The sequence below is a fragment of the Podarcis gaigeae genome (assembly GCF_964106915.1).
Source record: "Podarcis gaigeae genome assembly, chromosome: 4".
Lineage (NCBI taxonomy): Eukaryota > Metazoa > Chordata > Lepidosauria > Squamata > Lacertidae > Podarcis > Podarcis gaigeae.
In genome coordinates this window covers 30,968,655-31,257,012 of record NC_139677.1, presented here as the reverse complement: position 1 = coordinate 31,257,012, position 288,358 = coordinate 30,968,655, and the positions used below count along the sequence as shown (strand labels likewise).

General features: G+C 43.2%; 3 protein-coding genes and 1 long non-coding RNA gene across 11 annotated transcripts; 2 read left to right on the top strand and 2 right to left on the bottom strand.

Annotated features, from left to right (window-relative positions):
• Positions 1-83,900: 83,900 nt before the first annotated feature.
• On the top strand, positions 83,901-153,657 carry NCK2 (NCK adaptor protein 2). Of its 5 annotated transcripts, none has more exons than XM_083735642.1 (6): positions 84,217-84,641; positions 112,021-112,091; positions 115,402-115,560; positions 127,207-127,448; positions 142,779-143,500; positions 152,237-153,657. In XM_083735642.1, exons 4-6 carry the CDS (start codon positions 127,223-127,225, stop codon positions 152,429-152,431), a joined length of 1,143 nt encoding a protein of 380 aa, XP_083591768.1. In that variant the 5' UTR covers positions 84,217-84,641; positions 112,021-112,091; positions 115,402-115,560; positions 127,207-127,222; the 3' UTR covers positions 152,432-153,657. The 5 variants fall into 5 exon arrangements, with proteins under 5 accessions (XP_083591766.1, XP_083591768.1, XP_083591769.1 ...); XM_083735643.1 differs by lacking the exon at positions 84,217-84,641 and adding an exon at positions 85,014-85,122; XM_083735640.1 differs by lacking the exon at positions 115,402-115,560 and having other exon boundaries at positions 83,901-84,641.
• LOC310843145 lies at positions 149,028-156,084 on the bottom strand. Its single transcript, XR_014563530.1, has 2 exons — positions 155,950-156,084; positions 149,028-149,378 (listed from the first exon to the last, which is right to left on the bottom strand). It is a non-coding gene; the product is annotated as an uncharacterized lncRNA (long non-coding RNA).
• Positions 156,085-162,904: 6,820 nt separating this feature from the next.
• On the top strand, positions 162,905-197,778 carry ECRG4 (ECRG4 augurin precursor). Of its 4 annotated transcripts, XM_083735670.1 has the most exons (7): positions 162,905-163,012; positions 163,784-163,930; positions 180,619-180,693; positions 192,048-192,177; positions 193,641-193,688; positions 194,842-194,999; positions 197,423-197,778. In XM_083735670.1, the coding sequence occupies exons 1-7, from the start codon at positions 162,920-162,922 to the stop codon at positions 197,582-197,584; spliced, it is 813 nt and encodes a 270-aa protein (XP_083591796.1). In that variant the 5' UTR covers positions 162,905-162,919; the 3' UTR covers positions 197,585-197,778. The 4 variants fall into 4 exon arrangements, with proteins under 4 accessions (XP_083591796.1, XP_083591799.1, XP_083591798.1 ...); XM_083735673.1 differs by lacking the exons at positions 162,905-163,012; positions 163,784-163,930 and adding an exon at positions 166,576-166,611; XM_083735672.1 differs by lacking the exons at positions 162,905-163,012; positions 163,784-163,930 and adding an exon at positions 178,862-178,933.
• Positions 197,779-199,027: 1,249 nt separating this feature from the next.
• On the bottom strand, positions 199,028-246,870 carry UXS1 (UDP-glucuronate decarboxylase 1). The gene is made up of 15 exons (XM_083735620.1): positions 246,538-246,870; positions 228,686-228,713; positions 226,446-226,494; positions 225,063-225,106; positions 223,931-223,991; positions 218,326-218,506; positions 215,366-215,470; positions 213,951-214,010; positions 212,025-212,146; positions 211,020-211,139; positions 208,702-208,745; positions 205,987-206,047; positions 204,767-204,824; positions 203,005-203,108; positions 199,028-199,851 (listed from the first exon to the last, which is right to left on the bottom strand). Exons 1-15 carry the CDS (start codon positions 246,635-246,637, stop codon positions 199,720-199,722), a joined length of 1,269 nt encoding a protein of 422 aa, XP_083591746.1. The 5' UTR covers positions 246,638-246,870; the 3' UTR covers positions 199,028-199,719.
• Between the last annotated feature and the right edge of the window lie 41,488 nt (positions 246,871-288,358).

Below are 288,358 nucleotides of genomic sequence, written 5' to 3'. Positions count from 1 at the left end.
TCAGAGTTGTCAGCAGGAAAGAAGCTTAATCAAGAGATTGCCTTGAAGACGTCTTTAGCGATGCAGATGTACACAGGTGAGGAAGAGATAAGAGAGAGGGCAGAAAATGAGGTGTGTGGGGAGAAAAACTATTTCATTGTTTTATTGGATGTAGTTCATTCTCAGGAATGATTGTGTTATAAGTCGGAAATTATAAGTCGGAAAGAGCAGCCTATTATGAAACCCTTTGTGGCTGAAACCTCCCCAAACTTTTAAAAGAAGTTAATGGGCAGGTGTTTGGCTCTGTAGTTGTTGCCCACTGAGCAATCTTGGACCATAGCTATGATGGCCTGGGATTTGGATTCGGATGCTGAACCTGAAGAATCCCAGCCTGCACAGGATTCCCCGCCTCCAGAACCAGCTGAGCCGGGGCTGGGGCCTGAGCCTGAAGGGTCCTCACCTGTGCTGGATCCTCAGGTGCAGGCACCAGCTGAGTCTGCTCGGGCTCCTGAGGGGGTGGAGGACCCATTGCCTGCAGGTGCTCCACTCTCAGCCCCGTCAGAGGAAGCTGAGGTTGCCTCTGGGTCTGGTAACCCTCCAGCTTCTCCTGACCTGCAGAGGCTCAGGGCAGAGAGGCGGAGGGAAATAACTTCCCGCAGGAGGAGTGCTCGCCTCCAGGCCAGGAGAGGCGAGTCACCTGTGGACCAGGGCTGCCCTGTGCCTCAGGGCAGATAAAAGCCAGCCAGCCTCAGTCCCAAGTTGCGGTAGCAACTTTGTTGGTTGACAGTTCCTGCCTGAACCCTGTCCTGCTATCCTGCCGGAGCGCCTGACCTCACCCGACTACCTGCCCTGCATCCAGCTTCAACTTTTACAGACTGCCTCCATACTGCTCCTTTGACCTTGGGCTGGACTCGCCTCTCGGTTAGCCCACAGGACCAGCATAATAGCTGTCAACTTACAGATTTGAAAATAAGGGACCAGCAGCCTCGAAAATAAGGGATCAGCAGCCAAAATAAGGGATTTTAGTCAACCAGCAACCAAACAAAGCCTCAAGCGGTTGTTCCCACACGCAGCAACCTGGCAAAGGGGATACAGCAAGGAAAACCACCGTCACCTCTCTGCTGGGAAGCACTGAGCAAAGGTGAGTCCCCACACAATGTGGCCAATTTGATTGGCACAAGCCATGCAAGCTCCACCCCCCAGTCGTTCTTAGACTCATTATTGGGTGAGCAATGAAGCCAAGCAACACAGTTGGAGCCTTCCTCCTTCCTGGCCGGCAGGGAGGGAGGGAGAGGAGCTGCTTCCTTTGAAACCTGGGAAATTTAAGGGACATCATCAATCCGGGACAGCAGCGGGAAACGGTGCTGGGATAAGGGAGTTTCCAGCCAAATAAGTAACGGTTGACAGCTATGTCTTGGACCAGTCACTACTTTTCAGCCTGGCAGTGTTCTGAGGACAAAATAGTGACGAGAATAGTGCCTGATACCTGTTCCTCCTTGGATGAAGTGCAGAATAAAAATGTACAGTCGTACCTTGGTTTTCAAACAGCTCAAGTGGTGCTTCAGGTTAAGAACAGTTTCAGGTTAAGAACAGACCTCCGGAACGAATTAAGTACTTAACTCAAGGTACCATGGTATAACTTTGAAGCACATTTCGAACGCTTTGGCTCCCGAACACTGCAAACCCAGAAATGACTGTTCCGGTTTGCGAACTATTTTTGGAAGCCAAATGTCCGACAGGGCTTCTGATTGGCTGCAGGAGCTCCTTGCAGCCAGTCAGAAGCCACACTTTGGTTTCCAAACGTTTTGGAAGTCGAACGGACTTCCGGAAAAGATTCCGTTCGACTTCCAAGGTATGACTGTACTCATAATTACATCATCATCATCATCATTACTGGAATCATTATTGTTAGTAGTGGTAGAACCAGAAAATGCATGGCTTGAGACTGAGACCTACCTTGATGAGTCACCTGGGACCGTGTTCCCAGGCTTTCTTCAGGTACTGGGTGGTTTAGGTTCAATAAAGGACTAATCTGTACTGGTGAGTTATAACATTATAAATGCATTTTTAAAAAGTGGCACCAGGGGCCACTGTACAGTAGTCAATGTAAATTTGCATTGAGAGCTATAGAATGTTTCTTTTCCTTAGCGTTTTTTTTAGATCAGTATAGATTCAGCCCCATATAACTAAAGCAGGGTTGGCAGAGAGTTTTGTCCCTCTCCCTTGGGAGACATAATGGAGGCTGCTCCACAGCCGGCCATGCCACTTAGTCTGCTACAGTATACTGTGTTTTCAAGAATGATGGATTATTTGAGGGAGGTACAACCTCCCGCCTCCATTCTAGTATCCAAGATCTGTAGCAGAAAGAGGCTTATTACTATACTATATAGTCACCATGTTCAGAGACGGTACACTATTCAGTGTGATTTAAGTGTATAATTGGATAGCCCTCTCCATGGTTATAGCATCTGAAATGGGAGCAGGCAAGTGAAAATAGCTTGTTAGTATAACCGTGTGAATAGAATACAGAGAGAACTATAATTGCAGACCACAATACGGTTGATTGGATGCGACTGAAATATGAAGGGGACAAAGAAGAGAGTCAAATCACAGGGTGGGTAGCCAGGTGGACATGGGCGGCTCAGGATACTGACCTATTGTGTGCAAGCAGAGATGGGCAAATGCTGATAGGATAAGAGGTGATCAAAAATAGATGTAAGAGGAAACAAGAGGCATTAAGTGGGTGGAGGCCAAACCCTCCTCGAGAAACAGTAACCTTTGCAAAAAATAAAAAAAATTCAGCACTATAACATGTGAGTGCCTCACAGTTCTTCAGATGCTTCTTCCAGCAGCACACTTAGGATGTGCAGATCTGGCCAAAGATGAACAACATTTGTCCACCTGGGGGTTAACATCCTCTTGGAGCAGTTTTAGCCTATTGCTCTTTTATACCTAGCTCCCAAACATACTTACATAGTTGCAAATCCCAGTAATTTTACCAGTGCTGGCTATGACTGAAATCTTATGCGCACTTCTCCAGTGGTAAATTTCACTGGAAACAGCAGGAAATGCTTCCCGGGACATGGCTGAGCGGTTAGTGTTTCTGTTTTCCCAAAGCTCTGATGAAACACAGAGGGATCTGGGAGCAGAGGGTCTTGAGTTCAAGTCTTGACTCAGCCGCAGACATCTCGAACAGCCTTGACACAAATGCGTGAGATTACCTTACAGGGAAAATAAATGTTGTTGTTGTTTAGTCGTTTAGTCGTGTCCGACTCTTCGTGACCCCATGTACCAGAGCACGCCAGGCACTCCTGTCTTCCACTGCCTCCCACAGTTTGGTCAAACTCATGCTGATAGCTTCGAGAACACTGGCCAACCATCTCGTCCTCTGTCGTCCCCTTCTCCTTGTGCCCTCCATCTTTCCCAGCATCAGGGTCTTTTCCAGGAAGTCTTCTCTTTTCATGAGGTGGCCAAAGTATTGGAGCCTCAGCTTCACGATCTGTCCTTCCAGTGAGCACTCAGGGCTGATTTCCTTCAGAATGGATAGGCTTGATCTTCTTGCAGTCATGGGACTCTCAAGAGTCTCCTCCAGCACCATAATTCAAATGCATCAATTCTTCAGCGATCAGCCTTCTTTATGGTCCAGCTCTCACTTCCATACACCACTACTGGGAAAACCATAGCTTTAACTATACAGACCTTTGTTGGCAAGATGATGTCTCTGCTTATTAAGATGCTGTCTAGGTTTGTCATTGCTTTTCTCCTAAGAAGCAGGCGTCTTTTAATTTCATGGCTGCTGTCACCATCTGCAGTGATCATGGAGCCCAAGAAAGTAAAAACTGCCACCATTTCTTCCCCTTCTATTTGCCAGGAGGTGATGGGACCAGTGGCCATGATCTTCGTTTAAATAAATAAATACAGGTGAATCAATAAAAATGTTGATGGTGTGACAATTTCAGTCGTTGATGGCATGAGTACATGTGTGTCACCTGACCTTTCCCTTGCTGTGTCTCTACTGCATACAAAGAAGTTCAATGAGATAGTTGTGGGTGGGAATTCGGCAGCAGGAGAACCAGATCAACTCCACCTATGTGTTTGCACCACACTGACCTCAGCACCACCTCTCCTTACATTGGATCAGCAAAGGTTTCTGACTCCTTTTTGTTTTTAATCAATAGCTTCTCTACAGCAAGAGACAATTCGCAGGTATAAAAACATAGCATATGCAAATGGTATGCAAACTTGTATCTTATTTTTTCGGGATGTGTAAGTGGTCACCCTACAAAAACTTGCAAGCCTGAGGTCTGCTCTTGCATGCTTTCAAAGATGTCTCAAGTCCTCTGCCAGGGTGTAAGGCTTGCACAGAAGACAAGTCAATGCAGAAAGTGTTCCCTGCAGGCAGAAAGTCTGAAAACCACTGACCTAGATTGATGGAGAGATAGATACCTGTGTTTTGGCAAGGGAAGAGCATTTTGAAATCTAAACTTGTTTTTTCCCCACCCTGCAACTAGCATTAGACAGGGACTTAAGTCTAAAAAACAACAACACATAATTAACAGCATGTGTTAAATGACCACTAAAGCCGTAATGCAGTGCAACTTTTCTTTTTTAGTTTGCAAATCACACATGAACACACGTTTCCTTGACAAATACGTGATGTAGCATTGGGCTGCTATGCGAAATGCGCAATTCAGATCTCGTGCTTTATGACGCTTGAGTGCTGTATAGACAGACTTCCGCTTACATATCCATCATTTGATATTGACAGCATACATCTTTAACCTTTCGGGCAGATTTAAATATCATAATGAAAGCAGAAACAGTTCTGCCCTCTTGTGGCCAAGTCTGCTACTGCATGGTTTTCTATGCTGCAAAATATATTTAAAATGCATGTTTAAATATAGTAAAATGCAGCTGAGTGGTATCTTAAGATTCCTTGGAAAACAGAAAGAAGGTAAGCATGTATAGTTAAGCATAAGAAGAACATTTTTTTTGCATTAATCACTCTTTATTTTCTTTTTCTTTTAAAAAGAAAGAGCTTTCCTTTTATATCATAGAATTGTAGAGTTGGAAGTGATTCTGAGTATCACCCAGTCCAACCCCCTGCTATGATCTGGTACACATTTACCTGAAAGCAATATTTAATGACACCTGTGAAACTTACTTCAAAGTGACTGACTCCAGCAAAAGGGGCTCAGGGTTTTATCTTAGATCTAAGAGCAGAGACACTTCCCACATTACAGACAGTGATGTTGCCACATGTTTAATATGTGCTTTTCGCAATGACTCCTGCAGCGTTCATCTCACCATGTGTTCACCATGAAAACGTGTTATGGAGAACCTCGGCTTATCACAGTGTGAAGGTGTTATATTCTCAAGTGAACAAAATTAGAAATAGATGTAGCTGCCATATAAGGTTCATCACACACACACATCCACACACACCCTGATGGGGGGTAGGTAATTAATCCTGCAATGTTTGAAGCAGTCCTGAGAATCCAAGCTCCTAGATTCTAGATTCTAAATTGCAGTTTCTCATGTTTGCAAGGGAAAGAAGCGGTGGGAATTTATTTTTTGCTAAATGTTGGGGAGTGAGATACTGGGAGTATAACAGCAGGGGGCAGTGAAGGGCTTAAAATACAACTAGATTAATCAGTGCAGCACCTAAATGAGATATGAGATATTCATGATGGTCATTCCTAACATTCCCTTTATTTGTTTAAAGCATCCACAAAGCAGGGCTCCAGCATTGCAGATGGGGTGGTTAATCCTTTCTCTTGCACCCATCTTCCCCATTCATTTTCAGTTTTGCTATTTGCCCCACTGGGAAGTTCATAGTTCTTCCTCGTGGCTGTTTCTAAAGTGAAATTCAGTTTCCCAGGTAACGTACCATTTGGTCCTGGGAAATAAGCTAGGATGGGCTGGGAGATTGTTATCCATTAGCAGGAAACACAAGTGCATTTGTATTCCACTTCCATGACTCAGGGAAATCCAAGACCAGACACCTGCAAAGCCAGAGCATAGCTGTCAATTGTCCCTTATTTGGCGGGAAACTCCCACCAGTGCTGTGTCCTGCTGCTGTCCCTTATTGATGATGTCCCTTAGATTTGCCAGGTTTCATGCTCACCCGGCTCGGGAGGGAAGCAGCGGCTCGGGGTCCTCTGCCTCGAGAGAGAGAGCGCGCACGAGCTGCCACGTCTCCGTCTCTCCCTTTTCCTCCTCAGGGGCGCATCATGAGGAGACAGGTGGCGGCGGGCAAGCAGGCAGGCAGCCCCTCTCTTGCAAGACTTCCGCCGCGCTGCCAGCGGAAGCCAGAGGTGGCAGCGGCGGCTGAGGAGATGGCCTGAGGAAGAGGAGGAGATGGGGAGGGACGCAGAAGGGCGGTGCCTCAACCGCCTCATGCCGGGCTTGCGGGTGGCGTGGGTGAGAGTCTCTCTTCCTCCCTCCATCTCTCTCGGGCGGGGAAGGGCCGATGGAACTCCTCGCGCCAGGACGACGGCAGCCCCGACATGCTGCTTAGCATACCCTCCAACCAGTGCTGCATCTTAATGTAGTGATTTCCCCCTCTGTATCCCTTTCATAACTCTATTTTTATAAATCATTTGTTCATCCATATTTCAAATTTTTACTACAAGTTTTCTGTCAGTCCTACCAATGTATGTAACTCTTTACAATAGTTTTTCAACTAAATTATAAACTTTCCCCATTCTTTATTAAAGAGGTCCTCTTCCTGGTTTCTAATTCTGCTGTAAGCTTTGCCATCTCGACGTTCATCAGTTTTGTCTGCTACTCTTCTTTGTTGGGAGTTGTAGACCCTTAGGATCATCTAGTCCAACCTCCTGCAAAACACAGTCAGTCGCAGCCAAAGCAGCATGGCTCCATCAGTGGTGGATTTCTGTATAAGCTAAGCAAAATCCCTTACTTTGGCTGCTGATCCCTTATTTTCGAGGCTGCTGGTCCCTTATTTTCAAATCTGTAAGTTGACAGCTATGAGCCAGAGTTGAATTAGATGGGATAGCTCAGTGAGCAGAGCTGACTGAGGTGAGCCCCACATTGAGCAAAAAGATTCCTTCATTGCAGAGGGTTGGACTAGGTGACCCTCACAGTCCCTTCCATGGTTCTTTGAAATTAAATTCCTTTACGTTCACTCCTCCTTTACCTCTCTTTCCTTTCTCAATAATTTCTTCACAAACAAGGCTTCAGTTGGCTTCATGTTAAAATGGCTTCCACAATGAATGTAAATTCTACATTGACTTTGATATCTCTCCAAAAATATCACTGGTTTGCTCATTTCTATATATAGGGGGCCTGCATGGACTGGTTGCATGGCAACATGCGCAAATGGCTTTAGATAACTATTAGGTCCATAAATTACCATATAGCATATATTCAACACAAAAAAACAGTGACAATTTGTTGTTGACAAAGGACAGCTGGACATATAAAGGGCCCCATTACCTTCTGTAGCTTAGGGTCTCATCAAACCTAAATCTGGCCCTGCTGGTGAGATGTGATATATTGCAAATACGATACATTGTGGTGGGCTAGAATGCTTGCATTGTTGCTGTGGGTTGCTTTTCTTTCATGAGAACAAAACCATCTCTTTCCCTCCCCATTCCAATACTGTATGTACCTGCTTCATTCTATATTTCCCAGCTCCATGAATTGAGGGGGGGATATTATATTGGTAGAACTCGATTTCCTTCTATGAATTAATCAGCCCTGACAGATTTGCAACTTTCCGTGACCCTTAAATTTTACTGTCTGCTAGCGTGTCAGGCACCGATTTTCTTCTACCCTTACCCTAGAGCACACACATGGCAATGATCTTCCTCTAACCTGACAAGGGCAAGGACTCATGCCCAATAAAAGGGCATCGTCTGTATCTCTGTAGAGCAACTGAGGTCAGAGAAGGAGGCTGGTGGAAATAATAAGGGCAGGCTGAAGCTGACTCGGTTTGAAGAGACATAATACGTTCCTTTGGGCCAGCCTCACTCCCTTCCTATTTCATTTGCCTAGATAGACCTACAAACAATGTTCAGAATCATAAGAGTTAGAAGGAGGCCAGCCACCTGGAAATAGCTATGGGAAAAGGTTTCACGTTCTTCCTAAGGCATTCTTGCTAAACCACCCTTAGGCGTGCCATATATTCATCCACTTTAATCAATGCTTTTTTTGAAGGTGGTGCCATATCTCAGAGGCTTTGCACGTAAAGTCGTTTTTATGTTCAAAAATATTTTGTTTCTTTATTTATACTTTTCAGGTTTATACATTTCACTAATTTTATACATTTCACAAATGTCACCATCATTTTGACATTTCAAAACTCGACTTCCTCCCCCCTCTTTCTGTGGTTCCTGAAATTTGTTTTGTTAATATCTTCTGCATATCCAAATTAACTTAATTTGGTCATATATTCATTTCTTTAAAATGCAATAATCCTGCCAATGTTTTTATCTGTTTATAATTTATCAATAATTATTCAATAAACCATTTCCATACACACACACACACACACACACACACACACTAGGTTATCTTGATTTCTTATTCTTCTATTAAGTTTCGCCATTTCTGCATTTTTCCTTTGCTGGGACTTCTGTTTCTTTCCGTTTTGGGACAAATAACATTTTTGCCGCTGTCATAGCATACGTGAGTAAGTTTCGATACATTTTGCATGCAAAATCTTGTCCTGAAGACACCAGTGGTTTGGGTGCTACATTTGCAGGGCTGACTCAAGAAAGGTTGTTGCCTGAGGTAAACAAGATGACATCTCCCAGCCCCACTCCATATTCCATGTATAGATGGACAGTGGAATCTAAGAATCACTTAGGAGGCAAGTGGCACACACAGATCTCTCATCTAACACCTTGTTCCTTTCCCCTTCCTGCCTTCATCTGCTACCAGAGGCAGCCACCTAATCATAGAGCCATCTCTGGGTATTTCTGCTGCTGTGGAGACAAGCCTTTTTCTGTAGTATGTTATCAGTATGCATATGATGAGACAACACTGGAAGAACGCGATTTAAAGGGGAATTAGCATGAACGATACCATCCCGTGCACAATAATTTATGGATTCTGGTTGTGTAAAATGCAGAGTCATAGCTTTCTTAACTGTTTGCTAGTATGTTCTACTCCGAGACGGGTTAAAGACAAGTCCTGTTTAAAGAGCAAGATTTCTAGGTCGCCTGCGTATCACCCGAGTTCGTGTGGGCTTCCAGGTTTCACAGAGAATCTGAAAGAGCTGGAGTGCAATACAAGATTGTTGCTATGGTAACACGCAGACGGCATCAGAAATGACAAAGTTGCTTCATTTTGCTGCACACTCTGTGACATCTGTTTCGCCCAGGAAGAAGAACCTATCTTGCAAATTCACGCACCTTCTCCAGAACAATGGTGGATAATTTGTACATATGACATGAGTGACATGTAATAGGGAGCAACTGAGGGCAAATGCTAAAAACATACTGAAAACAGGAGGCATCAGGAAACACACTCTTGGGAATGATGAAACAAAAATAGTTGGCTCTCACAACACAATCACGCCACACCTCTGAGAATATGAAGCGCTGACAGCAGGCCCTCCATGTGTCCCTATTTTCCAGGGACAGTCTTGAATTTACAGAAGCCGTCCTGGTTTCTGATTTGGTCCTGGAATGTCCGATTTTTCCTTAGCATGTCCCTATTCACTCGGAGAAATGTTGGAGGGTATGGTAGGATGTCACTGTTTTCATCAGAGGGTATGGAGCTATGTGAGCCCTGAGCCAAGGAGATAACTCTGCAACCTTTAGAAGACATCTGAAGGCAGCCCCGTACTGTCGGACCTTGGAAGTCAAACAGCTTAGTTCCTAATCATTTTGGCTTCCAAATGTCGCAAACCTGGAAGTAACTGTTCTGGTTTGCGAACTATTTTTGGAAACCAAATGTCCGACAGGGATTTTGCAGCTTCTGATTAGCTGCAGGAGCTTCCTGCGGCCAATTGGAAGCCGTGCTTTGGTTTTGGAACGTTTTGGAAGTCGAACGGACTTCCGGAACAGATTCCGTTCGACTTCCAAGGTACGACCGCATAGGGAAGTTTTTTAATGTTTAATGCTTTTATATATGTTGGAGGCTGCCCAGTGTAGCTGGGGCAACCCAGTCAGATGGGCAAGCTAATAATAATAATAATAATTAATAATAATAATAATGGGACACCCCTATTTTCATCAGAGAAATGTTGGAGAGCATATGAGTGGACAGTTCTCGCTTTCTCATCAGCTTCCGCTATGCTCCCCCCCCACCCCTCACTCATTGTGACAGGATGCCTGAAACGACTCGCTAAATCTGTAACTGACAGCTAGAAGAGGGGAGAGAGAAGGCCTAGTTCTTAAGGTACTAAGCTGAGTTGATTTACTAAAACATGAGCCTCGGGGCATCCCAGTCTAATTCATGGCTCTGACATGCACTCCCCGGTTGACCTTGAGCAAATCACTTAGGCCATGTTTGTACTCGATGTCTCCGGTGACCCTCGGTTCAACAGCAATCAGAGGTCCAGAGCCAAGAACCGTAGGCCTTTCCACACATTGGCAGGACCTCCTTTGTTCTCTGCAGAGGTGCGCTGGAATCAGACAGAGGCTTGCACCTTTCCCCTTTGGGTTTAGCAACGGGCATGTTCCTTCAACTTTTCCATTAGTCATACGGCCGAAAATGAGAGAGGCGGATGGCCAGGAACAAAGGATTCTGACGCTCCCATACTGAGGCCCTGGGGTTGCGGCTGAACTCAGGGTTGCAGGAAGCATTATATATAAACCTGCCCTTAGGCATTTCGGGGAAACTGTGTTTTTAAAACGGCCTTAAAGAAGAAAAAAATTCACTATATGTGCAGTGCTCCCTGGCAAAAAGTACCAGGTGCCTAGGTGCTAATTTTACACATTAAGGAAAACCAGGGAGGAAGTCAGAACTGGCTAATCGAAAGTTACAAAGGTCAAGCATTGTGGTCCCAGGAATAAAAGGTTTAAATTCAGTTGGACTGTGCCCTTTGTGTGCAAACCTGGCACTAGCATGGTGGGAGCGAATTGGAGGGGTGGGGAGTTAGAGATTGGCAAATCTGTCTGTGTCGGCTTATCCCAATTTCTCATTTTCCCCGTCTTATATTCGGCTCTTCATATTTCCACATCTGTTTCCTATTTACTTATTTATTAAAAGATATCCTCATGGAAATTCATCAACTTCTTCATGTGTGCATCTTCTTAATATACAATTTTTTGCATGCATTTTGCCTAACATGCACAGTTTTGCAAAGCGTTTTCCATAATGTAAAGCATCTTTGTATTTTATTTTCACGAACATATACTGTATACAGCGCTTTTTTTCAGTTGCAACTCACAGGAACTCAGTTCTGGCACCTCTCTGGTAAGTAACATTGCTATTCTAAGAGAACGAGAGAGGTGTTCATGGTGAGTTTCGGCACCTCTTTCTCTAGAAAAATAGCACCGACTCTGTCTCTGTGTGCATGTGTGCGTGTTTGTGTGCCTTTTTGTGCATGCTTTGCTCTAGTCTGTGAATTTTTGCATGCGCTACTTGGCTGGAGAACCGCGCTGTGAAATCTGGAGCAGCGTGTATCTTGAAAAGTGATCATGTCTCAGTTCACACACAGTTTCAAAAAGTTTTGGTTTGTGAACTGAATCCAATTTCTCCTGCATCCTTAGTGAGAAGGAATGGGCATCACAGGACAGCCACATTTTGGGGGTGGGGGTGGGCAAGGAGGCAAGCCACAAGTTTACTGAGTGCAGAATACAAGGAGCAAGGCAGAGCAGACAGGAAAAGGAACCCACGTGCTTGGCGAATCCTACTGTTATGTACTGAAGTTCTCACCCTGGGCCAGCAGGGGGATACTGTAGATAGTTATGCAAATGAAGGATTGAAAAGTGACGTTCAGTGATTGGATAGTTTTGTATGCAAATGAAGGATCGAAAAGTGACGTTCAGTGATTGGATAGTTTTAGAAAATGGCAACAGTTACAATTGTTCTGGAGCTCTATATAAGCAGGCTGACTGAGCCCTCAGCTTAGTTCTGTTCTGACATCTGGATAAAGAAGAGCTGTTTGAAGAATCGCTGTGTCGTCTGCTATGTTCGCCCACAACTTAACACCTACTATTGGGTGGAGACTGGAAAGAGGAAAACAACAGCCACCCAATTTCCTGCAACCACTAAAATGGCCTTGTCCATGCCCAGTGCCTCTGAAGCCTGTTAGGGGCTGGGAATGTCGCCAGCCTGAAGCCCTGAAGACCTGCTGCCTGTCAGTGTTGACAACACTGATGTAGATAGACCAAAAGTCTGACTTGGCTATGTTCCTATTCTGATGCACACTGATATCACTTAATGTGTCTTCTGGGCTTAAAATGCTACACTGAGTGTTTTTGATCAAGATACTCTGATCATCTAGTGTGGAATGATGATTAAAAGCATGAGCTTCAGAGCTCACTTCAGACATGAACTCACTCCTTTTATTATTATTATTAAAACTATCTCACCTATGTATTGGAAAGACTCCAAGGCAGGTAAAAATAGAATCCGTTCAACAATGCAGCATTAAGCGGCCATTATCTCTCAACTCTCTTACGAGATTAATATATGCGGAGCACGTAGAGGAAAGCACTGCATAAAACAGTAATTATTATTATCGATCTCAAGTGACTACAAATATTTGTACTCATAACCAGCCGTGCTATCCTTGCAGCGGAATAATAACTATCTTTTAGACACTGGAGGGTGCAGAATTCAGGGCAGCTAGAAAAATTGCAATAGATCTGCTAACAAGAGACGCTGGTCCAATAAAGTGCTTTCTTGTTCTTTGGAGCAAACTTGCCAACACGCAGTACTAAGCATTCTTCATGCACTTTTCTTCTCCTGCCACAAGAGGTCATCTTCTAAATATCCCACTATAACAATCATCAGCCATCAATCTCTGCAGAAATTAGAACACACAAAGGAAGCAACTGCACAGTATTCTTTTCCAGATATAAAACTATTTTTGGGGGGTGATTTTATGTTGTTTTAAATTTCGCATAGTGTTGCGTTTTCATATTAGCATTGCATTTTAATTGGGCGAAGGGTGGGTCATATAAATTGTAACAACAGCAACATCTCTCATGGGTTGGAAAAGTGGGCGAGGAATAATAACAATCTGTGCTAACTGCTGCATCTGATGGTGGAGGTATCGCATCTACCTGAAGCAAAATACAACCAGTGTGTGGGCCCTTAAAGATGGGAGCTGCCTTATTTGAGCATGTGCATCTGTAGGAGAAAGTCAGTGAGATGCGTGGAGTGGGCCGAACAGTTATGTCTGTTATACAGTGTTTGCGCGCACGCATTATCGTAATATAGGGTTGCCATACATGTGGGGAAACCCGGACATGTCCTCTTTTGGGGGGCCAACATGCCCTTCCAGGTGGATTTGTCCAGTTTTTTTGGGGGGGAGGCTTGGGCTTGGGGTGTTGGGCTCGGGCTGCTATGCACACCATGGTCACTGCCAGCCTGAGTTGGTGAAAGAAGCATGTGGACACGGCGGCGGTCCTGCAGTCCTGCGCGCGTGCCCCCCCGGCTTGGACTAGCAGTGGCTTGGGCTGTCCTCTTCTTTGCTCTTTGAGATGTTGTTGTTGTTTAGTCGTTTAGTCGTGTCCGACTCTTCGTGACCCCATGGACCAAAGCATGCCAGGCACTCCTGTCTTCCACTGCCTCCCGCAGTTTGGTCAAACTCATGCTGGTAGCTTTGAGAACATTGTCCAACCATCTGGTCCTCTGTCGTCCCCTTCTCCTTGTGCCCTCCATCTTTCCCAGCATCAGGGTCTTTTCCAGGGAGTCTTCTCTTCTCATGAGGGGGCCAAAGTATTGGAGCCTCAGCTTCACGATCTGTCCTTCCAGCGAGCACTCAGGGCTGACTAATATCTCCTAACTTCATGAACTGTACCATTTTCTTCTTTCTTTCTGCTTGAATGTTGCTGTTGCTATTGCTATTGCTGTTGTTGCTGTTGTTGAATCTACTCCAAAGTTTATATGCAGCCTTTAAAAATCAGAAAGAAGAAATCCTAGATTGAATGATATTGATGTGGATGGGAGCTGGGTCTCATCAGGGGCAGATGGAGTAAGGACAGTAGAATGGAACCAAGGTTAGATGGAGGAGACAAGAGGCAGACAACTGGGGCTGTCACTACCTTTCCCAGCGCTCACATTTTCCTTCAGGTCACTTCTGGGGAATCCTCAAGCAGTTGAAAGAAGCTAACCTGTTTCCTGTCATTTGGATTTAGGGCATTTCTCACAAAATAATCTTTTGCTGAGAAGCCTTTTTTATTTTTTGGAGCTGTCCCTGGACCAGAAGTAGCTCACTCAGTGGGGAGCAGCCATAAAGCTAGCTTCCTGGCATTTTACCAGGAGGAAGATGGGAGGTATATAACGCAGCTTGGTGTGGATGTTCTCCAGCAGTACATCCGCCCTGACCTCTCTGCCACTCCTCCTCTCCACCTCTCCCTCCTGGTCAGCGCCAGCAACGTTGCCAATCCATAAACTTCAGCACAGCTGTGGATTTCGTTTTCATATCCTCTAACTTGATTCTACTGTTTTTAGTGGAAGCAATGGCCTTTTCCCTTCCTCTTCCATTTCTCTGATGAAAATAGGGACATCCTATTCCATACCCTCCAACTTTCTCCAATGAAAATAGGTAAAGGTAACCCTGACCATTAGGTCCAGTCACAGATGACTCTGGGGTTGCGGCACTCATCTCGCTTTATTGGCCAAGGGAGCCGGCATACAGCTTCCGGGTCATGTGGCCAGCATGACTAAGCCGCTTCTGGTGAACCAGAGCAGCGCACAGAAACACTATTTACCTTCCTGCCAGAGCGGTACCTATTTATCTACTTGCACTTGACATGCTTTCAAACTGCTACGTGAGCAAGAGCTGGGACCGAGCAACGGGAGCTCACCCCGTCGCAGGGATTCGAACTGCCAAGCTTCCGATCGGCAAACCCGCATCCCTTCCCAATGAAAATAGGGGTGTCCCAATCCCTAATAATAATAATAATAATAATAATAATAATAATAATAATAATTAAAGCCCACCCATCTGACTGGGTTGCCCCAGCTACTCTGGGTGGCTTCCAAAATATATAAAAACATAATTAAACAAACAAACAAACAAAAAACTTTCCTATACAGATTCCTTCAGATGTCTTCTAAAGGTTGTATATCATCTTGGCTCAAAGGTCACATAACTGCATACCCTCCAACATTTCTCCAATGAAAATAGCAACGTCTTAAGGAAAAGCGGGACATTCCTGTTTATCAAATCAGAAACCGGGACAGCTTCTGTCAATCTAGACTGTCCATTGAAAATAGGGACACTTAGAGGATCTATTCCATACCCTCCGACATTTCTCCGATTAAAATAGGGACGGCGTAAGGAAAAGCGGGACAGTCAAATCAGAAACCAGGATGGCTTCTGTAAATCTGGGACTATCCCTGGAAAATAGGGATACTTGAAGGGCCTGCCATTATCCCCTCACAGAGCTATGATTCCCAGTGTACCCTGGGAAGAGGGAGGGATTGTTAAGCCACTTTGGGGTGAATCTCTGAGGGATCTCCTAACAGCTCTCATCACCCGTAACAAACTACAGTTCCCAGGTTTCTCTGGGCAAAGAAGTGACTGTTCAAATGGCGTCACAGTAGCTTTTGATCGTAGCTTAGTCCGCCCTTCCATCTGCCGCTTGCGACACCGATAGCCCACAGCTGTCTTCCAAGTAAGATTAGCACCTTCTCCTTAATGTGGGCTCCTGAGGGTGGCCTCTCCTCGCTGACTATAATTAAGCTCGTGTTTACAGGCAATGCGAGATTTCATTATTTCAAGGAGCGTTTGCGGCTGAGGAGAAGTGAGCGGATTTATTTCGCTCTTTGGTTTCACAGGTAGCGTTAGTCGGAATTTCCGCATTCTCGGTGATTTTTAGCTTGAAGCCTAATGGGACTGGAGTTGGGGGCTGGGAGATGTGATTAAAATGGGCCTGCATTGCATCGAGGGAGTCCGGCTTTTGAATTAATCTAATACCCTTCATTAATTATTGACCAAAATAGTTATTCCTACTTCCACACTAGTTCATTACATACGAGGGAAATCGCAGGGGAGATAGCGCAGCAACAATAATAAGCTGTAAACTAAAACTCTTTCCCATTACTGCTTCATTTCTTTCCCTTCCCTTCCCAGATAAGGATATGGGTAAGAACACACGGAGGCATAAGAAATAAAGGAGTAATTAACAATTAAAGACCCTGTGCAGAGAAAGAAAAACCTGACTAAAAACCTTCCCTCCGAGGGAACCGGCGTGCATTTTGACGTAGAGAGCTCCGTTATTACGGACAGTAAAATTCAATTTATATTCCAGTATTGGCAAGGCTTAAGGGTTGGGAACAACAAATGAGAACAAAGGTTTCTGCCAGGGGTGAATTATTTTTTACCTTTTTTTTTTGAAAGGGGTTTATTACCGCCATCTTGACAGATCATTAACTATATTTGTATGAACGGAAGGAAGGAAATAAATTGTCTGTTGCCCCTTCATCCTCACAGCAAAGCCGGAGTAAAACAAATTAGCTATTTACACGCACTATATTTGCTATAATTAAATGCCATCTGTTATTCCTAATGCATGATCTCAAAGTAGCAATGGAAATATGGCATATAATAGTTATCCCTTCAGTCTTAGTGGGCCACATGCAAGCAGGCAATGGTTAGGGCTCTGCACCCACCATTGGTTGCGTAAATTAAAAGGAAATTTGGAATTCATAGGTACGTCTTGCGACAGTGGACGGAGACTTTTGCTGAAAGCAATTAGTCTGCCATTTGATAATGATGTGATTTAAACCTGTAAATGACTTCAGCTTCAGCCTCTTGCAGTTCAATTAGGGTATGCACATGATGGATTGATGTGGAAGATATTTATAGTGCACAGTGGAGGACAGAGAGAGAGATGGCCAGTTGGCCTGAAAACTCATTGATGGAAGTTCAGATTTAGGCCTGAGAACTGAAAACAAAAGAAAACACACACTTATTTATCCTATTATTATTATTATTATTATTTCCTGAATAGTCTTATTCTGCAAGGTCAATGAATTTTCTAATACTTCAATCATGCAGTTTCAAAACACGGACTTGCCAAATGAAATTCAGTGCCTGCTCATTCGTTTAGTAAGCGTGTACTAAAATGTTTGCCTTGTTTGTTGGATAGAAATGTGTATATAATTACATATTGTATGTTGTGCCTTACAGAGCAACTTGGGACCCAGCTATACAGCTGCAAATATAACGTTTTAAAGTGTTTTAAGTGCATTATACAAATGTGACACTAGGTGGTGATGATGAGCTAATGACAAATTCCATATCCTACGGGGTTTGTTTGTTTTTTGTAAAAAAAAAAAAAGCATGAGAAACAATGTGTTTCGTCTGAAACCAGAGTATGCTGGTCACTCACTTTAGGCTAAAAGAAATTAAAAAATGCTGCATCTAATCAGAGGTGCTTTTTGCAAGCTTCTTAATAGTGTACTTTTTCTTACTTGGCATATCTCTTCCTCCTGTTAGTTCTGGGGAGAAGCACCGAGCTGGGCAGCGAATCCTCCCACCTGGCTTCTGAGATTTCACTAAACGTCGCCCCCATTTTCATGCTGACCTTCACAATCATAAGGCCTAGAAACTTGGGCTGAACATACACCATGCATTTATTTTTATTTTTTTAAAATAATATTTATTAAAGTTTTAAGTGTTACAAAAAGGGAAAAAAGAAAAATACCAAATTAAGCAAAAACAAGACAACACATCACAATATGGAAAAAGAAAAAAAAGGAAAAGGAAGAAAAAACAGAAAAATAGAAACAATTTTAAAAAACCACAATGAACCTTCCCATAACTTATCTTTCATTTGCTTGTTTCCTTGACCTCCTCACACCTCCCTTTTTTGTATTCTAGTTCGGTTAGCTATTTCAGCAAATCCTTTCCATCTTTCCCAGTTTTTGCCCTATAATTTATCCTAATATAATGTAACTTTACTTTCCCTCCTTTTACCAATTAACAGTCTATTTTTACTTAATCCTTTATAACATTTCTGCTAAAACCGCATGACTTCATTCCAACATCCTTCTAACATTCCTTAATTTTACAATGTTTCTGTAAATAAACTTTAAATTTCTTCCAATCTTCTTCCACCGACTCTTCTCCCTGGTCTCGGATTCTGCCAGTCATTTCCGCCAGTTCCATGTAGTCCATCACCTTCATCTGCCATTCTTCCCGGGTGGGTAGATCTTGTGTCTTCCACTACTTTGCAATACACCATGCATTTAGAGCACATTCAATGCATGCCCCCCCCCCATCTGCCTAATCCTTCTCTAGAGTAATCTAAGCATGGCTTTCATCACATACTTTGACAGCATAGGCGTAGCCAGACTTTATTGGAGGGGCAAGCTTTATGTGGGGAAGGGGCAGAACCGGGTTATCTGTGACACAATTGGTCAGTTAGTTAGTTTTATTTATTTACTTGATTTAGGGGCCACAAATGCTCACCCTGCCCCTCCCCCAGCTACACACATTTCAATAGTGATTTGTTGAGGGGGGGAGTTTTTAGCCTCATAGACTCATAGAATTGTAGAGTTGGAAAGGACCCTGGGTCATCTAGTCCAACCCCCTGCAATGCAGGAATCTTTTGCCCAACGTGGGGCTTGAACCCGCAACCCTGAGATTGAGAGTCTCATGCTCTACTGACTATCTTGAACGCTCCAAAGATTTACGGAGCAGGAGCTACAAGGGAGTGTGGAAATTGTTGGAAACTGCTTTCCTTCCCTTTCTGCTGATGAAAGCCTTGTGTCAGCCAAGCAACCCAGGACTCCGCTACATTGGGAAAGAAAAAGCGCTTTATATGCGGCGTTTATGCATTCTAACACTGTGGCACCAGATGGCGCTGTGGAGTTCCGTTTTTGCCAACCTGATTTCTCACACAAAGTTTACGGTGCGTTTAACCGAAACGCTCTAGATACAGGAACAACTGGATAGAACTCAGCTGACAACTCCTGGGTTTAAAGGGTTTGGGTTTTTTGTTTGGCTACCTTTTTGAATGAGAAGATCCAGTTTTGCTCCACACCACAACTTTCCCCCCTGAAGCAATCCCTCCCCCAGTTCCTTCATGGCTAGGATTGGCTCCCCTTGCTTCACAGAGATAGCTGTCTATTCACAGGCTTTGCCCCATCTGTTAAAGTAGCAAGTAATTAAGAGTAGGGCATTATCTATGGGTTAGGGAAGCAGGCACTGGAAGGTTTAGCGCTTAAGCTAATTCCATAAATCCATGGCAAACCAGGGATGGAATTACAAAACCTGACCACTCTTGAGTATCTTGCTGACATATCCGAGTGAACACCCACCTCGATCCATCTGCAAGCCTATTTTTCTGTGGAAGGGAAAAAATGGAAACATAAGCCTTTCCTAGAGGACATATGGATAGTTAGATGAAATTTAATGAACTGGGGCTGCTGTATTAGTCAGTATGAGCAGCGCACTGGTCAATAGGCAATCTGATTAAGGAGATTAGGGATCAGAAAGAAAGTGCACTTATTTTCCACACATTTATTTTCTCAGCCAGGCTTTTCACCATGAGTAATAGGGTGCGCTCCCTTCGGAACTGTAGACACCACTAAAGTGCTTTGGCTAAGAAAATTTTGCCCATCCGTTATGCGGACGGGCAAAATAATTTAGCCATGATATGTGCTTGTACAGAAACACAACAAAGGATTAATCTCCTGTGCGTTTGCTGACTGCTCAAGCCGCAGGCCCCAGGTCGTAAACACATCTCAGTCTCATCCTTCTTTTGGCAGGATTTACAGAGTTTTCTGTGCACTTAAGCCAGCGAGCTCTGCCCTGGCTGGTTCTTATTTTTAATGAACTATAACCATTAATTCTGAAGAGAGCATCCTTTCCCATATGTATGTATATATATATAAATAATATATCTGGAGTTCCGTCAGAGTCCTAACCACCTGACATCTTCACACGTACAACTGTGGTGGTTCAAAGAGCGAGTAGATCATGCTTTCACCACTAGAACTGAATGAAACTGATAGCTAGCAGGGAAAATATATGCAGACAATCACTTGCCAATTCCAGCTCCTTTCAATAAGTAAAGAGTGGGGTATCTCCAGGCTCCTTGGGACCACTATGGCCCTCTATGTCTGCCTACCTGGCCCTCAAGACTCTCCATAAGCCAGTGTTTCCCAAACTTGGGTCTCCAGCTGTTTGGGGACTACAGTTCCCATCAGTGCTTTTTTCCCTGGGGGGGGGGGACACAGGGGGATGCATACCCCTAAACATTTTGTGAATCTACGTTTGGCCTCATTGAGGGGCAGTATTTCAATATGAGTAAGAAAATGAGAGTACCCCTAAACATTTTTTTAAGGGAAAAAAAACACTGGTTCCCATCATCCCTGCTAGCTAGGAATGATAGGAGTTGTAGTCCAAAAACAGCTGGAGACCCAAGTTTGGGAAATCCTGCCCTAAGCCATGATCCCTCTCCAGGTCATATCCCCTCACTAGTCCTACTTTTACAAGCTACTGGAATGTTTTTGCCTGGCTGGAATGTGTCATTGAACTCTGGTCATGCCTCTTTCTTGCTTGAATGGAGTATAAAGAAATATGTGGGGTGTGCACATGCAGAAACATCTGACTTTGGTGTGGCTGGGATTTAGCTTAATGTGCATCTCTTACCTTTGCCTCTGGCTCTGCTCATCCTTACCCCTGGTCTTGCCCACCACTGGCTCCCCATGAGGAGCCACTTGGCGGACCCACATAAGATTCTGCAGAAGAAAATGCCATTCTCTTGCTGAAAAAGTTTCCACACTCCAGCTATAAAAACTTGTGCAAAATAGGTATTTAGGTTTCCATTGGCATACCTCTCTCTGTTAGACCTCAAGGTCAACGTTGTAATGGTGAACGAAGAATTTGACCGGAAGCAGGTCTTGCCATTCATCTACCCTTGCGTCAAATGCATAACCTCCAACATTTCTCCTCTGAAATCGGTGTTTCCATGCGCTGCTCTGGTTCACCAGAAGCGGCTCAGTCATGCTGGCCCCATGACCCGGAAGCTGTACGCTGGTTCCCTCGGCCAATAAAGCGAGATGAGCACCGCAACCCCAGAGTTGGCCATGACTGGACCTAATGGTCAATGGTCCCTTTACCTTTACCTATTCCATAATAACAGTTTTATGATTTATACCCCGCCCATCTGACGGGGTTGCCCCAGCCACTCTGGGTGGCTTCCAACATATATAAAAACATAATAAAACATTAAGCATAAAAAAAACCACCTTCCCTATAGAGGGCTGCCTTCAGATCACTCTGGGGTCAGATAACTCCACATACCTCCAATGTAAATAGAGAGGTCCTAAAGGAAAGTGGGACATTCTGGGATCAAATCAGAAACCAGAACAGCTTCTGTCAATCTGGGACTGTCCCTGGAAAATAGGGACACTTGGTGTGTGTGCAAATGTTTACAACCTAATTATGAAATTGCCGCATAGCCCCACAATAGACCTGTTTGTCTTTGGCTTGAAATTGGCCATGTGATAGCATCAATCTGGCCTTTCCAGCCAATGAAATTAAGCTGATTTTGTCCTGGTCTCAATGACTTTGTAGGTGGAACTGAAAGAGTCCACCAGAAATTTGCAGATTGCTATCTACAGGAGCAGCTGTACGTAATATCAATGGATGGATGATATGGTGACATTAACACAACATGGGGAGGGCCGCTGCTCAGTAATAGAGCAACTGCTTTGCATGCAGAAGGTCACAGGTGTGATTTCCATCACCTTCAGGAAGGGCTAGAAGAGACCCCAGCCTGAAACCCCAGAGAGCTCTTGCCAGTCAATACAGCATAGATAATACTGACCTAGATCAGACAGCTTCCTATGTTCCGACAAATATCACCAGCTCTTAGCTATGCAGACGAATGGGTTCAAAGAGTATTGCTCATCTAGTTTGTCTCCATGTGTGTTAAGCACTTGAAATAAAAGGGAACTAAGAAATAGAACTTGCTTGGAATTCCGAATATCAATCTAGACCCTTTTCTAAATGAACTGTAAAAAAAACCCTACTACTGCAAATTCCAAGAAGATGGAAATATAAAACCCAAGTGTTACAATATTATTGGCATGTTAGGCTTCAGAAGAATGTCTGCTGCTTCAGAAGACTCATGCAAAGTGTTCAGCGAAACACAAAATAAAATGAGCCACGTAATCAAATATTCCCTTCAGTAAGAGACATATGGTTTAAAAATATGCCTCTGATAGAGGAATCCAAAGACTCCTTTGCAGTAGTGCTCAAAGTCTTAGTATGTGATCGAAATTCACTGGTGTATGGATTTTGAACATGCAATTCTATACGTAGTGCCAAACAAGCGACATGCAAATTGATAACATATCACGATGAATGCAAATCTGGTGCCTGAGAATAATAGGAAGTATGTAAGAGGATACTTAAAAACAAAGCAAACAACTGAGGCAGATACAGAAAATGGTCTGTAGCTGATGCAATGTAGTTCAAACACCATTAAAATCAAGAGGGATTTTTTGCTATAGGCTTCTATGAACTGCAGACTGGATCCTTTATGTAAATCTCATGACCCCCAAATTGTAGTTGTTATAACCTGAAAAAATAGGATATTTTTTCAAGTGTTTAAGGTTGCAAAATACCTTGTTTTTACTTTTTCATGTCTTGCACAAATGGAAAAGACAGTATGAAATATATTTCACAACAGCAGGCAAGATTATCAGTCTCCAGTTTTACCATTGTCCTCCCACCCTTAGCATGCATTTGATAATCATCTGGATTTGTACTCCTTCCTTGGCGCACTGACAGTTTCTGACCTGCTCATGACAGTTGTGAGCAGATGTGAAAACTTTCGTCCACGCCAAAGAAGATGAACACCGGGTGCAATGGCTGAACACCAATAAATCTCCTACTATCAGATGGGATTCATCTTGGATATTGTCAGCATTACATTGTGGATGAGTCTAAACCACTGAGCCTCTTGGGCTTGCTGACCAGAAGGTTGGTGGTTCGAATCCGCGTGACAGGGTGAGCTCCTGTTGCTCTGTCCCAGCTCCTTCCAACCTAGCAGTTCAAAAGTATACCAGTGCAAGTAGATAAATAGGTACCGCTGTGGCGGGAAGGTAAACAGCATTTTTGTGCGCTCTGTGTTCCATTGCGCCAGAAGCGGTTTAGTCATGCTGACCACATGACCCAGAAAGCTGTCTGTGGACAAACGTCGGCTCCCTTGGCCTGAAGCGAGATGAGTGCCACACCCCACAGTCGCCTTTGACTGGACTTAACTGTCCGGGGGTCCTTTACCTTTACCTTCTTCTTTTTTACCTTGTAAAAGCCATCCGTAACATTTGCAAAAGCGATATACATTAGCTCTCCATGATGCGTTCGTCTTTAAAGAAGATAAAAGGGTATTTCATTTCCTGTTGTAAATTTTGCATTTTATTGCACAACGGTGTTTTAAAGGCAAGCATTCATAAAAAGGAAATGAAGGGCTTGTCTGCGACAGAAACTCTGCAGATTATGCAACGGAGAACAAGGTGTGCAGACAAAGACATCATCAGACAGGCCCTCAAGCATGGACTACCCTTATGGATTTATGCAACTCCTGAGCCAAGGAGATAAATAACTATACAACCTTTAGAAGCCATTATTATTATTATTATTATTATTATTATTATTATTATTATTGAATAGGATGTCCCTATTTTCATCGGAGAAATGTTGGGGGGTATGTTCCTTACAAGCAAGTTAGTGGTGGGAGTTTAGAAAGAATCCCTAGATGGTGGAGAAATCTCAATGTGGTTTTCATGTGATCAAGCCCTCAATGCAATAACTTGATTTGCTGAGCATGGTAAACCAAAGTACATCTGTAGCTACTGGGACCATGTGAATGCTATGGCTGCCAAAGAGGAAATCAGCCCTATTTTTCTCCTTGGCTACAAATTATGGTTAAGGAGGAAAGAGCTTAACCTCAATCCTAGGTTCAGGTGACACACTAAGACAGGTGTGGGAACCCTATGGACCTCTAGATGTTGGTGAACCTCAGCTCCCATCATCCCTGGTTATTGGCCATGCTTGCTGAGGCTGTTGGGAGTTGCAGTTTAGCAATACCTGGAAGGCCCAAGGATCCCCTAAGCCAGTGATGGCCAAACTTGGCACTCCAGCTGTTTTGGGACTACAATTCCCATCAACCCTGACCGCTGGTCCTGTTAGCTAGGGATGATGGGAGTTGTAGTCCCCAAACAGCTGGAGGGCCAAGTTTGGCCATCACTGCCCTAAGCCATACTTTAGCTTAGCTGCCATGATGAGTTAAAAGGACCAGAGACAAGCAAAGTGGCTGCAGTTTCTTCTGGGGAGGCAGCGTGTCTATGCTAAGCCATGATTTGGCTTCACGTTATGTGTGAACACAGCCATTACAAGGTGTTATGAGTAGAGGCCAAACAGACTTTTGAAGCAGGAGTAGGACTTGAGGAGCTGTGGCAACCTTCAGATGTCTGGCAATATTGCAGAAAACCGGAGAAAACTCCTGCCAAGATGCTAACTTTTATCTGGTTTCTCCCAGGAGTGGGAGGAGGGAGAAAAAAACCTGACAAAATGAAATCTTTCCACCTTGCTGCATGTGGCGGGAGAGGAAGTGTTGGAGGTTTAGAAGAATTTCCAGAGGAAGTCAGGGCACACAGCCTTCAAAGAACCTGATAATGGAATAAAAGATACAATGTTCACAAAACTACAGAGGGAAACTGCTGTCCGCCCACTTCATTTTTAGACGGCTACATGAATGCCAATGCTTGAGTGATAAATCAAGGAAAGCCTCAGTATCTAGTCTTCTTCCCCCCCCCCCGAAAAAAATAATAATGAAATTTTTGGATAGTCACACAGGATGCTGCCTGCATAGAACTTGTGTTGCACCAGGAGTAAGGATGTAGCTGTGCTGCTTACAGCTCCGCCATGTTTCACAATTGCAAGCGATGTAATTGGGGGGGGGGGTCAACCTTCAGTTTTCTCTGTGATTAAATTAATATTTGCCATTTGAGTGCTTGGTGTCTGTGTTTGGGGGCGGGTTATATTCCCAAAACAGGACCACCTTTAACAATTGACAACCATTACATCTTAATTTTTTCCAAACAAGCAAAAAAACAACCATTTCCCGGAAGTCCCACAAATGTCCAACTCAAAAGAACTGCAATACAGAGCTATAACACAGAGTTAACCCAATCGGTTTTTTAATCCATTTAAGGAGCGGAAGGAACTGTCGGAATAGGGGGGTCAAAAGGCCAGCTGGTGCGTCTCCCCTCAGCCTTGCTGCTGCAGAGCTCCATCGAACTCTGCTCCGACGTACATCAGTGACTCAAGCTTGCAGACATGAGCACACTTTACTCAGCAGTGTAAACTGCGCAACAGAAGAGGCTTGAGGCTGTAGACACATATTAAACTATGCATTTATTATACATAAATCAGGACAAAGAAAACATGGCATCTCTCCTTGCCATCTTCTCAGAGAGAGACTAAAAACAAAAGCAATACAGAGTGGAAGTTCTGCTCACGCCAGCAATCTGTGCTGGAATGTAAACAGACATGTGACATGCAACAATCCCAGGTCTGCAGCAAAAGGTGGAATAGAATCCCAACAGAAACCATTCTTGATCCCCTCATCTGACTCCCTTGACCGAAATCTTTTCTTTAGTCATTCCTGCCTCAAATGGAGATATTTTTGGCTACACTCCTACACTTATCCCTGATTTAATGTGCCAGGCTTAATTCTCTCCTGTATCCCCACCTACCACGTGTATTTATAATTATAATTAGGTTGTCTCAGTAGGATGAGTAACACAAGCGTAATTAGGTTGCTTGGCTCCAAGGTGTGTTTCTTTAAATTAAATCAGGAAGTGAATAAGGGAAGCATAGGTGTAGGGCTAGAGCTGTTATGTGTTGTGTGCAAGCGGATGAGTAATGAGGCAGTATTATGCGCCGTGAAGTGACAGCTCTGCATTCCATTTCTGGAATGTACGGCAAATAAAGAGATGAGGTGTTAACCTTCCCACACAGTAATGAAGTAGGCGGCTGGGCCTGCAAGAGTTGAAAGGGACAACTCAGCCACCAAAGGAAGCTCATCCTTGTCATGTTTTATTGGAGGTATGGGAAGCCTGTGGCCTTCTATGTGATGTTGGATTCCACCTCCCATCAGCTCTGGTCAGGATGGCCAAGGGTCAGGGATGATGGGAACTGGAATGTACCAGAATCTGAAGAATCACAGGCCTTCATTCCTGCTTCACCACAATTGGGACAAGAATTACTAAGAGAGAGAAAAGGAATCCCAGCCAAATCCAGTGAAACATTTTTGTCGTTTGCCAACAAATACAGAACTATTTGCGACTCTTGCCCTTTTTAATGTACACAGCACAGTTACACTGACTTATTCACTTTTGAGTAATAACTGAATGTTGCTCTCCTACACTTATGGAAAGAGCCCACACAGCCTGTGCTGTTGTATCAGTTTCTCTTTGGCTCAAGGAACCAACAGTGGGCAAAATTTAAACAAGGTTGCGTACACACCATATACCGGTATTTAAAGTACATTCAAAGCACATTGCTTCCCCCAAAAGGTTCCTGAGAACTGTAGTTAACTCTCCACAGAGTTGCAATTCCCAGCACTCTTAACAAGCCACAGTTCCCAGGATTCTTTGGAGCAAATAATGTGCTTTCAACGTATAGTGTATACGCCACCTGGAGTACTTTTTGTTGTCAGGCTTTCTAACTTCAGAGAACCCTTTCCATTTGTCACTTCAGCCAAGCAAAACCCAGCAACATTGCAAAGGGCTCTGCAAGCAGTGGCGGAGGAAGGGGGTGTGATAGGGGTGGGCTGCCCCGGGTATCACCACTGAGCGGGGTGACAAACTGGGAAAAATAAGTATTTTAAAAATAAACTCATTGAAGCTCCTCTCCGAGAGGTGGGCGGGACTTCCCGGGTCCCGGATGTCACCCTCCTTGCCTTGGGACTTTCAACCCGCCCCCAACCCAGCTGGCCAATCGGCTGGGGGCTGGGGGCGGGGCGAAGGCAAGGAAAGGGCTGGTGCTGTTGAGGCCGACTTCCCGATGCTGCTGAGGACAACTTCCTTAGCCCCCCGCCAGCAGCGATTGGGTTTTTTGGGCCGCTGCGGTGGCCTACAGAAGAAGCAGCGGCCTACAGAGGCCAAGGCCTCCTGTGGAGGCTGAGGAGGCCACCAACAGCGGTTGGGCTCTGGAGCGCGCGGACGCTGCGGCTGACCTCCTGGGTTGCTAAGCCAAAGCTGCTTATGCTCAAAATGTTCAGTAAATAAACCAGAAAATAACCCTTGAGGTTACATACTCTGCTAACTCAGAAATAGTACCTTAGGTTAAGAACTTTGCTTCAGGATGAGAACAGAAATTGTGCTCCGGTGGCACAGTGGCAGCAGGAGGCCCCATTAGCTAAAGTGGTGCTTCAGGTTAAGAACAGTTTCAGGTTAAGAATGGACCTCCAGAACGAATTAAGTTCTTAACCCAAGGTACCACTGTATCTTATTTTTCCTTCTTTTAATAATTTCAATGGGGTGGGGGGGGAGGGACAATAAATTTTCTGCACGGGGTACCACTTGACCTTACTATGCCTCTGTCTGCAAGGAGTGCTTCAGAATTCCTGCCAGCAGCAAAGTAGAGAGGAGATCAGTGCTGTGCAAAGATATCGTCTGGAGTTAGTGCCACAATGCCTGCACTGGTGCACCACCCTGTCAGTTGAGCCAGGGTGGAGGATTTATCCAACACAACTTTGGCCGAATTGGGATGAGCCCTGGCTGAGCCCAGCCAGCTTAGCCAGAGATCTGTGGACTCCAAACTCTCTTCATTCTTGTGAGGATTTGGGTTTGGACTGCAGCCTAAACTATTAGAGGCTCAGAAAGGTCAATTCCCTCCCCTTCCGTTTTCTGGTTTTCTACCCCCGTCCCTTGCCCCAGCACTACTTCTGTTAACCCATGGCTCAATGGCCCTCAACTTCCTGTAGTCAACTGAACTGCTGTCAGGTGTTTGGAGTGGCTTTAAAATTTCTTGTTAACCATCAAGACCTGATTATGTACACTTAAGCATGTCAATGGCCCATGAGGTGAAAACAAAGAAGTAGGCCACACCTCTGCTGTATGCAACCAGTGTGGTTTACCTGTGTCGGTTTCCAAACAGAGGTGAGTAGGCGAAAAGGATGGGCTTTGTTTCCTCCCGCTCTTGCAATACCTTGCAGGGAGTACATGATGTAAGGCATAAAAGCTTTCCTAGGGAGGAAAAAGGAGACAGGTTGGCTATCTAATCAGGCCATACTTGTACTGTTGGTCACCACACTGCTCTCTATTGCAGTATTAGTTGCCACTGCCAGCACAATTGTATCTTATCAATGGTGCCCGTTCTCGTGTATTAAAAAAGACACATTGATGGGCACAGCATGATTCACGAAATTACGTTGATGTTGAACATTCTAGGGCACAGGTATACTAATAAAGGCAACCAAGTGTATTTCCTGTTCAGAGATTTGTGCTTTACTTTTGTAATAGCTTTTTTAAAAGGTCATCTGCCAAGAAGGGGGATAACTAACATACACCTTTCTGTGTCCACCAAGCTTATTCTCCAACTGCAGCAAATGTTGATGGCTCTGGCTGCTCCTTATCGCCAGCTGGATCAGTGACAAAGGTGAGGATGACAAGAATAAAGTTTTCCCCATCCTTACAACAGTAGGTCATAAGAATTCAACATGTCTCAGGCCTAAATGCAATAGGAAAATCTAAAAAGATAATGAATCATTAATATATTTATTTTTGCAGTTTGTTGTTTGTGTGTGTCTGACTGGGGGCTCTTGTCACGTGCTGTGTCCCACACTAGGACTTTGAAATCAGGCTTCAGCAGGCATGGGTGAATCTGTCAATTTTAGTTTGTTTCTTGTTTTTCAAACCTGCAGTCCAATTCTGCACATTTCCACATCAGTTTGTTACTTTAAAAAAAAAGTTCCCATGAAAATTCACCAGCATTTTAGTGCAATTTTGTAGCCAATTTCCCCCTAAAAGAATGCATTTTTGCATGTTGTTTTCACCAATATATTCTTTTTTTATGCACCTTAGTAAATGCATTTTTGAACACATAAATATTTTCCTGGAAAGCTGCTTTGCAAAATTTTGAGAAATGCAAATTTCAGACAATGACATGTTTCGGTTCTGCTTTTTTCACTACGCAGCTTAGGTTGGTCCACCTTCAAATGTGAACTAAACCCAAATTCTGTTCCATTCATAGTCTTCAGAGACTAATCTGTTCTGCTGCTGGCAGAGTGATGGCTTTATGTGAAAGGCAGCCTCAGTGACTTCACACAGGGCTAGGGTTGCCATATTTTGAAGGGCAAAAAAAAGAGGACACATTTGCCAACTTCTACTTTTAACTATGACGACTCTCATTTTACATACCCATGAAAAAGAGGACATGTCCTGGAAAAAGAGGACATATGGCAACCCTAAATAGCACGAAAGGGAAAAGCGGTGGCATGCCTCATTATCAGCCTGCCCTGCCGTGGCAGTTTGGTGCCATATCAAGGAAGGAGGCTGTGCTGGCAGTGCCATCACAATACTCAGAGGGTGACCTGCAAAGGACAGAATATGTACAAAAGAATGCTAGGACTCCAGAGACTGCTCCATCCATAACTTCTAATACCTCGGAAAGTAATAATTATCGGTTTTCCCCCAACTGGCAGAGATTGCAGTGAGGATGACGGAATCTGTAATTATGTGTGCTATCTGCAGTTCAAATCTATATTAGAAACAAACTCTAGGTGAGAAAAGAACAACTAAGAGATCCAGGCCAGAAATCCATGCTAGGGAGAAACAGCAAGGAGTTTATGTGCCTCTGTTCTACTATTTTAGAGGGGATACAGAATCCAAAATACAGGCATAATTTAGAACTTGTAGTTGAATTTCTTTTACTTTTACACACACAGACAAAATATCTATATATTGATAGATATTGTGTGTGTGTGTGTGTGTGTGTAGATTGCACTCCAAACCTTGACTGAGATACCACTGCATCTGCTCCCTGCTGCTTCTGCCAACCAGCAGAGATTTTTTTTGTTCCCTTTCTGAGGGGAAAGAGATATCACTGCTCCAGCTAAGAGCTGGCACAGCAATCACACCTGATGCTGTAGCATAGACCTGGAACTTTCTGCATGCCAAGCAGGTGTTCTCACACTGAGCTATGGCATACCCTCCAACATTTATCTAATGAAAATAGGGATGTCCTATATTATTATTATTATTATTATTATTATTATTATTATTATTATTAATTATCTGCCCATCTTTGGCTGGGTTGCCCCAGCCACTTTGGGTGGTTTCCAACATATATGAAAACATAATAAAATATCAAACTTGTAAAAAAACCTTCCTATACAGGGCTGCCTTCAGATATCTTCTAAAGGTTATACAGTAGTACGTCTGGTTATGAACTTAATTCGTTCCAGAGGTCCATTCTTAACCTGAAACTGTTCTTAACTTGAGGTGCGCTTTCGCTAATGGGGCCTCTTGCTGCCACCACACAATTTCTGTTCTCATCCTGAGGTAAAGTTCTTAACCCAAGCTACTACTTCTGGGTTAGCGAAGTCTGTAACCCGAAGTGTTTGTAACCCGAGGTGTTTGTAACCTGAGGTACCACTGTATGGTTACTTCTTTCCTTGGCTCGGGGGTCACCAACATTTCTCCAAAGAACACAGGGACATCCTAAGGAAAAGCAGGGCATTCTGGTATCAAATCAGAAACCAGGACAGTTTCTGTAAATCTGGGGCTGTCCCTGGAAAATAGGGTCACTTGGAGGGTTTGCTATGGTGCCTTCCTCCTTTGAAGTGTTATGCTAGTTTGCTTGAGGACCAAGTTTGCTTGAGGTCGACTAAATAAAAAGGAGTTGTACACAACAGACAATAACAACATATACTGTAGATCTGAGCCATAAGAGACTTCATTACGGTGCATAGGCTACAGCTAATTAAGTTGAATTTTAAAGAAGTCTTGCGTAGCTTTGGTTCTCCGATACTGTCTGGCTGTCTGATATTGAAACTCTCCCATCAGGTATTAAATAATGAAGAGTGGTTTAGGCATAATAATAACTAGCTAACAGTGGATTAGACATCACAACACTGAACTAATATGACATGCCTACACATTTAAAAGTGGAGCAGTCCAACAGGTCTGGGTGTCTCCCAAGACTCTTTGTTGTTCTCAAGTTGATTGTTTGTGGCATTGTAGGTATCTAGTAATAAAACAAAAAAAGGGGGTGTAGTTCATTCAGGCAGTAATTCCACTACAGCACTTTGATTGTGTTGTATCTCCTACAATCTGCATTATCTATTATCTCCAGACCTAGAAATGTATGTCAACTGCTGCCACCTTCCCCACTCCCTTTTTATATTCAGGAAGCAGTTTAAAAAAAAGCAAAAAGAAAATATCAGATCTATGGGATGTGTGGGTGACAAGTAATAAGAAGAGGTAATTGCTGTGCAACTGAGCTAAGTATAGAGCATTGTGAGTAGCATTTGTTGTGTGTTTCCTGTCATAATTTGGAAATGAGAAGATGGAACATAAGATAACTTTGGCTGAATAAGGTTTTGCTTTCATGCTACTGAAGAAAATTGGACTAAATGTATTAGCCACATATTAGCAGCATCAGCCGCCTACTGAAGTCTTAAGTCTTCGGAAGACATTGCAGGGAGAAGGGCCAGTGTGTTTGACAAGTCCCATGCAATAGATATTGCACTTCAGACTCGTGGGATCTTGTTTTTGACTAGAATCTCAAAGTCCACCAACTGGAGCCAAGGGCACAACAATGACGTGGGAAGGGTGGTGTCAGCTTCAAATTGGTGAATCAAGAGATATTGTTAATCACTGCATGCACGCACGCACACACACACACACACCATACAACTCTACATCTGTGTTACTATAGTTTGGGGTCTTGAACACAGAACTTCCAGACTGGCTAATACAACTACACAGACAACCCAGTCAACGGCAACCAATTAATACCCCAGGTGAGGAATAATAATAATAATAATTTATTATTTATACCCCGCCCATTTGGCTGAGTTTCCCCAGCCACTCTGGGCGACTCCCAGTCAAGTGTTAAAAACAATACAGCAACTGGAACACCTGAGAGACAAACACTTGGTACATGCAGTGCTACTCTTCTATAAAAAGAGGTGCTGGAACTCACTGTGAACGCCTCCCTTGTTCTCTTATACATTGGTACCTTGGTTCTCAAACTTAATCTGTTCCAGAAGTCTGTTCCAAAACCAAAGCATTCCAAAACCAAGTCATGCTTTCCCATAGAAAGTAATGCAAAATGGATTAATCTGTTCCAGACTTTTAAAAACTACCCCTAAAAAAATGAATTTAACACGAATTTTACTATCTAATCATAAAATGAAAGCAATAATAAATGTACTGTACTATAAGATAAATAAGACAGTATTGTAGATGATAAAAAGTAAAAATATTTTTTTTCTTACCTGCACTGGTGATAGTCATTGTTTTATCCATTTCCGCAGTCACACAATCAATCAGTAGCTGAACTGGGTTCCACACAGTCACAAAAACAAATTAACCGAAAAAGCCTCAAAAACAAAAAAACAAAATAGATAGTAAAAACAAAATCGCCAAACTTAATCTGTTCCGGAAGTCTGTTTGACTTCCAAAATGTTCGAAAAACAAGGCGCAGCTTCTGATTGGTGCAGGCACTGCGGAAGCAATAGCCAACAACTGTATTGGACGTTCGGCTTCCAAAAAACGTTTGAAAACCGGAATACTTACTTCTGGGTTTTGGGCATTTGGGAACCAAGCCATTTGAGAACCAAATTACCACTGTAATGGCAATGGCGCCCACCTGAGAGGTGCCGGAACTGAGTTCCCGTGAGTTCTGGCTGGAAAAAGCCCTGAGTGCATGACTAACCATTAGCAAAAGTTTACTTATATTTTAGCAATTTAAAAAACAGAGACACCACCTTGCCAACAAAGGTCCGTATAGTTAAAGCTATGGTTTTCCCAGTAGTGATGTATGGAAGTGAGAGCTGGACCATAAAGAAGGCTGATCGCCTTAATTAATTAATGCTTTTGAATTATGGTGTTGGAGGAGACTCTTGAGAGTCCCATGGACTGCAAGAAGATCAAACCTATCCATTCTTTAGGAAATCAGCCCAGAGTGCTCACTGGAAGGACAGATCCTGAAGCTGAGGCTCCAATACTTTGGCCACCTCATGAGAAGAGAAGACTCCCTGGAAAAGACCCTGATGTGGGGAAAGATTGAGGGCAAAGGAGAAGGGGACGACAGAGGATGAGATGGTTGGACAGTGTTCTCGAAGCTACCAGCATGAGTTTGACCAAACTGCGGGAGGCAGTGGAAGACAGGAGTGCCTGGCGTTCTCTGGTCCATGGGGTCACGAAGAGTCGGACATGACTAAATGACTAAACAACAACATTTATATTTTACATGGGCAAAGAGGAACGGCATCACAAATTGCTATTAAGAGATTCATTAGAGAATGCTTCTCTGGAAACATCCTGCTAGCAGGTGAAATGCTTGTTTATGTATTTGCAGGTGCTGTTGGTTCCATTTACAGGGATGGGGAAGGGAAGGGCAGGACAGTGGCGAAGTTGGGGTTGTGTGGGCACAGGTTCAACACCAATCCTGCGCTCTGGCAGGTGCACTTGGGGCAGCCCCAAGCTTGCTGTCACCCTGCTCCTCCCCGTCTTCCCAGTGGCAGTGCCCCTGTTGGGAAGGTGGCTGAGTGACCCCACACTGGCTGCTCCTAAGTTTGTATGATGCCCAAGTACCAAAATTACACTTGTTTGTTGCAACAGCTTCCCAGCCACGGCCATTCTCATTGCACTTCAGTCCTAGCAGCCTCCTGGCACAGGACGCTCCGCCTGGCTGTTTACTCCGACTCCTGTGCTCTGGAGGGAGGGAAAGCAGACTGGGCAGGGGGGCTGCTCTATTTCTTTATCAGCACAAGCTGTTGCCTTCCAAACATCAGCCCCCACCCCCTTTGTTCCCTAGCTGCGTATTTGCCTCCCATCAACACCTGTCTCCTTTTCAAATCAATTCTAAGTCAATCAATAACCTAAACAGATAAGCCATGTGTCTTCTTGGCTTAACATGCACGCATTCAATACAACTTAGTTAAATAATCAAATGATGAGTCATCGGCTCTTTTGCCGAACGTCTGGAACTCTTGACACTGTCCAATCTGTTCCACTCCCGGAGACTTTATTTTTCATGTCAACAATAGAGCCCTGTCCCCTAGAAACGCTGCTATCGGTGCATTCGGGCACAGATTAATTTTCAACCTGATTGCTGGTGACACACATGCATGCTCTGTAGCACAGACCATCTGACAGCTCACACTCTCGATTAGGCCAGTTCAGACCACATATTTGTGTTGGTTGAGCACACACCGACACTGGCCTTTGTAAGTTCGGCACAACTTCTGAACACGGCCTCTACACATGCATTTTATGTGTTCAGCCACAATTTTGGGGGCAGGGGAGTCCGTAGCTCAGGAAGAGAGCACCTGCTGTCCGGGCAGAACTTTCTAGACAGAAAGTTGTATCTCCCTATTAACAAATCTGTCTGGAAAAAGAGAAATACACATGCACCAAGGTAAAATTGTGAGGTAAGCTAATACTTAGAATGCATAGATCATACAGAAAAGTCGGGTGCTCCCAGGTGAGAGCTGGGAGGGCTCACCCTTTTTCTTTTTGGGACAAAAGTTGAGATAAACCTGTGAGAGAAGGCTGCATTCTTCTGTCTTCTTTTTCTTCTTTCTTTCTTTCTTTCTTTCTTTCTTTCTTTCTTTCTCCTTTTCTTGTTTTTTCTTATTTTTAGTTTGTTTTTTATTGTATTATGAAAAGTCCTAATACAACTTAATTTTTTTAAAAGAAAGATCATGTAGGAAAGTCATAATACTTTCCACACATTATCTCATTAATCCATCTGACAACCCTATAAGGTCGTCGAGCCAATATTACTATCTAATATAGTGAGGGCAGGGTATGAGAAAAGACTGGATTGCCAAGGCCAACTAGGGAGCTCTCGGGAGAGGCAAAATTTGAACCAAAGGGCTCATATTGCGCAACTCAGACTCATAGCTGTCAAGTGTCCCTTATTTGAAGGGACACTCCCTTATTCCAGCGCCATGTCCCGCTGCTGTCCCTTATTGATGGATGCCCCTTAAATGTCCCTTAAATGATGTCCCTTAAATTTCAAAGGAAGCAGCTCCTCTCCCTCCCTCCCTCCCTGCCGGCCAGGGAGGAGGGAGGCTCCAACTGTGTTGCTTGGCTGTGTTGCTCACCCAATAAGAAGTCTAAGAAAGACTGGGAGTGGAGCTTGCATGCCTTGTGTGTGGCTAGTTAATGCAAGCTGAGGGGTTTTTTGAATGCTGGATGCCATTTTGTTGCACGTGCTGCTGCAAACTTTGCAGTGCAAAGCCAGGCTGGGGAGCCATCTTAAGTTGAGGCTGCATAGGCCTTGTGGTGCATGTGATTCAGATTCTATTCAGTTGAACCTCTGGTTACAAAGTTGGTTGGACAGTGTTCTCGAAGCTACCAGCATGAGTTTGACCAGACTGCAGGAGGACAGGAAGACTGGAGTGCCTGGAACAGGTGAGGCTGCAGGTCCCTTATTTTGGCTGCTGGTCCCTTATTTTCAAGGCTGCTGGTCCCTTATTTTCAAATCTGTAAGCTGACAGCTATGCTCAGACTCATGGTCCTTTTTCTACACTAGCTCTCTAGTGATGCATCGTATCTGGCCTTCATCATTGGCTGGGGCTGATGGGAAGCTGTAGTCCAAAATTTCTGGAGAGCATCAGGTCAGGGATGAATGGGTTAAACCCTTCAGCACTTTACTAAAGCTGCACAAGTCCACTCGCACTGTGTGGAAAGACTACTTTTCCTGTTTCGTATTTATGAAAAGCAACCTAGTAAAAAAGACATGAAAGTAGCAAACAGATAAAAGTCTTTTACTATATATATTATATATGCAGAGGTGAATGTTGAAGGCCTGTTACTGCTCCAAACCTATTGCAATCTACAAAAACAACTGGCTGAAGACATCTTACTATCTTTAAAAGTATACAAAAAGGTGTTTTTTTTTTAATAAACTAAAATGCATAATTACTGTTTTCTGGTACAGAATTCTCTGTGTCTATCAAGTGCAGTACTATTGGTTTATTTGTTTAAAAGCATTTATATACCATTTAATATTTCCTTCTTTTTGCATTTTAAATGCTTTATTATTCATTTTCCATATATATACAACACGTAGCTTCCCCTGCCAAATTTCTGTTCACCTTGCAACTATTAAGAACCCTTCCATAAAACAACAGACCTGTGATTTGTCGCTTATCTTTATTGGCATCTCAATAGCATAGAAATGTTCCACTTCATTTACACAATTTGTTTTTTATTTCCTGAGGTAAACCGGCGAGTGTGCCTTGTGTCCTTCAGCAAAAGTTTGCCTTCGTGGGTCCTGCAGGAATATTGGTTGAATAGAGTCTATTTAATAAATTTCCCAACCTCTGCTCCCTTAAGTGAAACTTGATCTGCAGATTTGAGAAGAAGGGCAGGGAACCTGCCAGCTCCTGTAATATTTGACTGGCTAGGGCTGGTGGGAATTGGAGTCCAACAACATGGGAAGGGTCACATGTCCCCCCACTCCCTGCCTAGAACAAGATGGCACTAATCTTTGTATCATGAAGGGTTTAACAGGAGCTTGATCTGCAGAAATCCCCAAGTTAAAGGCATAAACACAGATCCCGTTATGTGCTTTTTCTTGTTTTGGTGGTAGACGCCACCTTCCCTGGAGAAATTAAACAGTCCCATTCAGCAATGGCCTTTTGGATCTCAGTGAAGGCCATATCATTCCAGGAAGCTGAGGGAATCTCAGTGTGGTTCGATAGCCATGCATGCATATTTCTAAAACTACTCTTTGTTCATTAGGATTGCAGGGCAATGTGCAATTCAAACAGAAAAGAACAACTGTGCAGAACATCTCTGAGAAATTTATTTTTTAAAAAAGTCTTCAAAAAACAGTTTGTCCTTCAAATCAGATAAAACCAACCAACACAGCAATCCTAAAAACACCCAAATCCACTCAGATTTCTCTCCCAGATATGTCTGTGTAAAGATGTGTGTCTTCACTTGCTAACACAATTGCTAAAAATATATATACCAGAAAGGTGGATATCTTGTCATTCCAGGTCATGGTAATACATACCAGGTCATCCACAATTGAATGATGGCTGACTAATCCTTTGTTATGGACTGACAAAGTATTTGTTAATAGCATCACCAGGTGGAAAAGTTGATTAGACTGACAACCCAAACCTTGCCGGTCAAGGGATAGCCTGGAAGAGATGACAACATTTATATATATTTGTGGACCCTTCTTGTCACCTGAGTTGGCCACCTTGCCTGGCACCATACTTCTTGCTTCTCTAAGGGTCCCTCAAGAAACTTCCCCTTCTTCCTAGCCTTTTAAAAATTATTGTATTGGGGAAAGCGAATGACTTCTATAGGTTTTTATCCCAGTTTTCTGTTTTCCATTCTGTTTTCCTGGTATGTTATTGTGATGGTTTTATATTTTACAATTGAGGGCTTTTTAAAGTCGAGGGGAAATATAAAAATGAAAAATAACAAGCCAAACTACCATCCTCCATATTAAAATGTTACATCTCAGAAGAGTAAGGTTAAGCACATCTTGCAGAGCAGAGAGCCCTGTTTAAGTATCAGATAATGGTTCACTCTCTTCTAACATCTAGGTAAATTACTTCTTACCTATGCATATTATCAAGAAACCATTTCACTCCTCCCACACTGAAGAGAATGGTGGAAAAATGAGAGTGGGAGGCTGGCTCGATCAGTTTTAACTCTCCTTTTCAGGCAAAAGCACCACCAGTTGAGGTCCAGCGCCGAGGGCTTTCTGGCGGTTCCCTCATTGCGAGAAGCAAAGCTACAGGGAACCAGGCAGAGGGCCTTCTCAGTAGTGGCGCCCACCCTGTGGAACGCCCTTCCAGCAGATGTCAAAGCGATAAACAACTACCTGACATTCAGAAGACATCTTAAGGCAGCCCTGTTCAGGGAAGTTTTTAACGTGTGATATTTTACTGTATTTTTGGTTTTTATGGAAGCCGCCCAGAGTGGCTGGGGAGGCCCAGCGAGATGGGCGGGGTATAAATTATTATTATTATTATTATTATTATTATTATTATTATTATTATTTCCATTGTAAATAAGCATTGCAAATTAGTTTTTAGCCAACTTTCCATTTGCGGTTTCTAAGTGCCATGATAATAAACCACCAGCTTTCATCTGTTTATATATTTAAAAAATCTTTATATGATGTGCATGGAAATTTGAGGTCTTGGGGCCAGACCCCCATGTGTTTCCAATTTGACCCCAAGCATTGTCCATGACCACAAGGACTCATCTACTTGTGCTTCTCAACTGCTTTCTATCAAACTAAGGCATATGCCAGTGTTTATCACCATGCCATGAAAAGCTTCACCTCCTACTTAAAGATAAAGGTAAAGGTACCCCTGCCCATACGGGCCAGTCTTGACAGACTCTGGGGTTGTGCGCCCATCTCACTTAAGAGGCCAGGGGCCAGTGCTGTCCAGAGACACTTCCGGGTCACGTGGCCAGCGTGACAAAGCTGCATCTGGTGAGCCAGCGCAGCACACGGAAACGCCGTTTACCTTCCCGCCAGTAAGCGGTCCCTATTTATCTACTTGCACCCGAGGGTGCTTTCGAACTGCTAGGTTGGCAGGCGCTGGGACCAAGCAACGGGAGCGCACCCCGCCGCGGGGATTCAAACCACCGACCTTTCGATCGGCAAGCCCTAGGCGCTGAGGCTTTAACCCACAGCGCCACCCGCGTCCCTCCTACTTACTTCCTATCAAATCTCTAGAGAAGGTAAGGCAATGTTTTCTTTCCCTGATCAGATACGACAACCCTGCTGTTGACTCACATGAGTCAGCAAGCATAGTGTTCATCCTTCTGTTCAACCCAGGTTATGTATGTGTGTATATACCGGTATATGTATCTGTGTGTGTGGTTTATATTTAAAGGGCAGCATATACATTGACAGCTTGTAATTCTAACACACTGTACTTCACCAAGAAAAGTAATAATAACCAAGAAATAAAAGCAAAGTAAGCTGCATGCAACTTACTGTGTTGTATCCAACACTGCGTTTCTACTTGTGCAGCAGACTTCTGCATGTGCAATGGAACTAGCCCCCTCTCATGAGAGCCAGTGTGGTGTAGTGGTTGAGCAGTAGTCTCGTAATCTGAGGAACCGAGTTCGTGTCTCCACTGCTCCACACGCAGCTGCTGGGTGACCTTGGGCTAGTCACACTTCTTTGAAGTCTCTCAGCCCCACTCACCTCACCGAGTGTTTGTTGTGGGGGAGGAAGGGAAAGGAGATTGTTAGCCGCTTTGAGACTCCTTAAAGGGAGTGAAAGGCGGGGTATCAAATCCAAACTCCTCCTCCTCCTCCTCTTCTTCTTCTTCTTCTTCTTCTTCTTCTTCTTCTCATCTGTGAGTGGCAAGGAAAAAATGGGTATATATACAGGAGATTTATATGACTGGCAAAAGCTTATAATGCATTGGATACAGTACATTAAAATGGCTCCTTGTGAGTAAGATTACTCCTAGTGAGGAAGGCCTGTCAGAACACCTGTGAGCACTGGCAGCTGGGATTAGGTGTACAGTGGTACCTCAGGTTACATACACTTCAGGTTACAGACTCCACTAACCCAGAAATATTATCTTGGGTTAAGAACTTTGCTTCAGGGTGAGAACAGAAATCGTGCTCCGGCGGCGTGGCAGCAGCAGGAGGCCCCATTAGCTAAAGTGGTACCTCAGGTTAAGAACAGTTTCAGGTTGAGAACAGACCTCCAGAACGAATTAAGTTCTTAACCCGAGGTACCACTGTATTTATGAAAACATAAGAAGAGCCTGCAGGATCAGGCCAATGGCCCATCTAGTCCAACATCCTGTTCTCACAGTGGCCAACCAGATGCCTGTGGGAAGCCTGCAAGCAGGATTCGGGCACAAGAACACTCTCCCCTCCTGAAGTTTTCAGCAACTAGTATTCAGAAGCATTGCAGCCTCCGAATGTAGAGGCAGAGCACAGCCATCACGACTAGTAGCCATTGATAACCCTCTTCTCCGGGAATTTGCCTAATCCTCTTTTAGAATCATAGAATCTTAGAGTTGGAAGGGACCATGACATCCATGGCAGATGGCCGCTTTAGCTGAGATTCCTGCTTTGCAGGGGGTTGGACTAGACGACCCTCGAGTCCTTTCCATCTCTAAGATTCTAAGATATTAAAGCCATCTAGGTTGGTGGTGGCCATCAACTATAGATTGATGGGAGCGAGTTCCATAGTTTAACTATGTACTGTGTGGAGAAGAGCTTGCTTCCAGTGTTTACTTTTAGCTTCCCAGTAGCTAGAACTATGCAAGTCTCTAACTTACTGCCACTGGACTTGTCTTGCCTAGATTGGATCTCCTCTGCTGCTGACCTCTGGGCTACCAGCTCCTGACACTTCCCCTTGGTCCCGTTTCAAACTCCTACTGAATATTTGCATCTCCCCTGTATTTGTATTTGTCTTTGGCTTTGCATGCTTATCATGCCAGTGTTTTGCAATCTCGTTGGATTTATTGGACTCCGTAGGCTTGGGGCCTACCCCAAGATGACACCTGCAGAAACTGGGCAGGTTGATCTGTAACTGTTGGGTTCTGTAAAGGTAAACGTAAATGGACCCCTGATCATTAGGTCCAGTCGTGACCGACTCTGGGGTTGCGGCGCTCATCTCACTTTATTGGCCAAGGGAGCCAGTGTACAGCTTCCGGGTCATGTGGCCAGCATGTCTAAGCCGCTTCTGGCGAACCAGAGCAGCGCACGGAAACGCCGTTTACCTTCCCACCAGAGCGGTACCTATTTATCTACTTGCACTTTGACATGCTTTCGAACTGCTAGGTGGGCAGGAGCTGGGACCGAGCAACGGGAGCTCACCCCGTCATGGGGATTCGAACCGCTGACCTTCTGATCGGCAAGTCCTAGGCTCTGTGGTTTAACCCACAGCACCACCTGAGTCCCCCTGTTGAACTGTAGGCATGTATTAATAATAACTTAATTTGTTCACATTTCCCTTGACTGCAGTGTAACAATCCCCCTTTTATTCTTTGCTGCAATGTTCTTGGAAGTAGCGCTTCAGATTTACATATATGAGAGATGATTGAAGGTTCTGAAGCATCTTCTGCTATTTTAGGTACATCTCCCTTGTTCCTGTATTCTTCTGATGTGCCCTGGCAGCTGCACTATCAATCTAATATTGGAATAAGAGCACCCTCTAATTCACCGATTGATTATCAGGATGCGAGGACATAGAGCTGCCGATCCTTATCCTTGTCTGGTCATGTTGGTTTTGATAGTTTATCAGATCAATCACTTAGCAAATCTATCAGCCAGGGGTTCTGCTTCAACATTCTCTGTACTGGGGAGACAGGATCTGGGAAATTGAGTTTGATAGTTTAATACCAGTTTTGATGACTGTGTGTCAACACACTTTCAGCTGAAAGTAAGACTTAAAGCTTAGACATATGAACCCCAGGAAAGCAATGATTCGTTGAAAGTGACAAATGTAAATACTGTTGGATTTGGTGACCAAAGAAACAAAGAAGACAGCTACCAACTATTAGTGAGCTACATAGATGAGTTACCATATTTTTCGCTCCATAGGACGCACCAGACCATAGGGCGCACCTAGTTTTTAGGGGGGGAATATTATTTTTTCCCAGCCCCAAAGAGCAAAGAAGCCAAGACAGCCAGTGGGATCCATCCCGCTGACTGTCTTGGCTTCCTCTTTAGCCACGCACAACCTCACCAGCCAGGAGAGGCTGTGCGCGGCTTTGGCAGAGGAGCTTTGTTTTTAGCTTTGTTTTTAGCTGTGGGGCTGGGGCGGGGGAAGCCCAAGCTTCCCCCGACCCCAGCCCCCAGAACAGGTCCAGGAGCGGTGGCAAGATTGCGCGCAACCTCGCCGCCGCTCCCAGAGCTTGCGGGGCTCCCAGCCCCCAGAACAGGCTGCTATTTGCAAGCCTTCAGAGCCTGGCGGGAACTCCGAAGGCTTGCGGATAGCTTCCTGAAGCCTGGAGAGCAAGAGGGGTCGGTGCGCACCGACCCCTCTCACTCTCCAGGCTTCAGCGAAAGCCTGCATTCGTTCCATAGGACGCACACACATTTCCCCTTCATTTTTGGAGGGAGAAAAGTGTGTCCTATAGAGCGAAAAATGCGGTACATAGATGTGGCATTTGAGGCCTACCTCCAGGAATAGCGAAAAATTGAATGCTCCTCGTTTAATAGCCATGACCCTTACATCCATGTGTGCCTGTATTTAATTCACTGACAAAGCATTCCTTCAAAACTCTTGATCTAGTAAGCATGAAAAAACTTGATTGCAAGGTGAACATTATTCCACCTTTTGCCAAAGCAGATAGAATTTCTAAATCTGAACTACAGGAGTTTAAGATGAACACCATGGGTGAACTGATCATTAATGGAGTTGAAATATAGTAGTTTTCAACGACATGAATGAACATTCACCATTTGCTGGAGTGGGGAGCATGGAAGAGGTAAAGATAGGAACCAAAACAGGAAAAGCTCTCCCGTACCTTTCATAGAAGTGCAGAGAGAGAATCACTGTGATTTTGTAAAGCTCTGGGAAATGTACAAAAAGGGAGGATTTGAGAGCAAATATCCACATGTCCCTGTGCCATGAAAAACTGCAATTAGAAGAGATGGACTTCCAATACGCTGGTCTAAAAAACAAACCTGTCAGGATCCCAATACACAAATAGCAAAAAAGACAACTCCTTGAGGAAGTCTACAAAATACTTATGAAGCTAAACAACACGGATTCCTTGGTGAATTGCAGCGGAAAGAAGATGTGCAATCTCAGTCTCAAAATTGGCAAGGAGTCATACACGCCTGGATAATATTAGCATCCAACATATCCTTTCGTAGCCCCTTTGGTAGCTGATATAATGGAAATGGAATAGTATGATTCCCCCACCCTTTGGCTGGGTGATGATTTGTGACAATTCAATGTCTTGCTCATTTGGCTCTACCCAAATCTAGGGGGTGATGTTGGGGGCAGGGAATACGACCATGCCTTTCCAATAGCCTCAATACATTTGTCTCACGTGCATAGCTTGCACTTCACTTGTAGGATCTTTCCCCCAGATGCCATTTCTCTCGTCTAGCGCTCTTCCGGCTCGCAAACTGGCACCTGTGCTTCATGCTGTGCAAGCACGATCTTCTCATATATCCCTCATATCCATCCTTGTGCAACAGCTCGACACAGATAAACAGTTACAGGGTACTTTGCCGGATTTCAGCATGGAAGACAAACTGGGATTGTAAAACCATTTCAGCATGGAAGACAAACTGGGATTGTAAAACCATTTTTGATCCTTCCAGGACTCCACAACATACAAAACTGGTACCTGTTGAAATTTTCTACCTGTCCATCCTGAAACTCTTTCTTCTATATTAGGTTCACTTATCACAGCTGCCTCTTCATGAGCTTCTCCTAAATTTTCTGTTGCTCAATCACAACATTTAGCACAGCTTGCCAGTTTCTCCTAATAACTACACTCATTAAGCAGTACTGCTATGTTTTCCACATCTTCCTAATAATGCTGTGGTGCATTAGTTCCTATTACTACACTGAGGGAAGCTCTGAAAGTGAGCAATCTCCTTGATGGTCCACTTACTTTCCCGTGATCTCTGTTCCCATTTCCATATAACCCGTCTGTGAAATGGTGCCAGCATTTCCAGCTACAACTTGCACCAATCTCTCAGTAGCTTGGCAACCCATTTTACCACCGCAATAACAGAAGAGTATTCCAACGCAGGTGGCGCTGTGGGTTAAAGCCTCAGCGCCTAGGACTTGCCGATCGAAAGGTCGGCAGTTCGAATCCCTGCGGCAGGGTGCGCTCCCGCTGCTCGGTCCCAGCGCCTGCCAACCTAGCAGTTCGAAAGCACCCCCGGGTGCAAGTAGATAAATAGGGACCGCTTACCAGCGGGAAGGTAAACGGCGTTTCCGTGTGCAGCTCTGGCTGGCCAGAGCAGCGATGTCACGCTGGCCACGTGACCCGGAAGTGTCTCCGGACAGCGCTGGCCCCTGGCCTCTTAAGTGAGATGGGCGCACAACCCCAGAGTCTGTCAAGACTGGCCCGTACGGGCAGGGGTACCTTTACCTTTACCTTTATTCCATGCCACCTGCACTCCACGGCAAAACAGGTCTTACATTCCTGTTACAGCAATATATCCTCCTGTCTCTGGGTCAGGATGCTGTCATTGGCTCCCGGCTGGTTGCCCAGGAAAGTATAAAGACAAGGAGAAGTTGCTTGCAGTCCTTTTTTATTTCCGTCTTTACAGGGAGAGGCTATAGAAACCGGCCTCTTGAATAATGGCGTTGTCCAGAGTGAATCTCCATGCCCCCCCCCCCGTCTCACCCACTTCCTCATTCTCATCGTTTCCTCTACGGATGCTGCTAAGTGCCCTCTGTCTTCAGGCTCTTTGCTCTCCTACTTTTAAGGCTCATCAGGTTCTGGGAGATGGTAGGTCTGGAATTACGCTTTCTAATGACGTGTCAGTCAGCTGTTCTGGCTCTCCCATCATTTCCCAACTTTCCCTCTCATTTGCCTCTGAGCTGTGACCTCCCTAATAATAATAATTTATTATTTGTACCCCGCCCATCTGGGTGGGTTTCCCCAGCCACTCTGGGTGGCTTCCACAAAGACCAAAAATACACATTAAAAACTTCCCTGAACAGGGCTGCCTTAAGATGTCTTCTGAATGCCATGTAGCTGTTTATCTCTTTGACATCTGAAGGGCGGGCGCCACTACCGAGTAGGCCCTCTGCCTGGTTCCCTGTAGCTTTGCTTCTTGCAATGAGGGAACCATCAGAAGGCCCTCAGCACTGGACCTCAGTGTCCAGGTAGAATGATGGGGGTGGAGACGCTCCTTCAGGTATACTGAGCCGAGGCCGTTTAGGGCTTTTAAGGTCAACACCAACACTTTAACCTCAAACAGCTGTTGTAAATCTATACTGTCTTCCTCCTCCCTGGAAGGGTCAGGATGGGGAGGTGGTCTCCACCATCCCTCCTCTGCCCAGTCCCTGACATTCTGGTTTCCTTCTGTCATTGCTGCAGTTCCAGTATAAAATTTTGAGTTATTTTTTTTGACATCAGTTGATCCTCTGCAATAAATTGCCATAGATGTTTTCTCCTTTGGAAACAATAGCCTTACTTTCATTCTCAAGGTTCTTCTTTGCAGATGCTTTAGGGTGTTATCATAATGTTCGTAACTTTGTTATACCATTCATAACTTTCCCTTAGACTCCACGGCTCAGACTCTGGATAGACACATCTCAAGCAGTGTCCCTCCTAATACCTGCCAGGAAATACTTCCTCTCTTTGGGTGAAGCTCTAATTGCCTCAAGCTCCCATCTCCAAAGGTTTCCTGGGTCTGTGACCTGCTTCCTGCTATCCTGGCTCCTCTCCACATTGAGGTTACTCTAACCCTTTCTCAAGTATTTCCTGCATTCCTTGTAGGTTCTGTGTGGAGTACAGAATATCAAATACACCACAGACTATAAAGGCAGAATATTTTGCTTTGCAGTTATTTCTTTGGGCAAAATAGGCAATTCCCATAGTTTACATCAATCAGTTTTTTCTACCTTTATTCCCGCCTAAGAACAACCCTGAGGACACCAGAGGACTTCTTTGTGGGGCAAGGCAATAGCTCAGTGGCAGAACCTGGCAGGTCCCAGGTTTAATCCTCAAGCAACTTCTGGGAGGACCAGAAGAGACTTCTGTCTGAAATCCTAGAGAGGCACTAGCAGTCAGATAACACTGAGCTAGACGAATTAATGACCTCATTCAGTATAAGGGAGCATCCTTGTTGCTATGAAAAGAGGCTTAATTCCTGTCTCTTGGTAATGCAGATGAACGGGTTAGTCAGCTAGTTTGGTTAAGGTTGTTCTTAGTCTCCAGGTGTGTGAAGCAATTCTTGCACTTGAAATAAAATGGAACTTAAAAGCAAACGGCTTGCAGCCAGGTGGGCGGGGTATAAATAATAAATTATCATTATATTATTATTATGAAATCCTGGAGAGCCATTGTCAATGGACAATATGGAGCTTGATGGATCCGCTAGTCTGACTCTGTATAAGATAGCTTTCTATCTTCATATGTTTAAGCTCTGAAAATTTCAGAATTCTGAAAAACATAGAAAAGCTTCCTAGATCAACCCAACATGCCATCTACTTTGTCATCCTGTTTTCAGCTATGTTGAGCCAAATGCCTCTGAGAAGCTCACCAAAATGAACAGTATCTAGTCTCACATTGCAGAGGGTTGAGCTAGATCAATGTTTCACAAACTTGGGTCTCCAGCTGTTTTGGGACTACAACTCCCACCATCCTTAGCTATCAAGACCAGTGGTCAGGGATGATGGGAACTGTAGTTCAAAAACATCTGGAGACCCATGTTTGAGAAGCACTGGACTGGATGACGCTTTGGGGCCCTTCCAATGATTCTATATACCAGACTTGCCCAACTTCATACCCTCCAGATGTTTTGGATTACAATTTCCCATCTGCCCCAGCCAGCATGGCTAATGGTCAGGGATGATGGGAACTGTGATCTAAAACATCTGGAGGGCACTAGAGTGAGGAAGCCTGAGCATACCCAGTATACTGGCATGGAATGCCTCTGAATATGAAAGTTTATGCTCAAGATCTTTTGTTCTTGAGATGCGAGAGATATTCCCTCCAATGGCATATTTGTATACCACTGAATTGTTGTTGTCTTTATTCAAGCTGATAAATTTCCTTGTGGACTGTCATGAGGAAGGGAAGCAAAGCCCTCATTTCAATGTCTCTTTGTGGTTGCTTTAAACCATTTGTCATGGAGCCAAACTTTCTGCAGCGCTGAATTAGTGAAATTCCAACCTGAATGCTAGAATTGTAAATGACACGCGTTAGCTCCGGGGTTTAAAAATATGCCATTACTCAGTATGTAGTGTCACCTAAAGCAGTATTCATGGATGCACATGCAATTAAGAGCTATTTCTCTCAGACTTTGATTCACAACTGTTTAATATCAAATACCTGGAGACAAACGACTTCCTTCGTTGTCAGCGTAGCTTGGTGTGATTGCAGCTTGTAAACCTAAGGAGAAACTCAGACCAAGACAGAAAGCACTTTCTTTATCAAATGTAATCCAGTTTTGACCTTAGATACATGTGAAGAGGCAGAGAAATCCTTCAGGCTACAAGTCAACAATGAACTGAAGGATTGTTTTCAGATGATGAAATATTACCCTGCATCTTAACACAAGTTCCAAATTTTAAGTGGCTCCCCTTCAGATGCTTGGTCATAGTAAGTAGCCCAATAATGGCTTCACATAATCTTATTTCCCAAAGTAAGTTGAGGGTTGTTGCTATTAATCAACCAACATTCAATATCAAAATACTTCTGAAAGTTTAAGAAAGATTTGACAGGAGTTCAGATGGGTTAACGCAAGTACAGAAGTCTGCAAAACTTGTTTGTATTCAGAACTGTGTAGAGTATTATGAAGTACATAAATCTGGATATATATGGTGCAAAGAAAAAGAAGAAATTTCTGTCATTTCTTTTTGGGTCAATAAATGGCAACATTCACCACATTTATGGAATGTGCCGCAACGTTTATGTTTGTAGGGTTGCCACTCTTTTTCTAACTAAAGTGTTGTGTTTTAAACAACTCCATGACAAGTAGAAATGGGCGTATCTGTCAATTTTGGTTTTTAGCTTTTCATTTTCCCCAGTTATAATTCATTTCTCCACATTTCCACATCCGTTTGCAAACTCCTTTTTAAAAAAATTTGCAAGCATTTGAGTCCAAATTTCTCCTAACATACATATTTGGGAATGCAATTTGCTTGATACAGTAAGCCCGCAACTTACACACATTTAACTTGTGCGCACTCAGCTTTACACACACAGCAAAGAAAATATAAATAAAGAAAAAGGGGACAAAAAGAGGGCGGGGTTCCGGAAAAAATGAATTTGGCAATCCTACCTGCCATTGAACCCAATGTGTCTTGACTATACATGATTCTGCCTTTAGGAGTGATCCCTGGAATGCAACCTTTGTGCAAGTTGCGGGCCTACTGTATACAGATTTTTGAAAGCAAATTTGCAAGAAATGTAACGCATTTCCATGCACCGTTTTCTCCACTATACACACTTTGTGCACACATTATATGCATTTTTATACACGTTGCTTCATTGGAGCACTGCACTGCAAATTTCAGAGAAGGATATGACTGCATTTCAGTTCCCATATTGCTTCAGGAAGTGTGGATTGGGTAGGTTTGTCTTTAAAATGCAAACCGAACCAAATGTCTCCCCCATCCTTAGTGATAGGATGAAATCCTCCATCAAGAAGTTTTCCACCCATCACACCTTCTCTGTGCCAGGAACAGCAGAATCTCTACCTGTTCTGCAGCTACTGAAGGGATGGAGCTTTTTTTTTTTCAAGACACAGGGAATGGTACAAATCCTAGACACAAATGGACCGAAAAATGTCAGATAGTAAACCTTATTAAATCCATCCTGATCCTTACTTTAAATCAGGGAGTCAGCAAACATTTGGAGCAGGAAGCTGCTGTCCCTCAGACCTTTTTGGGGGCCGGACTATATTTTGGGAAAAAATAATGAACGAATTCCTATGCCCCACAAATAACCCAGAGGTGCATTTTAAATAAAAGACCACATTCTACTCATGCAAAAACACCAGGCAGGCCCCACAAATAACCCAGAGGTGCATTTTAAATAAAAGACCACATTCTACTCATGCAAAAACACCAGGCAGGCCCCACAAATAACCCAGAGGTGCATTTTAAATAAAAGACCACATTCTACTCATGTAAAAACACGCTGATTCCGTCTATGGGCTGGATTTAGAAGGCGATTGGGCCGGATCCGGCCCCCGGGCCTTAGTTTGCCTACCCATGCTTTAAATAGCTTCAAAAGACAGTTACATCCACTCTCAAGCACCGCAAACGTTACTTATTGATGCCAGAGAGCCATTATCCACAACGTTTTAAAACTAAACCTACATTGCAGCCCTCCCTGCAGCCTCCCTGGAAAGCTCATTTTGTGAAACAAAGTTGTATTGTGCCTTTGATGCATTCGCTGTAGAGAGAGAGCCTGCAGCTCAGCCAGAGGGTTTGGTGTGCCACACAATCAGGTGACATTCTTCTAATTGAGTGTGTTGTCTCCACAGTTCTCATGCAGTGATGAATGTAGACATATATTTGGAAGTTTTGTCATTACATCATTTTTGGTCAATTGATCTGCCTTGCGCAGTTCGGACGACTAGATCCATCAATCGCCCGTGAAAAGAAAAGTGTGAACAGGTCTTAATCAATTAAACTTGGAAGTACTGCTTGACAGCGCCCTCAGGGATTCGGGCTGCTCTAGACATGGCTGCAAGAGCAGGAATTAGCAGCTTCCAGAACTAAAAATCTGACCTTGAAGGGGAAAAGGTAAAGCTCTCTGTAAATGTCAGTGGAACATTGTTGCGAAGAAGAGCAAAACAAACCTCTTTGTCTCGTTTTCTAGTGATTGGAAATGCTGTCCAATAAATGCTGTCAATCTAGCTCAGTTTACAATAACATAATAGTTTTCAACTTCCGAAGGCTGCTTCTTGCTTGGTTAGAGAGATAAGGTGTGTAAACTTCTCTGTTTGGAGGCCCAGAGGATGCTGCCTCACATTGAGACATACCATTGGCCCACCTGGTTCAATATTGCCTACAAAGACTTTTGGTAGCTCTCCAGAGTTTCAGTCCAAGCTATCTCCCAGCCTTACCTGAAAACGCTGGACCTGGGACCTTCTGTACACAAAGCAGGTGTTCTCCCACCGAGACATGTCCCTTCCCCTAAACCTGGTCTACATCAGGGTTCGAAATTAGCAGGGTGCCAGGAGCATTTTGTGCCTAAAGATTCTCCAGGTTTAAAAAAAGAAATGTTATGTATGTATGCCACTACTACAGCCCGTGTTTTGTTAGCCCAAAAATGGAAAACGAGCGAGGTCCCAATCAAAGAAGAACGGCAACTTAAATTGATGGAATATGCGCAGCTTGCGGACCTCACATATAGAATATGAGAACAAGAAGAACATACGTTTAAAGAAGATTGGAAAATGTTTATTGAATATATGGGGGGGGATTGTGTACATCGGAAAACGTTGGCAGGATTAAGATAAATTCAACAGTGTAAATAAGTTTGGATGGATGTAAAAATGGAATACTGAATGGTTTAGTTTGTGTAAAATATGCAGGGATTTATCTTATGCAAAATGAACCATGGAAAGAGAAGAAGGGGAGTCATTGATATTTTAAGGTTGTTTAAATGAATATTCTAAACTGTAAAGCAGAAAATTTAATAAAAATTATAGATATAGCTAGATAGATGATAGATAGATAGATGGATAGATAGATGATAGATAGATGATAGATAGAGATAGATAGATAGATAGATAGATAGATAGATAGATAGATGATAGATTAGAGAGATGATAGATAGATAGATAGATAGATAGATAGATAGATAGATAGATGATAGATGATAGATAGATATAGATATAGATATAGATATAGATATAGATATAGATATAGATATAGATATAGATATAGATATAGATAGATGATAGATAGATTCTCCATTTGCGAGCATCTCCAAAAGTCATTTTTTGCACCTGGCTGACACTCAAGGATTACTGAAATATATGTGCTAAGGAAGTATAGGCTAAGGATAGGCTTGAAGTATAGGCTAAGCCTTTGAAGCCTTGAAGTACAGACTAAGAAGTTTAACAATAAAGAATAGAGTGTTTTGAAAACTGAAGTATGGTACCTATATTTTTTATTGTAAACACCAAATTAAACATATATTAACAATTTGTGCTAAAATGTGCTACTTATGTGAATTGCATATTAATTTATGCATATCAAAATATTAAATAAAAAATGTTGCCAACCACCCTACTCCCAAAGTGGTGACTAGACATTCTGTTTTGGCGCCCACAACCCAGGTCCCAGAAGCCATTTGGCTCCTAGCTTTTCTACCCCAGTTTCTAACACTGGTGTACATGTAGGACTCTCCCTCTATGTTCTTGTTTACAAATACCCACACAAACCTCATGGGGTGAGATAGGCTGACCTTATAATCCAGCCATACCAGAACACAAATAGTTGAAGCAGTAAACCTATATTCATTGAAAACAATGCCCAGAACTAGTAGTCCTTTTGTGCCGTATACTGATATAAGGGACGTGGGTGGCGCTGTGGGTTAAACCACAGAGCCTAGGACTTGCTGATCAGAAGGTTGGTGGTTTGAATCCCTGCCACGGGGTGAGCTCCCTGCTCCTGCCCACCTAGCAGTTTGAAAGCACGTCAAAGTGCAAGTAGATAAATAGGTACCGCTCTGGCGGGAAGGTAAACGGCGTTTCCGTGTGCTGCTCTGGTTTACCAGAAGTGGCTTAGTCATGCTGGCCACATGACCCGGAAACTGTACGCCTGCTCCCTCAGCCAATAAAGCGAGATGAGCGCCGCAACCCCATAGTCGGCCATGACTGGACCTAATGACTGGACCTTTACTGATGTAAAAGATCTAATATCTGAACCTAACACAAGTGGCTCTCCCCCTTAACAGCTATCCTAATTCTTTGCCCCTATGCTTACATTCTCCTCTGCATCCCATTTATTTGCCTCCCGCAGCAGCTCTCCAGCTTCCATTCACAACAGGTACTTGCCAACTGTCTGTCGCTCACAAATGGCACCCAACAGTCCATCTTCTGCTGCCCAGCATTTTTCATCAACAATCATTAATAGTGGAGAGAGTGAGCTGGGAGCAAGCTCTTCTCTGCCTTCCTGCTTCTGTTTTCTAGGATCCTTCCCATGGGGCAGCTGGTGGTATTTATTTATTTATTTATTTATTTATTTATTTATTTATTTATTTAATATGGCCCTGTGAAGGGAGGAGACAGTGCAGCTGAGGTAGACTCAGGACAGTTGGTGGTAGCTGGCATCTTCTTTTCCTGCTCCCCTCCCTCTCCTTAGATCCCTGACTGACAGCAGAACTAGTTTCATGATAGACGCTTCTCCTTCATTGCAATTGACCTCTTTCTGTGTTCTTCCCTTTCTGTGTTCCCTTCTTCCTCGGAACTGCTGGTCCAATGCTTACCTCGGCCCAATTCAACAAATGGTAATTTTAGTAACGGCAGAGATTTCACCCAGTTATCACATTCGGATGCTATCCTGTAGGATTTTCCTCCTCTGGCTTCCTCTCTTTCTCTGACCGGCGAAGATCTCCTACCTATTAACTGGGCTTGTTCTTTCATCAGGCTTTATCTCAGAACTAGTGGCCCAGCAGCTATGCAGCCATCGCGTGCGGAACACACACACCCCTCCGCACATCTTGCAAATTGGTTGCCATAGCAACTCGCCACGTGCTCGGAGCCTGAAACTCCACAGTATGGATTTGTTTCTCAAAGGTAGATTCTGAAACACAGACAAAATCAGCCAGGAAATTAGATCTAAACTGTGTAAGTCTGGGGGGCGGGGCAACCCACACAGCAGCTAGAAAGTTGAGAGAGAATCCTCATGACTCCTCACTTTAAGCACCTCGTGTCATGCAGATGGCTTATGAACTGAAGAGTCCTAGGGCCTACCTAACCCTGTCTGCAACAAAACAATATGCCTCCAAGTTGAATTTCCTATGTCTAGTAGATTCTTAAAATACGGAATGGGTTAAGGACACACAACTGTTTTTTAGGAAAGGCACGAACAGGTTAATGTTGCTGGAGAGCATTATCTTCCCCAAAGAACCTGGGTGCATAGGTTATGTTTTGTCTATTAAGAATCTAGCAAACTAGGACAAAGTACACTTGAACATGACCCACCCAAACCCTCTATTGAAATGGACAGGGGAATATCCACTGGACACACCCTCTGTGCTGTGGGATCAGATGTCTCCTATTGATTGGCTATGGAGAGTTCAGCAGCCCCTCCAAGTGTTCCTGTTTTCCAGGGATGTCCCTGATTTAGAGAAGTCGTCCTGATTTCTGATTTGATCCCGGAATGTCCCACTTTTCCTTAGGACGTCCCTATTTTCATTGGAGAAATGTTGAAGGGTATGGTGTTATCCGACCCCTGAGCCGTCTGAAGGCAATCCTGTATAGGGAAAGGTATTTTTAAATGTTCAATGTTTTATTATGTCTTTATATGTGTTGGAAGCTGCCCAGAGTGGCTGGGGCAACCCAGTAAGATGTGAGGGGTACAAATACAGTAGCACCTCGGCTTACGTTACCCCCAGGTAATGTAAACTTTGGGCTGTGAAAGCGGCAAACCCAGAAGTGTTTTGCCGTGTGTGCATGCGCAGAAGCACTCTACCGCACCGTGCACATGCGCAGAAGCAGTCTGCCACCACACATGCATGCGCAGAAGCTGTACTCCAGTTGCAGAAACCTTGGGATCTGACTGGAGTTCCGGAAAGGATCCCATCCGCAACCGGAGGTACCACTGTAGTACAATTATCATGATGGAGTGGGAAGTCCCTATTTTCGTTGGAGGGTATGGTCCAGTGCCGTTAACAATAAGTATGTTAAACTCCAATCTAAGACGACCATGTCTTTTGCTAAGCAGTAACAAGGCAATCATCTCTTCCTGTGCCATCAAAGGCTATAACTGCCTCAGAGCTCCTGGACTCTGCAAGTTTCCTGTCCACCACAAGCCTCCTGTGTTTCCCTTGCATCCTTCATTCTGCTGGCATTCACTCTGCATATCTAAGTTTTGGGACTTCCTGGCAAAGTGCCTGCACTTGCATCTCTGAACTACTAAATTCCATGTGGTTCCTGGTGAATATTTGCTGAGATAAACACAGCCTGGCTGAAATAGGTCTTCTTTGGGTTCCTCCTTTCTGTGCTTCCATTTCTAGTGAGCTCCATCAGGTTGTGGACCAAAGGTAAAGGTAAAGGGACCCCTGACCATTAGGTCCAGTTGTGACCGACTCTGGGGTTGTGGCGCTCATCTTGCTTTATTGGCCGAGGGAGCCAGCGTACTGCTTCCAGGTCATGTGGCCAGCATAACTAAGCCACTTCTGGCGAACCAGAGCAGCGCACGGAAACGCCGTTTACCTTCCCGCCAGAGTGGTACCTATTTATCTACTTGCACTTTGATGCGCTTTCGAACTGCTAGGTTGGCAGGAGCAGGGACCAAGCAACGGGAGCTCACCCCGTTGCGGGGATTCGAACCTCCGACCTTCTGATCAGCAAGTCCTAGGCTCTGTGGTTTAACCCACAGTGCCACCCGCATCCCTTGGTTGTGGACTAGGCATGTCTTTTTTTTATTTATTTATTCTGACACTCAGAGCCCCGCACCCAAAGGATAAGAGAGGATAGATGGAACCCTTTCCCCCTTTTCAAGTCTTTTCCTCTCCCCTACTCAGAAACCACACAATCACCCGGCAGCCTCTATGGCTGGCAACCACTTCACCTCTCCTCTGTATCTGGGACACCTTCTAGGCAACTATTTAATTGTCATTTTGTTATATTTTGTCAATAACCTTTGCTTTCTGGAAAGGCCCTGATCTCTCCTGGTCTCTGAGTACCTTACAAGGGCACTCTGCTACTTGACTAACCTACCCAAGCCTATGGATTCAGCCTTCCTTTGTATTTGGAAACTGTGATAATTTCTGGGCTAGCTCTACTAGACCAGGCACCCCAACCTGTGGCCCTCCAGATGGTTTGGCCTACAACTCCCATGATCCCTAGCTAGCAGGACCAGTGGTCAGGGATGGTGAGAACTGTAGTCCAAAACATCTGGAGGGTTGCAGGGGGAGAGAGACTTTAATCCTCCCCACTACCATCATTCTTGTTCTGAAAGAACTTGTTCCCTGAACATAGTCCACAGGTGTGTATTTAGATGTGTAACCATGCTTACTTGATTTTAGAAGAAGCTCAGTGGTACTGAGGCTTTCCTAGAGGGACCAACGTTCTCGGGATGGCTTCTCCCCAGAGGATCTAAACCGTGGGCATTGCCCCATGTGGAAGTTACGAAACTGTACAAGGAAGATTTCCAGGTGAAGATCTTGAAAGGGTCTCCTGTATCTTTAAGAGTTCCTATGAACTTCATCAGGGGTACAGCTTTTCCCTACAGTGCTGCAGTGAGAGGAAACGTTGTATGTTTCCAGTGACGTAGCATGGATTGCTAGTGCCAGGGGCCATATGGAGGGGAGCTGTGAAGAAGGGAAACAGACAGAGTACACATGCACATTCAACTGCCTAACGGCATCCACATCATCCAGGAGATCGCAGCCATAGAGATAAGAAAATAAGAGTCATTCCATTGTCTGGAGAGGTTCACAAGGAGAAGCCATTTTCAATGGAGCCCAGTAACAGAAGTGTGCAGCTCTACTGACACAGAACTGGGTGTTGAAATTTTGACGCCCTAACAACTTCTCCCCAACAAGGCTTCAAGGGGTGGGAAAGTACTACTACTACTACTACTACTAATTTATTATTTATACCCCGCCCATCTGGCTGGGTTTCCCCAGCCACTCTGGGTGGCTTCCAACAAAACACTAAAATACAATAACCTGTTAAACATTAAAAGCTTCCCTAAACAGGCTGCCTTTAGATGTCTTCTAAAAGTTTGGTAGTTGTTTTTCTCTTTGACATCTGGTGGGAGGGCGTTCCACAGGGTGGGTGCTACTACCGAGAAGGCCCTCTGTCTGGTTCCCTGTAACTTGGCTTCTCACAGCGAGGGAACCACCAGAAGGCCCTCGGGGCTGGACCTCAGTGTCCGGACAGAACAATGGAGGTGGAGACACTCCTTCGGGTATACTGGACCAAGGCCGTTTAGGGCTTTAAAGGTCAGCACCAACACTTTGAACTGAGCTCAGAAACGTACTGAGAGCCAGTGTAGGTCTTTAACCAACATTAGTCTTTTGGCAGATACAGTAATATGCTTGTAGGGGAGAGACATTACCTGTTTCCTCAGGACTGCAATGAGTTCCAAGTTTATGTGCACACACAGGCATCTGAATTACAGTTTGGAGATATGAGAGCAACATGTCAAGCAATTTCCTGTGCTGCAGAAATGTAATATAGGATTGGGAAGAACCCTTTCATGCACCTAAACTCCCTTCAGAAACTGGCCTTGTCCAGTATGTTTTTAGGGGGTAAACACAGGATTCCTTGCATTCATCCACCTATATCTCATGCCTTGTCCTTGAATTATTATATGCAAAAAGATCCATTTCCTCATGCTGGATAGGCTACCGATATTTTAATTTTCAGCATTTGAGGAATCAGTGCCATGTTCCAAAGTGAACCGAGTTGTAAAGGAGCATATTTTAACAGCAGGATAAAAATACTCTTACTACCAGTTTGGGTGGAGCCATGAGCTATAGTTTATTTAGCATAATAGCTAATCCATTCCTAATGCCTGCTCTAAATAAAAGCCACTCCACCCTTCAGAATTATGTGCACACATTATGCAGCAGTGTTTAATTATATAGCTCCTATATGTATGTACGTTTATTCATTATGTAACAGTTTTTCATTGTGCATCCTTTATCTTATCTGTATGGGCAGCCGTGAAAGAATCAGTACTGAGATTTCTGTGTGTGTAATGAGTACTTGAAAACTACACCCTGAATGTTCAACTTGAAACTAAGAAATCTATTATATACCTTGGTAACCAAGTCCCCATCTGTGTAATATTATAAAATTTTAATATTCTATACCCTCAAATTCTCCACAGTATAATTAACTATTTTCTTTAAAGTATTTCTTAACTCACTGTTTATCCAAAGATCTCTAGGGTGGTGTGCAAAAGTCTGAGAACAATTCCCACACTTCTCTGGAAATCCATATGATATTTCTTGGTGGACATGAGTGCTCAACTGAGTGCCAAGTGACATCTTCAGGCTATCAGCAATGGGGTTATTGCTAAATTTTCCTGGTTCTCAGAACTTTCCGACAGGAAGACAAAATTGAACGTAGTATTTTGGACAGTTATGGATTGGAAACTGCAGGTTGAGCAGCGAATGGCTTTCTTGATATCATGCTGGAATTGGCTGGGAAGAATTATGTGTTTCTGAGTTTTGCACGGAGGGCTGCTCACTCACGGCTATTGCCTGCCAAAGAACATGTCACTGTATTGCTGGAAAGAACATAGAACAGAACCTAAAAATAACAAGGGAGAAATGTCCAGCTGTGGTGTCTGGCTCCAGTCCACAGTATTAGAGTTTCTAATTTAACCGTGCAATACTCGCTTTTCTAAATATAATTGATGACTGAAAACAAGAGTTTCAAAGTGTGCTTGCCCAGAGTAATTATGAAGGTATCAGGAGGCCTAGCCTGCAGCAAACACAGCGCAACTGTGGTGGATGGCTCAGGGTCCATTGTTCAGCATAGGCTGTACTATAAACATGGTACAGAGGTGTCATTATAAATGTGTTTGCCAGGCTGAAATGAAGCCTTCAACTGTGATAATGCCCTTGCTTGCCTTGATGGGGGCAGAGAGGCATAAGGTGAGCGTGTTTGGAAACTAGCTGGCTCTACAAAGATAAAATTTACATGCATTGTTTCTGCCCAGTTTAGGAATTTAGCCCCTGGAAGGTGGCTTAGAAAAGATGGAACCTTCCAGCTAAAAATAATTATCCACTCTGGATTCACCTTCAGAACAGCTGGGCAGGGGACAGACCATAAAACCACAAGGTGTGGATCATTTGCTCATCCATCAGTTGAATGAATTGGCCCATTTTTCAGAGCAGCCACTTGAAAAACATGGATGGCAGCAGTAAGCATCTTTTGTTATGAGAAGAGTTGGGCCTAGTTTCACTGGATGGAAGGTGTTGGGTTTTTTTAATGGCAAAGCAGAAGAAGAAGAAGAAGAAGAAGAAGAAGAAGAAGAAGAAGAAGAAGAAGAAGAAGAAGAAGAAGACGAAGAAAAGAAACTACAGTGGGCAGCTGTTTCAGACTCAAAGGACTAGCAAATAGCAGACCTGGGGGAAGAAATGGTAGAACTATCAAAGAGTTTGAAACCACTGGACTCATGTGGGATTCGATGAAACATCTGTGAAATGACAGCTACAGCTAAATATGAATCATTAAAGAAGTTTCTTATAACTATTTTCAGGGTTTCTCTGTGACCTAGATAATAGAGAACTGAAACACAGGGAGTGCCGCTGCAGAACAATTACTTCCTACCTGGTACAGAGAAACTAAGTCAGGCCAGTGGCTGCGGCTCAGTGGTAAATGACATGCTATCATTCTGCTGCCTGGCTAATGGAACGTGATCATTCCCTAGGACTCAAAGCACTGATAGAGAAGGGGTGGTGCTCCACAGAGGTATTGATGGCTAAATGATACCATCAATGTGCACAGTACGTTCTACCTGGCCTCAAATGGCATAGCTCTGGGTGTAGTTTCCTCCCCTCCACATCTCTCATCACTGGCCTGCTGTTTCATTTGTACTGCTTCCGCAGCTAACCTGTTGGCAGCAGCGTAGATCCACATGCCTTTCTAGAATTAAGCAAACAGAGAGATCACTCAAAAGTAAACAATTTTAATTGTGGGTGGGCGAAAGAGTTATATTGTATGAGAAAGTATTTTGAAGGATTTTGTGTTGGGGGACGAGGAGCCCGCAATATCCTGAAAGCACACCAAACAATGGGTGGAAAGCAGAGGGCATTTTATCAGGTGGTGACTTACCACTTTGTGGATATAAAGGTAAAGGACCCCTGGATGGTTAGGTCCAGTCAAAGGCGACTATGGGTGCGGCGCTTATCTCACTTTCAGGCCAAGGGAGCCAGTGTTTGTCCACAGGCAGCTTTCTGGGTCATAGGGCCAGCATAATTAAACTGCTTCTGGCACAACGGGACACCATGACAAGTGCCAGAGCACACGGAAACACCGTTTACCTTCCTGCTGCAGTGATACCTATTTATCTACTTGGGTTGGCATGCTTTCAAACTGCTAGGTTAACAGGAGCTGGGACAGAGTGAAGGGAGCTCACCACTGTTGCATGGATTCAAACCGCCAACCTTCCAATCAGCAAGCCCAAGAGGCTCAGTAGTGTAAGCAGATTGTTTGCATTGCCCCAGCATAGTGGCAAAGACATGGATGACACGACCTCTTGCACAGATTTCTGATCAGCATGATCTTGCAGGAAAATATTTCTCAACATTTACAAATGACATTGTAGATGACCAGCTTACAACATGATTATGCTATATACAGTGGTACCTCGGGTTAAGTACTTAATTTGTTCCAGAGGTCTGTTCTTAACCTGAAACTATTCTTAACCTGAAGTACCACTTTAGCTAATGGGGCCTCCTGCTGCTGCTGCGCTGCCAGAGCATGATTTCTGTTCTTATCCTGAAGCAAAGTTCTTAACCTGAAGCACTATTTCTCGGTTAGCGGAGTCCGTAACCTGAAGTGTATGTAACCTGAAGTGTATGTAACCTGAGGTACCACTGTACTGTTAAATGTACCACCCAGTAAATGATCCTTGACCCTTACGCTCTCTTAGCTGAGAATGATCAAGGCATGGGAAAGAGATGGTCTAATGGTGCTTGAGCAAGAAATTCTGGCCATTTTCTCATTTGCATTAGTACATTCATTGACACAGGTCAGTTGTTCATTACTAACTATAGGAGGCTGATTGTAAATCTGTCAAAGAGCATAAGAGCACCTTGTTAGCTCGTTCAGCCTGTTGAAAACCAGTTTGGTATCAGCTATGAGGCATCGTGTAAGTATTGGCAATAAATGTCTTTAGGAATGATAAAGGGGAAAAAGAATTATTGAAACTCAGATTAGCAAGTGCTCAGCAAAGAGGCAGGGAGAAAAAAAGAGCATATAACATATTTCAGAAAAAGTGAAACCATAATGAATTAACACTCTTGATATAGGGTGTACTTTTGAACTAGCAAGAAAAATAAGGGAACGTGATAGATTCAATTAGGAATTGTAGCTGTGGATAAAGAGTAACTAAGAAAAAAATGAATGTATGTTAATCAGCAGGCCTGACCCCGGCCGTATACATCCCAGAGTGTCAGCAAAATTAGCTAGCAATTAGCAATGTTTATTCCTTCGAAACCTGAGAGGAAAGGGAGAAATACACAAGCAGATGGGGAAAGTAAATCTTTTGCTAATTAGTTTAACAGGAGAAGTAGCAGTTATGGCAAGTACTGCCTAGTAAAACTAACCTAAATTCTGACTTAATAGAGAACAGTGCCTGAACAATTTTTATGCATGAGAGAGAGAAAAGAGCAAACCAGCAGTTGAAAAGAAAGAACATTGTACCTGCCTGCAGAAGAACAGTTGTAAGATTTGGGCTGCAGAAACAAAAGCCAATATGGACTGAGGATAATCACAGAAGGAGATTTATATTTCCCATGAACATTGGTGGCCCCAGAACATTGGTGGTGGGGCAGGAGGACAAGTATCTGCCCCTCACAACGAGGTCACCTTCCATTTGCCCCCATTTCAATGCTCCTGACATTAGCATATGCAGTATTCTTTTTGTCGTCCACCTAGAAATATACTTTGCCCCTGCTGTGGACCCCCTCCCACCCCATTATCCAATTGGTGAGAGATTTCAGATGTATCAGCCCATACCGCAGTGTGGCTTTCCTTGGAATTGAGGCCACTGGAGACTGCATTATCTTTGTGATGTACAGTTGTATTTACACATACATACAGGCTAAGCATGGGACGGAGGTGGCGCTGTGGGTTAAACACCAGAGCCTAGGACTTGCTGATCAGAAGGTTGGCGGTTCAAATCCATGATGGGGTGAGTTCCTGTTGCTCAGTCCCTGCTCCTGCCAACCTAGCAGTTTGAAAGCACGTCAAAGTGCAAGTAGATAAATAGGTACTGCTCCGGCGGGAAGGTAAACAGCGTTTCCATGGGCTGCTCTGGTTCGCCAGAAGCTGCTTAGTCATGCTGGCCACATGACCTGGAAGTTGTACACCGGCTCCCTCGGCCAATAAAGCGAGATGAGCGCCGCAACCCCAGAGTCGGCCACGACTGGACCTAATGGCCAGGGGTCCCTTTACCTTTACCTTACAGGCTAAGCGTAAGATGGAGAGGCTCATAGTGTGAACACCCCAGCAGAACTTGTTCTCCCATTAGGTTTCTAGGATGACCCCCCAAATTCATAGCTTTGGTTTCAGAACAGTGAGCAGGTCAAACCTGTGTCTTCTAAGCCCAGGCAAGACTAGACAAAGACTGGCCCCGGGTCTGTTGTTCTCCTGCCTTTAGGATGACATGGCCTCCAGGCAAGTCAAGAGGGAAGGCCCGTCCCCCTCCTTCTGGAATCATTGCCAGCTAGTTGTTTCCATGGCAACATACCTGCACTTGACCAACTCTTTAGAAATGTAAAAAGGGTGCTTAACAGGGCTGGTGAGGCCATTACTTTTCCTTCTTTTTCTGTATCACTTTATTTCTTTTAATTGAAATCACTTCAATAAAACATATTTTTTTAAAAAAACTTAACAAGGAGAATGGTCTTTTTAGAAGTTCATTCTGCTACAGACTCCCATCTTACAAATGTTACACAGGTTTGGACGGGATCCAAACCAACCCTCCAGTCCTACAATATTATAAAAACCCTTTTCTCTGGCAGTCCCCCACCTATCCCTTCTGTCAGTAATGGGGGGGGGGGAGGGATATAAAGTGTGACTATGTAAACTGGCTGAAACCTGGCGAAGAAGAGGACTTTGCTATATTTGTGCTCAAACTCAATAAAGGTGTGCCTTATTCTTCTTAGCTTAGAAATGCTTACTGCATTTCGCTTGTGCTCTGCTGCACTCAGCCTAGTTTGAGAAACCAGATTTTGAAAGCAAGCCAAAAATGCCTCCATCAACGCCTTTCCTCTTGAACTCTACTCACTCATCATTTCAGCAACTATTCACTTCTTTTTCCATGTTAGCTTAAGTTGCCTGTACAAATCAAATTACAAGGACGGTTCATAAAACAAAAAGTAATATTTCTGGAGCTTGTGTGGAAACATATAGGTGCACACCTGAACAGCTGTAATACCTGAAATGAGTCCTCTATTTGATTTAGCATTCTACCTCAAAAACTAGTAAGTAATATAAATAGCCTTTGGAAAGATAAATCTTCTGATAGCTTTCATCTGCTTAATTATAGGTATTCTGCCTGCATTTTATAACACTTTTGTAAAGTACAGACCAGGTAACATATCCATTTTAAATACTGTATTTAGAAATCATAGACCGAGATTTGAAAATCTGATGGTTACATAACCAGTCAATTGCAGAGTTAAGATGCTTTTCATAACCAGTCAATTGCAGAGTTAAGATGTGGCTTGGGAGCTCTATGAAACAAACTAACAAAAACCAGGGCAGTTTTGACATGCTCCTTCAGCCATCTTTATTCAAAATGGCCTCCAGTTATATCCAAACTCAGCTGAAAACCTGCTGCTTGATCTCAGGAATTATAATACAAAATTGGTTATGATATCTGAACAGGTGTCCAAAGACACAACAGTTTTCTAAAATATACAGTAGAAGTGAAAATATGATAGTTTGGAAACCTTGAAGGCAGAAATCATAACATTTTTGCTTTTTAATCTCTAGTTCACTACTCTTGGTTTTGTGGCGTCATCAATCTGCAACTCCACTCTTGTTCCCGCCACCATTTTGATGGAACCATTCTGAAGTTACCTTGGTCCATGAACCAGCTAAGTGAGACCAAGTCCTAATTGAACTCCACCGAACAAGCAAGTCAAGACTAACAGTAGTTACTTTGAAGCCACACAAATTATTTTCCACGTGCATACTTTAAAATGTAAAATCTTTTTACAGATCTACAGTAAGAGACAAAAGCAACACTTAAGTAATGGGTTAGTGAATTGGTTAATTTGTTAGAACACATATATTATGCTAGTCCCTATTATGCTACAGCATATCTTGTATTTTAATAAAGTACACTGTCGTGAAACAGATTATGGATGTCCTGTGTTTCAGGCAATAAATTATATTTCTCTGATACTATGCCAAGAGACACATTCAGTATTATCCATAAAATGTCACCTGTTTGGAGATAATTTGATGTTTGCTTAAGCTGGTTAATTCATCAATTAAACTGACTGAGCAGGACAGTTAATCAACTGAAAATCATTAATCAGGTCAACCCCCTATGCAACGGACATTGGTATAATTATCAGCATAATCCACCAAGGCAAAGGTGGATTTAGTGTTTCAGTGATTTAACTTTGAAAACAAGGCTATACATAATCCTTGTTCTAGCCATTTGCAAACTCAGCTGGCAGGACCAGAGCCACCATTTGTGCCAAAAATAGAATAAAATAGGCATTTAGTCCAATACCAAGTTTCCTATAAACCAGACTTTGCATTATATATATATCACAAGATAAATAGTGGCCTTGGGTTTTTTCCTCCTAATTATTTCTAATTATTAAAAAGGTAAAGGGATCCCTGACCATTAGGTCCAGTTGTGGCCGACTCTGGGGTTGCGGCACTCTTCTCGCTTTATTGGCCAAGGGAGTCGGCGTACAGCTTCCAGGTCATGTGGCCAGCATGACTAAGCCGCTTCTGGCAAACCAGAGCAGCACATGGAAACGCCATTTACCTTCCCACCAGAGCGGTACCTATTTATCTACTTGCACTTTGACGTGCTTTCTAACTGCTAGGTTGGCAGGAGCAGGGACCGAGCAACGGGAGCTCACCCTGTCGCGGGGATTCAAACCGCCAACCTTCTGATCGGCAAGTCCTAGGTTCTGTGGTTTAACCCACAGCGCCACCCAATTACTTAGCAGCAAAGTTTTTGGTTGTCTTCTGACTTCTTTTCCAAAACACATTCCAAAATTAATGTGTACAAGATTTTCTTTTCCATTTCAATGGACTGAAAGGCAGCTCAATATAGCATTGGCGTGAGATGTCTTAGTGTTTTCACCCATGATCTTCCACCGAAAGTGTTATATTTTGCCCGTAAACTGATGCAGTAGCAAAAGCTTCAAGCTATAAACCACTCCAGCAAATTATTCATTTCCATGGACTGCCTAGCAAGAAGAAACATAAATATTGGCATTATGTTAATATGAAAAGTGACTATTGTATAATGTGTCAGGAGCTTTGGTACAGTGGCTTCACTGTTATTCATTCATTGCTGGGCTGTTCCGTGTCCTCTGCAGCAGTTTCAGTTCAGCGCTTAAACACTGTGAAGTATTCCTTAAGTGAAAAAAAGGACTTTGCGTCCTCAACCCACTTTAATAGCAGAAAGCTATTTGTGAAGACTGCATGTCCTCTGCTGATATTGGTTAGATCATCACTGTCACTGTGCAGATGGCCAGGGACATGCAGGGGATAAATATAGTGCCAAAGCCTTCGTATCGCTACATTTTGCTATGGATTTGTCTGGCTTGATCATTGTGAATGAGACATCAGGGATGTAACTGAACAGTTTAATGGTTGCTCCAGGAAAGAGGCAACATCAGGTCTTAAATACAACAGTATTTTGTTAAGAATCTGTAAGAACCATTGTTCTCTCTCCTACTGCCTGAACCTACTGAGAGCTGACCCTCTTGACCCTTGGGCCTGACTTCCAGAAATCTATTATGGAGATGCCCTTAAAGATTCAAGTAAAACTATTATCCTAACATACCGCCTTTCTAGAGTAATATGAACTCAGCGCTTTACATTGCCCTACCAAGAATGTTTTATAAATGTGCTGGGGGGGCTTCATGATTAGGTTGGACCGATGCTTTCAGGGTGGGGTGTTAAAATTGTGATGCCAGGACTCATATATTGATAAAAAATGCTGTGAGTACCGGCACAAAATGGCTGCCATGGGCAACGAAAATATAAAAACATAGGTACTGGTAATGTCACACACAAATAGCCCTGGGTTTTTCATATTTCTTATTTATGTATTGCATTTCTATACCATATTTCTGCCAAGGCGGTTTATAAAGGTAAAATACTAAAATACTAAACAAATGAAATCAAATGTAGAGTTGGTCCTGTGGTAAAGAGCAGACAGTCCAACCAAGGCAGGCCCTGAGGTTGTCTTTGTCCACCTCCCATCCTTTCCTCTTCCTTCCCACAGGCCAGGTGATCCATTAGCCCAGCTGTGGAGGGAGGGGACAGTCCAGTTTTGCCTCCTTCCCTCACTCTGAAGCATCATCTTTTGAGTGCTGGCTTGCTTGTTCTGTTGCTGTCTTCAGCCGTGCTTCATTCTGCGTTTTACCTTTGGATCCTTCCTCTCCTTTGGGAATCTGTAGGAGGGGACTTGCGATGAACGTCTTGCACAAGGGACTCCAAAACGATCCAATAATGAAAGGGTCTGGATAGCTCAGTTGGTTAGAGCATGGTGCTGTTAATGCCAAAGTAGGAAGTTCGATTCCCATATGGGACAGCTGCTTATTCCTGTATTGCAGGGGACTGGAAAAAGGGACTGAATCTCAAAAGGGAAATGTTTAAGAGGCAGAATTTTGTCTGGAGGTTGAAAACAGTTGTTTGTGATGGAGAAATGCATCTGCAATATGTGAAGAGCTATCCGTGTGTGTGTGTGTGTGTGTGTGTGAGAGAGAGAGAGAGAGAGAGAGAGAGAGAGAGAGATTTGTCTGGCTTGACTCTGAACAGTCCTGACAAAGAAAACATTATTCTCAGTGCACAATTCACCTACAGAGTTGGTGTCTCTGAGACAATTACTCTGCAGGTATGTACATATGTGGGAAACAGCCAGTCTTAGTTTGAAATTAAATAGAGACACAGGACCATATTCAACAAGGCACCATTCATGCAATTCTCCCATTTATTAACTTAATGATTTAAAAAGAAGAAGAAGAAGAAGAAGAAGAAGAAGAAGAAGAAGAAGAAGAAGAAGAAGAAGAAAGTGAGCTTGGTGGCAAGAGGTACAAAAGTCCACGGGAAGGTACAAAAGTCCATTGCCCATCAGACCTAAATTTGATGAGTGTAAAGCATCAGTGCAAGTCTTGGGCAATGACCCTAGCTCCCTAAAGATGACAGACAATTTACTAGAAGAGCATTCTGGCTGCAGCTATCTCAGGAACCCTAAAAACTGAGTTGCTCCACTGCAGCAGTGGTTTTTAAAAAATGTACTCTAGAGAAACTTGGTGCTCTTCGACAATCTTCTTCCTTGCTGAGAAGTGTGGGTCAATATTGCAGTCAAGCCAACAACTGATGTTTTACCAGATAGACACATGAAGGTGTTGAAGCTCACAGAGCTTTCCTGTAAAAATTACTAGAGAGAACTCTGTGAGATCACTTCCTTTGTCTGCCTTGGCAGGAAGCTGTAACACCACATACTTCCTTCCTGCCTGGGCATCTCCCTTTTTTCTCATCATGTCTCCAAGCTGACCACACGTGTATGTCTGAGCTCCGCAGCTCAGACACCATTTTGAACTTAATTTTTGTACTTTGGTAACTTAGCTAGTAGTTATAAAGCTGCCTTCATTTTGCCACTGTAACTGCTGCTCAAGACTTAGAGTATGTAAGTAAATTCTACTTTTACTTCTTCACAAAACATGTATGATTGTTATTTTTAAGAGGGAGGAAAGGGGTAATACCAGGGGAAATCTAGTCTGCCTTAAAGCATTGTGGATTATTGTTTCTAGAAACTTAGCTTCCAAGTTTAAAGCTGCAAAGGATGGTGCTCACTTAGATGAGCATGGAAGGATAATAACTACATAATACATCCTCTCCTTGTGCCTAAATCTATTCCCAAAAAGAAGCTTATTAATGGCAACCCATCCTTCGGGCTTGTCCTCCTCTTCTGATCATCCCAATAGACCCAGCTTCAGGGGTTTTGGTGCCGTCTCCTAATATTTCACTCATGCAAAAGAGGAAATCAAACAGGCTGGGACAGTGGCCTCTGTGAAGAAAGTCTGCACCCTAAATTCCTTCCCAGAACCCTCAGCAACACAGGTTTCCCAGCAGACATTCAGGAGTTCCTTTGTCGGTGAGTCACAAGAAGCTGTCTTATGCCAGTCAAGCTGCTGGTCCATCTACCTAGCCATTGTCTATGACTGGGATGAGCTCACCAGGACCTCAGGTTTACATGTTATTGCCAGGGAATGAACCCATCATTTCACACACACAACGCAGGCGCTATACCACTGAGCGATGACCACTTCCTCTAAAGTGGAAAGAATTCTATGAAGCCAGGAAGTCTGAAAACCACTGTGGTAGTAGAGTGTGCAATCTGGGTCTCCTTCTGCAACTGAATTGCCCTGTTTCCTACTAGAGTTCATGCAGCAGAATGAGTTATCCTTTAGAGAGGCGGGGGCAAGATCTATGTACAAAGCATCTCTTCCAGATCAGTCCCAAGGGAACAAGTTGGAAAGTCTGACTTTCCCATTTCAAAATAATAAGCACTGAGTCATGGGCTGCTATATGAGAGAAAATGAGATTACAAAGATTACTCTATTTTAAGATTTCAGCCACGTTGGTGATTCATGCTTTGCCTCATGTTTTTGCATTATGCTCCTGTCCATTTCACTGAACAGTGCATTTTCTGCATTTTTGAAAACCTGTTCTCTAAGACAACATATGTAACAATGAGGTGTTGGTATTGGTTTCAAACGAAGCTTTCTATGCTAAGACTGAAAGCTTGGAATCAATTTTTTTGTCATTCACAGGCACAGAACTACCTTTAAAAGTTGGCTACTAAATGCATGTTCTTATGCTTATGATAAGCAGGCCAGCGTTTCTCCAGGGATCTGAACCATTTTAAAGCCTGTATTATATTCTAAACATTCTGCAAAATCTCTGCATTTTTGAATATAGCACAACAGTAAATGTATAAGGGTTTTCTTTTCTCCTCTATAGTTTTTATACATATGCATATCCCATGGGAATCTCTCCCTATTCATGCTGTCCTTTCTGAAGATAGTATTTTGAAGTAGTAGCTGAAACTTAATATTTTGTGTGTGTGTGTGTGTGTTTAAAAAAAACTTATGCATGATTCATTTAGTCACAGCAAGCCAGCACGAAGCACTCAGGAGCACTAAAATTCATATAGGTGAATAGAAAGAGAACCTTCCCAGATGATGCTGACACAAAACCTCACACATACACTAACTAAAATAATGTAAGTTTACCACCAGTCCTCTCTCGTCATCTCTCCCCACCTTTCTCCTCCCCCAATCTTATACTGTACAGTGGCTTCCGGACGTCTCCGTTGCCGAACGTTTCGGTTTTTGAACGCCGAAAACCCAGAAGTAAATGCTTCCATTTTCAAACGCGCCTCAGAAGTCGAACGGCTTCTACTGTGTGTTTCTCAGTTTTCTCAATAAAATTGGCAGACTGCCCTTTGCACCTTGGTTTTTGAACATTTCGGAAGTCGAACGGTCTTCTGGAATGGATTACGTTTGAAAACCAAGGTACCGCTGTATAAAACATTAATGTCTCACATCGAATCTAACTGATCTGTAGAAAAGACCCTACTACCTGAAAACAGAGACAATGTACGTTCTCTTTAATAGCAACTATTTTTACAAAATCATATAGGTATTCTTAAAGTTCATCAGGACTGTTTATAGTTTGAATGCATTTGTGTTGTGTTTGTGTTGTGTTGTGTTGTGTTATTTGTTTTATGTTATGTTATGTTATGTTATGTTATGTTATGTTATGTTATGTTATGTTATGTTATGTTTTATGTTATGTTTTATGTTATGTTTTATGTTATATATTCTGTACCAAGAAGCTCCAATGCAGGGATTGGAACATTTGCATATATTTATGTAGATCACTTTTGGTAACCAATGGGGGGAGAGGGGAGCTGTGCAGGACCCTCAGTTCCTGTTCTCTTGCTGGTGAACTCTTTTGTGATTCCACCAGGAACTATCCATTCTTTGTCTACCTGCAAATGAGCTAAACAAATGACGCTACAAATGCCAAACCATTGAATCCTGCGCACGCTTACTGGGGAGTTAGGCCAAGGAACTGGATTGTGCTGCTAGGGCTATTCCATAGGACCATTTTATTGTCCGTTCGTGACAGCTTTTGTTCACTGGGGTGGTTATGCACAATGCTGCTTTCAACATTATTTGTATCTGCCAAAGTTTCAGGGCAGATATGTTGCATTGTTTCCAATCTGTGCCCACCTCACAGCTTCCTGCTTAATTCCTGAAACTTTTCATACCACAAATGTTCCAGGTGTTGTTGTTTTTGTCCCCCTTGTGTTGTGCTGTAGCAGAAGAGCATCCCTCCAGAGGGCAATAATGAGGAAACATTGAGGAAACACTGCAGAACAATTAAAAAGGTGGAATGATTTGTAGACAGTCCAGTATAAATCCGTCACTAATGAACTATTATATGTTGCAGAATACACCCACAGAAACATGTCTGAAGGAGCCCTTAAACTCTCAAATGCTGTCTTTTGTGGGTGATTCCCCTGTATTTGTCACATTGATTAATATTCAAAAGTCTTATTATTCTAGATAAGAGGGTGGTTAAGAAACAAAACAAAAATTCCATGGTGAAAATAAGCACACCGAGACACGCAAAGGAAGCTATCTTCTGAAGAATCATCACTTCAGATAACATGCCAATGTTTTCCCTGCATCTTTTATTTGCTTGGAACACGTCAAATTATTATTTTTAAAACATACCACTGTGAGATATGTTCTGTGATTGCAAATCCAGTTTTAAGACATTTCACAACATGTCAGTATATGTGGGCTATTTGCAGAGAATTACAGCATAACTCAAAATGAAAATGGAAAAATGGAGAGGCAAAAAGTTCTGCCTTCAGATCTTTGTTTAATGAATAGACATTTATACAGCTTATGGGTGAATTATGAAGTTGGGGAGAAATTCAATTTTGGTCGTTTTTACATCTCATTTGCTGCCTTGACACCTAATCTATTCCATTCTTCAGAAGCCCAAAGTGCAGAGAGTGTGTGTTGGCGGTGTGTGTGTGTGTGTGTGTGTGTGTGTGTGTGTGTGTGTGTGCCCTGCATTTAATAGCTGCATTGCCTTTATTGCTGGTTTGGGAAATACTTCCCTGATGGAATATTTATCCATTATAAACATAGCATGACCTTTGTGCTCAAAAGTATACTGTTTTCATTTAATCTTTCTCCTCCTAGTTGCTACCTTTAGAATCATAAACACACACCTATTCAGACAGACAGACAGCTTTGTATACTTTGCAGGGCTGGCACAAAGGAGATGACTGCGCAAGGCAGATGTACAAGTAAAAATATGCTAAAACTAGAAATGTTCCAAACTCTGGGCTAGCACAACCAGAGAAGGATATACAGTACAGCCCCTCGTAATACGTGCAACAACCACCCCATCCTAGTGATGGAATATGGCAATTTCAACTTCACTTAGCTAGGCACACACCATGGGCATAGGCAGGGGGTGCAGCTGTCTCCCCAAATCAAGTAAAAACCCCAAAAACTAACTGACCAATTGCATTGCAGATAACTCAGTTCTCCCCCCATCTAATGTAGAGCCTGCCCCTGCTAAAAGAAATCCTAGCTACGCCAATGGTACATAAGGTAAAGGTAAAGGGACCCCTGACCGTTAGGTCCAGTCGTGGCCGACTCTGGGGTTGCGGCGCTCATCTCACTTTATTGGCCGAGGAAGCCAGCATACAGCTTCCGGGTCATGTGGCCAGCATGATTAAGCCGCTTCTGGCGAACCAGAACAGCACACGGAAACGCCGTTTACCTTCCCGCAGGAGTGGTACCTATTTATCTTCTTGCACTTTGACGTGCTTTCGAACTGCTAGGTTGGCAGGAACAGGGATTGAGCAACGGGAGCTCATTCCGTCGCGGGGATTCAAACCGCGACCTTCTGATCAGCAAGCCTTAGTGTTATGACGTGGGGTTTGTGATTTCAGCTCTCTTGACATAATATGCTGGAGACAGTTCTCTAGTAACACTTCTTTATTAAAGCAAACAAGACTGAGACCTGAGGAGGTGAGAGCTACATTTATAGGGACAGGGAACTAGCTAGAAAGGATACATTTTGGAGGGAACAATATCAGGCAATCACAGTCCTGCCTTTTGGAGGAAACCAATAAGACAGAGGATCCAAATACAGCAGCTTAAATGAACCAATAGTAGCTGTACCCTCTGGAACCAAAAGGCAGTTACTTTACCCTAATGCAAATACAGACAATAATAATACAGATATAAAATCCTTTGACTCAATACACAACACTTAGGCTGTGTGGTTTAACCCACAGCGCCACCCACGTCCCATACCACATACTGTATTTAAAGTGATGGTCAGAGTAGGGCTGTCAACTATCCGAAAGAAAATGCATGTCCGGATTGTTCCTGGGCGTTTAAAAGAGATTTGAGTATGCAGAAATAAGCAGTTGAAGCTTTTCACAGCACAGCTCAGTGGATAAAGGCACTTTCCCATTAATTCCAAAGTTTCAGGATCAAGACCCATGGGAGATGCTACGGGACTGCCTCTCCCGGTATGCCCCACAGAGAGCCTCAAGGTCCATAAATAGCAACACTCTAGTGGTCCCGGACCCAATGAAATTAGATTGGCTTCAACCAGAGCCAGGGCCTTTTCAACACTGGCTCCGGCCTGGTGGAATGCTCTGCCTCATGAGACCAGGGCCCTGCAGGATCTGATTTCTTCCCACAGGGCCTGTAAGACAGAGTTGTTCCGCCTGGCCTTTGGCTTGGAGCCAATTTGATTCCCTCCCCATCTTTCTTTTTTCTTTTCTTTTCTCCTCCTGCAATGAGGCTACATTTTAATATTTTAATGTTTCAATATTTTAATGTTGTATTTTAATTTTGTTTTTAAGTTGTATTCATTCAACTTGCTTTCATTATTGCTTGTTAGCTGCCCTGAGCCCGGCCTTGGCTGGGGAGGGCGGGGTATAAATAAAAAATATATTATTATTATTATTTTCTTTGAAGGGCTGTTATTCAATAGTTTGGCACATACTTTGCATGCAAAAAAAGTTCCAGGTATAATTCCTGGCGTCTCCACCATCACCTCCAGGTAGGGCTGGGAGGCATCACTGTCTGAAACCCTGGGAAACTGCTGCCATTCAATGCAGACAGTACTGAGCTAGATGGACAGGGGTGTGACTCAGTTTCCTATGTTCCTAAAACAGCATTATAAAGGAGCTTCCCGTTTTCATACCGGCTACTTGCTACTTATCAAACTGAATTATAGGGGCCCGTCTAAAATATCATGGAGCTGAAGAGTTGGAAGGGACTCTAAGGGTTAATCTAGTCCAACCCCCTGCAAAGCAGGAATCTCACCTAGATCATATGTGACAGATAGCTATCCAACCTCTGCTTAAAACCCTCCAAGGAAGGTGAATCCACCACTTTCCCAAGGAGTGTGTCCCACTGCCAAACTGCTCTTACTGTCATAAAATTCTTCCTGATGTTTAGTCGTGATCTCCTTTCTTGTAACTTGAAGCTATTTGAAATATCTAAAAGAGGTTGAAGCAAGATCAAACAAATGTTGCTTCATCCTCTTTTAGATATTTGAAGATGGCTATCGTATTTCCTCTCAGTCTCCCCTTTACTAGCTTAAACAAGTCCAAGTCCAAATTTAATTTGCACACTCATACTAGCCCGGTAGTTTCAACATTGATATTTTCCTCAGCTCCCAGATGTGACGTTCAAACCCTCCTGTTAAAGAGTAAATTCTCCCTTTCTCCTTTTGCTGGCACTAAATAGCATTTCCAGTTCTGGGCGCTATCTAGTGAATTCTTGCAAAGGCACACAGAAAGCTCCCATTCCGTGGAAAATTGCCATGGCTGCCTTGTTTACAACCAAAGTAACAATTCTGAAATGCACACGTACAGACACAAGAAACCGCACCAGGGCTCCATAATTATACACCTTAACTGCTCAGTTCTGGGTGGAGGGAGGGGATTGGAGTGGAGTGGGGAAACAATACCCAATTAATCATGCCCAGCCACCTTCATGTAAACAGCAGGGTGGGGTGGGCAGTCTTGAGTTGTGCTGCTTTCATGTGCTATTCTGTTTGCGCAGGGCTGTGTCAGGGCTTATTCCCCTAATCTGTTCCTTGACAGGAATGTACCAATCCACCTTAAACTGAGTGAATCCATCTACCTCAATTCTGTCTACACCAGGCATAGGCAAACTCAACCCTCTAGATGTTTTTGGACTACAACTCCCATCATCCCTGACCACGGTCCTGTTAGCTAGGGATGATGGGAGTTGTAGTCCCAAAACAGCTGGAGGACTGAGTTTGCCTATGCCTGGTCTACACTGACTTGCAGGATTCTGCAGACCCTTCAAGTGTCCCTATTTTCCAGGGACAGCCCCGGATTGATAGAAGCTGTCCCGGTTTCTGATGTGATCCTGGCAAGACCTGCTTTTCCTTAGGACGTTCCTATTTTCACTGGAGTGCATGGTAGGATGTCCCTGTTTTTATCGGAGAAATGTTGGAGGCTATGGACCAGGGTTTGTCCCGCGACTGAACCTGGGACCTGCAGCACTGAGCCACTGTGATATGGCAGTCGCTGTGCACGTTGACCGCCATGTGCCAAGATGTCTGTATCAAAGTCAGCTCCATTGGATTGCTCTTGAGAAAACAGTTTTTCAAGCGTTTGCAGTGTTCACACAAAAAAGCTAATCCATTCTGAGGTCTGTGCATTGGTTGCACATAGCTGCCTTTCCCTCAAGTTCTTAACTTCCCTGCGTTCTCCAAATACAAGACGGCTAAACGTGTTTACCGCAAACTCAAGCAGTGTTTTGTTTTTAAATTATTTATCCTCAGTAGATATGATTTCAGTGGATCATTCAGCGATAGATGGATTTTATTTCTGTTTCAAAGGTCAGAGGCCGATTATGAAGCCGCCGAAAGAAGGCAATCAGGCAGCTATGATATTCTCAGAAGATCCCCAGCAGAGTTACACATTGGCCTCATTCTTGTGGTTGTTCTATTAAGCAATGACCTCCAAGAGGATTAAGTCAGTTTTGAGGCTAGATGTATGTAGGCACTTGTTGTTGCTGATGATCCAATGCACCAATTGCTGGGGGCGGGGGCAGGAATCACACCCTTCATAATTTATTTTCAGGCAGTGATGGGAACCTGGGGACCTCAATATGTTGTTGGATTCCAACTCCCATCAGCCCCAGCCAACACAGTCAATTGACAGGGATGATAGGATTTGCAGTCCAACAGCATCTGTAGGAACACAGGTTAGCCATCCCTGAAAGGCTGACAATTTTGTACTCATCAAAAAGTGTAGGCTTGCTTACAGTCCACAAGAAGCTCCCATTCATGAAGAACTCGGGTTGTCTAGACCTTGCCATTTCAGGGAGCTTGCAGAATTGGTCTTCCCCGAGTTCTGCTTCTGACTTCTAGGAACTATATATCTGCAAAGAAAGAGAGAAGTGCGGCCGAGAGGTCATGTTAAATATCAATGTTTTTAGTATGTTCTGCAAGAACTGATTATTTCTTTGACTATGGTTTTCTGTGACTGCTCAATGAAAGATTGGATTCACTTTCAAAAGTAATGGGATACACTTATATAATCAGTATTTTTATATGGTTAGGTTTTCAAACAAAATCTCTCTTTAAAAAAACAACACAATTTAGGCCAATAGGACCTGCAATCAATATTTTCATGTTTTTTTTATACACCTCCGGGCCAATCTCATATATGTCTACTCAGAAGTAAGTTCTTTTTTTTAAGAATATTTTTTTATTATCCGACCAATCACATCAAATCAAACCAAATTACATAAATTCCAAATTACACAGCCAAATTTTAAATTTTTGTTGGGGATACCCATATTTCAAGTTTCGAAGGGGATCCAAACAACTTCTTGCTTCTTACTGCTGTTTTAATGTCCACAAATCTAATCTTATGATGTTCACAGTACTATCCAGTCCTTTCTTACTGTTTTTCCACATCTCTTCTTGTTATTTTCATATATTTTTCCTTTCTCTTTGTGACCTCTGATAATCTCCACAAGCTGGTTAGAACAGTTTGTAATCCTGCGTGGATATTTTTTTTTATCCAGTAGCCATATCCAGACATTTTCCATATAACATCACTTCCATACATCAAAACAGTCTTAGAGTCATTAATCTTCACCAATCTGCCTCCTTTCTCAAAACCTCTGAGGAGATTCACTAGGAATGCAGTCTGAAAACAAGTCCTTTCTTCCTCCCGGCTATAAATCCTTTGGCAAGATGGCAACTCCGAATTAATTGCTGCGCCAGTCCCAAAAGCTCTTATTGCTTCTCGATCTTCATAAAGCATACTTTTGGTTCAAGTTTATCTCCACACAGACCTTAATCATCCTGCTTGGGTCAGTTCAACCGACGATTCTAATGAGGAGGGGTTCTTGTAAATCACATAGAAGGAAAGTAAAAAAGGTTCTCCCCCCCCCATTCAGTCCCGTTGTTGTCAACATACCCAGCCTTTGGTGTATCTTCATCGTAAAATATTCCTGTTTCTCCAACCCGTCATCTTCTTTCACAGAGGTCACTTAAATTAGCAGACTTCACTCCCCTTCTTCACTTGAAATATGTGCATTTGCTTCTTTGGTAATTAATTATTCCAAATTGCTGCAACTAGTGCGCGATCAAAGACAGCGTCCAGGAGAGCCGAGGTCTACACGGGGGCATTCTGCCTAGGGCCCTCACCCCTTCTTTCAAATTAGGGGGTGATTTATGGGCACAGCAGGCAAGGGCAGTGTTCCCCATTTCCTTGGGGCAACAAGGGAGGCTGCCTACTCCCATAACAGCCTCTTAATTACCCTGTGTGGGTTGGAGAGATGGTATTGTCGGCCATCTTCCAATGCGCCCCCTAGTGGCCCCCTACTCAGAAGTAAGTTCTATTGAGTAATCCTCAGTGAGGCTTACTCCCAGGTGAGTATAGGACTGAAGTATAGACCTCCATCCAGTGCCTTTCACAGATTATAAGCACTTACAGAGAAACCCAAACCATCTCTTCTCAGAAGTAAGTCCTGTTGAGTTCAGTGGGGCTTACTCCCAGGAAAAGCTTGTATAGAGCTTGCCTGAGACCTGGTGTGGGAGCCTTGTTAGAATAAAGTTATAAACTCAAACAAAAACACAGCTGGTATCTGGTGGGGGTCCTTGGCCAGCTTATCTATTCAGGGTCTGGGGCTGCCCCCTGCCCACTCCCAGGTAACCTGGGTTAGAATTGCAGCCAAAGTTGCCCTTTTGAAAGCCTTTCCATTTGACCCAATAGCTTGCTATAATTCTCTCATTAGTATGATACATTTCTACTTTTTCATAGATTAGATTAGTCATTTAAATTGAAATCAATAGCATTAGGAGGCAATATCAATTTCAGCCCTGTGCTGCTATTTCTTTAGACTATGTTTTCCAGTTAATTCCAGGACTAATTAATTACAGCAGCCATTGATTGTACCGATGCCTTGCTCGTTGCATCTGCATATGCGACCAAGGTTATTCACGGACTGTTGACAACAGAGAGAACACAGCACAACAGCTTTTGTCTCAGAAATGATATAGGAGAAATGCCTGAATTGCCATCCCCCCCCCCTTTTAGTTATAAGCGGTTTACTTAATTATTATTATTATTATTTTTAAAAAGTCTGTGCAGTAAACAGACCTGCAAGACATCAATGATTTGAGCCAGACAACATGTGTCCCTCACTTTTTCCTTCTTCGGGTCATGAAAGACAATCTGCTAAGGACCAAAGTTTTCTTTTAATGTAGCAGATATTTCAGGTAGAGTTCCCAATGAAGCTAATGCAACCGCCCGTATTGCCCTAAATGTGGCACTGGAATCATTGTACTGGATTCCACTAGTGTAACAAGTTGTTAGTTGTAAACCTGTGTGACTGCCATTGTGGCCCATGCTCAGTGTGTGTAGGTGCAATTAAACAGACATTTTTTTTAAAAAAACCGACCTTAAAAACCTCAGGACTTTATTCTCACAAGGAAAAAGAGCTGGAAAAAAACTGCCCCTGGAACTTCCTGCCCTTTGGAAAACTGGAGAACAGCAGAATAGCATTAACATTTTGGCATCATCAAAATCTGTTCTGATGAGCCCGCAGCAGGTTTTTATTCTGATGATTCCTCTGTAGTGCTACACAGCCAGATGACAGCAGGAGGAGAACCTGTTGTTATTGACTCCACCTCTTATTTAGCCTTTGATCACGCTTGAGTACTTGGAAGTTGGGGGGAGCCAACTTATGCTAATTTCAAACAACTTCTGCTAATTTGAGATGCTCTAGCAGAGAAGGGTCCCAGGTGAACTCTAGAGATGGAGGGCCAGTGTGCATCAATGAGGATGTTCACGGTATCAGTTCAATGCCCCATGTTAACACGGGACGGGGAATGAAGCATTTCCAAGCCAGTTTCAGCTGCTGAGCAAAGTATAGTGGTGATGATGAACTGTCATGGCAAGGGCCTGAAAAAGGGCTCATTGTGATGATGTGGCAAACATTTCAGCAAATCTGAACGGTAAGGTAAAGGTAAAGGGACCCCTGACCATTAGGCCCAGTCGTGGCTGACCCTGGGGTTGCGGCGCTCATCTCGCTTTATTGGCTGAGGGAGCTGGCGTACAGCTTCTAGGTCATGTGGCTAGCATGACTAAGCTGCTTCTGGCGAACCAGAGCAGCACACGGAAACACCGTTTACCTTCCCACCGGAGCGGTACCTATTTATCTACTTGAACTTTGATGTGCTTTCGAACTGCTAGGTTGGCAGGAGCAGGGACCGAGCAATGGGAGTTCACCCTGTTGCAGGGATTCGAACCGCCGACCTTCTGATCGGCAAGTCCTAGGCTCTGTGGTTTAACCCACAGTGCCACTAAAATGGAGCCGTTCGAGAACTGAGGTTTGACTGTACAATAAAGCTTAGTAGTTTGCATCAATTTGAAACTTGAATGATTGCATAAATAGAGCAAACGAGTAAGCCTTATTGTACAGCCAAACCTCAGTTCTTGAACGGTTCCGTTTTTGAACATTTTGGTTCCCGAACGCTGAAAACCCAGAAGCAGTGCTTTTTTTCTGGGGAGATGCAGGGGTACGCATACCCCTAAACATTTTGTGAAACATTTTGTGAGTTTGGCTCCATTGAGGGGCAGTATTTCAATAGAAGTAGGAAAATATGAGAGTACCCCTAAACATTTTTTTTAGAAAAAGAAGCACTGCCTGGAAGTAAATGCTCTGGTTTTCAAATGTTCCTCAGAACTCGAACGTCCGACGTGGCTTCCGCTTGAATGCAAGAAGCTCTTGCAACTGATCAGAAGCCACGCCTTGGTTGTCGAACGTTTCAGAAGTTGAATGGTCTTCTGGAATGGATTACGTTCGACAACCAAGGCTAAAATATCACACTTGTCACCAGAAAGGGCACGCACACAGGGAGATCGATCATCATTTATGTTATCAGTTTTTGCTTTTTGTAAAGGAAGATGCATTTAGATCAGTCCTCACAGACAATGGAAACGAAACCAACTTCAGGACCAGCAAGTTCTTGTGCAATGTTTACGGTTATTGTTGCCTTCAGTCTGGAATAAAAATGGGAACTTCACAATGCTGTTTATTTGCAGGACCATAGAAAAACTCCTTTGGGTTCACCACAGCCCACAACTCCATAGTTACTGCTGAATCCCAGCCCGGCAGTGACCTCCTTTGTTTTTATCAGTGGCATGGAAGAAACAGCATGTGCCATTTTTTTTAAATCTACACCGTTCCATGGAACTTCTATAAATCGAGGTCTTCTAAAAAGAAACTGTGGTTTAATTATGAGCTTCACCCACAAGGCAAAGAAAGAATAAGAATCACGATTAAATGAGGAAGTGATTCTTAACTTCATTGTTGGATAGGGAAGCTGGCTTGAGCTATTGCATAGTTCTTTCAGTTAAAGCGATGACAAAGCTGAATCAATGAACATCAGTCATGTGCTCCTTTTTCTCTCCCTGTCATGCACTGGTTTGGCATGAAGCTCCTGGCTTGTATCATGCCCAAATCCCCCATTTCTAAACTGGGAAATTTTGAATTCCCTTTCCTTCCCAGTTTCTAAACTGGGAGATTCTGGCTTAATGTTGATGAATAACCCACAAAATAACCACATTCTGGCTTATTTTCATGGTTTTTTGAATCCAACATTCAGCCACAATTACCTGGTTTGGACATAATAGGGAACTCTAGCTTAATACAACCAGTGTGCAATTGGAATCGGTGGAACAAGGGAGGCGCACTCAGCCTTAATGCTCGTTTCTGGCTCTATAAACTGTGGTTTGTGAAGGCTTTAATGATCATGTGAACTAAACCACAATCTGGCCATCTGTGCCTGTCTCCCACCCACCCCAGACATTTCTTTTTTTATGGTAGTCTATAGACAAAAGGATTCAGTCTTAACACTTGCTCAAAGAATTAACCATTTCATAACTTCTTAATGTTATTTATGTGCAGTGTATTGCTCTACGAAACCATTCCTAGTCCGCATTTAATATTTCTGCAACAAAGTAGATCATGGTGTCCAAGAAACTTCATGAACACATGTTGACAGTCAAACTTTAGTCATATTCAGATTAGACAGATTGGAATGAAGGGACTTGATTTCAGGGGATCTACCCTGAGCACGATTAATGTTGGAAATCACCCACAGTATGATAACATATTTGTTTAAACATCCCAAGGGGAAAGAATATATATAAAAAGAAGGCCTGTTTGAGATCATTTTGGAAGTGGTACAAGAATAAAACAATAAAAGATAAAGGATGCCGCAGCATCCTAAATTCACCAATAAAATATCAGGGCTGATCACGAACAGCATGATGTTTTATTAGGAGAAAGGCTCACCAAATTCAATGGTGCATATTTCTGAGTAATTTCAGCAGATTTTGAATTTAGACTATCCATGAAAGGATGTTTCAAATTCCACTTATGGAGCCAGCCATAATACTATGTCAAGGTATTCATGTACACATGGATTTGGCAGTGCTCACCATACTACCTCATTTAAAAAATAAAATCTCTCAGGAGCATGAGTGTTACGATGGTGAAAACTAGACATGCACATAGAGCTACTATCCACAAATCACTCCTTGCATACTGTCTCAGCTATCATGCGGAGTGATTTCATGTAAATGGGCCCTCAGTTAAGTAGATCCACGTTTACATTTAGTTTTCCCACCCATTCCTTGAGGTTACTGATGAGGAAGACGAGGTGCTATTAATAAAATAATTTATTGTAACAGAATCTAAATTTGTGCATCTCAATTTACAGCAGGATGTTAAAAGCACCTTCTGATCATTTTGCTGCCTTGAGGACAGGAACGCGAAAGCATTTCCAAGTCCTGATATCATTCCTCTCTCAGTCTGTTTTTAGTAAATGTCACTGACAATTCAATAGTCATGGCAGTAAGTGAGAAGAGCAGCTATGTTACTTTCAGGCTGAATTAGAACCTACGTCACCCAGCTCTGCACAGGACTGAGCTGTGTTTATTATTATTATTATTATTCAGCCACTGAGAATTAAAAGTGCTCAGTGTCACCCTAAGGCTACAGTTGTGAACACACTTTCTTGAGAGTCTCAGTGAACACAGTGGAACTATTTATTTATTAAATTTGTAAACATGCACAAATGGGCTGTGACTGTTTGCAACATAAATATTTCAACATGGAAGGGTGGGAGGGAAGAAAAGTCCATTCACAGTTTCAAAATTATATTTAAGAGAGTCTAAGAATAGCTTGTGCAAACGTGAATGGCGGGCGTGCTATATTCATCTAAATTAAGCAATTGAAATGTTCTTTTTGGCTATCTTTAGGAAAGAACTAGCTGGATTTGCTAAGAGTTATTCTCAAGTAAGTATGCATAGAATTGTCATCTTAAATCTCAACCCTAGGAGCTCACTTTGAGATAAGTATGCAGCACACAGGTTGTAGCTTTACCCAACTCACTTACCTGGCTATCGGTCTCATTAAACTTAGTAAGATGTATTTTCAAGTAAGCATACATAGCATTTCAAGAAAATGTGAGAGAGAATCTTATGTACTGAGAGAGCAATGAGTCTGCTAATTAACCTTTGTCCTGTGTATCAGATTTCCTCACTGACTCTGTACCAAGACAAAAGGAAAATTGAGATTCATAGCGGATCGCAAGCTAATTTCACATTGACCTCTCACTTAATACCTACTGATGACTGGGATTATTGCTGAACATGGCAGACCTTGGTTTGACCAGTGAGGCTAAAGTTTTGAGCAAAAACTCATATTCAGAATCACTTAACACAGCATAGTTATGCCTTAACTTTAAGAGAGCTTGACTATGTCATTTTTGTTTGAAAACTCTGAACACACTGGGAGATTTAGTTAAGAAAGTAGACCATGCAGGAGCATAGGCACCCTAGTTACATTCTATACCTCCATGCAATTTTAGACTCCAAATATTGAAAATCCTTGTTTTGATGATGCAAAAGCTAATCTAGCTGGTGCTCCACTTCTCCCAAAAGAATCAAGTCTGCAGCTTGGGAGTACTTTGAATGCTCAAGTTACAGCCTTAGTACAAAGCATTTTTTAAAACCAACTTATGTTGGATTGCTAGCTGTGGACAGAGGGTCTTACCAGAGTCATTCATGCCTTGGCACCATTGAGAATTGATTGCTGCATATAGGGCTTCCCTAGAAAACTATTCAGAAACTGCAGATAAAGCAGAAAATGCTGGCCAGATTTTTTTTCCTGGTCCTGACTGCTCAGAACACACACTGCCAGTACAGAAATGTGTTTTTCACTGGCTTCCAATTTGTGAGTGGAGGCTGTTCATGGTGCTAGTGTCAATCTACAAAACTACATAGCTTGGGATCAAGGTAATGGTGCCTTTCCCCCACATGAACCTATCTGTTCACCATGATCTGGTTCAGAGGTCTTGCTGCAGGTTGTGCCAGCTGGAGAACCAAGTGGGTAGCAACCAGAGACATCGCCTTCTATGGGGTGGCAGCCTTGCCAGTTGTAGTTCAACCCCCATAATGGATTAATTTTATTTTGCTGGCCTGTTTTATTTCCCTGCTTTAGGTTGCAATACTATGCTCACTTACCTGGAATTAAACCACACTGAACAAAGTTATGTTATGTTATGTTATGTTATGTTATGTTATGTTATGTTATGTTATGATGTTGTTATGTTATGTTGTTATGTTATGTTATGTTTTATGATGTTGTTATGTTATGTTGTCATTTATTATTATTATTAGAATTTATATACTGCTCTATACCTGGAAGGTCTCAGGGCAGTTCACAGAACAAAATCAAAATATAAAACCACAAAACATATAATCAAAATAAAAACAACCCAATAACCCCCCCCCCAAAAAAAACCACACATTTGAAAAGGGCAGAGGACAAAGTTGGACTTACTCATGAGTAAACAAGCAAAGGCTTGTGCTGTTCCACCCTGTTCTTGGTGTTTACCGCTGCTTTTAGTGTTTATTGCTGCTATCTATAATGTAGTTAATATTTGTATATTTTATTTAACCTGTTTTATTATTTGTTAGCGGCCTTTGCCAGACAGCCCTAAAAGATTAATTCTATCAAATGAAGACATAATTAATCCCACCGGGTAATAAAAGGCATTGAACCAACGAAACGCGTAACATTTGTGGGTTTTCTAATATTAACAATTCAGCCCGGTATTGGCGCTGCAACTGTTTTGCACTTTTTAGACATCTGTTATCGTTGACACAGGTAGTTTTCCTGCCCTCCAGAGTGAAGGCGGTGCTTCCAGAGTGACATCACGACCTTGCCCAATCAGCCTCTTCGGAGGCTGTGACGCTGCGCCCGAAAGTTCCCTTCTTCTGGGAATGGTAACATTGGCCGGTTTCCTTTCCATTTTTGAGTTGGCGGTGCAAGTGCAGCATCGCGCCCGCAGAAAACCCGACGTCTCCGAAACCGGCTCCCGTTTCTTTCTGGATCTATGCCCTCCCCCCCCCCCCTCGCCTAGAAAAAACAAGCAGCATCAGAGAAGCACTTTCCTCCACGGGGCTGTTTTTGTTTCCCACTCCCACCTTAAAATAGAGAGGGTGAGAATCACGCAGCAAACCGTGGGCGCGGATCCGAGCTCTCCATTTACGCGAGTCCCGTTTTAACGGTTTCGATTCTCTTCCCCGGATGGATAGCGAATCCAGAAAGTTCGCAGGCTGGAATCGGGACAAGATTGGCAGGAAAGCCCAGATTTATAAGCTGATCCGGGGCTTTTTAAGAAACAAATCAAGGGGCAACCTTCTCCAACGGGGGAGGGCGCAAAAATTAAAATACAGGCACACGTGTATATAAGGCATGGCTGAAAAGTGTCCCCCCCAGCCAGATCTGGCGGAGTTAGGTGACCCCCACCTCCCTAATATTTCCACAGGGTTAGGGGGCTCCTAAGTCCCGCGCAAGGACCGGGCTACTTTTCTATGCGGTGCCGGTGCGCTTTTGCGCTCATTGCGCCCCTCCTCGCGCTCTCTCTTCCTTTCCCTTCTCCAGAAGTCCCGGAGAGAGAAATAAAGAGTTTGAATCTCGGGGGTTTATTCCTATTATTATCATCACCACCATCATAATCAAAGCGAAAGAGTGCGCGATGCTGCTGCAGACCGAGAGCAAGAAAGCAAAAAAAAAGTCCCTCCCCAAATTAGAGAGGCGCGTAGGTGTGAAGAGCGAGAGAAAGAGGCTGCGGTTCTTGCACCGGCTGCTCCAAAAATAAAAAATCGTGTGTGTTCCCCCCCCCTTCCTGCTCGGGGTGGGGAGGAAGAGCAGGAATTAAAAAAGAAAAGAGGGAGGGAGGGGGGTTGTTGCAGCAGCAGCAGCAGCAGCAGCAGCAGGAAGAGAAGGAGATCCTCCCAGGAGACGGAAAAGGAAAGCAGGGGAGAGGAGGGCTGCTCTCCTCCTCCCCGCCCTACGCGATCCCGGCGGCGGCAGGAAGGGAAGGGGCGGCCAGGGGAGGAAGGAGGAGGAAAAGGAAAAGAGGGAGAGGAGGGAGGGAGCTGCCTGCCTGCCTGGGCAGAGGGGGAGGGGCCCGCTGCTGCTGCTGCTGCTGCTGCTGCTGCTGGGCTGAGCGGCGGCAGGAGCGCTGGGGCCTTGGACACGTCGAGCCGCGGGAGGAAGGCGGAGAGGGGCCCGGGAGGGGAGCGCGGAGACGCCGGCGGCCCCCGAGCGCCCAGCCCGCTGGGCGAAGGAGAAGGAGAAGCAGAACAAGCCGCGCACGGGGTCCAAGCGGGGAGAGAAAGAGGAGCAGCCGCCGCCGCCGCCGAGACAAAGAGCGGAGCCCGCCGGGGAGAGCAGCCTGCTCCTTTCCGCCTCCTCCTGCCATTATTAATCCTCCGCCCGCGCGCCTGGCCCGGGGAGCCCCGACGCGCCCGGAGGAGCGGACCACCGGCGGGTCTCCCCTTCCTCCCGCCAAGCCAGGTAAGGCGAGAGAGAGAGCCAGCAAGAATATCGCCAACTTGGAGGAGTTGAGGGGGGCGGGCTCGGGGGTTTGAAGCCCCCTCGGGGACCCCCTCTCCGCGCCCGTCCCGTGGCCGCGGGGCCTAGCAGGCGCGCCCCGTTGGGGATGCGGGGAGGGCGCACGGAGAGAAGGCAGCCTGCTTATGGACGGGCTGCCTCCGCCCTTCTTTTCCTTCTCCCTTCGGTCTCTCTCCAGCGCCGGGTTTTGCGACGGCGGGGTGGGGGGGGGGAGAGAGAGGCGGGGGTGGGTGGGTTAAAAAAGGATTCAACATTTTTAAAGCCCCCCCCCGTTCTGATTTATAGATCACATAAATCAAGGGGTCGTGACGGAGAGGGAGGGACTTTTCGGGGGGTGGGGGGTGGGGAAGCAGCTGCCTTCGCCTGCCCCCGCCCTCGGAACTATGGACGACTATTGTGGAATCCGGGGGAGAAATGGAAAAGGGTGCGTTTGGGAATAGGGGTTTTATTTCCACCCATGGGGGGGGGGGCAAGCTCAGGCATCTCGAAAGAAAGAAGGGACTAGGTTTCGGGTTTTGTTTTGTTTTGTTTTCAGGCGGGGGGGGGCAGAGAGGAGGAGGAAAGAAGAGGCGGGGTGGTCCAGACGGAGAAGTGCTGGGTGTTGCAAAGCACTGCGTGGGGCGGGGAGATTGGGGGGGCGGAATCTAGGTGTGTGTGTTTTGGGGGGGGGAGGGGACGATGAGGCTGGAAGTAGAGGTGGGAGTTCACTCCCAACACATCGGTCTGCACAGGAGATCATTAGCTGTTTGCAAAAAGGGGGGGGCAGGTCTGGCTTTTTTCTTTTTTCTAACTCCTTTGTGGACTGGAAGAAGTGAGGGAGCGGGACAGAGGGATTAAATATATGGCATGAGTGGTGGCTCTAGAGAAGTGCCGAAGGGGGGGGGCACGGGGAGCTGTTTTTTAAATAAAGAGAGGGAAGCAGTGGCTTATACTAGTTGATTATTATTTTTTTGTATCAGTAAGCTTTCAGGCATAACGTGGATGGATGTCTCAAGAGCATTATGTTACTCCCCGTATATGAAGAACAATATAGGGTGGTTGCAGCAGAGCATTCTAAAGCTTCACATCTAAGTGACTAACCTGTGACCCTGCAGATGTCGCTAAACTATGACACCCATCATTTTTTTATTATTGTTGGTAACGCTGGGTGGGGTTGGTAGGAGTTTAGTTCAGCAACATCTGGAGGGCTTCAGGTTAGCCCCACCTGCTTTATTTAAGCACCACTATTAAGACACCTCTGCTTTTTGCTAAGTAATACTGCTACTTTTATTATTGTATGTAGATAGTCACTTAGTGTAATTATAGTCAGTCCTGAAGCTTATCTACTTGCAGTAAGGCCTATAATTGTGCATAGGCTACATTCAGCTGAGCTGTTTTGGTTGTAATGCTTACTACTTTCTTCTTCTATGTTACAATTGATGGATCATCTTAAAACACTGAAATCTGTATTCTTTGTTAGCTTTTACTTAGCGCCATTTCAGATTTTTGTGCAGAGGCAAGCTCAGGTACACTCTGCAGGAAGCTGCAGCCAATCCCTGACAAGTACACCTGTATGATATACATGTTTGCTACATTCACATATTTAGGTATATGCCAGTCTTGGGCAATAGCACCCTCTCAAAACACGGATTGAGAGGTGCATGCATCAGTTTGCATTGTTGGAAGTTTTGCTCAGTCTAGGTTTTGTCTGTGGGTATGTATCAGGGATGGGCAGAGCTGAATATTCAGATTTTAGCTTTCAGGAGGGATAATATTTTAACAGCTGCTTTCCCTAACGTTGAAGCACCTCAAAGGTGTTGTTTCATAAATGGCCCTTCTCTCAAGTTGGATTTCTTGAAATCATATTGAAAGTGTTTTGGATTTGCTACACAAGGAATTAAAGTGAGGAAGACTGCAGAATTTGCTTGGAAGAAATTATAACCATATTCCTTAATATGGACATTACTGGAATAGTTCTTTGGCTTTCCCCACAGTGCCTCTGTCCAACATAGAGAAGATGATTTACTACTTCTCTAGAAAACAGGGGACCTTGGGATATATTCACGTGACTTAAATGATCATTATCTAACTGGATATTGGAGTAGTTAATATGCATGTAAATAATAAAGCATAAAAGAGTGCACACTGCTTAGTCATCTTCACATAAATAGTCGACTCTGTTTACCTTCACTTATGTGAAAATAGCTTTGATAGGGAACTTAAGGGTAAAGAGTTGGTATCTAAATCAGCCATGATGGTTTTTATTATTAGCAATAGAACTCTGGAATCTTAAAAAAAAATCTGACATTGTAAATTTAATTTACTTTATGGTGGTATGTTCAGAAGATAAATCATGTCAGCAGATAAGTGTGATTTGCTATTGATTATTTTTTGCATTCATTCAAAGTATTTATGAATCACTTTTTAGACTCAAAGCATCATATATAAAAAGGTACAAGATAAATTGAGACACATCAAATAGGGTATGATTATTAGGAGAAAATTGTTTTCTGAGGTATGCACATCATTTGCACACTTGAGAAAAGGCAGCAGTGAAAATAAGTTTGCAAGCCCCACTTAAAGGCCTGTAGTTAAAAGGAGCCAGGCATAACCAGAAAGGAGCCACATAACTCTGGAGCCATCACTGAGAAGGCCTTGTCTCTTATGCATGCCAATCTTTACATCAGCAAGACTTTTGATATTGGTGTATGTGCAAAGGAGGCTCCTAAGCTAACCTATTCCAAATTGATTTAAAGGTTCATACGCGCACGTTGGGCCTGGAAACATAGCAGTAAACCTATGGTCTCTATGATGTCCACAAAGTCTTTTTTTAGTGATCTCCCAGCTGCTCTCTTCTCCGTCAGGAGACCATCCCATTACAGTGCTAGGCTGAGATGTTTAAACCTCTTATGAGGTTTAAACATCTCAGCCTATGTATGTATGATACATAAGGTGCATGTTTTGCCGACCATTTTAGCCATGATCACCCCTGGCGTGTGGCTGTTTGGAGGGTTTGGTCAGCTTTGAATGCGGCCTTTGAGCTGAAGACAGTTTGCATCAGTTGCATTGCTTATTAGAGAGGCGGCAAACACAGGCGTCACACGTTCAGATAGCCCCCACTAGCATCTGGATGCCTACATTTTATAATGACCCGAGTTTCCAAATCTCCCAGACAGTCCTGCAACACAGGTAGTCCCATCTTGGAGGAGCTGTTTCATGGGTAACTGAGATAGGGCTGGTGTACAGGCCTGCACTGGTAAAAGGCACATCTGGCCACTGCTTTATGTTTTCAGGAGTGTGTCTCTCCCCCCCCACCAATATTTGGTTCTTCACTGCCCTATCCAGAACTGGTTTAATACCTCCCTATAGCAGGAGTAACCAGAGGGTGTTTGCCACTGTACCGATTGTGTCTTTTTACTTACTTCCATATAGGAGAATGGGGGCTGTCCTTTTATACGAAAGCAAAGGGCCTACATTTTGAGGACTGGGTTGTGCCAAGCAGTCCTAAAAATATGTACCTCATAGCAGGTAACTTACCTGGCCCTTCTCATACACATCCTGGCTGCCATAATGAATATTTATTAAGAACTGTGCTGAACACTGTTGTTGGAAGTGAGGTCAGGACAGCTGTTCTGCTTTAGGAGTGGGTGTGGTGTGATGAGTGAGGATGTCACCCAATGGTCATTGTGGATTTTGGAGGAAAGGAACTCTCCTCTCTTTGCTCTCCTCAGATATGATTTTGCTAGTTTAGTAAATAAGGGCATATGTTCAGTGACATGTATTGTTTTGAGTCCATTTAATGTAGCTTTTATAAAGCATAGATCAGTTCACTTGGGTGTTTCGTTTGAGTTTTTAGGGATATGTTCTAACTAAAAAACACTTTTTAAGGAATTTGGTGTGATACTTGGAATACAGTCATGCCTCGGGTTGAATGTGCTTCAGGTTGAGCGCTTTCGGGTTGTGCTCCGTGGCAACACAGAAGATACGGAGCGCGTTACTTCTGGGTTTCACCGCTCACGTAGGCACAGACACTCAAAATGACGTCACGCGCATGCGCGGAAGCAGCAAAACGTGACCCGCGTACGTGCAGACGCGCAGTCGTGTCTTATGTTCTATTCAGGATGCGAATGGGGCCCTGGAACAGATCCCGTTCGCATCCTGAGGTACCACTGTACTTCACTCGGAAGGGGCATATGGCTGCAGCGGTGCAACACTTCATTAAAACCCATTTCACAGGCTTCCTATAACAAGTGCAGATGTATAGGATTAGGGGCTAAGGCACTCACCAGCAGGTAACCAGATTGTGTACTCTGGAATAACTACATTGATTTTGAGGGACTTCTTTTCACCTTGTAGCTATATATGAACTTCAGATGTATATTGGTATGTGATATTGGTTGTATTTTGTATTCTCTGTTGCGTGGAACGAATGCATTTTTTAAAAAATAAAAAGTTATGGCCTGTATATTCATCAACTGATTTGAAAACAACTATTAAAAGTTGCTTCATTACGTTGTTTTGAAGCATGGTTTCTTTTCCAAATTTGTTTCTGTTAACTCACTTAAATTCATTAGTTCTCAATGATCCGTTGAAATGCTGTTTTATATATATAGCCTCTAGTTGGATACCGAACATTAGGTAATGCTTTGCAAGACATTGTCCTAGGCTACTTTTGCTCAATGATTTATTAAGCTAACAATCTAGCGCAGGTTTTTGTAGAAGGGAAATCATTTCTTCCAGCAGTATACTTTTTTTATATTACAAGTGCAACCCCATGCACACTTACTTGAAATCAGTAGGACTTACAAGTAAATTATATTTAGGACGGGTGACTGTAAAATAATAGCTACTTTACTCAAAACAATATGGAATTCATTATAAGCCATTTGAGCAGGTACCATAGTATTTCTTTCTTCTCCATCTAGCACTTAAGACACTCTTTGGTATTGATTGTTATTAAAGGGCAATGAATTGTAGTAATAGTACTATTTGATGGTTTCAATGTGGTATGGGCTGGTGAACATCTTCATGAGCGGAAGATTGAAAAGGAGATAATTTTTAAGGATAATCGGACAACAATTTGGAACTGGTAAATAATGGTTTGAAGCTTGGCGATGGAGAATAGTGCCAAGAATAATGGAAATGACTGCTAAGAATAATGAATAGTATTGAAAAATGCTAGTAAATAGGTATGGATGGGATGGGGAAAACGCTCTGTAAAACAAGAAATGAATACAAAATTAACAGAAGTATAAATAATAAAAAATGAATGGAAATAAAGCAAGAACGCTATGCTACTGACCTAGCTAGAGCTGAAACTTTTGAATCTTAAGGAGTTGCTTCACATGACATTTTTTCTACTGTGTAGTTAATTTCTAAACAGTTTGCATCTTCACTTGAGCAGTTTGCTATAATGCTTTTCTGTAAATTGGAGGGGGGGCAGGATTCCAGGAAACCTATGTCCACAGAGGACTCTCAACCTATGTTCTCAAAACAAAATAAATGCTGCTAAGGGTGATTGTGTATGTGCTTAGATTTCTTTGCCTAAAGATTGCGATTTTTTCAATGAGCAGATTATGGCCTGGTTTGCGCATAACAGTAAGCCACAGTTAAACTATGGCATTGAAGGAATGAGCAAGCTTTCTTGTGCACACTGCTCAAATCACACGGAATCCCTCTCCCTTTGCCACAGTGGGAACAGACAACCCAGGATGTTCCTTATTTCGTGAAAACCAGCACTTTGGGTTTGTTTCTCTGCAAACCATGAGAATAAGCCCGGAATAAACCATGTTTTACTTTTGTTACCTTCTTTGGATTTGAGAGAAACAAACTTTAGAGCTGGATTACGCGACATTAATCCAGCACTCTGGTTTATGTCCCCCTGAGGGAGGAAGTGTTGGATGTGATTTCAGCAGTATGAGGAATCTGCACCTTCCGTTTGTCCCAGTAAACCATAGTTTGGCTGGCTGTGTTGCGTGAACCAGGCCCTTGGTGACAGAAACTTATTTTTCTTCTGAAGGTAGAAGCTTGGTATTATGTGGCAAAATTGTTTTCGTGTTAAAGAAAACCTGCATTGTTAGGGAGGCAATTATGTTGCGGGGAGAGGGGGAATTGTCTACAAAAGTCTTCCATGTGGGAATGTATTTCTCAAAACTTCTTGTTGCAATAAGTGCTTATGCTATTTAAGGAATTTATTGCTTGAACTAGCAAAATGAGTTTTGAACTTACTTGTTGTGGTTTGCTTTAGTTTCTACAGTGTTTTAAATACTTTCAACAATGGGTTTGAAAGGCCAGCATAGCACTGTTGAGAAGGCCTGGATAGAATTTATGCATGTTTGCGCAAGCCAGAGGTAAACCTGATGTGGCCCAATTTAGATAAATAGGAGTCAAGCGCTTGAGCTCTCCTGATCTGAGTGATTAGAGCACCCATGGTCTTTATTGAAATACCTCAACCGTATACAGGTTACTCCCAGGTATACGTGTGTCTTGGACTGCAGCCTTAGAATACTTTCAGAGTTAGTAGGCATGAACCGAGGAATGAGCATCCATTTTGTGTATTCTACTCACCCAGATTCGCTTGCAGATTTAATTAATTACATTTAATCATCTTGTCATGCACTGCATTATTCTCTAGTGTTTTACAGTAAACCTAAACAGATACCTTTTCTTTGGATTCAGTCTATGCTTTACGTGTTGCATTGTGATAATCTTGCCGTCTCGCGGAAGATACAAAGTATTGGATTTTCCACTTTTATCAAAATAATAGACAGCTAATTGGAGCAAAACATTAAAATCAGGATTAGAAAATATTGCAAATTTTATGTGTTGGAGCTAGGATTTAGAAGGCAAAACTGAACAGGGGAAAAACAGATTTTCAGGTGCCCAGATGATCAAAGATTTTTTAGTTTTTTGAAGCCCTACTCAAAATTTATACAGAGATGGCTCACAAGGCTTAGGCACTTTAAACAAAGTAGTCCACACTTCAAGTTGGCGTGTTCGGTGAAGGAGTCTCCCCCAGTTTAACAACACTACATTTATTTGAATTGTAAAGGTAGTACAGTGGTACCTCGGTTCTCTAACATAATCCGTTCCGGAAGACCGTTCGAGTTCCGAAACATCTGAAAACTGAAGCTCAGAGGGCTGCTTGCACATTCAGTTGAGAAAATTGAAAAACACGCAATGGGAGCCATTTGAATTCTGAGGCGTGTTCGAAAATAGAAGCATTTACTTCCGGGTTTTTGGCATTTGGGTTCCGAAACGTTCGTCAACAGAGACGTTCGAGAACCGAGGTACCACCGTATAATGCATACTCACTGAGACTTTCTGGTCTTTACCCAAAGGTGATGCCTCTAAGTAGACTGAATGTGGTTCCAGCCCACCTCCCGCTGCTTTTCTCAGTGAATAACTTTGCTGTATCCTCTTCCCATACCGAGTGAGAGCAGAGAGGAAACGTGAGCACTGGGTCAGTTAGCTCAAACCTTGCTTAATTCTTCCAAATGCATGGGTGCTGCCTCTTGCAGAAGACCCAGTAATCCTAAAATGTCCCCAATTCATTTGGATGCATTTTCCATTCAGTATTGTTGAAACAAAGGGTACTGTTTCTCCAGTGACGAGTTTATTACATTTCTGTCCCACCTTTCTGCAGGGACCTTTATTTTGTTACAATAAGACAGCACCCCTGGTGGTTCTTCTTCCCCCCGCTTGCCTCCGCCCATTTATCCTCAGAACATCAAACATTATGTACAGTTTAATATGACGCATGGGAACAGCCAATCAACCAACATAAGCTCGAAGCAAAACGTATGCATAACTGAATAAAACAGCGTGCTAGAATAAATTTGCAGCTTTGCATATGCTAACTAAGAATTTGTCTGATTCTGTTAGTAACAATATTTCCCACCCCCTAACAATATTTCCCACCCCCCTTGCTGAATAATTCCTTTGTGGTTATTTGCGCCCAGTACATTTTTGTGGTATTTAGGTACTGTATCTGGTGGTCTATAAAATACTGTTCTAAGTGGTTCTGAAATTTTAACTAATCCGTTTACTTGTAGGTTGTTACGGTTAATGTCAGTACAGTTGTACCTTGGATTTCAAACGCCTTGGCTCCTGAACAAATGGGCTCCCAAACGATTGGAACCTGGAAGTGACTGTTCCGCTTTTTGAACTTTTTTTGGAAGCCAAACAGCCAACGGGGCTTCCGATTGGCTGCAGGAGCTTCCTGTAGCCAATCAGAAGCTCCACTTTGGTTTCTAAACCTTTTTGGAAGTTGAACGGACTTCCAGAATGGATTCCGTTCAACTTCCAAGGTACGACTGTATTAACTTTCGAGGAGTATTTTAGTCTGTTGATGAATCACTGCCCGAAAGTTTACTGTTATTAAGTATGGCTAAGCAAGGATCCCAAGAGTGTTCTTCTGTATATATTCGTAAGAGTGTCGATAAATTTATATCAGCAGGTATAAATCTATAGGCTGAAATGTCAAATGAAAGTAAAATAAGGTACTTTTCAGTACCATTAACACACTAATTACCAGTTAAAAACCCAGTGAACGCTCAAGTTAATCTGTGGTACTGTTAACAGTTGATACTTTGCAGTTGATTAGTAGAGAATCATCTTCATAGTTAGCCAGGAAATGATCCAGAATTAGAAGTTAGAGAAGACTGTGTTCTAGCCTGACAGCTGAGCATGGCAATACATTTTGTTCTCTTCACCACCTACACTTACTATGTTTGGAGGAGATTGGGGGGGGGGAATGTAATCATGTCTATTGGCTTTATAATCAGTTCAAATGCCTCCATCTTAAATACACTTTGGAAATCTTAACCCCAAAGTTGAAATGGATGGGAAAGTTTGAGAGATTTCCTGATCAAGTCTTGTTTTTATCAGAAGGTAAAATAGAATGTGCACAAAGGTACACAATGGCTGCTTTGTGCTAGTAGGAAACACTCGTGCAAGACTGGGCCCCTGATTTTCACTGCTCATTGCACCTCCTGAAAGTTGCAGCAGTATGGGATATTGTAAGGTGCTCTCGTAGGTAGGGGAGGATTGGGGAAATTGGTCGCCCCACTTTGAGTGATTGGTGGCTAGCCTAGTCCAAAGACAATCCAATGAGCCTGATTTGCTGATGGAATGATAGGTTGTTCAGTGAACTATCTATAAAATTAGAGAAAAATAGAAAAGTTTGATGATAGGGGTATATGTCAGCTAAAGGGCACTTCCATGCTTTTTAAAATGGGAGTTGCTGCTATGGACTAATACAAGTATAATATTCATGTATATAAGCACAATAAAAGCAAGTGGACTCAGGTCTACTAATATAGCATTCATAGACATACCTCAAATGATGCCTTATTTAGACCAACCAGTGTATTTTTTTTATTTTAAGTATAAACTGTTAGCACTATTGCAAATTCCTAGTGATGATATGTGTGTGTGAGAGAGAGATAGAATCCTTCTGAAAAGCTTTGCTCCTTATAAAATGTTGAGCAGAGAGAATAATTATTCAAGATGAATAATAGTCTATATGTCACAGAGAAGATTGGGTTTAGTGTGGAAGACCCTTCTGATGGGTTGGGGTTTTGAGAAAAAGCGGCTCAAAATAAGGCAGTCTTTATTGCAACAGAATTATTAGGGTAAATTAGAAGAATTATCTTTCATTAGATAATTGATCAGACCAGCGTTCACTGAACTGGGGAGTTAACACCGAACTCTACTTCAAGCCTGAATATTTAAAGTACAATTTTAAATATCAGGAATTTTTATTTCTGGGGGGTCCTACTGCTGATAGTGCTTATAACCTTCCTGAGGAACACCTTTATTTTATTTTATTTACATTTCCTCTGCTTCCTTAAAATCTAGACTGAGAGACAGACAGAGCGCGTTTTCTGTAACACAGATCCTTGCATGTTTATTGTTGTTATGTATTTTCTCAACAGAGTCTGAAATTGCAACACTTAGCATGTGGGGGTTCACAAAACATTTTTGAGGTGAGAAAGGGGTCTTTGTACTCATAAAGATTTGGAACCACTGATCTAGGGAGAAATGTAGGAAAAATTTATCAGCAGACGTTTTTCTCCATTGCCTTCATCATTTATTTTTGATTGCTTATGTTTTGTTTTTGTTTTCTGCTTAAAAGCTGCAATTTATCCTTTCTATTATTTCCTCCTCAGATCTGCACCGTTGCTGCAACTATTTCCCAAAGCACACCTATTTTAGGAACTGTCTTTATTTTTATACGGAAGTGCAACTTGGATTGTCACCTTCCCAAGTTACAATATGTTCCTGGCAGATAGCTTAATCTTACTGCTGTTTTTACGGCTTACTTCTGTTTGTAGGTGCTTTTTTGCACAGCCCTTTAAGACAAGACTAGGCAGGACAAGTCAAGTACCTGCAAACCCAAGAAATCCTGTGGGGTGCTGTGATTTGTGCCTGGACTAGTTCTTTAATAGAAGAATGATCCTTCGAATGAATGAATGACTGGCAGAGCATTGGTTAATAAAAAGTACCATCTGAACACAGCCTTCATAAAGCTACTTGAAGGTGTACATTGTCTTGAAGGTTGAGTTAGCCCCCTCAATGGTTGTTTTGCCACTACCGTTGTCATCCCATTTTAAGGGAAGGAGAAAGAGGGTAATATATGCATAGAACAATATACAGTGGTACCTTGGGTTACATACACTTCAAGTTACACACTCTCCTAACCCAGAAATAATACCACAGGTTAAGAACTTCGCTTCAGGTTGAGAACAGAAATTGTGCTCCAGCGGTGTGGCAGCAGCAGGAGGCCCCATTAGCTAGAGTGGTGCTTCAGGTTAAGAACAGTTTCAGGTTAAGAACGGACCTCCGGAACGAATTAAGTACTTAATGTGAGGTACCACTTTAACCTGAATTAAACAAAACAAGAGGTATGAATGTACTGTTAGATATACTGTATAAGTGCTAATGTAAAATGTCAAAGATAGTGATAAAAGGCAGACAGTCTTTATTGCCATGTGCACATACATGCAATGAGTTGCTGACCCGTCATGCAGTGAGGTTTTCTATCTCTGGTTCCCCTAGATTTTATATTCACGCTGCAACCTTCAACTGCAGTCGTTCCTTGGTTTCCGAACAGCTTAGTTCTCGAACGTTTTGGCTCCCGAATGCCGCAAACCCGGAAGTGACTGTTCCGGTTTGCTAACTATTTTCGGAAGCCAAACGTCTGACGGGACTTCCGATTGGCTGCAGGAGCTTCCTGCAGCCAATCAGAAGCCGCACTTTGGTTTCCAAACGTTTTGGAAGTCGAGCGGAGTTCCGGAACGGATTCCGTTCGACTTCCAAGGTATATTTGCAGGAGGACCTGTTGCCTGGCTCCCACAATAATTTTGAGCCCTGCTTAGATCCTCTGATTCTCCCCCTTTGCCTTTGGGCATCAAGAGAAAAGGTCATGGTGGACCTAAAGGCAAGCCTAGATTTGCCTTGTTGGCTCTCAGACAGTGACTCAGCAGTGGCTCAGAGACAGGAGGAGGTGACAGAAAGTATACAAGGCTATTGGTCTCCCCTGGACCTTTGCTGGGTCTTCGGACCTTACGGCTCTGTTCCTTCTCTCATGCCATGAACAATTTTATGAAAAGTTAGTAGTTGACTAAGCTAGTTTATGACAAAGGGGATTTAAGTTCTAGTGGCATGTCTATTTCCGCCGCCGCCCCAGTTCCAATATTGCAGCCTTTCTCAGCCTGTGGGTCCCCAGATGTTGTTGAACTACAACTCCCATCACCCCTAGCTAGCAAGGCCAGAACTCAGGGATGATGGGAGTTGTAGTCCAACAACATCTGGGGACCCACAGGTTGAAAACCGCTGCATTATTGTGTTTAGATCTCTAGAATGTATTCTGTTGAGATTACTCGCCAGTGTGTGAAATAGCCAAATTACAACAATGGGTATTTTGTGAAGCAATACATTTTCATGTATAGCTAACAGTGACGAGTTTAATAATACACCAAAAGCCACATTCCTCTATGCTGCTGTTGTTGAAATGTAGCGATGTATCATTTCTCCTAACTACAGTCCTGGCAAATGTCCAAGGATAAACAGCAGAAGTCAATAACCAAAGTCTTCAGCTGTAGGGAAAAGTTTATCCTGCTTAAAGTGTGTATAGGCCTCTGAAATGTGTTACTGTACTTTTAATTAAGCGAAGGACAAAACTCCATTCTCGAACAGTATCACAAGCAGTAAGGGACAGATACTTTAGCCATTGAAGGGGTCTTAAGTTGACTGTTTAGCCAATTTGCTTTTTAAAAACCAAAACCAAACTTATTGCACATCTGTTGAGTAGAGATATGAAATCCTGGGAAATAAACTCTGGGAACATTCAAGGAGGGAAATGGTCCTTACTCATTTGTGTTTCTTCTCAGAATTATTTGAAAAATTGGAAGTTTGGGGAACACTTAAAAACCTTTTGAAATAATATATTTTTAGAATGAGTGCAATGTTTTTAAACACTTTTAAAAATGTAAAATACTCTATGGCATTAGAGAATCGCAATCCTGGCATACAGCTAACTAGTCAAAGATGCATTTCTGTACCTAAAGGGTCCTGCCCTCTTCCTGACAGGAGTATAAAAAGCCGTCATTACACATGAAGTGCCTCTTGCCTTTTTCTAGTGACTTTTGATCTAGTTTGGAGATGCTGGAAGCAAATAGCCTGCTTCGGCTTTCCTGTTGACCTACCTCTTCCTGGTTAACCTTTTCCATGTCTCCTAATCACCCTCCTACACATTGGGAGTCAATCAGGTTATTGCCCTGCCTTGCTGGGTAATAAAAAGGTCAGAAGAAAGCAGGGCAGAAACTGCAGAAATTCTCCTTATGGGTGGCAAAACCTCAGAGGAAAAGATTCAACCATTTGGGTGACTTCTACAAGGAAGTGGAGCACAACTGGGTATATTCACAAGTTTGTTGGTATGAAACAAAGTCATTTATGGTTTTAAATAGGCCAAACGGTACCATTTTATATTTTAATTAAGTTAAAAGTGATGCATTTCATTTGTTCGAGCAACTAATAAAGTTTCGTTTGGATAAGGAAGTAAATATTGCACATACCTCCCCCACTACCCATTTTGTGTGTGTCCTCCCTCCCAACGAAATGTGGTGGGGAAATATGGGAAAACAAGTTTTTCTCCACAGCTTTAAATGTTTCTGGAGATTTTTACATTTCTACTATTAAGATGTGATTCTATCTTCCATTTTCCCATCTAGCGCTGGGTGACCTTGGGCTAGTCACACTTCTCTGAAGTCTCAGCCCCACTCACCTCACAGAGTGTTTGTTGTGGGGGAGGAAGGGAAAGGAGATTGTTAGCCGCTTTGAGACTCCTTCGGGTAGTGATAAAGCGGGATATCAAATCCAAACTCTTCTTCTTCTTCTTCCTTCCTTTTTCTCCCATCATCCATCAAAATTAATTTGGACTTCTTTAACGTGCAAGTAGATTGTGCCAGTTTGTCACTTAACAAATATTACTTATAAAATTTGGCAATCCCACATATTCAGGATGGGATAGAGAGATACTTGGAATTTGTCCTTTGACAAATGATCTAGAGAAGGAACAAATGCAAATGATCAATTATTTTGGTTCACAACAAATAGTGAGCAACGCAGAGATTATCTTTAGGTGTGACTGTCCACCTTACCATATGGAGCAAAACAGCTGCGTTCTGCAGCAAAGATAAGAAAATTTCCTTCTATTTTTATACTATTCATTGGGGAAATGTGTGTGTATATATGATTGGGAGAAGATGGCGGGAGGGAGAGAAAGCTGTTAGCAATCTTAGCTCTTCCCTTTTTAAACAGTGGCAGTGCCCTTGACTTCCCCAAACTTCTCACATACTCAAGTTTTAGGCTTTTTCTTTTAGGTGTAGTGCTCTTAAACACCAAGACAGCAACACAGAATGGGGAGAATACAAAACCTATTTTTAGTGGCATGCTACCACAAGCAACGGGGACGCGGGTGGCGCTGTGGGTTAAACCACAGAGCCTAGGACTTGGCAATCAGAAGGTCGGCAGTTCGAATCCCCACAATGGGGTGAGCTCCCATTGCTTGGTCCCTGCTCCTGTCAACCTAGCAGTTCGAAAGCATGTCAAAGTGCAGGTAGATAAATAGGTACCGCTCCGGCGGGAAGGTAAATGGTGTTTCCATGCGCTGCTCTGGTTCGCCAGAAGCAGCTTAGTCATGGTGGCCACATGACCTGGAAGCTATACGCCGGCTCCCTCAGCCAATAAAGCGAGATGAGCGCCGCAACCCCAGAGTCGGCCACGACTGGACCTAACGGTCAGGGGTCCCTTTACCTTTTCCTTACCACAAGCAACAGCAGAATTTTGTGTGGTTTTATTTTGCTTAATGTTATTGCATTGGCGGTTTGTGGGTTAATGATTTTTGTAACTTTAAATTTCTTTATATACCACCCTGAAATCTATTTTTAGATGATGGGTGGTTTATTATTATTATTTTTTAAGAAATACATATAAGGGAGATTTGTGCGATTAGCAAGTTGGTGCCTTTTGGCTGGAGTGAGGATAATTTACCTGAGGGCTGGCTTTTTTTGCTGCCGTCGCCTTTGCAACTGTAATATGCGTGTTAGTCCCAAAGTTATGCTGAAGTTGGAGGATCACCTGACCTGAATGATGAGACTAAAGAACTAAGTTAGTAATTGAAACTGAATCTTTTCAATAACCTGAGGCCTTGTTACATTAATTTACTGTGCTGATCGGAGTAATATGAGCACTCGAGTGTCAGATCTGAAGAACTCTGCTACAGCAGATCTCTCTTCAGGATTCCCTGATGCCTGTCATTTAGATGCCGTCAAATGTGTGCACTTCATGATGAGGGCTCTCTTTGTGAAATTCTTGTCTGTAGAAAAATTCCATTTTGAAGCTAATGGTATGTAATTTGATTGCCACTTATTGATCTTTGTCATGTAGAAAATATTAAGTTGATCAAGGATTGTTTCACTTCATCGTGAATCCCTTGCCTGCCTTGGGAATAAAAGTATAAATTACTGTGCCGATAAGAGGTTTCATCTCAGCCTCTGTTCCCCCACCCCCAAATTCTTTATTTCTTGAAAATGGAATTTAAAATTGAATTTTGTATATATATTTTTCGTGTAAAACCTCAGCCACTGTTAAAACATGTACCTCCAGCACAGAGAAATGCTGCTACTTTTTGCCTAGTGTTTAAGTATGCATGAAAATTGATTAATAAGGTAGGCTGTTAACATACTTTTAAAAAAATATATCAAAAAATCGGGCCCTTGTATTAGTGTTTACCAGTGGATTAATTAAAGTTCCCCATCTCAAGGTGCTTTATTTAACTTGGGTTTTGAACCGCCATGGCCTTGTTCTGCTATTTGCCAGTGCAAAATGTCCACGTAAATAATGAAACTTGATATCACTTGGTATCATTTTATGCATGTTTGATATTTACTTTGTACGGTTCACATCTGTGTACAGTGACGGCCCTGTATAAATGCCACATTATTGGAATTGCGTACTAGTTTAAAGTAGGTTGGGCAAATACATTGCAGATTAAAACTGGAGGGGATTTTCCAATAATACTGAAAAGGCCTGCCGCAAGGTAGGCGTTTAGTGCGAATTCGTTTTGCCCCCTCCCCTCCAAGTAAAAGTATTGTGAAAGTTGTTCCTAAATTTAGACAAGCAAGGGGATTGTGTTCCAATTAGGCAGTGAATTGAGAATGATAGATACTGCAGCTAAGAGCTTTCAGTAGTGCATAGGTTGCTCTCTGGGTGGTGAGTTCCACTCCACAGTGTTCAGGTTATATAAATATTTTAATGACTTTTTTCATCCGTTACATCAAAACGAATGCTGCTTCCACCTTTTCGTTTCTCTTCCCTTCCCCCACTCAGTAACAGAGCTGTGATCTATTTACAGTAAATTGTCAGTACACCGTTGCTCCAGCTGTTTGTGGAGCTTGTTTTGCCTTTTAATTTCTTAGTATGTCATTGTCTTTCATATTTAAACCTCATTTCTCTTTGGTCTCAAAGCGTAAACTATTTTTCACTGTGCTTTTTGTGCAGTCTTTTTTTGCGGGAGTAACAAAGCTGCTCCGAAATGACAGATACCAGGAAGAAACAAACATTTTAACAAGCCTGCTTAGCTGAGAAGAAGATAAAATGATTGTTTCACCTGATAGGCCTTGGGGATAAAAATGCAGATGCTAAGCCACTTGTTTTGATTGGTTAAAATCAGGAACAAGAAATCCTCTCCTCCCATGTTGATGTGAGTAAATATGGATTCCAGAAATGCTTGGAAGGATCAGGGAACTTAGAGATGTATGCCATCCACAATCTGGCCAGCATCTACCCTTCTATCCCAGGAAGAATCTATAGAAATCCAAATTCCTTTAAAGCTATGTCAATATTTCATCTTCATAATGTTCACTTTCACAGTCCATTAAATGGAGGATTTCTTGTGGGAACAGATTGAACTAGGATGGCTGACCATAGTATTGGCTCCCTTCATCTGTATATGCACTAAGGAGTAGGTGCTTTTTAAGTTCCTTATAGCTGACAAAACTCCTCTCACCAGTGAAATGTATGGTGCTGGCTATGTGCTCCCATTAAATCTTTACAGCTTATTTTTGAACCATTCATGTACGTCAGGGGTGGCTCCATGGCCCAGATTGGTCTTGTGGGTAAAATTTATGACAGTGGATCTGGGCTGCCCACCTGTCAAACAACCTGGCGTCGAAGCAGCATCAGGTACAAAATGTTTTGAAGGTCATGGACTTCAATGCAGTTTGCAAGGTCCTTCTTAAAGGCAGTGTCGCCCCCTTCATTTTAGCAGGGGATTTCATGCAAAACGTTTCCTGAATCATGAAAGGGTTTGCATGAAATCCTGCCAAACTAAAGAGGATTTAACTCCCTGCTCATCACCTTAAATCCTGCAGATATGGTTGTGTGCCTTTGCTCCTTGCTGAGAATAGGCAAGCAGTCAACTCTGGGCTTAACCCCACCCCCTGCTATTGGTTGACGTTGCAAGTGATGTCACTTGATGGGCAGGTGAACATTGTTTGGAGAAGATGGCCTCATTGGCCAATAAGGACCCCTTGGCAAGCCAAGATTGGCCCACAGGCCAGAGGTTCTTACCCTCCGTGTATGCGTTGGTACAAGCTAAGCTAGTCCTTTTCACTTTCAGTTCATAGGGCTGCAGAAAGTTTATGTGTAAGGGCCTAACCCGTTGTTATATGAGCCTCATGGCTGCCACTGAAAACAGCAGTCCCCTATTGCCATTATCATCTCTATTCTGGTAATGTCTAATATTTTTTGGCAAAGCATTTGAAGGGTTTTACCTCAGGAATACATTCTGTTTCGTTAAAAACAAAAACCACTCCTCCCAACTTGAAAATGAGCACAGAGCAAGGGTTTGAACTTCATATGGACCATTGCATGAGAACACATGCCACAAACTCCTTAATACTAGGCCAGACTATCTGCCCATATCAGCCAATAACGTCTCTTCCAACTGGAAGTAGCACAGCAGGATCTTGTGCAGGAATCTGTTGTCTTACTTGCTGCTTGATGCTTTAAACAAAAGAAGGATTTGACCCTATGAAAAGAACTGATGTGCAGCATGTGCTCTGCCACTGTTCTATGGTCCATCCCTTGATATTTGAACTTGATATTTAGAGTGGAATCTTGAGCATGTCTATAATTTTCAATCTGGTATTTCCGGCTTCAATGAATACATACAACCTTTTCAGTTTGCCAGATGGCACGATCATCCTGCCCCATGCCCTGTTCCGGGGTTTCCCATAGCGCGTCCCACACCCCGAGCCAATTTCAGTGGGAAAGGGAGAGTGGGAACCCCATTACACTAGTGGAAGCTCGGGCTTCTACCAGTGGGACTGAATCCTGCCCATTGCATTTGCTCTCCCTGCCTTGTAAAACTGGTGTAGGTTTTGAACTTGAAGCACACATTGTCTTCCGGATTGCATTCTGGTATCTTGATGTTCATTGTTGTCATATTATAACTAAACAAGCAAATGAAATGGAACGATAGTTTGCCTGGTTTAACCAAAGGCTTCCTTTTGCTTGGTCAACACAACATATCATGACGCCTTTTTGCAAATTTTCCTTACCCAGCAAGTCATATTGTGTGTTTGTGAGTTACTAGGCTGCTGGGGTAGGGACGCGGGTGGCGCTGTGGTCTAAACCACAAAGCCTTGGGCTTGCCAATCAGAATGTCAGCTGTTTGAATCTTCGCAACAGGGTGAGCTCCCATTGCTCGGTCCCAGCTCCTGCCCACCTAGCAGTTTGAAAGCACATCAAAGTGCAAGTAGATAAATAGGTACTGCTCCGGCGGGAAGGTAAACAGCGTTTCTGTGGGTTGCTCTGGTTCGCCAGAAGCGGCTTAGTCATGCTGGCCACATGACCTGGAAGCTGTCTGTGGACAAATGCTGGCTCCCTTGGCCTATAGAGCGAGATAAGCGCCGCTACCCCAGAGTCGTCTGTGACTGAACCTAATAGTCAGGGGTACCTTTACCTTTAGGTTACTGGGGTAGAAAGAGATGTAGGGTTACTGTTTTCAGAAGTAACTATACTGCTCAGCAGAGCAGCCTAATCCTGGGGCCGTTGCGTAAGGGTTGGTTAGGTGCAGAATTTAGTGTCTGCTGTTTGTTCATTTCTGCTATGCCCCTGGGCTACTATTCTGCTTGCTAGGAATTTGGTATTATCGCATATCACAATAAGAGCAAAACATGTAATGGAATTTTAAGAAGATAAAACACCTAGGACGTATGCTGACTCCAGAGTCAGATAAGATTTCATTCTATAACGCTTTAATTAATCTCAGAATGTTGCTGTCTCTTTAGATTCAGGGGGTGATTTATAAGCTGTTTTTTAATAAAATATTCAAAACAATTTGCCTTTTTCTGAGCTTTTTATATCATCATGATTATTTTGCTCTGGGAGGGCAAGGCAAGTTTGAGACTCAGGAATTCAGCCTGAGGATTCGGTTTTTTGGGGGGTGGGGGTCGGAACTGCTATGCAGAAATGAATAGTGGTGGTGGTGGGTGAAGGCTTTCTCATGGACTTGACTTTCCTTAAGTGAAAACTGATCTATAACACAATAATAACATTAGTTTGAAAGACAGCGGTGACTTAATGAAGGTAACATAGGATCTCTGTGCATAGGATCCTAAAGAATTAATGTTCTGATTATGTAAATTCACTTAGTTGGATCTATAGCATGTTGAGGTTAGTGATTCCCCCTGCTTCAGTTTAGCACGAAACAGCCTTTTTAGGAAATTCCTTCTGAGCCTCAGGAGTGATTTTTAAGGGCTGCCACCCCCTCTGTAAGCATGGTTTGAATCATGGAATCGTAGAGTTGGAAATGTCCCTGAGGATCATCTTACCCCACCCGGCTGCAGTGCAGGAAGATTCAGTTGTCCCACATGGGGATCAAACCTACAACCTTCTTTGAAGACAACCCCATTTTTATATTTTCAACCAGTAATATTTGAGAGGCTTTTTAATTCTGTAGCGGTCCTTTAGTGTGTACCTCGGTTATCGAACGCCTTTTGAATCGAACGTTTCGGAACTTGGACGCCGAAAACCCGGAAGTAAATGAAATGCCTCAGTTTTCGAACGCGCCTCAGAACGCGAACAGGAAACGTGGCTTCCATTTTGACTTTTCCGTTTTGAGGCTTCCGCTTTCGGTTTTCATTTTTCGAACGTTTCGGAACTCGAACAGACTTCCAGAACAGATTATGTTCGAAAACCGAGGTACCACTGTACAGTCATACCTTGTGTTGAAGTATTTTCCGGTTGAGCATTTTCGGGTTGTGCTCCACGGCGACCCGGAAGTAACGGAGCGTGTTACTTCCGGGTTTCGCCGCATGTGCAGACGCTCAAAATGACATTGTGCGCAGAAGCGGCAAATCGCGACTCGCGCAGATGCGGGTTGCGTTCGCTTCAGGATGCAAACGGGGCTCCGGAACGGATCCCGTTCACATCGAGGTATTACTGTATAGTGTTTATAAGCTTTTAATCTTGCTTTCCTATCCAAGGAAATAGAAGAGTAGAAGTCTTGACTTATCATCACAACACTTGTGTGGCATAGGTTAGCTCTGACTGTGATTGAGTCAACGGTACATCGTGAGCTTCATGGCTCAGCAGACATTTTAACTTGGGTCTCCTAGATCTCCTAGATAATGTTTCACGGTGGCTCTTTAAGAGGTCTTAAGATCTGTTTGAACGTAGGTAGTTTACCAGAATCCCAGCTATGGTACTTTACCTCTGTCATAACAGTGTTTAGTTGGACCCAGAATTACCAGAATGATAACAGAATTTAAGGAAGCCCATCAGCACACAAGAAAACAAATGGAAACGCATTGCTGTGATCAGATGTCTAATATGCAGACAGCATTTGTTAAAGGTGCTTGTTTACTTGTAGTGATTGAAGAGTGATTAAAGAATAAAGACCATCTATTCAAAGACAATTGGAGACCTTCTGCTATGGAGATGTTTAACTATGGAGAAAAGTGAACAAAAGTCAGAACAATAAAACATTATTTTGTAGCTAAACAACCAGGGTGTCAAAAGAAAGAAAGAAAGAAAGAAAGAAAGAAAGAAAGAGAGAGAGAGAGAGAGAGAGAGAGAGAGAGACTGGCATTAATTTAAAAAGCACCCTTCATAACTTGATGGCCAAACACAGGGTAGGAATTTTGATGTTTTCTCTGAACGCAAAAGTTAGGTATGCCCTCCTTCACTATCTTTTGCGGTAAGAATGCCCCCGGATTTAAAACAGTGACTTAATGTAATGCATAGAAGACTTCTCAGCTACAGCATGAGTCACCCACTGTTATGTATATTCATTGATGGAACAGACATCATTCAAATTCTGGAGCTTACTGATGCTCTGCTAAGAGTGGAATGTGTGCAATATAACATCTCAAATGAAACTATGCATACCACTGAGAGGTTTGTTGTACTGCCCTAGGACAGAACAAGCGCTTGCATTGATGTGGTCAAGGGCAGAAAGAAGTCGCTTGCAAGGAGGATTTGTGGAAGGAATTCCACCAACGTGAGCTACTCTTGAACAGCATGTAAAGAAGGCAGTTTTCTAGGTTGGTCGTGCCTGGAGACAGACTCTTGTTTCCAAGGCCTTTCCTTCCCCAAAAGGTTTAGGCTGGATTCAGGTGGATGACGGAAACTCTACATGGCTTTCTTTTGGCTGCCCAAAATATCAGAAGGACAGGGAATGCAAAACTTCCCTGTTCTCTTGTGAGGCTGAATGCTTCAGCAAATAAACCAAAATAATCTTCAGCATGTATGTTTGTTAAATTTAAAAGCCAGTATAACTATCTAAGAACATATGCCAGAATTCCTACTTGGTTTCCGCTAAACTGCCATCCTGTCTTCTGCCCTCAGACTTTGGCCTATCGACACAAGAAATCCACAAAGTTTTATTGATAAAACCAACTGTGTGTCATCACTGAAAAGGTCGGCTCACCAGCCACCTAACATTTGAAGATGGGGACAACTTGAGAAGGTGCACCTCAAATTCTGGGTGGGCTTGTGGAATTGAACTGTTTTGGAGTACTTTCCATTTGGGTGTGTGCACTCCTGTGTAGAGCCTTGTTTTAAAAAAAAAAAAATCAGGGATGGGGCCTTCAGTCTGCCATGGTGTTATTGGAGTCTCATCAGCCCTGACCCTTGGCAATGCTAGCTGGAGAGTTCTGGTCCAACAACATCTGGAGGGCCACAGGTAGACAATACAGTGCATAGAGCTGTATGAGGACAAATTCCCATCTCTTATTGATTATTGTAGTTTCTACTGGTACAGTTAGGCAGAGTTCAAGCAAGTCCCGGGAACAAATTACTGATCTTTATTCTTGTATGGATTGGTCCCATGCTGCTCGTGTACTGCTTAAATTTGGTTGCTGAACAATGTTGCTGAACATTGTTACTTCAGGTGAAGCCCATAGGTGTCTGTTAACAGAAGATACTGTCTTTTTAGGAATCTCCCTTCTAAACAGTGTTTCTCAGAAATGATGGAAGTGTACGCCAACAGTGACGTGAAAGTGAAGTGATTGGAAATTTTGTGTAACGCGCCTTAACGGTTAAGCATTCTGGTTTGATTGTTGCTCAAAACATTATTTGCTTAATGACTTAAGATGTGCACCTTGGATAACAAATTACCTTGAGCACTCATTTCCACCTAGGATTTAATGATGTTCAGGATTTAAAGCTTTCTATAGGCAGTGGCGTCCGTAAGGAAAGCTAAGCATGGTCTTGTTCTTCAGTACTCATTTCAAAACACGCAAAGTAGGGAGTGGCTTGAGAAAGAGAAAGGAAATAGAAATAAGCTTTCTGAAAAGGTTTGAAGGAAAGCTGTGACCATAGCTAGCTAACTTAATTTTATCTCGGTATCCTTTGTGGAAGGCTTTTCCTGTGAGCAATCTAGATTATAATATTCGTAGGCTAGACTCTTACTGAGCATCAGAATCACTTAGGCTCTATGTGACATTCAAAAATTAAATGTATAAGTCTGTTAACTAAAGGAAGTCTGGATTTACAATTTTATTAAAGTATACTCACTAATAAGGACTTCTCTATGAATCAATATAGCCTCTGCAGAAATTAGCTGGTAGGAAATCTTTACAAAAGGACTGGCATTATTGCCTTGATAATGTTTTAATGTGAAAGAAAAGTCGTATAAAATTTTATATTGCTGGTATTCAGTACCACATAAAACCAGATACACAGGCTCCAGCAGCATAAATGCTATATATAATCTCTAACTAAAGGCAGATTTTATATATTTGGTAGGATTGTTCCAAGATAAGAGTTTTCTTTATGGGAGGATACTAACAGCATCCCCAGCTTTCCATTAACATTAGGCATGTATTCTTTAATCAATTGCTCACTCAAGAGCATTATGACCAAGCGGGCAATCTTTTAACAGTAGTAAATTCTGGCATGCTTAATGAAAATCAGTGGCATCCAAATGTATGTTTGGAAGGTTTCTCAAATTGCAAAATATTCAGAGGAGTATGTGCGAATAAGGATGGATAGACAGGTCAAAGTTGTGAAAAATATTGGGTTCTTCTCATTAACGTCATGAAAGTAAGATATATTAACAGGGAGTACCCGACACTGCCTGGGATTTTTAAAGAACCCACCAAATACTGTGTTTTTTAAATGGATTGTGTAATTGGCCACTTTAGACCCATTATGCCAGAGTTACCTTTTGATTTGAAATCTTGATTCAAGATGGCAGCCAGCATACCAATGGCAATGAAGTCTGCTTCCCCCTCCTTGGGGAATGTCTTCACAGAGCTTGGAAATGTTATCTCTAGAGGTGGCCAAACCTATGTCAATAAAGCGGCACCATCACACACAAGTCACCTTTTAGTGCACCGTCTTGATTCATAATGGTACCTGGCACTCAAACACTGACCCCTCCCCACCCCCACCCCACAAGTTTGGCAACAATATCTTGGTAGGCGGCTGAACCTATGAAGAACAAACAGACAAACCACTTTCCAAAATATATAGTAGATAACAGAAATAGCCAATATGGTGCCCTCCAGAACAACTCTCCTCCCTGACCATTAGCAATGGAAGCTGGGATTGGTGAATGTTATAGTCCACAGCATCGGCTATCCCAGTGTAGAATTTACAAAATATTCTGTTTTGTAAGCAAATTTTAGTAACCTTTGTTATGATTATAGTGTACAGTGGTTACAGACACTTCAGGTTACAGACTCCCTAACCCAGAAATAGTACCTCAGGTTAAGAACTTTGCTTCAGGATGAGAACAGAAATCACGCGGCGGCAGTAGGACACCCCATTAGCTAAAGTGATGCTTCAGGTTACGAACAGTTTCAGGTTAAGAATGGACCTCCAGAACAAATTAAGTTCTGAAACCCAAGGTACCACTGTATTGTTTTTATTTACAATGAAAATCCTCACCCTACTTAATCTGGGAAGTAAGCCCTACTGAATCCAATAGGCCTTATGAGTAGGCATAGTTAGGATTGTGTTGCTATTTTCTCTCTCTTTTTCTGTATACATATGCATTTTAAAATTATAATTAATCATGTGAGATAGATTTTTACCCCATGCTAATGGGGCTTGGACCAAAGACAGCTCAGGCAGCAGCTAGTCTCATTCTTGCTGGAACAAAATATGTTCCTTTCCTCCCACGTTGAGAGCAGACCAGGATGTAGCTCAGGGTTTGTGTCAGAGTTGGAACTATTTATGAAACTAATCCATATTTTTGAATGATTTCCACATCTAATCCTGCAGGACTCTCTATTTGAGTTTTAAAAGCAGAAACGACATGATTGGATTCGTGCTCAGATACTGTATTCAGATAGCTCTGAAGGTGCCATTAGATTGACAAGTCTGCAACAGCACATTGTTTAGCAATTTATGGCATTCTGCCATTAGTCTTTGACACAGTAGTACAGTCAACAATCAAAATACAATATAGCAAAATTTAAAAAGGAGGGAGCCTTGGAAGTCCAACGATAGGGGTAAGTTTGCTTTTTAATCAAGGCACAGTCCATATTGCTGCTGGATTTATAACCCTGTTGTGTTTATTTTTAGGGTATGATAAGCTATTGTTGACTGCGTCAGCATAAAGAATCACATTGTTAAACTTGCTTAATATTCTTTATGATCAGCTCCTGGTTTTTTAATCATTCTTATGTTTCTTAAGCTACACCAATTCAAGCTTAAACCTTTTTTTGCTTGATCTTTGGCTAGACCTGAATAATATGGGAGAATGACTTCTCCTTCTTAGTGAATCTGTAGTGCTTCTGCAACGTCCACTATGTTTTTCAGGCTGCAATCCTATATGTACTTACCCAGGAGTAATTTACACTGAACAATGAGGCTTACTTCCAAGTAGACTTAATGTAGGATCTGAAATGCTCTAATGCTCTATATACACTTTCTCAGTGCTGTTTTTGGGCAACTATGTGGTCTTTTCCCTTGGAAGATGGTTGATTAATTGAGTATGCATCTCCTTTTTGTTAGGTTCATGGAAAAAAAGATGTAGCACGAGTTTTAGTATCTTCTTCCCTTTGAATGCAATGGTGCATTTTAACCGCAAAAGCTGTCATGGTTGAAATAATATCCCAAATGTACCTGTAATGTTCAACTATTCATCACAGCAGTGTTTGTTTTTAGAGCAAATGCCTTATTTCAGGTATATTACTGTTTTAGTTTATGTGCGTTTTGTAGAGCGTCTCCAAATACTTAAAAGAACTTTTGACATGCTTTTCAATTTCTTTAATCCTTTTTACACTTTTTTTATTATTATGTTTGATCATGAAGAGGTCAGGTGCAGAAGGTTTTAAAACCTATCCTCAGTTTCCACTTAAGGCAGCTAAAAATTACTGAGGTCCACTAGTCACAAAATGGTGGTGCAGTGACAGAGCCATTCAAAAATTGGTGGTAGATGGAGGCAGTGTTTAGCTTTTTTTTTTTTTTAACTGATCTCTAATCCATCTTTAGAAATTGCTAAATTCTTCACCATAGCATTTCCCTTTTGACAGGGAGTTCAATAACTTGGCTTTTCTTAAGTTATACCTCAAAGAGATGTTTTCATTTAACTCTTTTCCTTCTCACCCCAACATATGTCTCTCAATATATTTGTACCCATCTCCTGTAATTTTTCTCCCATTCTCCATGTACCTTACTCTCACTCCCACAAGCTGTCAGTTTCTTTCATCCTTCCTGTCTGGTCCTTTTACATTCAATTAGTATAGTTGTTTCTTCGTTTTGGTGGTATAATGAATGAAGTACTATGAAGGAGAAGTTTTCTCTTACCAGCTCCCCACAAAGCTACGTATCAGCCATGGCCTTAATTTAAGAGTCCATTGCCTTTAATTATAAAACATGGACTGTTTTCATATACACAATAATATGCTTGCAGTACCTTAAGATTAACCTGACCTGGCAGTGGAGGAAGATTAGCTGTGTCCCTCTAATATTTTTTCCTTTTTTTTAGGAAAAGCATTTGGGTTGCAATCTGTAACTGATTCTTAGGTATTTTTGAAATAAAACTTTCAACAGCAATCTGAAAGACCACCTCTTCTACAGTGTTATGATGTGCAGAGGGGGGTCCTCTTGGTAGCACTACTGCCCTTGGAAATTATGGCAGTGGTGGCTCAGAAGACCCTTCAGCTATGGAATTCCCTCTCCACAGAGGTGCACCCGGCACTTCAATGGTATCGCTTTAGTTGTATACTGAAGACACAATTCCTTACTCTTTCCTTTGGCACCTGAGGTATATGGTTTAGTATCCACCCTAGTCTCTTGACTGTAATTCTTTTTTAACTGATTTTAATACATATTTTTTTACATTGCTGTAACCTGCCATGGGACCTCATGGTGAAGGGATGTGTGTGTGTAAGAAATAGAATTACAGTCAATCTTTGGTTGTCGAACATCTCGGCTGTCAAACATTTCAAAAGCCGAACACCAACAACCCGGAAGTAGCTGCTTCCATTTTTGAACGCGCCTCAGATGTCGAACGGCTTCCGAAGCGCGTTTCTCTCTCTTTTTCAATGAGATTTGCTGACACCCCTTTGATCCTCGGTTGTCGAACGTTTCGGAAGTTGAATGGTCTACCGGAATGGATTATGTTCGACAACCGAGGTTCCACTGTAATAGTAATAGTTGGGCACCTGGTTTTGTTTTGATTTGCTTACTGCAACCCCCTACATGAAATCTTACTCTGTTCCAATGGCCCATGACTCTCAGAAGTAAACCCCGCCCCCCACTCAGGGACGGGGGTAGTGAGGACGTGGAGAGCTCAGAAAAGCATGGATCAGTAACTGCTTCTATGATGGCAATGCCATCTTTGGATACCATCCAATATGTCTACAGTATTGATGGGTTCTGAACTATCTTGAGTTTGAACCATTTATCTGGTCTGTTGCTACAAAGGCTGCTCCCAGCTGTAGTGAAAGAGGAGAAAGTGAGACAGTGGATATTATGGCATGAATGTGAGCCAATGTAGTTACCTGAGACTAAATGCAAGTACATCCTTTGGGACTAACTGTGTGTGTGTGTGTGTGTGTGTGTGTGTGGTTTTGCCATAGTATAGTATACTTTGGTCAAAGGCTGATCACTCAATAAAGATTGCTTGAGTTCAACTGGCTACAGTTCCCTAACATTTCTTCTGTGTAATTTTTTTCTTGTGAAAATGGAAATCGTATCTACATTTTGGTTTACATTAATTTAAAATTAACACATGCACCAAGTAAAGTAGAGTGATTAAAAGCATGTGTTGTCTTTAGCGTTCTAATTAAAAGCTTGTTTTTGTTTGTTTCAGAATCTTCTCACAAGCGTAACTTTGCTCAAGAGACTTAACTTTCTGTGTCTGGATCCTGAATTGTGCCAAAGGTAAGTTACATGGATTTCATTTGAACTAAGAATACTTCTCTCTTTCCCACTTAAAATCGCTGAACTAATTGTGTCTTGCCTCCATTTCTCAAGTGCTTTTATCATGTAGTATGTTTAGGCTGCGACTGTACTATCAGTTCCAGGATGGTGATTTCTGTCACGTTGCTTGTGTTCACTCTTAAATATGGGGAGGAATCCTTAACTTAGCCTCCTTAACTACTTGTTCCAAGATATGGTGCAGGAGGTCTTTAATGTCATGCATTCCTGAGTGAACAGCAACGGAGGCAGTACCAGTTGTGTTACTCAGTGGAGATGGAACCATCTTAGAAATGTCTAGACCTTGGAAAGGATTTCTGTCCTCTCCCCTTGGAAAGGGGAAGACAAAAATCTTCCTTTGGAAGGATTTCTGTCCTCCCTCCTCACATATTTTCCTTCCCTCACCTCTCCATCAGGTTACAGTTTCTGGTGCCTGTAAAATTAACCAAGTGTATAAAATAATTGGTTTTGCTTCCTTTCTGAGTAGCAAAGTTTGATTATCTATCTGTGCCTCCTTGGATTTGCAAATGAGAAGACAGTGTTAGTTGTGGTATCATTGGTTATCTTCATGTTGTCGCCATAATTCCAGATAAGTTGATTTGTAACACTGGCATTAGTAAGAAGGGAAGCAATTACTGTAGTGTAACTTTTAATAATCCCCGTAATTCAGATGGGAAGATGCAATTGACTCTGAAGCTGATTGTGCAGGTAGCCATGTTCTGAAAGGGAATACAGTGGTACCATACGCTTCAGGTTACAGACTCCGCTAACCCAGAAATAGTACCTCGGGTTAAGAACTTTGCTTCAGGATGAGAACAGAAATTGTGCTCCGGCGACGTGGCGGCAGCAGGAGGCCCCATTAGCTAAAGTGGTGCTTCAGGTTAAGAACGAACCTCCGGAACAAATTAAGTACTTAACTCGAGGTACCACTGTACCAAATGGACAAGACCATTATGGAAATCTCTGGTCTGGAGGGAGTGGAAAGAAGCAAAATGGATCTGAGGGTGCATTGCCCTTCTTCTGGGAAAGAAGATGTTGAGGAGTTGGAGCAATACCCATTAGAATTAAGTAGTCCTGTGTAGATTTCCATCAACCTAGAAAAATGTGGCTTCATTTTCTCTGGTAAACTCTGCCATCTCCAAAGATCCAGAACTGGAAAGAAGCTTTCTTCTTTTCTCCAAGGGGCACAATCAGCTTGTTTCAGGTGAAAGGGAAACTGCAGAAGTTTTCTTTCACGATGGAGATGGACTTTCTGTCTTGTAGCCAGGGGCCATCTACAGGTACCAGCCAGCATCAAAGCAGTGTTATGCTTGTTAAGTTCATTTTGATAAGGTTTTTTTAAAAAATGATACAGTGATACTAACCATTGTCATCAGTTGATGAAAGAGGTCAGCTCTCAACAGTCTCTGAAGCTAAGTGGGAAAACTGCACCTGTTGTTTCTTATGTGGGCTGCAGTCTTGAGCCATATTGATTATTATTTTTTTAGCAATTCCAAACGTAGAACAAATTGCTAGTCCTGTTTTCTATTTATTTATTGTAAGTAATGTTACATGATGGATAGATATCTGGTAAGACTATCCCTATCCCTTGCTGAAGTGCCTTTCAATATCATTTAAGAAATCAGCTTTTCTTGCCTTATCCATATCATTTATTAAATAGCTCCCCCTTCTCTTCAAACGAGGGGCAAAAGGCAGAGTCATAATCCATCTTATTTACATTCCCTTATCCCTGACTCTCAACCTTGCCTGGCTTTCACTAATCTTGTAATGTTGCCAAAATTTTAACTAGCCTTCGTAGCTGTGTTTTTAACTGCGCCTTGATTTTATTCATGCATATCAAGTTGCAGGCTGTATTTCATTGGCCAGTTGGCAATCCTAACTCCTCTCAATTTCCTCAATCAGATTTATTACTGTGAAAGAATAGAAAATTACGAATACTACCAGTTGTGATACAGTGGTGCCTCGCAAGACGAAATTAATTCGTTCCGCGAATTTTTTCGTCTAGCGAATTTTTCATCTTGCATTTCAAAATTCAAACCCAGAATTTTTTTAAAAAAACAGCAGAGTTGCCCAATGGTCACAGAAAATCATAAAAATGCAGGGGAATAAAACAAGCTTCCAGATTCTTGCAAACCCCTCCCCAACTGTTCCCCCAGCCACCCAGCACACAGAAATTCAAATCCAGTTTTTTTTAAAAAAAAAACAGCAGAGTGCCCCAATGGTCACAAAAAATCAGAAAAATGCAGAAAAAAACACACAAGCTTCCAGATTCTTGCAAACCCCTCCCCAACACCAAGTCCTTGAATTCCAAACACCCCAACCCAAAATCCAACCCCCCCCCCAAAAAAAAGTTTTAAAAGCTTAACTTACCAAATGGCTGCAAAAGAAGTTTTGGAAAAGCTTCAAAAATCACCAAAGTCTTTAAAAACCTCAAAAAAGGCTACTATGTACACTGTGTTCTATGAGTTGCTCATCGAAGTCAAGTCGCAACTGTATTAACGGTGTTAAGAAAAAGGAAACAAACTTGCAAGACGTTTTCGTCTTGCGAAGCAAGCCCATAGGGAAATTCGTCTTGCGAAGCAGCTCAAAAAACGGAAAGCCTTTTCGTCTAGCGAGTTTTCCGTCTTGCGAGGCATTCGTCTTGCAGGGCACCACTGTACATGTTTCTATGGTGCTTGGATATGTATTGCATTATATGCATAATGATGTCTGAACTAAATAAGTAACTTGATTATATTGTATCCATGCGAGATTCCCACCCACCCCCACTGCCCAATTTGCAATTTTATTTAAACTGTAAAATATCTGCAGTATTCTGATAATATAGATTGGAATACATGTTTCCCTTTCAGAGGACAGAAGGGCATTTACAGACAGCAACACAGTAGACTCCCTTAGAAAGCAGGTAATAGCTTTCTAGGGGATTAGTAATCGGGTTTGCAATATTAGAAGTTTCGGAGTTTTGTCCTTTGTAGGTAAGATCAAGGTTAAATTTGCACAGTTTAGAAACAAATCCCCACCCCACCCCCACCTCCACCCCCGCAAATGATAGAAGTGCTGTGGTGCTTCTGGAAAAAGTGAACTGAGCGGCTCTTTCATGTGAAAATCAATAGGCCAAAAGAACAGATAGGGCCAGATCTCATACAAACTTCAAAGTTTTGAGACTGGCAGTGACTTGTACTATATATGAACCATTATCTGCATGCTGGAGGGGATAACTGCAACGCACCAGGTGACCAGTCGGGTATTTATTTCTCTTTTCCCTTAAACATAGGACTTAGCTGTTGTAAAGGGATTGTGTCTTGCCACACTAGACTGGGTGAAACACTGAAATTCTGTGACGATAGCTTATAGACAGAGGATCAGTGATTCTGCACCCAACATGGAAATTCCCAGATCACGATGGTCTTGATTTAGACATTGAATTGGAAAGGCGAGTAAACATAATATTCTCTTCTGTTTTTATGTAGTGTGTATTTGCCAGATGTGAAATCCATGGGACTTGGTTGATCTCACACACACCACTCATTTCCCCTCTTCTTATATAATATCCAAAATGCCACAGATTCTGTTTTGGAGAAGTACTTTTGCAAGCAGAACTCTTATTTCTCAGTTCCACCCTCTTCTTTTTGTTTATATGGAACCTGTGGCCAAATGCTCTTCATTGCCTTTCTCTGCCTAGAAATGTGGAAGGAAGGACAATGGGCATTCTTAAAAGCTGAATTCCAAGGGATCAAGGAAGGAGTTCCCTGGTTTGTTCAGCAGATTGCTCCAAAAAGCAGCGAGGAACATTTGGAGTAAGGCAGAACCAATCTATTAAGTAGGCTACCCTGTGACCCTTGTGGTCTGCTCAGGATCTGGTTGGGGTGCCTAAAGTAATAATAATAATTTATTATTTATATGGTGCCCATCTGGCTGGGTTTCCCCAGCCACTCTGGGCAGCTCCCAACAGAACATTAAAAATACGATAAAACAATCAAACATTAAAAACCTCCCTAAACAGGGCTGCCTTCAGATGTCTTCTAAAAGTCAGATAGTCTTTAAGAGAGACACCTCTTGAAATATTTTTTAAAGTAACGTTTGTTTAATATTTGAAGATAAAGCACAAGAAGGAAAAGAAGAAATACTCCAATACTTAAAATAGAAGAGAAAGAGAGAAAACCTTTTAATTTTGGAACAAGCCAATCCTAGGAGTTTACAGTGCTATGTAAAAGAGGTAATTTTATGCCCTGAAGGCTCATTATTTAAAGTAGACAGATGTGGGCTGACATTGGAACTGGGGAAGTGGAAAGTTAAATTTTCCCTCTCGTAATCTAAATCTTCCTGCTCCCTTAAAACTCAGCAGAGGAATCTCTCCTCCTCTCCAATGCATCGTGCTAAGGAGCCATCGCTATCGTCATCCAAGTTCACGCTTTTCATGTCTCCCACGCTATTCTGTATACCTTCCGCTTCTTCTTTTGTGGGTCATTTTTGGGACTGTGGGCACGTTTGGAAGTCGGCAGAACTGTTGTGAGCAGCGCCATAAATCAGTGTGCACGGGGCAGTTTTCCAACCACAACAAGATGACTGCTTGGTCCCAGAGAACAAATAACTTGCCTGAGAAAATGAGTACAGTGGTACCTCGGGTTAAGTACTTAATTTGTTACGGAGGTCCGTTCTTAACCTGAAGCATCACTTTAGCTAATGGGGCCTCCTGCTGCTGCTGTGCCGCTGGAGCACGATTTCTGTTCTCATCCTGAAGCAAAGTTCTTAACCTGAAGCACTATTTCTGGGTTAGCGGAGTCTGTAACCTGAAGCGTATGTAACCCGAGGTACCACTGTACAAACCCCTCCCCCAAAACAGGGAAGCCACCCCCCCAACTTCAAAACCAAAAAAAGAGGCCAAGACCCACACGCCTACTCCAGAATTAAGTAAGAGAGGTAAAATGCAAATTAAAACTCCAAACCCCCCCCCCCCCAGGCTCAGCACTCACTTTGCATCCTACTGCCTCCCATTCATTCCCCAGTGGCAGGGTCCTATCTGAAGAGATTTGGAGGGAGGATACAAGGTGGAGCATATCGGTTTCTTTTTCCCCTCTCTCCTTGCCACCCCAACCCCTTTTGACCCTTTCTTTTCCAAGAAAGGAAACAACAGCTGGTTATCTGGGAAGAAGGTGGGGCAGCTTGGAGCCTTCTCTTCCTTTTTTTCCAGTTAGCCCAGCCTGCTGCTCATCAAGGGAAATGAAAGTAGGCAACAACTGACAACATTTTATTTATTTGTTCATTTTATTTTTTTGTTTGGAGGGCTTTGATGGGCATCGAGGGGGCATTGGGTGCTGTGCTGCCCATGGGCGCTGTTTCGGGAAACCCTAGATCTGGTATAAATAACCCATGAATTTAAGGGAATTCATTTTGTGGTGCCCGACCGGAAGGTTGGAGGTTTGAATCCCCACAACAGGGTAAGCTCTTGTTGCTCTGTCCCAGCTCCTGCCAACCTAGCAGTTCAAAAGCACACCAGTGCAAGTAGATAAATAGGTACCGCTCCGGCGGGAAGGTAAATGGTGTTTCTGTGTGCTGCTCTGGTTTCGCCAGAAGCGGCTTAGTCATGCTGGCCACATGACCCGGAAGCTGTATGCCGGCTCCCTCGCCAATAAAGCAAGATGAGCGCCGCAACCCCAGAGTCGTCTGCGACTGGACTTAATGGTCAAGGGTCCCTTTGACCCTTTGCAAGTTCCTGCAGCCAATTAGAAGCCACGACAGACATTCGGGTTCCAAAGTATGTTTGCAAACCAGAACAATCACTTTGGCGTTTGGGAGCCCAAACGTTTGACTCGCAAGGTGTTCGACTTCCGAGAGATGGCTGTACTGCAACATTGCAGCCAACAACCCCATTCTTCTTTTTTTCCTCCTCCTCCCAGCAGTCTCCACAATAACATTCAAATAATATAAAGTGGAGCACTCTTTTCTTACTGCTGCAGTAATTGGTGGTGGCGGTGGTGGTTACAAGCGCTTTGCAGGCTATTTCACCCAGAATGCCTCACCGAGGAAGGGCCCACTTTGAAAACAGAAAAGTAACTAGCATAGCTGCTGTTAATATTTGGGGGAGGGTGTTAAAAGCAAGGGGAGAGGAATCATGGGGGTGGAATAATGAGGATGCCACTGCCAAAAGGAGGAGAGGGCAAGCAGGAGGGAGAGACGACAGAAGGGTGTTCAGGGGTCAGCAAACTTTTTCAGCTGGGGGCCGGTCCGCTGTCCCTCAGACCTTGTGGTGGGCCGGACTATATTTTTTTTGGGGGGGGTGTGTGAATGAATTCCTATGCCCCACAAATAACCCAGAGATGCATTTTAAATAAAAGCACACATCCTACTCATGTAAAAACACCAGGCAGGCTCCACAAATAACCCAGAGATGCATTTTATATAAAAGGACACATTCTACTCATGTAAAAACATGCTGATTCCAGGACTGTCCTTGGGCCGGATTTAGAAGGTGATTGGGCCAGATCCAGCGCCTGGGCCTTCGTTTGCCTACCCGTGGTGTTGGCAGTGGCAGAGCTTGCACTCATCTCCAACAGGACTATCCCTTGTCCTGACCGTGCCATTTACATCCTTCCTTACCATAAACTGAAGGAGAATCTCATTTGTTCTTTTGTGAATCTTTTCTGGCTCTTTATATTGGTGCGTGTATACTGATGGTGTTGCCTATTTCTCCCTTCGGAATTGTACTTTGTGCAGGGGCAGATCAATTGCCTAGGCCTCCATTTGACATTCTCTTTTGTGTTTGTCGTGCATTACAATGCTTTGTTTAGGGATGGGCTGCTGCTTTGTGTTGTCAATGTGGCAGCTGTAGTAGAGGCATCACTGCCCAGATGGGCAGTAGTTTCCCCTCAACAAGAGCTGTTCTTGGTTGCCACACTCTAGCAAGCTCCATAAGAGCCAGTTCAAGCAGCAGGTTGTTGGCACACAGGAACTGAGGGTAGGACTCCATTGTAGTTGCAAGGTATTACAGAGGCAAGTCTGTGGGCAGTAGTCACAGGTACCTGGTTTGGCTAGGTAACTCCTGAAGGATTTTTCTAGTGTTTCGTATACACTTCAGGTTACATACACTTCAGGTTACAGACTCTGCTAACCCAGAAATAGTGCTTCAGGTTAAGAACTTTGCTTCAGGATGAGAACAGAAATCGTGTTCCAGCGGCGCAGCGGCAGCAGGAGGCCCCATTAGCTAAAGTGGTGCTTCAGGTTAAGAACAGTTTCAGGTTAAGTACGGACCTCCAGAACGAATTAAGTACTTAACCCGAGGTACCACTGTAATTTAGAATCTCATTTTCAATAGTCTCATTCTGCAACAGTTCCACCAGTGACACAAGCTCTCAGGTAACAGGTTTTTACAGTTGTCAGGGTATGGCAGTTGTTAAATTTGTTTACATATTCACTAGCAAGACTTGCCTTGTTGGATTTTTCACCCTTTAAGGTTATTTTTCCTTAAATGGCATCTCACAACATAGTCCGTAATAAATAACTATATACTAAAAACAACAACAAAAGTCTCCAAGTCTCTCCTAAAGACTAACAAAGAAGATGCCATGTGTATTTTCTTTTTTTGGGGGGGGGGTGATTCCAAGGATATGGGGTCACCACAGAAAAGGCTTTGTCCTTTAATGCTTGTCAATATTACAGCTCTAAGCAGGGAGCCAGGCACCTTAAAAGCTCAGGCAGGTTCATATAGGTGCAGGTGGTTGTTTCGATAACCTTGACCCACACTTAGTACTTTAAAGACTAATACTAGAATCTTAAATTAAAACTGAAAATGAATTGATACAGAATTCTACTGGCTAGAACGACAGTGTGACTTAGTTGAATTATCACCCACAGAAATAAGTTGAAGATAGTCCAATATAGAAACATCTTTTCTGATTGGGATAAAGTTGTTATCGTGTGTGTGTGTGTGTGTGTGTGTGTGTTGTTAAGTGGCATTTCATTGTTTCTTCAGAAGATACAAAGGTTTAAAGTTTCTAGGAGGGTTTTTTCCTGCCTGAGAACATAAGCATATATTAGGTGCTTGTGGTTGCTTTTTTTGGCAGTTTGATATTTATCAGTGACATTTTTTTTTCTCCCAGCTGTGATAATTTTGACAAGGAACATCTGGTTAATCAGTATTCATGCATTCTTCCTTTTAAAAAGCCACAACAGCCTTTGTAGTTTAGCACCGAACAGGTTCCCTGCAAGTTGTACTCAGATGCCATAGCAGTGTTGCTCCTGTAGCAGGAAACAGAACTGTGTGCACTTTCTGTAACACTGCCTCCTTTAATATAGGGTAGCACTGTGGAAGCTGCGTTCTGGATTTGTTGACCCACCTGTCCTTTGAGCCAGTGCTAAAACTTGGGATGACTTGGGAAGCGGCAGAACTTGGGAGAATGAGAACATTGCATGTGTATAATAATAATAATAACTTTATTATTTATACCCCGCCCATCTGGCTGGGTTTCCCCAGCCAGTCTGTGTGGCTTCCAACTGAATATTAAAAACTATGCAACATCAGACATTAAAAGCTTCCCTAAACAGGGCCGCCTTCAGTTGTATTTTAAAGGTAAAAGAGTTTATTGCCTTGACATCTGCTGGGAGGACATTCCACAGGGCAGGCGCCACTACCAAGAAGGCCCTCTGCCTGGCGCCCTGTAACCTCACTTTTTGCAGCGAGGGAACTGCCAGAAGGTCCTCGGCGCTGGACCTCAGTGTCCGGGCTGAATGATGGGGCTTTTGAGATTGCCAATCTGCGCTGTGCATCTTGAGTCAGGACAGACTCCTAGGATGGCCTTGGAGGCTGAGACTAGTGGGATAAGTGGTAGTATAGTTGAGTAGGGTTGAAGGAGGAGTGGTGCAACAGGTAGAAAAGGGACTTGGCCGTGAGCCCTGACTTGCGAGTAGCTTGCATAAAACATTTAGATCCAGAATTGGCCTCCACAGTTACTTATGGACTCACTGTTAAGACCGTGTTCATGGAAGACAATCTTACGCGGCTACGAGTGGTCGCCAAAGAAGATGAAGAAGAAATATTTTCTAGACTAAAGTCAGCTGGGTTAGAGCATGGTTCTGATAACACCAAGATTTCAAGTTCAATCCACGTAAGGGAGAGCTGCGTATTCCTGCATTGCAAAGGGCTGCACTAGATGAGGGTCCTTTCTAACTCTACAATTCTGTGATTCTAAGCTTTCTTTGAACAAATAGCATATTGCAGGAGACTTCAAGTTTAAATTTGACTGATTTCAATTGTACAGTTAATGCTGCAAACAGAGCACCAGAACAATGTGTATTCTAGGTGGCATGTTGTTGATTTTGCAGATAATTAGCTGGAAGGGATAGGGGAGCTTCTCGTTGTTTTGGATTGTACAGGAGTGTATTTTTGTTACTGCTCCATCTTCACTGCCTCCAAAAAAAATTGTTTATTCTTGATGGAATCTGTCTTGCCTTCTCATTGACCTCCAGCACACCTATTTTTTCAGAGTGCTTTTTAACTTTCATTCCTCACTGCTGTCCTACAACTCATGGGCAGAAACCATGCATTTTGGCCAAGGAAAGGACAGCTGGTGATGCAGTCGTATGTTTGTGTGAGCTGGGTTTATGTTAACTGTTATAAGGATTGGTTAGTTTTTCTGTTAAAACTGGGCAAAATACGGTCAAGAAGGTACTGCGGTCAGATTTTTTTCCCCTTTTCACTCTGGTCACACATCAGAATACCAAAAAAAAAAAAAAAAAATCCATTCTGTGATGAATCATTTCATGATTAACAACAGATTTAAGGCTGAACAATATGATGTACAGAATGCATTTTGCAATACTGTTTTAAAACCACATATATGCAATGTGCATGTACAGCTTCTGTGCTAGTAGTGGTGTGTGCAACACTCTTTCGTCTTGTAAGGAAACTGCATATTTTGCTTTTGAGGTGGCCCATAACTTGAGGTTTCCTGTTAAGAAAGGATATGTAAGTTAGAGTGGCTGCTTGCTGTGTGCGCATTGCATTGCACTGCACACTTTGACAAAAGAGCAGGCTTTTACATACCCAACACCTGCATTTCAGGGGAACAATGTGAACAGGGTTAAGACACTTGACACGGTATGTCCAACCATGTTACTGTAAAATGGGTGGCACATTTGTGGGAATTTTTAGTCTTAGAATGGTATCTAACTGTGGAAGAATTGTAAAGGTGAGGGAGGATATAATCCTGTCTAAATTTTATCTGTTGCGATTGTAGACCTTTCTCGGTGCATTTACATTAAAAGAGAGTACAGTGGTTGCCTCGCAAGACAAAATTAATTCGTTCCGCGAATCTTTTCGTCTTGCAATGTTTTTCGTCTTGCGAAGCACGGTCCGTCGCAACTGCGCCTCTTCAAGCGGCTTTAGGAAAACGAACAAACTCGCAAGACGTTTTCGTCTTGCGAAGCAAGCCCATAGGGAAATTCGTCTTGCAAAGCGACGCAAAAACCGAAAAACCCTTTCGTCTTGCGCGTTTTTCGTTTTGCGAGGCATTCGTCTTGCGGGGCACCACTGTAAATGAAGTTCATATTCATAAAATCCATATTTAAATTGCTACTAATATGGTGGTGGATATTACAGTGTATCGGATGCTAAATATTTGTAATGTATACCAGGTTCAAATGCACAAACACAAAGCTTGTGTGCATGTGTGTCTTTCGATTTTCTTGTCTCTGCTGTAACCCTTTCCATTGCTCCAGCGACAGATCAAAAAGCTGTATCTTAATAGTGATGTGGTAGCATGCCAAAAGACATATTATACCAGTGGAGAGGATTATAGGGCAACATTGAAAAAAGGGACGAGTTTTTGCAGGTGTCTCTTGATGTTTAACTTAGGCTCCTCCAACTCTGCTAGCCGACTTCTGACCTATTTCTGTGCTACAGTTCAAACCATGGTTTTGAAGAGATCCTGCTCTGCTTTAATCTGGGTCAACAAACTGTTTAGTGGAAAACTTGTTTCACAGATTGCTCAGTCCTATGCGGTGGGAACATCCATATTTGAAATTCTGTTAAGAGGGAGCTAGTGGCATGTTTCACCAAGTCATGGTGGGAGTTGGCCTGTTTTTGCATAAATTAACAACTGTGCCTTTAACTTAAAAAATAATAATTATGTGCTGATATGCCTAAGTAGACATTCAAAGCCCAGTGCCTTTTCCAGAAATGAATAATACTAGCATCACTTGGAAATTTGGGACCTTATCCTTGTAGGTTTGATTCCTGTAAGGGAACAACTGCATATTCCTGCATTGCAGAGAGTTGGACTCGATGATCCTCATGATCTCTTCCAACTCTACAATTATATGATTTTGCCCAGTCACTTTGCTGTAGCAGCAGCAAAGCATTAATAATTGTTTTACCATCCATGTAGTATATAATCTCTGTGTTTCTGCACTACACGCTTGCTTGTTCAGATCAGGATCTCTGCTAGATCAGGTCAAAGGGAATATGTCCACAGATATGTTTGGTCCATAATGTGGTGACACAGCAATAGTATGGAGCCACACAAAAAGGAGCTTGTGGATTGATTCTGCAAGCACCTTCAAAGCTGAGAATAATGTTGGAGACTAGGCACTTCCCATCACCGAATTCTAAAGGTAAAGGTGCCCCGACCATTAGGTCCAGTCGTGGCCGACTCTGGGGTTGTGGTGCTCATCTCAATTTATTGGCCGAGGGAGCCGGCGTACAGCTTCTGGGTCATGTGGCCAGCATGACTAAGTCGCTTCTGGCGAACCAGAGCAGCGCACGGAAACGCTGTTTACTGTCCCGCTGGAACGGTACCTATTTATCTACTTGCACTTTGACCTGCTTTCGAACTGCTAGGTTGGCAGGAGCAGGGACTGAGAAATGGGTGCTCACCCCATTGTGGGGATTCAAACCGCCGACCTTCTGATCACCAAGCCCTAGGCTCTGTGGTTTAGACCACAGCGCCACCTGTGTCCCATCACAAAATTCTGGCAGTGACCAAATGTGGTTAACAATTATGTGTCCTTGGTTCAGCTGAGAGTGCTATGTTACATTGCAACTTGTTTTCTTTTTAAAAAGTTTTGTTTTAAAATACGCAAAATGGTTTTGGTTTTAGTGTTAAGTTTGTTTTGGTCGTGTGAGTGGATCCCCTTACAGGGGACAGCCTAGCAACTGTTCATGCTGACAGTGTAGTTGTTAATGGGAGAATTTCAGCTTCCCATGTTCAGAATAATTTAAATTAATCTAAATGTGTATTGACAGTAAGAGGATCCAGAGCAGACACAATTGTAACCTCCCTGTGGCCAGGTCATTTTATTGACCTGTGGTTTGACTATTTTGTGATTACTGTGTGTTAGCTCTGCGTAACTCCCATGGAAGAAACCCTAAAAACTAGAACAGTCATTTTAGCTAGACTACAGCTGTTTTGTCTGCTGTTCTGCAATCCATTCCTTCACTGAGCAGATAGTTTTATTGCTGCTATGTTGAAATGCAAGGTGTTACCAAGTCCATTAAAACTTTTTGTCAGGAAAGCAGGAATGGGGGGCCGGCTGATGTCGGTAGGCGTTTTGGGGAGCCCATTTCTGCAATTTGTTAATACATTAAGATTTTATTGAGGAGGTGCTTGCAGACTTACAGACCATTACTGTAGCAACAAAATACTGAGTGGCACCAAAACCTGTATAAGGCAGAAGTGAGCTGAGTACATCTGGTCTGCTTTTGAAAAGATAAGTCACAGGGTCATTCCCCATCAAATCAATGCAAAAAACAAGGGTTTTGTCACCCACCATCTCGGATTTTGATTATACTTGGTGTACACCCTTCCCTTATGGTTGAAAGAAACCCCCTTACGGTTTTTTCCTCTATCTTAAACGGTTTTAATTTTATAGCACTTCAAAATTTCATGAAATCTGCATTGTCTGTCCCTCTTGAGACCCTCGGCACATGTACATTCCCACCCCCTCCATAACCAATGATCAGATCTCTTTGAAATTTTACATGGAGCTCAATAAGAGGATGAGATAGAGGGTGGGGGAAATTGGGGGGGGGGTTTCCTTCAACCAAAATCCAAGATGGTGGGTGACATGACGGTGTTGAAATGACGTGGAATGACCCCACAGTTACTTAGATCTTCCTCTTGCATTTATTACACAGCAATAGTACATTGCAAGACAGAGCAAAAGGACTATAAGCGAAACTGGATATTAATTTTAGGTGCATAGAGTCAACAGAAGCCAATTGTGTGATCTGATCTGGTGGTTAGCGGGCCTGTTGATTCCCCACAAACGACGTACCATCATGGGCGGTAGAAGGTTATTTTCTTCCGAAGATGAACCATGCCTGCTACTTAGATGTTTTATCTGGTCCTAATAAAGGCATGTTACAGTTGCATTTGGATTTATCCCCTAATGAACCAACATGGACGACTGTCTGCATGAAAAGAAAGTGTGTGCAGGGGTGTGTGTTATATGCATATGCCTCTTGCTATGATCTTTTATAGCTTACGAACAATATCCTAAACACTAATCCTTAAATCAATTTCTTTGCTCCAAACACCTCCCCATCTTTACCTGCCTCTTGTTTCCTCTTTCTTTGCCATATGTTCTTCTAGTAGCAGTTAGTATTTGTTTCTTTGGGGCTCTTTTGGAGATCTTATCAGCCCTTGCATTGAGTTGCATCACCTCATTTTGAAAGCCCAATTCAGGTTGCAGAAATGTTTTGCATTGTTTTTTCGGTAGACAATTAGGAGTGCAGAATTCTGAGAGAGGGCGAGGGTCAAAGGTTCTACATGCTGACTAGCTGTATAGTAAAGAAATTGTAATGAGCTATCCTAGCTGGGGAAAACCAATTGTAACATGAATGGGATGGGGATTTCTATGTTCTCTTTAGCACTCTCAGCTCTTGTGATTTATGTGTTCCTTCTCAGATGAAGGAAAACAAACAAAAGAAATCACTGGGTTAAAGCTGACCAAAAGTCCAGAGGTTGCACTATTATCAATTTACGATGGGGCGGAAGGTTTACAGGCTATGAAGGACTTGCTCACAGATTTATTGACAGCTGCACGAATTATTATAGCTAGGAAGTGGAAGGGGCAAGGTGAATATAAAATGGAAGAATGGTATAAAGAGGTGTGGGATATAGCTATTAATGATAAATTAACATGTACCATTAAGGTAAATGGGGAATATGCAGTAGAAATGATTTTGAGGAGATATGGAGGGTGTTTGTAGAATTTGTACTGTTGAAATGGAAAGGGGTCAAACCATCGCAAGAGGTTTTGAAATTTTGGGAGGCTGGATAGTTACAATGGAATGGTCTCGGGGATGGGGTGCACATTTTTATTATTATTTATTGATGATTATTACTTTGTCAAAATTTGGGGGGGGGGAGAAAACAAACAAAATTTTGGATTTTGGATCAGGATAGTAATTCTGGAGCATTTTAAGTCTTTGTATTGTTTTAAAAGGGAACATTAGCAACCAATTAAAACTTACCCAAGAATGACAACAGGTTCATTCAAGCAGTGGACAGTCAAGGATGGGCAATCATATTAGAGAAGTTCAGCAAAATATTTCATCCACACTCATTGTTCAGGTTAGATTTCAAGTAGTATATTATGGGAGTTCCATTAAAACAAAAATGACTGGTTTTGCCGTTCTTAAGTTGTATTTCCTTTCACTCTGCATCTCATTGTCTTGATTCTAATCTTCACATCCTCCTGAAGCTTATAATCTCTTCTCCCCTAAAATGAAACTAAATTTCCAGCACCTGAAGTGAATTGCAGCCCAACAAATTGGATGCAGTGTAATGCAAAACCTTGAGGCAGGATCATTAAGTAGTCAGCCTGTGTGGTGGCAAGGTAAATTTTGGCTTAGACTGTGCCACGTGCGCACAAAGTTGTTGGAAGTGGATCAGAAAAAGGGTGAGGGGCTGATCTGGACCTATTCTACAGGAATGTGGTTTAGTGCTGCATCAGAAACGTAGCGTTTTTTGCTCTGCAAGGATGTTCTTACTTTTTAAAGCTTGCTCTATGTTTTCAATCTTCAGTGGTGAAACGGAGAAGTATGTGCAGTTTTTCAATGAATGTATTTGTTTCATGACAGAGGGACTCCATGAAAGATGACAGAAGAAGTTATTGTTATAGCAAAGTGGGATTACACTGCACAACAGGACCAAGAACTTGACATAAAGAAGAATGAACGCCTCTGGCTATTAGATGATTCCAAAACATGGTGGAGGGTAAGAAACGCAGCCAACAAAACAGGATATGTGCCATCAAATTATGTTGAGAGGAAGAACAGCTTGAAGAAGGGTTCCTTGGTTAAAAATCTGAAAGACACATTGGGTAAGTCCTTTTGGAGTCTTGCATTAATTCTTTTCAGAAACCAATTATGTTAAAACGCCTGTAGGGCGAACATCATGTCAGCATTGCATATGAAAAGGAGTGTGGATATTTGCTCTTAATTCGGAGCTCATAATTTTAAGTAGCAGAGAATTTGTTTTTGTAAGAAGCTATTTTTGTATTATCAAGAGGAAATGCAAGTAGAGAGAAATTTTTCTTTTGTCCTTAATGTGTTTATCAGATTTTCGTAAGAATGCACACGCCACACTCCCTGTTTTCCCTTACAAAAACAAAGACTTTAAAGTATGTCAAGTGTACAGAGCTGGCAGCCCCTCACCCTTTTTTGAACACCCTCCCTTGTGGAGTGTTCCCTCAGCCTCCTATCCTCTCTCCTTGGGAGTCCTCTGGGCAGCCACAGCTGCCACCCCTGGTCTCTGAACTTCTCCCCACAATCCTAGTTGAGAGGCAGAGACGTAAGAGGGCATCAGAAGAGGGAGGGAAGGAAAGAGGGGCAAGAGCCAGTGTTGCTCACAGCACCTCTGACCACCCTTCAAGGCACACCAGGGTGCCACGCCACCCTGGTTGAAAATCACTCTTCTAAGTGATGCCTGTTTCCCTGCCTGTTATAACCCTATACCTTTTGTTTGTGTGTTCCTTCCTCTCCATGTTTCTATATTTATTACTACCATTTAGTTGCTGCTATGTTTTGTCCTTTGCCGAATTCACTTACTGCCTAGTGGAGACCTAATTTTTTATCTTTACATGAGTGAGCAGAAATGCAAATCTGTGGTGGGAGAGGTGGTGCATTACATGTGATTATTTGCGAATATGTACCAGAAGCACATAGTCTTTCTCTTGCATATGGGATTTCTTATTTATGATGCAACTCATTGCTTGCTTTAAATGTACTAGACTAAGTTGCCAAACTTACGGAGTTTCCTGATATCATTTTGCCGTGTTCCTCCACTTCCACTTCACATAATTGGCAGAATGGAAAAATAGACAGGATAATGATGTTGGGGTAATGATAATAAGTTTTCCTAGATCCCCCAATAAATTTTATTGAATCTTTTCATCATAAAATACAATAAAAAACCAAATTAATCTAAATTGAAAGCAAAAACAAAGAAGAGGAAATAAAATAAAAGGCCCTCACTCAAAGGTAGATCTCAATCCTTGTCTCACTCAGAAGAGGAGGAGGAGGAGTTTGGATTTGATATCCCGCTTTATCACTACCCGAAGGAGTCTCAAAGCGGCTAACATTCTCCTTTCCCTTCCTCCCCCACAACAAACACTCTGTGAGGTGAGTGGGGCTGAGAGACTTCAGAGAAGTGTGACTGGCCCAAGGTCACCCAGCAGCTGCATGTGGAGGAGCGGGGAAGCGAACCCGGTTCACCAGATTACGGAACTACCGCTCTTAACCACTACACCACACTGGCTCTCACCTGGGAGAACCTTCTCACCTGGGAGCTTTTCTTTCTTCTCCCAGCCCCCTCACCTTAGGAAATCTTCCCTTCCCTGCCTCTCATACAGGGTCCTTCACTAACCAGCCTTCAACCTTCATGCGCGTACGATCCTGTAAAGATGGTGCCCTTATCTTCCTTGTAAGAATTCACCATGCCCCAGCATCTACCAATAAAAATATATGTTAAAAAAGTGTCCTTTTGATAACACAAAGCAAGAGTTTTTACCAGTTAAGATATCATTCCCACCCACTATGCCCCTGCCTGGTATTTCAGTGAACCAGCTTAATTTTGCCCGTTGATAGTGAGACAGAAACCATATCATGATCCATCTCTAGCCCTAGTGGTAGGTAACTATTAATCTGGAATGGGGAGACAGATCCTGCCCACCTCAAAATGCTCACACACACAATCCAACAGGGCCTAGGTAAGAACTCCATTGTAGATGTGCAACCGAGTGTGAATTTGTATCAGAACAGAGACGTGTTTTTTTAGGTTAGAGTGTCTTGCGTGAAGTGTGATCAGTGCCTTGTCAATCAAAGGTCTTGACTTCATGTTCCATTTAATGAAAATGAGGCTGTATATCTTTGAAGGCGGTAAGGCTTCAGACACATGGTTCTGATGTATAATTAGATGCTGATGCAACAGAACACATGGTGCTGTTTGGTGTTTTGATTGTAGTTGCTGATAGTTGTTTAAACAGAAAAACCGAGCAAATGCCGGAATTAACAGCATTTGCCCAATAGCGAAGATTTGTTTACCTCTTTATAGCAGCATAGCTTCTTTTCCTTTTTCACTCTCAGTTCATTTCCTGAAAATTTGACCAAAAAATAAATAAAAGGCACATTTATCCCAATGCTCACCAAAGCATGTGTACGTAAACTGATAATATATAGCACCAAAAAGAGTACTGTGTATTCATCCAAGCAGCGTACAAATTATTTATAAACCATGGCTTCATCAATTTTAGATGTCTTTTTCAATGAATTGGAAATGATAATTTCAAAAAAATAAAAAGTGAACTTTTACCTTATCTTAATAGATTTGATCTATCCACCTGTGTCCTCACAGGTGGCGCTGTGGGTTAAACCACAGAGCCCAGGACTTGCTGATCAGAAGGTCAGCAGTTCGAATCCCCATGACGGGGTGAGCTCCCATTGCTCGGTTCCTGCTCCTGCCAACCTAGCAGTTTGAAAGCACATCAAAGTGCAAGTAGATAAATAGGTACCGCTCCGGCAGGAAGGTAAATGGCGTTTCCGTGCGCTGCTCTGGTTCGCCAGAAGTGGCTTAGTCATGCTGGCCACAAGACCCGGAAGCTGTACGCCGGCTCCCTCGGCCAATAAAGCGAGATGAGCGCTGCAACCCCAGAGTCTGCCATGACTGGATCTAATGGTCAGAGGGGTCCCTTTACCTTTACCTAATAGATGTGATGGGAGATCTGTGATTAGGATCTTTTTCTTTTTTAAAAAGAATAATGGCTACTTGGTCCCTGAATTGGATTGGCACTGGCAAAGGATGCCAGTCTTCTTCCCCTCCATGCCCTCCATGCCAGTTAATAGCTAGGCTAGCAGAAGGAAGACCACGAAGTGAGCGAAGGTTTAATCGCTTCCTGCAGTCCCTACCGTGTTAAGGTCTTATTTGGTTCTTAATAAATTATTTGGGTTGTTTTTGTTTTTTAATGGAGATCCTAATGGATCACACGTATTTGCGTCTTTAAGAAATGTGAAGAAAGGCAGCAAGACACAAGGAATGATAAAAATGGCAAGGCTCCATCCATTGACCTCTGTTCCTGCCCACTTCACTGTCTCCCTCCAGGTCAGCCACATTCAAGATAGGTTTAGCTTCTACGGGAGTGAATTCTGTAATTGGTAGGTCAGCCATGGAAAGTTCGTCTTTATGTGCACTTACCATTTAGGTCTAAATGCTTTATAGGTCAAATCTAAGTTTCATGAATTGTGCCTGGAAGCCAGAGTTTCAGCGTGCCCATCCTGTGTGCTTACAATGACCTCTCTGGTTAGAAGGCCCACCACACTTATCAGTAGCTTCAGCCTTGCTCAAAATATATTTATAGCCTTGAGTTCATGAGTGCATGAATTGTTTGATATGAATTTTGAAAGCCAGATAGTGTCGGTGAAAATTGTTCCTGGCCTTCAGCACTCTGAAATCTTGACTGTAGGTTTTGTCAGATGTTGTGACAGTAAAACACAACAATTAACTGTACCTGAAACACTTTGGAGATATATATATATATATATTAAAAAATTGTCCAGAATTTGTTTCTAATTTTTGATGTGGAGTCTTTGTTGATAATAGGACGTCCCTGCCCTTTAACAGCGCTTAAATGCACCAATACACTGAGCATGGCGATTATTTCAGCAATATTTGGATTCGGTAGCACAGATATTCACAGTTCTTGTCTTTACAGTTTTATGATTGTTTGAAGCTACCGTAAATACGCCTTATGCCTTTTGCTTGGTTTTTCTTTTTTTTTCTTTTTTCACTTAGCTTCCTGTTTGTTTGAAAGTTTGCTGGAAACTGTCAGTTATTTCCTTTTTTGAAGCAACGTGCTTTTGTTAGCAGCCAGGATGCCTCATGTGCCACCCCTCCCCATTTCACCACCAAAGGAAATGTAGCATTTGTTCAGATGTTGGCTTTGTTGTCTGAGGACTTTCACTAAGCTAATAGGGCTTTTTTATCCTGTTATGTGCACTCACCTCTTTTTAAGTCTCGGTTTGCATGGCCATTCTGTCTGGAGTTAATAGGATTGTGACCAAATGTTTACAAATAACTCTTGAGCCTACAGCCTTAAATTTGAGGGTCCTCCATTTTGTACACAGTTTATTAGCCTTTTCCAGTTCAAAAGCACCCATTTATTTTTATTGGTCGATTGGTTTTTGTGGGCCATTTTCCAAGGTGTCCAGAAGAAACGGTTCTGATATCTGGTTTCAGGTACAGAAATAAATCGGGGTTCTTGTTTTCCAATTGATTTTGAGAGCTGCTTCACACTGGATGTCATCACTAGATATTGGCATTATTAAATTGCATGCATGCATGGATAGATATCAGTTAATAGGTGCAGCATGCAGTAATTCATTTGCTTATTTCTAAAATTTGTTCCTATCCTTCAATAGTCAAGAAGCCTGAGATTGACATTAGCTCAGGCATAACAACAACAACAACCCCACCATTTACTTTGGGGTCCAAAGATGGGGGTGTTACAGTTGCTTAAATTACAATATCAAAGAATTGTAGAGTTGGACAGGACCACATGGATCATTTAGTCCAATCCCATGCAATTTAGGAATCTTTTTGGCCAATGTGGGGCTCAAACCCACAACCCTGAGAGTCACCAACTGAGCTAACCCAGCTTTATGGAGCTAAAACAATTGGAAGTGAATTACTCACAAGTGTAGGGTGGGTCCTATCTATTGATATGGTGTCAAAGCCCAGGTAAAGAGCTTGTGATGGAAACTGCGTAATGTTGATGCCAAGCACACCTCTGTGAGGAGGAGGGAAGTGCACAATTTCGGGGCTGCCACAGAGAAGGCCCTCTCTTCAATAGGCTTTAATGGCACTGCTGCATCATAAGCTATCAGTTGCTGATTCACACACATGTATTTATCAAGTTCTATCTCGGGAAAGGATAGGCAAAGATTACACAAATCTCTAGTAAGCAATTGTCAAATGGAGTGATATCAGAATGAAGATGTTGAGCTGGTTCACACAGCTGGTTTTTACCCAACTGTGGTTTGTCTCGTCATGCAAACCATTGACTATGGTTTGTTGTTGGTCTGTGAACTGTGGCGTGTCCTAATATGGCATGTCATCAGCACGGCTGCAAGAACAGTGTAGAAACAAAAATCACGCTCAAGTCTAAGTCACTTTCAGTGGTGCTTTGCCTGAAGAACTTCCTCCTAACTCTGCTTGGCAAGGAGCTCTTTCCCCACCCCACTCTTCTACCTCCCCATCCTCACAAGAAACAGCTTTGCATTGCAGGTGCCATGCTGCCAGGGAGAGGAAAACCTAAAGCAGGCATAGCTCACTACTTCTTACTAACATCCGTAGAGGGATAAATAGCAAAGCAATGAAGTTTAATGAACAGGATATAATGATATTCCAACTTAACCTTATTAAATGGTAGCAACAATTTATACGTGCAGTCATCTGGAAGAAATAAAATCAGGCATTCACATGGATAAAACTGAGAAAGTTTTAAAAATGCGGAACATGTGCAGTCCTGTATATACTTTTAGATATGGGGTTGCCAGACCCATAGTAGAATTAGAGTGAAAACCTTTCAGCACAGCCCCTGCCTCTCAACCCTACCTCACAGGGTTGTTGCGGAGATTAAATGAGGAAGGGGAGAACCATATACACCATGTTTTTGGCAAAATAGGTAGGATATAAATGATGGCGATGATGATGATGATACAATCCTTCTTTGGCAATCACTTGTAGCCGAGTAAGATTGTCTTCCATAAACACAGCTTTAACAGTGAGTCCGTAAGTGACTGTGGAGACCAATTCTGGATCTACACTTCCTTCCACAGTAGGGACGTAGGTTTCCGGGTGGGAGTTGATCACGGTGAGGATTTGCCAGATGTGCCTTTGTCTTAGCCAGTGTGGTGCAGTGGTTAAGAGCGGTAGACTCGTAATCTGGAGAACTGGGTTTGCATCTCCGCTCCTCCACATGCAGCTGCTGGGTGACCTTGGGCCAGTCATGCTTCTCTGAGGTCTCTCAGCCTCACTCACCTCACAGAGTGTTTGTTGTGGGGGAGGAAGGGAAAGGAGAATGTTAGCCGCTTTGAGACTCCTTCGGGTAGTGATAAAGCGGAATATCAAATCCAAACTCTTCTTCTTCTTAGCACGTTTCTCCCTTTCGTCCTGAGTTTGAGCATCTTCAAAACCGATGACACCTTTGGTAAAGGCTGTTCTCCAGTTGGAGTGCTCACAGGCCTGTGTTTCCTAGGGAGATATAATATCATCTCCCTGGCAAAAAAGGAACCAGCAGATGTGCCATCATGAGAGTCCATGGCTCTCAGCAGATGGCATCCTAGAGAATAAGAGCAGAATTCTGGTCATCTGAAGAACACTCAGTGTTCATTGACCTCTGAATCTTGCCACACATGCAGAGGGACTAGCACATTGGTCTCACCAAGATATATCATTTCTGCCTGGCTCAACAAGGAAATGTGCCCGTGGAGTTGCCACTGCAGTGCCACCTACTGTTAGAAGAAAATGAATGTTTGGAAGAAGGTCACCACTCACAATCACTTGGGAGTGGAATCTAGGATGATCCTCTATATTGTGGTTTTTGGCATCGGTGTTTCTGACCTGCATCAGTGGAATAGACCCAGATCAGTACCGTGACTATATCCAGACCAGACTCCAGCTGCCCCAGGAACATGTGACTCACTAAGGCCGGCCTACAAATTGGCTCTCAGGCCGTGAGTAGAGGAAAGAAATGGTCGCTATAGCTGATGCCGCTGTTCAGGAAACGTCAGGTTCTGCCGGCTCTACTTCAAGCAAAGAGGCAACACACTCACTGCCAGTGTGTTCCTATCCCCCCTAAGCCCAACTGAACTTTACTCTCCCAGCATAACTTCGCACCCAACTCATGAGAAAAGAGAGTTCTAACAATTCCCTTCTCACCCTTCCCCCACACTTATAAGGCAAGAATCACACACAGCAACATGAGTTAGTCCTAGAAGAGGTGCCATTAACCAATGAGGACAGAGGACAGCAAGGCTGAGGAACAGGAAGAAGACTGTGATTGTGTATGTACAGATCACAAAGAACTTAGCAAATGTTGCCGCAGACGCAGGAAATAGGGCAGTCAGAGCTCTTTTTATGAGCTGGACAAATGCGAAGCTGAGCACAGATTTCAGGACAGACAAGTTTCAGCCTGCTGCATGAGGCATGTCAGTACAAGTGTTTGGTGAACAGATGGACACAGCTACGAGGCAGTCAGATGCTGCTTTTGGGCGGTGCATCGCCTTGCTACAGAGGCAGAGCCGTTTTGGAGTGCCTTGCTGAAGCCATAATTGCTCTACTAGATGCACTCCATCACCATAACAGATCTATCAGCCAGTGGGGATATATGACACTTGACTATGCACAAGACCCATTTCAGCACCTACACAATCCCCTTCCACTCCCTCAGACTCCCTCATTTCCTAGTGATCTTTACGTTGCCATATTTCTCCCTGGGAACCAAGAACAGGAGCAAACCCAGTAAGGTTTGAAATGAGTAATTTTTATTTAACAGTCAATTCGCAAAAAAAGTTTTATGTTTACGTACATCAAGCTTGCTTCTAAGGTAGGAGCAAAGTGTGGCAGGCAAAGTGTGCTGTATGAAGTTTAAAACATAGACATTATTCAAAACGTTTAATAATTAAAATGAAGTTCTTTTGCTTTCTGAACCAAAAATGAATTTTTCTTCTTTAAAAAATTGTAGAACTGGATTTGCAATAACTTCAAAATTTAAATTATTGAAATATTAAGAAATTAGTTACTTGGAAATAGTGTGATTCTGTCACTCTAAAACTGGGAATATGTGTGGGGTTTTGTTGGATAGCCAACAATAAAAAAATCAGTAAAGTCATAAGTAAAGGCAGGAAAGTGAATAATCTTGCTCTAAAAGAACACAAAAGTTATTCACCCTGCTCCACTGAATTGAAATTTCAGCCTTCACGACATAGGAAAACGGCCAAGTAAACAGCTATTTTTGTGGAGGAGGCTTAAGATATTAACTGATATGCATGAAATTTCAGATATAGCTATATAATCCCTAGTGTAGTAAGGTAAGACCTCTGGAGCAGGCTTTTTCAAAAAAAGTTTTTAATGAACCGCCCTAATCCACATAGCTTTATACAAATGGTTTTCAGGTTTGTTAAATCAAAATGGCTAATGTAATATCTGTAAACAGTGACAGCCATCACAGTCAATCAAAGCCTTAAGGATCTTTAATTATAAAGTTTGTTATCTATCCATCTGTCTATCATCCGACAGCAAACTTTATCCCAAAACATCATCTGCTCTAGACTTGGGGGGGGGGGGGCAACATTAAATGTTGTGTTGTAGCTGCTATGTGAACGGTGGAAGGTGAGACGGGAATCTGCTTTTAGATCAACGAAGTTGTGATATGACATTAAATCAGCTTGATTTACACAGATAGCAACATGTTAAATCTGGGACTACTCCTCTGCCTGTTCCAGCTTTTGTTTCTTGTGTGTGTGTGTCCCTGTGCCCCCTACAACCAGATGCAGTAAAAGCCCTGCAGAAAATAATAAAGAGATGATTAAGCATGCCAGTCTCTCGATCGCTCTGTATGGTAGTTAATGATGACATTTTTGGAAGTTATGGTTGCCTGATATAAAACACGCAATTCTATTTATGGAGTGTAGCATGATAAACTGTCAAATACTGAATACCATATGCAAACAGCTTTTTGAAGAATTTCTAAGCGACTTTTCCCTGGCTGAGGTTACATAAGGTAATTCTCTCTTTCCGCATCTAAGCTCAGAATAGTGGTCTGGCTATTGAAACTGCTCTCCCTCACGCACCTCAAGTTCTCTTTCCATTTTAATTTTTGTTTGTCTAAAATAGTATAATAAAGTAAGCCTAATAATTCAAGCAAGCCTAGGACAATTGTTCCCGATTATTATTTTTTTAACAAAGCTAGCAAAATGCCTTCAAACATGGGGAGAATATAGAATGAAGGAGTGGTTGCTGGAAGATATGTCTATTTCAGGGGGAGAAAAGAGAGAAAATTTCTTCTGCAGCAGAGAAATATTGGGCCATTTGGCTTCTCTGTCTATGGAACCCAGGCTACTTTATTTTGGGCATGATAAACAAGATTTGCTACCACATGCAGAGCACCACTTCTTGAAATGGGAGCTAAACTTGGTAATCCCAGTTCCTTAGTGGGAGCGATTTTGCTTCCTCTCACCCTTCAAAAAAAGAGTCCTGTCAATTGCAGCCTGTTTCAAATAGGTTTCATGGGACAAAACAAACTGGAGAATTCAGCCTGATCCTGTCTGTGTATTATTTGCCCTTTACTCCTTGCAGAGTTGAAGATGTTACTGAAGGTGGGGATTTTTTTAAGAATAACAATTGGACATACTTACCTATTCCATTGACATCTTGTGCCTTTAAAGAGATTAAATGCCCTTTGAGTCATTCCCTACTTTCCCCTGTAAAAGCATTAACCAGAGACAAAAAGACGACTCCTGATATCAACTGTTAAAAATAGGACACAATAGGTGATGTGTTCTGCTTCTTATCGTTCAAATTATGACCATTTCTATTGTCAACCAAATAGCAGTGACATTTACTTTTCCAAATGGCATAGAAAAGCTGTTCTATCCAGTAACTTCTGTCTATGTCTTCAGGAAACCTAGAGCATAATTGTGTCCATGTTTACTCAGAAGTATACAAGTGGTAAGGGTGGGTAGGACTGTAGACTTAGTGTTGCAAGTAAGTGACCTGTATGAATGCCTGGTTTATACATGTGTCTAACAAGGGAGCAAAACAGAAACTGCCAATTTCACAACTGTTCCATTAAGTAGTTGATGTTTTGCCACAAAAGCTGTGTGAGCCAACTGGCCCATTTTTTTCTGAGGGGAGGGAGGAATTCTGTTGTCGTTTAGCCATGTCCGACTCTTCGTGACCCCATGGACCAGAGCACGCCAGGCACTCCTGTCTTCCACTGCCTCCCGCAGTTTGGTCAAACTCATGCTGGTAGCTTCGAGAACACTGTCCAGCCATCTCGTCCTCTGTCGTCCCCTTCTCCTTGTGCCCTCCATCTTTCCCAGCATCAGGGTCTTTTCCAGGGAGTCTTCTCTTCTCATGAGTTGGCCAAAGGATTGGAGTCTCAGCTTCAGGATGTGTCCTTCCAGTGAGCACTCAGGGCTGATTTCCTTAAGAATGGATACGTTTGATCTTATTGCAGTCCATGGGACTCTCAATAGTCTCCTCCAGCACCATAATTCAAAAGCATCAATTCTTCAGCGATCAGCCTTCTTTATGGTCTAGCTCTCACTTCCATACATCGGAGGAATTATACTCCTGAGTAGTAGAATCACTCTGGTTAAAATATTGTCAGCATATAACATTTTATTTGCTACCCCAAAGATGGGAAATACCTAAGCAAGAGATATGCAAAATATGCAAAAACCATCCATGCACTTTTCAGCTGCAAGCATGCACTTTTTTCTGGATACAATTACATTTGCAGAGTTGGAGGCTTTGAACATTTGTAAACCAGGGCTTGCAGTTCAGCTGCATGTTACACGCTGCTTCGTGGAATATGGAGTTTATATTTGTCTTTAATCCTGTCAGGATTGAGAAAGGGCCCCCAACTGGGGGGGGGACTCCATCACCCAAACTGAGTTTTAAAAGAAATCTGTGGAGAAAAGGGAAAGTGAAACTTGAGTGGAGTTACTAAGAATTAAATATAGGGCTTTGTTTCTGTGGAAAATAGCATTTCATGTTTGGAGCCAGCCTTGCCAATTACTGAAATGTCTCTTCCCCCAACAGCTTTCTGCCTTAAAACAGTTCCCCACCCCTTCCCATAATGGCTGGACAATGCTGGGAAAAGGAATGGGGGAGTGTGGTCCAGCTGTGGCTTTTGATACCATACCATCTAGTGAATATAAGTTTCTGAATTGGCTCTGTGATTTGGAAGTTTGGGGCATGGTGATATAGTTGTTCCATTCTTAACTTGCAGGGCTGTTTCCAGAAGGGATTGTTTGCTTCATTCCCTGCATGGCGCTTCTGCTGTGGGGTACCCTCAGCTTGTCATTTGTACTTTCAGATATGTGGCGGTTTGGCTGACATCAGAATTAGGTGAAGTCCTGGAAGTCTGGACTTTGTAAAAAAAAAAAAAAACAAAGCTGGATGATGGTCAGTATTGGGAAACTCAGGTCTAACAATGTGGAGTTTCTATGGGTAAACAGTTCACAGATTCAGAGAGATGGTATTCCATCTGTTTGTGATGGCTGTGCAATTCTTATGGACCAAGTTAGCAAATTGGGGTGTTACTTGATCCGGTTTTGTTGCTGGGTGCCCAGGTATAAAGTACCTTTTACTGATTTCCTTTCAGCTGTTTCTTTTTGGAATTTTACGTATTGAATTGCATTTGGGGAAAGTCTATTCCTAATCACCATATTCGGCAAATAACTTCTGCAATTAACTGACAGTACCGACTTCTATGACCCAAAACTATGACTGAATAATAAAACAGCTGGCCAGCCTTTCTCCTATATAACAGATAGGCTAACAGAAGAGTCGCTGCTTTCAGCATTTCTGTTCCTTCATCCAGAGAATACCAAAAGTTTAAATTGCTGAAATGAAGTAACTAATCAGCAGAGCCTGTGAATGTGCAGAAACATGTGAAGGCTTGGTATAAACCTGCTTTCGTTGCAAATCGAGTGTTGCAAACTATAATTAGAAAATGGCATAAGTCTGCAGAAACAGGTATCTTTATCTGCTGCCAAAATATATGGAATGAAAAGTACAGATTTCTTCATAGCACTGAATGTTGCCAGCTATGTCAGTGCTGCTGAGATGGGTTGGTTGGTTGGTTGGTTGGTTGGTTGGTTGGTTGGTTGGTTGGTTTTGGAGGGCGGACTTGAGCAGGAGACACTGACTCTTGACCAGTGTTATATAAGCTAGGTACCAAATGGCTCCTTAAACCAGGGTTACGGTCGCCAAAACAGAATGTCTAGCTGCCATTTGGGGACCAGACGGCTCAAAAGTCCTATTTTTCAGTACAACTTTTTGGTTCCTGAAATTCGTTCTGATTGGGCAGATAAAATACCAGGGATAGAATTCTACAGGATGTGTTTGCTAGTGTGCGAAAACAGTCAAGATCCAAGGATCCCCAGGCACGCAACTCCAGGTGGTGGATATGTCAGGTGCATCATGGCGCCTGGGCATCTTCACTTGGTCACAAGTGGCTGACAGCCAGGTGAAAAATGCACCTGGCAAATTTTGAATGGTGCTCCTGACAGCAACCCATTTCAGATATTATGACTCCTGAATGCCAAATTCTGAACCAATATTGTAATGTATTTGAAACTTTATTCGTGAGAAGATTTAGTACTAAGAAACGTAATTTGTTATAAGCTTTCATGAATTTTTATTGAATGCATCTGCTCCCAGTTCAGTTAAATGTTGACCTTTTATTTGTAATACAGAAGCAAACATGGTCATGGGCTGCATTCCCTTCCATGACAGTGTGTGGTCCCATCAGAGCTGACCAGAATCCCACCATGGTCCTTGCAGTATGCTAGGCCTCTGGTTCTTAACTCTTGCTCTGCTTGTCATAACGTTGAGCATTTTGCTAGTATTGCATAAATCTTTACAAGCAGTGAGTTTCCTTCCATCTCTTCCATGTTGAAAAGTTTAAAAAGTAGTCCTCACAGTGGTCAAATGTTTGCAGATGTTGAGGCATTTAATAGAAGGTAGGTTGCAATCTTCAATTCAAGCATTATTTCACTATTGAATTGTTAGTTACTGGAACATATCAAGTGCCTTGTTTTGTTGAAATTTGTTCATGGGTTTTTGTTGTTGGTTTAGGGCTGGTTCCTGATGTTAATTGCACTCTCTCACTGTTGTTAGAAGGGACTTGTTATAAATATTTGGAAATCTTAATTGCTAGAAGTGTACATTGAAGTGGAAAATGGCTTAGTCACTGCCATTGAATGCGGAAATAATGAGGTCATTAACCTGAGATATGTACTTTGTCCAATTACTACCCATTCTCTTGATAGTAATATCTCTCCAGTTACCATCTCTGGTTCCTTTTAATAGTGCTGTGTATGTTGATACACAAGACATTGTTCAGTGGTGGTCGGGAAGTTTTCATCATAGATCAGACCGTGGCCAACTTCTACTGCAGACTGAAGTACTGTTTTCCTGCAATTGTATCACACACCACAATAGCTTGGTTTCTTTGCTGTCACTTTGCCAGCTTGCATGGCCACTGACATTTAGGCTAGAGGGAAGTCTTTAGTTACAGTTCTTTAGATAAGCACACGGAAAGATAGGAAAGGGAGTTAGCTGTGGAACGTATCGGGAGGAATCACTGACATTTTCCTCATTTAGTTAATGTGACACTTGAAGCTCCGTAGATTAATTTGACAAGCATCCTTGTGTGTCATTCCCACCCACCCCATTCCTCCTGCTGCAGTTTCAACTTGGGTTTGGTACAGCAGATTTTTGTTTATGCCATTTAGGTGAATAATCTGCCAGAATGCATCAGGTATGTTCAGCTACCCCTAGACAGGCGTTTAACTTGAACTATTTTCGGTGTGTAATTAAGCAGTGATGTAGTCAACCCAAAATGGCATGTGCGAGAGACAACTGTTTAGAATAGGATTTATTTTTAAAATACCTTGTGTTTTTGTCTGTTCGTATCAGAATTATTTCCTTTATGTTAACCAAAGCACTTTAACTAGATCCTGTATCAAACTGAAAGCCTGGGGAGGGGTCGGATTCTTTCCCACTCTAGTTGTAGTCCAAATATATGTGTAAGATTATGGCTGGATGGTTTTTTTCTATGTGTTGTCCTTGTTTTTCCACAGTTGAAATCCCAAACAGCGCTTGAATTCTGCTTGTCCCAGATACACTGAGCCTGCAACCTAATTGAAATTCCATAATGAAATTCACTACCTTCAGAGGTTTACAAGCAAAATAACTGTGTGTGTGTGTGTGCGCGCACACACACACACACACAGGGAGCATTAAACAATAGTTCCTGTGTTAGATCTTTATCACAGTAACATTTGAATTTAATATTATTGTTTGAGCTGGTGAAAATTGTATTACTCCTTATGCTTCTAGCTGTTTAATAAATACCTTGGTACCCTGTTGCAGCTTTTGAAAGTGTTGTGCTTCAAAACAATGCACTCCTGTGGGTTTTATTTTATTTTAAATAATTGTGAGCTCCTTTGGCTGCTGCAGGTCAGACACAACTAAAAGCAGAATAGGAGATTATTAGGTGCACAGTACCTTTAAAATCTGAAATGCTGTGACATTGAATATCCTGCGTTGACTCCTATCCAGAACCATACCTAGTGAATTGCCCTACTGCTGTACTCTGCAACTGAGATCTCAGTTTGGCTGCGCATTAGCAAGTTGCACGAATTTACTGCATGTCACAATGTAGGTCATGTACATATTTTAGTGTCAAAATTTACCAATAAAATGTGCACAAATAATTTCGTATATGTATTGCGCACGATCACACCATTTCTTGGTTTAAATGGTTTTTATTCTATGAAATGGCAGTGGAATCGGTTTGAATGTTAATGGGAGCCACGCAGAACCTTTAGACAACCAACTTTTGGTACCTTGTTTCAACTTCTTTCTCTGCAACTAAAATGGATTGAAAATCGGTTGGTTGCATTTTTAAAGAATTGTTAATCCCACAATGCAATACTAACTGGTTATAAAAAGAGTAATTTCCTTTTCTATGCTGCCAACAGTTCTGTGTGTATTCATTCTCTAGTGACTTCGGAAAGAAATGCACTGAAAGGGCACATCAAAGCTTTATTTAGTTGCTACCCTTTTGAGAAGAAAAGAAGCTTCTTAAAAAGTTACTTTTTCCCCCTCTGGCAGTTTTCTGGCATCATAGAACAATTCCTCTATGTCTTCATTATTTTGTTGACACATCTAGGACTCGACTACATTGGCAAAGAAAAAACATTTTATGTGCGTTATTTATGCATTCTAACACGGTGACACCAGAGGGCGCTGTGGAGTTCTGTTTTTGCCAACCTGATTTCTCAAGCAAAGTTTGCAATGTGCTTAACCATGTTTTGTTTAATGCTTTTTAGAAACTTTTATTTTATTATTTTAACAGGTTTGGGGAAAACAAAGCGGAAGACAAGTGCCAGAGACGCCTCACCGACCCCTAGTACTGATGCAGAGTACCCATCTAACGGTAGCAACGCCGATCGGATTTATGATCTGAACATCCCAGCGTACGTTAAATTTGCCTATGTGGCAGAAAGGGAAGATGAACTCTCTCTCGTGAAAGGATCTCGAGTCATTGTTATGGAAAAGTGCAGTGATGGCTGGTGGAGAGGGAGTTACAACGGACAAATTGGATGGTTTCCTTCAAACTACGTGGTAGAAGAAGTCGAGGAAGCGACTGCCGATTCGCCAAGTTTTCTCAGCTTGAGGAAGGGAGCCTCCATGAGCAATGGCCAAGCCATGAAAGTACTTCACGTTGTTCAGACATTGTACCCCTTCAGTTCTGTCACAGAAGAAGAGCTCAACTTCGAGAAAGGCGAAACCATGGAAGTGATAGAGAAACCTGAGAATGATCCGGAATGGTGGAAATGTAAAAATTCCCGAGGGCAAATTGGCCTCGTTCCGAAAAACTATGTAGTAATCTTAAGTGATGGCCCTACAAGTAACAGTTCCCACCCGCCACCGATAAGCTACACAGGGCCCTCTACTACAGGACGGTTTGCAGGAAGAGAATGGTATTATGGGAATGTTACTCGGCATCAGGCAGAATGTGCTCTAAACGAACGGGGAGCGGAAGGGGACTTCCTTGTCAGAGACAGCGAATCTTCGGTAAGTGGCACCCATTTCAGAATCTGAAATTTTGCAAAGTGCTGTATTTCAATTTTGCAGTGTATCGTGCAGGTCTTATGAAATAGTATGGAAAGTGACCATTTCTCTTAGGCTAAAGAAAGTGACCTACATCTCAGAATACCTTATATTGGTTAAAACTAATATATAAATATATTTGTTATATGCACAGGCAGAGAAAAACAAAGCAAACCAATCTAGTATATGAAGTGCAGTACATCTTAAAGGAGAAATGCAAATGGAACTTTTGGTGTCATTTTATACTTCAAAAACATTTGAATGCAGGTAGAGGTTCTGTTTAAAGCTTCTACAGCGACTTTTCGAAGCCTATAAATTATTTTGCAAAACAAGATCTTAACTATGCCGATGCACCTGAGGTCAAAACAAAATATTCACGTGGAAGTTTTAATTGAGTTGGATTGTTAATACAATTTTCTTGGTTTTGTTTTGTTTTGTTTCGACTAGAATTATTTCCTTAATACAAATGAAATTCCAATATTGTAGTGTGTATTCTACATGCGAGCAGACTGTGTAAAAGTTATCTCAGTTAAGTTCTCCTTTGCTTCTGGCTTCTTCATCGAAGTAACTTTGAAAGCTTCTAAGACAGAGGGCAGCAACCTTATCAGAGGATGGGCCGGCCGATGCCCGTCCGTCCAAGGATGGGCCGGAGTGTGGGCACACGCATGCTCTTCTGAGTTGGAGGAGCATGCGTGTGCACACAGTTTCCTGCGCTCCGACCCGGAAGTGCGCCAGAAATAGTGTGTGTGCATTCGCACGAGTGCTTCTGCGTCCCACATGTGTGTGCACACGCTATTTCCGGCGCACATCTGGGTCGGAGCGCCCATGTGCATGCGCACAGGCACCATCAACCCGGAAGTCGCTCACAACACCGGTAAGAGTGGGGGCGGCAGGGCTCACCATGGGCCAGTTTTAGACAAACCTCGTGGGCCGCTGCTAGCCCATGGGCCTTAGGTTGCTGTCTCCTGATCTAAGAGAACAGCCATGTTTGGTCTCGCAGCAAAGAGTAGAATTACGATCTTAGGCATATCTGGGAGTAATCTTCCTGAAATCTACGCATAGCTAAGGAGTCCTGTGGCACCTTTCAAAACGGTCTACAGTGGTACCTCAGGTTACATACACTTCAGGTTACAGACTTCGCTAACCCAGTAATATTACCTCGGGTTAAGAACTTTGCTTCAGAATAAGAACAGAAATCGTGCTCCGGCAGCAGCGGGAGGCCCCATTAGCTAAAGTGGTGCTTCAGGTTAAGAACAGTTTCAGGTTAAGAACGGACCTCTGGAACGAATTAAGTACTTAACCAGAGGTACCACTGTAATTTATTGCAGCAACAGCTGCCATTGGATGCAGCTAAATAACCTTCAGCTCTTTTTCAGATGGGCTTTTTATTCTCGCCACTTCCTGTGGGTTTCACACAGGCTTTCCCCAGCTAGCACTTCGAGATGGACTGGATCTCAAATAACAATGAATGAAAAAGCCAGTGTGTTTGGGTGGATTACAAATCTGTACACGTCCCCCGCTTATTTCAGAAGTTATTTTAATACGGTTTCTTAATTTGTTCTAGCCACCTTATATCACACTCGAGAATTTTGTTTGTATATTATAAACAGGAGATATTCTCTCATGTGTCAAGCCGGATTACTGAATTTCCTGTATCATTTTATCATGTGTGTCTCCTCGGCTGCTGGCTTTGGCAGCAGTTGGTGGTTTTAATAACCATTCTCTAGCAAGCTTGCAATTAGCTCTTTGCCCAGGGCAGCTAACTATTTCTGCAGGCAACTACTTTGCCAGACCCGCTGCACAAGCTGTCCTATGCATGAGCCAGCTGGTAATATTTTCTCAGTAGTTGTGTACAAGACAGCTCAATCTGATTGTTCTTCCCTGCATATTTTTTTGCTTTGGGTTTTTTGCACTAGCAGAGTTACTAAAATAGTCAACGGCCTAGTTTTACTGCTTTTCCCATCATGAGACTTTGTGTGTTCTGTTTTTTGAAGTCATCTTAAGGGGATAGCTTTGCTTGAGTGGTCAGGGCACGAAACTGAGTCCAGCTGCAGTAGAAGCAATCAAGGGAAAAAATTGTCAGGCTTCTATTCCACAGCAAGAGAATGGAGCATATAAACAAGAGATCTTATTTTGACCCTTTCAGCCTCCCAGGGGCAACGGATGTGCTTTGTACCAGCCTAAGATTGCTTCCTGGGAAAGCAGGATATTCTCTTCAGTTTGCATTCCCCTATCCAGGATGAATCATTATACTTAGCTTTTTAACTGCTTGCTTTAAAACAAGTAAGGTGAAATAACATAGTATACAATGCCAATAAAAAGGATACAACATAAAGGAGTAAGAATAAATGTGTGAGGATGTACGTTGGCCTGAAATTTACAAATTCAAAGGAAAAAAATATATATATTTTCTACATATATAAAATATATATTTCTACATTGGTATCTGAAGTTAGACTTTCAGCTTCCTATGAAAGGGATGGCAGAAGATAGATAAGGAAGGAGCTAGATCTTATGCTTGACATGAAGTAGGACTGCAAGATACTGAGGCTCCCCAGAACCTTCTAGGGCAGCTAGAAAAGCAAGGAAAAATCTAAAGGTAAAGGGACCCCTGACCATTAGGTCCAGTCGTGGCCGACTCTGGGGTTGCTGCGTTCATCTCGCTTTATTGGCCGAGGGAGCCAGTGTACAGCTTCCGGGTCATGTGGCCAGCGTGACTAAGCCGCTTCTGGCGAACCAGAGCAGCACATGGAAACGCCGTTTACCTTCCTGCCGGAGTGGTACCTATTTATCTACTTGCACTTTAACGTGCTTTCGAACTGCTAGGTTGGCAGGAGCAGGGACTGAGCAACGGGATCTCACTCCATTGAGGGGATTTGAACCGCCGACCTTCTGATCGGCAAGTCCTAGGCTCTGTAGTTTAACCCACAGCGCCACCCGCGTCCCCTAAGGAAAAATCTAGCCTTGTGCTAATTGCTTTTCACTCATACTCTGTGTTCCTCACCTATAAAATATGAGATTAATTGATTTAACTAGCTGTTCGTGCAGCACTGCTGCAAACCTTTTAGAATTTTGCTTTAGCATCCCTCGTCAGATGTAAAGTAAAATTTGTAGTTGACTACACAGGTTATTCCATTTTGTGATTCAGGGAGCAGTTCATTTTGCCCCTGAGCCAGTATTTCCCTTATGGTCAAGCTAGTGTTCCTCTAGCTACTCGGCTACTACTAAAATGAGGCTGCATTTTAAGCCGTATTTTAATTAACTGTTTTCCCTCCCATTACATTTTATTGTAATTTATATTTGGTGTTAGCCATCCTGAGCCCAGCCCTGGCTGGGGAGGGCGGGGTATAAATAAAATTATTATTATTATTATTATTATTATTATTATTATTATTATTATTATTATCCTTGCGGGCTGGTAAACTCCATACATGATTCCATGTGCAAATTAAAATAATAGATTAACTTAAATATTTTAAAACAATGTAATAAATGTTTAAGTAAAATAAATATAAATAATTTTAAAACCTGGTTAATAAAGCCACATCCATTGACCAGAGGCTTCCAGAGGGATGCAGTGCACATTTTACTGCAAGCACAACATTTGCCGTTTTGTTATTAAATCCCTCCAAAAGTATTATGCAACGTATAATATTTGCAACTTTTTGTGTTTAGCACACTTTAACGTACATCCTCTTATTGGTCCTTAAAACCCTGTTGTAAGGTGAATTTTTATTGCCATCCCTTCTTTCGGATGAGGAGAGGGTGAACAAACAGCAGTAGCTGGCGAGTCCGTGGCTAGGATGACATTTAAGTTGCCATTCACTGTTCATACGTAGCTCCAGGCTCTATGCCATTCGTGATAAACTATTAATTAATGAAATTAAATAAATAATATAATTAAAACGCTGCCTTTTGTGAGCTTGGGTTTAGAATGTGAGATGGGGGAGTTGAATCCTGAAATATGGAGGCATCTACAGTCCTTCACTTCCTCCTGGAGTCCCTCCCAGCAGCTCAAGATCTGTGGAGGTGTTAGGAGACCTTAAACGTTTGTGTGTATGCTCTAACTCTGCCTCTTCTCCCCCGCCCCTCGCCATGGCCTTTCCAAAGATAGTTGTATGAAGTGGTGAGCATTTTCTATCCATTGAGGCTCCCCATGTCTTAGGTCTCTGCCTCATAAATCTCTTCTGCCCACGTCCATGCATTTGCAACCCCCCAAGAATAATTCTTCCATAGGCCTTTAGTTACAAGGCATATTTAACCTTCCCACTGAATTTCAGACAGGGCAGGAAACCAGCTGTGGCTCCAAGTTCCCAAATTTGCTTTTCAGGCAACTTGCTACCTATGAATTCTCAGTTCTCTCTGCTGACTAAGAATGTCACCAGAGTGTTCCAAATACGGAACAACCAAGTTCAGAACCTGCTCTTACAAACTAGATGCACATTGTACAACCATCGTGATGGACAGCTATCAAGAGGAACTTCCTTGAAAGTGGCCTGTTGTGTGGGAAATTAGTCTAAGAATCAGTCTAAGTACAAAGGCAAAGGCAATGTTCTTTTCTGTTGGAAGTTGGGCCTTGGTATACTTTGGTAGCTCAAGAACTGTCCACTGCTCAAAAACAGAACAGAGAGCTATAGCTGCTCCCTTCGTTAAAATAATATGGGGAGGAAAGTTTTATTCTACATCTTAGAACCACATACACTGGAAGGATCTACAGTGAAGCCTCATACCACAGTTGGGAATTAAATGTACATAGATAGAAGTTAAATACATTTTGACTGAGTGGATTGGACTACAGTATGCAATTTTCAGTGTTTTGATTCTTCCAGAAGTGACTTAGTGCATTACTTTGTCTACAAAATGAGGAAATGATTGAGGCTTTTGCTGAGAAGATCATGGTTATGTGAGAAAGCAGACGGCAGAATCGTGGGCTGGAATGAAATTTTCTGTTTTACCTTAGTCTACAAGAAATTGTGGGAAGAGGTGCAAAATAGGGCACGCATGCTGAAAAATCATAATGTGACTAGCATTACCTTTTTTCTATGAAAAAGTGAGTGTAAAAAAGTGAATGCAGAAAATGTAAGTGCGTAAGTAACCTTTTGCGCGCCATAAAGGTAAAGGGCCCCCTGACCATTAGGTCCAGTTGTGGTCGACTCTGGGATTGCGGCGCTCATCTCGCTTTATTGGCCGAGGGAGCCAGTGTACAGCTTCTGGGTCATGTGGCCAGCATGACTAAGCCGCTTCTGGCGAACCAGAGCAGCGCACGGAAACGGCATTTACCTTGCCGCCGGAGTGGTACCTATTTATCTACTTACACTTTGATGTGCTTTTGAACTGCTAGGTTGGCAGGAGCAGGGACCAAGCAACAGGAGCTCACCCCGTCATGGGGATTCGAACCACCGACCTTCTGATCGGCAAGTCCTGGGCTCTGTGGTTTAACCCACAGCACCACCCGCGTGCCTTTTGCACCATACGATTTATAATATTCCAGCACTTTCCAACAATTTTATTATGAAGCAACTTCCTCTTACAGTAGCAGGTGGTGGGTTTTCATTGTGTTTTGGTTAATCCTTGTACAATGTCATCACACATATTTGTTTAGGTTATTAGGCCAGTGTGGATGGTGCAGGTTGGCTCTTCATTATAGTGCAGGCAGAGTCTTCTAGGTGCCGCTTCGAGGCATTGACCCCTAGCAAATAACCAGTTCAGATGTGCCCTTAAAAGTGCCTGTGAGCTACTATACAACTCCAGAAAAGCCCAAGCATGGGAAAGATTGCGTGCGAGCCATCCGACTGTAGCAGCTATGTCCAGTGGGAAAAGGAGCAGAAATATCTGCCAAGAGCTGAAACGAAAAAGGCAAACAGACACAAAATATAAAAATAAACACTCTTGGAACAAGTTCAAGGCAGACAGCAGGGAATACGGTAGTTTTAGGCTGCATTTTAACTTCAGTGCAGTATATAGGATGACAGTGCTAAGATGCAAAAAAGAAAGAAAGAAAAAAAGAGGTTTTAGACTTTAGTGGAACTATTTGCATTGTAGGGGAAAACAGTAATAAACAAGCTGAATTACTTTTACATTTTCTTCAAGTTTCCTGTGTTACCTAAAATATGAGCCCGTGGTGGGGAGGAGGAGGAGAGCAGGAGCCTGACATTTTTGCAGCAGCTGTTCAAGTTCTTCAGATTCTCCTATTTGACTGTGCTTCTCTCTCAAAAGAACTAAAGTGCCTTTTCGCTGCTTTTTTAAAAAAATGCGTAAGAACCCCAAAAGGATCTCATTTTTGTAGCCTGATGGAAGAAAAGTGACACGTACTTGTATTTTATATGTAAATTTAGGTAGTAAATCTTGGATCTGGGAAGACGATCATTGCTTTAATGTCAGTCCTTGAGTAGGAACTCATTTGAAGTGACAGAAAAGCCCTATTACGTTTTCCCTGTCTGCCTTGCTAATAATTAGGCTGGGGCAGTTGCATGTCTCCTGTTCAAGGTATTCTTTCTCTCTCTCTCTCTCCCTTCCCACCCTCTTTCCCAGACAATTATCTGCTGCCACCATAGAAAGCAGCCACAGCACAGTGCTGATGTTGTTGCCCTAATACCGTGGGAAATACAGTGCAATCGTGGTGCAGGTGTCTCTGGCTTGCAGTCTTGTTTCCTTACAGCTCTGCCTATAATTACTTTTACTTTAATATTATAAATGGCTGCTCTAAGGCTTTCCCACTACCACAGTCTTCGGGAGAGCACTAAGGCAGTTCATACCCAGTCAGCTCTCGAAGGGAGGACCGGGGGAGCTGGCCTTTTGCCCTACTATTCATCTGTCAGATACCTATTTTGACAAATGACACATAACTTACATTTTTCTTGTCACATAAATATAATATAAAAATTAGGTTGCAGTAGCCAGTGATGTCACTTCTCGTACTTAAGTTATGATTTCCATAAATTAATCCCTTGTAATTTCAGTGATATGTTTTTTTCTAATAGAATTTGTTGCTGGAAAATGACAGATTGTTAAACCGTTTTAGTTATTTAAATAGAAAAGCCTAGAAATTTTCTTGATTCTTCTGAGACATTTGCTTCCTATCTCATTTTCATATTTTGAAACACACACACACTACCTTGGATTACACCAGTAGGGTAACACAGTCGTACCTTGGTTTTTGAACAGCTTAGTTCTTGAACGTTTTGGCTCCCAAATGCCGCAAACCTGGAAGTGACTGTTCCAGTTTGTGAACTATTTTTGGAAGCCGAACGCCCGACGGGACTTCCGATTGGCTGCAGGAGCTTCCTGCAGCCAATCAGAAGCCGCACTTTGGTTTCCAAACATTTTGGAAGTCAAACGGACTTCCAGAATGGATTCCGTTCAGCTTCCAAGGTACAACTATAACTTGATGTTACAGTTCATGTTCTCTGTCTTGGTTCCAGGTGGTTGTCTAAGCATACTTATTTCTTCCTGGTGTGGGGAATCAGCCAGAAGTGTGTAGGCTGGCTGGCAATTTAGGAAAATTGGGCTGGATGTGGAAGACAAAATGTCTGGAACAGACAGCTACAACCAGAGGGGTCTAAATCACTGGAAATTCCAGATTGCCTGGATAGTGTAGTGGAAAACCTCCACCCATGAACCAAGTGTAATCCAAAATAACTGCCAGTAAAATTTATGTTACTGCTTTTTAGCTAAGAGCAATATATAGCTTGGTCGACCTCATTGTTAAGGTGGGGCTAAAGATTTGAAATAATAGGCAATTATCAGTTAACACTGCGTTGTTTTTCAGTAGTTACTGCCAATTGAAATTAGTAGGGAAAGAGGTGCTTTTTTATATCCTTCTAATCTTGTAAGCATCCTAAGTAATGGATATATTCTTTTGTTTCTTACCTAGTTGAAAGAAGCTCTTGGCAACCCATGGCTGGGCACACAAACTTAAATGAAATGTTTTGCCTGCTAGTATTTAACATTGCTATTTCTCCTCATTTATACAACCCTGGCTTAATACATTGGCCTTAAATGTGTAAAAGCAGATGGGAAGTTAATTGTAGTAAACAAAATAAATCTGGCACAGAAATGCATATCGGGAACTCGTCTACTTTTAAAAAGAGGCAAAAAAAAAAGTATATAATATACACACTAAAAAAATAAAGCAGGTGTTTGAAACACCCATTCCTGAAGAAATGTTGGCAGCTCAGTTTATGGTGGAATAAGAGACACCGATTTTAATTACCTTTTTTTTTGGAAGTAATACAGTACTGCAGATGTGCCATGTTGTTTAAAGTTAAATAGGATGAACTGTTAGATCTTTTTATATGTATAAAAGCTACTTGCTACAGAATAAATCAAGAAAGGCCCTCTTGTGGCCATGAATTCAAACGGCATGCTGCTTTAGCTAGGCTCTTTCTGCATAGAAATATTTGGTATTTCCGAATTCATATAGACATACTTCTCTTGACACTTGTCGGCCTCTGGCTTTAAACCAACAGTGTTTGCGTTCAAGGTGCATAATTTATATCTGTATATGGTGCTGTGGAGGTTCTTTTGCTTAACTGAAGATGCTGATTATGATGATAGTAATTCGTATTTTAAAGTACCCAGTGCGCTGAGCCCAGTGGGGGGAAGCTCACTCGCCGCTCATTCACCTCGTTACATAGCAGGCTTTAAAACTGCGCATTTGATATTATCCTTTAACACTTCCTTTCCTTTTTCTCTTTGCAGCCCAGTGACTTTTCAGTATCTCTAAAGGCATCGGGGAAGAATAAACATTTCAAGGTGCAGCTGGTGGACAGTGTCTATTGCATTGGGCAGCGTCGATTTAATACTATGGATGAGTTGGTGGAACACTACAAAAAGGCTCCTATCTTCACCAGTGAACATGGGGAAAAGTTATATCTTGTGAAAGCACTTCAGTGACGTTGAAGATGGACTTGGGCCTATTGGGGGCCTCTTATAACTTACAAGCCTTAGGTCCTAAATTCACTTTTATAGAGCAGAGCAGTCTACGCCAGTCTGAGACAGTCTTCAGAGAATGACCTCTTTCTAAAGTATTTGCTCTGTTGATTATATTCTTTCTCTTTTGTTTCCCCACCCCATTTTTTCTCTCTCTCTTTTTTTTGCTTACTTTGTCTTTTTTTCCTCTCTCGAAAATTTGGTTGCTTCACGTTTCCCTCAGGTTGAAAATATCACTTAAGTGGCCATTCTTCCCTGGGTTCTACGCTCCTCTCTTCTGTGTACGTTTACATAGTTAGTTCACATAAACAAGGGGTTTTTTCTCAATTAAAAAACAGTGTTAACTTGTTCAGATAGCTCATGCTGGCAGAACTCATCATTAAGAGACTGGGCACAGTTTGAATGCACTGAACCTGCAGCTAACTAAGTGAAATATAGTAGACATAACAATTGTGGCTGTGAGTTCTGTAGCTATTTTGCTTACCAAGTAGTATACTCCAGAAATTCCTAGTTTCTAGAAGCACTCTTTACATTCTCTACTCAGCTATTACATTGCCTCCTTGATTCTTTGTGAAGAGTACACTAACTAAAGCATTTTGTAATAGTACTTCTTAAACTACTACGGTAAAAATTGTAGTAATAAGAAAACTATCTAGCATACTTTGACATGTAATTGCAACAGAGATGTTTCATTGAAAGTTGATTACTTAGAGAATCATTGAATTGTAATGGTTGAATGTTTTGGTAATCTACAACCAAATGTGCCATCCACATAATGCTTTCTTTTCTTGCCCTTCTGCTTGTTTGAATTAAACAATTATGTATTTAATTCTTAAAGTAATATGTATCTGTAGCTGATTGACACTAATACAGACATTTAATAAACATAGCTAATTATGGGTGGGTGGGGCTTCCAACACATAACATGCATACGTTTTATATATGCATAACGGAACAAAAATTCAGGGTTTACAAACGGTGGTGTGATTGGTAGTAAGACACACAGAATGTTATATGAAGAAAATGCTTTCTTTTTCCTTTTTCTTTACTTTTAACCTTCTTATGGTTTTAAATATAGTCTTGATGGCACATTCCTGAAAATTGAAAAGGAAAAAAAAAGGACCTTGATGATCCCAGAAACTTGCTTACCCAGCTTTTTGGATATTGTAATAAAAAAGGTATCATGTGAAGATGGAGTATTGAATTTATCCTTGGGTGATGACCTTAAGAGTCCTATAGCATGATGAAATGTGGTTAAATGTCACCACTTATATAATGACCGTGAGATTTAGGTAGCTTGATCAGATCGGCCAAAACAAATTGCAATGTTCTTCTTGTATTTAAATCTTGAATTCATGCCAAATATATGGACAGTTGCTTTGTTTGATTTCTTTGAATTCTAATATAATACTCACGTTCGGGAACTGCTGCCTGTAGTCAAAGGGCCTCTCGCTGCAGTAGTCTTTCAGGTTCTTTTAACTCATGTCAGCAATGGCCATTGTACCTGATGGTCTTTTGTATATGTAAGTTACCTTTTCAAGGTGATTAATAGCCCACCACTCTTGAATTAGTTCCAATAGGCTTAGATGTCTTTAGAATGGGATTAGACAATTTCACGGGAAATGGGTCTATTTGCTGCAGTGGCTAAATGGAGAATCCATATTCCATCCTTATTCCTCTGGACACCGGTTGCTTGTGCAAAGGTAGGAGGACAAACCGGTAGCGCAACATGATTGCCTTTTTGCAAACTTCCTGGAGGCATCTGGTTGGCCAATCTGGCAAAGAAGATGCTTGACTAGATGGACCTTTGGTAGAATCCAACAGAGCAGCTATGACATTCATCTGAATTTTACTGGGACACAGCTCACTGGAGTCATCATAGATTCTAGCCCAGAGTATGTGTGTTATTTAGGCCACAGTAATTTATTCTGAAGCGCTCACATTGATGTTGATAGAACTTCCCTACAGTTGAAGGAAGGCTGGATGTTTACAGCCTTAAACTTCAGTGGTGCTAAATAGACTTGAGTCCAAGTATGATCACCATTCTTATGTGCCACAGCTGTGAATGTGCTCCATTGCCAAGGGTCAGGAACAAATAAATTTTGAAGCCAAACCAGGAAATTGCCCCTTTAGCCTGGCAGAAGCTGGTGGCAGGCACATGAGAATCAGTTGACAGGGGATCCTTTTCTCCACACGGCAAATTTCTTCCACCATTTAAGGACAGGATTAAGCTATACATGCAATAAACACTTTAGTGAAAACAATTTCAGCTCATCTGATATGAATGTGGGTGATCTAGTCTTATGAATGTCTAATGTATTTTGAATAAGTTCGTGGGCTTCGTACAGAGGTAGATCCACAGACATTCACCATGGCTTGTTTGCTTAAAAATAATAATACTAGTTTTAAATTGTATTGCTTTTAAGTACACTATTTTCATTTCAATTTTTTTTGGTATTTATCTGATACATTCTTTTTGAATTGCTATTTTATATTTATTCAAGTTGAATAGTCTGAGTAAGCACTGTAGTTGAGAATATTTATGAATGAGTAAGAATGCAATTCACCAAAACTTTGATTCAGCCCTATTGAACTTTATTGCAACAGTGCTTGTGTAGTTCCTTATTAATTATGTGGAACACTTACTTTAAAAAAAAACCCTTTAGAGGTTGGGGTACTGAACTCTACAAATTACTTGAGTTGAACAGGATGCAATAAGTTTTATACAATGAGTTGTTGTTCTCCATGTTGCTTTCTATTTCAATACGACAAAATGTTTGCCTTTGTTGTTAAAATGCATTGATTGATTGAGCTCTTGATAGTGAGATGTGAATCCCTTTTCTTCAAACAATTGGTAGCTTAATTTATCACACCTCAAATGCAAAATAAATAGCTCAGATTATTTCTTCCAGTGAGTAACAGCTTGACTTTGTCAGCACTGAATTCAGTAACTGAGTTGAACTGGTTTTAAATTCTTCCTGGTGTTCCTCACCACTTTGGTATCAATCTCAAAAAATAAAAAAATAAAAAATGGTCCTTTTGCAGGCATAAAGGTTTGGGGTTTTAAAACCAGCCTCTTTTTTTTGTTGTTAAATATAGAAACCATAAATTCATTACAAAACATTTCAAGTTATTAAGGTGGCATCTTCTTTTGCAAAAAAGAGAGTTTTCGTGATGGTGAAGGAGGGCCCATTTCACACGTTCAGCCATTGAAGTGGCGCAGTCCTTCCCTGCAGTTGCATCATCACAGTTTTCAGATGTTAAATTGGTTTTTTGAAGGCTCTCTGTAGTCTCCCTTCAATAGCAAGTTTCTATCGGAAATGTGGGGATGTTTTCAAACCTGTGAACTCCCCACCTGACAATGGAGTTTGTTCTAGCCTCAAGGGACATTGTCTTATTACCCTCCACCAGTTTTTCTCTGTCTGTTGTTTTGTTTGCTTGTTTGTTTTGGAACATAGACAAAAAAGAGCTAGTGCGGTTACCTCTGGCTTGATTTACAGTTGCTTTGTGATGGATGGCAGTCTTCCGCTAGCTGTTGGTGATTCTGAGAGATGGTTTTGGGGAGGGAGGTTCATCCTTCCGTCAGCTTTCAGACTGGTTAGCAAGGTGCTTGGCTTGGTTTCAAAAAGAGAAGCCATTGCTCCTTATATACAAACCTATTTCTTTAGCATTTGAACCTGTTCTTCTGACGCGGTGATCCCTTCTTTGACTGTTGCTGAAGCAAAGGTGGAGTCGTTAAGAAAATAAGTTCGCAGACAGATTGGTGGGGAGCAATGGAGGTGGAGCCTGAGGCCTCCAATAGTGTCAAGAGGGAGGCTTATTCCTATGCATGGGTTATTTTCTGTTTGTGAACTGACGTCGTATTGCTTAATTCACTTTACTACACTCATATCTTTTTCATCTTTATGCTCTTCTTTTCTTGCTTCAGAATTTTACCAGTGTCAAACAGCTAGGTCAGGCATGGCCAAACTTGGCTGTTTTGGTGACTACAATTCCCATCATCCCTGACCACTGGTCCCGTTAGCTAGGGGCGATGGGAGTTGTAGTCCCAAAACAGCTGGAGGGCCAAGTTTGGCCATGCCAGAGCTAGGTGTTCTCACTGGACGTCCACAAGAAAATTATACAGTGAATAAACCACCATTATGCCTTCTGCTCACAACTTTAGCAGAGCCTTTACACTTTTGTGTAATCCAGAGTCAGTTGTCATGAGAAGCAACGTTGAATGCTATTGCAATGTGATATTTTAGCTTGGAAGTAAATCAGCAACTATGCAGCCAAACATTTGGTATCTTGTTTTTGTGCCCTTCTGCATATGTGTGTCATCATTAATTTTCATTTCATTTCTATACCGCTTAATATTTTTACGAATAAATCTCAAAGCAGCTTATAAGGCATTAAAACATCAGATGAAACAACACAGAATAAAACATTAGTGAAGAAAGTCAAGTATGACATTGCAGTTAGTGATATGCATACTGCAAGCCATGGTTTGGACTGTAACTAACCATGGGTTCACCAGGAACAACTACCTTGGAGCCCTCTTGCTTAACTTTTTGTCATGTGGACTGTGTTTTTCATATAGGGCCCTCCTACTTTCCTCCCACATTTTGAGCACTGGGGGTCTTCACATGTGCACTGAGCATCTCTTTGACCAAATATCTGTAGAGATCTAGTATCCTTGTGAAATGCATTTTGCTTCATAAGGTGGAATCACGAGCTGCACATTTTTATCATTTCAGGAATGTGAAATATGTTTTCATTTAGCAAACGATCCAGGATTTATGCTGGATTGTAATAATATCTAACCCTCTAAAAACATCTTTGTTTCCTTCTGGCATGTGCCTGTCACAGAAGTGAGATTGACAGGCAACTTCTTTGTATGCCAATATTTTTTTTCCCCTTTGGGTCATTCCTTCGAACTTGCTGAGTTTGTCTTGGAGCATAATGGATTAAACAATACAAATGCTTTAAGGGGGCTTTAAAAATAAACATGTTGGGGTCATAATAAAAGAATTGTGCTTTGGCTCTGTTTCAAACAGGAATAATAATTCAAAGGACTTTAACGCTGGGTAGTTTCATACAATCTTTCTGTACAAGAAATTGGGAGTATAAGAATGTCCCAAAATAAATTCATGTTGACAATTCTGGGGTACCTTTTTTGCACTGTGGATTTGGAGCCCAACAACTGAATTAGACAGAATAATATATCAGCACGATAAATAAAACAGTATTTGGTAATTAGATGCCTGTCTTTTCCCAAGGAAATTGCCTGTGTGGGCAACTTTTTACAATTTAGCTGCTGGCTTGAATGAGAGTACCTTCTAGTTGTATTTTTTGTCCTTTGACTGTCTTGCCTGATGTCCCTCTTACAGTATTGTAAATTAATTTGATTATATTCTCCTTGATCTTTATTTAATTGCTCATAATAGTATTTAATGGTATTGTTCATTTTTCAGATACAGCCTGTTCATTTGTCTTGATGTGAAAAGGAAATCAATTCCAGTCATTGTGCCCTCTGTGTCTAGTAGATGCATTTCAGTCTTTAAAGTTGTGTAGTAGGATACTACTGTAGAGTGGCACAGAGGCTGCAGTCCTTTTACAAAATGGCCTTCTTCATCTCACACGAACAGTGACAGCTGAAAGAAGCAGAAGAAAATCAAACTCATGGTTTGTAAGTCCGTGTTTCAGAAGGTTTCCGATCAGTATATGAAATGTAACAGCACTACAGCTTCCTGGTTATCTTGATGAGTTTCCCTTACCACAATCTGAAATGCCTCCCTTAGCAGTGCTACTCGCTGTGTCGATGCGAATACCACAGAACTCCCTTCCTCTGCCTAGGCCACCAACATAACTTGAGCCATTTATTTTTGTCTTAAGAATCCTGAGGTAACTAAAATTTTGCTCTGAGAAGGATAAACAGTGAGTTTTGGAATCGCAGGTGTTAGGAGCGTAACTTCAAATTAGCGGTGTTGGGGTTTTCAGGAATTCTGAGCACTCAGTTTGACAAAACAGCACCAAAAGGAAGCTGCTCTGAATGTTAAGTGTTTCTCAAGTTCCCTCCCACAGTAGTTTGTATCAAAAAATCAATTTACTGGACAAATTTGCTTCCTTACATTACTTGTGAAAATGAGAAATGAAATGTTTTTCTTCTTCTGTGAATTAAGGTGAAGCGACCTCTTTGCATTCCTCAGATGTGATGATCTACCAATTTCCAAAAAGATCTAACCCTCTTGGTTTTACTTAATGAGTGCAAAGTGAATTTGACAAGGAAAATGGGCATTGTATTGCATTGCAAACTGACACAAAAGCAGCAATGTTGCTGTGTAATGGCATGTATATAATTTATAGCAGTTATTGCACTGATAGCACTGTTGCACAATACAGTGGTACCTTGGGTTAAGAACTTAATTCGTTCTGGAGGTCTGTTCTTAACCCAAAATTGTTCTTAACCTGAGGTACCACTTTAGCTAATGGGGGCCTCCCGCTGCCGCCACGCGATTTCTGTTCTCATCCTGAGGTAAAGTTCTTAACCCGAGGTACTATTTCTGGGTTAGCGGAGTCTGTAACCTGAAGCGTATGTAACCCGAGGTACCACTGTATAGAATCATAGGATCTTGTAATTGGAAGGGACCCTGAGGGTCATCTAGTTCAATCCCCTGCAATGCAAGAATCTCAACTAAAACATCCATGACAGATGGCCATCCAACCTCTGCTGAAAAGCCTCCAAGGAAGGAGAGTCCGCCACCTTCTGAGGGGAGACCATTCCACTGTCTTACAGCTCTTACCATCAGAAAGTTCTTCCTGGTGTTCAGTCAGAATCTCCTTTCCTGTAACTTGAAGCCATTGATTCAGGTCCTATCCTCCAGAGCAGGAGAAAAGCTTGTTCCATTTTCCATGTGGCAGCCCTTTATATACTTGAAAATTACTACCATATGAGTAATTGCTGTATGCAACTTGATTAAATGTCTGAACGCGAGGAGTAACATTGTAAGGCTTACAGAAATGTCTACATACCTTCCAGAAGCAGTGACAGATACAGTGGTACCTCAGGTTAAGTACTTAATTCGTTCCGGAGGTCCGTACTTGACCTGAAACTGTTCTTAACCTGAAGCACCACTTTAGCTAATGGGGCCTCCTGCTGCCGCCACACCGCCAGAGCACAATTTCTGTTCTCATCCTGAAGCAAAGTTCTTAACCCGAGGTAATATTTCTGGGTTAGCGGAGTCTGTAACCTGAAGCGTATGTAACCTGAAGCGTATGTAACCTGAGGTACCACTGTATTGGGGAACCACCAGAAACAAACTGAATACTGAGGAGTGCTGACCCAACTTGTTTTAGTGTACAAGAAATCCTGAAACAAACTTATTTCCTCAAAATGCATAAATTTGATCACTTGGAATACACATTTTTCTACTGTTGCAAACTTAGAGTGAGGATGCCATGACTTTATTGAGCGTGCCCAAGATGAACAGGGCAAGTATCTTCTTGATATGTGTCCGTTTTCATAAACTCGTCAACACAGAATCTTGAAATCAATACAGAATCCAGAATTTACTTGAAGAAATTATCGTGTGTGTGTGTGTGTGTGTGTGTGTGTGTGTGTGTAAAATAACATCCTGCTTCATGGCTCCAAAATCCCCTAAAAATAGTTTACAAAAGAAATAAATAAAGCTACACTCATGTCTTGTGCTGGGACAGAAATTCCAAACTGGCTATAGAGAGCCTGGATTATTCAGGAAGCATTTCCTGCCATTGCCGTCATCATCGTTCCCTGGTCTCCTACCATGCTGCACTTCTCATCAAAATCCTTTGAGATGAGGGAGCAGCTGGAACTAATTCCAGCCTATGGCAGGAAGTCTTCCCTTGTTCCCTTTACAAATCTAGGAACTTGCAGTCAACAGCTGTAGCTCCTCTCTGACCAGAAGGCAATGCCATATTGTGAACTTGCTAAAGTATACTTTGAATTTCTTGGGATGTTTGTCTGGAGAAATGCGCACCTGAAAATTTGTGTTTGCTAACTCACAGGTGTTTGTTTTAGGCCGCTCAGGACTTAGCTAATCATTTTCTTGTCACAGGTAGGTAGCCGTGTTGGTCTGCCATAGTCGAAACAAAATAAAAAAATTCCTTCCAGTAGCACCTTAAAGACCAACTAAGTTAGTTATTGGTATGAGCTTTCATGTGCATGCACACTTCTTCATTTTCTTGTCAGCTCACTGTTTTTAAACGGTGTTGTAGGTGGAACCTGCAGCAAAATCTTGCAGGCCACAAGTCCCACTCAGTCCACAGTTGGTTTGAAAAAGGATTAGCCAATGGTCTTTTTTGTTTCCCAAGACAGACGGACGCCAACCACGGTGCAAAGGAGATGGACCTTTTGAGGGCTGAGGAAGAGTTTGCGTCTTTCAAAGGCAATTTGGTTGAGAAACCACAGACTTTCAGAAATAAATGGAATAGTTATGGAATATGCCTCATAGTCATAGACCCAAGACAAGCTTATAAATGCCTCCAGTGATCATTTGTTTCTGCCTTTTGGAGAAGGGGAACATGGCATGTTGGTTAATTGTGCCCAGAACGAAGGTGAGTTGGGAGGGAAACCAGTTCACATTACATTAAGGACATTAGAGCTTGGGAAGTCTTAACTGATAGTTCCCACTGTTTCAGAAGTGTATCTATCAAGCAGCCCTCAAAAGCTTTCTCCTTGAAGATGAATGTGCTACTGACTAATGGCATATTTCACCAGCTAAGGCTGAGGAGGTTGTTTAATTAAAACAGAGTAGGTAGCACACATTACATCAAACATTTATTTTAGCTCTGAAGCTTGTGAAATGCATGGTAATAGATTCATGCAGGAATGCACTTAAAGGGGATTAATGACTTCTGTTAAGCAGGCGATTATTCATTTTCATTTAAATGCATTGCTCAGAGAGTTCTATAAATTAAAAAGAAAATGGCTAAGGAAACAAGGAATTCCACAATTGATCCATCCCTTTGCGCCTGTGACTTAGAAAGTTTCGTCCAAATATATTGTTTTATCTCATTATGAAAATATTTACAGCCTTTTGTGAGTTGGCAGAATCTCAACTGATTTTCTTTCTGTTTTTTTAATGCACAACTTGAAGGTGTGCATCAACAGAAGCCTAGCGCCCAGATCAAGGGAAGTAATAGAACCACTCTATTCACCATGGTCAGGCCACCACGTGAAGTACTGTGTGCAGTTCTGGATGCCACAGTTTACAAAGGATATTGACAAGCTTGGAACGTGTACAGAGGAGGATCTAACTCTTCATGGGGGAAGAGGTGGAATTCATTGTACACATTGATCAAGTGTTGCTGTCTCTTGATTATGACCCAAAGCCACAGTTGTATGATATGTGCAAACCACCTGATTTCCCCCCACTCTGCTCTTTTCAAGATAGAATGGAAGGCTGCAGCTCTGTGAATTACTTAAGTTTGTCCACTTGTCAAGAGATGATTGTTCAATTAAAAAGATTGCATACTTTGCATACCTGAAAAGAGGGCAGGCAGAGGGAGTCCCAAACCCTGCCAGAGAATATCTGGGATTATATAACCTATAATATATGTGTATTAAAAAAAGCAGGATTCCTTCATTTAAAAGTCCACTGTGTCGTTTAAAGTCTGAGATGTTTGACTTGCATTTTATAAAATTTGGGATACTATTCAACGCTAAGCCACAGTAGTTGTCAAAAACACTTCATACTGCAATAACAATTCAATTGTAATATTAATTCATAAACTCCTTGCAATTCTTTTAACACGTTCCAACTGCAAATTTAGCAAACTACATCATTTTTAAAAAGTATTGGATGGTCTCTTGCGAACTGCCCTGGGATCTTCAAATGAAAGGCAGTATACAAATTTAGTTTACTACTACTACTACAACATTGTCATCGTCTTCGTCATCAACAACAACAACATTATTGCTGGGCCATACACATTTGAGTTAGAAGTGCATTTGGATTCTACTTTATTTGATGAGTTATTCGGCGCACTGTGCTAGCAAGAAGATCTATAAAAGGCTTGTGGAATGCTAGAGAAAAAAGAGCTAATAGAAGAAGCCAGTGCTTCTAACCTCTCCACAGGTAAGTCTTTTTCTTATTATAGGGCGTGGTGGAGGCACCAATCTCTTACGCGTCATAGTTTCTCCTTTCAGACCACTGGTTGATCATAAAAAAACCAAAATACATATCCTGCCTTTCTGTCAGTAATGTTGACATTCAAGGCAGCTAATAGTTTATAGGTTGCAGCAGCCTTAGCTCAGACATTCCATAACTAAGGCCTCCCAGATAAAATGTTGGTGTGCAATAAATGTGGGTGGTCTTTCGCTAAAGTACCTCTAGGATTCTTGTTTTTTAAGTGAATTTGCTTCTCTTCCCTCCCCTCAAGCACTTAAAAGTGGTGTTCTGTTGCTTGGAAACAAGGGTTCTTCCATCAGTTATGAGGACATCCATCACGGCAGGGAGTGTTTATATGGAATGTGGCTGTGCAGTTGTCATGGGCGTATATTGGCTAGTGCCTCTTGAGACACTGGTGAGTCTCAACTTCCCTCAGCTCTCGTCTGTGTCATAATTTCAGAGATGTTTTAATGTATATATTTTTACCTTTTCAGGACTCTGCAAGGTTGTATTACTGAAGCGTGTAATCGTCCGGCTGTGCAGATGCTTGGAAGCTGGAATAGTGTCATTGCTACATGCATGACCCAAGACACGCCTACGTCAAATCTTAACGCCAGTCACAAACTTGCTAGGTGGCTTTTAAGCAAGGCACTATTCTCCTGGCTTTACCCCCTGTCTGAAATAGGAAGATTGGCCTATTTTAGACGGCCGTTGTTGCATAAATGTGTGTTAAGGGCTTTGAACACTCAAGAAACTTAGGACTTCGTAAATTGTGCCATTGACCTCTCGTCACACCTCTTTAAAATGTGTTCTTAAGCTCTGCCCCGAAGCACAAATCTTGTATATCCACCTGCACAAGCAATAAGGCTGTCCCTCCCTCATGCATCACACCTCCAGCTCTGGATCAGAGCTATTGCTAGTAAAGCACTAAAAAAATTGAAATCCTCTACAGTATTGCTTTTGTCTGGAAAGCTTTTAAATCTGAAATCCTCTGAAGACTGTGGATCTTTCCTAGCACCCTCTGCTATAGCTTAGTCCGGACGATATTCCAAGGTAGCCCATAAATATTTTGTTAGGCTGTTTTCATGTATTGAGTTTTTGATGGAAAATTGTATAATTTTATTAGGACACTGAATCTTCTCTCTCTTTCGCCTCTCCGCCTCTCCCTCCCCTCTTTTTCATGCAGCATCCGGAATGCATGACTTCATCTGCTTTATTAATTTGGACCTTGGGAACGCTGGCTTTCCATCAGAGCTTACTAAAATGTGCTGAGCAAACACCATTGCAAGTCAGGCTATACTGGAGCTTAGATTTACAGCCGCCTTATATGCAAGTAAGCTTCCTACTAGCGTCCTTTTTTTAATGAGATCATCTTTAATGATACAGCCTCGTCTTCTTTTACTAATTGGATTAGGCACGGAGGGCGTCGTTAAGGCACAAATAAATACTTTTAAACAACAGACCTCTTTTTTTTGTAACCTTCCAGGGCTGTGCACTGCAGAAGCTTGTCCCCCCCCCTTTTTTTTTAAATTGCAGATGCATAGCCATTAACTCTGACAGTGATCGTTTCTGTCCTTGGATGTCATTCAACTCGGATCCCCGGGAGATTTAGCAGCAAGTTCTATGCAGAGAGAAAAGCAGATGCCTCTTTAGTCAACATTGGCTTCGCCCTCCCCTCCACTGACTTAACTGCGGGGGCTTTATGGATGGCATTCTTTCAATAGATCATCATTGTTGTATATCTAACACATGTGCCCTTGAATAGTCAGAGGGGAATAGGGCTGTGTGTGTGTGTGTGTGTGTGTGTGTTTAGACAGAATTAAATGTCTTTAATTCTGTAAAGATTTCTGAGTCTTGTAATCAGGGCTTTTTTCAGCCGGAACTTGCCGGAACTCAGTTCCAGCACCTCTCAGGTGGGCACCATTGCCATTCTAAGAGAACAAAGGAGGCGTTCATGGCGTTCTTTTTCTAGAAAAATAGCACTGCTTGTAATATCTATTACATGAGATTGAATATACAGTCATACCTTGGGTTACAGATGCTTCGAGCTGTGAGGTTTTGGGCTGCGCACTGCGCCGAACCTGGAAGTACCGTAACGGGTTACTTCTGGGTTTTGGCACTTGTGCATGCGCAGAAGCGCTAAATCGCAACCACGCGTGCGCAGAAGCGTCGGAATGTGACCTGCGCGTGTGCCGATGTGGCACTGCGCGTTGCGGACACTGCGGGTTGCGAACGTGCTTCCCGCATGGATCACGTTTGCAACCCAAGCATCCACCGTATTCAGTTTGCTGTAGGGAGAGCGATACCCATGCAAGAGGAACAAGTGACAACTTTGTAATAAACAGAACACAGTCATCAGTAAGATAGATCAGTAAAACGCAATGATAAGGGGGGGGACTGCCGTCTTGGGATGCTAAGTTTGCCAGCTTTGTTAAAACGGGCACGACCTTTCACTAATTTGTAAGAAGTTGGTATAAACAAAGCAAAGACGGATAAGCTCTACCGTCCCACAGTGCTTTGATTTTCTGATTAAGAAGAGGTAGTAACAGTTTGTTCCCTTTACATTCATTAGTAGAAAGAGTATAATTAGTGGGTGAGATAATGCGGTAAATCCTGCACCAGTCGTGCTCCTCATGTACCAGGGATGGGGAATGTGTGGCCCTTGTTGGACTCCAACTCCCATAACTACTTATCAGAGCTGATAGGAACTGTAGTACAGCAACATCTGCAGGGCCACAGGTCCCTCATCCATGATACTTACCCAGTACCTATCCAAAGAACAGGGCAACTAGCACCGCACACGAAATATATATAAAAATAAAAAAATTGTCCAGTAGCACCTTAAAGGTAAAGGTACCCCTGTCCGTACGGGCCAGTCGTGACCGACTCTGGGGTTGCGCGCCCATCTCACTTAAGAGGCCGGGGGCCAGCGCTGTCCGGAGACACTTCTGGGTCACGTGGCCAGCGTGACGAAGCTGCTCTGGCAAGCCAGCACCAGCGCAGCACACAGAAACGCCGTTTACCTTCCCGCTATAAAGCGGTACCTATTTATCTACTTGCACTTAGGGGTGCTTTCGAACTGTTAGGTGGGCAGGAGCTGGGACCGAAAGACGGGAGCTCACCCCGTCGCGGGGATTCGAACCGCCGACCATGCGATCGGCAAGTCCTAGGCACTGAGGTTTTACCCACAGAGCTAAGGGAATCTGTTCTAATGAGACTTAAATTGAGTTTTAGGGTCCCTTCCAGCCTTGTACATTTATAGCTGTTTGCGTTCAGAGTATGTATAAAAGGAGGATTGCCTCTTAAAAAAAGAAAAAAGATGGGCAGGCTGGCTTCTTTTGTTAAGTAATTAGCTTGGTATGTTCCTTTTTGCTGGGAGAGTTGACCTCTGCCTCACTAAAAAGATGGCCCATTACAGGTGATTTGTTGCCATAGGAGCTAATGATTCTTCTGGAAAGGAGTGTGTCTTTCTTACTCTCTCCCCTGAGTAAAGGTAAAGGTAAAGGTACCCCTGCCCGTGCGGGCCAGTCTTGACAGACTCTGGGGTTGTGCGCCCATCTCACTCAAGAGGCCAGGGGCCAGCGCTGTCTGGAGACACTTCCGGGTCACGTGGCCAGCGTGACATCGCTGCTCTGGCGAGCCAGAGCAGCACACGGAAACGCCGTTTACCTTCCCGCTGGTAAGCGGTCCCTATTTATCTACTTGCACCCGGAGGTGCTTTCGAACTGCTAGGTTGGCAGGCGCTGGGACCGAGCAGCGGGAGCGCACCCCACCGCAGGGATTCGAACCGCCGACCTTTCGATCGGCAAGTCCTAGTCGCTGAGGCTTTAACCCACAGCGCCACCTGCGTCCACCTCCCCTGAGTAAAGGAGATATTATCAAGGTGTCTGTGGGTGAAACAAAACAAAAGGGACTGAAGGTTCTTGGAAGTGGGATGGAAATGACCCTGTAGCTTGCTTTGCTCTCTGTGCAAAATCCAAAGCTCCATCTAGAATGAGGGAACAGCTTCTAATGGTGAGTTAATTCTGTGAGCCTTCCATCTTATGCCCAGCCTGTATAAGTGTGTGTGTGTGTGTGATTCTTACATTATGGTCCTTGGCCTCCAAAGACCTTCATTTCAGGAGAACCAAACCCAAGGCCAGTGCCTAAATGATATCAAGCATCAGAACAAGTTGGCCACAATAAGGAAATTTTGTCCATGGTATGACTATTTTCCACCTTCCAATTTCGATTCTCTGGCACCCTATCTGCATAACCTAGCAATTCCAAAATATAGACGCGCTTTTACCCTCGCAAGACTGAATGTATTGCCCTCGGCTGTACTTGAGGGACGATTCCAACAGATCCACACGAAAAACACTTATGTCCCTGTGGAGATGGCAGTACCGAATCAGTGGTGCATGCCCTCTGCCACAGTATCTTTTCTCGTGGCAGATCAAGAGGTCCACTATTTGATTGCCGATTCAGGTCCTTAAACTGTGTTTTATATAATTGACTTTTATATCTGTTCTGTGTATATTGCAATGTTCATTTGTTGCTATGGCCGATGGCTGACACAAATAAAGTTCATTCATTCACCCAAGGTGTGTGCTAGGTGTCAGTGGGTTCAGTGTATCCTGCTGAACAGCAGCCTGAATGGGGGAGAAGGTGGAGTGACTCCACCTGTGGCTGATCAGCCTTCAAGGACACAGAAGACACTGATGAAAACCAGCTGGCTTCAGCCTTCTCAAGCAGAGCTTCCAGCAGCAGTCAGGTGCTGGTAATTACAGTTGTAAGTTCCAGGCCCTAGCTTGCTGTTTCCTGCTAGTCCTGAGCCCTGATCCCATGGTCATTTGATTCCCTGACCCCTGGACTGTCTGGGATTGCCTTTCGCTCGGCCCTAGGACTGGACCTGACTTCAGATTCTGCCTCTGCCTCCAGGCAAGTACATCTCCGAGACTCTTCTGGTTGCTTGGCCTCCCACCTCACTGAGCTCTGCATGTTGTTGTTCAGCAACCTGACAATGGTACTCGCAACTCTATGACTGGGAACACTTAACAGTACTGTATTATAAGGGCTTTGTGTATTTTATTGTGTTTGTATTTTTAATTGTGTTGGTAGAAGCTATGTGAAGTGCTGGAAGTTCACAGCACCCAAAATCAAATACTTACACGAGAAATAGATTAAGCAGGGGAAATATTTAAATTCATTTGTATCAGTATCAAATGTTCAGCAGCTGATGCAACTTTTGACCTGGAATTTCCCCCAGCATAACTCAATTGCCTGAATGAATTGAGCTACTATTTTTTTTTGCCCATACGTGCTGGTGTATTGAGACCTCTGTCTTATAATACAATTTTTAAAGAAAGGGTATGAAATAGGGAGTGCTAAGAAGGCCAGTCTGGTTATTGTCTCACAAAGGGTAGTATTTGCTCAAGTACTACCATCAAGATCAAACGCAAATTGGTCTTCTGCTGCCCTTGAGATGCTGAAATTCATGAGATACTGCCTGCTTTGTGATAGAGCATTTTTCACTGAAGACCAGGACAACTGCACTCCTACTTTTTTCTTTTGAAATGATCAAAAACTTCAAATTAAGCATATAAGTAAACATATTATCTCCTACTATATACATGTTGAATGCAACTTTTCCTAATCATCAGTTTTACAAAGCAATTTTGCCTAATACAATGTGTTTTGGGATATTTATTTTCACTAATAAATGCATTTATATGTACTTTTTACCCTAGTATATGCAAGTTCTTGCACATTTCTTAGCTGGAGATCTGTGCTACAAAATTTGGGGAAGTGTGGATTTTGAAGGATAGCTGTGTTTTGGTTTGCATATTGTATTGGAAGTGCAAATTCTGTAAGTTTGCCTTTAAATTGCAAACTGAATCAAATTTCCAGTGATCCCGTTTAAAAAAAAATAACCACTCCCATCTTTCTCATTATTATTATTCTGTACTTCTCTAACATTTAGAGAGGGTTTTTTCTTTAAGAGCAAGAAGTGTGATAACCATAGAACTCTATCCTGCCCTGAAAAATGTCAAGTTCCTATTGCAACAGAGCCATTTATTACTGTCCATTCACATCCTTGATTTCAGAAATAGAAACCTAATGTTGAACCATCATCAGTCATTCTTGGACTAAGTCCAGGCTTTTGATCAGATGCTGTAAATCATTACAGAACCTCAGAAGTCAAGCCTATGTTCACCAGCTGTATGCTCCATAAGTATCGGAAACATTCAAATTCAGATAAAGTGCAGATCAAACTCGAGCAAACTCAAATGATCTGCTGGCTGCTACTGGAAAACCCCCCCTCCTTCGAGGCAGGTTCATACATGAAGGTACACCTCCCCTGCTGGGATTAATCAAGCTTTCCCCCCCCCTTTTTTTGCAGTGATTTGATTAATCCCTGTAAATTATTTCACAGCCTTTAAAAAAAAAAATCTGCACACTATTTCCAGTGTGATGAATAGAGCTACGATAACTGTTAGAAACGCTAAAAGCTTAGATGGCACCTTACAAAGAATGACTGTTCAAATATTCTTATTTAGCTGCACTGGAAAATCGTTGCCAAAAGGAAGAGAAGGAGGGGCGAGGGGAAGGGAGGCTCAGATGTGTTTACAAAGGTCAAAAGATTTTATTTTTTTCCTGAAGTTAGGCCAGCTTTTACATGAGCAATTGAAAACGACTTGGTTTATGCCGAGCCGCTTCTGAATAAATAGGTCTTTAATGAAATATTGTACTAAAGCAAGGACAAATTATACAGGCAATAAATTATTCCTTGTGGCCTAATACTAGCTTTCGTTTGCCATTTTTAACCAGGAGATTAACATACAGTGTTGTTGTGTTTGTGATGGTGGTGGTTTAGTATGGATGGAGCAAATGCTTAGCATTAAATAAACTGAGGGGTTGAACTCTCAATTTATTAAGATCACGGTGTTCTTAGGGTGGGAAAGATCTCTTTTTGAGGTGCTTAACCATTGAATTCAACATTTAATTAGACTTATTGTCCTCCCTTCATGCCTGCATTAAACACATATTATTATTTTTCCCCTTTGATGAGCGCTATCTTGATTGTGTAATGATCTCTCAATGGAGCTACTTGAAATATTCAGACTTATAACTGTTCTTGTTCATTTTCTAATGAGTAGAAGGGTGACCTGGCATTAATAGGCAAGTCAAGAAGGTCCTTCTGAGATCAAGGTTCTCCAGCCATTCTCTGATAATGTTTACCAGATGTGGTTCTGCAAGTGTTTTGCCTTAGAGACTGGGAGAGGGCAAATATTCTGGCCTCCAAACAGTTATTTGAGAATTGGTGTTTATAAACCAGCTTGGCTCTTCGAAATTTTTTCCCCTTCAGTTTTCCTTGGGAGCTGCAGAGTGTTGAGGGTCCTATGATGGATTTTCCGGGAGGCATCAAATCGATGCTATTTTTAAGGGGAAATGTTGGTGGTTAAACCAGCGTAAGTTGGCGTTGGCATGCATAAAATTTGATTGAAGAACTTCGGGCATCAAAACAGACAGTGTGAAATTAAATTATGGGCACCTGTTTATGCAAAAATGGTCGTGTCTATTAGCCCTGCCTTGTTGCGGTCTGTGCAGACCACAAGTCAGCATCTGTTTGGAGGGCTTCATGGTTTCTGATCTTTCTGAACTTTTGCCCAGTCAGTGATGTGGACATGCAAACATGCAGGCAAACAATCTTTCAAGCTGAGACACAAGGGACTAAGGTGCTTAAGAGATAGCTCGGCTGAAGCCTCTGTTGCTGCACTCCAAATTCCATCAGCTCCAGCCTACATAAATAACGGACAGGGATGGAGGGCCACACAGGTTTCCCATTCCTGTTCTAGAGCATTTTGGATGTCTCTCTTGTTTGCAAATGAGTCTCAGTGGCAGGGGGAGGCGGGAAGTGCGAGAATACAGCCTGACCCACTCTTTCACCTCTTTTTATAGCAGATATCAGCAGGCAATGTGCTTTGCAGCGTGGTCATGTTGACTGCTATCCAGCACTTGCTATATTCACAGTATAGAGTTTCTCAAAAGCAAGGCATTGCACACAAACTTGCACAAATAAAACCCTACTTTTTTGTGTGAGGTTAAGCATGCATCCAGAATCCTGCTTTGTTGTTGGACGGGGGCAGTGCTTGATGCAGTTGTAATGAAAGAAGAGTTAAGTGGGGGAAAGTTGCCTTCCTCTCTGCTCCAAAAGCAGCTGTCAGGATTTAAATGCAAACATTTTCATGTAGCATGTAATTCAGCACAAAAAACGCCCTTATTGTCTACAACATAATGCTTCTTTAAAGCCTAATTTTGGAGTGGGGGCAGGCCTTGTGGATGCCAGGACAATCCTCTCATTGAAATAGGAACGTCCTGCGAAAAAGCGGGACAGTCCCAAATCTAATCAGAAACCGAGGACAGTTTCTGCAAATCTGGGACTGTCCCTGGAAAACTGGGACACCTGGACAGTTTGCAATCATATGGAGAGTACGGAGCTACAGTGGTACCTCAGGTTACGGACTTAATTCGTTCCAGAGGTCCGTTCTTAACCTGAAACTGTTCTTAACCTGAAGCACCACTTTAGCTAATGGGGCCTCCCACTGCCGCCGCCCGCCACATGGTTCTGTTCTCATCCTGAAGCAAAGTTCTTAACCTGAGGTACTATTTCTGGGTTGGCGGAGTCTGTAACCTGAAGCGTCTATAACCCGAGGTACCACTGTATAGCTAAACTGAGATTTGAAAGTGGGGTCTGTGATCTCTGAATTACAATTCTGAGCACACCGTTAAAAGAGAGCACAAAGAAAGGATTTGTTGGCAAAAACACTGAGGGCTAAGTGGAACAGCGAAATCAGTGGTAAATACTTTTGCTGACAGAGAAGTATCAGGAAGTGGAGCAAGGCACCTGAGCGATTGCACATAGCTGCTTCAGGCTCTGGCCCCATTTGGAGGAATCAGAAACACAGACAGCTCCTTCATGTGTGGCAGCGAGCGAGTGAGGCTGTCAGAAGCGCACCAGGCATTGAATAAAACAATGTAGAACAGCCGCACACACTTATGGCTTTATAATCCACCAAGAGCTTTGTTCACCGCGCGTTTGCTTGGAAGCAGGGCCGAAAATAATGAGTGCATGGGGAGGAAGGGACAGCAAGGCCAGTTCTCCTTTTCTGAATAGCAATCTCTCTATTACACAAGCGCTTGGGCTATTGTTAGAAGGAAAATAGGCAAGAGGAAATGGATGCATTTTATATTTTGCAGCTTTAGCTGGCCAACCGTTTAAGCCAAAACAAAAGGCCTGCTGCCCCACCCCAAATCTTCTGTATGGCAGTAGTCTCTTAAGACAACCGAGATCTATAAACACATCAGGGTTCCTTTTTCAGTTGTTGGCATTAGAGATAAATCCATCTTAGACAGAGATCTGTATGTGGTCTGTGCACTCATAACCACCAAAAGTTAAATAATTGTTTAAGGCCAGGTGTGGGGAGCCTTTGAGGCTCCGGATGTTGCTGAACTACAACTCCCATAATTCCTTAGCCATTGGTCAGAGTTGCCAAGGCTGCTGGGAGTCTTAAAGTTCAGCCAACATCTGGAGGGTCAAAGGTTCCCGACACCTGCTTTACACACCCAAAAAAAATGTTTTTTAGGCCTCAATATTCCACCTATTGTTATTTTGATCTCATACAAACATACGAAGCATCCAGTAAAATGATTTCTCTACAACTGAGCATTCACCATGCTTTTCTGTTCTTCGTTTAACTTCATAGTTTACCATGGCAGGTCATTCCAGCAGGGTTTTGCGCTGTACCACCAGCTGTGCCTTAAAGTCCCTTCATTTCAAGAGAGGTGTGGGGAAAGGGGGTTTTGCCCTGTGAGAAACGTACATCTAAGCCAGGGATTGGCAAGGTTTACCTCGCCTGGACCGGTTCACTCCAGCAGATTCCCTCCATGGGCTGGATTGCGTGCGTGCTTGCAATGTCCATCGTCTGCATCTGAGCAATGCAATTTCTGGCACCACAGAAGTGAGTCCCCATGCCGCACTGTGCCGGTTTAGCGTGGCTTGGTTCGGGGGTGACTTGTGGGCCGGCTAAATGACCCCCATGGGCCTCTGATCTAAGCTGCTCTTGGCCAGGGAGTTGGAAGGGTATAGAATGGTGTAAAGGTAAAGGGACCCCTGACCATTAGGTCCAGTTGCGGACGACTCTGGGGTAGCAGCGCTCATCTCGCTTTACTGGCCGAGGGAGCCGGCATACAGCTTCTGGCTCATGTGGCCAGCATTACTAAGCCGCTTCTGGCGAAACCAGAGCAGCGCACGGAAACGCCATTTATCTTCCTGCCAGAGCAGTACCTATTTATCTACTTGCACTTTGACATGCTTTCGAACTGCTAGGTTGGCAGTAGCTGGGACCGAGCAATGGGAACTCACCCCGTCACCGAGATTTGAACTGCTGACCTTCTGATCAGCAAGCCCTAGGCTCTGTGGTTTAGACCACAGCGCCACCCGTGTCCCATGGAATGGTGTATTGCTATATAAATTATAGTAATAAAGTGAAGTGCTTGTTGATGCCGTGAGCCACATGGTTTTACTACTGATTTTACTACTGGGTGGCCCTGTGAATCCAACAATAACTTAAAACTGAACCCCATATGAACTGGAACACCTAAGGATGCATTATATTAGATATGTGGAGATGCTTAATGTAGCCTCTTCTGGCTCCTGGCAGTTTTGGTGCCGGGACCAGAATCTTCCTTCCCAAATGGGAGAAAAGAAGGAGCTCGGGGAACTGGCCGATAAAAAAGATGTCAGCACAGAGAAACAGACCTTTCTTTGATTTGCTTCCCTTATGCATACAAATGTAGGTGCTGCTGCTCCAGAACACTTAAGTATGATTCATCATTTCCATAAACAAGCTTTTATGGGAGAGGACATTCTTATTCTGGAAATGCAAGAGGAGGTGGGGAATCTGCCACATATCCCCTCCCCCCCAAGTCAGCTTGCCCTGCTTAAATTGTACGCTTTGGGTAAGTGACTTGTGAACATGTGGTAGTAAATGAGTTTGTTTTTGTGCACTGGTGCTTTTTGAAGTGTGTCCTTTTGACAGCTGACCCATTGTGGTCACTACAAAGCTGCTGTTCACAGTATCTTCCCACAAAGTAATTCAAGGTGCATCAACGAGTGGCGGAGGAAGGGGCTGCAGGCTGCCCCGGCTGTCATCACCGAGGGGTGTGTGTGAAAAATGTCTTTTAATAAAATAAAATAGGGCTCATGAAACTTTTTAGGAGTGACGTGGTGACTTAGGCGCCTGCAGGTTCCACGCTGCCTGAAATGGCAGTGAGGGACTTGCGTCCGCCTATTGCCTCTCCCTCAGTCGCCCTACAGCTCAGGGGGAGGCGGCGGAAAAGCTCCAAGCGTCAGAGAGGCTCGCCCCGCCCTCACAGGCAGATCACCCCGCCCCCCAGCTGCAGGACACGCCCCCGCACCAGGCACCCGAGCAGCTAGCCACGCCACTGGCATCAACATAGTCTGGCCCTGTCAGGGGCTGAACAGATGCGTGCCATATTTTTCGCTCTATAAGACGCACTTTTCCCTTCCAAAAAAGTAAGGGGAAATGTGTGTGCGTCTTATGGAGCGAATGCAGGCTGCGCAGCTATCCCAGAAACAAGAACAGCAAGAGGGACCGCTGTTTTCATTGTGCAGTGATCCCTCTTGCTGTTCTGACTTCGCTTCGCTGGAGAGGCGCTGTGCAGAGAGGGAGAGAATATTTTTTTTCTTGTTCTCCTCTAAAACTAGGTGCGTCTTATGGACAGGTGCGTCTTATGGAGCAAAAAATACGGCACTTTCCCTTACACACTGCAGTGCTCTCCCTAAGCATGTTGCTGTGCAATTATCTGTCAAGCCTGGATTTTTTTTAGAAAGTAACTCTTTTCCCTCTTCATGGTGTGGAGCTGAACCTAGTCAGCCCAAGTTCACAGAAAGTAGAGGGTTAGCATTGTTAGACAGCAGCTTGTAAAACACTCCCCGTGTTTTCAGCAGGAATGAGAAGTTGAAGGCATGTTTGGGGTATGAACAGGACCAGAAACAAAGGACCCACGTAAAAGCCAGCTTAAGATCCTGTTTAGTATCAGGCTTGCAACGTCTTGAAGTCAAGATCGCAGTGCAGCTCCTGCCCTGCCTAGGGCTTCCTGGTGCTATAATACAGCACATTTTTAGTAATCAAAAGTCAAACGAAAAGAAGAAAAATAACTTTAGCTGCCTCCAAATTCCATTTCATTGAAGTAGGAATGTTTCCCCTCACTTTTATTGGCTATTATGTCCAAACTGGCTCTACATTTTCCATAAGGGAAGTCACCTTTTTCCTGTTAAATTGAACAGTACCCATTCACAGTTCTTGGCCTTTTCTACTCTCCAAGTCACAATTTGTTAAAGTGCAGGACAGACACCTCCGCTGTGATAACTAAAGGGGTAACTGCCAAAACAAAATTAAAAACCCAAATAGTGATAGACGAAATCATCTGAAAATGAATTTTGTTTATTTTAAAATATTTGCTTTTGTGAGCAAAATAATAATAATGTATTTTGCTCCCTTTGGTCTTTGGTTGCTAGAATATTTGCACAAGCTTCAAATAATTTCCCCTGTAGAATTCACATCCCGTTGCTGCTTATTCTCCTCCTGAAATGAACACCATATAAATGGCATCCAGGAACAATAATGATCTCTTCAGGCATAAGGAAAGCAGCATGAATAATGCTACTAAATAAATTACTCGTGGACAAAAATTGGATTTACTTAGGGTAAGGCCCCATTGACAAACTGAGACTTGCATCTGAGTAAACCAGGGGTCAGCAAACTTTTTCAGCAGGAGGCCGGTCCACTGTCCCTCAGACCTTGTGGGGGGGCAGACTATATGGGGGGGGGGATGAAAGAATTCCTATGCATTTTACATAAAAGGACACATTCTACTAATATAAAAACACCAGGCAGGCCCCACAAATAACCCAGAGATTCATTTTAAATAAAAGTACACATTCTACTCATGTAAAAACACACTGATTCCTGGACCGTCCACGGGCTGGACTGAGAAGGCGATTGGGCCAGATCTGGCCCCCGGGGCCTTAGTTTGCCTACCCATGGAGTAAACCTTCATGGGATTGGTCTTGAGTTTTTTATAGGATTAAATTCACTATTTTCTCTTTGAGCGTCTGGGCTTTGACCTGTATCTCAATACTGTGCAAGCAGAGTTCTGCTTGTATAAAAGGACTTTCCTCTCTTCTACTCTCCCTGTGCCCCCAATCTTCTCCAGAGGGTTCCCCAAACCTCTGGAGAATATTTTGAGATTGCATGGCAGGCTGCAGGAGAAGAGAGGGGAGTTGTGCAGGAGAGTGACCAGAACAGCAGCATTGGATTCATCCTTTACTCTTGAATGTGGAAATTAGGGGGGTACCATTTAAAGCAGTTTCATTATTGGTATTTATGCCTTGGTTGAGTATACAATAAAAGTTTTTTTTAAAGCTGCACCCTATTCTGGAAATAGCTGCTTCGACGTAGCCATGTAGCCTTGCCAGTCCTCTGTCTGCTAACAAATGTTTACAGTGCTGGAAAATGGTTTCTGGCATTATGACCAGAGTTGTAGAATATGGAACAGATGAAGATAAATGTGGGAGCCAGGCAGTAACAGAGACTCGGCAGATGTGTGCAGAAAGTAATGGTGTGGTGGCAACCAGAGCTTCAGACGTGTCACAGTTAATTCATCTTCAAACCAGATTGTAGCGCTCCAAATGTTTTGAGCAGCATGGAAGGGAGAGTAACAATCTTGCTCTGCCCCCAGAGGCCAAGTGCATCAGAAATTTTGCAAATTGTGTCTGGAAAGGTTAAATAAGTTACTTTAAAAAAAAACAAAAATAAAGATTATCAGGTTTTGTCGCTTGAGCTTTCACGGGACGGCAGACTGTTGCAGAATCATAACATATTATGAAAATATAATCACTGTATATTATTTTCTCCAATCTAGCAGCAATAGTTGAGTAAAATGCTACTGTTGTATACCCGAGCCTCTATACAATTAAAAAAACAACACTGTAAGCACTCAGCTTCAGAGTTTTAAAGTGGAGCTGAGTGCCTTCCATCAGCTTGGGATGGTGGCCCTATTGTGCCCCTATGTTGCCTATGTTCTGGTAGCCTCTATGTTAGACTACTGCAATGTGTTATACATAGGGCTGTCTCTGATGAGAGTTCAAAAGCTTCAGCTGGTACAAAATTCAGTGGCCAGGTTGCTCACGGGGGCAAGACGGTTTGAGCATATTGTACTAATCCTGGCCCCCCTTCACTGGCTGCCAGTTAGTTTCTGGGGCCAATTCAAATGTGTTTGTGGGAAGTGAGGGGGGTATTGATTTATACATTTTTAAATGTGTTTTTATCTTGTATTTTTATGTTGTGAACTGCCCTGAGATCTACTAATGAAGGGTGGTATACAAATTTAATAAATAAAAATTAAAGTATGTTAAAAAAAAACTTTTAAAAGGAAAAAAATCCATCCTATTTTAGCAAGTAAACTGACCCAGGCACTTGAGGAAGAATAAATACTTCAAAGCAGATAGCCTTGCATAAAGAATAACAGAAGAAAGGAGAAATGAATAAATAAACAGAGACAACCTGGGTAGGCAGAGCGGCCACCAAGACCATATAACACTGGTCTTGAAAGACCTACATTGTCTCCCAGTATGTTTCCGAGCACAATTCAAAGTGTTGGTGCTGACCTTTAAAGCCCTAAATAGCCTTGGTCCAGTGTATCTGAAGGAGCGTCTCCACCCCATTGTTCTGCTCAGACACTGAGGTCCAGCGCCAAGGGCCTTCTGGCAGTTCCCTCACTGTGAGAAGCAAAGCTACAGGGAACCAGGCAGAGGGCATTCTTGGTGGTGGCACCCGCCCTGTGGAATGCCCTCCCATCAGATGTCAAAGAGAACAGCAACTACCAGACTTTTAGAAGACATCTGAAGGCAGCCCTGTTTAGGGAAGCTTTTAATGTTTGATGCATTTTAATATTTTGTTGGAAGCCTCCCAGAGTGGCTGGGGAAGCCCAGCCAGGTGGGTGGGGTATAAATAATAAATTATTATTATTATTATTAGCCAAACCCCCATGATGTTGGAGTAATAGCAGAAGCATCACCTTGTTGGCACCAACCCTGCCCCTTCTGCCCACTGGAAATATTCAGGAAAAACCACTGGAATGAGTCAGCAAAAAAGCTGAGCCGGCCTAGTATTGACCAGATCATGAGTTGGTTTCAATGGCGTTGAGCTGAGTCATTCTCTCTCTGCCTTCCACTGCAACTGCTGTGAGCAGGATTGCTGCAGATGTGATGGCTGCCTTGTCACTCCACAAAGACACCCAAGTGGGAGTGGGGTTTGGCTTTCCCCCTCGATCCTCAGGTTTTGCATGCCTTTGCAGGTGGGAGCAGAACTCAAATCTGCAGCCAAATCCCCCCCTTTTTTTGCAACCCCCACCCCTTACGTTTTGCAGCCCGCTGTTCAGCTGGAGGGTTTATTTTCACTTGAGGATAAAATGGCTTCTTAAGCAGCTTTCACCCAGCACAACTTATAAAAAACAGTGCTTGCTCCGATTATTGGTTTCCAAACTTGTGATGGATGAAGCTGCTTATAGTCTACTTTGCTCTCGGTATTAGGTGATGAGGCAGCTTCCAAGCCACTTGAAGGAAAACCATTTACCAGAGACCCTAGCAGGATGAGTAGGCACAGAACAGCAAGGGCAAAAGTATTCTGCCATTCCACCTTTAGTTCCCCGAAAAACTCTAAAATCTGGATTCCGCCTCATCTCTGTTGATGTTGTCTCAACCTACAAAACCACACAAAGAAGACATTCATCACTTCTGTGTGTTTGTCTAAGCGAAGGAGCCATAGAAATGTCTGCTGGTTTTAAGTTATTGGTCCAGAAGCTGTGAAGTACTGTTGCGTAAACAGGAATGCAAAGAAGCAGGCCAACACTAACGGAGAGTCTAAGAAAACAGGAAGAACATATCTTTCCCTGTTAGCTAGCTCAGTCACTGGGTACAGAGCATAATGAATATAGATGTTATTTGTGAACCGTACGCAAGGCAGGATGGGGGTGGGGAGAAATGCAGAACCAGAACAAATAGCAGCCTTAGTTTCTGACGAAGAGTAAAGTTTTGAGTAAACAGGTGCATGTAGTATCAAGCAAAAGATCTCGGTGGTGGTTTCTTTTACAGTGTTATGCTAATCATCTTTCCACTGGGTGACAAAATTCTTCCAAAAGAACGAAGATAGAAATGACTTGGAGGAAACATCAAAGTTGCAGTTCTTCTTCCAAAAGGCCAAAGATTGGAGTGGGTTGTGTGTATGTCTTAGTTTTGTAGTTGTTGTTGTCCAAACTAGCACTTCTTTACAACTTACTGCAAACAATATTACAAGTGAACATTCTGATTTGTCTCTCTGGGGTGTGTGCGCGGGCAGCCATAAAATGCTAAAACAGCACTGGGTGGGTGTGTGTGAGGGGAATGAAAGCCCATTTGAGAAAATACAGGGGTGCAATTGTTTTACGACAGAACGTCTGGTTCTCAGGAATAAATAACTAAGCAAATGGCAGAGAAACCGGTGCATCACTTCTCTTGCAAGAGAAATTAAGCCAAGGATAAGATAAGGCCAGGGGCGAAGACTTGTCCTTCACATTGAGGGGGCGTGGTCACGTGACATGTCAGGTGATGCCACTGGCATGCGCCAGGTGGTGTGGTGGGACGCGAGGAGGGTGATCTCCATGCTTGCTCGTCCCTGCCACAGCCCAGCTCCTGGGCTCCCAGGCTGCCACTGTGACAAGCAAGCATGGAGATTGCCCTCTGTGCCTGTCCCAGCCGCCGCCTGGCTCTGGGGTGCAAGGAGGGTGCCTGGTAGCAGCAGGGGGTGGCAGCCCCCTCTATATTGGGGGAAGCACTGCCCCCTGCCCAAAAATATTGGGGGAGCTGAAGCCCCTTCGGCCCCATGTACCTGGTGCATAGATAATGATGCAGACTCAGATAACACCTAGAACTGAAAACGCAAAATACGATGCAAATATAGCTGATTGAAACACTCTGTTTAACTTTACAGTGGTACCTGGCGTTAAGTACTTAATTCGTTCCGGAGGTCCGTTCTTAACCTGAAACTGTTCTTAACCTGAAGCACCACTTTAGCTATTGGGGCCTCCCGCTGCTGCCGTGCCGCCGGAGCACAATTTCTGTTCTCATTCTGAAGCAAAGTTCTTAACCTGAAGCACTATTTCTGGGTTAGCGGAGTCTGTAACCTGAAACTGTTCTTAACCTGAAGCGTATGTAACTTGGGGTACCACTGTAATTGAAAGGTTTCTTAAATATTGTACTCTTTGGGTCCCTCTAGGAAACACACACAGTTCAGCATCATGAACAAACTTTGCTCATCCCTAACTCTAAATCCTTAATAAGTTAAAAAGCATTGGTTCCAATACTGATCCTTGGGGAACTAATTCCTCCAGTGGAGAGCTAGCCATTTATTCCTACTCTCTGCTTCCTGTTTCTTAATTGGTTGCTATCCCACAACACAAGTAGTCTGCACCAATATCCAGAAGCAAAATTTTTATTTCCAGCAAGAACAGAGAAATACTGCATGTGTAGTGTATGTGCCAAAATATACTTGTCTCCTTCATCTGCAAGAAATTAAGAAACATTAAATGCACCCTGAAATCTGTTGTTCATCATTCTGCCTAAACACACACACACACACACACACACACACACACACACACATTCCTTTAAGATGAGAACATGAATGAGCATCTGCTTGCAATCATATTTCTTTCCCTTTTGAAATGCTGTCCTGCTGCCTGAGCAGAAATGCGATTCTTCCGAATTCATCCACAAAGTGCTTTGTGGAGGTTTTTCTGCAAAGGGTTGGATTTCTGCAAAATGGAATAAATATGTCCTTCATACATTGGTCCTAGTGTTTTTTTTAAAAAATGTAATACTCTCCACTCCCCCATTACCCAGTTTCTTATTTCTTTCAGAAGTCCAAGGTGTCTTTCAAAAAAGAGTCACTTCTTCTGGCCAAGCACGAAGGCAGGAAGCCGCTTACTGGAAAGGTAATTTTATTAAATAAGAGTATGTGTTTACTATAGGAATGGGATTTTAAAAACAACAACAACAATTTGAATTTAGATAGAGAAAAATTGACTGCTTTATATTATTGTACCAAAAGGTCAAATGCAGGCTGATTGTAGGAACTGTGGTTTAAATGTCATGGACTTGTAGTATTTTATTTGCTTAGGAAAATTTAGGTTGTGACAGAGGTTTCTTTTAGTTCATTCTGTATATATTATCTACAATCCCTCCTCCTACTTGCATAACATTTGCCCTATTCAATGTGATTTTACTCCAAAACTGCTCTGGCTCTTTCATATATAGAGAAGCCTCTGAACAGGGGCTAGAAATTATATAGCAGCAAAATTAACTCATTTTAAATAGCTGAAAAACTGTTCGCTATTATTATGTAATCTAAATATGAAGCACCTTATTAAGTAGCATTGTTTACATCAGTATTTGAAGACTTTTCTTGGGCCCAATCCAAAAGACCTTGCTTAATTAAAGGTTGCAATCCTATACACACAGTGGTAAGTGTCACAGAACATTATCCAAGGCAATTCCAAATAAATATGCATAGGATTCTGCATGATTGAAAAACCTTTTTACCCCCCTGCTCTCCTTAACTTTAGTAGGGGTTTCATGAGTTCTGGGTACCTTTTATCTGATATCAGTTGTAGGTGTAAATACACTTTTTAATCTTTAAGGGCTGATACTGTGTTGGTTTTTTAAAAATTCTCCTCAGATGCCAGACAGGTTCCCACAACAACAAATCATTCCTCTTTAGGAAGGCATTTTGGACATAAGCGGTTGCTCTCTTTTTGATGTTTTTTTCAATGGTTGTGCTTACGTCTAAATTCTTATGCACACTTTACCTTTCCCAAACTGCAGAGTCTTACTATCCAATAATTTTTTCCTCAGTATCACATTTAATTTGTTTCTGGAAAGGTAGAAAAAAAAACTTTTTACGTGTGGCATTTACTGATGATCAAAAATGTGATATGGTTGGGTTGATTTTAAGCTTCATTCAATCTGATTTTGTGGTCCAAGCTAAAAGTAAAATTTAAAAACTGTCTAAAGCGAAAAGGAAGGGAGGGAGGGAGAGGAAAAGCAGAACTAGACAATGCAGCTAATGAAGATTTGCATGTGGTTTAGATACTCTCTTAACACTGTTTATTTTAAGCGAAATAGTTATTCACCCTTAACATTAGAACTGTTTAGCTATGCTTGTGTTTGGAATTCTGCACAGTGAGTTAGTGTATCTGGAAGGAAGCAGATTTTTAGTAAACAATTAAGGGCCTCTTTGGAAATACTGTAATCTGTTTCAGCAGGGGTGTGTGTGTGTGTGTGTGTGTGTGTGAGAGAGAGAGAGAGAGAGAGAGAGAGAGAGAGAGAGAGAGAGAGAAAGAAAGAAAGAAAGAAAGAAAGAAAGAAAGAAAGAAAGAGGAGAGACTACCTTACTAGCCTAAGGCTCAAGGGGTAAACTTTTGTTCTTGCGAAATGTTTCTTTCACAGACTAAATTCTAGAGGACACATTCATCTTGCTAGAAACTTGACTTACCACAGGGCTGAATGGCACTATTCAGCAGGAAGAAATTCTGATGAAAATCCTCGCTATTACATATTTTACATGGCTGTTTATGTGTATATGTTTTAAAATTACAAATATGGATGTTTCATGATGGCCTATACTTGTAAAGTAAAGGTTTGGCGAAGTACCAGTAAATCAGACTTACCACAGGGAAGGAGAAAAGGCTGCCTGAGGTACACTGCAGAAACCACAAATAAACAGAGTTGGCAATATCCTGTGCCTTTTGCAGTGAGGCTCTGAAGGTCTCTTCTGCCAGTGTGTGGCTCTGGTTGCCCTTGTCACATCCCCTAACCACCTCCTTTTACCTGCTTGTGAAAAGACGCTTTCCTTTCCCAGGAGATGTCTCTGCAGGTTTCCTGCTCAGAGAGCAATGTAGGTGCTGTATCCTGCCTTTTCTGTATTGTGCTCATGAGGAACACGAGAGGATTCAAATTCCTGTCTGGATATGCCAGGGAACTGGTAGTATTGAGCTTCTTGATGCCCCTACCACTGGCTGATGAAGGGGGGACACTGCTGTTACCTTGAGCACTGTGTGTGCAAAGATGCAAAGCTGTGCTGGGCACGATGAGATTGTTGGCTCCTTCAGGCACAGTCCTTGATTGGTAGGCTTTATTTTTAAGGCTGCAGGGAGCATGCTTGCCATTTGGTTGTTGTTGTTGTGTATGCTCCCCGTCCCACCTCAAGTTGAGCACACAAGGGCTGAACTTCCCTCAGGAAAAGCGTGGGTGCTCTGTTATCCAAGAGGGTACCTGGGGACAGCATCATGGAGAAAGCTTTGTGCAACTCAGTTACAAAGCCATATAACTTTGTGTATACGCAAAATGCCGGGTCAGTGCACAAACGTGCCCTGATGCTTCTCATTTTTTACAAAATCATATTTGAACCTCTCATACTACAAGAGAAAAGTCTCTCAAAGCCATTTTTACAAAATTATCTTTGAACTTCTCTTGCACTGTTGAAATGCCCTTACTGTAAAGGTAAAGGGACCCCTGACCATTAGGTCCAGTCTCAGACGACTCTGAGTTTGCGGCGCTCATCTCGCTTTACTGGCCAAAGGAGCTGGCGTACAGCTTCCGGGTCATGTGGCCAGCATGACTAAGCCGCTTCAGGTGAACCAGAGCAGCGCATGGAAACGCCATTTACCTTCCCGCCAGAGCGGTACCTATTTATCTACTTGCACTTTGACATGCTTTCGAACTGCTAGGTTGGCAGGAGCAGGGACTGAGCAACGGGAGCTCACCCTGTCGTGGGGATTTGAACCGCCGACCTTCTGATCGGCAAGCCCTAGGCTCTGTGGTTTAACCCACAGCACCACCCGTGTCCCGACCTTACTGTACCTCCATCCAAAAGAGAAAAGCTGTAGGGCCGCCATCTGCTCTGCTCCTCCTCCTACCTCCTGGCATCACATCAGCCTGTAATAAAAAAAGAAAAAGTTTTCAGAGCCATTCTGTCAATTTAGCTGGGAGGCCACCAGCTTCTGGCTCCTCCTCCTCCTCCTGAACTTCTCTGCCCCCAACTGTTCACTAGAAGAATTTGCAAGGAAAAATACTTCCTGCTCCCTCCCAAGCCAATCATTTGCTGCTGCTGCTGCTGCTGCATCTTTTTAGATTTCAAACCTGAGGGAAGAGTAGTCTGCAAGCCTTTTTTGGTGAAGATTGAGATCACTTGGTTGTTGTTTTTTAAAATCATTTCATTTGCACAAAGATTCTTTGCACATGTCAAAAAGGTTTGTAAAAAGGATGACAACTAAGTCAAATGTCCTGCCAGGGAAATCCCGCCCCCCTCCAACATGGTTCACAGTATAAATGATCAGTGATTTTTTAAAATGCATTTTAAAAAAAAGTCTTCTTACTGTAACATTTCAGTATCTAATATGTAAAGTCTGTCCAAATTGCTCATATAGTGGCCTCTTGGGTACCGCAGTTTTACTCTATATTAATTTGGTGTTCACTGCAGAGAATGAGTGCTTTGTACTTGCCCAACTGAGAGGATTTTTGCGCATTCCATTCTATTGCCACCAATTTACAAAGTGATTACCCACACCAAATTACACTGTCACACATGCTGTCACATACTTGATACGAAAATATGTGCTAATCAGCAGCAGAAGATACTTCTGCAAAAGCATTCATGTTTCAGAATGCTCAATTGGGGGGGGGGGGAGAGAGAGAAGTAATCTCCTCTGACAGCTTCTCTTCACATCATCACCATGCAGTTAACTGGTGCTGAATCTTTGCACGCTGAATAAACTCCCCTGCTGCAACTCTGTTCTCTGGCATTCCTTTGTGCATCTGCATCAGGACAAGAGTCAGAGACAGGAATGAAATGGGAAGCGCTTCAGTGTAGGCAAAGCTATCATTTTCCGGACAATTACCCTAGTCTGGTCCTACCTTGCTTTGTGTATTAGATCCGAAACTTAATGCAGCTTCACAAATGCTTTATTAAGTAGAGGCTTCCATTTATCAGGGGACAATGCATCCTAAGGGAAACATGCTTGCAGAACTGAAGGGTTTTAAAGATAATTAGAATGAGGCTATAGAATCTAGTGGGACGTGGGTGGCGCTGTGGGTTAAACCACTGAGCCTTGGGCTTGCCGATCAGAAGGTCAGCGGTTCAAATCCCTGTGACGGGGTGAGCTCCCGTTGCTCGGTCCTTTCTCCTGCTAACCTAGCAGTTCGAAAGCACCTCAAAGTGCAAGTAGATAAATAGGTACCACTCTGGTGGGAAGCTAAACGGCATTTCCATGCGCTGCTCTGGTTTGCCAGAAGCGGCTTTGTCATGCTGGCCACATGACCCGGAAGCTGTATGCCGGCTCCCTCGGCCAATAAAGCGAGATGAGCACCGCAACCCCAGAGTCGGCCACACCTGGACCTAATGGTCAGGGGTCCTTTTACCTTTAGCTAATAGAATCTAGTACAGGCATCCCGAAACCTGGCTCTCCAGGTGTTTTGGGACAACAACTCCCATCATCCCTAGCTAACAGGATCAGTGGTCAGGGATGATGGGAATTGTAGTCCCAAAACATCTGGAGGGCTGAGTTTGGGGATGCCTGATCTCATATATATTATTTCCCTCCTCTTCAGTGGTAGGAAAACTTCCTTCAATCCGCCCACCCTCCCCTCCCCTCCCCACCCCACCAAACCAGGAACAATGCGGTCCACGAGATCTGCAAACTGTCCAGCATAATTGAAACAATTGCTGCTCCCATACTGAACGTTCCTGCCAGTTTAAATTGATGGGCAGCACTCCATTCTCTGCACCATCTGACTGAGAAGCTGCATCTCCTGAGGCAGAATCCAGGCCCTTCAGAACAGTAGCCCCCCGTCTGTGACATCCACTTTCCAATGAGGCGTGCCCAAATTTCAACGAGAGCCCAAAATCTATTCACCGCTAGAAGATTGCATAAAACATTTTCATTTGGGTTCTTGAGGATTGATCTATTTGTGGCATTTTGGTGTTCTAATAGAATATTAACTTTATAGTTCTGTTGCCGATATTTGTGCTGCATTATTGATTCATTTAATGGATCGTAATTGTTTGTGGGTTCTGTAGCTTTGCCTCGAATTGCTGTTTTTATGGCTAGAAAATTGAAGTAGAAATGGGGCGAGGGGGGGGGGGGAACCAGGAGCAGGTCTTCAGCTATGCAGAGCCCTAAGGCAGTGGCTGAGAAGCGTTTTTCTTCATGACAAACAGCACAGCAGTAACACTCAAGCCCAACTAGTTGCGTCCTGAATCTTGATAAACAGGCACAGGGAACAACCTGTAAAAACATTTTCATCATGTAGTTGTTAGGATGAATGATAATGATAACTATTGACTTTTCAATAGCTAAACACAGTGAACAACCAAAACTGATTTTGCCCAAACAGATTAAGGTAATGATTAGGAAAGACATGAAAAAAACCTTTATATATCCCAAAGGAAGCCCTTAAAAAAACATACCCTCCAACTTTTATCCAATGAAGAATAGGGACATTCTATCCCATCATCATCATCTTACTATTTATATCCCTACCATCTAATTGGGTTGCTCCAGCCACTCTGGGCAGCATCCAATATATAACATTAAACATTTTTAAACTTCGCTATACAGGGCTGCCTTCAGATGGTTCGGGCGTTGCATAACTCCATACCCACCAATATATCTCCAATTAAAATAGGGACGTCCTAACGAAAAGCGGGACATTCTGGGATCAAATCAGAAACTGGGATGACTTCTGTAAATCCAGGACTATCCCTGGAAAATGGGGACATTTTGAGGGTCTGAAACAGGGTGGGGGTCCTCCAGCCCGGAGGACAAATGCTGCATTCCAGATCTGTCTGTCCTTGGGACACTTCAGAGCCACCCCCTCTTTTGCCAGGCTATGTCTCCCAGCAATCTCGCTTCATATCCTCCCGGGTGTTTTTATCTGGCTGGAAAGAGTTCTTGAACTCTGACAACAATTTTTCGTTTTCCTGGATTGAGGGGCGTGTGTGCACAGAATAGAAATGAGCCTGCTGTATAAAAGCAAGATGTAAATTCATTGCTCCTCCAATTTTTACCTCTGGCTGTACCCACAAAAAAGTTTCCCCCGGAAGGGAATGAGGTCCTCAGTCTGAAAAAGATTCCTCCCACTCTTTTTTTTTAAAGATATTTATTAAATTTGCAGTGTTTATGTAAATAGTTTTTAAATTTCTTCCAATCTTCTTCCACCAACTCTTCTCCCTGGTCTCGGATTCTGCTGGTCATTTCCGCCAATTCCATATAGTCCATAACTTTCATCTGCCGTTCTTCCAGGGTGGGTAGATCTTGTGTCTTTCAATACTTTGCAATAGTATTCTTGCTGCTGTTGTAGCATACATAAAAAAAGTTCTATCCTTCTTTAACACCAATTGGCCGACCATGCCCAAGAGAAAGGACTCTGGTTTCTTCAGGAAGGTATATTTAAATACCTTTTTCATTTTGTTATATATCATCTCCCAGAAAGCCTTAATCTTTGAGCACTTCCACCAGAGGTGAAAGAATGTACCTTCATTTTCTTTACATTTATTATCGGGCAAATGGTAGCTTTTTGCAAGCTTGACTGGTGTCATGTACCACCTGTATATCATTTTCATAATATTCTCTCTTAAGGCATTACATGCCATAAATTTCATACCTGTGGTCCATAACTGTTCCCAGTCAGCCAACATAATGTTATGTCCGACATCTTGTGCCCATTTTATCATAGCAGATTTCACCATTTCATCCTGAGTATTCCATTTCAACAGCAAGCTATACATTCTTGATAATTCTTGATAATATATTAGTTTTGGGATCTAACAATTCTGTTTCCAATTCCCCCCACTCCTGCCTTAAATTCGCTTTCACAATGAGAACTGGGTTGCCCCAGCCACTCTGGGCAACTTCCAACACATATCAAAACATAATAAAACATTTTAAAAACAGGGCTTGAACGTGGGTGATGCTGTGGGTTAAACCACAGAGCCTAGGACTTGCCAATCAGAAGGTCGGTGGTTCGAATCCCCGTGACGGGGTGAGCTCCTGTTGCTCGGTCCCTGCTCCTGCCAACCTAGCAGTTCCAAAGCACGTCAAAGTGCAAATAGATAAATAGGTACTGCTCTGGCAGGAAGGTAAACGGCATTTCCGTGCGCTGCTCTGGTTCTCCAGAAGCGGCTTAGTCATGCTGGCCACATGACCCGGAAGCTGTATACCATCTCCCTCGGCCAATAAAGCGAGATGAGCGCTGCAACCCCAGAGTCAGCCACGACTGGACCTAATGGTCAGGGGTCCCTTTACCTTTATACAGGGCTGCCATCAGATGTCTTCTAAAGGTTGTATAGTTACTTACCTCCTTGACTCGGGGGCCGCATAACTCCATACCGTCCAACATTTCCCCGATGAAAATAGGAACGTCCTAAGAGAAGTGGGACATTCTGGGATCAAATCAGAAACCGGGATGGCTTCTGTAAATCCTGGACTATCCCTGGAAAACAGGGACACTTGAAGAGCCTGGAGCCTTATCCTCAGTATTGTTCTAAGAATAGTTGGGGAGCTTTCCCAGATGAAAGATCAAATTACCTTAACACGGCCTGTCTTTTAAGCTTCCTCTAAGAATCCTGACAGTACCTCTCCTGCTTATGCCAATTAAACAGTTCAAGACATGTAAATAGGCAGACAGACATGCTTGAGCACAGACATCTGGAACATTATTAAGATACAGATGCAAATTGCTTGTTTAGATGTAATTTCCCTCCTAAGGTCAAGTGTTAGCCTCCTCCATTCAGCATCAGCAAAAATGCAAACTGCAGTACCCAGTGATGAGAGTCAAAATACTTTGGGAGGCCTTGACTGATGAGCTTAATGCTCTTGTTATTTGGAAGAAACTCATGACTCCTGTAGTTTTCTTGGAACTAACTTTAGAAACCAATTTGCCATGCCAAATGCATTTAAGTTGCAACCTACTCAGTTCAATTAAGGTAATATATCAGCGCTCATTAGAAGAAATTAATTGCAGCAGAATGTCAGACACTATGTACTATGCAATTAGAGTTTCTGGCCCCTCGTGGACATTGAAAATTCCTTACTGGGCTTCACTGAAAGTGTTTTCTCTTATTAAGGCTTCTGGCAAAATGTGTTTATTTTTATTTGGGGCAATGCTGGTGACTGGTGGTTTTATTATAGGCCTGGCATTATGCGAACCTTTGAAAGAAATGATGTGTTCCTACCCTGCCCTGAATGCCTGCTTTTATGTTCAGAACTTGATTTCTTGTTGTGTGGATATGTTTAACAAACCTGCCAAGTTATCTTTTATTTCCAGAATGGCACTGATGCCTTAACAGTCTATCATACCTAAACAAATACAAGTAAATTGAAAACTCAGACATTGTCCAGGCCCCTGCATGTAGTCAGTTTGATGCACTTTGCAGCCATCTTTCCCCTTTGTGGGTTATGAATGCATACATACACATACATATGCACTGATTGTTTTGTTGTGTCTGTTTTAAGCAATTTATTTGTGCTTTTATCTCATGTTTTTATCTTGTGAACCGCCCTGAGATCTTTTGATGAAGGGTAGTACAGTGGTACCTCAGGTTACATACACTTCGGGTTACAGAGGTTACGGACTCTGCTAACCCAGAAATAATACCTCAGGTTAAGAACTTTGCTTCAGGATGAGAACAGAAATCGTGCTCCCGCAGCGCAGCAGCAGCAGGAGGCCCCATTAGCTAAAGTGGTGCTTCAGGTTAAGAACAGTTTCAGGTTAAGAACGGACCTCCAGAACGAATTAAGTACTTAACCCAAGGTGCCACTGTATATAAATCAAATACAAAGGTTTCCAAACTGTGTGCTTTAGCATTAGTATGAGGGCTCCCAGAAAAGGGTCTGTGGCCTTTCTCTTCATTTTGCTGCTGTGCTGTGCTGAGCTAAGCCATAGTTTGGCTTAGTTTCTTGCCCAGACGCAGTTTATCTCAGCTGTTTCGCTCCCCCAGACAAACCATGAGCCACGAACCACAGTACAAAACCTTGATTAGTTTTTGGTTTGTCTAGAGAGTGCCAAACCACAAGTCCAGGCTTGGGCAAGGCACTAAGCCAAACTATACGCAGCAGCAAAAACACCATGCTAAGCAAAGCGGTTGAGATCTCCTCTCCCAGAGTCTGCTTATTCATGCCAAGTCATCTTTTGGCTAAGCATGATGTGCGGAACAGATCGCAGTGTCTAGGAAGCTGCCTTATATGGAACCAGACCATTGCTCCATCTAGCTAAGTGTTGTCTACTGTCAGCAGCTCTCCAGCATTTCAGGCCGACCTCTCCCCCAGACCTACCTGGAGATGCTGGGAATTGAACCCAGGAACTTCCAAAAGACAAGCAGACGTTCTACCATTGAGCTATGGCCCTTTTCCTAGCTCACCTAACTGAACTCTCAACTCTGGCCTTTCTCTTTCTAACTCCCGGTGAGAGAGGGCCCACCCATTTCTCACCAGGCACAGAGCCACTTTCTTTGTTCCCTGAGTAGCCTATCACCGGGGTGAACTTTGGTAATATGGTGTCCTGAGTAAGGACAAAATTTGGTGCCCCCCCCCATATTTATTATTTTCACAATAATTCCTTTTGGTACAGTTGCTTTTATGGTTCTTCTCAGTAGGAACCTGTATAAATATAATTATGATTATAATGCACCCCTGAAGAAGATAAGAATTTATTATTTAAACCCCCCCCAAAAAAAATATGGCTGCCACTCTGGGCAGCTTCCAAAAAAGATTTAAAAATACATTAAAACACTTGACATTAAAAACTTCTCTAAACAGGGCTGCCTTCAGATGTCTTCTAAATGTCAGATAGTTGTTCGTCTCCTTGACATCTGAAGGGAGGATGTTCCACAGGACGGGCACCACTACTGAGAAGGCCCTCTGCCTGGTTCCCTGTAACTTGGCTTCTCGCAGTGAGGAAACCGCCAGAAGGCCCTTGGAGCTGGACCTCAGCATCCGGGTAGAATGATGGTGCCCTGTGTGGGGTAACTGCCTGCAGTGCCCTAAAGCTGGCGCTGCTATCATCTCACCAGGAAGCTAGTTATTCCACAAATTAAAAGGGGGCCCAGGCCTTTCGCCTACCCCCACATACATACACTGTGAAAAGTGTGGCCAGACAATTGCTGGAACTGACAGGACTCGGCTGCAAATAGAACGTCTCAAATATGTTGTAAAATGCAATATGCAAATGTGACACTTGATGGCAACAGCAAGCTACGCCAAATTCAATGTGTTTTTCAAAACGCTTTTTAAAAAAAGCATTTTGACAGCATTTTTTATATGCCACCTCAATAATCAACCAGGGATGCCAACTTGTAAACAATATTTATTGGGGGGGTGCAGGTAAGCCCTGCCTTGCATATTCCATCACATGATGTGGTGCACTGCACACTATTTGAATGGACGCAGGTGGCGCTGTGGTCAAACCGCTGAGTCTCTTGGGCTTGCTGATCAGAAGGTCGGCAGTTTGAATCCCTGCAACAGAGTGAGCTCCCGTTGCTCTGTCCCAGCTCCTAGCAGTCTGAAAGCATGCCAGTGTAAGTAGATAAATAGGTACCGCTGTGGCGGGAAGGTAAACTGTGTTTCCATGCGCTCTGGTTTCCATCATGGTGTTCTGTTGCGCCAGAAGCGGTTTAGTCATGCTAACCACATGACCCAGAAAAGCTGTCTGTGGACAAACACAGGCTCCCTTGGCCCGAAGGCAAGATGAGTACCACAACCCCATAGTCGCCTTTGACTGGACTTAACCGTCCAGGGGTCCTTTACCTTTATTATTATAATTTGAATGACAGTGTCCATCATCTTGGGGTCGGGGGCAAGCCCCCTCAAATATCTTAAGGTGGGAGGCGAAGGGACCTCGGCCCCCAAGGAGTTGGCTCCTATGATAACAACCCCAGCATACGTGCTCAATAAGCAGCAGGCGTCGCACCACCTTTATGCAAACGCCATGGAGGCTCAATGAGCAGGTGGCCCCGAAGCGAACATCTGGAAGGCGGGAAGCGCGCCAGCTGCCGCTTTGCTGCTTCAGAAATCCCCTTCTCTCACACACCCAAACCCCGCGCCGAGCGGTTCTTTCTCCCCCCCCCCCTTCCTCTACCGACGCTGAGCAGCGTCCCTGCGCAGCCAGGTGGGCTGCAGCCTCTCCGCCAGCCCCTGGCTCGCCCTGCCCGCTGCTTCGCGCGCTCCCTCCTTCCCTCCCCTCGGCTCCTCCCCGCGTCCAGAGCACCAGCCGCCTCTCGCTTTTCTCCCCGCAGGCGAAGGGAGAGAGCAGCTCCAGGAGAAAACTCGGCCGGACGGAGATTCCCGCCAAAATGGTGCCCGGGCGGCGGGCGCTCTCGTGGGCTGCGCTCGCGCTGGTCCTCCTCCTCGTGTGCCTGAGTCCCGGTGAGTCAGCCCCGCGCGCGGGAAAGGGGCTCTGCCCCACGCTCGGGAGAAGTGGGGCTTGGGGAGGGGGGAGGAAGAGGGTGGCGGGCACGCAGGATGATGCCCCCCAAGACAAGGGGGCGCACGCTGAGGCTGAGCGAGGCAGCAGCCCCTTCGTCGTCGTCTTCCCGCCAAAATTCCCCAAGACCGGCGGGTGTATAATGGCTCCGGTGGAGCTGGGCAGCAGGAAACTCCTGATCTTAGGTCCCCCTGCTCATAAAACGAGGTCTGGGCTTTGCAGCCAGGCGGGATGTCCCCCCAGCAGATGCCCAGATACACACTTCAAAACAAAACAAAGCCCACTCCACCACTGCTGTTAATAATGCTCCATATTATTAAATGTGTGTGCATGCATATGCACAGCTCTGCAAAGTGGTGTACTTCACATGTGGCGCATATAATGTGGATTTGCTTTGCTGGAGGAAAGAGACTGTGTTCCCTTGCCTAAACAGCCAGCTGTGGAAGCAATCATGTTTTTCACTCCCAGCCCAGGACAGTCTCTTCGCTTTTTCCAGAAGGTATCCCCTTTATAACCCTGCTGATAGTGCCAATATCGCCACGTCGTATATATGTTGCCAAGTTTGCACGTTTGATCCCCGTACGGAGCAGCTGCATATTCCTGCATTGCGGGGGTTGGACTAGAGGATCCTCAGGATCCCTTCCAACTCTATATGATTCTATGTCACAAAAGCTTCCATCCCACCCCCACAATTGGGGAGTTTATGTTAGACATGTCTGTTTCAAAGGCATAGCTGAGCATACAGCAAAGCAATCTTTGCAGATTGACAGTTACCAACAGAGTTCATTATGCTCCATTCCTTAGATGAGGGGTAGCCAAGGAGGTGCCCCCCAGATGTGGTTGGGTTCCAGCTCCCATTTGCCCCAGCTAGTAAGGGCAGTGGTCGGAAATAAATAATAATAATAATAATAATAATAATAATAATAATAATAATAATAATAATAATAATTAATAATAATAATAATTTTAAAAAAAATTGTACCCCGCCCATCTGCCTGGATCTCCCCAGCCACTCTGGGCGGCTTCCAACAAAGATTAAAAATACATTAAAATGATGGGAGTTGTACACAAACAACATCTGAAGGGTACCAGGTTGGCTAGCCTTGCCTCAGTTTTCTAATCAGGTTTAGGTGCCAACTTCTAACATTACACTTGTCTGGAATGAGACCCCTTAGTTCCTTGGATTGGGGTGGGGCTACAGACAGGCAAATTTCTACAATTTACTATTGCAAATAAGCACTGGGCGGAAAAGAGAAAGACCTTCATTTGGCGACAGAAGCATCTTGTTTTCTGCAGGCTCAACTTTCTCAAATACATTCACAACTCATATTAAGAGAGCAGTGCTTTGCAGGAAACCTTGTAAATTATTTCAACCCTGATTTATTTTGATTTTGGATTCCTTTAGGTGTATCAAGAGGAAATAAACTTAAGCTGATGCTCCAAAGACGGGAAGGTAAGTTTTCTGTCTCCAACTCATGGCTCTTTCTGCCTCAGCTGTTACTTGCCAGAAAAACAGCAGCTAACTTAAACCAGAGCCATCTTGGGTCTGTTTCAGAAGGTGGCAAGTGGGAGAAATTTTCAAGGGATTAAATGGCTTGTAAAAAGAGAGACACTTCATTTCCCACCGGACTTTCCCCTTGTGCAACTGTCCCATTAGGGACTGTGGTAAAGACCAGGTCAGTGAATGTCAAATGCACCCTTCAATCTAATTTTTGCAGGCTGTGATGACCACTGTTGCAAGAAATTGGAGGAAGACAGAACATGTAGTTCTAGACTCTTGTCTGGGGTCATCCTTCATATGCCAGTACAATACCCAGGGATACTTCACCGCAATTGTCCAGTATCACAGAATACCTGTTCTCATAAGAAAATAAAAAAATTCCTTCCAGTAGCACCTTAGAGACCAACTAAGTTTGTTATTGGTATGAGCTTTCATGTGCGTGCACACTTCTTCATGCTTGTCACACAAAGCAACACAGAATTTAGCATGCAAAGTTGCATAACAGATCCACATGCAAAGGTTTTATACATTTTGAACCTCAGAATGGATTATGTGTTTTATTTATTGTTGTTTATAAGCCATGGGTAGGCAAACTAAGGCCCGGGGGCCGGATCTGGCCCAATCGCCTTCTAAATCCGGCCCCCGGACGGTCCGGGAATCAGTGTGTTTTTACATGAGTAGAATGTGCCCTTTTATTTAAAATGCATCTCTGGGTGATTTGTGGGGACTGGTGTTTTTACATGAGTAGAATGTGTGCTTTTATTTAAAATGCATCTCTAGGTTATTTGTGGGGCATAGGAATTCATTCATTTTTTTTCTTCAAAATATAGTCCGGCCTCTGCTAGGTCTGAGGGACAGTGGACCGGCCCCCTGCTGAAAAAGTGTGCTGACCCCTGTTATAAGCATTGAAGGGTACTTAAGAGCAGGGCTGAGGAACCTATAGAGTATAGACCCTTCAGGTGTTTGGACCCCCAACTCCTACTAGCCCCTTCCACCTGTCAATCCAAAACATGTAATTGATACCTGCTTGCGACAAGTGACGTTATCTAGAGTAAGCAACCTTTAGGTTAAACCGTTCTTGTGTTTGCTGTCTCTTGCATTTCAGCTCCTGTTCCGGTTAAGGCAGATGTGTCTGTCAAAGAAGATAAGGCCAAAGAGTTTTTGAGCAGCTTGAAACGTCAGAAGCGGCAGCTGTGGGATAGGAGTCAACCAGATGTACAGCAGTGGTACCAGCAATTTCTCTACTTAGGCTTTGATGAAGCAGTAAGTGGCTACGTTTTCTGTTCTGGAACATCCAAAAAGGCAACTCACTGAAGCCCCCTCCAATTGTTATGTCAATTAATTTACTTTTTATTATTGTTTTCGTCGTCTTCGTGTGAAGCAGGGTTTAGAGTATTTTCCTTTCAGACAGAAGCAGGCATGGTCTGGAAAGGAGAGTTTTCTAGTGGTTAACTTGGGTCTGATTATGTGAAGTTCATTGAAGCAGGAATGGGATAATCCACCCCAGCTCTTAGAACAGAACTAGGAAATCTGATCTGGGTCAGTGGCCAGATCGTCATCTTCCTTACCCTTCATGAGTCAGATTGGACAGACGGATGGCACTACCCACCTATCAGTCATATGACATCACCCTGCACTGCTTGCAAATAGTTTGATACGGGATAAAAAGTGCTTTGAGACTCCAGGTACCTACTGCCCACCATCCAACTAAGATGTCAAATTTCTGATTTTGAACACACAACACCTAATAACACTGTCAGAGAAGGGCAGGTCAGTGTGTTTTCCTCCTTTTAAGGGAAACAGCAGTTGACCCAATGGCTTTAATGTAGAAGACAACTGACAGCATCAGAGACATAAGACTGGCAATCTTGTGGCCAATTTTCTCAAGGAAAGCAACAATTTTACAACTTCATAGATACACAAATCAGGAAGTAAAAGATACAACTTTTGCACTGCTCAATGCTATCTTTAGTAGTAGCATTGGCAGTTCCTGCCTTTTAAAAAGAAAATGTAACAATAAAGGGAAACTTTTGGATAGTTTTCTTCTAAATATTGTGTGGAACAAAACTTAATACAGATTTTGCTCTGGGGATTTATACAGCAATTTGGTACCACATATGCATATGCATATACATGCATATGCAGCAATATATTACATGAATGTATTGTAGTACCTGTATATGGCAAAGGAAAATTTATTGAGTTTCATGGCTATTGTGTGGTTTTGCTAGAGAGATATTCTAACAGTAGCTCAAATATTGAGGCTAGGAAAACTACAAAAATGTAAACTACTATATAATTTACTTACCTTTAAATCTCTTTTTAAACAATTGTGAATCAAAAGTATTCATAAACCTGGGCAGATAAATAGATCCAGTAATATTAATTATTGCTTTTCTTCATAAGTAACAAGGCACATTGTGCTTTATTTAAAGATATCATAATTTGGATTACAAACAAACAAAACTGGCATCCTTAAACATTAATGAGATTGTTTTCTTTGGAGTGATATAGCATCATCATAGGCTAAGAGCAGTGAAATGAGGTACCACTTTAATAAGAAGTGATTAAATATACAGCAAACATTTTGAGGGCTTGGGATATAGGTCAGAATTTGAAGTAGAGTTGATTTTATAGAATTTCAGAGTTCAAGTTAATATGTGAAACTAAAGTTTTGAAACCTCTCTAAACTAGGTAAATTGTTGAAAACAGCCTATACCCATTCTTCATGTCTAGGAATTTTAAATTGGTAAAGGTAAAGGGACCCCTGACCATTAGGTCGTCTTGACCGACTCTGGGGTTGTGGCGTTCATCTCACTTTATTGGCTGAGCATGTGGCCAGCATGACTAAGCTGTTTCTGACAAACCAGAGCAGCGCACGGAATGTCGTTTACCTTCCCGCCGGAGCGGTACCTATTTATCTACTTGCACTTTGATGTGCTTTCGAACTGCTAGGTTGGCAGGAGCAGGAACTGAGCAACGGGAGCTCACCCTGTCGCAGGGATTCGAACCGCCGACCTTCTGATTGGCAAGTCCTAGGCTCTGTGGCTTAACCCACAGCACCACCCGCGTCCTCTTTAAATTGGTACAAAGTGCTTAAATACAGGGAGGTTTTTAATTTAATGTGAATATTGTGCGAAATGGGTGCCAGTCTAGAGCAGTGAAAATGAGTCCTCAACACACGTGATGCTGGATAAGCATAGGCTCATAGAATTGTAGAGTTAGGAGAGAACCCGAGAGTCCAGCCCCCTCCAATGCAGGAATATTTTCCCCAGCATGGGGCTCGAATCTATGTCCCAGAGATTAAGGGTTTCATGTTCTTACCGACTGAGCTGTCAGCATGATCAGGCTGTGGGTTGTTTTCAAATGTGAAAGATTGTGCAGACTTCTAATCAACTTTTTAAATATTGCGCAGGATTCAAATCATTTTTAATGGTTTGGTTTTTTTAAAATCCTAAAGCTTTGCTTTGTTTCTTCTCAGACCCGTAACAAAAAAAATATTATTCTGCATCGCATATAAAAGAATTGCATGCATAAGTTGATTTGGGTAACAGTATGAATAAAAGAGAAACCTTCCAATGTAATACAGGAAGTTGTTACTATTTACAAAGGTGCTGAACCCTTTGTATGGTGAAGTTGCAGCTAGTAGCTAATTGCTACCACTTATTTTTTTTTCTTGTATGCAGAAATTTGAAGATGATGTCTCCTACTGGTCAAACCTAGGCCGCAGTGGCCATGAATATTATGGTGGTTATTACCATCACCATTATGATGAAGATGCACCTATTGGCCCACGAAACCCACATACCTTTAGGCACGGAGCAAGTGTCAATTATGACGATTATTAATCTCATCTTCCCTTCTCTGGATTAGAACGCCAGGAAGACGGATTAACACCCAAAGGTGCCTCTTACGCTTCTTTGAAATTAACTAGTTTGTTATAAACATTAATAACCAAAAAAAAAAAAAAGTTATGGAACGTTTTTATATCCACTCAGTAGCATAACATGTATAAACGTTAGCATTAAAATTTCTTGATAAGAATTCTTCCCAGTATTTTTGGTGAAATTATTGTAAGACAGCATGGTTACTTTATGAGATTTCAGTTATCTTGAAGGACAGCAGGTGGCATATGGCTTTGGTAACATCAATGTGCCCCCCCAAAAAAGTGTGAATTGATAATCAGACTCTAAACATTCATATACTGGCAGAAACAATTGCTTACAGGGTTGCAACAAGAACTTAAGAGCCTGTTGGATGAGGCCATTGGTCCATTTAGTCCAGCATCCTCTTCTCACAGTGACCAACCTCCCAGATGACTATGGCGCACCCGCAAAGGGAACTTGAGGACAACAACACTCTCCCCTCTTGTGGTTTCCAGCAACTGGTATTAAGAAGTATACTTACTATGGAGGTAGGACTATCTTCCATGAATTTGTCAAATCCTATTTTTAAAGATGTCCAAGTTGGTGGCCCTCAAAATAGTAAAGGTAAAGGGACTGCTGACCATTAGGTCCAGTCGTGGCCGACTCTGGGGTTGCGGCGCTCATCTCGCTTTATTGGCCGAGGGAGCCGGCGTACAGCGTACAGCATGACTTAAGCTGCTTCTGGCGAACCAGAGCAGTGCATGGAAACACCGTTTACTTTCCCGCTGGAGCTGGAGCTATTTATCTACTTGCACTTTGACATGCTTTCGAACTGCTAGGTGGGCAGGAGCAGGGACCGGGCAACGGGAGCTCACCCTGTCGCAGGGATTCGAACCGCCAACCTTCTGATCGGCAAGTCCTAGGCTCTGTGGTTTAACCCACAGCGCCACCTGCGTCCCTTGGCCCTCAAAATAGTTTGTCTTTAATCCTCCAAGTTAGCACGGGTGCCATCATTATACTGTTATTATAATGTTCTACTACTTTAAATAAAACAGTACAATACTGTTCATGTAGGGACTTTGCATTATAATTAAATTAGGGGAATATGAACAAGTGGTGTGAATGTGTTAATTAGTACTGCAAATAGCAATGTAGTTTCCTCTGTGTTTGCTACAGTGCAGGAAAAAAATGGACTAGGCTATATAAACCATAAGTGCCTACTTAAATAATTTAAGATCATGAAATTATCTTTGACTAGGTTGTACTTTATGAAAAGAATTGCTTTGCAACCTTAGAAACTGTTACTACTCAAGAGGACCAGTTACTGAAAGAAAAAGAGACCACCAATGTAAGTTTTCTGTAACTCTGTCAATATGCATGAAGGCGCAACACACAGTTGCAGCATTCTTATATGAAAAACTAATATTTGTAAGTTTCAATATTTTATTAAAATAGCATATTCAACCACTGGTAACCAATAATACATTAACTTTCCCCCAGATTGTGCACAACACAGTAGTGATTTAAAATAGCATTTATCCATGAAAGTCAGTGAAAATATTTTCAAATTCAAGTGTGCAACTAGAACTAAACATTTGGGGGGAGAAAACCCAATTTCAAAAGAATACATAAAGCTCTCATACAGAATTCTTTTTTATTATAATCCTATAATACTAGATGCCAGTGTTTTCAATCATCTGACAATACTGCTTGCTCTTTTTTTCTTTATGCATAGTATCTCTCATTTAAAGTAACCACTTTTTATAAATAAATTGGCATTTTCCCATCCCATCTGCAGCTTCACAAAGAAACCAGTAAATAAAACTGTCAAGGACAGTCACAACAAAATGATCTCACAGCAAGATATAAAAACTTGAAGATACTAAAAAAAGGATGCTTCTATCCTATTTTACATAAAAAGACAGATTTAAAAAGTGCAAGGCAAAGATTGCAGTTTTCTTATTTAGGCACATCCACTTCTTTAAAGCAAGCTTCAGAGTGAAATTTCCAGTTTTTCTTCATGATACCTGTTTCGGAAGTCTTTTTAACAAAAGACAAATTATACCTTTCAAACACAAGGAAAGGTTTTCAATTCCTTTCCGACTTAAAAAGAGTTTTTAGTTATGTCTGGTTCTTCCTTTTTTTATCCTGGCAGGTTTTGGTTTAGGAATATATTGATTATTTGCTTGATATTCCAATTCTTTGCGAAAGTAATGAATTGCTTTATTTAAGCCTTCTTCCAACGGGACCTGTTACCAAAGAGAGATACAGCCGAATGAGTCAAGTTATAAAAGTGCTTATTTGCTCATTGTGATTGCCATAAGTATGTCAAACAGGGTTATTTATTTAATTTGCTTAATGCATTTATATCCCACCGCTCCTCCAAGGAGCTCTAGGTGGTGCATTTACAGATACGTCACCATTTGCATCCAGTGGCAATTCCCGCAAAAACTTAGTAGCTCTGTCAATTGGCCTGTTCATACCTTAAAATCTATGAAGTAGGAAGGAGGGTTTCCCCCTAGCTTGAATGGTGTCCTGGCACCTTTCAGAGAGGGTCTCCTCATGAGTTGGAGGTGCAGCAGGGCTTTGCTGAGGATTTTCAGCGAAACAGGCAGGCAGGCAGGGGAAGCCCGAGAAGGTACTCTACCATCTGCCTCCCTGGCCTGAGAAAGTGGGGCAGGCTGCCTCTTTTCCTGATCAATGGGGGAGCGGATCAGGAGTGAAGAAGTAGCCCAAACTCAATCCCTTCCACCCCATGTGATCTCCATGATATGGACAGAGAGTTCACGGGGTTGGGGAGCAGGTTGCCCCTTCGCCCGCCCGTGTCTGGGCTGGATGGCAATTGCCTGCTTTCCCCTGAGGAGGCTCGCCACACCTTTCCTCTTGGGGAGACCAAATGCATCAAGAGGAAAGGCTCAGGGGAAGGCAGGCAAGCACCAAAGAGCCTGAGACTGTATGAGTGGCAGGTGGCGGGGGAGATCAGGCATGCGGGCAAAGGAACATTTCCATCTCCCTCTGCCTCCACCACAGCTGCCTCTTGGGGAAAAGAGGAAGATAGACCATGCAAAGCCAGCTGAGGCAGCACTGCAAACAGAGCATGATGGAGCCTGGCTCTCGAGGAGACACACCCCCAGCCCAAAGATGGGCTCTGGGATGGGTCTTCTCAGAGAGGTGCATTCCCACACCTTTTGGACTGGGGGCGGGGGGAGAAGCACTGGAGGTAGGTAACTGGCAATCCTTAAGTACAACATTCTCATTTGCTCCTTTTGACTTATTCCTTTACATTATTAGCAAAATATGGAGGTGTTTCTTCCGCTTTTACTGGACTACAACTCCCATTATCCCTGGCCACGGGGAAAAATAGAAGAAGAAACTGCTATGGCATGAGTTTGGGACCTCTTCAACACGTGTCCGCAGTAAAATCTGGCAGTAACCATAGACTAGAGTACGGCATTCATCGAAGTGATAAAAGCTGCAAAACTGTGGAGTGTGTTGGAATTATCACAATCTCCAGGCACCGCCTCTTCCAATAGCTTAAGGCAGGAGTGAAGAGTTCCTATAGGAATTTGTAAAGCTACCTGGAAGATGGTAAGTTGGGTTCCCAAAGTTCTTCCTGAGGAGAACTGGTGGGTTTTGAGGGCATAATACCGTATTTTTCGCACCATAGGACGCACCTTGTTTTAGAGGGGGGAGAACAAGGGAAAAATATTCTTCCACTCTCTGCCCAGCGCCCCTTCAGCGAAGTGGCAGGAAGCGCTGCGCAGAGAGTGGGAGAATTTCCCCCCTCTTGTTTTCCTGCTCTAAAACAAGGTGCCGTTTAAGGTGCGTTCAGGCGGCTACCTTGGAAGCCTGGAGAGCTAGAGGGGTCAGTGCGCACCGACCCCTCTCGCTCTCCAGGCTTCAGGTTCCTTTCGACCTGCTCTTTGGGGCTGGCGGGGGGAAGCCCACCACCAGCCCCAAAGAGCAGGTCAGGGAGCAGCGGAAAGGCGCAGCGGAGAGGCTCCTGCCATAGCCGCGCGTCCCCTCTCCAGCCGGGAGAGGGTCGCGGGGGGCTGCTTTAGCTCTGCGCGCGCTCTCCCGGCTGGAGAGGTGACGCGCGGCTATGGAGGCTCCTGCCATAGCCGCGCGTCACCTCTCCAGCCGGGAGAGGGTCGCGGGCTATGGTGTCTTCGCTCCATAGGACGCACACACATTTCCCCTTCATTTTTGAAGGGGAAAAAGTGTGTCCTATAGAGCGAAAAATACAGTAAGTGGAATGCCCAACTTTGCCATACATACCTTTTTGTACCTCTTTCAGCAGATCCAGTTTACTTCCTGCCATTTCCTATGTTGCAGGGGCACTTGCTCACAGATAATGAAAAATGCGACTGGCAAAATGAATAATCAAGCTCCCTCAGAATTTTTGGACTGTTACTCACTTGAATAAACTGGAGCTAGGATTGCAGCAATTATCTATTCTGAGTAAGGAATTCTCAGTCTCTTGCTCCAATACTTTTCTCTTTCTTCTGCCTACTTACAAAATATGCAGCCTAGAAACAAGTTAGCTGCAAGCCAAAACTCAGAAGTAAACCTCAACGGGCGTTATTTGTGTACAGAATGCACCACTGAACTACCGCCCTTTTATTATTTTATTTAGGTAATTTATAACCTGCTCTTCATTAAATCAACACCAGAGTGGGGTACAACCTAAGGAAGCTCTCTGAAAAAATCAAAACCACAACGATGATAAATTATACATGTAAGGATGTGTCTGAACTAAGGCAGACAGATATTTGTTGCACACCTCTAGCGTTTACTCCCCACTGAACTATACAGTACAAAACTATACTAGCTTCTTGGGGGGGGATAGCAGAGCTTCACATAAGCTTAATTTCAAAGCTACACCCAACCTGCATGCAGACACACACACACAAAAAGCATTCTGCTTTCCAACTAGCAGTGCTACTGCTAAGAAAATGGATGTTAAGGATTCTCAAGGCATCTCAGTCCGAAAGGTAGAAAGCACAATTAATCATTACCACTCTATAATGACCTACTGTTCAATAAAACTGGTTTCAATGGGAGCAGAGTTAGATCCACAAACACACATTTTCCTTCACTGCCTTTGTTAAAATCACTTTCGCTCTCAAGGGCCCCTGCTTATTTGCTCTAGATTTAACTAGCTTAGCTGTTTGTTTTAAAGATGAATACCAGAAGTGCGGCTATTATCTATCAAAGAGCAGCAGCAATATTGATTTTTGGGGGTGGAGAAGAACTCTTCTGAAAAGGAGGTAGCACAACATGGAAGGAATTTCATTAGATTTGCCCTGCACAGCAAGGAACACAGAGCATTATTCATTTCTTGATGGTGTTGCCTTTGAAAAATACTTGCACACAACACTGTTAACTCTAGAATTACATACCACAGGTTCCCAACCAAGTAGTAACTTGGCTTTCCTGATGTCAGGCTTCCTTTTCTGAGGATCATCTTGAGCTTCTGACAGAAACTGGATTTCACTTCCGCTGCCTGCCAAAAACAACAACACCAAACTTGCAATTATTACAAAGCTACATTGGTTTCTGGTGATCGACTAACAGTTTCAGAAGTCTGAAACAAATCAAAATAGGTAGTTTTCAAATGTCCCCCTATACAGCACATGTTTTCCAAGACAAAGGCTTCTACTACTACTACTACTAAATAATAATAATTTATTTATACCCTGCCCATCTGGCTGGGCTTCCCCAGCCACTCTGGGCGGCTTCCAAAAAATATTAAAATACTGTAATACATCAAACATTAAAAGCTTCCCTAAACAGGGCTGCCTTCAGTTGTCTTCTAAAAGTCTGGTAGTTGTTGTTCTCTGTGACATCTGGTGGGAGGGCGTTCCACAGGGAGGGCACCACTCCTGAGAAGGCCCTCTGCCTGGTTCCCTGTAGGCAGGGAGGGAACCGCCAAAAGGCCCTCAGTGCTGGACCTCAGTGTCCAGGTAGAACGATGGGGGTGGAGACGCTCCTTCAGACATACCTACAACTCTCCTAAACTATGATGTACAAAGTCAAGAGACCACACAGGTCCAGTGCAGTTTTAATGCAGCCCCATCATCCTTGTAGTTGGAAACCCAGAAAGTCCAACCTAGCATTAAGCACAAGAAACAGTTCAGGCAGAAAGTAGCTTCCTTGTCCACTCCTCCTGAGGCACCCCTAAAAATGTTCCACTGAGGTTTGGGGTACCCTGCTAAGTACGTGGGCTGGGCTGAGGTACAGGGGTACACCATCATGGAAGCTTAGCTGGCTGCAAGCCAGTGTTCTGCAAGCACACAATCTCTTCTGCCCATGTAAATACTTTTCCTTCCTTCCTCCTAAGTCCCATCCACCTGTTCTAATTTCTCATCTGCTGAGGTAAGAGTATCAGTGAGAGGGCTGGAGTTGCCCCATGTCCCCAGTAATTCCTGCCACCCTTCATAAAGCTGGGGAGATAACTTCTGAAGCAGAAAGTATACTATTTGCATGCTGTAATATTCTGAATCACACAGGGTGTTAACAGCTCCCCCTGTTTACCTCAGGCATTTACCTCAGGCATGTAAAAAGTGGTGTGGAGGAAGCAAGTGTGCGTTTTCTCACTCGTACCTCATGTGAGTCCAATCGTGTGGGGAATCAGAACACCCTGACAGGGCAATAGCATTATTTACCATTAATATTTATTAGTCGCTTTCCTCACAAAAGTGACCCAAAGCAACTTAAAAGTATACCAACCAACCAATAAAAAAACTACTATGAAGTTAGGCCTTACAGAACTAAGAGAGGCCCCAAATCCCTGAAACCTTTCAAATTACAGGCCAAAAGCCCAGGTAAAATGGGAAGGTTTCGCCTGATACCTTAAAAAGATAAAAGCTGGCACCAGGTATGTATCTCTTATAATTTCCCTCATTATATCTCCAGCCCAAAGTCTGCAACCAAGCAGAAGTGGCTTCCTGGCAGCAGGGTTGCTGCTGCTGCTTACTGGTGCGCCAACCTGGCGGGCACTATCTTTGGGTTAAGCAGCACTGCTGGGTAAGCCAGTGTTGCAGCTCCACCCCACCAGGTGAACCTCTTCTCCACTCATGCCATTCTACTGGATAAACCCCAATGGGTACAAGTATGCAAGCTGTTCCAAGTTTGTTCAGGGCAATTATATGTCATACTTACCAACGAGTTTCTTAATTAACTGGGCAAACTCTAAAATAGAGTGTTCTTCTGGATTCCCCTAAGGATATAAGAAGCACTATTAAAATGACATTTTACCAAAAAAAAAGAGAGAGATGTATTTTGCAATAAGGTAACTAGCAAATAAAAGGACTAGATTAGGCATAGGCAAACTCGGCCCTCCAGTTGTTTTGGGACTACAACTCCCATGATCCCTAACAGGACCAGTGGTCAGGGAAGATGGGAACTGTAGTCCCAAAACATCTGGAGGGCCGAGTTTGCCTATGCCTGGACTAGATCCTAACTTTTGTGCTGTGAACATGATGTGGTTTCCTGCCTCCCCCTTCTCTCTGTAGCCTCCCGTGAAGAGCTGTCTTGAGAGTGGGAGTGAACAAACCCTCACTAACGGAATGGCAACTGTGTGAGGTGATGCTCAGTGGGGAGGAGGAATAGCTAGACGACCATGATGCCCCCTCCTTACGCAAATGGAAGAACCCACCACACACCAGCAACCTTAGACCAAAAATGATTTCACTAGTTGTTACCACATTTCAGAGCAGGAGTCTAAACTGCTTAAGAATTTCTGTTTCCATAATACAATCCTGGGAGAGGAAACTTAGGTGGGGAAAGTCACAGCATGGAATCTGACATTGCATTAATAAGATCTTTCCACCGATGCAAGCAATTCTGCTTGCTGGATGGAACGAACTCTGTTCTCTTTCCCCTACATGCTGTTCTGGGGGTTCTTCTGACCCCCAAGAGTGGACTTGGGGGAGGTGCACGGGTCACACAAAGTGAGGGAAGTCCCATTGTGCCAGCATGTGTCCTTGTGGCGGTTTCTGCTAGTGCACTGGGTTAGCTGAATCTGGCCCAGTCTCTAGCATTACATATGCCGACATCCACACACTGCAACACTGAACTGAACTTCTAAATTCTGGCTTGCAAAGGCTTCGCTCACAATCAAAAGCCGATAGTATCTGAAGAGGAGGAAGAATGCCGGTAAATTCACAATGCCGATTGTTCTCAGTGTGCTGAGCATGTTTGTGGCAAAAGGAGGAAAGGGAGGGAGGGTACATCGCTACCATTATTCTCAGAACTTCATAGTGCCAAATGTTTCTCCCGTGACTGGATTCAACGGATTAAGAGAATGGGCAGGTAATTCCAACACAGGGTCTTAGACTTAGATCAAGGAGAAAAAGGCCAGAAGAAAACCACTTGCTTACCAAGTTAACAGGACTGCTGACATTGCTGTTCATTAAGGCCACCAGCCCATTCACAAGGTCGCTGGAAAAATAAAAAAATATATGACAACACAGCTTGAGCAGAGTTACTTCCTCACGTGTTTTACAGCCTGACTGTCCAAAATGCTGATTTTAGGGAGGAAACTAATGGCATCAGTTCTGTGCGGCGGCAACGTTAACAGAGTTATCAGCCCTGAAATAAACAAACCATGGACCCTTAGGTGGGCTTCCAGCGGAGCACATTATGCACTGGAGCAATGAATTTCTGCCTTATCCATTTCCATACAGCAGGCCAAACAAGATGCATTCAAGTGGCGCATTGAAGGAACAGTTCACATCCAATTTAAAAGTACTAAAAACTGATTTACTTGGCCACAAACACAATCTGTGTCTGCCCTCTACTTAATTATGCAGTGTCCATTAATCTGGGGAGAGAATTCCAGTAGTACTGATTTGTTTGTTTTTTAAAGAAAACTGCGCTTTCATGTCTTTGTTGCACTAAATTAGGGTGGTTATCAGGGCATGTGCAGGATGGGGCAAATACTGCTATTCAGCTACAAACCTAGGGAAATCTGACTGCCCTCTCCTCCACCTCAGCTTCCAAATCAGTCAAGCTGCCGCTGAGTAACACTAATCAACAGCATGATTTAAAACCTCCGGAAAAATCATATTTGACTGTAGCAGAATTTTATTATTATTAAAGTTTTTTATGTATATACAGCAAGATAAAAAAGGGAGGAAGGAGAAAATAGAGGACTATAGCAGCACTTTAAAGGTTAAGCAATCTATTGTGCCTTCGTCTTAAAAGCCCCGCTGCCTAAAATAACTGGTTTCTCTTTCTAAATACAAATTGCATATCCATTGTGCAAACACAAGATGGCAGCAATGGACCAAGTCTTCTAACTCTAACATGATCATTTTTCAACCCAGAAATATAAACTAGTGTCTTATGAAAACCTGTACTTTGGATTTCAGACTGCTAAGGCAGCTATTTCCTACTTTAGCGCCTGCTATTCTGTTTTTAACAAAATTTGATGTTTATTTATTTAGTGGCATTCAAGACACTGGAAAAGCAGAGGATACTGAAAGGAATAGGATAGTGCTGGGTTTTTATTGCAACCATCAATAGGAATCCTAATCTGCGTAACCATGATGCAAATGGGATTTTATTTGTATCCTGCCTTTCTCCCGGTGCATTTTAAAGCTTACAAAGCTGGGATATTCACCTGTTTGTGTCACCTATGCGGACAGAAGTTCTGCCAGAGTATGCTCTGCATTGCAGGGGATCCATGACTTATCCTGCTGAAAAGGATCTTTGGGGTGATGTGAGAGACTTTTGCCCAAGACCCCGCAGAGCCATTGCCAGTCAGTCAGATTAGATAATACCGAGAGGTGGAATGATTGCAGCTTCTTAAAACTCAACGAGGCAAAAGGACCTTTGCTGAATCAGTAGTACAGGAAACAGGACTACTGTTTCCAGTGTTGTCCGCAGCTCCTTTTTCTGACGTTAGCTTCAGTGGGACAAAGGCTATCATATGTCCAGTTGTCAAGGGGCAGGCAGAGCTAGAAGGAACTCCATATCCCAATTTATCCCAACAGTTTATGGTTCCAAAATTACCCCATTGTTTTTCCGGGCCAGAACCAAGGTATTAATGCTGTGAGCCACTTCTGGGCATAATTTTGTGGGATTCATCAGGCAACAAGTGATGATGATGATGCATCTTTTTTTTCTTAATGTTTACACAGCTGTACCTATGCTGTTTTCAAGTCAATGTCTTTTCCTTTCATTCAGAACTACCAATGTGCCCATTGATAAAATCGCAGGACAAAAAAAGGAATCGCGATTGATCATGCAATTACATCAAGATTCCTTTTTTGCATGCCGGTCTAATCAAATACATACAAGTATTTGCATGCATCAGAAGCTAATGAGAAAGAGGGGGGTGAAGAGGAAGGCACAAACTGAATACCACATTAAAAAAACAAACAAACCCTGTGCACATGCCAATTACAAAATTAGCTGAAGAGATTGTCTAAGTTAAATCAGAAAGCAGATGAAACACAGGAAACCCACAGAGCTCTTAACGAGGCTCTATTTCTAATTGAATTGTGAAGAGAAAATGGCCTGCTCACACAAGGTGTCAACTTGAGTTATGGGATGGAGAAAGAGAAACTCAGTGTAACATTGCACAGTCCCATTCATGAAACAAAAAGAATTCACTACTCCCACGCGAGTAGTGCTTTTTACATAAGTAGTGCTTTGCACAATCCAGTCTCAGAATCCACTGGACAGCAGCTGTTTTGTGACGCACACTAAAAGTTTAAGCAGGGGCTTAACCATGGATTCAAATCATTCTACCTTTTCCAAGCTTTCAATGCAAGGAAGAGGCATTGGGTTTGAAAGGTCACAGACTTTATGTTCAGGTTTTTAAGAAAGGAGCAATCACTGGTTTCACACATTGGGATAATGGGCTGCAAGCTGTAAGGGCTGAGAAATACTGATCTATAGACTTGGGATAGTTAATGCTAAGGAAATAGCAAAAAGAAAACTAATGAAACCGGAAAGAAATAAAACATTCTGACATCACTGCATGACTAACGCTGAAATATGCTTTTCTCCTCCCCAGCATTAATTTGTTTTTTGTTCAGTGTCCCTTCCTCAGGTATACTGAAACAAGGAAGGTGAAACATACGTACCTGACATACTGAAATGCTCTGGTTTGAGTCCCAGGCCCATATACCTAGGGAAAAATAAAATAAAATGAGTATTACTGATAAGAAGTATCAATATGCCCATCACTTTTACTGACAAACATGTAATTCCTCTCCCAATTCATTTGTGACAGTGTGTTGAAAGCAAAATCTGTCCTGGTCTGATCTGTAATTTGATTATCTATGGCTAGATGTATGGGTTAAACTAGCTCATATACACCTCACAAACACTTTGATGGTCATAGGGTGGCATAAATGAGTCTGACCAAGCAGTCTTGTATCCAGAGTTTAGCCAGATCCAGACTGATCTAGCTACAGATTTTATTTCCTTTTCCCTTTACTTTTCATAGCATCTCTGCACCAAATTTTTCTCCATCATCTTTAATGTGCCACTCACAAAACAAAGTTGTTGTTGTTTTAAGAAAAGAAAAGAAAAGGAAGAGTGTATTCCAGTTCATATGGAATGAATTTTTGTTTTGTCAAGTGCAAGGGAACAGATCTTTGTATATGGGTTGACAAAAGGAAACAAGATTTGAAGTCATTCCCTGCGCCTTTGCTGACGGTTTGCAGAGTTAAAAGAATTCGCACCCTTTTTCTTTTCCTGGGGCTAGCTGAGCGATTGGTAACCTCAGCTTGTGCCCTAGCAACAGTCTTCTCAAAACACACACAGGCTACAAGAGCCCTACTTGTACACTGTTGTTTGCCAGAAAGCAAAGCGTGCCAATCTTCAGCAGTTCTCTGGAGAGAATCTCATGAGATTTTACTGCTCTTCAAAATGCACATCAAAATATCTTTGCAGGAGAGCCCTCCTGAATAAAACCTTTGTTATTGACTTTACGACACATCCCAGCTCTATCCTATTAATGTATTAAAGTATTAATGTAACAACTGGTCATGAAACTAATCCACTATGGTCACTAAGTTAAAAAAACCAACTTAATAGGAAGTTTCATTTTCTTATTTTTACTGGTACCCAATAGTGTCGTAGGGACGCGGGTGGTGCTGTGGGTTAAACCACAGAGCCTAGGACTTGCCGATCAGAAGGTCAGCAGTTTGAATCCCCACGACAGGGTGAGCTCCCGTTGCTCGGTCCCTGCTCCTGTCAACCTAGCAGTTTGAAAGCACATCAAAGTGGAAGTAGATAAATAGGTACCGCTCTGGCGGAAAGGTAAATGGCGTTTCCGTGTGCTGCTCTGGTTCGCCAGAAGCGGCCTAGTCATGCTGGCCACATGACCTGGAAGCTGTACGCAAGCTCCCTCGGCCAATAATGCGAGATGAGCGCCGCAACCCCAGTCGGTCATGACTGGACCTAGTGGTCAGGGGTCCCTTTACCTTACCCAATAGTGTCAACTTGACGGACAGAAAGCATCTGTCTGTGGGAGACCAATTCCCCCTAGTTCCTTCCTTAAATCTGCTCTAAGCATCCAGGGAGCCCTGAACAGATTTAAGGAGGAAAATCTTCAAAGGTTGTCCCCTTCCATATTGCATTGATGGATGCCTCTCATCAGCAGAGCTACCACTGGATACAAAAATAGTAACTCAAGCACCCAACTACTAGATGCTATCTCATAACACTAGACATGATTAAGGACCAGTCCAACACATACATCCTTGCCATTTCTTGACTGTAGCATTAAGGGATGGCTGGATGCATGAATAGCTGTCACAGATAAATGACCACAGTCACAACTGCCGGCTTACCCAATATCAACTCAAGGTCCTTTTCAATTGGGACAGTTCACACGTTTAGCAAAGAGGTATTTCATTTTGGTAAAAAACCAACAACAGTGTACATGCATGTTTGAACAAGTCCTGTGTGGAAAACCAATAGTTACACAGAGGCTCTATTTTAACTCCTGTTGATAGCCAAATAAATTAGCTGATTTTATGGGGTTTTTCCCAAGCAGAATACAACTGGACATAAAAACAGATTTGTATGGAAAGCTGTCTTTTAGTATATTTACTAAGACTGCAATCCTACGCACATTTACTTGAGATCAAGTCCTATTGAACACAATGAGACTGCACTATAACAGTAACTGAAGACCTGAATCAAACGACTGTCCGTCACAATAGTTTGATTATGAGGTTCAGCGCAAATTCTTTATCTGGAGAACTTGAAGTTCTGCACCGTTTTAAGACATTTTAGTGAACATACAGGACCGTTCAAGCTCAGGGTTCATGTTCTTAATCCTACACGATTCATACAAATGACATTTCACAAAGCGACAGTTTATTTTACTTGGAAATCTTCCTCGTAAATCCAATGAACAGCAATAGAGGGCAGGATGGTGAATACGTACAGTTAAGGGTTCTCCCTGAAGAGCCTGCAGGATGAAGTTACTAACAACTCTGCCATCGTTCATGTGCATCCGAGGGCCAAAAGTATTGAATATTCTTGCCACTCTTACTTCTACGCCCTCCTGGAAGAATAAGAAAAAAGCTTGTTGTTTTAAAAAAATGCACTGTTTTTTTAAATTCTCTATTGCTACCCTACCCCAGAAGGAAGATGACAGTCAACAAGACACACGAAGCCAGCTTCTGCATTTGCTTATGAAAAGGGGGAGAAGAATCCCACATTGCCGTTTTATCTTACAATTTCCATGCCTCTATGCCAGAATAAGACAAAAACAAACCCAAATCACTTAACGTGGTTTTAGCATATTCCATACTACCTACATAATATTGCTGTTCTTGGAACTATTTCTCAGACATCAGTCTTTAACCAAGGAGGTCCTAGTTTCAACCAAATGGGTTCCTAATTTTTTATTTTTCATCTACTAGATCAGGGGTCAACAATCTTTTTCAGCAGAGGGCAGGTCCAGTGTCCCTCAGACCTTGTGGGGGTCCAGACTATATATATATTTTAAAAAATGAACAAATTCCTATGACCCACAAATAACCCAGAGATGCATTTTAAATAAAAGCACACATTCCACTCATGTAAAAACACACTGATTCCCAGACCGTCCGCGGACCGGATTTAAAAGGCGATTGGGCCGGATCTGGCCCCTGGGCCTTAGTTTGCCTACCCATGTACTAGACTGTCAGGTGCATGAAACACTTCAAGCAAACCAACAAAACTAATATTACAGAGTTTGGCCTCTAAGCAAACCATGTTTGGAACCCAAGCACTACCAGGAATAGGAGGCAGTCTATACCAATTGTACAGCATCCTTTCATGTGAGAGAATGTTGGATTTTCACCAGAATCCTTCACTCACACCACCTAAGTGACCTTGTATTTCTGTATCGTGTGTTGCAGCTCTGAAGTTCTGAACGTTTTTGGCCAAATGTCACAATCATTACCTGCTTCATATAGGCATAGCACATTGTTTCGGCAACCCTCTTTCCTTCGTCGTAACATGCTCTAGGTCCTATGGGATTCACGTGACCCCAGTAATCTTCGTTTTGTGGGTGAACTTCAGGATCTTGAGAGTGGGGGAGGGAGAAAGAGAGAGGGAGAGAGCGATCATGAGTTTCACTTTTCAGCAGCACAGAAAGGATTACTATTAAGATACTCTCTAGAGCAGGGGTCAGCACACCTTTTCAGCAGGGGGCCGGTCCACTGTCCCTCAGACCTTGTGGGGGGCCAGACTATATTTTGACGGGGGGTAAATGAACGGATTCCTATGCCCCACAAATAACCCAAGAGATGCATTTTAAATAAAAGGACATATTCTACTCATGTAAAAACACGCTGATTCCCGGACCGTCTGTGGGCTGGATTTAGAAGGCAATTGGGCCGGATCCGGCCCACGGGCCTTAGGTTGCCTAACCATGCTCTACAGCAGTGGTTCTCAACCTGTGGGTCCCCAGATGTTGTTGGACTACAACTCCTATCATCCCTGAGCTCTGGCCTTGCTAGCTAGGGGTGATGTGAGTTGTAGTTTAACAACATCCGGGGACCCACAGGTTGAGAAAGGCTGCTCTACAGAGTAGTGGGTACCAGGGTTGAGTTAATAGGTTTTTTTGCCACAATATCAATTTCAAGGAAGTGACGCTCTCCTCCTCTATAAAGCCTTGTTCCTACTGCTTGGGCTGTTTTCATATACCGTTTGGTCCATTGCTGTTGCTCTGATGCCATTTCCCCCACTGCATTTCTCCCTGAGTGATCCCAGCCAATCAAGGACCACATATGGGATGCAATGTGAAGACACTACAGAGCAAAGCTTGGGCATTTGCCAGCTCCACAAGGGGCAAATGAAGCCCATTTAGCGTAACGTCAATGCTTCCTATAGTCTGTCACATAAGAAGTTATTCAGAGCTATCCGGCCATTTTTATTCGGTCTGAAAAGATTTAACAGAAACACACTCAGCTTCTAAAATGCTTTCCCAATGACTGATGGCTAGAGAAAGGCTAAACTGGGGTAGGAAAATGAATTCAGCATGATTCCCACCCAAGCACCAAAGATCAGCTTGCAAAAAGCATGGGGCTATGAATGTGCCCGCAAACCGCCCTTCTGCCCCCCCCCATCATTCCTTGCCCCACACATGATGTCATATATACAGGTGGGTGGGACTTGTTAAAAATGACCAAAGGTTTCTTTACTGCTGGGCCAGAGTAACTCACAGGAAGACACATACCCTACAGATGTCCCATTAGCACATGGTACAATAATCACATATTATTCAAGTTGAACATTCTGCTTAATTTGCAGGACCTTCACAACAGGAAAAGGCTAAGGCAAATGCAATAGTCCCCAAGCAGGTGGCATCTAAACATACTTCAGTGATGACTTAAGGAAACACATCGGAAACTCCCAAATCAAGGCTTTATGGGGCAGCGTCAACCAAGCCATATTATACCATGCACTGGTGTTCTATTCATTGAATGCAGTAAAAGTATTATAGGGACCAAAGAATGAAAAGGATAGTAGTATATTGAAAAGGCAGAGGAGGGATTGATCCTGGAGTACTGAGGTAAAAGTCAAGCCCAGTTATCCATGGAAATTAATGCCCCCTAGATTTTAAAACGAAGATCAAGCTTTTTGTTTGTGTAGGTGAGCAAAAGGAACATTTTAAAATAATATCTTCATCAAAAGCATAGTAAGATCCATTGACTGCAGGGCAGGGAGGTCAAATGTGAAGGAAAACGTAGCAGATGGAAAAAAACTCTTGCCAGCTCTCCCCACCTTGCTTAAAACTATGCTTGGAGGCCTCCATACTGATGGGACCTCTCCCTTCAGTAAAAGACTGGCTCCCAAATCAGCCATTGCCAAGTCCACTTCTTACCTCCATATACTTCAGAGGTAGATGCAAGAAGAAGCCGAGCTCCAACACGTTTTGCTAACCCTTAAAAGAAAAAAAACAAGAGGGTGAACTTTAGTGAAAATGAACGGACTCACGCTTATCTTAATTTTGACCAAAGGGGGCTAAGCAACCAGGAGTTCCACATTCCATTCAGTAGCAGGCTTTGTTGTAAAAGCTTTCAGACCGAAATGTAACTTCTCATCCACACACACACAAAAAACCCTTTAAAAACTATGCTTTAAAGTGCTGCAATTCTGCAGAACTGATGTGGAGAGCCTTGTGGCATCATAAAGAGGTTCATTATTGCAGCACAGGCTTTAGCAAGAGTTCGTCTCAATGGGTGCCATCTTTGTTGTTTTTGCTAAGAGAGACTTCACATGTGGCTTTGGGGGATCAGTCCCTGCTTCTGTCAACCTAAACTACTTCACAGGGTTGTTGCGGGGATTGATGGGGAATGGGAGAGCCATATATGCCACACCTTGAGCTCCTTGGAACAAAAGATGGGACAAAAATGCAAAATGAAATACCCCCAAATGCTTACTCTCATCCTGCCCATTTGGAAGCCTAGCACAGCAGCCATGAAAGCATAGTTAAGGATTTTCTGAATGCTTCAAGAAATTCCCTGCTACTTGGTATAAGACTACAAGTATCCAAAACAGTTAATGGCCTGTCTGCGTCTATATAAGGTAAGGATACTACCAAGTACCCCAAATTTCTGTAAAAGGAAGTCAAGAGAATACCTCTTTGACCAACTCTTAGAATGCGATGAATGGCATGAAAAGTGACTTGAGATGGTATAGGAAGTTATTTGTGGTAAATATCCTGCACTATCCTTAAGTGCCAAGAATATCTTCTTTGTAATGACATCAGTCTGCATCACTGGGCATATCCCTGGTTCACCCCATCACACTTGTTCATGCAACTGGCTACCCTGGGACTGAAGCATGGCAAAAATATACTGTTTGACTTCCCTTAAAATTAGGGATAAGGAACTGTGTAGATCCAGATGCTGCTGGACTACAAATCCCATTATCCCTGGCCATTGGCCATGATGGCTGGACTACAGATCCCATTATCCCTGGCCATGTTGGTTAAGGTAGATGGGAACTGGAGCCCACCAAACTCCAGAAGGTCACAGGTTGCTCACCCCTGCCCTAAGGCTTGCTGTTTTGGCATGCAAATACTTAGCTTCACGTAGGGATACCAACTTGAAAGAAAAAGGAATGCCCTACTGGTGTTTCTAAAGAATATTTAAGTCATTTACAAATAGACATACAGGTGCAAACATCTGGAATCAGGATGCTGCGCCTTTCTCCAGTAAAAGTCAGTAGCAAGGCACCATACCATTTCAATGAACATCAAGCTGCTTATTTCACACAATCCATTCACTGACTCACCCAACATGTTCAGCGTCCCTATGGTGTTGGTCTTTAGCGTCTTGATGGGATTATACATGTAATTTGGAGGGGAAGCTGGAGAGGCCAGGTGGTAAATTTGGTCCACTGTGAAACAACGACAAAAAGAAAAGAAAAGAGAAGAGCGTTTATTTTACACCAACTCAGTTGGGAGATTAAAAGGGGGGGGGGGGAGGAGTTGAAGGTATTCAGGGACACTTCCACCATGCCAGATCTCTTGGATGTGGGAACAGAGCCAATGAGAGAATTGAACTGACAGAAGAAAATGGAAGGCAAGAGTGAATAGCAGGCCAGATTTGGAGACAATCACTTCTTCTAACTCTCATGAGCAAGAGCCTACTTGCAAGGGTCTACTCATAAGCAAGGCAAGACAAAAGCATGGCCGGAAGGCAGCGTTAAAAGGGCAAAAGGAGAATGTTCTTTGGCTCCTCTCTATAAGAGAACCAGAAGCTACAGTATGATACATCTTTCTTGTGATCTGGAAGAGCCCAGGGACCTACAACTTGCAGACTTGCCCCACTGTCCTTCCTCACGCTAGTCAAATCTCAAACTCAGCAAAGAATATGTTAAAGAGGTTGAAGCATGCAATGAGCATGTTCCTATGGGTGCAGAACTAGGAAGATGGGTATAAATGATGAGAATATAAACTTATAATATATCATTTTTTTAGTTTAAGAGGAGAAAAACACCACTCCATTCGGAACGTACAACCAATTAAATATTTATTCCAAATCCCATTTCACATACAAATGATTTAGGTTTGAATTGTTCCCCTAGACAAATTCTCATCCAATTATACTGAAGCGATGCAAAAATTATTGAAAAACTTTTCTAGTACTAACTTAATCCTTATGGGTTATCGCTGGTTTCTTTTTAACGTTTTGGGATGAAAGCTGACTTTCAAAACAATTTTACAGAGAAATCTTTGTTTATAGAGCTTGGCTTGTCAGTTCTAAGGGTGCCATTTAAACAGGCTTATGTGATTTCCGCATTCTGTGGTGTGTTTTTTTTCCTTGTCAAAGACACACAGCAAGCACTTTGAACTGTGAAGTATCTTCTTGTTGAGGGAGAGTCACACCGGAATTGCCTTTCATTATACTCAACAAAAAGAAACTATATAATTCATACCCAGCCAAGGCTGAAATTGCGTGCTAAAAACAGGCTGCCAGTTTAATAACGTCCCACCGGTATTATTTAACCAAAAGCATTTGATTGTACGAGGGAGGTGTTGTAGACCATTAGCAAATTCCAACTGCACAGCTACACCCTCATGATCCAGAAACAAAGTCGTTAGGGGATCTAATTAAACTGGAGTCTGGGATAGGTGGAGAATCTTATTAACCCCCGTTTATATTATAGTCTTGCAAACATGGCAAATGTTTTCCCCGGCTTCTCAAGACAGTGTGTGCCTCCTGTACATTTAGATAAAGATTCATGAAGTTCTGTAGCCTTAGTGAAATAACTCCAGCTTATAAAAAGCACTTATTTCATGTATTTTTCACTCAACTTGACAATATCTGTAAATATATTTGCATTGTGTATTTGTAGAACCTGTACTGTGAGGGCAAGGAGGCAAAACATGCCTGTGGCATGTGTAACCTCAAAAGGAAACATATATAGCATTATTCCAATGCTCACATGCTGGTTTGTAAGTACCACTGAGCCAAACCATAGCTTACAGCATGAACAATCAAATGTGTGGGCTTTCCAGTGAAAAGATTGGGTGCGCTTTGCTTCTCTTCCACTCCTGATGTTAGTTACTGCACAGCTGTGAACACAGCCATGTTTTGGCTTAGTGTTATGTCAGAACCGAGGCTCATGGTTTAGTTCAGTTAAGAAAATTCGCAAGCTGGGTTACTACTCATAGTTTGCCTGGGGCAACTAAGCCACAAGGATGGATTCAGACATAACTCAAACCATGGCTTAGCTCACAGCAACAGGTCTAGAGGAGGTAAGCAGTTGTGATCTTTTCACCAGGAGCCCACAGATTAAGTAATGGATTAGCTTAGTATTATAGGCACCGGGTTTTTTGTGTGTTTTTTTAAATTTCACCCATGTTGTCACAGTGTGAAAACAGCATGGGTGAAGAGTTAAAAGGGAAGGGAAGGCAGCAGAGAACTAAACAGCTCAACCTCTGTAATTGCTTGACCATGAGGATGTTACAGAATCGGAACCTGTTCTCATGTTTCTAAGCCCAATTGTAATAAGCAGATTCGAGAACTCAAGCGCATCCACAAGCCATTTTATTCCAGTGTGACTTCACTGAATTCACTGAGGAAGTACAGTATTGTGTACTTGTGATGTCAAGATGCAGATGAATTAATTTTGGGGTGTGGTGGTGGTTGGGAAATAGCCCTTCCCCGCTGTTCCCACCCAATTTTAAATTGGATTAAGGTTAGAAAGTGGCTGAAATTAATCAGATTCAAAAAAAAGTAAGATGTCTAGCCTCAATGTGCCCCTGGTATCACAGGGTATCTCAAACTAAGTTGTTCTGGTTGTGCAAGGAATCTCATTTGTGCAACAGCACTTCCCCTCTGTCTCCTCCCCATGTCATCCGAATCCAATGCAGGGATTCCTCACAATCCCCCATCAGACTGAGGGTGAGGCGGGCGGCTGCGGGAGGCGCATGGGGAAAGAAGAGGGGAGGGGAATTCTGTGGCAAAAGCTGAAGCCCTTGTGCTCACAGGCAAACTTTGTGGGGTACAACACTGTGATATCGCCTCCCCTTTCGGCTATCTTTGTGGATATGGTACCTTCAGATACCCAATTCCCGTGAGGGCAGTGGTAACTTTCCATGCCCCCAGAAGCAATTGCATGTGGACTTAAGGAAAACGGCAGAATTTGCCAGCCACACAGAGGTGGCCATTTACGAGGCGACAGAAACAGGTCCCTAATGTTGATGCACGAAGCAGCCCAACTTGTGTCCTCTCGGGGGCACTCACCTTCAATGTAGAGGGGCTCTACGACATCATGATTAATCAGTTCAAAGTTCTCGTGGCCAATCCAGTGTTCCACGTTTCTTTTCCTGCCCGTAAAGAAGTTGTCCACAACTGTAACTTCATGGCCATCCATCATTAGTTTGTCAGTAAGATGAGAACCCAAAAACCCTGCTCCTCCAGTTATCTGCATTAGGACAGTTTGCATATAAATGTTTCTTCTCTTTTAAAAGGAAAACACCAGACAAAAAGTCCACAAACATGAAATGAAATCAACAGCAGCTTTCAGAGTTTGTTTTTGTACATCTTGATAGGGGCAGGGGAGGGGAAAATAACTCTGTTTTTGTTTTGAATTCAGCTTCAGAGTAGTAATAGATACACCTCACTCCTCGCTTCATGCAACCACAGAATTTGTGAGGCTCAAAGTTGTTCCTGGGAGCTCAAAAGTTAAGGATGATGCCTCCTGTTAAGGTAAAATAGCATGTTCCAAACTCAAGGAATAGAGGTTTATCCTACACCACCCTAAATTCACCAGGATAAATGGAAATAAATAAGGAAAACTAGGGAAGATCCACACAGGATTTTCACCCAAGAACCGTCATGCAAAATCCATGCTTCTTTTCACAATCCCTTCCCCTCCAATAATGGATGAGAAACAGCAAGCATTCCTGCAGTGCAGTGTGGTTTGCATCCCACTGTACTTAAATCAGATCTGTCTGGGCCAGTTATAGTCGACGTGGTTCCCCTCCAGATGAACCACAATTCTCATCAGTCGCAGTCAGCAAAGTCATTGGGTAGGGATGATGGGAGTTGTAGTTCATCAACATCTGCAAGGCTGGCTGGCTACTCCTGGTGTGGATTAACTCAGAGGGCAGGTGCAGATGTCCAGAAATAGCAATGGAAGTCTGACTGCAGGTGGCTGCGATGATGGGATTGCCAATTTGACTTACTCCCATGTTTTGTTTTGTTTTGTTTTAAAAACAACCACACCTCCTCTCTGTATCTGGAAAACTTTCATATATCTGGGGAGATATCAAGGGAGAAAAGTGTTGATCTGGACATCTTTCTAACAGCCTTTCCATGCATGGAAGTGTTTTCCATAGTGGTAGGGAGGTTTTCACAGACACAGTTATCACCAGACTGAAGCACGGTTTGGGCAAATCTATGGAAAATGCCAAATTAGAGCGGAATATGTTTAATGTTGCTACACCCTCCTTTTCACAATGCAGGTTAGGACCTCGAGAAAGATAAATGCATCCAGAAGAAAGGAATGCATTTTTTAAGCAAGCGCTTATTTTCCCTGTGCTGCAATCTTTCCTGCAAGTGTCTCTCACCAACTTAGGTCACTCGGTCCATAGCTGGTGCCACTTAAAAGTTCGCTCATTTCACACAACATTCCAAAGGGCGTAGAAAATAACCGAGCACTATTGAACCGCTGAAGAAAACAAATGAGCTTCAGTCTGATGTGGCAACTTTGTAAGGGTCAATTACATAACAGCCAATTTCGGTACTCCGCTAAGGCAATCCAAATAGCAGCTGTGAGATTACAAGTGATTACTAATGCTTTGAACAATTAACAGTGGAAGACTCTTACAGCTACCGAAAAAGTCTGATGATTCCCAACGACGCGCACTAACTTGGCTTTTTATTTGTTAATTAATATATTTGCAAAGGTGATCCTTACTTCATAACGGGGGGATTAAATTTGCTGAATTCATATATTTTTTAAACACACACCAAGAACCTTTTTTTTTTTTTTACTTGCCTCAGAGGCCAAACAATTTAAAAATCTAACTTTCCCCTTATTTGATTCAAATGTCTGACAACAATGTCATCAGTAAGAGAGTTATGTGCAAGAGACTCTATACATCTCCAGCCATCTAATAAAGACTGAGAAATCTTTCACCCACTTTTAAGCTCAGCAACATCTCAGAAGGTTGGATTTTACATTCACAATACTGACTGGGTTATACTTCAGTCCATGTATCACTTTGCAAATTATGGCAGCTATAAAGGAAGCAATACCCTAAAGTTTCCGGGCAACCTATTATGGCGTTGGTCCCACCTATGTTCCAACATGAGTTTGACCAAACTGCAGGAGGCAGTGGAAGACAGGAGTGCCTGGCGTGCTCTGGTCCATGGGGTCACGAAGAGTCGGACCCGACTAAACAAATGTTCCTTTACACATGCATTGCTGGGGTGGTGTTCAAGGAAGAAACTGCCTCCCATTGACCTCATCACTAGGATCATTCATGAATTAGCACTCAAAGCCAAATCAGTAAGCCCAACCATTCTAGAAGTGTTGTGAGGCAACCACTACACCACGCTTCCTCAACCTCGGCCCTCCAGATGTTTTTGAGACTACAATTCCCAGCATCCCTGCCCACTGGTCCTGCTAGCTAGGGATCATGGGAGTTGTAGGCCAAAAACATCTGGAGGGCCGAGGTTGAGGAAGCCTGCACTACACCCTTCCCAGTAAATGAAGAGCAGCTTTGCTGGGTCAGAGTGAAAGTTTGCTGGATCAGCCTGGAGGAAGGCAATGCTTCTTCACAGTGGCCAATCATGGATCCAACAGCTGTTGATCAGAACCCAAGAGATTTGCACTCAATACCAGACCAGAGTAGCCACAGAACTGCCTATACTGACTGAATTACTTGACAATGTGGTTCTTCCCATCCATAGACGTGATCTTCATGAAAATAAAGTGTCCTCCTTGTACAACACCACAGCAATTGGATTGCAACCCAAGTGCTTGCTTGTATGAGTAGAAGGGCTCCTGATTTCGTCCGAATCCCATTTTCTGCTTCCCTGCACCTCCTGAAAAACCATTCCTGATGAACACATACTGCACAAGCTACTCATTCTGACTGACACAACCTGCTAAAGGTTAGCACAGTCATTCAGGAAATCTAGGCAACTGAGTGATATGCATCTTCATCCTGATAAAAATAACCTTCTGGGGGTTACCGTTCTCTTCTTCAGTTTTGCATACAGTACATATGGACTCCCCGGCTGTCTCACATCAAACACTCACTGCTTAAGATCAGGCCCTCTTAGCTTGAGCAATGTCACACAGTTTTTACAGTCCTGCACTTCTCCCCAGACTGCATTTAAGGGCTGAACACAAGCACATTCGGGAGAGGTGACATCAATGGGTCTTCTTGTAAGTAAATGGGTTTAGAATCAGGATGTCAAAGCATTCTTAAAGCCTCACAAAAATCCTGGGTTGCTACGTATTAGGTTTACTCCACCAAAACTACAAAGCTCCAGTTCTATCAAACAACAGGGCGCTTATCAAAAGGACAAAGGACCACCAAATCTTTAATCAGAGTCCAATGCTGTGCTCACAGTAACATCAACAGAATTTCTGATTCACAGCTTTAACAGAAAGTTCATGACCAACACATTGCTATTAGCTAAGAGTCAATTAGTTTCCATGTCATTTAATTACCAGGAATATTTTAGGTCTGCAGCTCCTACACATTATTTAGTGCAGGGTTTCCCAAACTTGGGTCTCCAGCTGTTTTTGGACTACAATTCCCATCGTCCTTGACCACTGGTCCTGCTAGCTAGGGATGATGGGAGTTGTAGTCCAAAAACAGCTGGAGACCCAAGTTTGGGAAACCCTGATTTAGAGATTCAGGACAGCCAACGTTCTTCTACTGGTGTCAGCTGTTCCTTTGGCTCACTTTTCCAAAGGCTTTCTAGAAGTTTGACACTGAGCAATTCTGCCGATATCAGCTGCTCAATTTCACCTTTAAGGAAAACTACATCATCATCATTATATTATTATATGTAGAAAATAACTTCATCATGTGGTAGCAGTTTGCCATGTGATATATGCACATGTGGCTATTTCTCAGAATGTGCAGGTAGTGTGCATAAAGACTATATACATGCAGACATGCATGTACAGTTGTACCTTGGAATCTGTTCTGGAAGTCCATCTGAGTTCCAAAATGTTCGGAAACCAAAGCGCGGCTTCTGATTGGCTGCAGTAAGCTCCTGCAGCCAATCGTAAGTCCTGTTGGATGTTCAGCTTCCAAAAATAGTTCGCAAACCGGAACAGTCACCTCCAGGTTTGTGGAGTTCGGGAGCCAAAACGTTCGACTGGCAAAGCATTAGACTTCCAAGGTACAGCCGTATTACGCATAGGATTCAAATTGCTTCTGGCATGAAGTCCCTTTCACGCAAGCAATTCTGCCTTGCAACTTCATCCTGAACTAGACGGCTGGACAGCTGAAGTAGGTTGCCTCTAGCACTTAGCAACCACAGCTACTCTGCCTCCAATGTCACAGCTAACAGCACTCACAGATTTGTCTAAGCCTTTTAGAAACCATCCAAGCTGCCACCACCAACTCTGGCAACTACCGTATTTTTCGCTCTATAAGATGCACCAGACCGCAAGACGCACCTAGTTTTTAGAGGAGGAAAACAAGAAAAAAAATATTCTGAATCTCAGAAGCCATAACAGCAAGAGGGATCGCTGCGCAGTGAAAGCAGCAATCCCTCTTGCTGTTCTGGCTTCTTTGATAGCTGTGCAGCCTGCATTCGCTCCATAAGACGCACACACATTTCCACTTACTTTTTAGGAGGGGAAAAGTGAGTCTTATAGAGCAAAAAATATGGTAATTCAATATACCTTGAGAGTATATTTTGCCAACATTTGTGCATTTTCAAACAGCTACCAGCTTTTCCAGGGTGCCCCACTGCTGAATTTCTATTCATTTACAGTTATTGTGGAGGGGAGGGGGCCTTTTCTGTGGTGGCACCCCATTAAAAAATGTCATCCCCAAGGAGCCTCGCCTGGTGCCTAATTAGCACTCCTTTGAGCACCAGTTGAAGACCTTGATACTTCTTCAGGTGTTTTAATCTTTAATCTCAACATTCCAAAAATCTGAAATTACTGGAGATGTTCAGAGTCTCTATTTTCTGGTGCTTCTGAGAGCACATTGCTTTTAGCCTCTGCTGCTGTCTTCATTATGATTTTTTATTTTATGGTTTTGTTTTACATTTACTGTTAGTCACCCAAAACTTCCACTATGGGGCAGCATATAAATATTGTTATCAAATGAAAAAACCACACTGGAAAAGCAAGACTGCTGAAATAAGTCAAAGCAAGGACCAGCATGAAGAACATCTTTTGAAAAATTATGCCAGTAAGAGCATCACTCCCTCAAATTCTGAGTTAAAGTCTGTTGCCCGTATTTTGCTTTTTAATACAGAGAACTATGTTCTTTCTAACAAACTTCATCCTTCACAGGAATCATTTGTGATCTTTTATTTTTCTCTCCCTTTTGAGGTTTCCTTTGGCTTCTCTTACCACACAATCCATGCCCACTTAGAGTCAACAATACCACAGTGTCTGGGTGCTCAGTCCAGAATTGGGTACTCAAATATTGATTATTGCTTCTTAATGATGCCATCCTTAGGACTATGTCCAAAAATTAAAATTACATTAGGAAGAGCTAAAAAGCTAACACAAGTACACAGAATTTTCTTTTCAATGTGTGCCATGCCATAAAGAGAACGGCCAGCTTGTCGTTTCTTCTCAATAAACCTATGCAGAAATTTAGGTCACTGATTAGTTCTGAGCAAGTTGCCAACTTACCAAAATTCTTTTACGATCCTTTTCGGATAGGAACTTCACTGGCGGGTACTTCTGAGTAAAACTATAAAACATTTCAAAATGGAAGAATGAGAAATTTCAAACCTTATGAAGCTGGAAGACTTATCACTGGCACTTGTGTTTATCCTATGATGCCTAGTAAACATTACATAACAGAATCACAGACCATTAACTCCTGGAAGCCAATACATATGAATTTGTACAGTGGTACCTCCGGTTGCGAACGGGATCCGTTCCAGAGGTCTGGCCGGATCCCGAGGTTTTTGCAACCCGAGGGAAGCAGTAGACCGCTTCTGCACATGTGTGCGTGGCGAAACACTTCCGGGTTTGCCACTTTTGCAACCTGAAATTTACATTACCCGAGGGTAACGTAACCCGAGGTGCTACTGTACTGAGTTGTATCCAACATTAGACTTAGGTGATCAAACATTATAGCCTCCTTAGAAGTCACTAATATCAAATGCCATGGCATAAAGCACGAATTCTTTGTTCACACTGTGAACTGATCTGCAGCTTCTCTCACTTATCTTCCTGGATGAAAACAGGAATACAAAATGCTTCACTGGTACACAGTGTTGGATGCCAGATGTACCACCAGTCTGCAATAGTACATTCTATTTTAGGCTACTTTTAAATATAAACATGCAATGAAAGGGAGGCAGGGAGAGAAGGTGGTGACAGTTCTAAATATCTAATTAGGTCACAATGACTTTAAAAAATAATAATTTAAAACTCCCTAGACTGTTGAGGATTTAAACAGCTACCTCCCAGTCATTAACATATCCTTTATTCGGGAAAGGTACTCGAGAAGGTTGTAGCCATAGAACCGTAGTCACACTTAGATCAAGAAAATTTGCATTCATTCATTTCAACCTGGTTTCAGCACCGACACAGCTTTGGTTGCTCCAGCACTGAGACACACAAGGGAGTGTGCCCTAGTTAATTCTCCTTGATTTGTTACTACCTGCAAAACCATTTCCAAAGAGTTGCATTAAGCTATGGTCTGCTCCACTGCTGCTGTGCTGTGGGGTCAAGCAAGGTTCCACTGTGTCCCCAATGCCCTATGTAACATCTATCTGAAGCCATTTCAGTCGCCGTGGCTTTTAGAAGGTACCTTTTCTCCAGTTCTCGGATCTTCTCTCTTAAAGGCGCGACAACCTAAAGGCAAAAGCGACAGTTAACACCCAGTGTGGTTTCCTTGCATCAATATATTTTCCCGCAAGAACAACAAATCAAGATTTGTTTTTAAACTACAGATCGTAGTTAAAAGAGGAGAGAGAGCTTTGACTGTGATACTGGGTTCAGACATTACCCCACGCCAAACTCTGTCTTAAGTTGTCACACTGAGCTAAGGCACAAGGGAATGGCAAGGTAGATGCCATCTCCTCCTTGGGAACCAGCACTTTTGCATTAGGCCATAGTTTGTTATTTAAAATGAAAGTGTTCATAGAGGAAAATACAAAACTTACTATCAAATATCTTTCTTATTCAACATTAGTCAAAATAAGATAGACATAGTGAAAAAGGAAAAAAAAGGAAGAGGGAGATAATAAGAAAAGAGAAAAGATAAAGTTCGGAAACTAAAAAACTTCCGATTCTTCATCTGCTATATATAAACAATATTCACTTCATCCACCCCAATATAACACCCAACAAAACCACTTTCTATGAACCAACTTTATCTTGAATCCCCAAATCCAAGTGTCATTATTTCCTTTTTTCACACAAAAGTCTATGAGAGGTTTCCAATCTTTAGTCATAATCAAATCTTTATAGACCAGCACAAGTAAGGTGGGGTACAATAATTAAAAGCCAATCTTTAGTAAATGTTAACACTGACTTTCCCCTGATTAAACATGTCGATTTTGCTATCTCAGCTAAGTCCATTAATTTTGACAATCATTCTTCCATTGTTACATTAAGCCATGGCTTAGATTAGCTTTACAAGATGACACAGCCATAAAGAATTGAGGGGTGAGGGCTGCAGTTAGCTGCATATTAGTACCACTGAAACTAAGATAAAGAATGCCAACAGGAAACCAGCATTTTACTCCCATGACCCCTTTCCTGACATACACTGGGAGCAGACATTTGGTGTGCAAAGAGAAGGAGGTTGCATTATTTTGGTTGCATTATTACTGCGTTTATATATTTTACGAACACTGATGAATGTGTTACTACCCACCCACAAAGGCTGAGGACATGGTGGGGGCAAACGGAAATTGTTTTATATATATTATTATTTACAACTAACAAGTAGGATCTCAAAGTATGAATGTTAAAGGAAGACATCTACAAAGCAACACACTGGCGTGGAGCTGAATGATTGTGAATGTTGGCAACATTTGAAGAGAAGAAAAATAAAAGTGGCAGCTCCACTGAGGGGACAGAATTGAAAGGAAAGAAGGCTGACACCGAAAGGAAAACAGTGGAAGTCTGCAAAATGCTGACTGTGGGGAAAGCAAGGATTATAATACTGGATATCCAGCGTACTGACCTCTTCAATCTTATTTTCTACTTTCTGATCACTATTATCCTGGATAGACCTGTTAGGAAGAAAACCATAAGGAAAACTTTTAAAATGGCCAAAGATCCACCAAATCCAGCAATAGTTCAGCTAGACAAAGTAAGCCCTCGATTTCCATGGGGGTGACTTTACAGGGATTGCACCTGAAGCCAAAATTGGGCATAGTCATTAGGTGCAATGGTGGGTGGGACTGCCAAAGTCTCCCCCCCCCAAGACTTGCCCCCTTTTAAATTTTGTTTAAAAAAACAATGCTAAGCACGTAAAACTGAATGCACACAAGTTAAATGAGTGTAAGTTGCAGACTTACTGTAGAGATGGGAACCTCCAGATGTTGTTGGACTCCAACTCCCATCAGCCTTAGCTAGCATAGCCAATTGTCAGGGATGATGCGAGATAGAATCCAACAACAACTTCCAATTCCTTCTGCCACACCTAGAGTACAAAACTTAGTTGGGAAACCCTACATGGGTAGAATCACCAAAGGGGGAAACCCCTCCACAAACTGTATGTTTGCAAACTGTTAGGATTCTTTCACAACATAGGTCATTTTTTCCCCAAACTCCTCAAAGTTGTTGTTGAACTACAACTCCCATCATCCCTGACCACCACTCCTGCTAGCCAGGGATGATGGGAGTTGTAGTCCAACAATAGTTGGGAGACCCAAGTTTGGGGAAACACATTGACACAGCTGCATAGCATGTAGGATGCACATGAAGAAAAACTCCTGGGTTCGTGCAGACCCAGCTCCTGGCACATAGAATGCCGTGCGTGATCTGAAGCTTGGGCCATGCACACCTTTGCATAAATGCTATCCCAGATATGATGCTCTATAAAAAGTGTGGGAAGCCCCTGAAAGTTACAAGTCAATCCTGTGCCCTTTCATACACCAGAAACCTGTGGCTATATATGCCCTTGTTCTGGAGTAAGAGAATTAAACCAGGAGTGATTAACCTCTGGCCCTCAGTGGTTGTATGCAACCGCCCATCATCCCCAGTTGCTGACCGTGCTGGCAGGGGTATTGGGAGTCAAGAGTCCAGCAACTTCTGAAGGGCCAGAGGTTAGCTACTCCAGAGTTAAAACTGTTTTGTTACCTTAAGAGTCGTTTGTAGAAAAGGTTCACTGGGTGAAACCACATCCTCAGCCGAACTTGTTTAATCTTATGGGTATCAAGTGCTGATAACACAATCAGAGCCTATGAAACCCACACAGTTATATGGGTTTTCTACAGCAAAGAACCCAGCTCACTTTCAGCCACAGGATTAGCACCAGTAAATGTTTATTTTTACCAATGGAGTAATCCAATCTGACTCTCCACTTACAACGGGAAGCAGGAGTGGCCTTTTTCTTTCTTTCTTTGGAAGGAGCATACAGTTATTTTCGGAAACACAGTTCTGCTGAATGCAATCTCGTCATAATTGATAAAGCTTTTGGAACACTGACTGCAAAGCACACACAAAAGAATTGGGGCAGAGGGAGTCAAGGATATAGAGTTGTATCTAACACTGTGCAAACAGACAGGATGTATTCCCCCTCCTCTTCCTGCACGCCCACAAATTCTGCTCCAGACAATCCCCCGGAGCAGATTTTTGAGGGTGCAAAAGAAGAAGAGAAAGAAGTTTCATTAGACAAGCAGACGTCTATAGAGTGAATGCAATGGTTAACATTTTGGACAAGGCCCGTAGTTTTTGCAAAGACGACAATCTCTTCCCCACTCCGATAAACTTCTGAAGGACATTTGCATGGCTAATCCCAACAGAGATATTGCTCAAAGAGGCATGCTCCTTTCAAAAACAGCAGCATGCCACTCATATATTAACTCCAGCATAAAAACTGCTCCTGTAGGACGCATGCAATGCCTTCACTAATGACAAATCTACCACTGTTGTTCCCGAGTTTGCACCCCAGGAAGGAGAAAGGGGAAGAGACAGTAAAGGGGGGGAGGGCAGAATAGTTATAGGACCTTGTCCCACACTTGTGGATGGGCCTTTTCAACTGCCACTTTTTTCTTCTCATGCCAAAAATTTGTGGCTGACGACAACATTTTTAATCAGAGAAACTGAATGTTTCCCGTTATCTTCCATTCCATGGAAGAAGGAAAGGAAGGTTGGGGGAAAAGATACTTTTTGTTGTTGTTGTTCTGACAGAAAGAATAATTCTATTTCACATCCTCACAGACATACAAAAGGGAAAAAAGAAGCAGTCATTGTTACCTCATGTTGAGTACATTGCCCCATACAGCTGTGGGAAAAGAAGAAGAATTAATTAGTGTTGCTTGAAAATATTTTTAAATCAATTCAGAAGACATTCATTTCAAGTACCAATGAGGTGAGCTTCATTAGGTTAAGAGCACGTATTCAAGAAAACAAGTCATATTGTATATATCAAATGATTATAGGACTATTGGGATGCTGAAATATCGCAAAATAATTAGCCCTCCCAAAGTACTGAATGTTAATTGTCCCAATCAGGAAAACATTCAGCATCTCAAGCTGCAACAAGCTTCAGGTAGCCCAAATCTGGATGTGCTTAATATACTTCTCCTTCCCATACAAATTACTTCACTGAAGGTTTCCAAGTAGGAATTAACGCACAACATGTATATTATCATCACATACAACAATCATACTAGACTGTTCTGTGAAACTTCCCACAGGCGGCGGCGGGGACACCAGAAAAAAGCCATCAGATATGACTAGATACCACCAGATTACAAGTTATTTTATTTACAGAAGTACCATATGCATAGAAATCCTCTAGCAAACTAAATGGTCCTTAATTTTCCACTTTCCTGCATCATATGCCCCACAGAGCACACATCATGTTTGAAAGGGGAGCCATGAAGATCCGTGACCTCAGCACTGTGGGTTTGAGCCCCACGTTGGGCAAAAGATTCCTGCATTGCAGGGGGTTGGCCTAGATGAGCCTTGTGGTCTCTTCCCACTCTATAAATCTATGATATGTCAGAGAGGGGCAACCTTCCGTGGGTCAACATGCCGGGGATGGGTGGCGGCACAGAGACAAGAGCAGGCAGCGCAATGGATGTAACTGTTCAGCTCTGCACAGTAAACTAGCTTCCATACACACTGACACAAATCTCTCTCATCACATTGTGCCAGCTCAAGGACGCATTCCAACCTGGCAGAAATGCTTGAGGGGCAAAGCAGAGCCGGTGAAGAGAGTAGGGGACAGTGGCGCATTCAATCCTTACCACCTGGTGTCCCCTGCTCCTGGTCCAGAAGAACAAGGACCCCTGGGAGGAAGAACTCATGAGGTAAAAGAAATGCCAGCCTGGCCCCAGACTTCGGGTTCCTTGTCCACAAAGAACCCCAGCTGCTCCCAGAAGGTGTGAAGCAGCTTCAGCCTCTGCTGCTGGCCAGAAGACCAAAGTCACCTTCACCCCCCTCAGGAACTCACACCATTGTAGTCAAGGAAGAATGTCAGATAGATACAAATGCCTGCTTACAGTTCCCTAATTTATTCTGGCATTGTCAAACGTGGTTCTCTTCTCTGTGTTTTTTCTCCTCTGCACCTCCCTTGTGCAGATTGCCTCTTCAGTTTACAAAGCCACTACCGAGAGTCAGGAGGGGGTGGGGTTGCGGGCTCCCGTTCCCGCCCACACTCCCGCGAGGCTGGAGTCAGACTCGCGGGAAGCTGGGATTCCCTAGGGCATCCCTGCGCGCCAGCCAATCGGCTGGCGGCAGGGGCGGGCCTTACAGAGGCCACTTAAGGTCGGGGCAGCCCTTGGCTCGCCCCTTTTCTTCTTCGCAGCTTTCCCGGTTTGGTTGTCGGTGGAATTTCTCTGCTCACGTGCAGCCTGGTTGAAGGACGCTGCCGTTGCTATCTCCCTTCTGCGCTGTAAGCAGCGACAGAAGCTGTTCTTTCTCCTCTTCGCCTACGGAGCCAGTGGGCTCCGCGTCAGCCTACCTTCTATCCGGCTGGAGTTTTCCTTTTCTTTCCTTTCTTTTATGGCGTGGGGGTTGGGGCTCTTATTCTCGTAGGTCCTCCTGAGTTTTACGGACGGCTTTGAGGAAGACGGGCAAGGAGTTGGGTAACGTACAGGGTTCAGCAATCGCTTGTGCCTTTTAATTGGTTGCGGCTTTGTCGGATTTGATTTTACGTTAGGTTTATTCTGCTTGTTACCGGTCTAATTTTGCCTTTGCCTCAATCCAACCCGCTCGGGATTGACGGTCAGTTGATTTTGTGAGCCCCGAGCTATTCCCTGCTTATTCCCTCAGCCCCCTGCCTCGCTTCCCATAATCGGTTGGCGTGCTTCCATCCCTTGCCAGGCTACCACCATTGTAAGAGTCAAGCCCTGCTGAGGCGATACCGTTACTAGGCGACGGATTCTCCTCCGGTTGCCATCTTAACTGTCCACGTGTTTGCTAACGGCCGCCATCTTACCATAGGCGACCGCGGGTGGGACGGTTTCTCCTCCGATCGCCATCTTAACTCCCCCACGTGTTTGCTAACGGCGGCCATCTTACCATAGGCGACCGCGGGTGGGAACTTTCTCTTTTATAGGAGCCTTGTTAGGGGTTCCCAGATCTAACACGCAATAGGGGGTTATTTACTCCGCGCTGGTGGCACAGCGGTGAGCGCCCAGCCCGCCTGGTCACCTTCCTTTTTCTTTGTTTTTCGCCGGCCCGCGCGGCCTATTTTTTTTTTTTTTTTTTTTGAGGCTGCGAAGCATTGAAGGCTGGTTACTTTGAATTTCTGTGCCTACCGGTCACCTTCCCTATAGTGTTCCCGCGGATCGCGGATGCCTTTTCTTTTGGTTTTCTTCCCTTTGTGGTTTAATTTAGTCCTTCCTCCATCAGTGCCTTTTCATTTCTTCGTTAATTTGATAGCCTTTTAAAATTATTGGCGTTTTACTTTCGAGGCCAGCAAGAAACGGACTAATATTCACATCCGTGTTAATTCAATAATTTTCATACTTGATTAGCAGTTTATTCCCTTAGCTTTCTGATTTGTGGGGGCCTCATAACAAACCCCGACTTTACTACTGCTCCAGTCAGCTTTCAGCTGCGCATAGGATACTGCGTCTTCCGGGTCCTCTCGCCTCCTCAATTCTTCATTTATTAAAAAAAAAAAAAAAAAAATTAAATTAAAATAAAACCAAATAATAATAATAAAAAAAAATAAATAAATAAATAAATAAATAAATAAATAAATAAATAAATACAATAAATAAATACAATAGATGAATAAATAGAAGCTGGGAAAGCTGGGATAGTTCAGTCAGTAGAGCAGGTGACTCTTAATCTCAGGGTTACGGGTTCGGGACCCACGTTGGGCAAAAGATCCCTGCTTTATTAGACAAATAAATAAGTGAGTAAATAAATAAATAAATAGTTTGAACAAATAATAATAATAATAATAATAATAATAATAATAATAATAATAATAAATACTTCCTGTTTGTAAAATTTTTCTTGTTGTTGTTGTTGTTGTTGCTGAATAGTTAGGGGGCGACAGTGAATATCCAAATCTACCAATTATCTAACCAAGGAATTAAGAGGCAGATAGGTTCTTATTGAAGTATTTGTTGCTATTAAATTAATAGAAAGTGAACCGGCTTCAGCTGATCAGTGCCCCCACTCCGATTTTCGCTTTAACATGGAAGGTGAAGGCAATTCCCAAGCACCTCAGCATGGTAATGCCCTGGTGCCAGTAGGCCCTTGTAATCCCCAGGCTCTGGCTCAACTTTTTTCCGCGCTTCAGTCCTTTTACGCACAGTGCCGGACTCCTATCACTCCATCTCCGAACATAGTGGAAGTGTCTCAGGATTGTATACCTGACACCCCTCAGGGTCAGCAGGGTCAGGATGGTCCCTCCACTAGCGCAGCCACCTCAGAACAGCAGGCCGCCACCAGGCCTCGCACCCGCTCACAAGCGATGAGGACTCAAAAATCTAAGTCAGGTCCCGACAAGAGTAAGGCAGCAGCAAAAAAGCCTAGGTCCAATACCCAGAAGTCCAGGCCGGCAGTGGCTTCTCCTGGTGCCCCACCGCAGGAGGTAATCGATGTTCCTAGTGTTTTTCAGGATAACCCGGTACACCAGAGCTCCTCGGAGGGGTCATCATCGGATGAGGAGCTGGCCCCGCAACAGGAGGCGCCAGCCGTCATCGACCCAGCTCCGCGTGGGGACGGATCTCGTAGCGGTAAAAGGAAGTCGAAGAAGAAGCATCGGGCCAAGAGGAGCAAGAAGACCGACACTACCGATTCCGATGAGGAGACAGGTACTTCCTCTTCTGATGGGGATAGCGATGCCCCAATGGAGACTTATTGGGGGGAAGGGGAGGACACAGGAGCCCCCTTGTGGGTCCACGAAAGGAGGGCCAACTCACACCGGAAAACCTTTAACGGCACTCTTGACTGGAAGGACGGGGCCCTGGTTCAGGACGTTAAAGTCTCAACCAACTCCGCGACTGACTTCGTTTTGGGAAACCACCTCTCTAAGAGGAAGAGGAATAAGATATTGAATGGTGAATTTGTCGATATGTTTTCGTTGTTACCCCCGGCTCAAATTTTGGGAAAAGGGGAGAAAAGGAGATATTATGGTAAGAAAAGGTACAGGACCCCCCGGGTGGAACGAACCTTTGAGAACTGGCTTAACGGTTATCAGGTCTTTATGGCAGTAGTGTCTGGATGTTACCCCAAGCGAGGCATGCACCTCGCCTCCTATCTGGCCCATGTGAGGAGGGCGCGTGAGTTGGCTGGAGATGAGGCTGCCTTCGCGTATGATGAGGAATTTCGGAGGAATGCCTCGCTACTGTCCTCTACGCGCTGGGACCAGAAGGACAATAATTGTTGGTTGGAACATGTGGGGCCTAACATCGAAAAGAAAACCCTTGTTCAGCAAAAATCTGGTAAGCTTGAGGCGCAACGCCGCAGACAGTGCTGGGACTTCAATAAGGGGACCTGTCAGCGTGCAGCATGTAAGTATTTGCACGAGTGTGACAAGTGCTTAGGCAACCACCCGGCCATCAATTGCTATAAAGGGAAGCAGCAGCCCTTTCGTGGAGGCAGGGGCCACCTCAACCGGGGTGGCCGAGGCGCCCCTGCGGGACCTTCTGGACCTGCCCAAGGAGCAACTGGGTCTCGTTACTAATGTTTCCCTCAGCCTAGCGTACTCCCCGATAAAGTTGCAGCCCTTGAGATCACTGTTGAAACTTTACCCAAACAGACAAGCTGCTCAAATGCTAGAAGAAGGGTTTTCCCTTGGTTTTAGAATCCCAGTTGCTTTTACCCCCAATGCTGGTTGCCCTCCTAATCAGAAATCAGTGCTAGAAAAACCCGATATTGCAGCAAAAAAGATCCAAAAGGAGATAGCTGCCGGAAGGGTAGCCGGTCCCTTCGCAACACCCCCCATAGCGGAACTGCATATCTCCCCGCTGGGTATTGTCCCAAAGAAGGCCCCAGGGGAATTTCGGATGATTCATAACCTATCTTATCCCAAGGGAACCTCAGTTAATGACGCTATTCCGCAGGAAATGTGCACTGTAAAATACGCATCCTTTGACCAAGCAGTTAAGTTGGTAAGGGGTTTCGGTAGGGGCGCCTTTATGGCAAAATGTGACATTGAGTCTGCGTTTCGCCTCCTCCCGGTCCACCCAGATGACTATCGCTGGTTAGGTTTCAAATTCCAAGGTGCCTACTTCATTGATAAAGCCATGCCCATGGGTTGTTCTATTGCCTGTGCCGCTTTCGAGACTTTCAGTACTTTTTTGGAATGGGCCCTAAAATTTAGAACGGGCACCAAGGGGGTGGGTCATTACCTGGATGATTTTATTTTGGTAGCAAGTAATGCGGCTGATTGCCGGACCCTGCTCCAGGCCTTCGAGTCCTTAGCCAGAGAGCTGGGGGTGCCGCTGGCGAGCGAGAAGACCGAGGGTCCGGTCACGACCATGACTTATCTAGGTATCGAACTTGATACTCTCGCCCAAACGTCACGTTTACCAGCGGAGAAGTTAGTCGCCCTAAGGGAGCTTATTGGCCAAATGCTACCTTTGAAGAAAGTTACCTTGAGACAGATTCAATCCCTCCTGGGACACCTTAACTTTGCCTGCCGTGTGGTGTCCCCCGGCCGTCCCTTTTGCAGCCGGCTAGCCAAGCTGTCCGCGGGGCTTCGGTCCCCGCATCATAGGGTGCGCCTTTCTAAGGCGGTAAAAGCTGACCTTCAAGTTTGGTTGCAGTTCTTGGATGGCTTTAACGGGGTATCATTGTGGCAGGATACCTTAGCCCTGCAGTCAGATTTCCAGGTACACTCAGACGCAGCTGGATCCCTAGGCTTCGGTGTTTATTTCAGGGGCCAGTGGTGCGCTCAGCGTTGGCCCCCCTCTTGGCAAGGAAAACCAATACTACGTGATTTGACATTTTTGGAATTCTTCCCCATTGTAGTGGCAATCCACATATGGGAGGAGCAGTTCAGAAACCATAGGGTCTGTTTCTGGACAGACAACCAGGCGGTTGTCTCGGTTTTGAATAAACAATCGTCACATTCACCTAGAGTAGCCTCGCTCTTGCGGTTTTTTGTCCTGTCTTGCCTGCGGTTGAACCTTCACACTTCCGCCAGATTTGTCCCCGGCATAGATAATAACATCGCGGATGCTTTATCTCGTTTCCAGATGGAACGCTTTCGCTCATTGGCGCCGGATGCGCAGCAGCTGCCGCAACCGTTTCCGGAGCACCTCTGGAGTATTGGCAACGAGAAGCAATAAAGGGAGTATTGTCTGCACTGGCTCCTTCTACCCTTAGATCCTATAATAAGGCTTGGTTAGATTTTACTTCCTTCCGCAGGAAGAAGGAGCGTTTTAAGCCCGGCAGGCCGCCATCTAAGTCAGAGGTCATAGAGTATATGGTTCATCTCCGAGATCTAGGCCGGGCCCCAAAGACCCTCAATATACACTCGGCAGCAATATCCTTCTTCTCTAAAGCCTTATTCTCTGTTGATCCCTGTTCACATTTCGTTGTGCGGAAAATGCTGGAAGGATGGCGCAGGTCCAGACCTCAGGGGCGAGACAGTAGAAGGCCCATAACGCTAGACATACTCTCTCAAATCCGCAGGAAGCTTAGGGTCATTTGTTGGTCAAGGTTTGAAGCCAGATTATTCTCGGCAGCATTTTCCTTCGCATTTTTTGGGGCCTTGCGCATAGGTGAGGTGGTCTGCGAAGACCGTGCAGCCAATAGGGGCCTTCTTCTGGAGGACGTCACGGTAGCCAGCTCGCAGGTGATTTTAAAAATCCGTAGTTCCAAGACAGATCAGCTCGGCAGAGGGGCCCTTGTTTGCCTACAGGCAACACAGAAGGCGGGCCCCTGCCCGGTAAAGGACGCCAAGAAATACCTGTGTGTAAGGCCGAAATCAAATGGCCCCTTCTTCATGCATTCTGATGGATCCCTCCTCTCTAAACATCAGTTCACGAGGGTCATGCGCAAAGCGATCGCGGCTATTGGTCTTCCTCAAGAGGAGTACGCCGCGCACTCCTTTCGCATTGGGGCGGCTACCACCGCGGTCCATATGGGTTTACCGGCTGAAAGAATCATGGACATGGGTCGATGGAGATCCAGTGCATATAAGGGCTACATCAGGAAACCCTTGTAGTTTTCCTCGGTTTTATCTCCTACCCACCGCGCATTCCTCCTGACCCGGCTTTCTCATTCTATCCTTCCAGGTGCAGTTATGGTGCGTCTGTGGATTATCGGCCACAGTATCGTCCATTGGGCAAAACGTCGCGCAGAGCTGAGACGAGGCGATGCTGACCTTCTACTACCTAATAATGTCATAGTGTCATGGATTACCAGGCGTGGTATGCGTTGGGAAGAATTCTTCCCAGCCATATCCAGAAGAATTTCAAATGAGGGCTCACCCGACGCCTTGGTCATACAACTGGGAGAGAATGACCTGGCTTATAGGAAAGGGGTGGACTTGATGTGGAACATTATCAACGATTTGGAGGCGTTGAGGGCATCCCACCCAAACATTACAATAATTTGGTCATCCTTACTGGAAAGGCGATTTTGGCGGGACGCTGAAAAACCCGCGGCGGTGGATAAAGCCAGGAGGATTGTGGAGCGTTCTGTTGCGCGTAGGGTTGCCGCACTGGGCGGCCGGGTCATCAAGCACCCTGAGATTCACTATAACAGGGATACGCTCTATCGCTGGGATGGCGTGCATCTATCTGATGCTGGCAATGATATCTGGTTGGCGAATGTTTTCCAGGGTATTAGGGACTGGTTACAGGTTTGAGGGTATTGGCGGCGAGCCGTTTTAATGCGGCTCGGGTGGCGGTAGGCATTGGCCGGGGTATTGTCATGCAAATGAGATCGGGGGGGAGGAGCGCCATCACCTCCCCCAATGCTTGAAGGGTAGTTCGTTAAAGGACTCCGAGGGGCGACGCCTCGTCCGAAACCTACGGAGGCTAGGGCCTAAAGCGCGCCCCCGAGCGGTAACCCCTCGGGGAGCGCCTAGGGATATGCATCTCGGGTAGCTCCCCCTGTTGGTGATTAACCCTTCCCGGTTAGACCGGATAGTCGGTTAGGGGCCAATGCCTAAAGCCAATACCTCTCTTACCTGTAATCAATAAAGTTGTGGCCATTTTCGCCCATTAACCTAAATACTTGTGTCTGGTGTCTTTATTCATTCTACCTGTGGGGGGGGAGGGAATAGCCACGCAAAACCTGAGAGATGTGCGTGGGTCTCATTTTTGCATCTGGTAAAGGTAAAGGAAGGGGACGCAGGTGGCGCTGTGGGTTAAAGCCTCAGCGCCTAGGACTTGCCGATCGAAAGGTCGGCGGTTCGAATCCCTGCGGCGGGGTGTGCTCCCGCTGCTCGGTCCCAGCGCCTGCCAACCTAGCAGTTCGAAAGCACCTCCGGGTGCAAGTAGATAAATAGGGACCGCTTACCAGCGGGAAGGTAAACGGCGTTTCCGTGTGCGGCTCTGGCTCGCCAGAGCAGCGATGTCACGCTGGCCACGTGACCCGGAAGTGTCTCCGGACAGCGCTGGCCCCTGGCCTCTTGAGTGAGATGGGCGCACAACCCCAGAGTCTGTCAAGACTGGCCCATACCGGCAAGGGTACCTTTACCTTTACCTTTATTGGCCGAGGGAGCCGGCGTACAGCTTCTGGGTCATGTGGCCAGCATAACTAAGCCGCTTCTGGCAAACCAGAGCAGCGCACGGAAACGCCGTTTACCTTCCTGCCGGAGCAGTACCTATTTACTTGCACTCTGACGTGCTTTCAAACTGCTAGGTTGGCAAGAGCTGGGACAGAGCAACGGGAGCTCACCCCGTCGCGGGGATTCGAACCGCCGACCTTCTGATCGGCAAGTCCTAGGCTCTGTGGTTTAACCTACATCGCCACCTGCATCCTTTCGCATCTGGGCTGTGCCCATTTTAGGCAGTACTGTATTGAAATTTTGAGCATCAATGGCCACTGAGGGCAGGGGGACAATTTTTCTTTGCGAGGAATGGATGTTTGTGAAGCACTTGTCTTGTTCCCTGGATGCTTTCTCGTTTAGTGGTTTCACGTGGAAATATTCTACATATCGTTCAGAGTGGCCAACTCCTTTCTCTGGCTGACGGCTACGTTCGCTGTTGGCCAATGCTTTCCAAGAACCCAGCTCCTGGTGGTGACAGAGAATGGCCAAAACAGAAGTGGGGGCAGCTACCCCACATTCTCTCTTGTGCATGCAGACATGAGTGCAGAGGACAGACGTGAAGACACAGAGCAAAAAAAGGTAAAGGACCTCAGGACGGTTAAGTCCAGTCAAAGGCAACTATGGGGTTGCGGCACTCATCTTGCTTTCAGGCTGAGGAAGCTGGCGTTTGTCCACAGACAGCTTTCTGGGTCATGTGGCCAGCATGGCTAAACTGCTTCTGGTGCAACGGAACACCGTGAGGGAAACCAGATCACACAGAAACACCGTTTACCTTCCCATCGCAGTGATACCTATTTATCTACTTGCACTGGCATGCTTTCAAACTGCTAGGTTGGCAGAAGCTGGGACAGAGCAACGGGAGCTCACTCTGTCGCAGGGATTTAAACCGCCAACCTTCTGATCGGCAAGCCGAAGAGGCTCAGTGGCTTAGACCACAACGCCATCCACGTCCCATAGATACAGAGGACCCCACCCCTGCTCCTCTACCAACCACCTGGGGAATGGGGAGTTGGTTTTTCCATACTATTGCAGTTCTGGGTAGAAAGGAATGTCTCTGCCTGGCTGTGTTAGAAACTCAGATATACAGTCATTGGGGTGGGGGGTCCGCCTTCTTTGAATTATATGGTTTTACATATCAGGACAGAATCATCTGTTCTTTAGCAGGTCTTAAAATTAGGTAAATGCAACCTCAGATGAATAACTGCACGTGGCATATTACACCGCGTGAGGATTTATCATTAAGTTCTACTATGGATGAGTAGGTTAAAGATATACAAGAAATGCAAGCAAGCTTCCAAACACTTGTGAATGCGACTGAAAACAGAATGCTAGCTGTTTCTTATTTGTCTACAGGGAAAATAGTATCAAATGCATTGTAATTAGTGTTTTTGCATTTTAAAAATCCTTTGTTGTTTTAAGCTACTGATCACAGTAAGAGCACCCAGAAACACTTAATTACTTTAAAACTATTAAGAAAATATGGGAGAAAACGGAAATAACCATCTTCAGTAAAGTGTGATTTTATTCTTTCGATGATGGCTTTATAAATTTAACAAGCTGACCACTATGTGCGAAAGAAAGCAACAATTCCAACCTTCTCTTTAATATACTGTATCCTGAATCCAGACACAGTAAACATTCAAATTCTTTGGTTCCTGATTAAGCTTATTTGAACAGTGTGTGTGTGCATTTTAGTATGTTCTATGGCCTTGTAATTTTAAATTGTTGCAAGTTGCCCTGAGGAGTGCACAGAACGCAAACACCCACACACCACAAAGCATTTATTCAGTGACCTTAATTTGCCTTAAGGGCATGTCCACACACTTCCAAGGCCCATTCACTACACAAGACACACTTAATGGACTGGTTGCTAGCCAGCCGGGTTGCCAAGAGCCATGAGAACAAATCAACAAACCTGTCCCAGATTTTAAGCATGCCTTCCTAATAATGTGCATCCTTCGCAGAATCAAAGTACCGTACTTTTCCAGCTATAAGATGCCCCCATACATAAGACACCCCCTATTTTTAGGAACTCAAATTTAAGAAAATGGGGGAAGATGGCACAGGGTTGTTAAAACTTTTTTTCGCTCATCCACACGTGTCGCAAAATCCGCCTCCCGTCTGTCCCATTGCCAGCAGAAGCTGCCAATTGCCTGCCCAACTGCCTGAGTGTCAGCCAATCAGCACCACCCATTGACGCAGCAACCAATCACATGCACTATAGCTGCTGACAGACACATCAGCAACCAATCAAACATCTACCCTATGCACTACCCATGTATAAGACGATCCCCACTTTTCAGCATGATTTTTAAAGGGGAAAAAACAGTCCGATACATGGAAAAGTATGGTATTTTCTATGGCTGATGGGTGCTTAAAATGAAAAAGGTGATAGAACAGCTTTTAAACTTATCCCGGGGGGGGGGGGGGGCAACAGAAGCTGGTGAGCTGTCTACTTATGGATGAATCATTCTCAAGAACTGGTGGCAAAAATGTCTATGGTTGTCCAAAGGGGATGCGGTGGACTCAAGGATGGGGACATGGAAGCTAAAGATGGGGAGAAATGTTGCATGCTGAAGACACTTGGAAAGAGATACCAAGGACAGGTGGTTTTGTATCTGCTAATGCGAGAAGCCTCCAAGCCAAGATGAACGAGCACTTTGTTTCAAAGGAGGCACAGCTATAGTGAACGTAACCGAAATGAACTGAAACCCCGGGTAAGGATTCCTTCTTGACCACGCTCACTTTTTAGGACGCTCATCGTTCATCGTGTGAATTAAGAAGGGGATGATGCACTGCGAACAGAAGCAATATATGCGCTGAAAGAGAGCAGACAGCATGCCTGCGAGCAGATCACGCACATGCTCTCGCGAGAACCAGGCATAGGCAACGCTGAAAATGTTTAAACGTGTCCCACCAACAGCACCAAAACAGTAGGACCTTACAACGGACGCCACACCTTCTAGATGCAACCAACGGCGGCTCCCAGAAACTCTCTGGATGTAGGTAAGAGAAGCCAGCTAATGAACAACATAGCAATTTAGCAGTCTGAAAAAAGGAAACGGGTGATCAATAGGGAGTAAGTAATGGGCAAGTAAGTAAGTAATGGGATGCAGGTGGCGCTGTGGGTTAAACCACAGAGCCTAGGGCTTGCCGATCAGCAAGTTGGCAGTTCGAATCCCTGCGACGGGGTGAGCTCCCGTTGCTCGGTCCCTGCTCCTGCCAACCTAGCAGTTCGAAAGCATGCCAGTGCAAGTAGATAAATAGGTACCGCTCCAGCAGGAAGGTAAACGGCGTTTCTGTGCGCTGCTCTGGTTCGCCAATAAAGCGAGATGAGCACGCAACCCTAGAGTCTGCCACGACTGGACCTAATGGTCAGGGGTCCCTTTACCTTTACCTTTAATGGGCAATAACTGGGAATGCAGGAAAGCATCCAAAGTAAGTAAATTTTTCCTTCACATACTATACCACGTATTGGAGGTGGGAGGGGAGCAGTGTAGTTATTTATTTATTTTAAAAACTGCCTTGCTGCATAGTTCTAAGCGACTCCATTCTGGCAAAACGGGTGTGCATTGTTTGACGGAAAACACTGGAAACAAAAGCTCAAACAAATGCTGTGGCAACAGTTACTCTGATCGAGCTGATATTTAGTCACAAGACCCTATAGGGTTGCATAAACAGAAAGGCAAATCTTTTATTAACTTCAAGAAACTTCAAAGCCACCAACCCGACCTTAAAGCCCTGCTTGTGAATCCATTAGCTGCATTTTACCATTAACTACAATGGACAATGAGTCAATTGTTCCTGTCGCGATTTAATTACAGAACCATAAGAGTTAATTAAACACATTACAATTTTAGGCCCTTTACCCACAGCAGACTAAGTCATGGTGCACCTATCTTTGAGAGCAGACGTGTCAAAAAATGATATACTTTCCATGAAGGCCAAGATTAAGTTTGGTTTTATGCTCCAAGGTTCAGGAAGCAAGCATTCGCGTTAAAGTTTATGACAATGGGTTTCATCCACCTTAGCGCTGGGTGATCGTTCTGTCAGTGCAATGATTTTTGCTTCCACCTCGGAACACTATCTCTCTCTTCCCCGACCCAGTCCCCCCCAATCTGTTCTAGGGGTTCACTCCAACCCCCTGGAGCACATTTGGGGCAGGTGTGGGGACATGCAGGCAGGGGAAAGGTAAAAGTCCCACTGCACAAGGAGAAATTCCTGAGCTGATGGGACACATTTAGTTGAATCCCACCCTCTGTCTCTTTGACTTGGCAGGCATTATTTTACCCCCTGTAGCGCATTAACTAGACACCTCTGCACCTGGATTTCAGCCTTGCTCTGGTACAAGAAACTACCTTGGTGGCTCTGAAAAACATTCAGCCACAAGTACATGTTCCTTAGAATCTAAATAATGCCTTTGTTTTGGATGAACTGCACCTAGTTTTTTGTTTCAGTATGTCAATGCTAATATTTTACCATATTCCAAATATGAATCGTTCACAGAACTATTCCTGTAATGGCAATGCTGAAAGAAGGGGGTGGAGATAGGCCATTGCCACAAAACCACTTAATCATTTTTCAAGGAAGCATCAAGACAGCTATTGCCAGCGCATCGACCTGCAGAATTGGATCGATCTTCTCAGCTATTAAAAGCTACTGCACTTAAGCGTTATCTGACTTCTACAGAGAACTGAAGAAAATCAGCAACAACAAAACGTATCACCCTTTCAGAAAATACTTATTTATTAGTTGCTCTGAGGCCAATCTCTCACAAAGCAAACGTACACAGAAAAACAACACAATATATAGAACATCAGTCAGCGATTATCATTCCTCCCTTAAAAAGGTAAAGGTAAAGGACCCCTGATAGTTAACTCCAGTCGCGAACGACTCTGGGGTTGCGGCGCTCATCTCGCTTTACTGGCTGAGGGAGCCGTTTGTCCGCAGACAGTTTTCCGGGTCATGACTAAGCCGCTTCTGGCGAACCAGAGCAGCTCACGGAAACACCGTTTACCTTCCCGCCGGAGTGGCACCTATTTATCTACTTGCACTTTGACATGCTTTCGAACTGCTAGGTTGGCAGGAGCTGGGACCGAACAACGGGAGCTCACCCCGTTGCGGGGATTCGAACCACCGACCTTCCGATCGGCAAGCCCTAGGCTCTGTGGTTTAGACCACAGCGCCACCCGCTTAGTAACACATAATTTACTATCTGGAGTTAGGCTACTGAGACTGCTACCATTCCAGAGGAACTTAAAAGTTCACCTCAATGGCCTTTCGGATTCTGTGCTACCAACAGAAATTTGTTGCGTTAGTTCTGTAAAATAAATGCTTTTATTGCCGAGTAACAATTTCTGAGCACTCAAAAGTGAAATATTTTGTGCCTTTGAAAGCGCAACGCTTTTTGCCTAGCTAGCATACTATTGTGACTGCTATGGGGAATATTATTTACTCATGGGAATTTACATACTGTTTAACCACCCGTAATCTCTAAGCAATTTACACAAATTATAGAATGTCCATAAAAAAAAAAAATCCCCCAGTGATAATTGAACACTTGCGTGGCGGGCTGGATGGGAGCGGTGTCACAAAACTAGTCAGCATCATAGGCACCAAGTGGATATTGTTTGTACCATAACTAGGGACAAGAAATACAAGTCCCTCCTCCACATCTCCACCCTCTTGTTTATGTGTACTAGTTTGTGAAACATTTCTATTCTTAATTACTATTATTAATAATAATAATACTAGGAGTTTTCAAATGTGCAGCAACTGTAACAACTAACACACCTTGCTGCAGATTACAAGCCCATTCCAGTACACACATAGGCTATACCAGTTAACTAGCTGAAATGAACCCGAGGCACACTTTCAACAAACACACTCAAATACTTTCTTTCATTACCCACTTACTTACTCAAATATTTCTAGGCCTTTCTGGACCACCCAAGACAAGAGGCGATGTCTACAACATACTTTAGAATGTAAGCATTACGTCACCGGTTAAAGCAATAAGCTGAAGCCCTAGGGCTTGTCCTTACATTAAATGACTACAATGCCCCTAAATAAGGAAACCCTGGAGACATTGTATTACGCAAGGAAGAGCGTGCCCTTAGTTTGCCTACTGCTCTATCTGCACTGCTGTTTGTTTCTCCTTTTAAGCGGAGTGGAAAACTGCTATGAGCCACCAGGAAAACTCTGGGGATTTTCTCCTCGCTCCTTATCAGTGCTACAAGATAGTGCATCAGACGTGCCTGTATTGCAACCCTGAAATGTGTAAGCCTGAATGTACAAAAAGCCCTAAACCATAGGTTTCCAAACTGTGGCCCATGGTTTGGACCATCATTATTCCACAAGCGTCATTCAGGTGGTCCGCATGGTGTCTGTGGATTAATGGTTGAAGAAGAAAAAAAGAACAGCACATCAAATTAAATATTTATATTGATTTTAATTGTATTTTTGTTGCTTTTAAATACTATATTGTATTTTATTGTACTACTTCCTTCCACTGCCACCACATTCAGGGACCTGACCACTGTTATCTAAAGCAGAAATGGACTCTTGCCTTCCTTCCACAGCAAAAACAACAGAGCCATGTCAGTGCTGAAGTGTGCAGACTCTAAAGGCCCACGTTAAACTACAGCTGAGTGGGAAAGCAGATTATCTGCATGCAGAAAGTCTCAGGTTTGATCTCTGATCACTTCAGTAGCAGACCATGGGGAAGGCACCTGCCTGATCTAGCCCTGTGGGTTATATCCTGTGCTGTCTTTCTAGAAAGAGGTGCCCATCAGGAATGCCTCCCTTGTTCTCTTATAAAGACAATGGAACCCACCTGAGAGGTACCAGAACTGAGTTCCTGCTGGGGAAAAAAGCCCTGGTTATATCCATCTTCTCCAATCTGTTGTTCCTCCAATATTTTTGACTATAATTCTCATCACTGTGGTGAATGGTGAGGGATGATGGGAGCTCTAGTCCAACGACACCTGAAGGGGGCTTGGTTGGGGAAGGCTGGACAAGAGGGTTCTCCCAGGATATATGTTCAACTTCCTCGCTGCTTCAGCCTTCATGTTACAAAACATGTGTGCAAAACCTCTGTGTGTTTGTTCTGCACAAAACCTCTGTGGAAAACCTCTTCAGGCAGTAGCAGAGTTGAAGACGTTAGCCACAGCAAGGTCAATTAAAGTACAAGTTGTTACTTAATTAGTTCAGGCTGTGAACTATTTGTGGGATGCGAAAAATTGCCATTTTTCTTTATTACACTTTTACAGTGCCCTGCCTCCATGGCGGCATACAAGGTTCTCCTCAGCCTATGTGACGCTGAGACAAACACGGCCAACTTTTTCTACAGATTGGCACTGTGCTTACAGGCTGTACTGTGCTTACTGCCGACAGGTCATCTGATTCTTCTTTTGCACATACAATGCCAGATACTTCGCTACCAGTCAAACCCGATATTTGCAATGGTACAAAACATCAGGATCTACTGTCATGACATTTGCGCGCACACACACACCCTGTGGAAAAAGCCCACAAGCTGGCCTTAGTCTAGAAGGAGCCTCCTTATGCGCGCGATTCAGTTTCCAGCATGTTTCCGAAAATATCCTCAAACTGACCGATACCTTCTAATGGATGTGAAAAGGCAAACCCTGCTTGTGGTGGTGAGATGGACATTTGCCACAATGCAACCCTGGCAAGGGGAGGGGGGAAGGTGATGAGAGAAAAAGAGAGACTATAAGCCTGGACACTGGAAACAGGTCCTGTGAACAAGCCATTAGTTTAATTCAGAGAACCAGCAGCAGAATGTTTTTATTAGCCAAAAAGAGACACAGCTGTGGTAAATGCAAATCGTAAACACAGGACACAACTATCTTATTGTTTGACACAGCCTATGTTGCCGACTCCACTTACCTTTTTTTAATTTAGCAGGGCTTACTCCTGAGTAGACACAACTATTACACTGCCATCACCTGAGAAATACAGAGAAGCTTCTCTCCTCCACTGCCAAACACACACACACCACAAAATCTCAAAGCACACTCTGGTCAGTGTTCAAATACAGACTTGGGGCCTAACCTGGAGGCACATTCACAGTCGGAGGTTTGGAGCATTTTGCTTTTAGTTTGGACACTAACGTTTGGACGCTTTTGAATTATGGTGCTGGAGGAGACTCTTGAGAGTCCCATGGACTGCAAGAAGATCAAACCTATCGATTCTGAAGGAAATCAGCCCTGAGTGCTCACTGAAAGGACAGATCCTGAAGCTGAGGCTCCAATACTTTGGCCACCTCATGAGAAGAGAAGACTCCCTGGAAAAGACCCTGGTGCTGGGAAAGATGGAGGGCACAAGGAGAAGGGGACGACAGAGGACGAGACGGTTTGATAGTGTTCTGGAAGCAACAAACATGAGTTTGACCAAACTGCGGGAGGCAGTGGAGGACAGAGGTGCCTGGCGTGCTCTGGGGTCCATGGGGTCACGAAGAGTCGGACACGACTAAACGACAACAAAGTTTGGATGACACCGCCTCCCCCCCAAACACCCCTCCCAGCCACCCAAAGGGGCAGAAAGCGCCATCAAGAGGTTTCCCTCCCACCCGCTGCCGCTGAAACACAAATACGTAAAGAACCGACGGGGACTTTGCAAACTTCCACCAGAAACCCTTGAATCCCCCCCCCCCAGAACCTTTTGCAAAAGAAGGAGGAATTGCTATGTCACATCTGTCTCCCCACCACGTCGCTCTCCTCCCTCCTTCCCTCCCTTCCAGCGTTTTGGTGCAACCCCTCAGCTGCTGCAATTTGCAAAAAATGAAAAACCGAAGAGGTGGAGGGAAAGCGCGCGGTGCCCCCCCTCCATTTTGGGAAGAGGGGAATGAATGGGAGCCCCCCACCCACCCAGCCTGGGCACTTACAGGCGACGTAGGCGACCAGGGCGAGCCCCATGAGCAGCTTCATCCTCCTCCTCCTGTTGACGGCGGAGAGCACGCGCTGCAGCGCCCCTTTGCTCAGCATCCCCGGCGGGGCGGGCGGGCGGGCGGCGGCGGCACAAGGAGGCCCGGGGCGCAGCGGACGGAGCTCAGGCGCCGCCAAGCATCTGCCAAAAACACGACGCCGGCGTCCCCGGAGCGCCGCGCCACCAGCAGCAGCAGCCGCTGACGACGGAGGAGAGCCAATTCCCGGCCGAGACGACGACGCGCATGCGCACACGGGCAAAGCGGCTCTTCCTTTCCTTCCTCGCCGGGCTCGGCCCGCTATTTCCAGGCGACGGAAGGGGAAGGAGATGACGCGGAGGTGGGAGGGCGTGAGGTCACGCTGGCACACTGCGCATGCGTGGGAAGAGGGGGCAGAAATTGTGATTTATTTTTTTTCCTGCCTCGAGGGTTCGCTGGCTTTGGTGGGGAATTTCAGATTAGGAGTGGATAGAGGCTGGACTATGCAGAATTAGATGACAGGAAGGATTCGAAACCTGCGGGACCAGAAATTTTCAGAGGACTGGGATAAATATGTGAACTATCTGAAAAGCAATTGTAATCAACAGTTGTAGGATTACAAGAAGTTTTGTAAAAAGGGATATATTAAATACCGCAAGGGAGATTATGAAGAGAGTTCTTAGTTAAGAAAATTAAAAGTAATAGTGAAATTAAGAAATGTACATTAAGTGAAAAAGATTGGGAAATTTTCAGATGTGATTGATGGAAGTCAAAAATTGTATAAGATATGAAAATGCGTTAAATGATTGCTGAAAATTATATGTTAAAAATTAATTATATACATATATATATATATATATATATGGAGTGGATAGAGGCGGTTGGTTTTGTTACGCAAATTTTATATATGTTGGAAGCCTCTCAGAGGGGCTGTGGCAACCAAGTCTGATGGGCGGGATATAAATAATAAGAATTATTATTGCTGTTGTTGGAAGAGGGCGTCCCTATTTTCATCAGAGAAGCGTTGGAGACTTTGCGTTCCAGGGAAACATGAGCATCGGCATCTGCTGCCCCTAAGGATCTTGCTGCCTGTGTAATGATTACTAAATGCATGGAAAAAACCTTTTGATGTCCCAAAAAGGTAAAGGTAAAGGTACCCCTGCCCGTACGGGCCAGTCGTGTCCGACTCTAGGGTTGTGCGCCCATCTCACTTAAGAGGCCGGGGGCCAGCGCTGTCCAGAGACACTTCCGGGTCACGTGGCCAGCGTGATGAAGCTGCTCTGGCAAGCCAGCACCAGCGCAGCACACGGAAATGCCGTTTACCTTCCCGCTATAAAGCGGTTCCTATTTATCTACTTGCACTTAAGGGTGCTTTCGAACTGCTAGGTGGGCAGGAGCTGGGACGGAAAGACAGGAGCTCACCCTGCCGCGGGGATTCGAACCGCCGAACATGCGATCGGCAAGCCCTAGGCACTGAGGTTTTACCCACAGCGCCACCCGCATCCCATTTGATGTCCCAAAGGAAGCCCTTAAAGCAACATACCTTCCAACTTTTCTCCAATGAAAATAGGGGCATTCTATTCCATCATCATCATTTTACTGGGTTCCCCCAGCCACTTTGTGCAGCTTCCAACATATATAAAAACATAATAAAACATTAAACATTAAAAAAACCTACCTCTATACAGAATTGCCTTCAGATGGCTTGGGGGTCATATAACTCCATACCATCCAGCATTTCTCTGATGAAAATAGGGATGTCCTATTCCATCAGACTGTGTTGCCCCTGCCACTCTGGGCAGCTTCCAGCATACATAATAAACATAATAAAAGGAAGAGCTGTTTTGACAGCAGAGCAGGGTCCCTTAGAAAAGTTGGTGGAGGTTTTTAAACAGGTTGGGTGGCCATCTGTCATGGATTCTTTGGCTGAGATTCCTGCATTGTAGGGACGTTGGCCCAGATGACCCGCAGGGTCCCTTCCAACTCGACAATTCTATGATTAAATGTTTTTTTTTTAAAAAAAAAAAAAACTTCCCTATACAGGGCTGCTTTCAGATGTTTTCTAAAGGTTGTATAGCAAACCCTCCAAGTGTCCCTATTTTCCAGGGGTGGTCCCAGATTTCCAGAAGCTGTCCCAGTTTCTGATTTGATCCTGGAATGTCCCGCTTTTCCTAAGGATGTCCCTATTATCGGAGAAATGTTGGAGAGTATGGTAAGACATCCCTATTTTCATTGGAGAAATGTTGGGATGTCCCTATTCTCATCGGAAAGATGTTGAAGGGTATGGTATAGTTGTATAGATAAGGATCAGTGACCCTCTGTCTGGTCACTAGGGTCCTACAGCCTTCCCACCTCCTTCCCAATGCTAGGGTGGTGTTGACTAAGCTTTGTGAAGGAAGAGAGAGGACTCTAGGACCCCAGGACTCCAACAGAGTCTTTGTGTCTCCTTCCCAAAGCCCAGGGCCTTGCTTACCCAGCTTGGGAAAGGAAGCATGAGGAATGTTGTTGAGGGCCACCACAAATGGCCCTTGGGATGGACCACCTTGCTCTAACCACTGTACCAGACTGGCACCTCACTACATCCAGTATGTTAAATTAGCAGGAATTGCTTGAGTTAATATGATGGGAAGTAAGACAACATAGTTATTGCAGTAACGATTCGTAGATGCCAAATCACAGGAAGATGATGGTATCATCAACTCAAGGTCGTCTTGACCACTTCAGGCATTTGCTGTCTTAAGACAGTGCTTTACAAAACTCTGATTCCATGAAGTCCTTTCTACATCATTCTTCCCTGCAGGGGAATCTCATATCTGCCGCAAACCCCTGAGCATTGCACCAGGTTCTGGGTATGGTTGTAGGCAATAGTTCACATGGGACACCAGCCAAACCAGTGGTGGGCTGATAATATGCCCTCAGACACTCACCCTGCAGCTTCGTGTTGCAGAAGAAGACCCGTAGTGACGGGAAGTTGTCATTTTGGGAGATTTGTTTACTATTACAGGTTTTCAGCTTGCAAGAATCCGTGGTTTCCCACACCAGTTTGAAAAACACTACCTTGTTTGAAATTACACACATTCTGCCTTTCCTGGTAAAGCTTTTGTGCAATCCTTCCTTCCTGACTTCAACACCAGTTACTTCATTTGCTTCTGATTTACTAGCAGCTGCCCTTCTGGGAGCACAGGTAAAAGGCAAAGGACCCCTGGACGGTTAAGGCCAGTCAAAGGCGACTATGGGGTTGCGGCGCTCATCTTGCTTCAGGCCAAGAGAGCTGGCGTTTGTCCACAGACAGCTTTCTGGGTCATGTGGCCAGCATGACCAAACTGCTACTGGCACAACGGGACACCGTGATGGAAGCCAGAGCGCACGGAAACGCCATTGACCTTATAGTCACAGTGGTACCTATTGATCTACTTGCACTGGTATGCTTTCGAACTGCTAGGTTGACAGGAGCTGGGACAGAGCAATGGGAGCTCACCCCTTTGCAGGGATTCGAACTGCCGACCTTCCAATCAGGATGCCCAGGAGGCTCGGTGGTTTAGACCACAGCGCCACCCGCTCCCCTGGAAGGACAGGTACTTAGAACAGGTCCCTATAATGCAACCTTTCACTGAACGACCACTGTAAGTTTTACGCCTGTTGCAACCCTGCCTTCAGAATGAAACTGATGGTGTGTTTGTATATATGGCCAGCAGGCAGTTTGTTATCTAGGGGGTGGTGCCCCCTATCTCACTCATGAGAGGCTCTTCATACATTCAGTAACAACTTATGCTGAATTTTAGAACTCGTAGCTGAATATGTTCTTATGAACTCCTATGTGATTCCAGAAGAGGTATTGTTGGGATAAACTCAGCTCAACTGATCCCAGTTTTAAGTTTTCTCGTTTGTTCCCACTTCCAGCGGATTCTACCTAGCAAAGCCTTGTCACTGCTGAGTAAAGTCTCTTATTCTTAAGTTCATGTTGAATTTCCCCCATTGCTAATAATTCTGCATAAAGAAGAAACAGTAAAACTCTCTCTTATGTGCATGTGTGTGCTCTCACACGCCAGCCTTTAAATTCCGACTGAAAAGCAAAGCAATTCACACCAAGCAACTTTGTTGCAGCATAACTTTTAATCCCTTTCTCTGCTGTTTGGGTCTCTGGGGGGGGGGTCGCCTTTGCAGTTAACTATTAAATTGCCGTGTCGTTATATTTTCTTAATAAAAACCAACTGTTGAAAAGTTCTTGTCTCATCACTTACTCTCTCAAGCAATGAGCACTCTCACATCACAATGCATAATTACGCTGCACTCCTGTATATATTCATAGCAGTGCTGGTTTCTGAGCCAGCTGCACCAGACAGACAACAGCCTGCCCTCTGGCAAAAAAGAGCAGAGGTTGCGGTGGGAAACCCTCAGTATGTTTGAGCTATATTCTTCCCAGTCATTTCTATTCCTGAAGGGCATATTCCCTGACGTAACTGGTGTGGGTGTGTGTAGGGGCATTTGTCTCCTGTAAGCATGATAACAGCAATCTGAAGGACTTTAGTTAGAAATTGCCTACTGTCTCTTCTCTTGTTTCCAACTCTGTCCTGTTTTCAAACTGTTCCTTTGCTTATCAGTGATATGTGTCGTCTTCTGAAGGTTGGGATAGAGGCCATCTTGGGGGGCGGAAATCCCAATATCCTCCACTCACTATAAGGACTATTCAGGATCTAGTCCCTGCCCACTCATTCACAATTTGCGAAAGACTGGCAAATAGTTCAGTAAGAGATTTTATGAGCAACATTGTGCCTAGGTGAAGGGCACATGATGAACCTGACCGTTCCCTGTGGGTGTCTGTGCTACAAGGGCCAATTCAGAATTCCTGCAAATGCACTGCAGAACATGAGTCAAAGAATGTGGATGTATTGCATGAATGGGTAAAAGTAATGCTTCTTTGTGACAGTATTCACAGTGGTGGAGTACCATCGCCTCTCTCTTTTTGCTGCCTATTACACTTTTATCAAAATATGAGTCCTGGCACCTCATTTTAACCCCCGATAAAAGAGCACCGAGTAAAAGAATGCTTTCTCCTTTTAATTTTCAACTCAGCATCAAGTCTAAAAGTCATCTTCTTCCACACACAATTTCCCCCTTTGTTTTCATCTTAGGGGCTCTCAAGTTTTCAGTCGGAAGTTTCTGTCTTAAGAGGGAGGGATAGGGCCAAGGGATAAATGTAGAGGCTGTAAAAGTGGTGGCTATTTGCTATATAAGGGACGCAGGTGACATTGTGGGTTAAACCACAGAGCCTAGGGCTTGCCAATCAGAAGGTCGGCGGTTTGAATCCCCACACGTCAAAGTGCAAGTAGATAAATAGGTACCGCTCCGGCGGGAAGGTAAACGGCGTTTCCGTGTGCTGCTGTGGTTCGCCAGAATCGGCTTAGTCATGCTGGCCACATGACCCGGAAGCTGTACACCGGCTCCCTCAGCCAATAAAGCGAGATGAGTGCCGCAACCCCAGAGTCAGTCACGACAGGACCTAATGGTCAGGGGTCCCTTTACCTTTACTATTTGCTATACACAATTACTTTGTATGCTTAAGATATTATTCTACCCTGCCTCAGCTGAGGAATTTTTGAGGTAGCTTGATAGAAGCAAAATGTAAGACAATAATAAATATCCACACAAATCTGAAAAACAGTGCTGAACAGCAAATAAAGGTCCAGATTCAACTACCTGGTTCTGTTATTGGACTCTTGCTAGCACAACAGGGGCTTCCTCCTTCCACCTCTATGCACCCCCACAGCTCCCCCAAATGCTAGGACAGCATGCAGGGGAAGGAAAGGGGGGTTGTTCCATTGGGCACTGAGTGCTGTGTTGAATTCCACCCCCTCCCCACCCCAAAAAATCTGCTAAGACTCAGAAATAAGTCTCATTGAACTCAAAGGGTCTAACTTCCATCTAAGTGTGTATAAGATTGAAATCTAAAAAGCAGCAGGCAATGAAACACTGAATAAAAATGCCTGGGAAAATAAAATGTACCTGACACATGATCCACGTAATCAAAGTTCCTGGGTGTAAGGACCACAGCTGCCAACTTTCAGATTTGAAAATAAGGGATTAGCAGTGTTATGTACTGAATTGAATGGGATCCAAACTGCAGCAGTCTGATTGGTCCTAGAACAATAGGATCCAAAAGGCAGCAGTCTGATTGGTCCTAGAACAATAGGATTCAGAATGCAGCAGTCTGATTGGTCTTAGAACAATGCAGCAGTATGATTGGTTGGCAGGAACCACCCAATCATGCTCCAGATAGAAGTGAATCCACAACCTGATTGGCTTACAGTAGAATTCCAGAATTAGCCAATCATGTGCAGCACATTGTGTAAATAATGTATATAAAGCAGATACTTTGAGGGGACTTTCATTCATTCCTCCTCACCACTATGAGCTGAATAAAGAGCATGAAATCACTTTGCGACTCTGAGTATATTTCAAGCAGCCTCGAAAATAGGGGACCAGCAGCCTCACCAGTCCCAGGGACAGTCTACGGGATATCTAACAATCCGGGATAGCAGTGGGAAGCAGCACTGGAATAAGGGAATTTCCCACCAAAAAAGGGAAGGTTGACAGCTATGGTAAGGACTGTGTTCTATAATCATGCCACCACAGAAAATCTTTGCATATTAACAACGAATAAGAGAGCAAGAGAGATGAGGAACAAGACTGTCTAATAATGTGATATTTCCTGACACTGACATTGTGGCTAAGTGGAAGTGTTTGTGGTAAATGCAAAAACTGGGCTATATTTGATATTTGTGTGGCGGGGGAGTGGGTGTTCTGCATCAGTGTAAAGTTGCTGTTCTTGCTGCAAATATTTTTCTGTTGTTCCAGAGTGTATGCACAGACAAGAATGTGGGCAATGGAGGCAGACAGACTGTGTAACAAATGATAACATGGATTAAAGAGTAAGCAATTATCAAGTGATCTTCTGGCAGACTGTGTGGGGGCTTTCCAGTTACTGATCACTACATTTTTCTGCAATAGATTTTTTTTGAGGGTGACATTCAACCACATTTTACCCAGAGTAGACCCATTAACATTAATGGCCATGGCTAAATTAGGCCCATTAATTAATTAGGCCCACCCTTAAGAGTCAAACTGGATGCGACATGGGAAATTCATAATCAGAAACCCCTGTATTATTTGTTAAGTAAAATGCAGCCATCAGGTAGGGTTGGCAAAGCAAAGGTTTGAATGCGGAGGATTCTAGTTCAATCCCTGGGTTCTCCAAGGCTAGGAAAGTCTCTACTCTAGTCGGTGAAGACAAAAATGACTTACTTGAATCTATGAGCTCACACAGCAAATGGCATGTTCCTATGTTTATATAATATTTAATATAATCAGTCATTTATTTCTCACCTTTGTTATTGGCTTTCTTAATTACACTTCAGCAGTGCTTTCTTTTAGCATCACACACGATTTGGCTCTTCCGATTGTCGAGTGTTAATATTGCTATGCAATTTCCACCATAAATTACTGGTGATCATCCATTTACAGTGGTACCTCGGGTTAAGAACTTAATTCATTCTGGAGGTCCGTTCTTAACCTGAAACTGTTCTTAACCTGAGCTACCACTTTAGCTAATGGGGCCTCCTGCTGCCGCTGCACGAATTCTGTTCTCATCCTGAAGCAAAGTTCTTAACCCAAGGTACTATTTCTGAGTTAGTGAAGTCTGTAACCTGAAGCGTCTGTCACCCGAGGTACCACTGTATAACTATGTTTATTACTGGGGACATTTCCAAATCCTGAAGACTGGTGTTTGACTTCTTCTCATGGTTTGCAGAGAAAGAAACCATGAGCGATGGGTCACGCTTAATGGTAAGCCAGAATTCTGAGCGGTAATACAATAGACATTTTTACATCTCTGAAGGGTTGTCACATGGATGATGGAGCAAGCTTGTTTTCTGCTGCTCCAGAGAGTGGGACTTGAGCCAATGGATTCAGATGGGAGACACAGACTAAAAGTTAGGAAGAACTTTCTGATGGTTAAGAGCTGTTTGATAGTGGAATGGACTACATCGGAAGGTAGTGGACTCTCCTTCATTGGAGGCTTTTAAATAGAAACCGGATGTTCATCTGCAAGGGATTCTTTGGCTGTGATTCCTGCATTTCAGGGGGCTGGACTAGATGACCCTCAGTGCCCCAACTCTAGAATTCTATGATTCCATATTATTCTATGAATTGTAGTTTCTTTCATCCTGCTTGCGTTTAGGATTGAGCCAAGGCACATCAAAACTCTGTGGTAGGAAGTCTGGGTTGGTTTTTTGCTTTTGCACTTGAAAGGCATCGTGTCATGAACAGTGCATACATTGTTCATTCTGGATGAGATAATGGAATTCCTTCACTTTGGAAACTTAACCAAAGTCCAAGGATGAACAGCTTTCGGTGGTACAGTAAGCCTTTCTCTGTTTTGTTTTGCTTTGCTTAGAGTGGTTAGGTTCGCTTCCAGGTGACCTGTTTATAGAGCATTCATCCTGATTTGTTTCTGGGGTATCAAGCAAATGTTAGCCCACACTTACCAGTGCATTTTCTCATCACTTTCCTTATGGTGAAAAAGGCTAATTTTGGAGGGGAGACAAATCAACTTTAATGGCACAACCTGAATTTCCTGGGACGTGACCGAATAGCAATGGTCTGGAAGCACTTGAGGTTAATTTGGTACAGGAGAGGTAAGCTGATGGCTTCCTCCCAGAAATGTGTTGCATTTGTGCAAGAATCAAAAACTTGCATGGAGGGATGTTTAATTCAGCTCCATCTCGAATTCAGCAGCTGTTTGTCATCACCCGTTTTGTGCTGGGTGTGGCATGCAATGCACTGCACGTCTCTCCCGATGTTGTAAAATCCAGTCATATCTGTTTAAGAACCAACAATGGACAGAGGTGAAAACTTAAAAGGGGCTGCTTGTCCGAGTGTACAGTGCCTTCTGGGATGAGTATGGGTTGTGTTCCAGATGGCCATAAAATAAGTTACCAGTAGCTGAAACAGTACCCAAATGAGAGACATCCACCCACTTACTTGACAGATTATGCTGCATAAAGCCAGTACATTCTTGTTTTCTTACATCATCATCATTATTTTGTTGCTGCTTTGTTCTGTGTCCAATATTTTATTTTATTAGTTTAGCTTAATTGTTGTTGTAATGTGCCATGATGCAATGTATGAAGACAACCACGAGGGGGTTCCTGCCATTGTCACCCCTAGTTTGTTTTCAACCAGAGCCTGGGCTTTTTCGGCTGTGGCTCTGATCTGGAGGAACGCTCTGTCACAAGAGACTAGGGCCCTGCGGGACTTGACATCTTTCCGCAGGGCCTGCAAGACAGAGCGGTTCCACCAGGCCTTTGGCCAAGGCACAGCCTGACCCTCTCCTTTGGTAATTCTTCACAGAACTCTAGCCCAATGGTTGCCATCAATTTGATTTGAACTGATTTTATAATGAATTGATTTTAGAATGCTGTATTATTTTACTGTTGTTAGCCGCTCTGAGCCCGGCTTCGGCTGGGGAGCGTGGCATATAAATAAAATTTTATTTATTATTATATATTTATAGAGAGTTGCAGCAGTCTCAGAAAGCTCTATCTGCAATTAAATAATAATGACTGTTCCTGTTACTACCCACCTGATTCCTGTTTCTACACGTTACTATAGTATGCCAAGGGGTGGTCAACGTGTGCCCTCCAGATGCTGTGGGAGACCAGAGCACCCATCACCCCTTTCTGACTCTGAAACCATTGAGCATTGATGATGGCCATTACAACCTGTCTGGCAGAATAGTCCAACCACAGCCAACACCACTAGCTAGTGGGAATATTTCAATGACTTTACTGTTCCAATAGTCCAATCACAATGTCCTCTCCTGCAGAGATTGTGGGTGGGTGGGCAGCACACTAGACATTGGCAGGGATGTTCTCTTAGTGTGTGTGTGGGGGGGGGGGAGGTAGAAATCTTGCCTGGATCTCAGCTGCACTGCAAGTGCACAGGAAGGCGAACATCTAGTGCCTTTTATTCTATTCTATCCTATCATTGTAAGGTTTTATTGCCCCCAAATGTTGTGGGTGGTGTGATTTCCATGTTCTGGAGTTCTTAGGCTAGCACTTTGCAAAAGCACTCAAAACTCGGCACATGAACAGAGGTGTGAAAGTTTTTCTTGATTTATTTATATATTTTATAATTTGTATCCATAATTTGCATCCAAGCAGGAGCGTAATGGTGGAAAACAATATGCTCCCCTGCCCCCATCAGCCGCTCCCCATCCTAATGCAAAATAAAATAATGATTCTTCTGGTAGTCATTCAAGTTTCCTTCCAGGTAGAGAATTCCCCCAGCTGGAAGCTGGAAACTTTAGTTGCTTTCTGATCTTTCTTGATGTACTTACAAGGCTGCTTGTATGGGAAGAGCACATCTGGCAGTCGAAAACAGCACCATCAAGTGTCGCTTTTGGAAAATACACCAATGATTTCAATAAAACCATCAATAAAAGGAAATACTGTATGTAAACAGTCTGTGAAAAACAGGATATTGTAAAACAAATGTGAAAGTTACATAACTATTACTTTTTTTTCCTGACTGGCCTGCCCAAAAAGGAAATCCAGAATCACCTAAAGAGGGAAAAGGAATCTGGGTATGTTTCATGGCAAAAAATCAGACATATTTCAAGTCTAGGTGAAATTATTTTCCATCCCTACTTGCCTATGATATTAACTTTAAATGTTCAGTGACTTAGAATATTTGTCCCCCCCCCTGAATATTATGGTTTTTCTCAAGGCAAAGTCAAGAAAGACTTCAAAAATAGGCTGCACTTTATGTTTCTGATATGCCATACCCTCCAACATTTCTCTGATGAAAATAGGGAACATCCCGTTCCATAAGGACAATTTTACTATTTACACCCCACACATCTTACTGGGTTGCTCCAGCCACTCTGGGCAGCTTCCAACATATATAAATGACATAGTAAAACATTAAACCTAACCCCCCCCCCCTTACCTATACAGGACTGCCTTCAGATGGCTCAGGGGTCGGATAACTCCATACCCTTCAACATTTCTCCAATTAAAATAGGGACATCCTAAGGAAAAGTGGGACATTTTGGGATCAAATCAGAAACCAGGATGGCTTCTCTAAATCAGGGATGTCCCTTGACAACAAGGAAATTTGGAGGGTCTGATACATTTCCCCTGCAAACATGTTCAAGGACAAATTTACAAGTTTTTTGGTTATTGCATTCCCTCATCTCATCTGTCTTCCTTCGAGTTTGATGGGTTCTTCTTACTGTTTGCGTGCACCCAGAGCTCTCTGTCAGTACTCCTGCTGCTGTTTGTCTCCATTTTGGATTGAGCAGTATCCTCACCTCATGTAAACGGGGATTTCTTGTCCACAGGTGGTTCATTTGAGTATAATTGCTTGTCATAGTGTCACAGAGGGGACAGCCACACTATACATTTAAAGCACCATAGCATTCATGACTTCCTGCAAAGAATCCCGGGAACTGTGGTTTGTTATGGGTGTTGAGTTCTAATCCCCTCACAGAGCCACAGTTCTCAGAGTGGTTTAGCAATAAATCCTTCTTCGCAGGAAATTCTTGGAATATTAGCTCTGTGAAGCAAACAGAGGTCTCCTGAGAACTCTCTGCAAGCTTAAAAAGCTACAGTTCCCATGATTTTGTTGAAGTGGCATCACAGTGCAGAAGTGGTCTATTGGCCTTGGTTCTCTTCTGCTTTCTAAATTTCATTTTCACTCCAAACGTTTCTGCTACAGGCCTATGTGCTTAAGTGGGGTTTGAAAAATGCTTAATTTCTAAGGGCTAGTTTTAAACCACATGCTTTTAGGAACTGGATTTTCGATCACAATGCTCTAACCCAGGCATAAGCAACCTCGGCCCTCCAGATGTTTTGGGACTACAATTCCCATCATCCCTGACCACTGGTCCTGTTAGCTAGTAATCATGGGAGTTGTAGTCCCAAAACATCTGGAGGGCCGAGATTGCCTATGCCTGCTTTAACCAAGACAAAGCATCCATTGTTGATGTTAGTTTTTGCATCTGGTTCCCACCAAAATCAAGACCTTATTTTGAGACACTGATCTTTTCACAACTTCATGACGCATTTACAGATGCCCTGAGCATAGCTGGATGGAAGATACCTTGGAATCTCAGTTAAAGAATGGAAATGTAATACTTGGTTGTAACCAGATTTTATGCATCATCTCATGTTCTGTCTTTTGTATTTGGAGCCTAGGGCTGGCGGCAGAATTGTCATCTGTTCTACTGCTGTATCTGGACCTATCGCCTCAGAAAGTGGTAATTGAACTTGCAATGGATAGCTAAATTTGCACTGCCAGCTAAGAAGTTGTGTTCTACTAATACCAAGAATTATAATGTACTATACATTTTAATCCAATGTTTCATTACCACCAGGAGAATGGTCCACATGGTCGTTAATGGTCGTTCTGTGATTCTCTGTGATTTTAATTAATGTGCAATTCTGTAAATTATACATTCTATATGTTGTAAAGGTCTTTAGTTATGCACTGGTTAGTTTTGTCTGGACATGCTGACATGATTATTCAAGACATTTCAGAAGTGCTGTTTTATGTTTTAGTATCGTGTAGATATTTATTTTTCTTTAGAACTTTAAAAGCTGCAGTATAAATGAAAGAAACAACAAAATGGAGTGGGGAAAGAAATTAAGTTTGCAATCTGGTAAAAAGCCAATGTGATGTGTCTGGGTCTTTCTTTCTGTGATATGTCAGCAAGCAGATCTAGAAAACCAAGCATTTATTCCAGTCTGCTTTGACAGCTTACTATTTAATAATGGAAGTTCGTCTGTTGGTCCAAGTGGGCACTGTTTGCCTTTGAAATGAGTTTGCCAGCGTTCTCATTAAATGCCCAGTTTTGTGTGTATATTTCCTATTCTTATAGATTGGATCACCATTTTAAGGGCAAGCATACAACGAATTTGTTTATTCACATCCACTTTGCCCTTTTAAGTTTTCGTGACTTGTTTGGACAGCATTCCTAAGCCTTGCAAAGCAATTCTCGGAATCCATATTGTGTCACCAGAAATATTTATTAGACATTTTCAAAACCTTTCCTGGAAACAACAATTGACAATTGGTTCAAGGAGCACATAAATCTTGAAGGTTCATGTCATGCAGAGTGGGGGGTGGGGGAAAATCTGTACATGGCAAAAACCCCACAAAATTTAACTATAGAGGAATCCTTAACAAAGCATCAAACCTAATTTCACTTATAAATAAATAAAGAAAGAAATAAAGAAATAAATAATATTATTTATACCCTGCCCATCTGGCTGGGTTTTCCCAGCCACTCCGGGCAGTTCCCAACAGAATATTAAAAACACGGTAAAACATCAAACATTAAAAACTTCCCATACAGGGCTGCCTTCAGATGTCTTCTAAAAGTCAGATAGTTGTTTATTTCCTTGACATCTGATGGGAGGGCGTTCCACAGGATGGGCGCCACTACTGAGAAAGCCCTCTACCTGGTTCCCTGTAACCTCACTTCTTGCAGGGAGGAAACTGCCAGAAGACCCTTGGAGCTGGACCTCAGTGTCTGGGCTGAACGATAGGGGTGGAGACACTCCTTCAGGTATACTGGGCTGAGACCATTTAGGGTTTTAAAGGTTAGCACCAACACTTTGAAATGCACTCGGAAATGTACTGGGAGCCCATGTAGGTCTTTCAGGACCAATGTTAGATGGTCTTGGCGGCCGCTCCCAGTCACCAGTCTAGTTGCGCGTTGAGGTCCCCCAGGCCACCCCAATTACTCACACTTCACACATCAATTTTTGTTTAAGGTTTTTGGCATGAATTTGGCCACAACTTTATTTAAATACACACGCGTGAGTGGTTGCTTAGGCATTGGTTACGACTATCTGTCCTTGCCCCAGGGACATTACTGACCTCCGGATTCCAGTGGAAGCCCTTGCCTCAGGGACAGAACTGACTTCCGGATTCCAGTGGAAGCCAGTATGGAAGAACCATATGGGGAGAAATGAAGCTGAGCATCAGGCCCTCATCTCCCACCCACATGCCCCCTAGGGCTTGCACGGCCCAAGTCCGATGCCAGGGACTAGGACGAAAGGGATGGCAAGCCCCTGGATTCCTTTAACGGAATTCCCTTTCCGCACCACCATTGGAGGGGTAGGCACTTACCCCTCCACCAACCAATTTTAACCAATGCCTAACCGCCAACCTTACAAGTTGTGATGATTTGCTACGCAGGTGGCGCTGTGGGTTAAAGCCTCAGCGCCTAGGACTTGCTGATTGAAAGGTCAGCGGTTCGAATCCCTGCGGCGGGGTGCGCTCCCGCTGCTCGGTCCCAGCGCCTGCCAACCTAGCAGTTCGAAAGCACCTCCGGGTGCAAGTAGATAAATAGGGACCGCTTACCAGCGGGAAGGTAAACGGCGTTTCTGTGTGCTGCTCTGGCTCGCCAGATGCAGCTTTGTCACGCTGGCCACGTGACCCGGAAGTGTCTCCGGACAGCGCTGGCCCCTGGCCTCTTGAGTGAGATGGGCGCACAACCCCAGAGTCTGTCAAGACTGGCCCGTACGGGCAGGGGTACCTTTACCTTTACCTTTAGGCAAAAACCAAATGGCAACAGCCAATCAGCCAAATGGACAAAATTCCTACCAAGCCCCTGCCCCAAGGCAGACGACCCCATGACAGGCATAGCAAGGTCAGAGGACAACGAACCCCCCCCTTTTCAGGGAGGGTGGGTGGGTGATCCAGTGCACGCAGCCCAAGAGAAGGCCTCAGGCTGAGAGCCCTGCATTTAAGACCTCTGACCCCTCCCACACTTTAGCAACATAACATTCTTCCCAGCAATACTCCTTGCCCAATCACAGCATGTGGCCAATTTGCCCAACAACAGTGGGGTGGCCTTTTTGGCCCCCACCGTAACACGTGCTCTCTATTATGGAGAACACGCGATGCCGCATTCTGGGTTAGTTGTAGTTTCCGGGTCACTTTCAAAGGTAGCCCCACATAGAACGCATTGCATTTGTCCAAGCAGGAGATAACCAGAGCATGCACCACTCTGAGATAGGGTCTCAGCCTGCGTACCAGATGGAGTGGGTAGACAAAGTGAAGCAAGGTATTTTTTTAAAAAAAACAAGGCTTTGAATTTTCCAGTGCAAAGTGTGATTTTGTATCTCCCCTATACTAATCAGCTAGACTGGTGACTGGGGGCGGCCACTGAGATCACATAACACCGGTCTTGAAAGACCTACATTGGCTCCCAGTACGTTTCCGAGCACAATTCAAAGTGCTGGTGTTGACCTTTAAAGCCCTAAACGGCCTTGGCCCAGTATACCTGAAGGAGCGTCTCTACCCCCATCATTCTGCCCGGACGCTGAGGTCCAGCGCCGAGGGCCTTCTGGTGGTTCCCTCATTGCGAGAAGCAAAGCTAACAGGGAACCAGGCAGAGGGCCTTCTCGGTAGTGGCGCCCGCCCTGTGGAACGCCCTCCCATCAGATGTCAAAGAGATAAACAACTACCTGACATTCAGAAGACATCTTAAGGCAGCCCTGTTCAGGGAAGTTTTTAATGTGTGATATTTTAGTGTTTTTTGCTTTCTATGGAAGCCGCCCAGAGTGGCTGGGGAAACCCAGCCAGATGGGCGAGGTACAAATAATAAATTATTATTATTATTATTATTATTATTATTATTACCAGTAGGAAATTCAGGGCTGTCTGTAGTCTTGGTTGGAAATCTCAGGCCTTGGGGGCAGAATGTGTCTCTCTAAGCCACTACTGGCTGGCTGGCAGTGATTATCCAGGGTTTGAAACGTTCCCAGACATTTCCAATCCTAGCAGAAGATGCCAAGAATTGAACCTGGAACTTTCTATAAGAAAAGCAGGTGCACTATCACTGAGCTGGTAATTTTTTTCAGCCAGCACAAATGACAATCCTGAGTATTTTATTATCATAAAGGTATCTGCTTTCAGTATTAGTGGAGAACATGGAATGCCTGTGCCATCTTACAATATACAAAGCTGTATGGCCATAATGTATATAGCAGGGTCCATTTTGGCCATTTATTTGTTCACATAGGATGCTGCATATGCTTGCTGTTGCTGGATTCAATCCCTGAATAGTTAGTGACAGAAATATTTCCTAGCAAGCTTTTCAGACTAAACAGGAAACAGCTGCCATCAACAGGTGTTCCTTATAATCTCTGCAGAGTGTTGCTGCTGTTGTTGTTGTTTTAAAAAGGAATAAGCAAAGATACCCTTCCCATTCGGAACCAATCACCACCCAACTCAGTTACAGTGGTACCTCGGGCTAAGTACTTAATTCGTTCCGGAGGTCTGTTCTTAACCTGAAACTGTTCTTAACCTGAAGGACCACTTTAGCTAATGGGGCCTCCCGCTGCTGCGCTGCCGGCGGAGCACAATTTCTGTTCTCATCCTGAAGCAAAGTTCTTAACTTGAGATACTATTTTTGGCTTAGCGGAGTCTGTAACCTGAAGCGTATGTAACCTGAAGTGTATGTAACCCGAGGTACCACTGTATTTTGAACAGAAGAGCAAATCAACTTAATTAATTTCTCTCAATTCTTAGCAAATCCATAGCTGTAAAAGAATGACACCTCTTCTAGGTAATGTAGCCTCTAAAGTCCTGATCCACAGAGTGGCTGGGGAAACCCAGCCAGATGGGTGGGGTATATTATTATTATTATTATTATTATTATTATTATTATTATTACAGTGGTACCTAGGGTTACATACCCTTCAGGTTACATATGCTTCAGGTTACAGACTCTGCTAACCCTGAAATAATGCTTCAGGTTAAGAACTTTGCTTCAGGATGAGAACAGAAATCATGCTCTGGCGGCGCGGCAGCAGCAGCAGGTTGCAGTGTAGCGTGGGTTGTCAGCACCCGGGGCAAGGCAAGTAATTTGCTCCCCCTAACCTGTGGATTTGCGCCCCCTAACCCGTGGATTTGCGCCCCCTAACCCTTACCCCCAGATGTTGCGCCCAGTGCGACCGGCCCCCCCTGCACCCCCCACGCTACGCCACTGGCAGGAGGCCCCATTAGCTAAAGTGGTGCTTCAGGTTAAGAACAGTTTCAGGTTAAGAACGGACCTCCAGAATGAATTAAGTACTTAACCTGAGGTACCACTGTATTATTATTATTATCATCATCAAACATTATTTCGGACAGTGAATTGAATTAGGCTTGTAGACTGTAAATGTTCATATAGCAGGCATGTCATGCTGCAGTTGGTAGCAGCCTTTCCTACTCAATTAGATGAATTGAACACACACACACACACATTGTTAAAAACAAAATAAAAAATCTGTTTATTTGCCACTGCTGTGCTGGATCCATACCAGAACCGGGAAGCTGCTTTATCTTATTTTCTTGTTCAGAAACACTGTCTCGAATATACCATTAATTCTCAGAGGAAACAAACAAAGGCAGTGGTATGCAAACAACAGAGCAAACCAAAAGTATAGTTTTAAGAATAAAAACCAATCAGACTCCTAGAAAAAAAACCAATCCCCAAATTAGTCTACTTTATCGTAACTGCAACATCTGTGTGTGCATGTTTAAATTATATTTATTGGGGAATGTGCACTGAAAACAAGATTTAGTTTGAATCCCACTTAAGTGCTTCAGAAAGCTGACCTACATGGGGAAATGCACAAATGATTATACCATTGTTGTTTTTTGTACACAGTGACAGAAAATTTGCAAGTATAGTAGGCCTTTCTGGGTCGATGCCAAATTTCATACATACAAACAGGTGTTTTCATGCAAATAGCCTTAACATTTTGAGTTTTCAAAAAGGAGTTGTTAATAACATCATATTTTGGGGGGCTCTTACATTTCTTTGAATGAAAATGGTGCCCATAATGGTAAATAACCCACAAAACGTTCGACAGATTGGTGCAGGATTAAAGAGTTGCAATGAGCGGAAAACAGGTTTGAATTTTTGTTTTCGTTTCCTGCTCATTTGACAGTGCCTGATAAATTCTTTCTACATCCCTCCCAAAAACACTGTGACTGGAGTAAAAAAAGGAGAGTTAAAGTTGAGGTTATTCAGTGGTTGGAATACAGAACTGTCAATCCCAAAATGCAACCTGTCTTCTTGCTTCTGTCACCTGACATTGTACTTATAAGATGTTTCTGGTTCAGGATGTTTCTGTTTTCTGAGACACAACAAGCTGTGTGCACACTCCTTTTTGTTCGGTGCCCAGTGCGCTCCTACTACTGATTGGGCAAGTAGTGTACACATGACATTAGCTGTCCACCTATCCTGTTGTTTCTTATGAATTACTGCTCTTTGATGCATTTCCCCCAAAAAACCTTGCTTGGAACCAAATTGAAATAGCTGGCTTTTAAGCCAGTCATGCATGCACGTAAACATTCCTGAAGCTTCAAAAAGAGCCCTGTTTGGCGTGTGAGCTGCTTTGGAGAACGCTGATTTGGGTTGGAAGATGTAGGGGGAAAGCTTGTTTGAAGCCTCACTATCAGCCAAGGTCATTTCAGATCTGCTGAGTAACGGCACAAAGATTGCAATTAAAATGTGCACGTAGACTATTCTATGGCCTCCTGAAGGGTCTAGCAGAGTGTTTGTTGAAAGCCTGTCTACAACCCTTCAGAAATAATGAGAACTGTGCAATCAGACTCTGCAAAAGGAGTTTGGCTAAGGCCTACGTAAGGTTACACTTTTGCTTAAATCTGCTGACAATTAATGATTCCTACAAGAGAGGTACACAAAGCAGAGCAATTATTGTTTTGTTTATCTGGACAATGCATTTCCCACAGAGTCAGGAACGTTGGATCCTGGGGGCCGAGCCTTTTTGCCCCCTCCCCAATATTTTTGGGGTAGGGGCCGCACCCCCCACCTAATGTCCCAAAAGCACAGAGGTGAAGCCCAAAGCCGAGAGTGGCTTGGCTTCAATGGTTGGCTCCTTCTCCTGCTTTTGCTGCAGAAAGGAAGGAGGATCAAAGCAGCATTACTAAATGTGTTTGTTGATTATACAATAGAAAGACCAAGTTTTATTGTTGAGAGCTCAGGCTGAGAACACATGTGACTTAGCCTGATTTTCCTGTAAACCCGTGTCTCCAATTCAAGATGCCGAATGTTCCTATGAGTTCCAAATGAATGAATTCCCCACTCCCACCTCAAAATGCATTAACTGGTATACACCTGCAACTTACAATAACACTTCACTCATCTCATGAAGTGGGTTCTGGCCCAAGAAAGCTTATGTCGTAAGAAATTTAAGGTACCAAAAGACTTTTTCTTGCATTTAACTGGTACAAGTTAATTCTGCATCTTACCTGCAGGGGTCACGCCATGACCAGGGTAGCCTTGTTATTCATACATTTGAAAGTTTAAATGCAGCTGTTCACAGGATCAAACAAGGTCTAGTAATAGGATCACTGGGGGGTAGGAGGAGAACCACCCTCCAAGAAACTAAATGAAGACAGCTGGGCCTGGTATTTCTGTGACTGAACTGCATTCTTCCAGGCATTTCCAGAAATATGCATTTGACACTGTACACCCCTGATTTTTGTAATGCCAAGCACTGCACAAATTAAAACCTCTTGACTCATCTAGTATTTTTTAATTAGAATGAATATTTGCATCTTGGGGACTGCAGTTTGTTAAGGGTGCTGAACTCACACAGCAATAATTCCCAGATCTGTTATCTAACTGCAGGTCCCAGGACTCTTCTTAGTTACATCCTCAATATACATTTAAACCTCCCCCAAATAATAAGGGGGGAGTGTACAGTGGTACCTTGGTTTACAAACGCTTCAGGTTACAGACACTTCAGGTTATAGACTCCGCTAACCCAGAAATAGTACCTCGGGTTAAGAACTTTGCTTCAGGATGAGAACAGAAATCGCATGACGACGGCGCAGCAGCAGCAGCAGGAGGCCCCATTAGCTAAAGTGGTACCTCAGGTTAAGAACAGTTTCAGGTTAAGAACAGACCTCCGGAACAAATTAAGTACTTAACCCGAGGTACCACTGTAGTTTGTTTAGAACAGGGGTAGTCAACCTTTTTATATCTATTGCCCACTAATGCATCTTTCTTGATGGTAAAATTTCCTTACCGCCCACCAGTGCTCGATGGAAAGACGATTCAGCTTGTGCCACAGAACCCTCTGCCGCCCACCTAGAATCCTGAAACGCCCACTAGTGGGTGGTAGGGACCAGGTGGACAACCCCTGGTGTAGAGTGAGCAGAATTTTACCCATGTGAGGTGTAAACAACAGTTCCCAAGATTTTTTTTTTGGGGGGGGGGAGGACCCATGAACTTTAAGCGTATGGTCTTGATGTTATCTTGTATCATCATCACTTTTAATTTGTATATCATCTTTCTATTTCTATTCCCCAAGGTGGTTTACAAGCTGAAGAGGCAAAGAATGTACACCTTATGACAATCCCATCCAATGCAAAAATGTGATAATAAAACATATATTTAAAATAAGCAATTTATACCAAATAACGTAATATTCAACAATCCATTAGAATTGTATAGAACATCAGCATATAAAAAATTAAACAGATATCCAACAATTATAATAATTTCTAAACTATAATCAATAACGGCAAGTCACAGTGCATAAAATAATACATGTATCAATACCTTTGTTGTTGCTGTTTTTTTTAAAAAATACCTTCACCCTGAGTTCCCAAAAACATTTCTATGCCTTTTAGGGCACGGTAGTCTGTAGCCTTTGATGACCTTCAAAAGCTATGTCATTTCATCTCTGGTTTTAACAGATTGTCAATGCTTACCACACCTGAGGGAATTCTTTATTTGTCTGTTAACATCCCTTTGTCCCAGAGGATATCCCTGCTGTTTAGCGTGCTAGAAATTAGAGGCAAGCCTGGGGTTTATATCCCCACGATGGCATTCAGCTTACAAAGACATAGAACTTTTACTGGGTTTTATATTATAATACTAGTGTTAACGTTTGATCACCACAAGGCCTCTTCCCTGAAGCTCAAATACAGAGCGCTAATGGATTTAACTCCAGAAAAGTTCTGTGGATAGCAAAAAGTGTTTTCGTTTGTTTGTTTATTTATTTCTGTATACTGCCTTCAAATGACATCTGTCTTAAAAGGCAGGATAGAAATCTTCAAACAAAGAAACAAAGCAACAAATATGAATAAGAGAACATTCCAACGTGGGTCACAAACCTGAACTGCAATGACACATCAGTTCAAAAATGCCATGTAACCATTTCCTGCATTTTAGATGAAATATAGATACTGTTACACCCTCCCCACTTCTCTGAGCAGGGAGAAGTTCCAGGGTTGCAACACTTGTTTTCTTTTGGAAGGAAGTCACTGGAGGTTTATTGGCATGTATGGAAAATTCACATTTATTTACAACTATCCTGGTTGAGTTACAGATAGGTAGCCGTGTTGGTCTGCCATAGTCAAAACAAAAAATATTCCTTCCAGTAGCACCTTAAAGACCAACTAAGTTAGTTCTTGGTATGAGCTTTCGTGTGCATGCACACTTCTTCAGATACACCAGTGTATTTTTTTTTTTTTGTTTATCCTGGTTGAGTATGGGCTGAGGTTATACGTTGAGCAATCAAATGGACAGCTGAAATCCACTGTTCCCCCAAAGGTTTTCCAAGGTAGACAGACAGCCCAGTAGTCTAGGCTGTTCTCAGGGCCCAAATTTAGCTACTTGTGTATCCGTCAGTTCCCTGATGACCTGATTTGTTTGCAGAGCGATTAGACAAAGTTGGCTACTTAGGAACATTAAATGCAGGGAGGTTAGATGACATTGTGTCCAAGCAAGTGTTATCCCACACCTTCCACTGCATTTCCCCATCATGTTCCATATCACAAACAGTCTGATTGGAGGACAGAAGATGGCTAGAAGAAAAAGCAGATTGCTTAGTGCAGGTGATTCCCTGCTTCCACCCCAGAGCTCATCCTTGCTACATGGCCTTCCTCTGTTGCTGATCCATGACCTCAGAAGAAGAAGAAGAAGAAGAGTTTGGATTTGATATCCCGCCTTTCACACTCCCCTTCAGGAGTCTCAAAGCGGCTCACATTCTCCTTTCCCTTCCTCCCCCACAACACTCTGTGAGGTGAGTGGGGCTGAGAGACCTCAAAGAAGTGTGACTAGCCCAAGGTCACCCAGCAGCTGCATGTGAAGGAGCGGGGAATCGAACCTGGTTCCCCAGATTACAAGACTACCGCTCTTAACCACTACACCACACTGGCTCTCAGGCAGGGAAGTAGGAGGAACTTCCTGCACTGGCCATTTCTTTTTCCTTCCTGTCATTCACCTTGCATTTCCAGTCAAATCTTTCCTCTTGGCTTCCTGGCCTTTGTATCCTGCACTTCCAATACGATACAATACGATACGATACAATAATCTTTATTGTCATTGTCCCATACAGAACAACGAAATTGAAAAAATCTACACCAGACATTCAAAAACCAACACGCCTGCTATCCCAACTATCCCAGCCTGGTTAACCCCCTAAAAACTCTGGTCCCCCATAACTGAATGCAGTATACTCACATAGAGACTACCTTACACTGTGTTTAAAACCAAAATCGCATTTGGATAGAAACTGTTTCTCAGGCAGCTAGTCCTAGTCTTTATAACCCTGTACCTTCTTCCAGAAGGCAGAAGCTGGAAGAGATCATTTCCGGGGTGTGCACTATCCTGCACTATCTCTGCAGGTTTCTTATGACACTTACGGAAGCATAGATTTGGTCCAAGGTGGGAAGAGTGCACCCAATTATTCTCTCCGCAGTCTTTACAACCTTGGACAGCATTGTTTTTTCCCTGACAATGCAGCTCCCAAACCACACACACAGACCATAAGTTAATACACTCTCAACAGTACAATGGTAAAATGCCATCAACAGGCCCTTTGAGAGATTATTTTTCCAGAGGATTCTCAGAAAATACAGGGTTGGACTAAGGCATGTAAACTGGATCATGCTCAGTGTGGCAAACTTTTAGTTGTTGTTGTTGTTGTTTTAAGAAAGCTGTGCTGGCGGAGGCTAGGGATAGATGAAGGTGTCCATTTCAGTTCTAGTTAGTTGCATCTTTGCTGCTTACTGGGAAGTAGAGCAGGAGAGGTGATATGGCATTGAGGTTGACGTGGTGCTACTGCACTAGCAGCAGTGCTGGGTTGGCTCTGCTGGTGCAACTGCACTGCACTAACCTTACCGCCATCTCACCCCTCTACTGCCCATATAATGTCAAGTGAGATGGGAGCGGGTGGTGCTGTGGTCTAAACCACTGAGCCTCTTGGGCTTGCCAATCACAAGGCCAGCATTTCGAAGTCCTGCAACGGGATGAGCTCCCGTTGCTCTGTCCCAGCTCCTACCAACCTAGCAGTTTGAAAGCACACCAGTGCAAGTAGATAAATAGGTACCGCTGTGGCGGGAAGATAAATGACGTTTCCATGCGCTCTGGCACTCGTCATGGTGTTCTGTTGCACCCAAAGTGGTTTAGTCACACTGGCCACATGACCTGGAAATCTGTCTGTGGAAAAACGCTGGCTCCCTCGGCCTGAAAAGGGAGATAAGCGTAGTCAAGTTTGACTGGACTTAACCATCCAGGGTCCCATCACCTTTACCAGCTGGTAACAGGGAGGCTGTTATTGGTCCTGCAATCTCTGTTTCAGAGGTTTGTTGCCTCTGAATGTGTAAAATTTAGTTATCATGGTAAAAGCCATTAATACAAAGCTCTCCTCCCTGACTGCACCTAATCTTCCTTTAAAGCCGTCTAAACTAGTGTCCATCACTATGTCTTATAGCAGCAAATTATTCTTGAGCTGTGATAACCCTTTTTGATGCTCTTGAGGGAATCATTTTGCAGGGCATCAATTTCTAGTTTTATGGTAAGTTATACTGTTGTCTCACAACAAGCCAAGATATGGCGATCTATAATTGCATAACCAAGATTTTCCTAGTGTGCATTTGTTCTTGGAAACAAAAATCATATTCCAATTTGATTTCAATCACACACACACCCCAATGCCACCAGCATCAAATTTTCCCTGGCTCCGTCGCCTTATATAAGCCTATACTTACTGCTAGAAAATGCCCGGCAAAGCTGATATCAGCCTTTTTAATATCTAGCAGTGCATGAATCCCCACGGAGAAGGATAGTTCAGAGCTTTGGCCAAGTCTGATTATCTGAAACTACAGAACACAGCCTGGAATTACTTTAGATCCCGCAGGCTTTCAGATTTTTTTTAAAAAAATTGTCTTTCTAGGAGCATAAAGGTTTGCAACTAATTAAAGTGCCTCTTGCAATCTCCTAGGAAGTTCATTGCCGTGTCATTCTACCTACTTAACTCCTAATAACAAACCTCTTACAAGAGATGAGCTCCACATCATTTTAAAAAACCTCCAGCTCTTATAAACCAAGCAAACATGCTCTTTTGTTTCTTATTTTACTGACCTAGTAGAGCTAACCAACCCCAAATGCCCTAACATCTGCTGTAAGCATGGCAACGGCATAAAACGCAAACACAAAAAGGATAATGCTGGTGTGATTTAATGCAAAGCCTTGCTCCATGCAGCTCTGACACAAAAATGAAGTATTACATAGTTAGTTGTTTTTAATTTTTATTTTGTTTGTGTAGGCAAAACAGATGTCACATGGCACTAATCAGCTGCAGTTCTTTCCTGTACTTCTCATGTGGTCTCATTGATCAAAGAGATGAGTTAGATATACATATTCCGCCCCCCACACCCCCTGACCTACTAAATTTTCTCTGCCAAACAGAAGATGGTGGCCTGATTTGTGCATCACATTAAACCATAGTTTAAAACAAACTATGGTTTAATGTACTGGTGCGGCGCAGCTCAAAAGCTCCCATGGCTTTCCTCTTTTGCTTCTGCTGTCGTGCCACAGATAATACAAACCAGAGTCTGGCTTGCTATGTTGTCCAAACCTAGGCTTGTAGTTGTTTCCCCCAATCAAACCATGAGCGGAAACCAAGTTTTGTTCTTGCTTTGCCATTTTGGATGAAGAAAACAAACCATGAGCCCGGTCTCAGACAACATGGCAAGCTAAGCTTTGGCTTGCTTCATCTGAGGCAGTAGTGAGGGAGGAGTGTGCTAGGAATTTTGAGAAGGGTGCACTGGCATGCTGCTCATTCACATTAAACCATAGTTTGATTTAAGAGAGCACATGCTTTGTGAAGCATATCTCAGGTTCAATCTCCTGCCAGCTTCAGGTACGGTTGGGAAACCTGGTTGAAACCCTGGTGAGTCTCTGATGAGTGGCAGAAACCAATGGTCTGAGTTAAACACCACACTTATTTTTCTTCTGAAAGGGGATGCATGAATGTTGCTAACCAGTAGCATGCACTGGAAGTCTAATACAGATGAAAGAAGTTGGAAAAATTATTAGAAGCTCTGATACAGACCCAACAACTACAAAAGGATGAGTAACTGAATCCATGTTCTTACTTTTGTCTTAGTTAACCGAGTTCAACTTGAAAGTCAATAGTCCTATGCTAAAATAAAAAATAAAAATCAGATTTTAAAATCTGAACCATCAATTCACATTAAGGTAAATTTATTTTGACCATGTTAGGATAAACAGAAAGTCGCTCATTAAGTTGTGCCTTGACATAATATGATGAAGCGTGACAAGCCCCACAGCAGATAGAAAAGCCCATTGGGTCTAAAGCATTGAGATAAATATCTGTTGGGAACTGTTTTCTTGTTTACATATTTCTCTGATTTAGTTTCTGCTGCTGCAGGGGAACTAGCCTTGATGTTGTTTTCCAGAACATTTTAAAGTAGGAAATCCACAACGATACCATTCAAGTAGACAGTGCTCTTTTTCTAGGAAAAAAAGAGGTGAACATCACCATGAACATCACCCTCGTTCTTTTAGAAGGGCAATGGCGCCCAGCTGAAAGGTGCCGGAAAAGAGCTCTGGCTGGAGGGGAAAGGCCCTGCACATAAACATGCTGACACATACGGACAACCACCTCTGTGGGCAATGAACGTGTGAGGGGTGGAGTGTTGGGCTCATGCTCATTAGCTAATGAAGAGAAAACTCCCCACTCCCATGTGTGTCCTTTGTTGTCCCCAAATCTGTTCCAGTGCGTTTAGGAGGCCTGTTTGGGGAGGAGACGGGTGTTCTGCTGCGCAAGGAGACTGGTGGAACACGTTGAGTGCAACCCAAAATTATGACCAAACCTAGGCAGCTGAAGGAAAGCAGTGGTCAAACTGGAGTAAAATTTAAAACACCTTTAGCATTGAAGACTTGCCCTTGAAAACGAAAGCTCTGGGTAAGTGGGATAACTTTAGTCAAATCATAAGCACGCACTGGAGGCTACTTTGCTGTACACTGCTGACTGGTCTAAGCTTCAATTTGTCTGGATGAAAGGGAAAAGTCTTCAGAAGAACTTGGAAGATTTGGATCGATGGAAGGGATTTGACTGAGAAGTGTCTGCTTTATCTCTGCGTGAACTTCCAAGTCCCTTTAGGCAATGAGGACTTGCATCAAATCAGCATGCGCTAAAGAGTATCCGTGCATTCAGCAGCTGCGCCATCTGTGTCAGTAGGGTTTTCATTATGCCGTTCCGTATTATCACGGACAGTGTGCAACAGGAGCCAGGCCAAGATTTCAGCTCGCAACAGAATTCACAGCTAGGGGATGGCTTCTCAACCCATCCATCTGGAATGCTTTAAAGGGCACTTAGAACTAAAATAACTCCATTGTGTATATTCATTTATTTGTCCATTCATACAAAGCAATACTGGCAAAAGATACAACTTTGATTTTTTTTTTTAATTTTATAATCTGGGCAGATGATTTTAACCCACTATTTGCTTTGATAATAATTAAAATGAGTATAATTTGTCAAATAGATCTCTTTTTAAAAGGATATTCAGTGAAAATATTTCTGACGCAACACATCCAGAAGGCATTACACATTCCTCCTGGCAGGTCTAAGTTGCCCACAACTTCCATAATGACTCACTTCAATACACAAGCCTGGGAGCACATCCTCTTGGTATTGGTTGCTAGCATCACATTCTCCCCAATCTTTTTGGAGAGGCGAGCCACTGCCATAGCTGCCTCACTAATATGCTTGCCCAGCTCAGCATCAATGGAAAGGTTATGGTGGTGCCCAGGTAAACAAAATAGTCTGCCACCTCAAGCATGTGGTCACCAATCCTGATGCACAGAGTGCTAGTGATGTCCTGAACCAATATGTTGACCTTTGTCTGGCTGATGGTGAGGCCGAACTCCATGTAGACTTGGGCAAAATGGCTGGCAAGTCTCTGTAGAGCTTTCTCAAAGTGCTCTGTCAAAGTTCCGTTGCCTGCAAACAACATCTTGCGAATAAGAACCCAACAGACTTTTGTCTTGGCATGGAGATATGCTAGGTTGAACAGACCCCCTGTTGTTCCTTGAATGAAAGCACCCACCATCTTCAGTCAAACTGGAAGCATTTGAGAACAACAGGGAGAAGAACATGCCAAAGAGAGTTGGGGCAAAAACACACCCATTGCACATTGTTCTTTATAGGGAAGGTGTCCCAGGATGAACCATCAGGGACTGGGCAGAGGAGGAAAGGTGGAGACCGCCTCCCCATCCTGAACCTTCCGGGGAGGAGGAAGAGAAAGACAAAATAGATTTACAACAGGGGGTTGCGGGAGGTCACAGCTCAGAGACAGATGAGAGGAAAAGTTGGGGAACAGTGGGAGAGGAGGAGCAGGCAGAACAGGAGCAACAGCTGGCTGACACGTTGTCATTAGAAAGCATACCAGACCCTCCATCTCCCAGAACCCAGAGAAGTAGGAGAGCAAAGAGCTCAAAGACAGAGGGTACGTAGCAGAAGTGACCAATGAGGAAGTGGGAGGGACAGAGGGTGGGGTGGAGATTCACTCAGGACAACGCCATTATCCAAGAGGCTGGGTTCTATAGCCTCTCTCTGTAAATATTGAAATAGGTGTCTTTATACTTTGCTGGGCAATCAGTCGGGAACAGCTGACAGCATCCTGACACAGTGCCACATATGTTCTAGTGGAAGGACACAACCATCTTGCGGAGCTTAGGGGGGCATCCTAGCTTGCTGAGTAGTGTGAAGAGTCATTTTTAGCTGATGAGGTCAAAGGCCTTCGTCAGGTCCATGAAGGCGATGTGCAAAGGGTGCCTCTGCTCTCGGCATTTCTCCTGCAGCTGGTGCAATGGGAATATCATGTTGACTGTTGACCTCTGAGCTCTGAAGCCACATTGTGACTCAGGATAGACCCTGTCAATGAGTGACTGTAATCTGTTGGTCCAAAGACTGTCTTCCCGCCTTTGTACATTTTGCTAGTGTTGCCCATGTCGGGAGTGAGTTGAATGGTCTGTTCCAGCTTTAGCCGATAGTTATTGCCACACTATCTGGAAATTTGCTGGGCATCTCTCATTGCCTTTCTCAGTGCAGCAAGTGACTTCTCACACGGCACACCCTTGCAGTTCACAAGAGCCTCACGCTTTGCAGCAGTAGAAGCCTCCGTGTCCTTAACACCAGCCACAAACCGGTCAGGGACCTGCTGCTCTCCTTTGCCAAAAGAGGACAGAGCTGTAATGTTGGCTGTCTCTGGGATTTCGTTCCGCCTTACTTCTACGCTGTCTCTAGGGCAGTTCAGTTCTGCTTGTTTTTCATAGCTGAATATAAGGTCACTGACCACAGCTCAATTCATTTCCAATATGAGCATTGAAATAACAGAATCATAGTAGAAATCATAGAATTGTAGAGCTTAAATTGACATTTCCAGCTCATTTTTAACCTTGGCGATGGAACACCCTTGGGGTATTTCACAAGGTTTTAGAAGACACACCATTCAATCATGAAAATGAGTTCTTGGAAGTAAATCCCTCCAAGTCCAGTTCAAACCCCGTAATTTTTACAGCCTAATTCTTTGTGGAGGATTGACTACTGATTCCAGTGGGTTAAGTGTCTCTTAACCTTGTGCAGAATTTGACTGTTAATTTGTTTGTAGCCCTTGTAAGTCTGGGGGGGGGATGCTTTTATAACAACTCCCCCCCCCTGTAGTGGTGGATGGTGCTGCCTGCTTATTCTGCGGGCAACAGCTTTTGGGGGGAGCATTTTCTCTCTCCCTGCATGGTACAATTTTGTTCACTCCCTTGGGTTTCTTTTTACAATATGAAAGCTTACAGTTTGCTCTTCTGCTTCCAGGCCTTCTGGGGACTGCTGCTGAGCACAGCATTTAGCAAGAAATGTAAAATGAAATGAAATAAGTGGCTACTGCGATAAAGGCAGACGTTGTACTTAGTGGGGATCTGCAATTGCTTTTAGAGGCAGCCTCTCTTTGACACTTTCTTTGCACTTGGTATCCTGCAATCTTCTAGCCCCGAAGTCACACACACACACACACAATCCATCATTATCTGTTATTCACCATTATCTATTATTCATAATCCCTATTTCATTATGATTCCCAGGGACCAATTTACAAACAGAACACACGTCTCTCCCATGTGCTGTCCAGGAGAACTGGCATATTTTTTAAAAAAAAAACTTCTGCTACTGTGGTGAGCTTGATCAGGGTTGCCAATACCTGGGGGCTCCCTTGCCACCAAGAGGTTTCAAGAGTGGAAGATGCCAGTGAATATGCCTAATACTGCCTTTCGGCCACTGGGCCAGGACTGTGGCAACAGCAATTCTACCCAACTGCTACACCTTTGATCCTTTGCCAGTGTGATAAATTAGACAGAGTGCTGGACTTTTTTTTTTTTAAACAGACTTAGCCAAGAGTCTTCACTTCAAAAAGCTTGTTGAAAAAAAGGAAAATCTTCAACAAGGGCAATAGATATGTACCAGGAGGTACCAGCCCACTCATGCCTCAAACAGCAGAAGTCACAGGGGCTGCATATCCCAATGTAGATATTTATTCCCCCCCCTTTGATGTAGAGCTTCACTCACCTCTTTTTTCTCTGGTGGAGAAGAGGGCACCATTTTATGGTTAGCCTCAGGTGCCAAAATGCCTTGGGCTGGCCCTGCCATGAGGGAGTTCCACCACACTAATGTACCCTCCAACATTTCTCCGGTAAAAATAGGGACATCCTACTCCATACCCTCCAACATTTCTCTGATGAAAACAGAGGTGTGACTCAGTGCCATGAACAACTCCCTCATTCTCTAAGTATGGCAAAAGCCCTGAGGATGCCCGATTCCATACCCTCCAACATTTCTCTGATGAAAATAGGGCCGTCCTAAGGAAAAGCAGGATATTCTGGGATAAAATCAGAAACTGAGATGGTTTCTGTAAATTCAGGACTGTCCCTGGGAAATAGGGAGACTTGGAGGTTCTACAATATCTTGCCGATCACAATAATAAAATGGGGTATGTAAGGTGTGAGACCATCTAAAACACACAACAACAACAACAACAACAACAACATATTACATGAAACAAGGTCTCGGTGCTTTTAAGTGACAAAAAGTATCTTTGTACATAAGATCTGAGCTTCCCATTTAGGATTAACATTCCCGTTCCTCTTCAACTTTGCCGATAAGCTTTTTACAAAAGACACATAATCGCTCTATAGGCCTGCAGACATTCAGAAACAAGTTAACTTGCTTCCAGTTGAATGGATCCAAACATCAGCATGGTTGTAATGTAGAAAAATTAATATGTTAATAGCTTCATGCTGATTAGTGTGCTGGAGGCACAGAACTAATGTGCTAGCTCAAGCTGCCTCGTCCGAGCTTTTATGTCATAACGGTTCAATATCTGATACCCATCTAAGAAGGCTCTCATATCTTACAGTGTTGTATGGATATCCTCCAGTACCCAGCTGCTTTATAATTAATCTTTTTAAAAGGCCAAAATAGCTGAAAGTAAAACAAATTGAGGGGGAGCAAGAGTTGGAGGAAAAAATAACCTATGTTTTTCTCCAACTCTTGCTCCCCCTCAAGTCATCTTTACTGTATTTACCGGGTGGGGGGTGGGGGGTGGGCAATTAATCTCCCCTAATTTAAAAAGAGGGCCATTTTACCTTTCTTGTAATCAGGGATAGGGAATCTGAGGATAACTCCTGTGGATAACAGCATGGCCAGTTAACTTCCTGAGAACTTAACATCGTGACAAGTGCACACACAGAAGTTTTTAAAGAACTTTTGACCGTTTTATGGCAAAACGGATTAAAAATGTATTTCCTAATAACTAGCCCCAGGCTGAATCTTGTTATGATTGTTCATCTTTTTCACACTCGTAAGGGTCCAGCAGAATGCCCTCCAACATTTCTCCGATGAAAATAGGGACATCCTAAGGGGACGACAGAGGACGAGATGCTTGGGCAGTGTTCTCGAAGCTACAAACATGAGTCTGACCAAGCTGCGGGAGGCAGTGGAAGACAGGAGTGCCTGGCGTGCTCTGGTCCATGGGGTCATGAAGAGTCAGACATGACTAAACAACTAAACAACAACAAAGGAAAAGCAGGAGATTCTGGGATCAAATCAGAAACCGGGATGGCTTCTCAAAATCCGAGACTGTCCCTGAAAAATAGGGACACTTGGAGCATCTGTAGTAGGCACCAGGCTACAAATTGGTTAGAGGGTGTGTGTGTGTTTTTTTGGGGGGGGGGATAGTTTTCAGTTTGATGAGCTGAGTTAGCATGGTTCAAAGCTGGCAAGGGATCGAGTTTGGTAAATAAGATCAGGAAGGCCAGCAATAGTAACATAATCTAAGGATGACAAGAACGGTGGATGGCTTAGAGGACACACCAGTCAGGAAGCCAGAAAAAATTTTTTTGTCTCCCACTGCGCCATCCGCATCCCAGGTTCCACAAGAATTAGGCTGTGTTGGGACGCGTCCTGGAACATGTGAGTACTGACTGTGGTCCTTGAATAATTCTGCCTCATGCCACTTTCTTTCACAGCCAGTTCATAGCCTTACTATGCACCTTGGGCTGCAGATTTCATTAACCCATGGGTAGGCAAACTAAGGCCCAGGGGCCGGATCCGGCCCAATCGCTTTCTAAATCTGGCCCGTGAATGGTCTAGGAAACAGCGTGTTTTTACATGAAAGATCTACATTGGCTCCCAGTACGTTTCCAAGCACAATTCAATGTGTTGGTGCTGACCTTTAAAGCCCTAAACGGCCTTGGTCCAGTATACCTGAAGGAGCGTCTACACCCCCAGCGTTCTGCCCGGACACTGAGGTCCAGTGCCGAGGGCCTTCTGTCAGTTCCCTCACTGTGAGAAGCCAAGTTACAGGGAACCAGGCAAAGTTACAGGGAACTACCAGACTTTTAGAAGACATCTGAAGCTTTTAATGTTTAACAAACTACAGTGGTACCTCGGGTTAAGTACTTAATTCATTCCAGAGGTCCGTACTTAACCTGAAACTGTTCTTAACCTGAAGCACCACTTTAGCTAATGGGGCTTCCTGCTGCTGCTGCGCAGCCAGAAAACGATTTCTGTTCTTATCCTGAAACAAAGTTCTTAACCTGAAGCACTATTTCTGGGTCAGCGGAGTCTGTAACCTGAAGCATATGTAACCCAAGGTACCACTGTACTGTATTTTAATACTTTGTTGGAAGCTGCCCAGGGTGGCTAGGGAGACCCAGCCAGATGGGCAGGTATAAATAATAAATTGTTGTTGTTGTTGTTGTTTTACATGAGTAGAATGTGTCCTTTTATTTAAACTGCATCTCTGGGTTATTTGTGGGACTTACCTGGTGTTTTTACATGAGTAGAATGTGTGCTTTTATTTAAAATACATCCCTGGTTTATTTGTAGGGCATAGGGATTTGTTCATTATTATTTTTTTCAAAATATAGTCCGGCCCCCCACAAGGTCTGAGGGACAGTGGACTGGCCCCCTGCTGAAAAGGTTTGCTGACCCCTGCAGATTAACCAAGCCCAACTAAGCAAGAAACCCCACAGATAAGTATAGGAGAATGGATTTGTCAATTTCGTAATTCTTCCCACTCTTTTTCCAGGATGCTTGTGGGATTAACGTGATATCGCCCTCATTTATCTTCACATACTTAAATTTTAACACTACAATTCACAAGATTATTCAAAAAGATCTGTGTACTAAAACGTTTTCTTTTATTTGAGAAACATAATCAAACATTGCTGCATTATTTCTTATTGAAATTTAAACCAACTTTAGCAGATTCGTGTTTTATGCTTTTCGTACTTTCTACAAGACATACGATTTTGAAAACTGAAGCTAGCCACTTTTGGCACCTGTTTGTAGGTGCAAGTTGCTAGCCTTCCCTAGGGCACAAAACAATCTGTCGCTGGCACTGCCTTTACAATGTCCACATGAGATAGAGATGATGACTTGGTCAAAACCATTTTATGGCCAAGCAGGGATTTGAATCCAGCTATGCTTAGTCTCGGAATGAGACGAAGCCAAATACTTTTAGCCACCGCACAACAAAATATCCCGAGAGGTCAATGATGGGGTGGAGGCACAGATGGTGCCTGGAGAAAAGAGCGATACATTTTAGCACCTACTTTTGACTCACCTTTCTAAAAGGCCAGTATGCCATTTCTAAAAAGTGGAGTACGACCTCAAAGGACAGGAATGTGCACAAGGCACTCATAATTACTTTCTAGAAACGTGACCTAAATCACTCACCAAACTCTATATACTATGTATTTTAACAGCTTGTGTCAAGGGCTGATTTTTGGCAGGCTGATGCAAGGGAGCTGCTCCGCTAGAGCGTATCCTCCCTAAAGGAGTGAGACCTGGAAACTGACCTCTTGGTTGTGGGTATATTGGACAGCCACAACACCCGATTGGTAGGTCCCTCATTGCTGGGTTTAATCTGGCCAATGGGGAGCTGTCTAAATGGGCTGAGGGACCTATGTACGTGACCCAGAGCTTCTCCTTTCGGCTCGTGCATCGGAACACCCGCCCACCTCTCCCTATATTTAGGGCATTTTGCGATTGACCCTGCTATGCTGTCATGTGTCGTCTGTCGTTGGGACAGGGGCACGGCAGGAATTTCCCCCACTTGGCTGATTGGCTGTTGCCATTTGTGTTTCGCATGCCGCGTAGCAAATTGTCACAACTTGTAAGGTTGCGGATAGGCACTGGTTCAGGTGACAGGGATGGGAGAACGGTCTCGCCATCCCTATGTGAAGGGTATTCCGTTAAAGGAATCCGGGGACTCAACTTGGTTTGGTCAACCCCCGAGAGGGGGTTGTGCCCATGCCTGAGTCCAGGGGAGCATCTGGGGAGTGGACATAGTCCATTTCCAGGCTTTCCACCTACCCCAGGTGTTCACTCTTGGCTGACCTATGATAGAGCTCTGGGTCAGTGCTATCTGCAAGGGTGCAGGGAGCTAGTTGAACCAGAGCCTATGCAACCACTCACTTCCTGTAATCAATAAAGTTGTGGTCTAAATTCTGCCAAAAACCAAACGTGAGTCAAGTGTGACTTTATTTAGGGGGGAGGTCTCTGGGTCTGAACATGCAAATGTGAAACCCTGACACAGAGTAAGGTGATCTGCAAAAGATTTTTCGTTCATATTCCACTCCCAAGACAGATGGTTATGCACACTGGGCTGGATCGTCCTGGCTATCTGAGATATGGCTAAGGGAGGATTCTGACTTGGAGAACAATGCAACCTCCACATCCTTATATCATTGGTGGGGTTTGGATAAGGCACAGCTGTTCCCCTGTGCAACTCTCTTGGCAGGCTGTTTGCTGGCAGTATTGTCACCAGCAGAGGGCAGCAAAAAGTCCCCAAACAGGAAATTCCAAGGGGGGTGTCTGAAGAATTGCAACTTTGCTTCTGAAAACCACTCCATGCAATTTGTTTTTGAAGTGTGCACTTAAAATGTGCAGGTGGGTAAAAAAGAACTGATCTGCAAAAACTTCAAACAGGTATATTTGCTGGGGCGAACCAGTTTCCTCTTTTGTCTAGTATATGAAACGGCCTCGAGTTGCGTATCAGAATTCATCTGCATGCCAACATCTGGCAATGTTTAATAAAACAACAGCAGCAACATACTTTTATAGCGCAGATTCACAGCAGGCATCTTTCTGAATATTGACTCCCCTGAATAAATATTGCCTTTTGGGTGTGGGGTGGGGGAGAAGGATTCAACGTTTTATCTTTGTGTCTTGTTTTTGCATCCTGCAAAAACCTTTATTGATCTGAAAGCTGTTACAACAGCCTCTGGATGGGCTAGGAAGTTGGCAAGATGTTTTAGATTGAGTAAGCGAATAAGTAATGGCACAGTTTAGTCAAAATTGAGGATGTTTGAATCACAGTGATTTCAACAGAATATATTTAAGGACACGCCTGATTTCCACACAGCCCCCTCTCCAAGACACTCTAAATGTTCCCTCTGTGTTTATCTCCTAGAAGTAAAGCAATTCAGTGGCAAAGGATAGTTCCTTCCAAGCTATTACAGGGCAATGTGTGGTCACAGCTGACCCGCATTTCCTTGGCTGGTCTCCATGGTAACTTATTGTTGAAATCTCATAGCATCTGTTATGCCCCCCTGCAAGTGGCAACCTGCGAAGTAGAGCAGGGAGGAGGACATGGGCAGAAATGCTAACTTTTTCTTCTTTAATTGAAAAGTTTCATCTTTACAAAACAGGGCTAGAAATAGATTTGTGCGATTTAAAAGGTATTAACAAAATGTATCTTATAGCTCTAAGTACTGCTCACTGAAGCAAACTAACAACGGACTTTAAAAGTGTGTGGTTTGTATCCGGAGTACAGCCCACTGAAAATAATAGAAATGGTTATTGCTGCTATAAAAATGAATGTATTGCCTAGAATGTTGTTTTTATTTCAGGCATTGCAAATTGTGGACAAGATGGATTGTTTCAAGAAGTGGCAGAGAGATATTTCAAGATTTGTCTGGCAGGGCAAGAAGCCTAGAATAAAATTTAAAATACTAACAGATGCAAAGTAAAGAGGTGGGTTTGCCTTGCCAGACTTTAAACTTTATTATGAATCAGCAACTTTCTGCTGGCTTAAGGACTGGCTACTTCTTGAAAACACAGACATTTTGGATTTGGAAGGCTTTAACAATGTATTTGGATGGCATGCATATTTGTGGTATGATAAGATCAAAGCGCATAAAGCATTTAAAAACCATATTGTTAGGAAAGCATTGTTCAATGTTTGGATAAGATACAAGGATTTATTGGAAAATAAAACCCCAAGGTGGCTGTCACCGATGGAAGCGAAAGCTCAGAAAAAGCTCAATATGGAGGCTAAATGGCCGAAATATTGGGAAATTCTAGAACAAGATGGAGATAGACTTAAATTGCAGAGTTTTGAGAAATTAAAGAATAAAGTGCGAGATTGGCTCCATTACTATCAGATAATGGAGGCATATAATTTGGATAAGAAAATTGGCTTCCAGGTGGAAAAATCAAAATTAGAAACAGAATTGTTAGAACCCAAAACAAAGAATTTGTCAATAATGTATAACTTGCTGTTGAAATGGAATACTCAGGATGAAACGGTTAAATCTGCTATGATAAAATGGGCACAAGATGTTGGACATAATATCATGTTTGCAGACTGGGAACAGTTGTGGAACACCGGTATGAAATTCACGGCATGTAACGCCCTAAGAGAGAATATTATGAAAATGATTTACCGGTGGTACATGACCCCAGTCAAGCTTGCAAAAATCTACTATTTGCCCGATAATAAATGTTGGAAATGTAAGGAAAATGAAGGTACATTCTTTCACCTTTGGTGGACGTGCGCAAGGATTAAGGCTTTCTGGGAAATGATATATAATGAACTGAAAAAGGTATTTAAATATAGCCTTTTGAAGAAACCAGAGGCCTTTCTCCTGGGCATAGTTGACCAATCGGTGTTAAAGAAGGATAGAACTTTCTTTATGTATGCCACAACAGCAGCAAGAATACTTATCGCAAAATATTGGAAGACACAAGATCTACCCACTTTGGAAGAATGGCAGATGAAGGTGATGGACTATATGGAATTGGCGGAAATGACCGGCAGGATTCGAGACCAGGGAGAAGAGTCAGTGGAGGAAGATTGGAAGAAATTTAAAGATTATCTACAGACATATTGTAAAATTAAGGAATTTTAGAATAATGTTGGATTGGAACTAAGTGGTTTCTATCTGTGATGGGTTAAAAGAATATGAAAAAATGGGTTTATATAAGTAAAAATCTAAGATTGTAATAATTTAAGAATAAGATCTAGGTAGCAAAAAGAGGGAAAGAAATTGTTGAATTAATAATTTGATTTGGAATATAAAAAAGGGTGGTACGAGGAGGTCCGAGAAACAAGTAAATGAAGAATAAGGAGATGAAAAGATTGATTGTTTTTAACAATTTTTGTTGGATATTTTTTCTTTTTTCTGTTTTTTTAAATTTTTTATTTCTTGTAATGTAAAATCCTTAATAAAAATTATTTAAAAAGGAAGAAGAAAGAAAATAAAAACATGGTGTAGTACTGTTGAGTATTACTATCAATTTATATACTGCTTCACTGCCAAAGCGGCTCCGAAGCAGAGACTAATTTGCTCCATAAAACCCCTATTATTTCCTGGCTTGGTATCCAATTCACAAGCTCATAAATCCATTCCCAACATTTCCTAATGACAGCTTCTCAGCCAGATGTTAGATTTCCCATTGTATAAGCAACATGTTTATACAGTTTCTGCAATAAAAGGCTTAGTTGTACTGATTCCAACTATCTCCAGATTTCCTTTAACATATATTTCTTACTTGCCAATTGTTTCCATTTAAGTAATAATAGCACACCCTCTACATTGATCAGGATTGGAACCACAGCATAGAGGAGAGGATTTTAATCCTTTCCCCCTGCATAGCCGTGTCCCTTAAGTTGTTTGCCATGGACTGGAAAAAGCCACCTGGTGGGAGAAGGGATTATTTTAATTTTATATTAAAAAAAAACCCCTCAGGTCCTAATTCCAGTTGTCCTCCAACACGGATGTTATTTTTTAAACTAGACATGTTAAATGTATGTATTTAACATACCTCAGTTTCCTAGACACTCCTCTCCATGGAAACTCTTCGGAATTCAAAGTAATCTCACTTTTCCACCCTGTTTTAGGTACAATTTAGTTAGGCTTGTGAGGGGCATTTAATACAGTGTTGCACATCATCCCAATCTCTGAAAGGTGTGAGATTCCAGGGGTTCAAGGCAGTTACTCAGGGTTAGTGCTTCCTTTGGGAAATGAGGCAAAATGGAGACTGTGGTGTCTTTATGAGATATGCTTTATCTACAGATATATACAACCTGAGCCTACGATGGAGGGGTTCACAATATCAACACTGCAAAAGGGTCTTACGTCTCCGTTGCCACAGCAAAAATCACCCATGGTTCTCATTCTCTGCCTTTCCAGCCTGAAGTTTTTTGTATCCAGTTTCTAGCTCAGATAACGCATCTCTCAGCTCTGACATTTTGTCTTTCTAACTAACAGACAGTTGGGAAAGGGAGGCCCACCTGTTTTCTATCTCCTTTGTTTCACTTAATGGTTCATACTTAGGCTATTCCAGCAATTGAATCCGAGCTGGATCCAGGAATTAGAAGGGGGCCCAGACATCCTGTCTACTTCCTCCCCCCTCCCCCGCACAAACTGTTCTGGCACCCCAAAACTCATAACAATAGTTTCACTCTGATTTATTCTATATTTAGGGACAGGGGTTATTTGCTTTTGTGCGTTTTGTTTTGTTTATCATCGGTTCTCCAGGACAGAGAAAACTATACATTAAATTCAGAAACAATGGCAAAGCAAAATATATGCAAATTTACAGTGAGCGACTAACAACTCTGAGGTCAGAATGGAAAAAAAATCAGCAGGATTGACTGTTTGGATGAGCCAAGCTCTCCAGAAATAGCTTTCTTTGCATATTAATCACACTGTACACAAGTCTCCTGTTTCTCATCTGAAAAACAAATCTGGACTGGAGATTTTAAAATTAAGAGGGGGAGGGAAAACAAAAACTCCCAAACAAAAGCGTAGGCCAGAATACAAAGAAAAGCATGACGATGCTTTAGATGTCTCTAAAGCAGCCCATTGCCACATAGCAAACCACTTTTGAAATCACTCTGTTGGGAGAGGCTCTGGATCGAATCTAATAATCTGCAGGAAATCCAAATCACCCATGAACCCTGCAGACCACAGTGGATTTTCCCCAGTACCAGCAGCCTTTCCAACTCACTCCCTTCCCCTCAGCCAGTATTCCCCCTCTAGGCTGCACGGGGTGCTATTTCCATTACTGGGGACTCAACTACATTAGTCAAAAAACAGTGTTTTGAATGTGTTATAAACATGCAACACCAGATGGTGCTGGGGAGTTAAAAAAAGAGTTCTACGTGATTTTCCATAGTGCTTTTTTCTTCTTTTGTTATAAATATTTAATTTCTTACTTAATTCTAGCGTTCCCTCCCGCTTTGTGTAGATTCATGCCGGGGATGACCATCCCTGGGCGCTTTCCTTTCACATCAGAATCATGCTCCCTTCAGCCTGACATATAGCTGCAAGGTGGGATAAGGACGGTTCCATTCCCAGTTCTGATCAGATGTGGGGAGGAAGTGGTTTGCAACAGGATCTCCTGCCAATCATGTACCTTCACCCCACTTACCCAGTGATTGGAGAAGCCAAAGAGTATACTGATGGGCAGTGCAAGAGGCATACACTGGGACCACTGAGATTTCCCTACCTCGGTGAGTCTCCACAGCTTCTCTGTGTTGTGCAGAAGAGAAGCAAGTCCACACATACATAATGCTGCATGCCCCAGAACTGGAAGCCCATAGATGCAAAAGCCAGTACCTAAGACACAGGTGCATGAAGCTTGTGTGCATTTTTAATGCTAAGTATCGGCAATGCAGTGGGGAAATGGGTGGCACTGTGGATTAAACCACAGAGCCTAGGACTTGCTGATCAGAAGGTCGGCGGTTCGAATCCCCGCAACGGGGTGAGCTCCCATTATTTGGTCCCTGCTCCTGCCAACCTAGCAGTTCAAAAGCACGTCAAAGTGCAAGTAGATAAATAGGTACCGCTCCGGTGGGAAGGTAAATGGCGTTTCTGTGTGCTGCTCTGGTTTTCCAGAAGCAGCTTAGTCATCCTGGCCACATGACCCGGAAGCTGTACGTTGGCTCCCTTGGCCAATAAAGCGAAATGAGCGCCGCAACCCCAGAGTCGGCCACGACTGGACCTAATGGTCAGGGGTCCCTTTACCTTTACCAGCAGTGCACTTCACCCTGGCTTTTGACACCTGAGGTGTGTGTTTCTAGGAGCCACTTTATTTTTATGACTGTTGCTTTAAATTGTTTTTAATATTGTGTTTTAATGCTGTCCCCCACCCTGGGAATCTTAGGGCAAAGAGCGAGGAATTAACAAACAAACGAATAATGACTCTGCTGGTGACTTGAAGTAGCAGAGCACATTCGTATCGTCAACGCAACTTTGCGCTCATTGCTCAGAATCGGTTACTTCACCTTTCTTCCAGATACAGAACTATGTTTGTTTTCACAGGCGCAGGAAATTCATCCAATAAAATACATTTTGCATCTCTCATTCTCTGTGACAACAACTAACAGCACTAAAATCCAAGCATTAATCGCCAATACAGTACACATAAATGGTTATTGATCACGTTACCATTTAGTAGAGACACACCTGTCATTTCCTTTGTACGGTGTAGGCTGCAATTGAATGTGCATTTCTGGTTCTGTTTAGAAATAAAAGTGCCTCAAATTAAAAGCTAATATCCTTGGGCAATTGATCTTTTCTCCAATTTTCTCTTTCTTATTTTAAAAATTGCTCTGGCCTTTCTTCTATAACTTGTTGACATTTATATTGTGGCAGCTACTGGCTCACCATCTTCCCAAGAATGCTGTTTCTCTATAGAAAGATAGATGCGTACAGAATTTCTAAATAATTCCAATTTCAATGTCACCCAAGGATGTAAGGAGTATGACACCAGAAGCACCAACTGATGCTGAAAATCAAGGGTGTAATGCTGCTATAACTGAAAGGTGCTTTTTACACATACAGGAGTTGCAGTATGGGTCAAACTTAGCCAAAGATCATCGGTCACAACATTTTTAAGATGACAAGTGCCTCAAGCACTTTTTCTGCTTTAGGTTAAATAGGTATGGCAGGCAACTGAAACAAATAATATGAATTTAAAGAGTACCTGCTTTCTTGGGTCATATCCTATATTAGTCATACTCTTCAGTATGACTCACTGAAATAAACCTAAGTAACTTGTCCATTTATTTTTCATGGGTCTGCTTTGAGTATGTTGTAGCTGGATTACCCCTCTTAAAATTTAAATAAAATTATATGGGCTTGTAGTCTGTTTTGTCCTTACCCATACTTGGGTGGAATCTACACATATATTTAAAAAACACTGTGAAAATGCTTTTTAAGAAAAAGTTTTGAAAAATACATTGAATTTGGCATAGCTCCCATTCGCCATCTATTGTCACATTTGTATATTGCACTGTACAACACATCTAAAACGTTTCATTTGCAGCTGTGTAGCTGAGTCCTTGGTTCAATAATTTAGCTTTCGTCTGTTGTGCCTATTATCATTTACAGCTAGAAAAGTAATAAACATAGAACAGCACTGAGGTTGGCGGCATGCAGGTAAATGAAATGTATTCCTAGGTATTGAAGGTTGGTGGTTTGAGCACACCCGGGGGCAGCTGCGGGTAGGATTCCTGCATTGCAGGGGGCTGGACTAGATGACCCCTCGGAACCCTCCCAACTCTACAGTTCTATGATTTGTTGCGACCTTACGGTATGCAGCCA

Bases quoted from the DNA above. Each gene is read 5' to 3' on its own strand.
- NCK2 (XM_083735640.1), top strand. From the start codon at position 127,223: ATGACAGAAGAAGTTATTGTTATAGCAAAGTGGGATTACACTGCACAA. The intron at 127,449-142,778 runs GTAAGTCCTTTT...TTATTTTAACAG, and splicing joins AAATCTGAAAGACACATTGG to GTTTGGGGAAAACAAAGCGG. The intron at 143,501-152,236 runs GTAAGTGGCACC...TTCTCTTTGCAG, and splicing joins TCAGAGACAGCGAATCTTCG to CCCAGTGACTTTTCAGTATC.
- ECRG4 (XM_083735670.1), top strand. From the start codon at position 162,920: ATGAGGACATCCATCACGGCAGGGAGTGTTTATATGGAATGTGGCTGT. The intron at 180,694-192,047 runs GTAATTTTATTA...TTCTCCCCGCAG, and splicing joins GGAAGCCGCTTACTGGAAAG to GCGAAGGGAGAGAGCAGCTC. The intron at 192,178-193,640 runs GTGAGTCAGCCC...GGATTCCTTTAG, and splicing joins CCTCGTGTGCCTGAGTCCCG to GTGTATCAAGAGGAAATAAA.
- UXS1 (XM_083735620.1), bottom strand. From the start codon at position 246,637: ATGCTGAGCAAAGGGGCGCTGCAGCGCGTGCTCTCCGCCGTCAACAGG. The intron at 226,495-228,685 runs GTAACAATGACT...TCTTCCTAACAG, and splicing joins GGCAATGTACTCAACATGAG to GTCTATCCAGGATAATAGTG. The intron at 225,107-226,445 runs GTCAGTACGCTG...TTTTGCCTTTAG, and splicing joins TAGAAAATAAGATTGAAGAG to GTTGTCGCGCCTTTAAGAGA.